The 225,781-nt window shown below is 46.8% G+C and overlaps 1 protein-coding gene and 4 long non-coding RNA genes across 17 annotated transcripts; 3 read left to right on the forward strand and 2 right to left on the reverse strand.

Moving 5' to 3' along the window:
- Window positions 1–17,064: 17,064 nt before the first annotated feature.
- On the reverse strand, window positions 17,065–177,835 carry AMOTL1 (angiomotin like 1). Of its 13 annotated transcripts, none has more exons than XM_058687427.1 (15): window positions 177,665–177,835; window positions 155,648–155,773; window positions 144,131–144,177; window positions 94,601–94,750; window positions 89,398–90,316; window positions 74,899–75,190; window positions 62,064–62,208; window positions 60,642–60,731; window positions 40,805–40,950; window positions 36,499–36,648; window positions 32,674–32,864; window positions 28,041–28,166; window positions 27,142–27,368; window positions 23,581–23,841; window positions 17,065–22,506 (listed from the first exon to the last, which is right to left on the reverse strand). In XM_058687427.1, the coding sequence occupies exons 2-15, from the start codon at window positions 155,713–155,715 to the stop codon at window positions 22,400–22,402; spliced, it is 2,919 nt and encodes a 972-aa protein (XP_058543410.1). In that variant the 5' UTR covers window positions 155,716–155,773; window positions 177,665–177,835; the 3' UTR covers window positions 17,065–22,399. The 13 variants fall into 13 exon arrangements, with proteins under 13 accessions (XP_058543410.1, XP_058543409.1, XP_058543408.1 ...); XM_058687426.1 differs by having other exon boundaries at window positions 144,131–144,181; XM_058687425.1 differs by having other exon boundaries at window positions 144,131–144,181; window positions 155,569–155,773.
- Window positions 54,090–55,326, reverse strand: LOC131487123 (uncharacterized). The gene is made up of 2 exons (XR_009249621.1): window positions 54,912–55,326; window positions 54,090–54,673 (listed from the first exon to the last, which is right to left on the reverse strand). It is a non-coding gene; the product is annotated as an uncharacterized LOC131487123 (long non-coding RNA).
- LOC131487121 (uncharacterized) lies at window positions 75,347–76,223 on the forward strand. The gene is made up of 2 exons (XR_009249620.1): window positions 75,347–75,991; window positions 76,073–76,223. It is a non-coding gene; the product is annotated as an uncharacterized LOC131487121 (long non-coding RNA).
- Window positions 155,743–160,491, forward strand: LOC131487124 (uncharacterized). Its single transcript, XR_009249622.1, has 2 exons — window positions 155,743–155,848; window positions 160,293–160,491. It is a non-coding gene; the product is annotated as an uncharacterized LOC131487124 (long non-coding RNA).
- A 17,126-nt stretch (window positions 177,836–194,961) lies between the features above and the next one.
- Window positions 194,962–196,109, forward strand: LOC131487120 (uncharacterized). The gene is made up of 2 exons (XR_009249619.1): window positions 194,962–195,557; window positions 195,796–196,109. It is a non-coding gene; the product is annotated as an uncharacterized LOC131487120 (long non-coding RNA).
- The last annotated feature ends 29,672 nt before the right edge of the window (window positions 196,110–225,781 follow it).

The raw sequence follows: 225,781 nt of genomic DNA on the forward strand, positions 1-225,781 counted from the left end.
GAATCACTTTGCAAAGTCAGTGCTTGTCTTATCTGTCTTATGGACGGAGGCTGCTCTCAGAGGCAAGACGAGACACGGCAAGGGTGGGGAGGGTGCAGGGGAGTGGGGATGAGGCAGCTGCTGCCCTAGGCCTATGCTCTGCTGTGTCAGCAGAGCCCCAGTGTATAGAAGTCCTGGAGGCCTGCCTCCTAGGATTTTCTGAAATATGCTAAATGCATTAAAAGTTCTGGGACTGATTCCAGTGTGTGTGGGTGTTAGTTTCCACATACTGCCCAGCCATTCTCAGGACACCAGCTGGGTGTCCTACAATGCAGCTCAATTCTGATGCTAACTACTCAGACTCCAGTTTGAGGGTTTGGTCCTACGGGACTGTGCCCGCCCCCTGCCCCGCCCCCTCCAGATGCCAATCGCAAACCCAGGTCATCACTTTGTGCTTCTGACCAACTGGCTACAGCTTGGAGGTTCTAGTGACCCCCTCCTAGGGCTTGTTAAGTTTGCTAGAGCAGATTTCGGACGCCAGTCACTCGTCCAGGTTCTAAATCAGAGGTTCCCATGACTTTCTCCTTGGGCTCGAGCAATTTGCTGGAACAGCTCACTCACTCACAAAACTCAGGAAACCTTTTACTCACTAGATTACCAACTTACTACAAAGGGTATTAGAGGATTCCGATCAATAGCTAGATGAAGAGGGGCGCCTGGGTGGTCAGTTGGTTAAGTGTCCGACTCTTGATCTCGGCTCCGGTCATGATCTCAGGGTTCGTGAGCTTAAGTCCCGCGTCGGGCTCTGAGCTGGTAAGGTGGATCCTGCTTGGGATTCTGTCTTTCCCTCTCTGTGCCCCTCCCTCTTTTATACTCTCTGTCTCAAAATAAATAAATAAACTGAAAAAAATAGCTACATGAAGAGATACTTAAGGCGAGGTCCTCAATAAAGGAGCTCTGTCCTCATGGGGTTTACTTGGAGATGTTCTTGTTCCCAATCTGGAAGCTCTCCAAACCTCCTCCTCTGGGGTTTTATGGAGGCTTGATTACATCACGAGCCAGTCCCCAGCCCCTCGTCAATCCCCAGAGGTCAAGTGGGTAGGACTGAAAGTCCCAACCATCTACTCCGGACTGGTTCTCCTGGCAACGAGCCCCCATCCTTAGGTGCTTTCCAGAAGTCACCTCATTAACATAAACCCAGTTGTGGTGAAAGGGGGCTTGCTAGGAACGACAAGACCCCCGTTTTTACCTTTACGGCTCTGTTTTCAGGAACTGAGGACAAGAGACCAAATATTGAAACCAAAGATGCTTCCATTGCTCTTATCTCTTAGGCAATCTCAAGGACTTGGGGAGCTGTGAGCCAGGAACAGTGGATGAGGACCAAGTGATGTGAGAAATACATTTTGGTCATCTGAGGGACCAAATAGGTATTTCCTATAAATTGCAATATCGCATGCATCTTCTGGGAGTTAGAGCAGTTGGGCAAGAGCAGCAGAGAGGAGGCATAATGTAATGGAAGAGAGCATTACACCTGATTAAATCCCAGGGTGGCCAGTTCCTGGTCATGTGACTCTGGCCTTGCCTCATTTCCTCATCTGTAAATGGGGGGTGGTTTTGTACCTTACACAGAGGACTGAGTGGTTTAAATCAATTAGTAATTCATGTATAGTGCACCATAAATGGTGGTTCCCTTCTCATCAGCATATGGTCTCTCCACAGCCCCATGGAAAACTCACAGTGAGTGACCAATGGAGACTTGGATGAACCTCGGGGCCTCTGAGAGAGGTGCTACTATGGTCACCTCCATTTTGCCCTCCAGACATCAGAAGATGACAGCAAGGCCTCAGTTATGTCTTCTCTGGTTGCTATGACTGTATAAAGGGTTGGAGGTTGGACAGGTGCCAGGAGCAAGCATTCACAGGGTTTCCAAGTCAGGATCCGGGAGAGAATGGTGGTCATTGCCACGGTCTGCCACGCGAGGGCGCCGCTGTCAGAGCCGCAAGCCCTGAGGGCGCCCAGTCAGTTCCTCTAGTTACCTATTTTTTAAAGGAGGAACAGGTGGCCAACTTCTTGGTGACACTTCCATGTCATATGCAGGCAGAATGTCTTTCCAAAATAATTTTTCCCAACGTCTGAATGCACTGATCAATTTCAAGGTTTTGACCTAGTTATTTCGAGGCAAATTTCCAAAGAATCAGTAAGGCTTGCCAATCACTTTCTGACAGTAGCTTGACTCAGAGAAGGAAGGGCTAGGAGGGTGATGAGAACGGATGCAGGGTGGGTTGGGGTAAGATTCACGGGAGGACAGGTCACTGGAAAGGGAGGAGCAGAGGAAACTGAACACTAGTCCCGGCGCCCGTCCAACTCTTCCTCCACCGTGATGAGAAAAACACACAGACTTAAAAGGGTTCCCATTATCCTACTTATGGCTGGGCAGGGGAAAGGGAGGGAGGGGGTGCATGTCCTTCAGGGACAAGCCCCTCCCCACCACTGATTTTCAGTATTTCCATCTCATCTCAAGAAGAAAACCCCTCCCCCTGGGTCTTAAGCAATAGTTCTTTCCCATTTACCTGTTCAAACCTGTGAGCAAGTTGGACAGGGAAACACCACCTCCATTCTATCAGAAACTGAGCTTCAGAGAGCCCAGTGACCTTCTCCAGATCATTCAGCTAGTGAATGACAGAATCAGTGTGGACCCAGGTCTGTGTGACTCAGCCTGAGCAGTATGGTTGCACAGGTTGTGCATTATCCAATTGTAGGAAGGGACGTGCACTTAGGGGTCTTCCTAGATGTGTAGATATATAATCATAGTTTTCCAAAAAATAGCAATCAAAGGTCTTGAGTGAAGGTACCCTTTTCCTAATTTGTCAAAGTTACCATTTGAGCCCTCAGAAGTCCTAGCATGGCTTCAATCATTCCTCTGTCTATAAGTGGAGCCAATGGCTATTTCTGAAGTCTGGAAGATCACCTTGAGGGCTGTCCCTGCTCAGTTGGCCTCCTCATGCGCTTTTGCTCAGGCCAATTCCAAAGTCGACTGAGAACCTTCTGAATCCCAGCTAGGACTTTGGGTAGGGATAGAGACTGGAGGTCAGAGGAAGATGCCCTTTGGTGAAGAAGAATTTGGTAATAATAATAATAATAGAAAGAAAAGAATCCATTCTCTACTGACCAAGAAAGGAACAGAAGCACCAGAAGGGTAATAAAGAACATGGATTCTGACACCAGACTGTGGACCAAATCTGGGCTCTACCACTTACTAGCTGTCTGGCAGGCAGTAAGCTCCTTAGCTTCTCTGAGCCTCAGTTTCCTCATCTGCAAATGGTGGGTAAGGAGGGGTTGCACGTTTCCAAAGATTGTTGTGAGTATGAAATGAAATAAAGCATGCAGAGAGGGCTTCACATAGGGCCGGGCACAGTCAGGGCTCTGCAGATTTCAGCCACCATCATTGCTATTGGATACCAGGTCAGCAATCAGAGATGCAAACCCAGAGAGTGGGGCTGGGAGCGTGGAAGTCACGGACCTAGCGCTGAGGACCCCTCTGCAGTCCTGGTCGCAGCCTGAGGAGACTGGGCAGCTGGTGAAAGCGAGCCTCATTCCACCAAGGCCCATCCAGACATCCCACCCCCAACTCTTAGTAGGCAAGGCGTTAAGAGAGACGAGCTGTCCTGGGTGCTGAGCACCCCTGCCCAGTCCTACTAAGTATGCCAAGAATGCAAGGTCCTGACTGCTCTTTGCCCAGACCAGTTTTTCAAGATTGTGTTTGCAGCAAGCCAGCACCCTAGAGGGATGACGTAATGTTTCCCTCCCGATGGAGAACAGGCATGCTTACCGCTCTGTATAAAAGCAGTAGCTTCCTCAAAGTTAGTGATCCTCAGCTTTGATGCAAACCCACTTTCGAGGACAACATCGATCTGTGTGACTTGGGACCAGAGGAGACTGATGTCAACATGATGCTCACACTGCTTTGCGTGCCACGAATAACCAAGTCCTTTGTCGCTGACCCAGGACTGCCACGTCTTCTGCCAGGACCCACGAAAGAGTATCAGGCTAGCCTATTATCTCCAAAGGAGATCTCCTAGGGCTTTGGGAGCCTTCGGGTTGGAAGGAGGGGCGGTGGGGGGTGGGGGGCGGTGTCATTTAGATATTGTTTTTATTTTTGAAGCTGCGTCTGACTCTCAAACACATTAGGGGCAGTGTAAGAGGAAAAGAACACATTGAAATTCATCAGCGCGTCTGCCCCTCCCCACAGAAGTCCGCTTTGGCATCAACACAGCCTTGGATGGGGCTTTTGGAGGCAGGCAGGCAGGTGGGTTCCCCCTGGCCTCGGGGAGGCAGCAGGCAGGGATGCTTTATTGATATGCAGTGGTCAGCCTCTCCTGCACCCAGGAATGGGGCTGAGGCTGAGTGGCTTGAATTTCCAGGGGTTTGAAAATTATCCCATGTCACGAATCTTCAGCATCATTAAAGATGAAGGTAGGGAGGGGCGCCTAGGTGGCTCAGTCGGTTGAGCGTCCGACTTCGGCTCAGGTCGTGATCTCATGGTTTATGAGTTCAAGCCCCACAGCGGGCTCTGTGCTGACGGCTCAGAGCCTGGAGCCTTCTTCGGATTCTGGGTCTCCCTCTCTCTCTGCCCCTCCCCCGCTCATGCTCTCTCTCTGTCAAAAATAAACATTAATTTTTTTTTTTTTTAAGATGAAGGTAGGGATTTGAAATCACAACTATCAAGGGTCTCCTGATTTTCCTTTATTAGCCATTCTGTGTGTGTGTGCTTTGCTGTGAACCGCCTGGAACCCTTGTGGGAAAGATGAAAGATAAAAAAACAAGCTGACCAGCAAACGTCAGAAAGACAAAAAAACCCACATTCAGATTCTTCTGATCAATGCTGGTGAAGTTACAAGGATGTGAGAAAAGGGATTGACCCGGATTTTCAGAACATGAAGTTGACTTGCTCTTTGAAAGCTGTGCGTAAACACAGGTTCTGTAAAACTCCCACTTGAAACGCACGGTGGGAAGTAAGGGATCTGCCCTTGTCATGGTGCTCCCGAGAGGGACACGGCCTCCCATCAGGAAGGCTGCGGTTTATTTATTTTTAATTTTTTTAACGTTTATTTATTTTTGAGAGGCAGAGAAAGACAGAGCACAAGGGGGGAGGGGCAGAGAGAGAGGGAGACCCAGAATCCGAAGCAGCCTCCAGGCTCTGACCTGTCAGCACAGAACCCAATGCGGGGCTCGAACCCGAGAACCGTGAGATCATAACCTGAGCCAAAGTCAGATGTTTGACTGAGCCACCCAGGTGCCCTGGAAGTCTGCATTTTAAAGCCAGGCCTACCTGTATGTAGCCTTTAATGTTGATTTTTGTTTTTCAAAAGGGAAAGGAAAGGAGCAAAAAGTGAATTTAGCTCCAAGATAGTCTGCGGAGTTGATAATATAGGAAGAAGGGAGGGGGATTCTCACACTCAGCGGGTCTTAACCCGGGGAGGGTGGGGGAGGGGTGGTCCACAGGGAGGACACCCAAGAGTCTGGCTTTGAAGTGTTTGGAAGGAAGATTCTACGGAAGGCTGAGGGGTGAGGCCATGATCTCTAAGGATCCTCACTGCGGGGCGTGGGAGGAGGGCTGCTGCAGCTGGTCCAAAAACCCTCTCATGTGAACATCACTCAGTGCTTGGAGTGATGGCTCACCCTGGGGACCAGACCAGCCAGCCAGCTCGGGCAGGGGGACGCACGTTTTACTTCACAGAACCGAATCACCGAAACACCAGAAGAACAGCAGTGCCCCTGGGTGGGGGACCATGGGCAGAAACTCAGCTGGGGTGCTCCCAGGGGCTGGTCCTCTCCACCCTCTCTCAGCCCTTCTCCGTGACACTGGGCACCTGCCCTCCGGAGCCTAGCTCCACCTCCAGGGAAGGGGTGCGGAGGGGGTGAAGAATGTCACGGAGGACTTGGTAACTGAACGGCCCCGCCCCGATGCCTGTGTCATCTGAGGTGAGCAGGAACTTAGCCTGGGTCGGTGGCCGCAGAAGCAGGTGTGGCCTGGGCATGCCAGCCCCACCAGGCCACGGGGCTAGAGTCCCCAGAAGAGGGGGTCCTGGGCACTCCAGGAACAGCAGACGTCCCCCACCGTGCGTAAACCAAAGGGAAGGGCCACCCTTCCAAGCTCTGGGGTCTCGGCTCCCTGCTCACTCTTCCGAAAGTACCCATGGAAGCTTCTATGAAGCCTGCCAAGCCCTCTGGGGAGCTCCAGGCATCCCTTCGCCCTGGCCTCAGGGCTGATTCCTTGCAGTCACTTGCCCTGTGGTCAGAGGAGAAGCTTCTCCATGGAACTTTAGCAGCAGCAGGATGATACCTCACGCGGGGCACTTCTCCCGGGTGATGAGAGACTCTGCACAGGGGCTCAGCTGGTAAAAAGAAAAAAGGAAAAAAAAAGGCTTAATTTGGAGTCGAAGGCAGGTCCCTCCTCTCAGGTGCCTCCCTGTGTACAACCACACGAGCTTCCTTTCGAAGCAGAAGTGGGGTTGGCCGGGCAGGTGGTAAAGATGCTGACCACTGCAGGTGGCTCCTTCTTCCTCGTTTGCAGCTCCTTTTCCAACCCAAAGTGCCCAGGCCTACATCCAGAGCCCCGCTCGGCATCACTGGGATGCAGCCATGTGGGCTCCGACTCAGGCCATCGGTGGCATCCCTGGGTTTGGGGCCAGTGTCCATGAAGCTGCACTGTGTCTGCACACTCTTCCGTCTGCCCCTCACCCCACTCCCCATTTCATCGTTCGTTTATCCCCTGCAAGTGGCTGGGCGGAGTAACCCGCCCCCACCCCCACAAGGCAAGTATAAACAAGCCGCTCTTGTCCCTGGGCAGAAAACGATGCAGACCCCAGAGTGTGAGATCTCCCGGTGCACAAGTCAAGGCCACGGAGCCGCTGGCACCAGCCTCCTGGCAAGTAACAGTGGCTGCAGCCGTCAGGTGCTTCTTCTGCGCCACGGTGTGCACCGGAGACCGCCCAGGCTTGTCTTATACTCCTGCTGAGAACCTCATGTTACAGAGGAGGACACTGAGGCACCAAAAGGTTAAGTGACTGGCTCAAGTCCACACAGCTAGTGAGTCGTGGGGCTGGGTTCCAGCCCAGCCTGTCCGAGGGGGCTTTCCTAACCGCCCCGTGGCCGGTGCTGCCCCATGAGAGCAGGGGTGGGGGGGGGGGTGGGGGGGTGAGCATCAATTCATCAGTTCCTGTTATCATGGTGGATGGGGAAAAAGGCAGGAAAGTGGGGTCCACGGGGTGAGGTCCCCTCTGCAATGCTATTCAACTCCTTGAATTCTTTATTCAATTAATAATAATACCTGTCTCACAAGGTTATTGTGAAATTAACTTAGGGCACGTGAAGTGCATCTCCCAGAGCCTGGCACTCGGCAAGTGCCAGATGATAGCTCTGACTCCCGGGTATTTGTGGCAACTACCACAGGAAACGTTGGTCACCTGTCACCTGTGATGCAGATACAAGGTCTTCAAGATCTTCAAGAACTGTTAATCTTCAAGATCTGGCCTTTAAGATCTGTTGGTTCAGCCTCCTCTTCAGCTCATAAATCGCCCTCCCTTTTTAGTGGTGATAACATTCTGGGGCAGAATAATGACCTTTGAACTAGCCTGCGTCCGTCCGTGGTTTCCTTCCCTCGGCCGAGGTGGCAGCAGGGAGAGGGAAAGACGCCTGGGGGCCATCGGCCTTGCACCCGGAATCCAGCCCCATTGCTGCTTGGTGTATGGCTTTAGGCAGACCACTTAACCTCTCCAAGCCCTCCTGGGATTTCCTGGGTGTAAAGGAGACAGGATTAATACCTCCCTCTTGGGGCTCCTGAGTGGCTCAGTAGTTAAGCGTCCAACTCTTGATTTTGGCTCAGGTCATGATCCTGTGGTTCATGCGATCAAGCCCTGTGTGGGGATCTGTGGGGATTTGCTTCCTCCCTTCCTCTCTCTGCCTCTCTCTCTCTCAAAATAGATACATAAACTTAAGGGAAAAAAAACCCTACCTCTTAGGTAGAGGGGAGAATAAAATGAGAAAATGTATTTAAAACTTTGGCTCCTGGGCCTGGCATGTAGCAGTGGGGAACTTTATGTTCCAAGGTGGTCAGAGCAACAGCAAGATTTCTGATCCCCCATGTTCTTCGAGAATGCTGCCAGTTCCACTTGAGGAGTTTCAAGCTACCCTGCCCAGCCCCCTCCCACCTGAACCCTGGCCAGTCCCTGTCGCTGCCTGGATGAACAGAAGAGGCGCTGTGGCTCCTGAGGCCAGGTCCTAAGAGGCAATCCCATCATCTGCCTCCACGTACACCTTTGACACCCTGGGCCATGTCAGAAATGCAGCCACCCTGAAGCCGCCTCACCGGAGAGACCCTGTGGGGAGACCACCAAAAGGGAGATGCCCCAGGACTCCCCACTGCTGTCGCCCCGCCGTTGAGCCCCACCTGAGCCAAGCGGGGAGGAACTACCCCAAGCCCTGCTCAAATTGCAGTTCTGAGCACAAGAAGCGGTTGTGCGGCTAAGTTCGGGGGGTAATTGTCATGTGGCCATGGGGACTACAACACCCAACGCCGTTATGCCCCTTGCTAATGCTCAGAACTCTGCAGACCTCATCATCTTTCCATAAAATAGCACTGGCTGGATCCCGTTCCTGCTTAAAATACACTTTCACCGGCCCCCAACACCCTACAGCCACAGGCAAAGGCCAGATTCTTTGGCACAGCCTCACGCCCGCCTGCCTCTGCGGAGCACAGGTGTTGTGTCCTGAGCGTGCCTGGCCTCTGTGCCTGCTGTTGCCTCTGCCCCCCGGCCTCAGGCCTGTCTCCCTTTCTCATCCATCCAAGTTCAGTTCACAGGTCACCTGCTTTTCTATTTCCCTCTCCTTTAGACCAAAGAATAGCCTGTACAACCCAGGAGTTTGACACTGTATTGTGGTCCCTTCTTGGCCTTTTCACCCCGACTATGGGCTGGAGGTGGCCATGGCAGGTACAGCGTCTTATTCATTTTTAAGCCCTTCATTTATTTTTTTTAATGTTTATTTTTGAGAGAGAGAAAGGGAACCAGCGGGGGTGGGGCAGAGAGAGAGGGAGACACAGAATCCAAAGCAGGCTCAGTGCTGTCAGCACAGAGCCCAATGTGGGGCTCGAACCCATGAACCATGAGATCACCACCAGAGCTGATGTCGGTTGACTGAGCCACCCGGGTGCCCCCTCGCATCCTTCATTTAACGCGCTAAGAGGGCGTTGATGTGTGTGTGTCACGGGTAAGCGTGTTGCTCGGTGTGAGTTATTTACATGAGTTACTTGTGGTGCTGATGACGTTATGTGGGATGTTATTTGCAGTTATTCACATCAGGAGTTACTTGCGATGTACATCCGTTCGTGTACGCTCTTCGCACACTGAGAGACCTGAGGAACCAGCTGCTGTGTGTGGCCTCCAGCAGACAGATGGGCGGTGTCCCTCCAGTCTCTCCAGCCCTGGACTCTCAAATGCAGCAGGGAACCGCGGTTACCATCAGCTCCGTCATCCCTGGGGAAAGGCCCCCTTGCCTATTTCAATCTGCCATCTCGTGGCTGTGGCCGTTCTCATCTCAACCCTGCTGTGAGGTCATGGGTTTGGAGGCTGGCAGAAGGATCCCCAAGCATTTCCCACTGTGATCTCACAATACTGGCTCCCGCCCTCCTGGCTCTGCCACAGGGAACAATTCCAGCTCCCGAGTCTGGAGGGATGTCTTTGTGAAATCTCTTGGCTCTTTAGACATCAGGTCAGACACGAAGCTCTGCTTAGGTGAGCGCCTGACTGACCCACGCCAAGCCCATCGCCTCTCCGTTTACTGATACCCGGGCAGGGAGGGGTGCAGGGCTCTGAAAAGACCCCCACGCTGCATCAGCACAGGTGGCCGGACTGTGCTAAGAGGGCTGCAGGAGGGCCCAGCTCTAGCCTGGCTCTGCATGCGTTTCACCATGACCTTGGGAAATTGGCCCTAATTTCTGCCTGGTCTCTCCCAGCTGTGTAGAAACGAATCATGGTAGCTGTCCCTAGGCAGTGTTACTAGCATAAAAGACCTACTTGGGCTCTCTCAAAGGAAGGCATTGCATCCAGGGGGAGGGATTGTTACTGCGTAGAGATTTCACATTTGCCTGGTCACTCACTGAATGCCCGGCATCTCTGTGCAGAAGACAGATGCCGGTGGTGGTGTTTCTTATTTGTTCATTTCCAGAAGCCCTAACGCTGTGGGCTTTCATCCCCCCGCACCTCCCAGAGCGAGCACTATGCTGGTCTCAATCGAGAGGCACACACGACTGGAGAAGTGGCTGGCTTTGCATTTCTGCTTATGACTTCCGTTCGTTACTGACACCCCACCTCGGCGGTGCGCGCCCGGCGAGCCGTGGCAGGCGCCCGAGCCTGGGTTCACGAACGCAGAGAGGAGCCACAGGGACGGGACAGAGCGGAGAAATGGGAAAGTGGGGTTTGTCGGGATGTCAACTGTTGACATCTAATTAAAACAACTTTCTAAACAAAACTTTACTTATGTAAAGTTTTAATTAGTAAAGATACTTAGTTACTGCCTCGGACTACTTCCCTTCCAAGTAAAATCAGATGGAGACGATAAGCAGATGAGAGAGAAAGGAGGGCAGAGGCCACCACCGGCTCCTGCTGGACCCCTCCCAGGGGCTTTCAGTGGGACAGGACAGCAGATGGCTTCGGCTGGTGGTGGTGGCACTCTTAGAGCTCACACGAGGGGGAAAAGATTGGGTCTGGGCTCTCTAAAGGTGTCCCCACTTCGAGCCTGCCGCATGCAAACTCTGGCGTTGCCTGGGTCTGCTCGCCCCTTGGGGGCTGGGGACCACCACGCGTGACTGGGCACCGTCAGCTGAATTCCCTCTGGATGCCGAGGGTGGCGGTATCTGAACAGGTATGTCCAGGGATCTTGGCGTACATGCCCCGACGAGGAGCACATTATCTCCTAAATGTGTCTTCTGACCTCACTCAGACAAACATGGGGGATGCATGATGTCGTGGGAAAATCTTGACTTTTCACCACCCCAGCCTGGGCTCAGCCTCCACTCTGGCACTTACGTGGGTAAGTGTGGACCGTGGGTCATGTGCTTCTTTGCCCTGATCTCCCTGTACTTGCTGTCCTGATGGATGTAAAATGCTTGGCACACAGTAGGTGGCCAGTTCTCCTCAGGGAAGGGATCTCCAGAGCAATCTGCACCCTCTGGCTTCCCTCCCCACCACCCCTGCCCAGGATCGGAAATGTGCTGGGCACATCATTAATTTTCCGTTGTAAACTGACAAGCGAATCACGAATCGGTGTTCTGTTTACAGGCTATCCTAAAGCTAAATATTTGCAAAAGGCTGAAAGACAGTCTGCAAAACGCAAGTGCCAGGGACAAGGAAGGGACCGATGCCATCAACGTCACTGAACACAGTCAGACTGGGGCTGGCTCTGAGTTGATTATGCCAGGAAAATGTGTTCTTCTTTAGGTCAGAAGGTAGAACATTGGATGGAAAATCAGCTCCTCCGTCAGAGACTGAGGTTTTCTGGATAGAAACAGGCCAGGCCAGGCCAGACTGGGCCTGAGCCATCAGCTGGGGCCATGGCACGGTCAAGTCCTTGGGATCCCAATGTCATCACATTAATCACCAGTTGTGCTTGGACAGGCAAGTGGAAAAGCTACGAGGCACTGGAGGAATCAGAGACGGCACTTGGTCAAGGCTGACATGTATTGCAAGTTTCGGCCTCTTAGGAGAAAAACTGAACGTCTCCCCAGTGTCCTCATGCCCTTAGCTCTCCTTTAACTGCTGGGGGAATTGCCGTGGAAAAGCTGGGTAGCAGCGAAGGAGCACGCTCCAGATTTCAGTAAACTCCCCCTCTTCCACACAAAGGAGCATTATGCAGCCACCAAAGATAAGAAGAAAGTATAAGTTGGTAGAGAAATCTGCCTATGATCTATCGTTGAGTTTGAAAAGCAAGTTAGATGAGGGCCACCTGGGTGGCTCAGTTGGTTAAGCGTCTGACTTCGGCTCAGGTCATGATCTCGCGGTTCATGGGTTCGAGCCCCCGCATCGGGCTCTGTGCTGACAGCTCAGAGCCTGGAGCCTGCTTCGGATTCTGTGTCTCCCTCTCTCTCTGCCCCTCCCCTGCTTGGACTATGTCTCTCTCTCTCTCTCTCTCTCTATCTCTCCTCAAAAATAAAAAAAAAACATCAAAAAAAATTTTAAGAAGCAAGTTGTATGAAATAGCATGATCTTATTTTTAAAATTAATATCCATTCATACAGAGCTATGAGCCTAGCTCTATGGTTGTATACAACAGTTAACAATGGTGACTCACAGGGGTTTAGAGGAGACAGTGACTTCTTTGTTGCACACTTGTGTATCATTTGTTTATATAACAAATGTGCATTACTTGCATAATTTTATTTTTTTTAATTTTTTAAATGTTTATTTATTTTTGAGAGAGAGACAGAGCATGAGTGGGGGAGGAGCAGAGAGAGAGGGAGACACAGAATCCGAAGCAGGCTCCAGGCTCTGAGCTGTCAGCACAGAGCCCGACGCGGGGCTCGAACCCACGAACCATGAGATCATGACCTGAGCCGAAGTCCAACGCTCAACCGACTGAGCCACCCAGGTGCCCCTACCTGCATAATTTTTAAGAAAGATTTTTACTTTAGTTTCCTCTTCCAGTTTCCCTGAAAACATTCACTGATCAGAGGCTTGGGGAAATTCACATTCAGCACAAATTTTAATGAGCAGCTACTCCGGACCCCAGACAGAGGAGCGGACAGACGTCCATGCCGGAGGATGCCACGATGCTCAGGGCTGTCGCGCATGGAGGGCCTCTGGTGTGCAGGCACGTTACAACTCTTCTCTCATTCAATCCTTAGGGTTGACTCATTCAGTCAGCAAATATTCCAGCACCCACTCTGTGTCAGGACATGCGCGAGGTCCCCAATTCCCATTAGTGAAGAAATAGACACGGTACCCGCTCCAAATCATCTTACAAATGAGACGTTTTGAGGACGTAAGCAACTTTGTTAAGATGACTCAGCTCAGAATGGAAGGGGGCAATTAGTTGTGACCCTGGTGATCTGGAACACCTCCCTGAGGGAACACAGCATCTGAGCCCCACCTGAAAGAATGAATAAGACTTGGACAGACGAGAAGGAACTCCAAGCCAAAGGGCCTTGTGAGCAGGGGCCAAAATGGAGATGCAGAGAGCAGATGTGGGCCGCGGTGGTGATTCCAGAGTGACTTGAGGGCAGGGTGGGAAGGGAAGCAGAGGAACCAGCCCGGGGAACAGGCCAAGGTCATTGTATAGGGCATGGACGCCTTATTAGCAGTTTCAGCTTTATCCTGAAGGCCACAGAGAACTCAGAATTTTGTTGTTTCCCTCAAGGGGGTGATGTGATCAGACAAGCTTTAGAAAGCTTGAAGGGAACGGTGCGGCCCAGAGTCTCTGGAGCCAGTCTGCCTGGGTTTGGATCCCAGCCCGGCCGCTCACAAACTCTAGAGTTTTGGGCATGAGACTGAACTTTCCTGCCTCTTGGGTTCTCCCACAGTAACATGGGGAGAGACTAATAGAGCCAGCCTCAGAGTGATTGTAAGAATTCAATGTCCCTAATACAGGCAAGGGTGACAGGAGTGTTGGATGCACGATGATGATAAGTCAATGTCAGTCATTACTCTCATTTCTCTGTGTCCGTGTCAAGGATGGAGTGGATGAGATGGGAGGCGGGAGGTGACTGCAACTGTCTGAGTGAGATGAGGTCTTTTTTTTAAATCCTTATTTATTTATTTTGAGAGAGAGCGCGGGAGGGGCAGAGAGCGAGGGAGAGAGAGAATCCCAAGCAGGCTCTACACCATCAGTGCAGAGCCTGACACGGGGCTCAAAAACATGAACTGTGTGATCATGACCTGAGCCGAAATCAAGAGTCAGATGCTCAGACGGAGCCACCCAGGCGCCCTTGAGACATGAGGTCTTGAACTGTGAGGAAACAAGATGGGAAGGCAAGTGGGCAGGACAGGTGAATGGCTGGCCGGCCAAGAGGGAGGGTTGGGGAGGAGCCCACCCTTGTGCGGCCACAAGCAGGACAGTGAATGTGGCAGGGAAAGCACCAGGTTTGGGCCGGGGCCACGTTTCGGGTGACTGGGAAACCCACACAGCACATAGAAGTCATTCAGTACAATCAAGGATTTCCTATGACCAAAAAACAAAGGCTCGGCATCTCTGGACTGCAAATTCTGAGGTCTTAGGATGTGGCTGAGAAAAAACAAGAATGGGACCCCCAACCCAGGAGCAGGCCCTGCGACAGCATCTGTTGCAGGGTCCGTTCTCCCCCCGTAGTGCCCACCAGGTGCACCCTGTGCTAACAGAGTCAGGTCGCTCTGATTTAAGTCTGTCTCTTACAAACAGACCGGAGGCTTTGATCCAGCCTCTCCGTCCGGTTCGGGCCTTCCACCAGAGATACCACATTTCCAGAAAGAGCCTCAAAAATGCTTTTTCCCCCCTTTTTATTTAATGTTTATTTATTTTGAGAGAGAGAGAGAGAGGGAGAATCCCAAGCAGGCTCCATGCTGTCAGTGCAGAGCCCAACATGGGTCTTGATCCCACAACCCTGGGATCATGACCTGAGCCAAAATCAAGAATAGGATACTTAACCAACTGAGCCACCCGGACGCCCCCAAAATGTTTCTTTCAGTTAGCCATGTGCCTACCGATTCTGTTTAGGGCCATTGGAAACAAAAACAAGCAAACAGACGTTAAAAATAAAAAGCCACGAAAGTCCAAGGCCACAAGACAGTACATGAAGAATGGGGGTGTAGAAACGAGCGGGCCTGGGCCGGATGCTAGGGAAGAAGCACGCACTGTGCTTCTGGTGAGCCCACGTCCTCGTCTGAAACTCCGGTCACGATGTATGGGAACACCCACCTTGGGGGCTGTTAAGGCTAAGTGATATTCAAAAGCCAACTCAATAAACGTGAGGTCTTCTCTCCCTCACACAGAGGGGTGAAGCCAATCAAGGTGTAAAGTCACCTATTCTTATTTTCCAACCAGAGGAGCAGGATTCACATCATGTTTCTCCAAATTACTTGACGCCGTTGTCTGTGAAAGCTACATTCTCTGTACACGCGTCAGGGCCTTGGGAGGGGGCACCCTTTGACCAGAATCCACACCAGACAGGAAGGGCCTCTCCCGGGCAGAGAAGGGAAGAGGTTGGAGGGTCAAGAGAGCTCAGCCTCACCTGGGCACGGTATCGGACATCTACCTGGCGGGAACACACGGTTAAGCTTGATAAAACGGTGACAGAAACAACAAAACAGCAGCACTGTTTAATGATAGAAAGCTCCCTTTATTTCATCATTACAGACTCTTTTTTTAAGAAAGGAATTTCAGGGTTCCTGATTCATTTCTCATTGGGGGCCAACTCCTGATTGTGATGAGCCTGGACGATCTAAAAGGCACCGTTCCCCTGCCACCCGTGTGTGGAGGCCCCAGCCCGGGATCTCGGGACAGGGGCGACGTTCCTTCAGGGCACCACGGTGCGTGGGGCAGCCACATAGAACTGGCGGGTGGAGGGGTCTCTCCTGCGGTGTACAAGCGGCCGAGAAAGGCCAGAGCTTCGGGGGGCCTCGCGTGAGCTGCCGGCACTTGCCCAGGGCGGGGAGATGGCGGAGGTGGCTGCGGGCTTCGAAGGGTCCTTAATCTGAGCCCCAAATCAGGTGCAGTCGTCAGGCTGTCCTCCCAGGCACACGGGGGCTGCAGGGCTGCGAAGTTTATCCTCTTGGCTACACGGTTTCTATCCTCGTGTGTGCAGAGATCTGGGGGCCCTGCAGGGAACCCCTCTGAAGGGCAGGGAAGACCCCAAGCCAATGGGGGTGTGTGTGAGCCCTCCCGCCTCCCCTCACCTACCCCCCTCCCCCTTTTACCGCAAGCGCGCGGACTCTGTGTCAGGCGGACCTGGGTTCAAGTCCCTCTCTGCCATCTTCTGCACGTTACTTGTTCAAGGTTCAGTCTGTTTCCTCGTCTTTCTTTTTTTTAATTGTTTTTCAACGTTTTTTTATTTATTTTTGGGACAGAGAGAGACAGAGCATGAACGGGGGAGGGGCAGAGAGAGAGGCAGACACAGAATCGGAAGCAGGCTCCAGGCTCCGAGCCGTCAGCCCGGAGCCCGATGCGGGGCTCGAACTCACGGACCGCAAGATTGTGACCTGGCTGAAGTCGGACGCTTAACTGACTGAGCCACCCAGGCGCCCCGTGTTTCCTCGTCTTTCAAGTGGAGATAATCAGGCTGTTGTGGGGACCGAGGAGGTGATGCACGTTCAGTCATACCAGCCATCACTGGGGAACTAGAGGTGCATCCCTTGCCCTCTCTGAGCTCACTTCCAGGAAGTTCCTCCCATGCGAGGGCCCAGGGTGGGTGAGGAGAGAGGCTCCCCAGCAGAGGCATGACCAGAGGACAAGCAGAGGAGAGGTCCTCGGGATCAGCGTCCCCAGAGTCACTCTCTCCTTGGGAGGGGGCTTCTTGTGGGGACTCTCACAGCACTTGCTCAGTTCTCCTGCCTCAGCCGCTCTGACTCCCACCTGGATGGCACCAGGTCACCATATGACCCCTTGCGTTTCCTGTGACCCCAAGACCCAAACAAGGCAGATCCGTCGTGAGGTGCAAAGACGCATCCGACTCCATCCCAGACTTAGCCGTCTGGGTTAATTTTCCGAGTGACCGTGGTCGCCGACAGACTCGGAACCCAGGATCCCCAGGGGAGGACACTCAGATGTGATCAAAGTCACACTGCCTCTCCGGGCCCAGCCTCCCTGCATTTCCCCTTTCCTGGTTTGTCTGGAGGAGCTGGGAGTGGGCGGACGGCAAGCTCCAATGGTCTGGATGACTCATTTCCTTCTCAGAGTCAAGAGCGGGTGTCTGTGGAGGCACGAGGCCCACGAGGGGGGGCACTGGATGCCTCTGGAAGCAAAACAGCAGGTGACGCTGCCTCCGAGCAGAGAAATGGCATTAAAGTCAACAAGTACATGAGTCTTTTGGGAAAGAAAAGAGCAAGCGCCAGGGAAAGAAGAGCCATTTTATCCCTTTATTATATACAATATTAAGGCACAAGTTTAAGCAGCAAAGAAGAGGAAAATCTTTGGCTGACCAACAGTGTCAACGTTTGCTGTGGGGGACACACTGCGTTCTTGGATTCCCCCCCCCACCCCCGTACACAGACCCCCCTGGCTGGGCAGCTCTGCGTACCCTCCCCCCCCCCTTCAATATAGACCAGTGAGGTGCCAAGATGTCACACTAGAGTCCGCTGGAGGGAACAGAGCACTCTGCCACCAAGCACAGCAACCACGTACGTGGCTGGCGGAGAGGGTGGCGGCCCTAGGGCCGTCCCAGTTTTGGCTAAGGTCGGTGCGCGTGCCTGCCCTCGTTTCACAGAATTTCACACAGATCCTGCCAGTGCCCCCTTGAGGAGGGGGCCCCACTGTCCCTCCACCGAAGGGGAAAACACCTTAATCCAAAGAAAACCACTGTGGATAAACGTGCTCACATTCTGGTTAGTAATAAATACTTGCAGGTGTCTAGATGCAAACAGAATCCTAGGCGAAAATCACATGTAATTTGGGGCAGCAACAGTTTGGGAGCTGATACAAGAAAATGCTGTGTATGTACCTCCTTATATTGAGAGCAGGAGTTTAATTCTGTGAGGAAGCAAAGTTTTATGACAAAGAAACACCCCAGTCATTGCTTAACACGACAATAACATGCACTTAAGTATACACGGGCTTTACAGAACACTAAGGAATATGCACTTCCGTCTGCGTGTATGCAAAGATGTGAACGCATAACAAGGCATGGCAAGAGAAAAGATTTTTAAAAGCAAACCCACCAGAGGTTACACGTACTGATGACTACCGTCCTCCTCAGAAGAGGCCACTTGGAGAGGCGCTAGGAGTCCAAAGACTCACTCCAAGGAACATTTTTGGGATTTCCTTTTTAAATGCTGTGGCCTTAATCACCCATCTTTATTTATTCAACTGGGATTATTTCCACACTTAAATCCATCCTCAAAGGATGAAGATTTCTCCTCTGGAAGGATAATTAAAGGAACGTGCTAGGCCCCAAAGGCCGCTCTAACAGAGGCGTTCGCAAACTGTTTCCACTCGAGCAGCGGGGCGGTGATCGGTACAGGCCCCCCCAGGGTCACCGTTTGAGGAAGGGGTGACATGAAACATTTGGATCTTCCGGATTTTAAGAAAGGAAACCCGACGCACAACCTTGTACTCATCCCTCATATGTTCGCACTGACATATACACAGGTCTTCGTATATCATTAAATTACTAAGCAAGAAAAGGATATACTACTTAAAAGGAAGAGCGAAAGTTGCTCATTAGTTCCAGAAGAAATCTGTTTACTGAAATGCTGACCTTTACATGCTCCCAGTTGCTCAGCTTCTGGAAGCTTCTTAATTACTCCACCCATCTCCTATGGAACCACGCATCAGAGGCAAGCTGATGAAACGAACCTCACATTGAATAAAGACATTTTAAACACATCGATTAATTAGCAAGAAAGAAGAAAAGAAAAGCAATATTTATAAAGCATCTACCATGGCTGCCTCCGGCTTGAGGAAGCCAACTGTGGGCTGGATACTCTCTGGCTCGGCGATGGCTTTACCATTTAGGAATATCTGCAGGTTCCCACTTACCACGGCCACGGAACTCCTTCGCTCAGGAGTACAAGTTCATTTGCAGCAGCACACAGAAGCATGCACCCCGACTCCAAGTGCAGACTGGAGCAGGACTTTGGTTTTGGAAAACATGCCTTTTTTCGGTATCTAACCCGAGCCCTGTGCAGTCAAGTGCTCGATGCGTTCCCAAGAGCTACCCTGCAGGACTGAAGAGGGCACGGCCCCACTGCTCTCTGCCCTCTGACCAAAGCCCTGCGTGAGACCCGGCGGCCTTGTCCTGCAGGTCTGGCTGGAACGGGCCAAATTCAACAGTCACTGGCAACCAATCTCTGGGAGGCAGAAGAAAAGCCAAGGGAAGAAAATACTAATGCACTTGCTCTGGAATGAGTTGCTGGATTCCCAACAACACCTCTTCCATATGATACCCTGGTCAGCACGCAGAAACTGCTAGACAACCCATTCCAGGAGGAAGCAGAATTACTCTGGCATGTCTTCACACAAAGCCAAAGCCTTTACCCTCCCCCGGGACAGGACTCGTGAGTTCCATAATCAGACACCACTGGGAAGTCCAGGCCTCTGGACAACGTGCCAAGCGTTTTTAGATGGATTCTGTAAACTTGCACGGGATAGAACATGAGGGCTTCCCTCTGTACCTCGTGTTTATGGGCAATTCTAGGAGTTCTGAGCTTCTAGTCCTATTTCTTAGCTCCCAAGAGGTGTGGCAGGTGTAGCGGTGCGTGTGTGCGTGTGTGTGTGTGCACGCGCACGTCACAGACGAGGCAGAGCGGGCCAAGGCACGACATGAAAGATGGCTACCACCCAGCCAAGCAAAACTCCCAGTCCAGCCTGTGATGGAGCACGGCTCCTCTCTCAGGCCTTTGGTTCAGACGCCACTACTGTGAGGCTTTGGGGAGGGACTGAACCTCCCCGAGCCCTGGTTTCCTCCTCTGTGAAATAAGGAGAAACTAGCCTTGGCTCTCCGGGTGGCTCAGAGACTCGTTCAAAGGTACTTACCACCCTGCCTGCATATAGTCAGCACTAAAAAACAGAGCTGGCATTATTTTTCTGAAAATCAAACGAGATAAAGGATGGTAAACTGCAGAACGCAGAGCAGGGGCTCAGTATTTGCAATCCCTTTCTCCTATGTGCAAGCAAGGCTTCGAGAAAGCTGCAAACATAAAAAGCCAGCATCAGGGGGCCCTGATGGGGCAGGAAATCTCCCAGAAAAGAAAAAAGCCCCACATCTGAAAGCTAGAGATTCCTTTTCTTACGGAGGAGTCTTAGCGAGTTGGAAGAAATAAGACTGACGGAGACCACAGCACGCTGAAAAAAAACCAGTGATGTTGTTTGCGTTTGTATTAGACAATTAACACTCTGGATCTGGGCAAGCGAGACTGGTGCCCGCAGGTGCCGAAGGGTGTGTTGCAACAGAAAGATGGGGCTTGGGGAGACTGAGGCTGTGGCTCTCACTTTTACCCATGTCTAGGGGAGACAGCCCAAGTTTGGGGTGGCCCAGGTGTGGGTAGTGGAGGCTGGCAGAGAAGACTCGCCCTCTTATCTCCAGACTCTTTCATGCCCAGTCCATTCCCAACATTCATCGGGGCTCAAAATATCCTTAAGAGAAACAGCTGCCATCACCTAAGCTTCACCACCGGTAAAAAGTGATGGGGAGCAAAGACTGGGACGGTGCCTCCTGTGCCCCATCCCCGCCCGCATCCACACTCGCACAAGCCTGGGGCATTAGGCAGGCTGCTCGGCCCCCAGAACCGCTCTGGCTTCCCGGGGCGGACGGGACTCGAGGAGGAGGAGGAGGAGGAGGAGGAGGAGGAGGAGGCAAGAGGCAGGAAGCACCCAGCGCCCAGAGCCCAGCACAGAGCAGAGCTCAGGAAGAGTCAGTGCTGCAATGTCACACTCACTACGCCCCCTCTGGCCGAGGCCACAGATTTCCTCCCTCCCCCTCTCCAGTCCGCACCTGGGTCCTCCTTCCGCCATTTCAATCTGGGGAGGCTACGACACCACCCACCTTGCACTTGAAAGACCAGCTCTAAAATAAGCCAGCCAAGCAAAACTCCCTGAGGAGTGTGGTCTTCAGGGCTCCGTTCAGGTGGGACTTGAGAAAGCCTCAGACCCATGCCCTTTTTCTTCCTTCCCTGAAGCGAGCACAAGGGGAAGGACCTGGGATACAAGGATCCAGCTGATCTGGAGGGAGAAAAATATCAGGACCCCGCAAGAGCATCTGACAGCCTGATCAGCTTCTCGTCTTTCCTGCCCAGCACCTCTTAGGCATGCCAGCACACACAGGGGTCAGAGGCTCACCACCTTGCCCACTCCCGGCTCTTCAACATGGTGCTTCCGTCTTACTTTGGTCAACTTGTCCCAGGAGGAAGCCTCGAAAAACGTGACCGCACCGTAGATATACTGGCCGGTTTGGTTACAAAGCAAGCTCACGACAGAGAACGTCTTCCATGTTTTCACTGACGTGTCACCACAGAAATCTACGTGCTCGTCAACAGCGACCAGAAGGGTGCGAGAGGGTGGAGACGATGGGGAGTATGTGCACGAGCCACAAATTCTAGAAAGTGGGACAAGCTGCCTGGTGAGACTCTGGATGCCACCAAGTCAAGAGTCCTCCATTTCCTGGAGGGCAGTCCTGAAAAGTCTTAGCCCAACAGAGCAACGGGGTGGAGACGGCAAGGTCTATGCAAGGGAGCTGATGTGAGAGAGAAAAGCCAGGGCCTCGAGCTGAATGCGATTTGTCACAAGGACCATGGGATCTTGCACCTCATCAAAACTTACGTAGTTCACAGTCACAGTGAGATTAAGGGCTGCAGCCCAAAGACTCCAGAGTGGAGAAAGCAGCCAGGCAGCCAGCATACGACTCTGTCCCACTGGTCACTATTAAACAGAGATCATGACGCTGCTCTCGTAAATCCCAGACCTAAGGAATTCTGCTGTGTCTTACTAACAAGAAAAAAAAAAGTGAATGAAAAGCAGAGTAAAGTGAAAGAGAATGAAGCGGAGGAAGAGATGAACTCAGAGCAGTTAGGGGAGTTTGAGCACCAAAATCATAATGCTCCCATCCTGTTTTCTAGTTTTACAAAACAGAATCCAGAAAAGCTAAGAAGCCCCAGAATCTCCTGAAAACCCAAACCAAGCAGATAGTTAGGTGAGAACCGCCTTCTTAATTCCCTCCACCCAAGGACACTTCTCACTGCCACACCCGCACACATTCACAGGACACCCTGGATGGCGCAGGTGACGTTACATTATGCCGAGATGGGCTCTCTGAGACTTCTAGGAGGTTCTTCTTAATAAAAACAAACATGCTAAGAGGCAAGGAGAATGGGGCTGTTTCAAGGAAGATCCACGTTCAGGTTTATATGTTTATAACCAAAGAGCAGGTGAACACAGACCCCCCCCCCCAGAGATACATTTTCTATACAATGAAAATCCCACTTCCTGTGACTTCCTTGTTTCCAGACCTACACGTGTCTTCTCTCTTCCACCATAGGCAATACAAATCCATACGAGTGTCTTCACGTAGGTCTTCTGAATTTTTTTTTTAACATTTATAAAAAGTGTCCTCACTAAATTTAAAATCTTTATCAGTTCAAATCATTCCTGGTTTCCCATCCACAACTTTCTTGATCTGTCTCCTCCCTCTCGGCCACGTTCCTCATTCGTCAAGGTCCCACTACAGAATTCCGCAGGGACGCCAGTGTTAGATGAGGACTTCCATCATCTCTCCGTCAGGGAACTCGGGCTTGTGGAGCAAGCTGCTGACGCGGCCTTTGTGGTCGGGGGACTTCCCGTGGCCAGGAGGGTTCTCTGCCAAACAGAAGGGGACATCAGCAGCCTGCCCTGCAGAGGGGCCGGGCCAGGCCGGCTCTTTCTAAAATGAAAGCATTACCAATACCCACACTCAGCACCAGCGTATGTAGGTGAGGCCACAGAACCCGGCCCCTAGTGGAGAAAAGCAGAATGATGGGTCCTGGGATTCAGATGCAAGTCTCAGAGCCAGGGTGTTGATGGGAAGGGGTAAGTGGGTGAAGCGGGCGTGGGGCTGTGTGCCCGGAGCCCCCACGGTGCTCTCCCCCCACTCTATGCAAAACCACCAAGTGCTGCACCTACAAGCCAGGTCCTTTCACATGCTCCTTGCCTTCCCTGGAAAAGTACGTCTTGAGAACTGAATGTTCGAAAAATGACAATGCTGTGTTTACCCGCCTATTTTGGAGGATGCAAAGAAAGCAGCCCCATGGAGGATATGGTTACTTTATGCCCCTGAGAGCCCCACGCTCTCCAAAGAACGCAAGAGGACTATGCCCATGACTGAGATTGGTCCAAAGGCACGTCTGGTCTTTGCCAGGACGCCTCTGGACTCAGGGCCAGCCCACCCCACGCAGGCTTTTATTTTAAAGCACCTCATTAGTGCTGGCCTGAGTGATGGGCCAGAAGTCGACCTGAACTGCAGTTAAATTTGCCTTCTCCTTCAGTCAGGAGAGTACCCCAACCTTGAATCCCTGAAGAGTAAACCTCTCGAAGGCAACATCTATGTACCGGGTGCCTGGCTAGCTCCCAAACAGGCTTTGGGGAACTAATTCCCTCACACCCCGCAGTGGGTCCATTTTCACCCCTCTGGGAAAGGACTGATCACAAGCGTGTGTTAAAAGGGTACATTCAAGTTGTGCACTCATGTAAATGGTAATAAATTAAAAGCATCTACACACATTTCATTCCTGTAAGAATAAAGTGCATGAGGGTAAGCATAATCATTCACAAACCCCAGAGAGCGAGAGCCGATGAGAGCCCTGCTCCCTCCCTAGCTCCCAACCAAAGGCTGGCTCCCTCTCAGGACAGAGTTGTGGGCTTGTCTAAGGATAAGCGGAGCTACGAACTTCCTACCTGGTTTCTCTGTAGGTCCTTTGGCCACCGGGTGTTTCAGGACCGGGCTGTTGGAAGGGGTGACGCTCAGCCTGCCACGGTTGGGCAGAGAGGCCATGCTGGGCCAGAAGAGTTCGGCGCTCTTGTCCGTCTGGGTGCTGCTGTCCTTGCTGCCTGTCTTAGCGTGGGCGCTGCTGGCCGAGGCGGTGGAGGCTGCGGGGGACAGCGCTGCGGTGGAGGCCGTTGAAGTGTGCTCAGGGTGGTCCTTCCCCAGCAGCAGCCCTGAGGGCGCAAACACAGCTTTTTCAATGCCATTCTTTTCTTTTCTTTTCGTTGTTTTTGGTGTTGTTGTTTATTTATTTTTGAGAGAGAGAGCACAAGCAGAACAGGGGCAGAGAGAGAGGGAAACACAGAATCCAGAGTAGGCTCCAGGCTCTGAGCTGTCAGCACAGAGTTCGACACGGGGCTCGAACCCACGAGCCACGAGATCATGACCTGAGCCGAAGTCGGCCACTTAACCTACTGAGCCACCCAAGCGCCCCTCAATCCCATTCTTTAAACAAAAACAAACAAAAAAAACCCCCCCAAGTCTTGGACATGATTTCCTTCTTGACTGAGGACTGCTTCCTTCATTCACTTACTCATTTACCAAATGCATTTATAAGCACTTCTTATGTGCTTGATCAAATGACAAGTGCTGAGAAAATTAAAAAAATAAAAAGATTAAAAAAACTACTCCCTTCTCTAAAACTATACAGGTTTTTTGGGGGAGGAGAGAAGTTGTTAAGTAAACTGCTTATGATGTTAATATGATGAACAGCAGGACAAAATTATGCCCAACATAATCTTAAAATAAAAAAAAAAAGAAAATTAAAATTTTTTAAATAAAGAAGAAAAAGAGTTGCCTAATAGCCAGTTTTGAGGGACAGGGGCATTCCTGGAAGGCTTTCTAGAACGAAGCTATAACAGGCCCAGGAGGGCTCTCCTTGAGCAGCAGGTGTGTGCTGAGGAAACACTGAAGGCTCCTTTGATCTGACACATGGTCCCGGTGACCCGCACTCTGTTGAGCGGTCCACAACACCGCCCCACTCTTGGTGGCCCCCGGCAGGCCCAGGTTCAAAAACAAACATGCTTCCCAGTCAGGGCAACACTTGTGCACATTACTCCCCAGAGGCGATCCCTTGCAGTGAGGGGACAGCCACGGCCCCCAGGAAGCGGGAAGCCAGCTAGGCTTCTGGACAGAGCCACTTAAAGTTTATTTTTTATTTATTTTTGAGAGAGAGAGACAGAACACAAGCAGGGGAGGCGCAGAGAGAGAGGGAGACACAGAATCCAGAGTGAGCTCCTGGCTCTGCGCTGTCAGCACAGAACCCGACACGGGGCTCGAACCCACGAACCGTGAGATCATGACCTGAGCCGAAGTCGGCCGCTTAACTGACTGAGCCACCCAGGCGCCCCTGGACAGGGCCACGTAGCCCTCTTCCTCCTCTCTGTCCCAACAGCAGGCTGGGGTGGAAAGGGGACGTGCCGGCCAAGAGAAAACCTTTGTGTTCCTCAACGGTGAAATACAGCACACATTCAGGAATGTGCCGGCACTCCACAACACTAGCCCATAGAAAAGGCGGTGAGCACACTCAAGGATCTGTTCGCCAGGGCTATGTCAAGGTGTCCCTCATAACACAACGCAGGGCAATTCAGTTTGCCCACAGCGGTGCTTCTCCAAATGCAACGTGCACGGCAAATACTTGGATACATTGTTAAGATTAAGATTTGGTTCAGTGGGCGGGGCCTGGATTCTGCTTCCCCGAGGAGCCCCTCAGAGACGGGACCAGCGGCCGCTGCTGGTCCCTGGACTGTATTCTGAGGGACAAGCATCTTCGGCTAGGTGCTTCACACGCCATCAGCTCACTTTTTATCTTACAGCGCTCCTCTGACACAGGTCCTGCTGTTTTCTTCTGTTTTACAGAAAAGGACACAGGAGCTCGGAGAAATTAACACCTCCATGGCTAAGAAGTAGCAGAAACGGGACTCAAGTGCAGCTGGACCTGACTTCAAGTCCAACGTGCATTCCCCCCCGCTCATCACCCTGCCTGTCGAACCTCCACAGTCCGATGGGGGACGTTCTGGTGGAACCGAGTCGCTCGCCAGTCACCCCGCTGGGGAGTCCCGAGCCTGCAGGAAGGTAGACGCCGTCACCTCCACCTGCTTCCAGAGCCCACGGGGCAAGAGACGGCAGAAACATTTTGGGAACTGTGAATGCGTGCCCCTGCCCAGCCCTTCCGAGAGGCCCCTTCTGTTTTCCTGTGATGTGACCCCCCAATCACAACAATGAGGAAGAATACCCGTGCGGAGAACACAGCAACTCGTCCTGCGGGCCGGGTCCTCAGGCTCCCGGGCCCGGTTTAGGCTTGCCAAATGCCAGCGGCCACAGGCACAGACACCAGGGAAACGCCTGCCTGGCTGGATGCCACCAACTGCCTGTGCCAGCAAGGGCTCCATCACGGCCGAGCCCACCTCAGACTCCTTCACCAGACCTGACCGAGCACTGCCCCCAGGCTCTGTAACTGGGGTAGGGAGCTACGTGTCCTCGGGAGGGTCTTTGGTGATCCTAGCTGCTGTCCACACGTCCTCTCTGAAGTACATTTCCTTGGAGGGCAGGGGCCGCTGAACTGCCTTGTGGAAAGACTTCAAACAGAGACTCTGACTGGGCACCTTTGATCCCCCGACTCTGTCAGGCCCACCCTGGAAGCTCTCCCCTTGGCACAAAGCAGCCAGGGTCCTCTGGGGTTCCATGCTGAGGGAAAGTGGCTCTCACCTCCACAGATAAACAAAACACACCGGGACCCAGGGAAAGGCACCAAAGGGCCAGACCCTGGGAGCTGCCGGGGCGCCAGGGAGGAGCGAGGAGGACGGGTGTCTGGGGGTGCTGCTGCTTCCTCTCCAGCCTCAGCTACCTCAGTCAGCAGGCCTGCCCTCACCCTAGGAACCCTGCTGTGGCTAAGACCACATCTGGAGAACTCGCCCCGAAATTGTGCCCGTGCAACCACAGCACCACGAAAACTACCACCACCCACCCCGTACGCTCGAGAGCACCGTTCCACAGCACCGTCTCCCCCTTCTCCCCCCATCCGGCCCTCACCTCAGCCGCACGGCACAAAGCAGGGCAGACATGGCCTTGGTTTCCCAGACGCAGGAGCAGAGGTGGAGCCAACCTCAAGGCCCGACGGCCCCGGGCTTTTCCCATTGGAACGTGTTGTGTTGTAAGGGGTCACTTCAACTTTCAGCAATAATGATGACAATCAGGACGTGAATCCACCCATGGCTAAATGCTACCCCTGGAGGACAGCTTTGTTTCCACATAGCTCATTTAATTTCTCCAAGCAAGTAGGAGTGGTTATCCTCCCCAGTTCACACACGGATAAACAGACTCAGAGATACTCGCTGACATTTCTGTGTCCCATGAGGGGCAGAGGCAGCGTGCCACAAAAGGGTCAGGACCCTTTCCTCCGGATGCGGTACCCTCGCCACATTTCTGCAGCTCCTGCTTTTCCGACCCTGGCCCGAAGGAGGCATGGGGCTCACCTATGCTCCCCTTCCAGGTCTTCTCCTCCTTCTTCTCCTCGGCCAACTGGCCGCTGGTGAGGGAAGTCTGGCGGGAGTGTATCCCGGTGGCCGCAGCAATGGACGGCACGGAGCGGGCAGGCCGCAGGCTCGAGGAGTCCGTCTTCCCGGCATCTTTACGGGATCGCTGCTGAAGGACCTTAATCATGGCGTCCTTCTCTATGATTTTGGCATGGAGATTTTTAATACTGTACAACAAAACCAAACCAAACAGTCATAATCGAAAGCTATTTGGCTGGAAGAATTTGAAACATTTCTCTCAGGCTGCCCCAGGGACTCGAACTGTAACCCAGGGACGAAGAGCTAAGTGCGTGGTGAGTCTCCGGCACTTACAATCTGCAAATGGTAGAAGATGGGCCTTTCGTGGTAGATCAGAGGGTGCACCTTCTCTGGCCTCTCAGGGGACTCTGCGCCCTCCTGGGATCCGAGGACAGACGGGCAGAATGGCTGTGGCCTCCCAGCAGGGACCCCTTCCCCCCCCCCCCCCCCCCCAAGGCCAAGGTGTGCTCAGGGACCAAGTCAGAGGGTCTTGGGTCCCGGTGGCAGGGGCGGGTGGGGCAGCACGGAAATTCGGAAACCCTGAAGCCTTACCCGGGGTGGGCGTTCCACTAAAGTCAATTTCCCCATTTTCTGAGGAACGAAAAGAAAAGATGGACAGGTTTTCTGGGAAAAGGCTATTTTCTCCCCTCATGGCCAGAACTGAGAGTCAGAAAATGCTTGATGTCTCTTCGTGACTCGGCTCGTGACTGGGCCTGTCAGCTGTTCAGAACAGGGAGGGGCCGGTGGGCCCGGTGGGGACCTTGAGGAGAGTGGCCACAGGGGAGCCCGGTGGCACGGCCAGGCACAGGGCTGTCCCTTACGTGTACTCCATGTCCTGACACCTCCTGGTGGCCTGTGCCACGTCCTCCTCCTCCTGCCAGATGTGCACCTCCAGCGAGCTCTCGCCGTAGCTGCCGTTCCTCGAGTGGTTGATGATCGTGGTGTCCCTGGGAACACAGGACACACACAGAGAGTGAGGCAGGTGCCCCCGGGGAGGCGCCCGAGGGCACCACACGAAGGTCTCTCTCCACAAACTCCTTCACCTAAGTCCTCTCCTAAACCCTGGCCAATGCTCCCCCTAAACCCGACAGATGAAGACAGTGTCCAGGGAAAACGAAAGCAAGTCCACAAATCAAAACTCCCTGCCCCTTCTACTAACGGCATTGTGCATTAAGCTATATGGCATGCTGTGGACCCCAGACATCGGGTGCTGTTGTTACTGTACTGGTGTATCTCCGTTTATTCTCTTCCATACTTACCCATTCTCAATCACAGGCAAAGTTTTATTTCCATTTCTCCCCCACCCAGCAGTGATTTCCGTATTTTACAGTAAGAAGGAGACTCAGCAAAGACATGAAACAGATGCTGGTCCTCCCGGATGGTGAGGCTCAGCTGGAATCTTCCTTCACGCTTGCAGGCTAGCTCACTTCTAGTTTTCTGAGCCTCTGCCTAGGATTCAGGTCCGTTCAGTGTGACAGCCATGCTGGGGAGCAGGGCAGAGGATGAAAAGGCACACGCCTGTCCTCAGAAAGTCCAATTAAGAAGGTGAGCGAGGGCGGGGCACCTGGGTGGCTCAGTCGGTTCAGTGGCTGACTTTGGCTCAGGTCACGATCTCGCAGTCGGTGAGCTCGAGCCCCGTGTCAGGCTCTGTGCTGACAAGCTCCGAGCCTGGAGCCTACTTCGGATTCTGTGTCTCCCTCTCTCTCTCTGACCCTCCCCCTCCCCCACTCACACTCTGTGTCTCTCTCTCTCTCAAAAACAAATAAACATTTAAAAAAAAAAAAAAAAGGTGAGCAAGGGGAGGGACAGACAAGGTGAATGAAAATGCTGGAAGCAGGCATCTGTCTGAAAACAACTGGTCAAAGATCACTCTTCCTGTCACTGGTTTTGGTAATTTATTACTCCTAATTAACCATGATCAGTAAAAAGATAACCGATGGGGCACCTAGGTGGCTCAGTCAGTTGAGCGCCCAACTTCAGCTCAGGTCATGATCTCACGGTTTGTGAGTTCGAGCCCCACATCAGGCTCTCTGCTGTCAGCACAGGGCCCGCTTCGGATCCTCTGTCTCCCTCTCTCTCTGCCCCTCTGCCACTTGCACTCTTTCTTAAAATAAATGAACATTTAAGAAAAAGATAACTGAGCCACCTGAAAGTCATCTAAGTATATCTCAGACCGAAAGGTGTAGTAATGTCTCTGATCAGTGAATGTTACATTGATAAGAAAGGATCTAGCCGAAGATTTCACATCTCTTTAGCTTCATGTTCCAATGCCACAGTCATATTTAAAATCTGAACAGCTCTTTTCTGAGAGTGTTCTGAGTGTTCTGAGAACACTCAAGAACAGCCACGAGAACGCCTTCTTTCAGCTCTGTGATGACAGCTATCAACGGATGAGCATTTCCTTTCTGCCAGGGACGGGGTAAGGCACGCTGCACACGGCCTCTCACATGGTCCTTATAGCAACCTGTGCAGTTGGCATGACTGTGTCCTTTTACAGGTGAACAAATAGGTTAGGTGACTTTGTGAGAACACTCAGCGAAGGTGGAGCCGGATTCAAATCCCGATGGTTCCCTCCATGCCCTTAGCTACCACTCGACACCACCAAAGCTTCCGCGTCTTTGTGAAGAAGGCCCCAGCAAAAAGGCATGAAGAGAATATAAACCAATGAATATAAACATGACAGCGTGTGGCATTTGTGCGAAATGTGGCTGAAAACAACCACAGGGCCAACTAACACAGAAAATAAGCAAAAGCTTTAAACAAACTGACAGGCAAAAGAGCACTTGGGAAGAAGGGCTCTGGAGCACCAGGGGTTGATGGGCGGGGGTTTCTGCTGTGTCGTCACATGGGCAGAATTTTGAGGCCAATTCTGCAGGTTATGGATTCACCCTGGAGTGCACAAAAGTCATCAACACAGAAATTGGTGGCGAGGAAACATTTCCAGCCGAGTGGCTTTGGGCAAATTCATACAGAGCCAGAGACAAATTAAAACATTTGTGTTTATACTGTCAAGTAAGGACAGCAAGAACAATTAGATCAAAACAAGTTAGAAAGTGTAAACACACTACAAGGCTCTCGAAAAAATATTTTGTTGCATTGAAATCTGTAAAAAGCTTCAAAACCATAAAAAGGCCCAACCTCTCAAAATTCTGATCATTGGTGCCAAAATGCACCAAGATGGCAAAATCACTTGGTATACAAAAATAAATTTTTAGAAATTCACTGCTTTATAAATGTGAAGCACGCATCAGAGGCTGGCAAGTTACAAAACCAGCGGCTGGTCATTTTTACCGGTTCACAGGCAGCCATTCAGCATCAAGACGAGAGCTCAGAATTTTGGCCTTCCTCAAAAATTCATTTTCCTTTTCTCCCTTTCTATCAAGAGGAAAGCAGTGCAAAATTACAAAGGTTTTCCTTGAAAAGAACATCAAGACTGGAGTGACTACCTGACCTCCTCTGAACTGACTTTCCCCAAGGCCGTGGGAGGGAGTGGTGGGGAAAGGGAAGGTAATTTCCACAGAATTAGTAGATACTCAGTAAATACACACCTCTGGCAGCAAAGAAGGGGGGAATGGAGGGATGGTGGAAGGAGCTTTGATTCACCTGACCATATGAGACTCCAAACAGGGCAGAAGACAGCGGCGGGGCTGGCAAACCCCACGGGACTCCCGTTCTTTGAGGGCAACAGACCAATTTCTCTGGCCCGGACGATGACGAGTAAGGCAGGGCCTAGCACAGGTGAGTGGCTGAAGCTGGACTCTGGTCCGACACCACCCCCCCCAAAGGTCCCCCTCTGGTACCCACCACAGGGCGCTTCTGATTTGACATCCCAGTTACACTTGTCCTCTTAGGGCCCAGGATCCCACACACACACACATCTAACCTCATAAAACAGCAGGAGTGGAGACAACATGGACCCACAAGGTAGCACGCGTGCCCTGCTGTGGGGCTTTGGTGTCCTCAGCCAGCAGAATGTGCTGTGGCTCTCTGCTCGAAAGTAGCCAAGAATTATAATTTCCCTTTCGGGAATCGGGTGAGTTTTGAATGAAGTAAGGACTCTTGGAAAGGCTTAGGCAGAATCACACCTACGGGCAGCAGTCGAGGCAGAAGCCTTGAATGTGGGTGTCCTGCCTACGCAGCGTGCTCTCCGTCAAAACGACACGGCGTGAACGACTCCCAGGGCAATCACTGACAGCTGTGCGTTAGCCCAAATCTGGCAGAGAAGGCCAAATCCCCCTGTCGCTTAACGACGGTCTGTGTTCTTCCTCCAGATACAGAGGTGACTCAGCATTGCCTCAGAACACGAAAGGCTGAACGTAAAAGCCTCTCAACTATGTAAAAATCAAGGCTTCGTGGTTCTCACCCATGGGCACGAGGACTGAACCGGAGGCTGCAGATTCTTCCAGGTCTCGGGCCGCGACTCGGGCTCCGTCACACGACGTGCCTCGCGCTGGTCTATTCCCACTCCCAAGTCTCACTCAGAGGGGCTTAGGTGGGCTCTTTTCCCTCATGGCACAGACATACGTAGGTAACACGTGAGCCCTAGAAAATGATCCCCGGTAGTCATTTTCCACACGGGTCTGCAGGTCTCCCCAGGTACCAGTGTGTGGCACCCAGTGAAGGCACCTGTGTCCTTGTGGGTGGCACTGCTCTCTCTCCAAGTCCCTGGAGGTAACATCTGGGGTGCTGGGGAGGGGTCTTCTCTACATGAGTTATGAGACCTTACAGAGCACCCCCATATGCCCTCCACCCTGACAGGCCTTCTCTTTCTCGTTTAAGAAATAGCACATCCCCCCAAATGTGGGACTGACCAGATGATCGGGTTGCATCCCGAGTCTTTACTCCTCACCTGGTTCAGATCCCACCCTCCCAGACGGTATAACAACAGCCTGTATAAAAGTCCAGTTCTATGGGTGCTCCTTTGCGATTTGAGGATCTCTTCCATATATGTTGACCCTAAACGTGGAAAAATCCCAAATGACTCTGAATTAAACGCCCACAGCATCTACGGGCCCACAAAAAACTGGCGGGGGAGGGGTGGGGACGCAGTGGGGGCCCTGGCTGGTGGTGGGATGCACGGCCACTCAGGTCTGGGCTCCCACATGCACAGGTGAGCCCCTGCTCATACAGACAAGCTGACGGTTCAACAGAAATCCTTCGGGAATTATAGAGCATCCTGAGCTAATTTTTTAAAAACGGTTATTTGTTTCGAGAGCGAGTGAGCGTATGAACAGGAGAGGGGCACAAAGAGTGGGAGAAAGAGAGACTCCCAAGCAGGCTCCGAGCTGCCAGCACAGAGCCCGACGGTGGGTCCGTGAAACACGCCCCCTGTTAGAGAACAGTCTCAAATACCCTTTCGCCACACCCCGCTGGAGGCCCACAGAGTTCTCCGCTGCGTGGATGTCCTTGCAGTGCGTGAACGAGTCCCCCGGCCGCACCGCAGGCCGGCCTCACCTCTCAGCCGCGGCAGTGGCTGCGGCATTCATGGCGAAGTGGCGGATGGTACTCTCCTCCAGATACTTCTGTTCCCACTTGGTCATGTCGGCCTCCAGGGCCAGGATCCGCTCCTCCTTCTCCCTCACAAGTTCCATGAGGGCTGGGGCATTATACTCCGGCACGCTGGCTGGCTGGCCGTTCCCATGTTTCTGCAGAAGCAGGAGAAAGAACACCCGGATCCAGAAAAGGGCCAGACCGTGCACACGGTGCGCAGCGCGCACGCTTCGCGCCGATCCCGCGGCACGTTCCCACGCCGCCCTCACGCTCTCTGCTGCCTCTCAGGCGCGGGTAACCCAGACTCGACAGCTCCCACCGCCAGGCCGCCTCACCTCCCAAAGTCTCCATCTCATTGCACTCTCACGGAAGAGCCTGGGACACAACATCCTCCCAGTGTTAGAGATGACAGAACGAGGCCTCTGAGAGGCGAAATGAACTGTTCGGTTATCCCTCAGCTACTCAGGAGGAGGGTCGCACCGGGGGGACTGTCTGGCCACACAGCTCCGCACGACTACAAGCGGCTTGTCCGGCGTCCTGCCGTTCATTTATCCCAAAAGCGAAAACAGGAACTAGGGCTTGGCCTGCTGGGCTAGGGCATTTTCCCTGGGGGCCAAGGAAGTGGTTCCCCCTGTCTGTTGCCCCTGGAGGCTGGGACATAAGATGTAAAGGCAAAGGAAGGGGGAGCCAGATGCCCTGAGGTACACGTCCCCCCACACTTCCCATCTGGGACCCAGAGCAAGGAGTGCTTGCGCCACAGAGGGGCCTCAGAATCAAATAAGATAGTGCATATGAAAGCACTTAATGAATCTGAAAGGGCCAGCCAAAGTAAAGTGCTACCAGAAACCTCCAATGCAAGTCGAGCTTGTCAGCCCTTTCTTTTCATCTGTGTCTGGAAGATAGGAAGTAAAGCGGTGGTCACGAGCCGAGGATACTGACATTTCAGATTCCCCCCCCCCCCCCCTTTTGACTCAGGGATACTATTTCCTCTGAACAGCACGACTTCCAGGACGGCGGGGTTTTGAGGAAGTTCTGCCTTCAGGAGAGAATTTCGCCCCAGTTATTCTACGTCCTGGGACACACACTGCCCTCGTGTTTTCCAGCGATCACAAACTGTAAATGGCAGGGCTGGTTGCAAGGTGAGGGGTACCTGAACACTTTACCCTGAGGCACACCCATTACCCAGAGCAACAGCTCGCACTCGAGCTGCAGTCACAATCCTACCACAGAGGTGACAGCAAGTGGGCCCAGGGGCTTTCTAGAACCCATATGTTTCTAGTCAGTTTTTCAAAGCTATAATTACAAATATTCTAGAATCTGGTGGTTGCTTGCCAGCAACCAACGGTTAGGCAAGAATGGAGCAGAAAGCACGTAACTGTCCTCATCAACCTGTACAGGAAGCCGCTGACCCCCCCCCGCCCCCCCACCTCTGGCCAGGCACCAGCCTCAAGCAGGGGGACAAATGAACCCATCCATCGAGATGAGAGGCTCCCCTGCTGTTAGAAACTCTCTAAGAACAATATCCCACAGCCTGGCTAAGCTGCTATCTCTGCTTGTCATTTTCTAAATCCCTTGTTGACGTCACTGCAGCTGGCTTATTTCTGCAACATCCTTCTGACCTCCCATGAGATCACAGCACCTCTTCCCAGGGCCCTTCATTCAGGTCATTAAGAGTTATCTAAATAAATGCATGAATTCAATGTTCAAGAACACAGAGATAGCACGGTCTAATGGGTACATATCCTGACCAGAAAAACGGGTGGAGGGTCAGGTGGGCCAGCTTCTGCTGCCCACTCACTAGTCCACAAATATTTACTGAACACGTACCCTCTGCTTGGGGATACCACAGTGAACAATACACATACAATCCTTTGTCCTTCGTGTTTTCACCTGGGAGGAATGTCCTAATTAGCTAATGACCTTGGGCTGGCCTCTTAACTGCCCTGTGCCTAATTTTCCTCTTCAAGAGCATCCCCCCCCACCCCACCTTCTCTCTTTTATCTCATAGGACTGCTGTGGTAACAAGACGTGAAAATTATTTTGAGCTCTTTGCAAGAAAGATAAAATTGTGAATTCTTAAAAATGTTCCTTTCCCTTCCTCTTACCTTCATTTCTCCTTTACCTCGTCTCAGCCTCAAATGATGCTAAGTACTATTTTACCCTCCAAGGTGGAGAGAGAGTACTTATAATAACAAAGATAATGGAGTTGAGTCTGCTTTCACAGCACTCAAAATAGAAGATCCAAGGATAAGGAATCTAACTGTAGGGTGTGGGTGGCACATTAACTGAAAAAGAAACTTCTTTTTTGCGCTGAGTATTGAGACGTGCCCTTTTTGTCAGCCAAAAGCTCGTAAGTATCCACCGGGTGCCAGCACAGTACCAGGCACCAGAGAAGCCTGCCCGCAGTGTGGGGAGGTTAAGATCTCAGTAACTGAGAAGAACTGAAGGGTGGACCTTAAGAACCAGGGAATATGGCTCAGGTTAGATGGATGTGAAGTCCAGAGACAGACTCACCCTTCCTATGAGCCATCAACTGAGCCAAGATGGCGGGAGGCTGGGTGGGTTCCTTAATTTTCTGGGCAATCTCACTAACACCTCCTTCCCTGGCCAAGTACACACACCCAGAGGGAAATGTGTGCGCCTGCCATGGGAAAGAGCTGAGCTGGACCGAACAGATGCTTTCAAGTGTTTTCAAGTATTCCAACCACAACCACTATGCTCTATCCAGTAGATAATTCCATGGAGCCCTGTCTAGTGTTTCCCTGGTTCCCAACTTAGAACACACCCTTCACCAGCTGCAGAGAGGGCTCAGCCCACCGGCTGAGGACACACAAGCCCAGGCTCTCTCTGGAGCCCGGGGCCTTTGACCAGCGTGTAATGGAGCCCGGCCCAGCTGCAGAACTTTCCGGCATGACTTTTCCCCTTGCTGAGGCACACACGGGCCCTAGGCTGGTGCATTGTACTCTAAGCTATTAACAGCAAAGTCATATGGACAGCTGTTATTGGCAGAAAGAAGGAAAGGCAAAACTAGGAGCTTATGGCCAATATTATAGTCTAGTGATAGTCCTGAATCCTTCCTCTCTTTTACCTCTCAACACTCACCGGTGATCACGCCCTACTAATTTCACCCTCTTACTGACTCCCCCTTAGAGTCCCACCCATAGCCTGGCTCCCTTAACTTCAACATTCACCCCTCCAGACCCTCCCAGAGGGCTCTTTCTCCAGTCTTGTACCATGTTCCTCTCTGCCTTAAACACACTCCAGTCACTGGTTCTCTGCTGACTACAGGAAAAAGTACAATCTCTCAACCTGACCAAATGCCCCCTCACAAGCCACCTCGCTGCATTCTCCCCCAGCTAGCTGTACCCAGCCGTCCGGAACTCACCCCGCTGTTTCGTACCTCTCTCCCTTACGCAAAATCCTCCTCCTATCTCTGATGTTCTTTCCCCGGAATGTCCAACAAACTCATCTCTTCCAAGTCCAACTCAAGGGTCCCCCTCTGTGAGGCTGTCTACAGCCACATTCCGCTGTGCCCTGCGCCCCCGGTGGCCACCACTTTCTCTCTTTCGTCACTGCAATGCACGGACTGCCTGGTCCCTCCGCTGGCTGCTACGTTGGCTCGCTGGGGATGGAGTTCTCATTCACCAAGGCGTAGTGCACAGCCTGAACCACAGCAGGTGCTGGCTGCAGAACAGGTGCTGGGTGGATGTGTGGCCCCGGCCCCACCTGCTGGGTTCTCAGCCTCACCTGCTGGGTTCTCAGCCTCACCTGCTGGGTTCTCAGCCTCACCTGCTGCGTTCTCAGCGCATCCAGCTCTCTCTCCAGCCAGGTCCGCAGTCTCCGCTCCATCTGCTCTCGCTTCTCACACGCAGACTGCAGCTGGCTCAGGGCCTGCTGGAGCTTCTCAACCTTCTCCACATAGGCTTGCTTCTCTCGTAGCTGAGCAGGGGACAGTGAAGAGCAGCAGAGAACTCAGACCGGCAGTACTCAAAGCTGGGGTGGAGGTGGGGGGTTGGATTACCCGGGGTCCTATCTGAACTGCAAGTGCATGTGCCTTCCCTACCGCCATCCCCCTGGTGCGCTGGGGCAGAAAGGATTCAGACAAAGGCCACCAGGAATTAAAGACCCTACTAGGGCGCCCGCTTTCAGTAGCGTGTATAGCTCTGAGCTCCATCCTTGGTAATCGCTTAACGATCACAGCATTTGCAGACACTGAAAAGGAAGCCAGTAAAGAGTTTTCAGTGCCACAAGGAAAATCTTGTTCTATAACGTTAAGTAAAAAACCCAGAATCAAAAACTATATACGTGCTCAAAACTCTGCCTGCCCATCTATCTACTGTCTATGCATAAAAAAAGACTGGAAGGGGCGCCTGGGTAGCTCAGTCAGGTAAGCGTCCCACTCTTGATTTGGGCTCAGGTCATGATCTCATGGAGGTTCGTGGGATGGAACCCTGTGTCGGACTCTGTGCTGACAGCTTGGAGCCTGCTTTGGATTCTCTCTCTCCCTCTCTTTCTGCCCCTCCCCCACTCATGCTTGCTCTCTCTCTCTCTCAAAATAAATAAGTAAATAAATTAAAAAAAAAAAAAGACTGGACGGTTAAGCAGCCGACTTGGGCTCAGGTCATGATCTCGCGGTCTGTGAGTTCGAGCCCCGCGTCGGGCTCTGTGCTGACAGCTCGGAGCCTGGAGCCTGCTTTGGATTCTGTGTACCCCCCTCTCTCTGCCCCTCCCCCACTTGTGCCCTGTCTCGCTCTGTCTCTCAAAAATAAATACATGTTAAAAAATTCTTTTAATTAAAAAAAGACTGGAAATTACTTAAAAGCATCACCATGTTTATGTGTATGGCACAACAGTAGCTTTTCATCTTCCTTATTCTTTTCTGCAATTTTCAAATCTTCTATAATAACTGTAGGTGTATGTATACATGCATGTGTACCCATTTGTGTGTGAAGAAATATAAAATTTCCTATTCAGATATCTGTGGAGTAACTTTCTCCTAAAAGACTTCAGAGCCCTTTACAGAGGAGTAGTTAACAGCCCCAAAGACTACCTGTAAACTGAGGAGACGGAAACTAAGGTAAAAAGGATTTATGTAAATGTCCCATCAGGCACAGATTCAGAATCATGAAAACTTTGTTTTCTTCCAATTAGGAGTCTGGCCCGTGTCCATAAATCCCAGGCCCAATTCTAACTTTCTGGGAACTGGCTCATGCCAAAAACCAGGCTGAGGTGTTGACTTGATCTGGTTGTGGGTGAGAAGACACCAGATGGTATTTCCTGTCTGCACCTGGGTGTGCTGATGCCTTGCAGGTGATTCAGATCCTGAGTTCAACCCACGACTGCACCGGCAAGCTGGAACATGCTAGTGATTTAAGAGTTTGCTGCAAAAGGCGGTTTCTCAACTTAGCAGACAGCACCGTATTGAGCTATACCTGTATCCCAGCCAAAGCCACTGAAATAAAATGGAGGTACTTCTGACCTTTCATGGCGGGGGGTAGGGGGCAGCAACCTTACAGCCTTCTCTAAACCTGCTCTTGGCATCAGTGTCCATCAAACTCTTTCCTTCACTGTGCTTTTGATGACTTGTTTCACCAAACAGACACTGAAGGACCCACTAACTGCAGGTTCCTGTGCCAGAAGAGGACTGATCTGAGGAAACATTTGTGAGTATCATTCATACACTACTTACAGCACATCCTACACTGTATACAGTTTTCTGCGCGTGCAGCCATTCGAACAGAAGGGCCATGAGATCTGTTCATTGTGGTCCCTGTTGGGCAGAGGACACAGTATGTCCCTAATGCCTGCAACAGTACCTGACATCCTGCAAAGTACTCAACCAATGTTTGCTAAACAGAGAATTGCTATTCCTAATCAATAGCAAGTTCCTTGAAGGCACGGATCTGTCTCATTCACCTTTGTATCAGCCTTAAGTCTAGCAATGAGGATATTAGGTTGAGTGTGATTAAGAATAACAGTTAAGGGGCGCCTGGGTAGCTCAGTCGGTTAGGCGAGTGACTCTTGATTTTGGCTCAGGTCGTGATCTCATGGTTCATGAGTTTGAGCCTCGTCGAGCTCTGCTCTGACAGTGTAGAGCCTGCTTGGGATTCTCTCTCTCCCTCTCTCTCTGCCCCTCCCCCACTGCTTTCTCTGCCTCAAACTAAATAAATAACATAAAAAAAAAAAAGAATAACAGTTTTATTAGCCAACATTTTTGGAGCTCCTCCATGCCAAGCATGTGCTTTACATGCAATTATCTCGTTGAATCCTCCTGATGACAGTAAGAACACAACTGCTGTATTATCTCCATTTAAGAGAGAGAAGACTGAGAAGTGAAGAGGTCACAGGACTTTGCTCAAGGTCACACACATCGTAGGGTCAGGATTCTAATTCACCATAGTCTGGCTCTGGAGTCAAAGAAGTCAGGGTAAGCACTCAATATGGGCTATCTGAACTGAATGAAGACCTTTCAAAAGAAACTTTAATGAGAACAGGGAGTCATGCTGGAAGGGGGACAAAGATTTTGGAGGAGCTCCATGCAATCAAAGACCTTCTGTAACAACAAGAAAAGATCCATACCAATGATTATAAAAAACCTGTCTTTAAGGAGCTCACAATTAGCTTGTATTTTATTAGAAATATTAAAATGAAAAGATTTAAAAAATTTTAATTCTCTTTGGCTCCATATATGGAGATGGAGCCTGAATAAGAAATTTCAGTGACAACCTTAATGAGGAGTCCTGGCCTCCCTTTCTCCAAACAGACCTTGTGTCCTTGAGGGATTAAGGTCGCTGTCTGCAGCAAATGTACTTTCTACTTAATGAGTGGCAACAGAGAATCTTCTGGGACTGCTGCTTGGGGTCCTCATGCTAGTCTTAAAATTGCGGTTTCTGCAGAGGCGCCTGGACGGCTCTGTCGGTTAAGCGTCCAACTCTTGATGTCGGCTCAGATCAGGATCTCACGGTTCATGAGACTGAGCCTCGAGACGGGCTCTGTGGCACTGATCCTGCTTGGGATTCTTTCTCCCTCTCTCTCTGCCCCCTCCCACCCTCTCTCACATGCACACTTGCTCTCTCTCTCTCTCTCTCAAAAATAAACATTTTTGTAAATTGCAGTTTCTATATTAGGATTCATGGGTTTAAAAGGCTTCTAATGGGCAAGACCTTTGTTGATTTAACAGTCTCCCCCTTCAGCTGCTTGAACCTTGAAGTCGAAGGTGCTGGGACACAGCGTCAGGACATGTCTTCTGAAGGAGCAGCTTTTCGTTTTCAGCCACAGTTGGATTGACAAGAGCACTGTTTTCTGTGTGCCAAGCACCCAGGTCAGTACTTTGTGTGGAATATGAGCTTCTATTTTCCACGTGGCTCTGGGCAGGACAGCCCCTGTAATAGCGGGGATTTGCCACCTCAGGGAGCCCACAGGGGTGGTCCAGAAGGCTCCCATCTACCTGCCCGGGCCTCTCCTTTCCTGCCACCGCATCCACAGCCTGAACCTCAGAAATGGCCGTTCAAGTTCTTCCACAGTAGGCCGGAAAGCAAAGTCTACCTCACAAAACTTAATCTAAAGGGTTGATTTAATCAGAGACCGCTACATCCATAATGCTTGAGAGGGCTCAAAATTTCCTGCACTACGGAAGTCACTGCCCAGCTGAGCCAACTTCTGGAAACTGGAGCCTGGTTTGCCGAATGCCACCTCCACTTTTGGGGGGACACTTTTGCCCCCTCCCTTTTTTTTTTTAATGCAATCAAAAGCCCAGAGACAGAGCAGATAAACTCTTTTTTTTTTTTTAAACGGTTAGTCTCTTTTCTCCACAGGCACCAGTGGTTTCCAATCCCTCCATTTATTTCCAGCCCTGGACACCTGCCCACCAATGGGCGGTAGGCTGGCTTTCAGGCGGAAAGTGTGCTCTCTCACGGCTGTCTTTCATACTCTGCCTAGTTCTGGGCTGTATAAACTGTGTTTGTATGAACTTTTATTTGGGAGGCCTCCTACATCCCTCCCCCTGACTTAACGCCTTGGAGTTGGCTCCGGGCAGGGGTGCTGGTTAGGAAAACGAAGCAGAGGCCCTCAGGGTTATGTCTTCACCCCGTCTCACCTCCTCCTCCAGCTTGATGACCCTGGCCTGGGCGTTGCTCAGAGCCTGGTCCAGGATCTCAATGTGTCTCCGGTGGTCCTCACTCGCGGTCCGCACTGCTGCTAACTCCATTTCCAACTTCTCCTTCTCCTTCAAGAATTCTTTGTCTAAAAGGGAGACAAGAACAAAACCACCTCTATCAGAAAGCACTCACCCTCTGGGCTCACGGCCAGTCTACATCTGGCAAGGATTAGAAACAAAAAAGCCTGCAGAGAGCAGAGGGTTGAATTACTGCTTTTGCTCCCTCTTAAAAGCGGTGATGTGTGCGGTAAGGATTTGCTCAAAAACCGCTGTTAACTCTCAATACATTTCGGCTCACAGTTCCAGAGATGAATGGTACACAAAGAACCAGTGACCCATGTTCTCTGTAACTCACTTCTGTACAACATTTACTTTAATGCTTCAAATTAGCCTTGTACCTACGATTTCATTTTATGCTCAAACCTCCCCTGCTTCTGTCTTCTGAACCAGTGATGAAAGGGCAGGCAGGACTAACAATAATACTAATATTCTCATTCACAGAAAAATAAACCAAGGCCCAGAGGGTTCAGCTCTTTGACTGAGGCCAAGAACAGAGGGGAGCTCTAACCCAGGCCTCCAATCTTGGGCTGGATCCTCTTCCTGTACGACCCAGACCCCCACATTTTCTCCTAATTCTGTTCAAGAGGGGAAATGGAAATTGCTTTGGACTTAGGGACACTGCTTTGGATTTAGGAAACTGTTTTCTTCTCATTCAGTGGCAGTATATCCGATAGCAATCACTGTCTCTTTGCACACGGACAGCAAGGGCCACCCTGCATTCAGTAGCTTCCACACCACCTTCCGGTAGACTGACCACCATGTTAGTTTAAGCAGGGATGGCCAGTGGGGTCACGGGAACAGTATTACTCATCGGAGACATTTTCCCTGTTAACAAAAGCAATACATTTTATTTTGAAAATAAATCAGAATCTTTGGTCACGTACGTACGTTGTACGTGATGTGGAAAAACTTGAATGAACTCAACGTGAAAGATTAAGGGATTGGGTAAATAAACTACTTAAAACCCTCCAATAGCCTAGGTTGCATCCGTTAAAAATTAAATAAGATATTATTAGTGACACGGAAAAACACTTCATTATTGAAAAAAAGTGGTTACATAAACCCTACTCATGCTAGTCCATCATTGTGAAAAACAAGGCATCTGCAACAGCAGCAGCAAGAGTTAGAAGCTGATTTCAACGGGCCCGCGTCACTCGAATGCTTCAGATGGGTTATCGGGATCCTTCGGCAACCATGGTCCAGAAGCTACACCAGCGGGTGCCCATGGTTTCACTCATTCGTTATTTCCTCGTAAAGTCATCCATTAATTCAACAAAGAGTTACCAAACACTAAGGACCAGCCCAGTGGGCATGGAAGCAATGGAAAAAATGCTGTGCTTAAGGAGCAGGAAACGTGCTTTTGAATACAGGGTGGGAGAATAAAAAAGACACTTTAAGCCTACAAATAAGCATTAACAAACTCATAATTTTAGAGCCGGAAGGGATCATAGGAAATACCCCCTCTGGTTCTGCCTGCTACTTTATGAGTGCAAAAAGGAAAGCCCAAGAACGAAGGCACTTGTCCAAGGTCCCCCTGCCAGCTGGCACAGAGAGAGAGCCCAAACCCGGGTCTCCTGATGTCTCGGCACAGTGTCCTTCCCCCCTTGACTACACTGCCCCTGCACTGTGAGGTCACAGTGACAGGATCCGAGTGGAAGTAGAACAGCTTTGGAACTGGCAGCCTGGGTACAGCTAAGTGGCAGAAACCACGGCATCCCCTGGAAACAAAATGAAGCCACCAACATCCTGATCCCAAACACAGAATTACTTGTGGGCTATTTGTGTGCCTCCTGGCAATGGCCAACTGACCTCCCCCCTTCTCCCTTTCAGCGGCATCTGACACTTCTTTCCCAATCCGTGGAGAACGGCCACGCGAAAGGCCCAAACGAATGGGTCAGTAGCGGCCCACTGGCTCTGCGCCCCACCATCCACAGCCCTGAACGACCCAGAGCATTTCACTCTTTCTATGCAAAGTCAGTGACATTTGAACACTAGCTCCATGGGTTTGGGCAACATCTCAGCAGGCAGGGTGCCCACTTGCCTTGTCCAGGCTCTGGAGGGCACCCAGGAGTTACTCAGCATGCTTGGGAATGAAACGCTGGATTTCAGGGCTTCTGTCTGCTTATCAGCCTAAGCGGAAAAGTTTTTCTCTTTGTTGAGGGCAGCCAAGGACATGTTGATTTTGACCAGAAGAGAGTAAAACGATAGACTGAGCTCAAGATTAGAAGCCGCTCGAGTTCGGCAAATTGATGATCACAATTTTTTCTGTGTTGCAAGGACAGCTATTCATATTTCTGAATTAAGTATCCTTCCCCTCCTACACACACACACACACACACACACACACACACACACACACAGAGGCAGACACACTGGATTCTAGCATTTACTCTTTACTTGACATCATACTGTGGTTAAGGCATGGACCTCAACATCAGAAAGAACTAGATTCAAATCCCAAGTTCACCACTTTCCAGTTATGAGGTCTCAAGCATGGTTAACCTCTCTCTGAGACTCAGCTCCCTCATGTAATCAAATCATCTAATGGAACTATCCAACGAGAGAGATAGCATCTATATCACAGTGTTATCAAACATGACTCTGTTGGTAGAGATGAGGCATACAAAGCCTGAATATCCTAGATATCTGTTTTGGTCATTATTGACTCCCTGAGCCTAGAAGAGTGCCTGGCTCAATATCGTTGAATGAATGGATGAATCTCTACTATGCGTCAAGTTCACTGCCAACCGTATAATAAACGGTAGTTAGTTCTCGTTAGCTGCTAGCTATCTCCTGACAGCCTTTGTTCCACAGCTGTCCACTCTGCCACTGAAGTCGTGCTGACCATGGATGTCCCTCGTTCCGTTCTCTGCTGAGGCTCCCTGAACCCCACAGGTTGCACCACCGGACTAAGACGTCGGTATCGAATGAAGACTCCGTTAGCTCTGGACTGCTTTGCAGTCCTCTGAAACTCACAGGTCGAAACATCTCTGTTATGAGGTTGATGACCTTAAATTTCAGGCTGCAGCAATATCACTTAGTATCACTCACACTGGCTCAGAACTTCTTGTCCACTGATAGGACAATGTTCTCGACAGCAGCAACAGTAACAAAATCTGCTCATGTTTGTTGAACCTGAACTGTGTTCCAAGAATGGGGACTTAATTCCCTCTAACTATTCCCATTATTCTAAATTTACTGTGTAATTATTATTCCCGTTACTATTTCCACTTTCCAAATAAGTCACATGCCCACAGGAGCGGGACGACTCTGTCAACGGCTGAGGCAGAAAGTGCTTTTGTGCCGAACTCAAGTTCACAAGCATGGTGCTATGTGCCTCGCCTGTGCAAGCAGGCAGAGAGAAGTGCAGAATACAAGATGCAGAAAGTACCAGAGAGCTCCATGATGCTCATTATGGAAGACACTTAAGTATGTCACAGGCCATATCACATTTCTCCAAACACAGAAATCCCATCCACATGTATATCCATTCGTAAATATTAATTAAGCATCTATTACATGGCGGCGTCAGAGAGTACCGTGAAAAGCTTGGTTCTAGAAGCAAATTGCCTGGATTCATGTCCAGATCTACCACTTACAGTTCTGAGACTGTGGGGGTGAATGAACCTCTTTGTGCTTCAGCTTCCTTGCCTTTAAAGTGAGGGTCACAATAGTACCTACATGGAAAATGCATATGGTATGGTGCAGGGCGCCTGGGTGGTCCAGTCAGTTGAGCATCCGACTTCGGCTCACTTTGTGATCTCCCGGTTCGTAAGTTGGAGCCCTGCGTTGGGCTCTCTGCTGTCAGTGCAGAGCCTGGAGCCCGCTTTGGATCCTCTGCTCCCTACCCCCCTTTCTGCCCCTCCTCTGATTGTGCGCGCTCTCTCTCTCACAAACAAACATTAAAAAAAGTAAGTACCCAGTAAATGTCAACTATGATCACGTGTGGTTATTGTTGGCGTTCCTAAAAGTGTGATAAACTCGGGGGCTGCGAGATGAGTAGGTCGTAGCGTTTTCCTCTCAGGCACGAAGACACATCCTCTCAGTCAGGCACGAAGACACGAGGACACACGCAAAGGCAATGTGACAGGTCGCACTAACATGCTTGCACAGGTGCTGTGAGAACACAGAGAGAACATCTAATTCAGGCTAGTGTGTGAGGAGAGGGGTATCAAGGCAGTGAGCCTGTGGGGGCGCGTGCTGGCTGTGCCCCTGGAGACACAGGACTGAGGGGTGTCAGAGCTATTCTAAAAGGTCCTCTCTTGGGAGATGCCAAGGAAGAGCCCCATGGGTGAAACCACTGCATTAGACAGTCGCTTCAGCTTAGTATTAGTTAAGCCCCATGGGGTATCTCAAGAAATACCAGCCTCGCACTGAATTTTTGGTTGGGCTCCAACGTATATACTGAGAATTCCTAGAACAGGCAAGTTGACACAAGAGAACTCTTGCCCAGAATGGTCCGTTTACTCAGTGGATATGAATTACCCTGAACTGCGTGGAGCAGCGGGTTGTTTAGCACATGGCCCCAGGCCCATTTACACAGAGGATGTCTGCTCATACACTGTTTACTCTGGAAACCACAGCGGTGGCACGGCTTTGCCAGGCTAGCCTGGTTCGATTCCGGCGCTTTCACACACCGGTTCACCTTGGACACGTGAGATGTCCCGGACTCCATCTCCTCAAAAGGAACAAACAAGATCCACTTTGCGTGACCGATGTGAGGATTAGAGTGGCTATCCGGAAAATACCTCCCACGGGGCTTGGCGCATAACAGGTACTCGATAAATAACAACACAAGCTGACGTCTTACTGGGGGCTTACCATGTCTCAGGCACCATGTCTTCTGCTTTATAGCAGGACCTCACTCAATCCTCCTAACAACTTTGTTCGACAACTGAGAAAACCAAAGCCAAGTGAGCTGTGACACTAGTACAGGTCAAACGGTAGTCGCTTCTTTGCCGCCACCCACAAGGTTAGTGTCTTTCCTAAGGAAAGTGCAAATGGGGACGCAAACTAGAACTGGCCCAATAATTCAAAGATGCTCCCTCCTCTCCATCTTACCCTCTCCTCTGCCAGTTCTAGGGAAGGTCCAAAGTGGACAGTCTGTTGAAAGTGTTTCTGCAATTGCTACCTGAGTCAGCTCGACAGCCGACTGAGCCATGGGATGGTGAGTAACCTCTGTTGGGAAATACAGAGGATGGGGTACGTGGGTGGGGTCTGACAGTGGGGGTGCCAGGGCGCCGTGTGCCACACTGCTAGTTTAGAATTCGGTGCTCCAACTTATGGCTGGAGTTCATGCGGGAGCAAAGCTGTGACCTGGCTCTTCTCAACAGGCATTAATTTCTAGGCCTTTCCTGATGTATGGGTTTTTGATGAGCTTCTCCCTGAAGCCAATATAGCTGGAGGGACAGGAGAGACCAGCTGCTGCCAGTGTGGCCGAGGGCTGACTAATTTACTGGAAGGCGTGGAAGGTAAAAGATAAGTCTTCCTTTCCCCATTCTCTCCTTGCAGCCAGAACCAAGGTTTAACCCATTCCCTGGCTGCTTCTGTGGGGATTTAGATCTGTCCTGGATTAGGTGCACATTCGTGTGTGTATGTGCATAGATATAAACACAGACCAAGCCAATTCTGTTCGAGTTCCAGATCCCATGTGCTCACACAGACGCACACAACTAGCCCATTAACTGGCTGGTTCTGTGCAGTTATTTCCCTGGTACTTCTCAAGGAAGATTCTTATTGCCCTGCATGTGGCAAGAGGACGCAGTGGTGATGGAGCAAAGGGAGAAGGCAGGCACAGCCCAACACACCCTCTGAAATGCCAACAACCTGCACTCTCGTTCTGACTGATGAGACTGATTGTAGGAGTACAGCATCTGGCTGCTCTGAGTGACGAGAATGTAAAGGACGCTACCAGAGAACAGGCCATGGACAGTGGGAGTCAGAGGAGATGGGGCTGACAGTCCCCAGGCCCTCTGTACCACAGCAGAGGGCCCACGTCCAGCACCCGTGAGACAGGGCCTGCAAGAGGCAAGTGCTTCCTCACTGGCTTTCCATGGAGCAGCCAACTTTCAGAGACCTGGTTTAGACAACACTCAGTTTAGAAGAGCCATTACTACAGTGCTCTACCCACAGAGCTAATCTGGCAAGTTGCCATGAGTGCCCTACAAAGCCCCCCTCATCTGTCCCTGCCTAGTACTCCCCATTTGAGGGGGTCAAACCTGAAGGGCCACGCACCCAACCTAGGCCAGTCAGAGTCTCTCGTCCAGGAACATGCAAGTGGGAGCCATGGAGACGCGTGATGCTGATGTGGTAACCCAGCTCTTAGGCTAGCAGCCATATTCCAGCACGTGCTTTGGAGACACGGAGAAAGCCATTCTCTAGAGAATGAAGAATCAAGCAGGTGAACATAAGAGTGGATGAGAATCCACAGTGAGAGAGAGAGGAAAACAGAGCTGTACAGACAAACATAAACCCTTAAATGCAAACTATGCCTTGATTTATGGAAACCCCGGCCCCTGACTATACTTCCTGCCTGAGGGCTCCATTGCACACAGATGCACTTAGAAAACAGCCCTCTTATTTGGGCTTTAGCTACTAGCTCAGGCACATTTTACTTTTCATAATGAAAGATCGCTAAGACACTCTACTCTTCTTTCTTTATACGTCTACACCCTTCTCCACCAAGAAATGACTTGGTAGTTTGGTTAACACCTTAGGAGGATGCTGACTAACAGTAATGGCGTCAATTCTGTTAACTAGAAACTCCTCTGCACCGCTAATGAAACAGATTCCCTCTTGCGAAAACATGTACAAATACTTATTTGCCATATTCTCTCCCTAAAGTTTCTTCGCCTGTTTCTTCTCCTCTAGGATTCTTCGGCTCTGGATTCCCTGGCCCCGTATCTTATTAACACTGAACAGATGTTGGGGAGAACTCTATTCCAAGGGCCAGCTACAAGCTATGAGGTAAGAGAAGAGTCAAATCCTTTTGGAAGTCCCGTTGACGCTAAGAGTAATTTCTTTTTTCTGAGGTCGTGTGAGTGCAAAGACAACAGGAGGTATTTCATTTAGTTCCCTATCTGCAAATTATTCAGGTTCATTCTGCCTCAGAGATATTTTACACGGGAGTGCATTCTTGACATCTGCCCTCACCCCCTCACCTCAGTTTGAGAGTCAGACTGATGAACCCAGAAAGGGACCCCACCCCGCCCCCCGCCAAACAGGGTGCTATTTACATTATAGAAGAGTGAGCTCTTGACATGAGACTTATTTGATGTAAAAGATGAAAGATGGGGCGCCTGGGTGGCTCAGTCAGTTAAGCATCAGACTTCGGCTGAGATCATGATCTCGCGGTCCGTGAGTTCGAGCCCTGTGTCAGGCTCTGTGCTGACAGCTCGGAGACTGGAGCCTGCTCCGGATTCTGCGTCTCCGCCTCTCTCTCTGCCCCTCCCCCTGCTCATGCTCTGTCTCTTTTTCTCTCCCCAAAATAAATAAACATTAAAAAAAAAAAAGATGAAAGATGATCCCCTTTCAAAGCCACGCTAACTAATTCAGAGATGAAAAAGCAATGCAAAGCTGACCCCATAAGCTGCTTTTCTGGCTTTTTGCTGTCTTTGTAAACTCGGCTGATAAGGTTTCTCAGGTAAGGAAACTTGTCATCTCAGGAAAGGGTCTTCAGCTCTGGCAGCCCCAGTGTGCAAGTGCGGGTTGCCATGGTTCCACCGGGCGACTGAGACAGAGGAGAGGGTGTGAGTGGGCGGCTAAGTAGGTCTGTTGACACACACACTGAACAGTCCAGTGGGGGCTTGTTTTACATGGCTCCGACGGTGAACAGTTTTTAAATGAATTCTCAATAGGGAAGTTAAGATCGGGAGTTCAAACCCCACTGTTCTGCAGAGCCTGGGCAGAGAGAGATGGGGAGGGGAGAGAAGGGATGTGGGGGGCCAAGTAGGAAGGAGAGGGTTCTGAAGAAGGCACCCAGTCCCAATTTAATTAAATTTCTTTCAATTTACAAGGAAAAACAGTTTCTCTTTCACATTGTACTATGGCAGCAAAATTACTCTAAAATACTAATCAGTTTTCAAGGCCACCCTGAAGGTTACAGGCTGCATGAAGCTTTTCTGATTCCTTCCATAAAACAGATCTTTCCTGAACGAGAGAGCCCGAACACATACACTTTGCTTGGGGGGGGGGGGGGAGGGAGGGGAGAAGGGCGGGGGCGGGGGGGCAGCAGGTGTGGGGAGTGGTCTTAATGAGCCCGTACCATATTCTGCCTTGTAGTCCACACACAGTGGCCGGTGTCTGTCTAGAATCTTCCTAGCGGGCTTACTTTGTACCACCTTTGTAGGATTTTAAGAACCTAAGATAACAGAAATTTTTCTAGGTAAAGAGCTGTGGCAGGTTTAGGCAACAGCTTACTGAGCAAGACAATGCTTCTGATACATGATCAAGTTCTAACTCAGTCTTTAAAACTTTTTAAAAAATGGGGGCGCCTGAGTGGCTCAGTGGGTTAAGCGGCCGACTTCGGCTCAGGTCATGATCTCGTGGTCCCTGATTTCGAGCCCTGCATCAGGCTCTGTGCTGACAGCTCGGAGCCTGGAGCCTGCTTCGGATTCTGTGTCTCCCTCTCTCTCTGTCCCTCCCCCATTCGCATTCTGTCTCTCTCTGCCTTTCAAAAATGAATAAATGTTAAAAAAAATTTCCTTAGACATTAAAAAAAATGAAAGTTTCAGATACTTCTCACTGGAAGGAGACAAAACCTAACCAGAAAATATTCTATTCATCTAATGAAGGAAAACAATACAGTTTGGTCTTAACATACCTAAATTTTTGTTACTTTATAGAAGTTATCCGTTGCATGTTAATATCCAGGCCTCAAAGTGAGTTTGCAGCGCCGAAAGTAAGCTACCTTAGCTATGATGTGGTAAAAATATTTGAATATCAGTAGTCCTTTTCAATATAATTTTCCTTTTTTTTTAAATGTTTATTTTTGACAGAGAAAGACAGACACAGAGAGAGACAGAGCACGAGCAGGGGAGGGGCAGAGAGACGGAGACCCAGAAACCTAAGCAGGGTCCAGGCTCTGAGCTGTCAGTACAGAGCCCGACGCGGGGCTCAAACTCACAGACTGTGAGATCATGACCTGAGCCGAAGTCAGAAGCTTAACCAACGGAGCCACCCAGGTGCCCCAATATAATTTTCTATAAATACAGTCCTCTTAAATAAAACATAATCTCTTAAAATATAATGTTCCCTACTATAGTCATTCTTCCTGTTGCATTTCAATCTTGGAAACTGTACTTACACATTTAGGTATAATTTACAGATGCTGGTTTTTTTAACCTACCTAAATTTATGACCCATGCAGCTTGCTAACTTGCTTGACTGAGTAAACACCCCTGCATCCGCTCAGCTTCCAAATGTACTGTTCGACTTGCCACTTTATTTATTTATTTTTTTACTTGAAATAAAAATGTACTGCTACTCCTGTATCATTGCTGATGGCAAAACGACAAATTCGGCAATGAATAATGCCACATAAATATAGGATACACCGGGTGTGTGGTTTTGACTGCACGCATATTTCGTGAATCAATTATAAACCAAATTTTCTCTCACCACCAGAGAACAGATGTCCGTTTCTTATTTTTGTCTTTTCTTAATATAAAAAGATGAACCACAGACACTTCTGTTTAGTGTGGCTCCCCGTGTAGAAAACATCCGTAAAACCTGGATATAACACAGACAGCAATGATGTGAATGCAGTGGAAAGGGATGCAAGCAGACACATGGGGGGAGGCGAGGGAAAGGACTACAAGGTCTACATGTGCTGGACCTTGACTGAGGTGGTTGCTACATTTCCTCACACTGTACACCTGAAATGTGTAAATTTTATTATACATATATATATATACACATTATATACTTATGTCTGTTTGAATAAAGCATTAATTATAGCATTATCAGAACATGTACATATAGAAAGCTATGGTTTTAAATGGGCCCTTTAGGGGGGGCTCCTGGGTGGCTCAGTCGGTTAAGCGTCTGACTTCGGCTCAGGTTCGTGGTTCGTGGGTTCAAGCCCCACATCAGGCTCTGTGCTGACAGCTCGGAGCCTGGAGCCTGCTTCGGATTCTGTGTCTCCCTCTCTCTCTGCCCCTCCTCCACTCATGCTCTGTCTCTCTCTGTCAAAAATAAATAAACATTAAAAAAAATTTTTTTTAATGGATGCTTTGAATGGCAGATAAGACACCAAGGCCTGGCCCAGGCGGGCATTTATGCTGAGGAAGTTGTTTTCCCTGGGGCATCAAGTGGTCCATTCTAGGACTGATCAAGGGGAAAGAAATGTGTTGCCTGCGATTACATTTTCTGCCTTCCTTATTTTTAATGGTCTAAGACCAGAGTTTCTGGACTTAAAACAAACATTTTTGTCCCCTCAAAGTTCTCTGATTCCATTGAGATTCAGCTGTATGCTCTCACTACAATTCATGGACCAAAAATAGTTTTGAAAACGAATTGTCAGGAGCTACACCGCAGAATTACCCACTGTTATGATGCTTATTTTGTATCATCTCAAGAACAAAAAGTTTAATTTCATAGATATTTTGAGATATCTTTTTTTTTAGACTCTAAGTTCTATTCTAGTCTCAATGATTCTTTTGTTTTTGTATTTGAAGAGAGATTCTGGATTATCCAACAAGGCCTTCTGTTATAACTGGCGGGCGTTCAAAGATAGATATAGAAGTCGGAAGTCCAGAATATTAATTCCACTAGTTAAAACTTACTCGAGAAGACCCAAACATTATTATCATAAGTCACGGTGCTGGGCTAAATAATTTGTGACCACATAACAATTCTAGAAAGGGACTGTTTGTCTGCCCTACTATCCCGGATTCTTCTTGAGGTAAAAATGTGAAATCTTTCATCACCCCCAGAGCCAAAAGAGATGACCTTTGCAGAAGGGGAAGAAAAAACATAACGAGGAAGCTGTAATTGTCATCGTGGTTTAGCCATTAAACACCTACGGGGCCTTGGGCAAACCACTGGACTGTGCTTGGCTGAGGTTTCTTCGTTAGTAAAACATGCAGGCTACACTCAATGTGTCCTAAAGTCACTGGGAGTCCCCCGCTGCCACCCTTCACATTACAACCTCTCTCTCCGCCTCCCAGTATATAAGAAGGGCAACCCACGCCAGCTCAGTATGTTTGGGCTCCAAACTCAGAATGACCTGGGTTCAAAACCTGTCTGCCCCACTTACCACCTTGTATGACCACGGACAAGCTACTTAACCTTCCTGTGCCTCAGGGTCCTCATCTGCAAAATACCTAGAATACAGACCTGACAGGTTGTTTGGAGGATGAAAATACGCAATGTACCTACAGAGGCTAGCAGAGTGCGTGTCACACAGTAAGTGCTCAATTAACGCGGGCAGCTGTTACTGTTCTTCCACACAGGCTGGCCTGAACCAGGACCCGCAGGACAGATTAAAGGGGGCAAACTGCACCCGTACCTGAGGATAAACTTTTAACCATCAGCTCAGCAGCCTCTGAAGACCCTGTCACTCACGGCAGCAATCAGATGGCCTTTTAATGAGCTTCGGTTCAGAGGATACATGCATTGCTCCTGACCAGATTTGTGACCTTCAAGGGTCTCTCCAAGATCTGCAGACCTCATCTCCCAGGAGGCTGCTTAGGGCAGGAATTTCTGGCACTGATGGGAAAGGCACCCCTAAGACCTCACTATCCAGGCAGTTACCTACCATTAACCACTGGCTAATCCTGCCCAGCCCTCCATCATTATCAAATTCCTGATCCTCACTGGGAGCTAAGCCTTGTGTCTGCATTTCTATGTGTCTCGGTTTATCTAAAATGATAATCATCATGCTTCCCTGATTCGGGATTAAGTAAAAGAAGACTGTGAAACTCCCAGGAAAGCAAATAACAATTACATCTTGATTTATTAGTTAGGGCAATTCACAAAGTGAGATCTAGGGAATGCTTCACGAGGGTTTCATTTTCCATGTTCCTTTTACTGAGGTTCCTTCTTTTTCTTTCCTTCCATGACTAATACCTAGGACAGAGGTCAGCACACTACGACCTATGAACCAAATCCCACAGCCTCATTCTGTAAATCAAGTTTCATTGGAACTCAGCCACACCCACGTGCTTATGGACCATCTATGGCAGCTTGCAGACTACAGGCACAGAGTGGCCAATTTTAAGCTTGGCCCCCGAGCTTAAAATTATTTACCATCTGGCCCTTTACAGAAAGAGTCTGCTGACCTGTGGCCTAGAATACAACTCGTACAGAGGAAATAGCCAATAACTGCTTAGTTAAATGAGAATCATCATCATTTTATTCAGTAGCCAACAAATATTTTAATTTTTTTTTTTTTTACATTTATTTATTTTTGAGAGACAGAAAGAGACAAGAGTGTGAGCAGGGGAGGGGCAGAGAGAGAGAGGGAGACACAGAATCAGAAGCAGGCTCCAGGCTCCGAGCTGTCAGCACAGAGCCCGACGCGAGGCTCGAACCCACAAACTGTGAGATCATGACCTAAGCCGAAGTCGGACGCTTAACCGACTGAGCCACCCAGGTGCCCCATCAACAAATATTTATTAAATGACTCTAAGTGCCAGGCACTGTACCAGGGTCTGGAGATAAATGAGCTGGGACTACAACAGTGAGGGTGACTGACAGGGCCCCAACCCTCACGCTGCATACAGTTTAGGAAGGGAAGACAGACCATGACCATCCCCACAGTTATTTATGTACAACCGTAATGGGCGTTTACAAGGGAAAAAGTACCAGGCGTGGGAGGAGGATATAAAAGGAAGACTTCACCCTATTCTCAAAGACTTCTCTGGCAATTGCCTTTTGAGCTGAGACCTGAGATCCTGGATTTCCTGGTTCTGAACTGCCAGGGAAAGTGAGGGTTTCCTGATGGCACATGAAATGCAAATGGACTTCAGCATGTTTTTCGTTTTGTGCTCAGTCCATCCGTCCATCTACATATTAGTACAAGAAACATGGACCCTAATAAAGTCAAAGACATTTGATTTTTCAGTCCCCTAACAGGAGTGCCAAGGAGCTACACGGCTTGAAAACCAACAATGTGAAACTCATAACCCACATTCAGTTGTGAGAGGCCGGTGTCACCACATGATCAAGAGGCAGTTCTTTAATCAGCTCTGGTTCTTTAAGCACAGAAAATCAGCCAAATCGAATAATGTTAATTTTCACACTTGGGGAGACTTGATTGAACATCAACAGATGCCCTGCAGCCTGGGCGTGCTGCTGGTTGTCATGTAGGTTTGAAGTTTCTCAGTGCTGCCTGTCAAGGTTGATCGAGTGGTGTGAGCATGCACATGCTCTGCTTTCCAAATTCAGCAAGGCTCGGTGAGCCACGCAGGCATTCTTTGGGAAGGCAGCCCATCGCCCTGCCCTGAAAACTGGCAGGTCCTTCCAGAGAATGCGAGTGCTGGAACTGATGGAGGACGCACAGATGCACGCGCCACAGAAGTAATGCAGGATAAATGCATTTTATAAAGTCTTTGCATTTCCCGTCACTGGTTATCCCACAGAGCTCTGTTGGTTGAATTAGATTTATTCTATTTCTTTAGAAGAAATGGAGGTACAGGGAGATTAAGCATCTATCTTCAAGTCACTGAGTTCGTTAGTGAGAGACCAGGATTCAGATCATGCAGCACCCGATCCACGATTATTTGCTTGAGCTTGTACCCACAAAACCTTTGATATTTTTTTTTTAATTTTTTTTTTAACGTTTATTTATTTTTGAGACAGAGAGAGACAGAGCATGAACGGGGGAGGGGCAGAGAGAGAGGGAGACACAGAATCGGAAGCAGGCTCCAGGCTCTGAGCCATCAGCCCAGAGCCCGACGCGGGGCTCGAACTCACGGACCGCGAGATCGTGACCTGAGCTGAAGTCGGACGCTTAACCGACTGAGCCACCCAGGCGCCCCAAAACCTTTGATATTAAGGACTGCACAGTCCTATTAAACATAGGGATCGTCTCTAAGGAGCATCGGTTAATTTAGGGCAGGACCATTTTCTCAACTTAAATGACACTGCCTTGGCAGGTTTCATGGACAAGTCCTTCCTCTTCACGCAGGCACTGATCTGTGGTGTCTGGAATGGCCTACGGATTGGTCAGCATAAACATCTGGCCAATTGCTACAAAATGGTCAACTCTCATCTCCAACACAAACACAATGGAGTAAAAGAGAAGGAGTCAAGGGAACCAAAGTCAACTCTATTAATACCAATGTTCAGGAAAAATACTATTAAATATTACTGTCCTTATTAGTAAAAGATTTCCCTTACCTGGATATCCTCCTACCTGGAAAAAAAGGAAGGAGGGAAAGAACAAGGCCAAAAGGGAATTTGAGCATTTTTAAATTGCTCCTATTCTGATAGTTCTTTTTAATAATTTGCCCAATGTCTCAAAAATAACTGAGGATAACCCAGGTTATCTCCAAACATGACTGGGAGATAGCTGAAAAGAACATTTCGATACGGATGCTCCATCAGGGGTATTTCCAGCCTAATGTTACAAGGATTTTCCACTTTTATTCATTCCCTCAATACACACTTATTGAGTGCCAGGAACATAAAAAGGTTCAAGGGCTTGTAGTGCGGGTTGGAGATGGGTACCGTGACTATTGGTAGAGAACGCCTACAGCTCTCCCACCTAGAAGAGGAGATCCATGCAAATAAATCACACCCATATGGAATGCCAGTAAACACTGCAGTAGGGGTTCAGGAGAAGCTGTGGGCACTGGCAGGCCCAGAGGAGGGGTAAACCAGTGCACCCATAACCTAACCTGTCTTTCCTAATGAAACCTGATGGGAACTCACAATACGAGGAAATGAAACCCAATGAGGATTCAGAACAATCTCCTCATGCTCTACGTGGGTCAGCTGAACCAATGTTTCTGTCATTGTAAATTCTGCTTGGTGTTTCACACAAGCCCTTGCAGGAAATACAAACATCTCAGAGGGATGTTCTTGCAGGAAATTATGGTAGTTTCTTTTATATGCTACAAAAGACAGAAAATCAAAGTACCTAAAACAGGATTTAAGAGTAAGATGATGATTACAAGACACATGGAAAACGGCAAATTACTGTTATTTCTAAAATACGTTGGTCGCACACATTATTTTTATTAATTTCCAAGCCCATGAGAATTATAAGAAAAATCAAATCCATATGGTTCTGACTTAGGTACACTCATTTTTCAACAACTTGGACAAATAACGGAGTGTTCAAAACCTTTTTTTTTTTTTTAAGAGAGGGACACCACTTAACAGCCAGAATCTAACTTACAACAGACTGAAATTTAACCAAATAGGCTCAACCTGTAGGGTCTAAAGAACCCTGGAGGGGCAGAGATAAGTTCTCGCACACCATGGGACATGACTGGTTTCATCCTGGAATAACACACATACGCCAGAGCTAACGAGCTCCCACTCAACCCGAGAACGCAGTGAGATCATCTCTACTAGTCCAGTTTCCATGGATCTAATATTTCATTTTGGGTTTTCTGGCCTAATGACATGGGAATTCTGCAGAGCTAACAATTTTCAGAGAGAAAAAACAGTTAAGCCGTTGTACTTATGGAGAAGACAGAGCTAAGAACGACGACAAACATTCCCGGGGCTCTGCCTTTGGTGGGCAGCGGCCCGCCTCTGCTGTACGTGTGTGCGCACGCGTGAGGACGTGCACAAGTGCATGTGCATGACACAGACAAATACATGAATGGGAAGACCAGGGGTCCCAGTAAGTTAAAGACGTTAAACTGGGGACAAAGAAGCCCCAGTTTCGCGCAGACAAAATAGGGATTGGCTAGATGCCCTGTTTTTCAGGAGAATTTGTTTGCAAAAATATTTAGAAAAATAAACGAGCAAACCCAGAAATCAAATAAAACTCTGAATTCCTCCAAAGACAGGGATGCAACACCATGAGGTGATAGAGAAAAACAACTTCGCGCAGTCACCAAACTCCTAAGCACTTAATTGAGTGCAGTTTTTATTTTTTTTTTTTAATTTTTATTTTTTCAACGTTTTTTATTTATTTTTTTGGGACAGAGAGAGACAGAGCATGAACGGGGGAGGGGCAGAGAGAGAGGGAGACACAGAATCGGAAACAGGCTCCAGGCTCCGAGCCATCGGCCCAGAGCCTGACGCGGGGCTCGAACTCACGGACCGCGAGATCGTGACCTGGCTGAAGTCGGACGCTTAACCGACTGCGCCACCCAGGCGCCCCGAGTGCAGTTTTTAATACCAACAGATTTCACGATCAAGGGAGGCTCAATAATCACCCTGTTTAATGTTCGTTTCAATCTGAAGAGCTACGTAGTGACCACCCTGGCAGTCCACCGAGGTCTTCATCAGTTTCCAGCTTAAGAGCAGAGAGTTCAGGCCTCAAAGGAAAACTCCCCTGGGCAGCAGAGAGATTTAGTGATCTGGCCAGGAAGGAGTTTCTCCCTCTATTATTAGAGAGAGCTTTACAGAAATCCTACTGACCAATGTACCGCAAGAATTCCTTGGGTGTTCTTGGACCTGAACTCCTAGATCCAACAAGAACACCTAGCAAAAAAAAAAAAAAAAAAAAAAAAAAAAAAAATCAAACATACCAGACTCTACTTTCCCCTTCTCTCCAGTGTCTCCATTGGCCAAGGTGTTTGTCAGGGGCTTGGCGACTTAGCCTTAGCTCGCTGGCTTGTGTTACTCAGAGAAGTCACTACTATTTGGTCTGCAGTCTTGCTTTCTCTTAGCCACGGGCTAGAATCTCAAAAGATTCATTTGAAAAGGATGGCTGCTTTTGTGTGTGCAATGCTTATAATTATGATTACTAAGCATTTAAAAAGCATTCCAGGGGCGCCTGGGTGGCTCAGTCAGTTGGGCCTCCGACTTCGACTCAGGTCATGATCTCACAGTTCCGTGGGTTCGAGCCCCACGTCGGGCTCTGTGCTGACAGCTCGGCGCCTGGAGCCCGCTTCGGATTCTGCGTCTCCCTTTCTCTCTGCCTTTCCCCTGTTCGCATCCTGTCTCTCTCTCTCTCTCAAAAATAAAACATTAAAAAAAAAACTTAAGAAGTATTCCAATAATAGAGCTTCTAAAACAATACACGGATAATGGAACACATTAATAACGATGAGGAGGGGTAGTAATTCATGCCTGCCATTCTGTGCCCACATGCTGAAGCCTGCCAGGGGGCAGTGTCCATCACCAGCCTTCTGGGCATGTCTGCCCCTACTGTTACACCTGCTCATTTAGCGAGGGGCTGCAGCATGAGATGACTCAACGTGCTCAAACCATTCCTCATAATCTAATCCCAACATGCTACTCCTGCTTTTTACTGGTAAAGGGTGACCATCCATCTTATTGCTCAGTCACCCCTTTCTCTCACGCTCTCACTGCCATTACTGAATTGGTCACCAAATCCTACTAATTTCGTCACTTACTTCTCTCTCCTCTACCCTCCATCACTATTTCTGTTTTAGTTCAGGACCTCTTGTCTAGATCCTAAAATATCTGGAAATTAGTCTTCTTACCTCTAGGTTAGTCCTTCGTGAATTTCTCCTTTACTGTGCCTCCCTAACTAGCTTCTGAAATATAATAAGCCTTGCAAACAGTGAAATCATAAACACATCTGAAGAAAACATAGGTGAATATTTTTATAATCTTGGTGAGCGACAACCATCTCTAAACATGATATAACACCTAGATGGCATAAATAAGGTGACTTAAAAAAATCTCCTGTAACATAAAGAACACTGTAATCGAAGATTAAAAAACAACTGAGGAAAATATCGGCAACATGTAGGGTACATGCTAATTTCCTTAGTTTACAAAGAGTTCTTACAACTCACTAAGAAAAAAAAAAAAACCTACCTGCAAATTTGAAATAACATCTCAAGTCCATCTCTTGCCACACCAGGCGAGGAAAAGCTAACGCAAATAATTATAAAGCTGTGATAAAGGCACAAGTGTCCTATAAAGAGTAGGCTTTGAAAACTTTGTTAGATATCCCTGCTAGCAAACCTGCTTCAAATGCCCTGATTCAATTACATTACACATCAACACTGAGATACCTTCAAGCAGTTGAAAAATGTCTCTGGACGCTCTTGTTTATGCCTTTGGAACACAGTGGAGCACGTTTGCACAGAACAAATCATTCCCTGTAAAGCTAGAGGCCCTCTTTGCCTGCGTTATTAATGTTTTAGCTTTCAGCCAGGAGGTTCAAGTCTTCAGGAACATTTCTCAGCTCACACAGCACCAAATCTTATTATTCCATCAGCACAGTCTGGGCTGGGAGGCTGGAGCTAATGCCCATCAGATGAAACTAATTGGCTTTTCCATTTTCACTTAAACTATGTGACAAAATAATATCCCCTGACAAGAAGGCAGGGTACCAGCAGGGTGACATTGCTCCCGTGACTGCCAAAGACACGCACTCCACCTAGGCACACGGTCATCCAAAAGCAAGGTGTCACAATCCTAAACGCAAATAGTACAGGTGATTTTTTTTTTTTTTTTTTTTTTAACGAAAGCTCAGATGAGATGGTATATGGACCGCACCCATTAGAGGAAATAATATTTGTTAGGAGAGCGAGTAATTCAAGATGCTGACATAGTTTTTTTTTTTTTTTTTTTTTTTAATGTAAATCTGAAACACAAGCCAATTCACCTATTGCCAGACACCCAAGGAATCGGAGGCAAAATCCCTTGACGGGGTTAAGTGTCCATTTCCCAAAACAGAATTAAAAAACTGAAGCTGAGACAAATAAGTGGAGTGGTCCCAAGAGTAAATTTGGGGGAAACAACGGAAATTGAACCCAACCAAAGAGTACTGGGAATTAGAAAATTGAACCAACTATTTCCCAGCCTTGAAAACGTAGGGCTGTACTCAGGACCCAAGCATCAGAACACCACCATTATACAAGGGATGGCCAGTGTCTGGATACACAGGACTTACTGAGACTTATGATACAGAAATAAATTTGATTTTCTAAACAGCTTAAAAAAAAAAAAAGACCTGGATTTTTACATTTCTGACATACAATGGATTTGCAGGAATTCAAACCACGACCGATGGTTTCTCGAAACCCATTTGTTTCTATCTTTTGCCTCTCGTAAAATGAATAAAATATTCTCCCAATAAAGCCAAAGGCACAGGAAGCCACTGATGATTTTATTCTGCGCTGCGCTGGGCTCAGTGGCTTTTGGAAACGGGCACCACATATGAAGATACAAGGTGAGACCCTTCGGTGACTCGATGCTGCCAGAGGCGGCCAGGCCGGAAGTGCTGAACTAAGGAGCACAGAACATGCCAGGAGGACCCAATGCCGACACGAGCCTCCTTCCCTCTCCGTGGAGCAAAAGAGTTGCGCCTGACTGAAAGTGGTGAGTGTCAGGAAAGACTGCCATGTTGCTTCTCCGGGAGGATATTAGAGAGAAACTGTAGGTCAGAAGGACAGAATACACATTGCCGAAATAAAACAAATCAACCTTGGCTTTGTCTCTGGCAGACGCAGAAGGGCCTCCTCCGAGGCCCAACAGCTCATTCACTAAATGAACGAACCAGAAGCCAACGACCTACTTACAAACCTGCTTAAAACTAGTAAGATTCTTTCCGCAGGCCCCCAGTTTTTAAGAATACCAATGTCGGGACAGATAAATGTTGGAGACTCACTCTGGGAAGCATAAAGCCCCTCTGCGGCTCTGTCTTCGTGCCCGTCGTAGTCCCTGCTGGACAGTTGCCTGTTGGCGGTCTCCAGTCGATCTGCGTGCAAAGAGGAAATGGTTACAAAGAAATGCATATGGATCTAAGACACCATCCAAACAAGAAACGACGTGGATGCCAGGAGCTGGGTATGCAGAGATGCTCAGGCAGGGGCCCCAAAGTGAGTAACTCTTGGGGAGGGGCAGTGTGCTCCCAAATACCCAAAGGAAAGTCTCCAGAGGGCACGCTGTGTGCCTTCATGCCATCTGATGTCAGGGTAGGCAGCGGCGCGAGGCAGCCGAGCACAGGTTCTGAGAACTGCATCACTCATCACTGCCTGCAAGGCCGGCAAACCTCTGTTTTGAAGTCCCTGAAAAGGGGTTAAGTCTCCTTGGCCTCAAACCCAGCCCTAGTTCTATCCCTTACCACCAGCCCTGTGGTTAGCCAGGGACAGCTGCCCGTAGCTGGGAAGCAAAAAATAGAAATAACAATTCAAGAAATACCAAACACTTTTTTAAAAAGTCAAAATGACCTAATGGATAAAGAGTCTACCTACGGAGTTCCGTGTCTGCTCAAACTGCTTGGTGAAGTCTTCACTTTTTCAGTGAAATAACTCAGAAGAAGTCTTTGTTGGACGTGCACGAGTCCCAAGACAAAAGGATTTGTAGGAATAGGAAAGGGAGGCTCTAGGTCCTGGAGACTGCCATCAGGACATTATTTTGGCAGACGAGGCAATTGAAAAATGGCTTAGTTGACTGAAAGACAAGGAAAATTTTAGGGGTTGAATCATTCTGCGGGATGGAGACTGCCAAGATCCCACTGCAGGTGGCTTCCAGCTTCCGGGGAGTTTATATGTATCTACATTTATCACAACTGTGGGCTTTTTTTTTTTTCCCTCCAAGAGGGATGCTGTCTAGCTCCATCTTCTCTACTGTATCTAGCAAGTGCGGAGCGGTGGCTTTCAAAGAATGCCACCCAATGACTCAGCCCGATGTGGGAAGGGTTGTGCATCCAAACATTCGCCTTTGCGTAGTCACAAATCACTGAGTACTTGTATTTTATTATTTTTGTAAATTTTGAAGTGATGTTTTTATTTTTATCTTACTGAATAAATTTGCCATGGACTAGCAAGTACTTTTAAAGCGGAGAAGGAGCTGCACACACACTCCCTCCCTTTCATGGGCTCGTGCACGGAGGCCACCATTTCTCAGACCCAGTGCTGCAACCCACAGCCCACAACCTACAAAGGAGAAAGGAACAATCCTGCTCTTTGAGTGCCCCTGCCCCGGGTGGTTGGACATTCCAGGACCATCAGACAGTGTGGACCTGAGGCCAGGCAGCCAGCTACAAGGGAGTCTAGGGCAGAGAGTGTGTGGGTGGGGCTGGACATGCCTCGCAGGTCTCTGTTGAAATCATGAAGTCTTCGGATCTCGCCTTCCAGTTTGTTTCTCATCGCCTTGTCCAGCGATTCTCGCTTGGTAGTAGACTTGACCAGGCTCTCATAGGCTTCTGAAATCCTCTGAAGCTCTTTTTCAAACTGAAAGAAAGAAGTGGCATGAAAGTCGGATTCCTGGCATGCCCACGGGTGCCTCTGTGACACTGATTCTTCAGCATTCCGAGTGCGAATGGCTCTGTCTTGGGTGCAGTCTGCCTGCCCCTCCAGTCGCACACCTCCCCAAATGCGTAATCGGTTCCACTCCCCCTCTGCCCTCTAAGGGCCACGTTAGGACCCTGTAAACAGCAGGTTCACAAGGCTGGCTGGACTGCCTAATGTCACCTTGTAGAAGTTTCTCTGTACACTTACCAGGAAGGGGTGAATGTAAACATAACTTCAACCTCCTATATTTTGTATGGCAATTTGCAACTATTTTTCTTCTTCTCACTTTAGGTAAGGGAAAAGTATTCATGTACAGAAAAACTAAAGGGCCACAGCTAGAACCCACATTTCCAGGCTACAAGTGCAGTGGTCTTCCAGAGCCCCTCCTACCTGGCCCCAAAGGAACATCAAATCCACGCAAGGAGAGGCATCATTACTCAGCATGTTGACCCCTTTGTCTATGAACTTACCCGCATAAGGACAAAGGACTCGGATCTAATCATATACAGATGCACCACAGGAAACCTCTTTATGTGAAGGAATTGAAAGATACGGGGTTAAAACCATTCTTTTTCCATTTTTCAAGAAGTCAAGAGGTGTGCCTTTAATCTCGGGCGCAGGTAAATCTATAACAAGTAGCCGTACCTGCTCTAACAGGAGTCTCCTCTAACAGCATGCTTTCCAGGTAGATGTCAACAACCCCCATTTTATTGCTGTGTAACATGCACGCAGGAGAAGGGAACACGGAACCTTGATGAACTGCTGCTCCGAGTCAGAAGAAGCAGAGGCCCAGTGGGGAGGGCTGAAGCACTAGCGCCCCTCACTGGGCACCAAGAGACCTGCATTGTGTTTTCGGTCCCTTCACACGAGACCTGTGTCACCATGAGCCAGGCACCCTAACTGCCGGTACCTCAGCTGCTCTGATCAGAAAGTCCCTGCTGGGACCCCTGTAAATAATGCACGTCCTGACATTACAGACATCTCTCGCACATTTTCGATGTGTCCTTGTGCCAAGGATACAGAAATTAGTAAGATAATTCCCGGTCTTTGGGAGCTCAGTCTAGTGTCGGCCTTTCCCCAGGCACGTGCACTTCTCCAACGCAATGGGAACTGGGGGGGGGGGGGGGGGGGTGGTTCTGTAATGCTCTGACAGCCTAGCGATAAAGTCATTAATTCTGCAGGGGTGAGAAATGGTTTCTTTAAAAAAGATATCAGATGGGGCGCCTGGGTGGCGCAGTCGGTTAAGCATCCGACTTCAGCCAGGTCACGATCTCGCGGTCTGTGAGTTCGAGCCCCGCGTCAGGCTCTGGGCTGATGGCTCGGAGCCTGGAGCCTGTTTCCGATTCTGTGTCTCCCTCTCTCTCTGCCCCTCCCCCATTCATGCTCTGTCTCTCTCTGTCCCAAAAATAAATAAAAAACGTTGAAAAAAAAAAAAAAAATTTAAAAAAGATATCAGAGAAAATGCCGCTTAAAATGAGTCTTGAAGGATGCACAGGGTTTGCCCAAGCAGAAAAGGCCAAATGGCTTTGGCGTTGTGGTCAGAAGACAGGGCGTGAGCCACAGCACAGGGCCACAAAAGAAAGTGCATGTCTCTGACATGACAGGTAGTCCAGGGATGACAGCCAGACATGAGGACGGGAGCTAGTCCCGAAGGAAGGACTTCAGGGGTGAGGGGGAATTACAGGGATAAAGAGGGTTGGGGAACGGAGGGGTATCTAAGCAGCTGGGCAGCATGACTTTATCTGAGGCTTTATAGAGATACAAAAAGGAGAGGGGGTGGGGGGGGAGATGGGGGGTGAGGAGAGTGTAGGGAGAGGAAACAGGAGAAAACAAGTCCAGGTAAGAAGCTAACGTAAATAGTTCAATGACAGATGACAAGGGTAGGGAACTATGACAACTGAAAAGACAAATTCCAATGACACTGAGGAGTGGAGTCAACAGGGCACAGGGAGTGGTCGGGATGGCAAAGGAGAAGGAAATCAAAGACAACGTAGACATTCAGATCTGGGAAGACAGAGTAATAAGACTTAACCAAAGTAAGTGATTCTAAGAGAAACGGGCTTAGCAAAGCCAAGGAAAGCGGCCTGGTTTGGGAGGCACCGACCTCCCTGCAGAACAGCAGGCAAGGATTTCCAGGTAGCAGGTAGAGATGCAGGTCTGGGAGCCCGGAGAGCGGCTGGCTCGCTGGGTCCCGATGACAGCTGATGTCATACAGCGGGGACGACTTAGGGAGATTGACAGAAGATGACAGGGCCAAGGAGGGGGCGTCAACCCTGTGCAGTACGTGGGGCAGAGGAGCCACTGGACAGGAATGAAGCTGGGGGTGCCACAATCTTTCGAAGAGAGAACGTGGTCGGTGCCCCAGAGGTTACAATGGAGCCGAGAAGGCAACGTCCGAGAAGAGGCCAGTGAAGAGGTGTGGAGAGCATCAGGGCTTCTGTGGGACGGAGGAGCCAAATGCCAAGGCCCCTCTGGGCACCGTGTTATTCTCCCAAAGGCCTCCAGCTACCAGAGTCGATTCTCTCAGAGTCCCCTCATTTTAATAGGCCTTTCTGTTTCTTCCCAAGATCTCCTGTTTCTTCCCAAGATCTTTCCCAAGATCTTCCCAAGATCTTCCCAAGATCTTCTTCCCAGATCTCCTGAACTGTTGGGAATGTGGCAGCCAGAGAAGAGCACATCCTGACTCCTGTTCCTAGCCCTCCCCCAAATCATGTTCCTCCCTTTTAATTTTGTTTGCAGAAGAGTTGGCTTTGAAACATGTCACCATTTCTATGCTAATTTCATCTATAAAAGATGGCCTTTGTTTTCAGACAGATGGGCATGCCTCAGGGACCGTCCCCTTGAGGGCCAGAGGGCATCACCTAGTGCTGGGAAGCCTAGGGCAGCATAGACCCTGAGGGAGGCATCCCCCCTGAGGTGCTCAGTGCTTCAAGTCCAGGACAACGAAGAAGTCAAGCCAGAAACTGTCCTCAACTACACCGGCCACTGGAACTTCGCTCTAGCTGATTTCACAGACTTCCATCTGCAGGGTTCATCTGACTGGAATTCGGTTGTGCACGTGTATTTTACATCCCCGATTTCACTGTCAGCTCCTCGAGTGCAGAAAATAAGCCCTTACCGCCCTAAAACTCTGCCCTGCCCACGACAAAAATACAGACTGATCAATTAATCTTTAAATGTTGTAAGTTCCCAAAGACAGACTTGGGCACTGATGAACCATACCCGATCGTGGATTCTTTCCTTTCACTGAAAGAGCTGCCCTCTGCATACTATAAAAGGAAACTAACTGCAGGATCCCTGTGACAGCATGGTTTGCTATTTTAAATACTAAAACAATGAAGAACTGGGATACGGTTAACTTGACTATAGCTACCAAGTGAGAAAGGGTAAGGGTTTCAGTTCAGTACAAGGTATTTCCTGATGGAGACGTTAGTCTCCTTCAGTGTGGTGAGGGAGGACAGAGCTATGACTCCATGTAGGAAGTTTAAGAGATGCAGCTTTTGATTCCACATAAGGGATTATTTCCTAACTACGTTTTCCAGAAGGATGCCCGGTAGGGAGCTTCTCTCCTCTGTAGGCATTCAAGTAAAAAATGAGAGCTCTCCTTTCAGGCACATGAAGCAAGGATTCCTCAAGAGTGGGAAGCTAGACTAGAATCATTTTAAGAATTTTAAGTCTAAAGCTCTATGATTTGACTGCACACTCCTTCAGAATGGGAACCCCATACCCACCGTGTCCAGAACATCTGAATCCCCCTGATATTTGTTAAAGATAAAGGGAAGGTTGGGAGTTCTGGAAGATGGCGGCGTAGGAGGACGCTGGGCTCACCGCGCGTCCTGCTAATCACTTAGATTCCACCTACACCTGCCTAAAGAACCCAGAAAACCGCCAGAGGATTAGCAGAAAGGAGTCTCCGGAGCCAAGCGCAGACGAGAGGCCCACGGAAGAGGGTAGGAAGGGCGGCGAGGCGGTGCGCGCTCCACGGACTGGCGGGAGGGAGCCGGGGCGGAGGGGCGGCTCGCCGGCCAAGCAGAGCCCCCGAGTCGGGCTGGCAAAAGCGGAGGGGCCGGACGGACTGTGTTCTGACAGCAAGCGCGACTTAGCGTCTGGGAGGTCATAAGTTAACAGCTCTGCTCAGAAAGCGGGAAGGCTGGAGGACAAAGGGAGGGAGAGCTGCTGAGCCCCCGGACGGACGGCAGAGCTCAGCTTGGCGGGGAACAAAGGCGCTCGCCAGCGCCATCTCCCCCGCCCATCCCCCAGCCAAAATCCCAAAGAGAACCAGTTCCTGCCAGGGAACTTGCTCGCTCCGCGCAAACACCCAACTCTGTGCTTCTGCGGAGCCAAACCTCCGGCAGTGGATCTGACTCCCTCCCGCTGCCACAGGGCCCCTCCTGAAGTGGATCACCTAAGGAGAAGTGAGCTAAGCCTGCCCCTCCCGCCCCCGTGCACCTTGCCTACCCACCCCAGCTAATACGCCAGATCCCCAGCACCACAAGCCTGGCAGTGTGCAAGTAGCCCAGACGGGCCACGCCACCCCACAGTGAATCCCGCCCCTAGGAGAGGGGAAGAGAAGGCACTCACCAGTCTGACTGTGGCCCCAGCGGTGGGCTGGGGGCAGACATCAGGTCTGACTGCGGCCCCACCCACCAACTCCAGTTATACACCACAGCACGGGGAAGTGCCCTGCAGGTCCTCACCGCTCCAGGGACTATCCAAAATGACCAAACGGAAGAATTCCCCTCAGAAGAATCTCCAGGAAATAACAACAGCTAATGAACTGATCAAAAAGGATCTAAATAATATAACAGAAAGTGAATTTAGAATAATAGTCATAAAATTAATCGCTGGGCTTGAAAACAGTATACAGGACAGCAGAGAATCTCTTGCTACAGAGATCAAGGGACTAAGGAACAGTCACGAGGAGCTGAAAAACGCTTTAAACGAAATGCAAAACAAAATGGAAACCACCACGGCTCGGATTGAAGAGGCAGAGGAGAGAATAGGTGAACTAGAAGATAAAGTTATGGAGAAAGAGGAAGCTGAAAGAAAGAGAGATAAAAAAATCCAGGAGTATGAGGGGAAAATTAGAGAACTAAGTGATACACTAAAAAGAAATAATATACGCATAATTGGTATCCCAGAGGAGGAAGAGAGAGGGAAAGGTGCTGAAGGGGTACTTGAAGAAATTATAGCTGAGAACTTCCCTGAACTGGGGAAGGAAAAAGGCATTGAAATCCAAGAGGCACAGAGAACTCCCTTCAGACGTAACTTGAATCGATCTTCTGCACGACATATCATAGTGAAACTGGCAAAATACAAGGATAAAGAGAAAATTCTGAAAGCAGCAAGGGATAAACGTGCCCTCACATATAAAGGGAGACCTATAAGACTCGTGACTGATCTCTCCTTTGAAACTTGGCAGGCCAGAAAGGCTTGGCACGATATCTTCAGTGTGCTAAACAGAAAAAATATGCAGCCGAGAATCCTTTATCCAGCAAGTCTGTCATTTAGAATAGAAGGAGAGATAAAGGTCTTCCCAAACAAACAAAAACTGAAGGAATTTGTCACCACGAAACCAGCCCTACAAGAGATCCTAAGGGGGATCCTGTGAAACAAAGTACCAGAGACATCACTACAAGCATAAAACATACAGACATCACAATGACTCTAAACCCGTATCTTTCTATAATAACACTGAATGTAAATGGATTAAATGCGCCAACCAAAAGACATAGGGTATCAGAATGGATAAAAAAACAAGACCCATCTATTTGCTGTCTACAAGAGACTCATTTGAGATCTGAGGACACCTTTAGATTGAGAGTGAGGGGATGGAGAACTATTTATCATGCTACTGGAAGCCAAAAGAAAGCTGGAGTAGCCATACTTATATCAGACAAACTAGACTTTAAATTAAAGGCTGTAACAAGAGATGAAGAAGGGCATTATATAATAATTACAGGGTCTATCCATCAGGAAGAGCTAACAATTATAAATGTCTATGCCCCAAATACCGGAGCCCCCAGATATATAAAACAGTTACTCATAAACATAAGCAACCTTATTGATAAGAATGTGGTCATTGCAGGGGACTTTAACACCCCACTTACAGAAATGGATAGATCATCTAGACACACAGTCAATAAAGAAACAAGGGCCCTGAATGATACATTGGATCAGATGGACTTGACAGATATATTTAGAACTCTGCATCCCAAAGCAACAGAATATACTTTCTTCTCGAGTGCACATGGAACATTCTCCAAGATAGATCATATACTGGGTCACAAAACAGCCCTTCATAAGTTTACAAGAATTGAAATTATACCATGCATACTTTCAGACCACAATGCTATGAAGCTTGAAATCAACCACAGGAAAAAGTCTGGAAAACCTCCAAAAGCATGGAGGTTAAAGAACACCCTACTAACGAATGAGTGGGTCAACCAGGCAATTAGAGAAGAAATTAAAAAATATATGGAAACAAACGAAAACGAAAATACAACAATCCAAACTCTTTGGGACGCAGCGAAGGCAGTCCTGAGAGGAAAATACATTGCAATCCAGGCCTATCTCAAGAAACAAGAAAAATCCCAAATACAAAATCTAACAGCACACCTAAAGGAAATAGAAGCAGAACAGCAAAGGCAGCCTAAACCCAGCAGAAGAAGAGAAATCATAAAGATCAGAGCAGAAATAAACAATATAGAATCTAAAAAAACTGTAGAGCAGATCAACGAAACCAAGAGTTGGTTTTTTGAAAAAATAAACAAAATTGACAAACCTCTAGCCAGGCTTCTCAAAAAGAAAAGGGAGATGACCCAAATAGATAAAATCATGAATGAAAATGGAATTATTACAACCAATCCCTCAGAGATACAAACAATTATCAGGGAATACTATGAAAAATTATATGCCAACAAATTGGACAACCTTGAAGAAATGGACAAATTCCTAAACACCCACACTCTTCCAAAACTCAATCAGGAGGAAATAGAAAGCTTGAACAGACCCATAACCAGCGAAGAAATTGAATCGGTTATCAAAAATCTCCCAACAAATAAGAGTCCAGGACCAGATGGCTTCCCAGGGGAGTTCTACCAGACGTTTAAAGCAGAGATAATACCTATCCTTCTCAAGCTATTCCAAGAAATAGAAAGGGAAGGAAAACTTCCAGACTCATTCTATGAAGCCAGTATTACTTTGATTCCTAAACCAGACAGAGACCCAGTAAAAAAAGAGAACTACAGGCCAATATCCCTGATGAATATGGATGCAAAAATTCTCAATAAGATACTAGCAAATCGAAATCAACAGCATATAAAAAGAATTATTCACCATGATCAAGTGGGATTCATTCCTGGGATGCAGGGCTGGTTCAACATTCGCAAATCGATCAACGTGATACATCACATTAACAAAAAAAAAGAGAAGAACCATATGATCCTGTCAATCGATGCAGAAAAGGCCTTTGACAAAATCCAGCACCCTTTCTTAATAAAAACCCTTGAGAAAGTCGGGATAGAAGGAACATACTTAAAGATCATAAAAGCCATTTATGAAAAGCCCACAGCTAACATCATCCTCAATGGGGAAAAACTGAGAGCTTTTTCCCTGAGATCAGGAACACGACAGGGATGCCCACTCTCACCGCTGTTGTTTAATATAGTGCTGGAAGTTCTAGCATCAGCAATCAGACAACAAAAGGAAATCAAAGGCATCCAAATTGGCAAAGATGAAGTCAAGCTTTCACTTTTTGCAGATGACATGATATTATACATGGAAAATCCGATAGACTCCACCAAAAGTCTGCTAGAACTGATACATGAATTCAGCAAAGTTGCAGGATACAAAATCAATGTACAGAAATCAGTTGCATTCTTATACACTAACAATGAAGCAACAGAAAGACAAGTAAAGAAACTGATCCCATTCACAATTGCACCGAGAAGCATAAAATACCTAGGAATAAATCTAACCAAAGATGTAAAAGATCTGTATGCTGAAAACTATAGAAAGCTTATGCAGGTAATTGAAGAAGATATAAAGAAATGGAAAGACATTCCCTGCTCATGGATTGGAAGAATAAATATTGTCAAAATGTCAATACTACCCAAAGCTATCTACACATTCAATGCAATCCCAATCAAAATTGCACCAGCATTCTTCTTGAAACTAGAACAAGCAATCCTAAAATTCATATGGAACCACAAAAGGCCCCGAATAGCCAAAGTAATTTTGAAGAAGAAGACCAAAGCAGGAGGCATCACAATCCCAGACTTTAGCCTCTACTACAAAGCTGTCATCATCAAGACAGCATGGTATTGGCATAAAAACAGACACATAGACCAATGGAATCGAATAGAAACCCCAGAACTAGACCCACAAACGTATGGCCAACTCATTTTTGACAAAGCAGGAAAGAACATCCAATGGAAAAAAGACAGTCTCTTTAACAAATGGTGCTGGGAGAACTGGACAGCAACATGCAGAAGGTTGAAACTAGACCACTTTCTCACACCATTCACAAAAATAAACTCAAAATGGATAAAGGACCTGAATGTGAGACAGGAAACCATCAAAACCTTAGAGGAGAAAGCAGGAAAAGACCTCTCTGACCTCAGCCGTAGCAATCTCTTACTCGGCACATCCCCAAAGGCAAGGGAATTAAAAGCAAAAGTGAATTACTGGGACCTTATGAAGATAAAAAGCTTCTGCACAGCAAAGGAAACAACCAACAAAACTAAAAGGCAACCAACGGAATGGGAAAAGATATTTGCAAATGACACATCGGACAAAGGGCTAGTATCCAAAATCTATAAAGAGCTCATCAAACTCCACACCCAAAAAACAAATAACCCAGTGAAGAAATGGGCAGAAAACATGAATAGACACTTCTCTAAAGAAGACATCCGGATGGCCAACAGGCACATGAAAAGATGTTCAACGTCGCTCCTCATCAGGGAAATACAAATCAAAACCACACTCAGATACCACCTCACGCCAGTCAGAGTGGCCAAAATGAAGAAATCAGGAGACTATAGATGCTGGAGAGGATGTGGAGAAACGGGAACCCTCTTGCACTGTTGGTGGGAATGCAAATTGGTGCAGCCGCTCTGGAAAGCAGTGTGGAGGTTCCTCAGAAAATTAAAAATAGACCTACCCTATGACCCAGCAATAGCACTGCTAGGAATTTATCCAAGGGATACAGGAGTACTGATGCATAGGGGCACTTGTACCCCAATGTTTATAGCAGCACTCTCAACAATAGCCAAATTATGGAAAGAGCCTAAATGTCCATCAACTGATGAATGGATAAAGAAATTGTGGTTTATATACACAATGGAATACTACGTGGCAATGAGAAAGAATGAAATATGGCCTTTTGTAGCAACGTGGATGGAACTGGAGAGTGTGATGCTAAGTGAAATAAGCCATACAGAGAAAGACAGATACCATATGGTTTCACTCTTATGTGGATCCTGAGAAACGTAACAGAAACCCATGGGGGAGGGGAAGGGAAAAAAAAAAAAAAAAGAGGTTAGAGTGGGAGAGAGCCAAAGCATAAGAGACTGTTAAAAACTGAGAACAAACTGAGGGTTGATGGGGGGTGGGAGGGAGGGCAGGGTGGGTGATGGGTATTGAGGAGGGCACCTTTTGGGATGAGCACTGGGTGTTGTATGGAAACCAATTTGACAGTAAATTTCATATATTAAAAAATAAATAAATTAATTTAAAAAAAAATAAATAAATAAATCACTGTTAAAAAAAAAAAAAAAAAAAAAAAGATGAAGGGAAGGTTGGACAGGCTATGCAAACACCTGGGCTAGTGATGGTCCGAGTACGATCCTCTGAACACAGCCCTGGGTTTGCCTTCACAGCGCCTATTTTCCCTTCCAGCTGGATGTCAGGAAGCTCTTAGGCCAAGCCGCAGAGCCCCTGAAAGCACACAGAGAGACGCTTGCCCCAGGAACAGAACTATGAGCAGTGTGAGAAGCCCGGAGAAAATCTCAGCCACTCCAAGCTCTAGATACTGGTGTTTCCCTGTGCCCCTTCATATGCACAGTCCAGAGACCCACAGGACAAAGACTGGCCTTCCGTGCAAGCGGCAGATGGCCCAGTCAAAGCCACCGCTACTGTGCTGAGAAAAGAGGGTCTCCCCTAAAGCAAGCCTGGGGGAGCCATAAATACCTGGCCCTTTCCCTTCAAATGCCCATCTGTGCCCTGACGGCTTCTGAGGCCAACCCTCTCAACAGCCCACAGTCTAGTCCTGCTAGAAACTCTGTCCATTAATTAGGTTTCAGGGAAACCGGGAGGAAAGAGAAGCAAAATGAGCGACCCAAAGGAAAAACTAAAAACAGCCACTCTTTCTGGGGGTCCTCAACCATCATTCCAACACCAACAGCGATAATCACCACCTTGCGCCTCTCTGGAAACAGGGGCTTCCTATCTAGGCCGCGCTCCGACAGGCTCTGCGTTTAGTTGTTCTTCCCTGCTGTGTTCCTGGCACGGGATGCAGAGGGTAAGCCCTGTAATTAAAAATTCATCTATTTCTGGTTTTGCCCTTACAATGAATCTCTGCGAGCGCTCTCAACGCTGTGAGGGCCCCGGGATGGATGTTCCTGTCGGCACAGGGCGCCCACATCCTCCGGCACAGTTCGTGTCTCCACCCAAAGCTGGGTCATCCTCACTGCCAAGTGAGGTCGTCACCTCATCCAACAGTCCTCTCCCCAGGCCTGCTGACACACAGCCGAGCAGTGCGGCCGATGCGGAGGCAACACCTGGGGCAAGGTCGGCCTCGGGCACACAAGCCACGAAATGTTAAGGTGCAGATTGCAGGCAGCCCTTGTGTCTCTCAGTCCCCGTTGTTGACAACAGCTGGGGAACTCGTGACGAATACGGCAAGTATCCACCAAAATCTGGGTGTTCAAACTGGCAATTCCAGTTTGACACATGGCTGATTAAGGGCACGTAATAATTATAGAACCATTTACAATATTCAAGGGACTGAAGGAGTTTTGAGTTCCAGAAAGGAAACAGCTTTTGTTTTTCCTTTCTTGGTCATCAGAATCCTTTTGGCTGCAAAGTTTAATAATCACCCCCTGTGCAGGGAAACTGAGTCACCGGGAGATTGATTTTGTTTTTCAAAACAGAAATGTGCGCTGAAATCAAGAAAGAGATGTGCGTGGGGCACCTGGGTGGCTCAGTTGGTTGAGCGTCCGACTCTTGATTTTGGCTCAGGTCATGACGCCAGGGTCATGGGATTGAGCCCTGCTGAAGGTTCTCTTTCTCTGTCTCCCTCCCTCTGCCCCTCTGCCTCTCTCTCTCTCTCTAAATCTCTAAAGTAAACTAAAAAAACAAAACAAACAAACAAAAAAAAAACCCACAAAGATCTTCACGCGAAAAGACCCAGAACTAAACTGCCCTCAGCTGGGTCTGCGTAACTCCTGGACATGTCTGCCATACGGCTTCGTTGGGGAGAAGAATTCTTATTTCCCAGGAGGGGCTGAGTAGCTCCTTCCCCGTGTTCGATGCACCCGGAAGGAAGCTGCCCCAGGACGTGTCAGACACAAGTTTGGGCCTGAACAGTGACGTACAACCAAGGCCACGAGACAGCATGCTGGTTTCCCAGCTTTTACGGTCCGAGCAGGGTGGGAGTGAGGCCGCCACCTTCAGGCAGCCCATTTGTTTTTGGCTCTCATCTTCTCCCTTCAGGAAAGGCATCCGGAGCTCTCTGGACCAAGTCTGGTCTTGACTCCAGGGAGCTCCAGACCTCTTCAGTGCAAGCTCTGCACAAACGTGCTGGGGCAGATTCTGTCTGTGAACATTTGCACCATCAAACCCACTGCTCCCCACTGGGTACCGCCAGGAAATCAGAGGCACCCACTACTCTGAAAACCGGACCAGCGACAAAGACTCCGCCTTACCTGAGAGGTGAACGTTAAATGGGCCAACCGGCAGCATTAACTGACATATGGAACCAAACGGCAAGGCTCCTGCAGTCAGGCAGGGTTTCTATTCCTACCTTTTCTATTTATAAAAGCCCCTGATTGTCCAGGACAGAGCCAGGTACTCAGACTCTTACAAGATCACTTCTACCACACATGCCCCCTCGCCTCCAAAAAGGAAGCTAGTGCCCTGTGGCTCTGCTACGCTAAAACATCCTATTGCCCTTTGCCCCTTCACCTCTTCTGTTCTACCACAAGCATTTCTGGTGCTGACACATGGGGGTGGGCGGTCACCATGAAATCACTGCCTACCACAGTTCATCTTGCATAAAGTCTTCCTGACTGTGGCTCTCGGCATAAAGCCCTAAGAATGAAGGCGGCCACACCCTCTAATATTCCCGCTGTCCTCCTGGGGAAATACTACCCACCTCTGAGTCCCAGGTCCAGGGCCACCCTCACTGTACCTTCTATAACCACCTGACACCCTACAGCAGGTGTTAGCTTAGGCAACCCTCCCCCTTTTGGACGGTAAGTTCCTCCAAGGCAGGGCCTGTGTCCTCTTTATTCGTCTCCCTAAAGCTTTGCACAGTGCCTGGAATACACGGGGGTCGCTGCTGGCGAGTCAAGCAGCGGGGAAACAACTCTGTCCCTTCCCCTCTCCTTCCCTCCGGAAGTCACCTACCTTATGGAGCTTGTCGGCATTGTCGTAGTAACCCTGAAGCTCCTGGTGCAGCACGCGGTTCTCCTCCGTCAGGATCTCCACCATCTGCTGGGCTCGCTCCACGATGGCGAACGCGTCCGGCCCGAGCTGCTGGCTGGGGGAGGCGGCGGGCGGGGGCTGCGGGGCCGCCAGGGTCATGGGCAGCGCGAGCGGCACGGACACGGAGTGCAGCGGCCCGCCGGCGGAGGGGTTCTGGGAAGACATCGGGCTGTGCGGCTGCACTGTCGACGGGAAAGGGAGCTGGCAGGGGCGGCTGCAAGGGAAGTGGACACCGGTCATCACACCCGAGAAACAGGGGAGCAGGGGGGCGGGGCGGGGCGGGGGGGGGGGGGGGAGTCACAAAAGGACGCGTCCTAGCGACTGGCCTGGGCTACCAGAGGCCATCAGCGCACATCTGGGTGCTGGCGCCAGTAGAGCAGGTTGGGTCCTTCAGCCACAGGCATTTAATGCGTTCTCCCTCTAATCAGCACTGTTTTGGTCACGGCGGATACAAGGTCCCTGCTCTCGTGAGGCTTACATGTTCGGGGACAAGCTGATCCGCCAGGTATAGCAGAATAATGTGACTGTGAGTGGCTACGTGCCTAGTTCGTACAGAGAGGTCAGGGAGGGAGACGTGGGTGCTTGCGTTGAAGTCTGAATGACAGATAAGAAGGACCCTGGGGAAAGGAGGAGGAAAAGGAGTCTCCCAGGTAGGGGGATCAGCTAGGGCACGGGGCCCAGGTCAGGATTTAGCATAGGCACCAATGAGTACGAAAGAGAGCGCACATGCAAATACCGAGTACAGTCTGCAAGTAGTGTGAGATACCACCAGAGCCACGAGCAAAGGCCTTTGTCAGCCAAGGCCAGCCCTTGGTGTAGACCGCGGCCGCAGAGGAGCTGCCCCACTGACTGGTCTGCAGATGGGATGCAGTGGCAAAATGCACGAAGGGCGCCCGCAGGGAGGCCTGAGCGTGGTCTAGGTGAGAACCATGAAGTCTCACAGGGCAGCAGCGGCAGAGAAATCATGGATGGATTGGGGATATGGCTGGATAAATCATGGACAGGGAGACAGAAGGTGAGGAAAATTTAAAAATTACTCCTGGGGGTGCCTGGGTGGCTCAGTCGGTTAAGCATCTGGCTCTTGATTTCTGCTCAGGTCATGATCTCACAGTTCGTAGGTTCGAGCCCCGCATTGGACTCCTGGCTGACAGCATGCAGCTTGCTTGGGACTCTCTCTCTCTGCCTCCGCCCCTGCCCCTCTCATGCTGTCTCTCTCTCTCAACATAAATAAAGGTTAAAAAACATTACTCCTAGATTTGGGGCTTTACACAAATGGACAGAGGTACCATCTGGCGAAATGGACAAGTCTTGGGGAAGGGACAAATCTTTTGTTTTGATTTGCCAGGGTGAGGAGGTCTGGGGATCTTAGCCATGTAATAAAGATAGTTCCAAGCCCAGGCACTAGCTTATCTGAAATCTTGGGCTGCCCTCTCTGACTTCACTCCCTGACAATCCCCTCCTCACTTCTCTGTTCCGTAAGAATCATCGCATTTTCTCTCAGCCGAAGCCAAGGGCTCCTACCAACAACTCACGCAGGTATTAGCACCAAAGATAGTCATGGTGGCCAGTTCTCCAACTACGGCTGTCTCTCTTCTGCAGACTCGGGAAGACAAGTTTTCTTGTTGACCTCCCTAACCTTTAGGATTCAGTCTGGGAACTGGAGTGAGCAGAATGGTCAGCAACCCTAAACCACCCACATTCTGTATCACAGGGCAGAGTCCTCTGGAGATCCCGCTACTTTCCAATCCTTGACACTCAGCCCCTGTCACCTCCCCTTATTCCTGGCCAGCCGGAGCCAAAGCCCCCACTTTCCCCAGGAGACTGTGTGGCCTTCTATTTTCCTTTGAGGTATACTTGCTGGAATGTTTTTGGACCCTGTCAGTCTCCGTGCCGCTTATTTTGTAAGCGTATCGTACAGTCAGGAGCCCTCTGAACGCCGACTCCTGGCACCTAAATGTCAAACTCTAGAAGAAAATTTGAGAAGGGCCACCTTAGCCCTCCCTGCACGGATATGCAGACGCTCGTAAAGACGACCTCAGAAGAAATGCAGGAGAGCCCGACAACGTGACCTACCACAGGCCTCGCTTTGGTAACAAACACCAGAGCCTCGCACCTAGGCTCGGGAGGGATTGCCCAACTAGGTTTCCTTATGCCTTCAGTCAGGAAGCCCCTTCCATTTCCTGTTGAAATGGCTGGGATCTGAGTTCTGCAACGCCTGGTGGAGAACGATGGAGCTCAGTTGGGTTCTTTATTCCTTAAGCGGGCTCCACCTTCCAGCCATCCTCGGAGTTCAGAAGGAGTGTTGTCACGGGGGGGATGTAAACCACCCCTCCTCCCTCCCTCTCCATACCTGTGACATAACTACCTGCCCATCTCTTCAGAAATAAAACGCTTCGGCGTTTTGATGAATTTGTGCCCCTTCCACAATGAAGCGTGTATATGACTTTGTCCTGTGTGTATGAGGTCCAACTCCATGGCAAGAGTGGAAAGGCTCTGAGTGTCATACTCCCTTCCCGCTTCATCCAAGGCAAGGGACACATGTGGAGTGTCTCCTTGGAGCTGAGGTGGGTACAGATGAACCTATCACCTGCTCTCCAAACCATGGGGCTTCCCTTTGACCCAGGCAGCTTCGGACTAGGGCTTCTATCTTTTAACATTTATTAAGCTCTGGGATTTGGGACTATGGTCAATGGTAGGCTTATCTTCTCATCTTTCTCTGATATAAAACAAAAGGAAGTGTTTTCTGAATGCCAGCCTAAGTTACCCATGATGGTGACTAGTTTACCTGAGTGGCAATGCAGGAAAAGGGTGTTTGCCAAAGTTAGGCGACAGAAAAGAACTTACTTTTTCAAAATGGGAACTCTTCTACTAAAGAGAACATTGGCCGCATAAATAATTCTGTTACACATTCGATAAACACCACATCACAATGGATGATGTGCAGGCAGGTCAGCAAACTTCCATTCATTGGCTCCACTACTCAGCCAACACGTTGGTGGGCTCAACGATCTGTACAAGGCAGATGTGGGTTTAGTGTGAATGAGAGGGACACGGTGTTGGGACAGAACAGGAAAATGTCACATGAGATCATACTAAAAACCACCTACCCTTAGCTTACAAAGATAATGCTGTTGATTGGCCATGACCCTAGCAACGGGGACACAGAGAAAAGGGAAAAAGACAAGATGGGAACCAACAGTTAAATGAGAAACACCTGTGAACAGAATGCGATGCTACAGGGATTTGTGCACCTGTTTCCCCTGCAGGTTATGAAGTCAGAGAGCTAGCTTATTTGACACCATGTGTCTTGGTTTCCTGGGACAATGCACAACTTAGCTCGATCCTAAAGGACTTAAGGAGTTATTAATATGTACAAAGCCCGGCACAAGGTAAGCACTGGTGAAATAGTTAGTCATAATCACCATTAACTATTATCACCTGAATCCCACAGCCCCTAATACAAATCCTCCCAGCAAGCAACGCATGCGTAAGTCCCAATAAATTTTTTTCTGTTATGGCTAATACTTATTAGCATTTTTTTTGCATTTTTTGCATTTATAACTGCCTTATAACATAGGTATCAATGTCAGACTACTTAGATGAGAAAAACAAAGCACAGGATGGTAACTTAGAAAATATAACAGAGATAATAGGAACATAAAGAAGACCCAAGTCCAGGCTTTTGGTTTCCAGAGTCCATGCAGTTCACTATTTCCCTATACTGGCGAGAACAGGGAGGGAAGGCGGCCACCCTTTGGTTCTTTGCTCCTGGGTTCCCGTGGCCTTGTCGGAGCAACCACACCATGGGGTGTCCATGATCCACACCCTAACACCAAGCATCACAGCTTCTGTAGGCTCGAGCAGCCTCGGGGGAAGCAGGAAGGCTGGAAATCTGCCTCTGAGTTGTTCTCTTGGACTGTTCCTTACATTCAACATTATTAGCTTCCACGGGCTAATGTCCTGTCTACAGAGAGCGTTCTACTAGCACTTATTGGGGGCCTAGGCTATCTGGGAGGCACCACGTTTCATCACCTTACCTAATGCTCACAAAAACTGAGGCCAGTACCACGAACCAGGTCCCGCTCCTTTCTGAAGGAATGCAACGAGCCTTGGAACGCCACAGAAAGTGACCTTTCTCCATCTGCCACCGAACCGACCAGTTACTTAAATATGTCTGAGCAAAGCTGAAAAAGCCTCTTCTCCCCAAGTCCACAGTGATGTATCAAAAAAAGAAAAAAGAAAAAAAAAAAGAATCATAGCATTTAAAGAGTCACATCTTGACAAAAGAAGGGTCATGTAGGGAAGACTTGTAGACTGGTCCTCCATCATCAGTGACTCTGGACCATGATGCTGCCCATAGCCTGACCCCAGAATTTGCTCCCTATTTCTTTCCTCCAAACTTACAACGTGCCTAAATCACAACCCTGACAACCTATAATCACTGGACTATATCATGTCTTTTGTTCTCCTGAATTTTTATTTAAATATATTATTTAATTTGTAATACATGAGCCTTTTCTCCCAAGTTTTTAGCATGTATCTTTTTTGAGGGTAGAAAATTATGACTTCTACTAAGTTGGTACTCCATACATTTGTGTCAACTGATTTGGCACCTAAGCCCAAGAGCAAGTTGGAAGACCATATATGCTTGATGAGCTTTCAAATAATGGCTAAACCTTCAACATTACACTATTAAAGAGGAGACCTCTGGTGTTTAGATTGGCTCTGGATAATTGGTTCATGACAGAATCTCAAATCATGAGATTGACAATATAATAAATAACATGGCTCCGTGTTATTGCCCTTCTTACGTATTTGGGGTCACAAAATGCAGCTCAAAATGGGAGCGACGATGTTATTTGGACTGCGGAAACAAGGTCACTGAGGGCATCTAATCAACAACCCATTTGTTCCTCTGCATACTGCAAACCTTCACAGACGAGCTTATTTAAACTTCCGTATTTGTTAACGCCTGTCCGTGAATGCACCACATTAGCATTTTACGTCAACTGCATCACTTAATTCTTACAATCTTGGGCATTCACTGATCTCATGCCATACATTATCCTACTTTTAAAGTATGCAACCTTCAGGATTCACAAAGCAGAGACTTCAAGGCCTTTACAAAGCCTAAAAATGGACTTTGAACGGGGCTTGAAATCACCCTCCTTGCACTGCACGAGGGCTAACTCCCATGTTGGTACAAGAGAGCACTGCTCTTTAGTATGGGGTATCCTTTTTCTGCTTTGACTTCTTTCTAACCAGGTACCCGTGGAAAAGTTTTTAACTTCCTCACCTTTAAGTGATGATGATAATATCCACCTGACAGGGTGGTGGTGAGAATTCAGTGAGATAAGGTATACAAAGCATTGCACACAGTGTCTCTCTTTAGGGAAGTACTTAATACCTGTTAGCCTCTCTTATCACGCACTGCCAATAGGTGTTAGGAGAAAGGCAAGAGGTACCACCCTTGAATGTCCCTTCGTCTTCAAACACCACGGTCCCTAATCCTCAAGCTCAGTAAGGGATCAAGGCACACTCCAGCGCCACAGAATCTCCGACTTCTGAGCAGCTTTCCTGCAGCGGGATGCAGAATGAGAGCATCATGTCAAGGTAGTGTCTGGACCCATCAGGACATTCTCTCTCGGACACAGCCCTCCTTCCTTCTGGACTTGTGCTGTCCCAAAGAGTAGCCATGAGCCACATGGGCTACCAAACACCTGAAATGTGGCAAGTCTGAACTGAAATGCGCAAGAAGGGTAGAATGTACATCAAAATCTGAGAACTTAGGACAAGGCATGTAAAAGAGCTCATTAATAGCTTTTTGTTTTATGTTGGTTATCTGTTGAAATGACAACAGTTTTAACTAACTAAAACATGTTTTTAAAGGTACGTTTTTAATGGGTTAACTAAACTAGGTTTGAAAATTAACTTTGTCTTCTTTTAACTCTTAAGAAAACATGGCTGCTAGAACATTTCTAAGCAGACACGTGTGGCTCACACTGTCCTTCTATTGGACAGCACTGCTGAAGACCCTGCTATACGTTCACCAAAAGGCCTCATTTTGGAGATAATTCCAGAATTCAGTGACTGTCAGAGCAATTCATGCAAATAGACCAGCAGTCCCCTCTCTGCGGTCCCCACATCCCCAAGCAGCAAGGGTGATCAGCAAGCCATATCCAACGTATGAAACTATATGTTCATCTGCAATTAGGCCATCCTGCGAACATTTATAAATCTGGCTTGTGTGATGGACAAAATGTTTCAAACCATGATACGAAAATAAACATCAGTGGATAAATGGATGGAGGATGTAATCAAGGAATTCAAAAGAGAACATGCAGACGGCTAAATACATTTTCCAAAGCAAAGTTATTAATAGAGAAATAAAATCAAAATAACCTTTTTCAGTTTACTGACATTAACAATTCAGTTCAACAAGTTCTAACTGAGTCCCTAAGAAAGGATTTTTGTTTTTTGATAAATTTGCTTTTAATGTTTGTTTATGTTTGAGAGAGACAGAGACAGAATGCAAGTGGGTTGGGGCAGAGAGAGAGGGAGGCACAGAATCCAAAGTAGGCTCCAGGCTCTGAGCTGTCAGCACAGAGCCTGACGCGGGGCTCCAACTCATAAGCTGTGAGATCATGACCTGAGCCTAAGTCAGATGCTCAACCGACTGAGCCACCCAGGCACCCCAGGATTTTTTTAAATTCTCAAGATAAGACACATATTCGAATTTCACCTAGTATGTGTGAAAAACAATGTGCAGGAAAATGACTGGAAGGAATTATAACAAAGGGTCAGAGTGACTAATGCTAAGTGATGGGATTATGGATTTTTTTTTCTTGTCCTATTTTTCTTTATATAATTTCCACAACGAACATGTATGGCTACTTAAAACAAAAATTTACTGTCTAAGGAATACATGAACTTTACAAAAATTAGAAAATAAAGATAAGCCAAAAAACTGCATTGTTATAATCAGAAAGTAAACAAAACGAGGTAAAGGAATGAAAAAATGAAATGAAATAATAAAGAGCTTCTTGGCTCATGGTGAAGAGGTTCAAATTTTAAGACTTCTCCTTAAGCAAAAATACCTATTTACATAGAATTTTCCAACCTAACAGTATTTTCTTATAATTTTCTGACCCTCAAAGCAACACAGAAAACACAGTATTTAACAATGGTTAGTCTGGATAATGGGACTGCGGGTAATTTCCATTTTCCTTCTTTTTTCTTTTTTTGGCAGTGAAAAATCAGTTAGTTTTAGAAAACATCAACCGTAACAAGTTGCAGATAAGGAAACTGAGGCTCAGAGAACTTAACACAACTGACTGCAAAACAGAAGAGACAGAACTCAAAACTCCTCAAATCTTCTCTCAAACCCACAGCCTCCCCACCCAGACCCGTTGGCTGTGTAGACACCGGTAAGACTCGTAAATGCCCAAATTAAGACTCCAGTCTTGCGTAAACTAAGATCAGATTTATTGCTATGCAGGATGGATATAGACAATCCTCTTGTTTGAAGAAGTCACTTGTTTAATGCATCATAGCTGGAATTGTGTTAGGTTTCCTGAGAAAGTAACCTGAACTTGACCCTAGCCTTTGAAATTCCCATACTGCAGAGCCATTTCTCAGAATAAACAGCATTTTACCTAGCTCATCCAGCCATAATCCAGCTTAAAAACTGTAGAAACTCCTAAATTCTAATGCTGGTATTCAAAACACACATTTAGCTGGTGGAATTTAAATGAGGCTCCATAGCCTCATTTTTGTTAAGGGCAATGCATAGTCTTTAATCCAACAACTTTGGATCTGGCTTACCTTTTGTCCTACATAGCAATTCATTTTCATAACTGGATGAACCACAAATCGCCACTCTGGAAACACACTTACTCTGAAAATTCTCCTTCCTCCTCCAGGCATTTCCGAGTCAAAGTACGATGGGACCACCAAACATTCTTGCAATACGGCACATTCCAAACCTCAAGCCAAGCCCACCAACTAAGCCCTGCTCTTTAGCATGAATCTTTATGCTTGTTTGTGTTTTAAACTGCACTCTGGCTGCACAGTTGGATTGACAGGAGTTTCCTGGGGAGAGGTGTTCTCTCTCTTTCATTTGCCACATGTGCTCCTTGGCTGTGTCCCCTCTGGCTCCCTCCCTCCTCCCTGAACCCTCATTTGGCATGTTCCCAGAGAATGTCATCTATCCTAAATAAAGCCAGCACTGGAGGTTTCTCGGGGGGAGGGGTGGGGGGGGCAGAATTCACAGTGCACTTTTTAAGGAAAACATGAGCGGTTTAGGACATTAGTTACACCCACATGTTCCCTCTCTGACTACAGGAAATGGCAAGCCCCTGTCCTGCTGGGAAGAGGGTGGTGGAGATGACGGGCCCCTGGGGAGAAGCAAGCAAGCTTCTCTGTGCAAGAAAGTCCACAGCACCTCTTGCTCCATCATCTTTTATCAGCCTTGGACAGCGGGCTGGGTCAAACACCACCATTTCAGGCCTTTATAACGTATCCACCTACATACTAAATATCAAATTAATACATTCACAGATGAATAAAATATTAGTAAACAGTCACCACTCTTTTCTCTGCTCCCGGGAAGCTAGGAAATCAAACCCCCTATGCTGATGAGGCGGATCAGCCAAGATACAGGACAAAAAAGGGCAATGGACAGGTGGAAAGAGAGTGCTCTCTTCGTGGACAGGAGTCATTTTTAGTCTTTTTCCAAATCGATACTGCCTGAGCCATAAAAGTTAGTCATTATTTTTTTTTTTTAATTTTTTAACGTTTATTTATTTTTGAGACAGAGAGAGACAGAGCATGAACGGGGGAGGGTCAGAGAGAGGGAGACACAGAATCCGAAACAGGCTCCAGGCTCTGAGCTGTCAGCACAGAGCCCGACGCGGGGCTCGAACTCACAGACCGCGAGATCATGACCTGAGCCGAAGTCGGCCGCTTAACCGACTGAGCCACCCAGGCGCCCCAAAAGTTAGTCATTAAAATAGTACCCTCTCTTCCATAACTGAAGCATTCTGCTAAAAAGAGGCTAAGGCAGACAACACTGCCTCGGTCCCCCCCTCCAAATGAAAGTAAGCCAGAAGCCAGCCGTAGCTCACAGCTACAGCCGTCAGCAAGCTTAAGTTTGCTCCTAGGCCTTCTAAGATACCTGGAGACAAAGAGGGCATCTAGAGGCCTTTCCCCCTAGAGTCTGGAATACGTCATCCGTATTCTAGACCTCCTGCAAAAAACAGAAGTGGGCAGAGCACAGGCTGGACATCAGGTGTGATATATACATCTGATTAGAAATTCGCCAGAGGAGAGCTACCAAATAAAAACCGTATTTTTGCCTCTACTGCAACATACAGTGGGTGGCCGAGGGCTCCCTTTCTGGGAGCTGCAGCGTGTGGCAGAGAAACCCAGGTTTGCCCACTGGCTCCTGCACTTCCCACGCTGGTGCCTGGGACTACGTTACTTTAACTCACCTCTAAGCCTGAGGGTTTACCACGCACATCATGGACCTCCCCCCACACCATATGACAGTGACGGTGACACCACCCACCCCTCAGAACTGCAGGAGAGAGCGAGGATGAGGTAACCTACACAGCAGGCCCAGCATACAGAGTTCTCGAAACTGGAAAATCAGGGCAAGCATGAGAGGAAACAGGTTTTAGTGTACTCTGAATCCATTATAACATATAGATCATACGAACAAAAAACACAGTTGATTTTCAAGACCAAATCCATCTAACTAGTAAAATAACCCCCCAATAACCTAGCTTAGAATTGCAAATTAAAATCATTAATGCCATCTGCCTATTAAATTAGCAAAGTTTTTATAACTGTAGTGACTAATGTTGGTCAAAGGGCAGTGATACAGGCACTATCATATTTTTACAAAGGTATCTGGAATCACGTCATTAAAGGTTTGCTACAATGTACCCAATAATTTCAACTCCAAACAATGATTCCTAAAGAAGTAAACCAAAAGTTCAGAGACCCCCTCCAGAGAACAGGTGGGGTGAGAACAGACAGGGTAACCATCCACTGAGCTGAAGCAAGGAGGGAACCTGGGCTCCAAAGACTCTTTAAATAGACTTTCAACTGGTCCTTCTGTTTTTATCTCCACCTTCAAACTCATTTTCAGAAATACTATCAATTCTTTTTTTTTTTTTTTAAGTTTTATTTATTTTGAGAGAGAGAGAGAGCGAGAGAGAGAGCAGGGGAGGGGCAGAGAGAGAAGGAGAGCGAGAATCCCAAGCAGGCAACACTCTGTCATGGCAGAACCTGACTGGGGGCTCAATTCCACAATGGTGTGTTCATGACCTGAGCAGAAATCAAGAGTTGGTCACTCAACCGACTGAGCCACCCAGGCGCCCTGGAATACTACCAATTCTTAAATGTTTGGACAGTCAGGCTGCCTCTCAGCCTCTTCCATTGTGCATTCAGGAAGCCACTCTCCCAGATCCAGGGTTAGGGTCAGGGTCAAGGCCAAGATCAGGGCTAGGGCCAGGGTGAGGGGTAAGGTATATGCCCGGCACCTTGCAGCCCAGAAGCCCCTCAAGAGGGCCAGGCTAGTTTCAGGGTCAGGATTAGGATAAGGGTCAGAGGTTAAGGGTTAGGGGCCAGTGCATGAAAAATTTGATATGCATGATGATGTTCATTACATTATTTATAGAAAAAATGATGTAAGTTATATGTTCTATAAAATATTACACAGCAATAAAAAGGATGGCTATGGAAATTACACACTGCAAAAAGAATGTGATACAAAACTACCTAAAAAAAGCTACGATACTAAACTGAATATAATCTAGGATTACAACACGTGAAAAACTTAATGTGTATAGGAAAAATATTAACAGTAATTGTATTAAGAAAGTAGGATATTTTGAGTAATTCTTTGGCATCTTCGGCTTCCACTTTTGGAAATATGGTCAGATTTCTTTGGAAAGCAAACATGCATTTGATTAACGTACTCCAAGCGCTGTGACAGAGGTCAGCTCACCCACCAGCACCCACTCACGCGTTCGCTTCCATTCACGGTACAGTCCCGTACCCCAAGTCACTACTTCTAAAAGTGTCCTGTTTCCACAAACTGAGTCAGAATGAACACCCAAATGCTTGCCTTTTTTTTTTTTTTTTAAGCACAATTCTACATAGAACAGCCTGTCCAATTTTCACCTTGTCCTCCTTTGTATCCGTCCATTTCCACTTCTGGGTTGAAGGGTAAGAAGTATGGAGCAGAAAAAGAACCAGAGCCTTCATCCATGGCTGGCTCTTGTTCCCTGGAGGTCCCCCCAGCCACCTCAGCAGGACCTCGGTCTCCCCGTCTCCATCAGCCTCACCCACAACAAGGGCCAAGGTGGTACAAGTCAAGGAGGCTTTGACTGATAGGCTCTCCATGGGGTTCCCACCAGAGGAGACTAACACGCTTTACAACAGACTACCACACATGTCCGTCTTCAGCAGATCAAGGCAGGTGAATTTATAAGCTATGGTGAGTCAGTATTATGAAGGCCAGAACTCCAAGTTCATACTCCTCTTATCATAAGCTCTACACTCTTGTCTCACTCGTCTTTTGGACCTTTCCACCTCTAGGCAAAAAAAATCAGTGAAGTCTGAACAAAGTAAAGGATTGGACAAAACCACTGAATGAATCTTCACCACCTACTGAGCCCATTTTTTGCATCACAAGGCAAGGCGATGGACTCCATGATCTCACTCAGTGGCTTTTCCTTCACGTCCAGGAGTCTATTTGACTCATCAGGCTTCTGAAACCATTGCCATAAATGACAAACAGATAGCCCTTTCGGCACAAGAGAATGTATCCATGAAATTAAAAGGAGGCCTGCTCATCTCTTGGCTCAAAGAAAACTTGAACATCACACGCTGCTGAGTTTCAGATCCAACCCTTGAAGTTCAGACCACGGTGGATGTGTCTGGAGCAGGGCTGGTGTGGATACAACTTTGTTTACTCTGTCAGCCCAGGGCTGTGCCGCCGGAGCCATGCTGGCTCGCCATGGCCAGGCTCACAAAGGGCCCTTGTAGCTCTGGGGCCAAGCCTCAATGGTCTGTCTGTTACGTCCCCTGCGCCATTTTGATGTGCCATGTCAATCCGGCTGCCGAGACTGGCAATTGGCTCAAATCCCTCATACATTTCTTCTTTTTAATGTCATAGCTTTGAGACAAATGAAACTTTCCACAAATAACTGGGTACATCTCCTGTTGGCGTTTCCCTCCTCCCCTTCCCATATCTCGCCACTCCATATCGCACGTACTGCCAAATGATGAAAAGCAGAATGACCCACTTTAGGCACTGCTGTAAAGCCAAAGGGAAGTGGCTTGATGTGGGGATATTCCCACCTTCTACCAAGCTCTAGAGGCTAAGTTAAATGTTTAGGAAAAACTGTGAAGTATCACAAACCAAACTCTGATATGATCGTGTGATAAACATCACAGACTACTTTACACAAGTCTCTGGAATCGATGTGGCACCAATTGGAGATATGAAGACTCTTTCCCCCCTACTTCTTCAAACCTGGTGCTTTGGAAGTGTAAATGTCTCCTGTGGCTTAAGGAACTATAAAAGGGTAAGAGGCAAGAGCCCCGTGGGCCCCATCTTGGATTCCTCAGTGGGGTCAGGCTGTGCCCCCTTTAGGAAGAATGAGTTCTGCAGCCCGTCAGAGGTCTAAAAGGTAGCGTACTGCTCCCAAGCTGGCACTTCTGGCCCAGTGCATGGAAACGTGTCAGCAGCTGGGAAGAAAAGGGCACGTCGGCTGGCTCTCTTCCTGCCAGGGCCCAGTCACACCCTGTTCGGAAGATGGACAGCCAAGGTATGCCCTGCGCCCAGTTGCTGGGGTCGCACAGGGAAAACTCGACTCGTCTGATTTAGAAACAGATAAATAAGGCCCTCTGTGAAAATGAAGACATAGCCAATAACAGGCAGTGGCCCCTTGCCTGTTCTTCTCACGCTCCGCACTCCCCCCAAGAAGCTCGGTAACATCGAAATGCCGGGAACTCCCAAATTTGTATCTTCAGACCCAATTTCTCCCTTGAGAGCTTGGTTTCCAATTGCCCTATGATTCCTCAGCTTCCATACCTGATCAGTCATTAAATCCCACCAATTCTGCTTCTGCGCCTCTCACAGTATATAACGCTCCCCTACCCCTCTGGCCTCAAACTTGGCCCCAATTCCTCGCTGGACCATTGAAATTGTTCCTGAAGGTCCGCATGGTCCCCAGTCCTGTTCCTCTGCTTCATCACCACCCTTCACTGCCCCTGAGGTCAGCCTAATAAACATCACCAGAGTCCCGACTTGAAAACACTGGCTTTCCCGATCGCTTACGGCTAAATTCCAAACTCCAGAGTAGGACTCCCAAAGCCCTCTACCAGTCGGTCTCCGCTCCCTGTTCTAACACACCTCTGCCACTGCTGGCCAAACTGCCCCCACCAGCGGCACTGCTGCTCATTCGAGACAAACAGGCGGCACGCCCCCTGCACGGCGCACTCTGCTACCTCCTCTCTTCGCATGATTTCCCCACAGCTCCTGCTCGTCCTTCAAGACCCTGTTTGGAGGTCATCTCCCCTGTGGGGCTCTTCCACCGCCCCTCCAGTTGTGAGTCATACTAGCTCCCTGGTTCTGAGCACACAGCATGCTGCATGGCTGCGATGGACTCAGAGGCGGGCTCCCCCGGGACAGCACCCTCGGGTTCTGGAGGGCAGGGAGTCTTTCTCTATCTCTGAACTTGGTACAAGGCTGCACAGAGTTTACAGTCAGCAAGTGCTGCTGAATGCACCAGGTCATCAGAAGAGGGATTAGAATTAGCACAACGGAGGGGAGAGATTTTGACGGTCGGGACATGTGAGCCTAGCTCCAGAAGCCTCGGAGCTGTGGGCTGTGGAAATGTGTGAATCTCTCCAGGTTTCAGTTTCTCATCTGTTCAATATGGAGGGGAGACTACATGATTTCTATGGCCTCTTTAACTCCTCGGTTCTAGCGATCAGACCACGTTTTCCTTTCCAATCTACAATGAAGAAAGGCTCCATAAAACCCCACGGTAATAACATGCTCCGGGAGTTGGACGCTCTCCACAAAGCCAGCCGGGAAAATTGCTGCCTTGCCTGGCCACTGGGCACAGCTCCCCAGGACAGCCAACAACGGAGTCTCCTCCCCTCAACTCAGAAATCCCCAGTTGCCTTCTGTTACATTTGGAGAATATCCCTAGTTGCTCTCTGTTCTGTTTCACTCTACGTATTTTGGCCAAGAAGTGGCTTATTAAATATTATGCACAGGAAAAAAAAAAAAAAAAACTGACGGCAAAAACCTAACATGCCTTGAAAATAACAAGCACTAAGAACATAATGGGTTGAATTCTGACGCGCCAGACTAAAACCTCTGGGCTTGATAATCACCTCGTGACCCCGTACTCCGGGGGCGGCTGGTACCTCAGCACGGCCACCTCTGTTCTCGCAGGCTGAGGAGCGGGGTATGGCTTGACCATCTCGTGGAGCATCCCCGGGTGCTGGTCACTGTAGAAAAGTCCATGCTCCTGGGTCTTGCTGACCGGGGACATCATCTGCTTGGTCTTGTAGGGGTACTCAGGTGGAGGACCCCGGGGGTCCAGCGCTTTGCCTGCGGGCTGGGCGGGGGAGGGGCCCCCTCCCGCCTTGAACCCTTTTCCGCTCCCTGAGCCAGGGAGGTGCTGCTTAGCTCCGGTCCTCTCCAGGGACAGCTGCATGATTCTCTCACTGAGTGAGCGGACGTGGCCCTGCTTAAGCTCTTTGAGCGCCTCGTCCTTATGTGCCTGCCCGCTGTTGGCACGGTTCACCGTGGGCCTCCCCTCAGTCCGGGCCTTCTGACTGGTGCCCCCAGCCATGTAGTAGCCATGGCCGATAGCCCCCTGCTGCTGCTGCTGCTGCTGCCCTCTGAAGAACTGGGACTGGGCCTTGGCCTCCTCGTAAGTGGGCAGCTCCTCATTGTTCTGCTGAGGCTGTGTGGGCCGCACCTGCTTCTCCATCACCGTGTTGTCCACCTGGTGTTCTTGACCCTGCGGTTCCTGGCGTGCCGACTGGTAGACCATTTGTGGGTCTTCTTGGGTGAGGTTTTCCGTGGAAGAAAAGTTGTTTGGAGGGTGGGCTGGTCCTGCACTCCCTGTGGCCTGGTGCTGAATGGCCAGCAAGTTCATGTTCTCGGTCGGGGTACCATACCGCAGTTGTTCCTGGATCAGCCGCTGCAACACTGTTCCAGCTGCCGCATCCTCGGAACCTCTCATTTCCACCTCTGAGATCCTCAGGAAGTTTGGGGAGTGGAAGTTGCACAGAGGATCCTCAACTGAAAGATAAACGCGGGAGAAAGGTATCAGGATATTCCACAGGAATACCGGCCTGCTGATGCATGGTGAATAGTGAACATTCGAGCCACAGTAGCACTTAAAGACAAGATTTCAAATACCCTGCCACCTCAATTTACCCCGCAGTTTCTCAGGAAGTGTTTCTCCAATTCAAAGCGTCTCTACCACTCTCCACTGCCAGGCCTCCCGCTTCCTGCTGGACCTTGCTCTGTCCTTCCCCTCTCCCCTTCCTTTAAACGCCCCACCGGCCCCTTCCCTTCCGCACACAAACATGCCAAATCTTCCCCATCTTAACAAATAAATGCAGGGGCGCCTGGGTGGCTCAGTCGGTTAAGCGTCCGACTTCAGCTCAGGTCACGATCTCACGGTCTGTGAGTTCGAGCCCCGCGTCGGGCTCTGGGCTGATGGCTCAGAGCCTGGAGCCTACTTCTGATTCTGTGTCTCCCTCTCTCTCTGCCCCTCCCCTGTTCATGCTCTGTCTCTCTCTGTCTCAAAAATAAATAAACGTTAAAAAAAAAAATTTTTTTTTTAAATAAATAAATGCAAGCCAAAAACCAAGATCAAGCAAAAAGGAATCCCCTATTCTTGGCCCTACCCATGTTCCCCTAACTGCCACCTGTGTATCCCTCCTCCCCTTCTCTTCTGATTGCCCTCAGTAAGCGATCTGCACTCGCTGGTCTCCACTTTCCAGATGCTCCATTCCAACACCCTCCCTACTGCTCTGATTAGCAACCAAGCCCAATGAGGATTTTCCACCTCCTGTATTATGCACCTCACCTCTCTGAAGCATTCTGCACGTTGATCATTTGCTTCTTGAAATGCTCTCCTAATTCAGCATCCAGGTCTCCCACTCCCAACACCCGCCCTGGTTCCAGCCCCTGCCTCTCCATGCACTTCTCTGACTCCCTTTTCTCCACCTGCTCCTTAAATTCTGGTGCTGCCCTGAATGCCCTCCACCCTCACTCAACAGAATTTCCTCCATCATCACACCTGCCACTAGTCTTCAACCACTGACTCAGGACCCACACCTACAACGACCAGCAGACGGTCCGTTAGTTCTTCAAACTCAACATGCTTTCCGCACCCCCAACCTCACCCTCACCAAACCCCATATCCCTGCCTCATCTACTCCTTGCCAAGCCAGAAACCTGGGAGTTTTCCAAAATTCCTTCCTTTTCCCCTACCTCCAACATCCAAGGTCAGCCTGTCAATTCTACCTCCTGAACATCTCTCCCAACCTTCTTCATTTCCATCCCAATCTCCAAGTTTATTATTAATAACCACAATATAACCCCAAGAACCATTTGAAAAGTGTATATGATGTATCAAGTTTTGTGCTAAATTCTCTCCATACGTTATTTTGTTTATTCCACATAAAATCGTATGAGGCACATAAAATCATATGACACAGATATCCATTTCCCCTATCTTACAGATGAGGAGGGAGGTTCAGAGAAGGCAATGACAGATGCTACAGGAGGAGCAAAGGCCAGAACCAGGATCTGACTCATTCTACAACAAAATCTGTGTTCATTCCACAACACTGCAAAGCCCTTGGTGTCTCATACCCAGACAATTCCAGCAGCCTCCTTATCTAGTTCTCTGACACGCCTCTCATTCCCACCTCCAAACCCACCCCTTAGACCTCAACCTATCTTCCACATTACCTGAAAGACTGTTCGAATAGGAAAACCTAATGATATCACTCCCCTGCACAAGATTCCTCAGGGGTTAGTTACCAGATGAAACTGACATTCTACCCTAGGATGTAGCAGGTATGGCCTTACTTATCCAGCAACGGTGCAGGCCACCAGCACCTAAGACCACATACTTCCCAGACATGTCAGTTCCCTCCTGCCTCTAGGCCTTGGCTCCCTCTCCCTAGAAAGGTGCACCTCACCATGTCTCCTTGGGAAATTCCTAGACGTGCTGTACGTGATAGCTTCACAGCTGCCTCTGAGTTAATCGTGTCCTTCTGCAGCCCAGCAGGCTTGAGCCCTCCTTCTCCTAAGTCCCCACTCCATTTGTCAATATCACCATTACAGCAATGATCACGGTAGATGGAAATGGTTTATTTACACAAGACTCTCAGCTTCTTCCAGGCAAGGATCATGCCACCTCATCTGGCTCTCCCTAGTGCGCAACCCAGGGAAGCCGTAATGGGGGAGCAAACATTTAACCAGCAAAGAATACCTAATGAACGCCAAGAAATATACAATGTATCCATCTCACAACAATGCTAATAAGTAGTGTACTGAGGAAATTATACAGCATGAGGACAGTAAAAGTTCTAGCTCTTACTACGGCATGGCCTTGGCATGACCTTGAGCAAATCGTTTACTGTCTCTGAGCTCAATCTCATCTGCAAATTGACAGAACAGAACTCGACCATCTCCAAACAGCCTCAGTTCTACGATTCCATGCAATGATGGCTCTGTGTTTCTATATGTACAGAGAACACATCATCTCCCCTCAAAACATCTTTCTTCCCCAAGGTTGCCTCTTTGTTTTGTGGGTTTCTTTTTTTTTTTTTTTCTAAGTGACATCCTTATCATCTATGAGTCATCCAGATAGAAATTTCAGATGAACTTTTGGCCCTTTGTCTCCTTTTCTCCCCACATTTGATCAACTGCCAAGCTGGTTTTTCTCAGTCCACAGTGAAATGAGGTGGGGTATGCTTACAAAATATATAGATATACGTATACTTGCACATACACATGTGCATATATACAGATATATGTCATTGGCTTTGTGCCTTTTTTTGGCATGGGCTGTCAAGGGTTACATCACTTTTACTCTTTTTGGCATTAAAATATGAGAAAAGGTGGCACTAGATGACATTTTTAGTGTCTCTGAGACAGCAAAAGACCGCAACCCTAACTTCTATGCCCTCAGCCACGTCCTGGGTTTGGGCTCTCCTTACCACTTGCCTAGATGTCCTGAATAGCCTCCTAATATCACTTGCCTCTGATCTCTTTCTTCGATCCACACTGCATTTCTTATCTGTCTTCTTCTACTAGAATTCAAGAACCGGACAGCAAAACTTTATCTGTTAATATTCACCTGCTGTATCTCCAGTGCCTATAATACAACCCTGACACACAGAAGGCATTCAGAAAATACCTGCCCAGCAAATTCAAAAACTCTGCAGGCTGGTTCCTAAAGCTCAGCTCTGATCATATCACTCTGCCTTGCCCCCACAATCCCAAATCACACCTATGAGATCTCACGCCAGTTTTTTTGGCTTCTCTGAACCTCTCCTCTGTAAAATGGGCAGGCTTCATATCTGCTTCGCAAGACCACATGTGCAGTAAAAGCGAACTTACTCCCTACCTTCAGAGAATGTATATTATAACTGACATATAAACCCAAAGCTCAACAATAAAAAATTTCAAACACTAAAAACAGATTATTCGAAGTCCACATAAGATGAATTGCCAAATAACTGTAATAAGCGATGAAGAGATCCATGTGGGCTGAAATGGGCCACACATTCACTGTGCAAATCCTGACTGCCAATCTGTTACATCCATTCTGACAGGTGCCGAGGCAGAAGGTAAAGAGAGCACAGTCCTTACCCTCAGAAGAACTGCTCTGAAATTTGAAAGCAAATTCAAAGAAAAATGAATGCTGTGAATAACTTGAATATAAATTTAAATAAAAATATATTTCCAAAAGAAAATGATTTTTGGGGATGAATAATAAAAGGAATGGGGTCTCATCAAGCACGAAAACTGCTGAATTCCCTTTTCGTAAGCACATTTGCCAAGAACCGTGAGATCCTTCCCTACGGTGATTTTAAAGATTCCCTTCCAGTTTTACCAATCTCAAAAGCCCTCAAAAATAGGCAGGAAGTTTTCATAGAGGAAACAGCTCCCTCCCTACTATAGTTTTGGATTTCTTCTGAGCTTCTGAATTATTTGCAAAAAAGAGATCAAAGTGAAAGCAGAGAAGGAAAAAAGATTCTGGGAAAGGGTACAAAAAAAGTATTTAGGAATCAGAGAAAAATTAGGGAATAAATGGTGTAACTCTCAAGTTCCTGCAATAAGAAGTCTGCTGAGCGTCACATGATATCGTAAAATAGTCTATTGGCGCCATAGCAAAACCATTAAAAATAAGGCACCTACTCATAAAGAGACAATCAATAATACGACTGGCTGATTCTTAAAGCGAGGATAGAGAAAAAGTTATGCAAAAAAAGGCTAAAAATCAGAAACATATGATCATCTTGCTTTTCCAAACCAAATGCCGGTAAAAGAACTTACCAACTTTTTCCCTGATGCCACCTTTTGCCTCCACCGTCAAAGCAGATGCCTCGCGCCTCCCAGAATAGAGCAGGAAATCTGGGAAAAAGTAGTTGGGGTCTTCTAGAATCGGGGTGGGACTACTGGAGCGGTAACAAACAGGAGAGGGTCCTGGGGAAAAAGCAATGTGCGTATTAGTGCCACCGAAGTCCTCCTCTCCCTCCTTCCTGTGTGACTCATGAGAGCCCACGAGGCATTTTCCCACATTCGACTCGGAGCTGCCTTTTTGATTCATAAAATTCCAGAGTTACCATTCAGAATTATCGCAAGGCCAGCCACCCACCAAAATGACCCATGAGGTCAGAATAACAATCTTCAAGAGACACTGAGTGAAGTCATGACGCTTTTACACAACCCGGTTCCAAGGGCAGCAGCAGCAACACTGACAAAAATCAAGCCCTCTGCAGAACTGGATGAGTCCCAAAGTTTGGGCTGGTCAAGGTGGGGGACAGAAAGGAGGGAGGTGGGGAGGCCAGCAAAGGAAATACCAAGACGGGGAGAGCAGAATACCTAAAAGATGCAGAGAGGGGTTGGCCATTTTGCTAGACCATGTGTCAGCACGAGCACGTCCCAGCCCAGGACAGAGCGCTCGGCTCAAGGTTTCTGGAGCCCCATGTGGCAGTGTGGGTCCGGGTCATGGGTTCCGGCCCTCTACCAAGCACCGCCTTTCCACTTTATCTCTGTCACACACAGACCAGAGTGTGCTTCCTGTTCCAATCAAATGTGACACCGTATTCAATCCTATGGGCACTGAACATGAGATACCACTACAATAACACTGATACGCACATACAACATCGTGGGAACACTCAGCAGCCCGGCCCCTGCTCTCTTCCCTCCTCGCACTGACTTCTCTGCTTGGACACCTATTTAAGGCTCTTTTTGGCAAAAGTAGCTTAGTTACAGGACACCTGGGTGGCCCAGTTGGTTGATCATCCAACTCTTGATTTTGGCTCAGGTCATGATCTCACAGTTTGTGAGTTGGAGCCCCGAATTGAGCTCTGTGCTGATGGCTTAGAGCCTGCTTGGAATTCTCTCCCTCCCTCTCTCTGTGCTCCTCCCCTGTTTGCACGCTCTCTCTCTCTCTCTCTCTCTCTCAAAATAAATAAACCTGGGGCGGGGGTGGGGAGTAGCTTAGTTTACTCCAGGGAAAGAATCATGCTTTTCTTTTTAAATTAAAATCCTTGACCAAATGATAATTCCATTAGAACAAAAATGTTTTTCAGCTATAACCTCGAACTAATTTGAAAGTAATTTGAAATTTCTTGCTGGGCTTTTTTATCAGCTCTTTTCTCACAAGGCCAAAGCTAGTAGTAACTAGTTATTGAGGCCATAGATGGGGATTTAGTCATCATCTTCCTCAGTTTCTTCAACACACAAAGAAGGGTTTGCAACTCTGCTCACATATATCTTAGGCATGTGTGGACTAGAGCGAAAAAAAAAAAAGGTTTTGACAGCTAGGATATTTATCTTGTAAAGCTAAAATAACGTAGTAGTGACTCTCAACCTAAAGAAGAATATAAACCAAATATGAATGGTGTAGTACATGGAGATCAGTCTAACATTGTAGTTCCAATGCCTATGACATTACCTGTCAGGGTTCTCTCTTTGGCCAAACTGCAAAGACTACCCTGGAAGAAACCTGTCCCTTTCCGGGCCTCATCTTCTGCATCTATAAATCTAAAAGTCTCAGGCTAAAATTAAGAATCACAGATGACCTAGATCCTAAGGCAAATTCTGACCTGGCTTCTACTTCAGCAGGTGGAAAATTAGAGAAATGCAGGGTGCAACCCTGGCTGCCATGACAGTTGCCGAGGAACTTTTAAAATCCTAATACCCAGGCTTCCTCCAGACCTAGTCAATTGGAATCTCGGGGGATAGGGCCCAGGCTCCTGTATGTAAAACTCCTCAACCGATTCCAGTGTGCAGCCAAAGGTCGGATGCCCTAAGCTGGAGGGAGAACAGTGCACACTGGCAAAAATCCCCCAACACGAAAACACCTTTCTGTGCCCTCAGCTCCCCACCCAATCAGCGCCAGAGAGGTGTTGAGGACCCACGTACTTCAACAAAACAAAGAGTGGTGTTTTCTCATAGTGGATCTGGGTCAGGAATGGCCACGTGCAGGCACATGTCGCTTTGGGTGACACCGTCTAGTCACGGGACTATAAATTTTAAATGAAAACCGAGAGCAAGCTGCTAATGAAACTGAGGCCTAATTAAGGGTATATATGTGTACGTGTAGATGCATACAAAGGAGTGCGCAGGGGGTGTGTGTGTGTGTTTCTGTATAGACATATGCTTGCAACCTAAGAACCTAATTAAAACCTCTACACTAAGCCATTCTCATCACCACAATGAGACAGTTAGGGACCATGAGAACAAGCCCCAAGTGGAAAACATTATGTACCTCGGGCGCTTTCTGTTGGCTGTTACTGTTAAATCGCTTCTTTTAGAGAGCAGAACCAAGATGCGGCCCCGCGTACAAGCTGGACTTAAAACAGAGGACCCTGGGGGCGCCTGGGTGGCGCAGTCGGTTAAGCGTCCGACTTCAGCCAGGTCACGATCTCGCGGTCCGTGAGTTCGAGCCCCGCGTCAGGCTCTGGGCTGGGCTGACGGCCCAGAGCCTGGAGCCCATTTCCGATTCTGTGTCTCCCTCTCTCTCTGACCCTTCCCCGTTCATGCTATGTCTCTCTCTGTCCCAAAAATAAAAATTAAAAAGTTGAAAAAAAAAAAATTAAAAAAAAAAAAAAAAAAAAAAACAGAGGACCCTGGCTCCTACAAGCACCAATGAGCTGCCTGAATTGCCTGCCAATATCAACCAATCAGGACGAGGCCCTTCCAACCAATCAAGATGAAACCCGTTTGGGGGCACCTGGGTGGCTCGGTCGGTTAAGCAAGGGACTCTTGATTTCCACTCACGTCATGATCTCATGGTTGGTGGGATCGAGTCCTGCGTGGGGCTCTGCAAAGAAAGTGCAGAGACTGCTTGGGATTCTCTCTCTCCCTCTCTCTCTGATCCTACCCTGCTTCCACACTCTCTCTCTCAAAATAAATAAACTTACCCTGCTTGTGTGCTCTCTCTCTCAAAATAAATAAACTTAAACAAATTTTAAAAAGAAAAGATGAAGTACTCCCCCCCTTCATTAGCATATTAAGCCAGAGTGGGAACCTGAGGGGGAGTTTTCGCTCTAGAACTTTTACTCCCTTGTGTCCCAGCAGGCCAGTCTAACCACTGTCTGTTAGTGCTGAGTCTCCTTCAGCTCAAGCTGTAGCCCCAGTAGAGCCTTGCCTGTGCCTTTGATTTTGGGGTCCAGCCTCAAGTTTCTATCCTTGTGGAGCCCCAAGAACCCGACCCCAGTAACAACACTGGTACAAATTGATTTTCCACATCTTTATCCAATGGCCTGCCACGTGAGAACAGGTTCAAGGGCTCCAGGCCACAGAGCGTATAGAGACACATATCAACTATCATTTAAGGCTTCTTTTTTTTTGTACGCTGGGGTGTCCCACACATTCTTGGAGAGTTACGTTCCCACCGCTGCCCCCACTCCTAGGAGCTGAAGAAAGAAAAGCCCAGCAGATGAGCAGACGGCCTGGCAGGCAGACGGGCCTGGTATCATAGCTCCACCGAGAGAACCAAGAGAAGCTCCCAGCACTGACATACCCTACAGGGCTCGTGCTATTTGTGGCTTCGTCACCTATAAGACAAGGTAAAATGACAAGAATGTGTGTCACTGGGTCTGCATCAGATTGCTGAGCTGCAGAGCAAAAATGCAAGGGAGGCCTCGCCCTTAATCCCACAGACACATAATCCTTCCCTGCCTATTGTAGTTCAGAATCTCCACTAGGAACTCTTTATGGCACAAAGCGGGTCTGTTTTCTTATGCGAAACGCAGGGTACAAGATCTACCCAATGGGGTCAAGGCTCTCTGACATGAGAAGCTGGAAGTAAACATGTGACTTATGTTACACGACATAGGACAACATATGAGGGGGAATGCTGTTGGCTTTGTTAGCGTTCTCCACACCCAGGAGCAAAATTAGAAGCCACAGACACGCCCAGATACCACTCCCACCCAGGAAGCCCCGCCTCTAGGGCGTGGCTCCGGCCCAGGGGCTCAGGAACAGGGCGTATTTTAGGGCAGCACGCAGCCAGTCAAGGATCCTGCTCCAAGGTGTGTGATAGGCACATGCCGTAGCCCCAGGGGCTTCATGAAGACTGTTTCCACACCAGGTCCTCCCGACTTACCAATTTGCAGTCACCTGCTTCTTTCAAACCAGTCCTTGTCCCAGAATTATCACTGACAGCTTTAGTCTGCATGGGGAAACCGGCAAAAGCGATGGAAAACCAGCTAAGGCCAGTGTAAAGGAGTCCCCCGTCTACAGGGTCCCCTTCTGGCAGCTCCTATGGCTCGTGCCCTGAAGGAAAGCCAGGGATCTGTTCGTGCTGCACTCCACAAAGGGTGAGGTTCTGGAATTCTGCTTTGAGGGGTCACCATTCCTGCCTCATAGTGACTGTGATCCATCTCACCAAGAACGGTCCCTTCTTCTTTACAAACCCTGCGTGTCACGTGTCGACAAGAAGAATCTTTTGCTTCTATGAGTGTGACTGCTTATTTCTAAAAGTGCTGAAGCTTCCTTCCCATTATGGTTTTATGCTGTTACTTTCTCTGTAACCGTCCAGAGGCCTTTAGGTAATGTGACCCTGAACAAGACTTTTTGTTTTCCCTACTCAATACAGCACTAACAAAGGGCATCACTGTTGAAGTTAAAATGAATTAAGGTAAAATGAAGTGAGTCTTCTGGGGTGGGCACGGGGCGCAGAAACCTGGCGATCGCCTCTCATCTGCTCCACCTCCATTGTAGCTAGTTCCTTCCCTAAGATCAGATCGTGAATCTGTCAAGAGGCTAATGTAACAGGCTCAGAAGTGTCCTTTGCGTTTAAACACCGGAGGACGCTCAAATTGCCACCCTATCATCATCCAACACTCACAGAACTAGGAAAGCTCCTGTCCTCAAATCCCACTTCTGGCAGGCCACTAGCTTGCACATAACTGTTTTGGCGAGGGTCTCAAGTTCAAATTTTGCTTCGTTTTCAAGGCTGCCTGCCATCTGGCTGCTCCTCTGCTGTCAACAGCCTGGGTGCTCTACTCAGCCTCCCAGCGTCCCGTGACCATGTCACCCCCATTTTCCAGGTTCCAGCCGGGAATGCCTTCTGCCTGCACACTCCTCTCCCCAGGTCCTTTACGGTTCACCCCAACAAACCTCTTCACTCCACCTCCTGTAGACACAACCCCCCCCCCCCCCGCCCACACACACACACACACACTGGCCTTCCTTCCTTCACCTATGGTACCAGTTATGATGTGAGCTCACAACTTAGCATTTAAGCATCAACTGCCTTTTTTTTTTTTTTTTTTTTTTTTTTGTAAGAGGCTCCAATGCTGGGTGGGGCTTGAACTCAAGACCCCAAGATCAAGACCTGAGCTGAGATCAAGAGTCAGACCCTTAACAAACCGAGCCACACAGGTGCCCTCCAACTGTCTCGTATTTTATAGCAGCGATTTAATATAGTCTGGCGCTACCGTCCTGGGGAAGCTGGAAGGCAGGCACGACCCACATACTTGTCACTTTCTGCAAGGAGGATGTGTAAGGGATACCCCTCCTACTACTTGCTGTCGATGCAGAACACGGCACCGTCCCCTGGAACGGGCCCAAGTTTAAGGGAAAAGTCAAAGATCCCCCCAAAGCCAGTCTCCGGGAGTTCCCCATGACCCCTTGCACTTTTCCTTAAATGAGGGAATGTTCCTTTAAACGTTCCATTAAATGTTCCCTAACATGAGGGGGGCACTTGCTTTCCCGTGCAGGCCAGAGGCCCATTCCTCAAACCCTCCACAGAGCTGCAAAATAACTCCCAGGTGTTCTTTCCCCAAAGCCCAAAACTTTCTCCCAGGCCCACCTAATCCAAACCCCCTAATGCATTTAAAAACCACTTCACCCTTTCGATTAGTCTAGCCTCCTATAACTTTGTAACAGAAATTTTAAACATAGCAACAAACAATCCTGTGGCCTCTACCTTCCCTTTCAAAGAGCTAAGGAATTTGCTGAGTGTGCCAGCCGCCTCAAAGTTAAATGTAAGCAACCAAGCCTTTTGATTCTGGCAGAACTGGAGGTTTTTCCGGGGGGAGTGGAATACTCTGCTCAGGGAGACAGATGCCCTAGGAAACAATGTTTTGAAGCGGCCTGGAGAACCCATGACCAGTGTCTGAAAAATAAAGGCAAGTCTGTTCACAAGAACTCTTGCGAAACCCAGCTAGCCCAGGTGGGTTGGCCAGTTCACACTCCAGGAGCCTGAGACCTGAGTGCAGAAGCACGGACAGGTCAGGGCACCCTCTTCTAGGAATACGTGCCTGCAACACACGTTTTTAAACAGGAAACAGGAATCTCCACGCACTGGAATATCTCTTTCACCCAAGGAACCATTATTTGAGACCCAAGATGGGGACGGAGAGAGGTGGGAGGGAGGAAGGTTTCCAAGATTCCCAACCCCTAAAGTCCACCTCAGCACCCAGTGTGAATTCTGATCCCCGGACCAATCTTGTCTATTGTAGCGAACAAATAAAATAATAAATACACTAATAGCTATTTAATTTAGACTTTCTCGAAGTGGAACTTGTGATTAATAACTTTAAAGGCAAGCTTAACTTGGTAACGCTTTCTTAGGAATATTGGAGACATCATCAGTGGGAACCAAAACGCAGAATGTATGCTTACCCTTTCAAGTAACGATGCAGTCAACAGAGCACTGTGCTAGGAGCTCTAAATACAAGAAATGAGTAAGACCGTCCTTGGCCTCAGGAGATCATGCTCTAGTTCTGGAGACCAACGTGCACACGTGCACACCCAAATTTCCTTGCAGAGTAAGTGCTCGACTAAAGGGACACAAAGCTTTGGGGGCCCAGAAGTAATCCATCACTACCTGTTGATTAGGGAGGTGATAGCAAGCTGAAATGACAAGAAGAAAGAGACAGGTGAGCTGAGCAGAAAAAAGTGAGGAGGATATTAACCTGCTGTGGGGTGAGGAGGGGGTGCTAAGAAGGAGAGGTCAACACAGCGAGGTAAAAGGATAAGCACGGGGATTGAGTCATGAAAGTGTTTCATCTTGGGCGCCTGGGTGGCTCAGTCAGCTAAGCATCTGACTCATGGTTACGGCTCAGGTCGTGATCGCACAGTTTATGGGTTGGAGCCCCGTGTTGGACTCCGTGCCCGTGGCGTGGAGCCTGCTTGAGATTCTCTCCCTCTTTCTCTCTCTGCCCCTTCCTGGCTCGTGCTTTCTCTCTCTCTCTCAAAAATAAAATAAACATTAAAAAAAGAAGAAGAAGAAGAAAGTATTTCATCTCTTTAAGGAATGGAGAGTTCAGTGTCACTTGGATATGGGTAAGGAGGAGGACGACTCAGAAGCCAGTATTTAAGGGAGCTTTTTAATAAACTTTTTAAATTTTAGTTCGTTATTTTCGTAACACTAGAGAAATGCAAAATAATTTCGAAAATAGGTGATTCAACTACCCAGCATGTTCCTGAGAGTCAATCACAATACTCTAAAATACTTTCAGTGTTAGGAAACCCTGAACTCACCGTGTAAACCTTGGGGGTAGGTTCTGGCTCCCATTACAGAAGCCAAAAGTACCCTTCTCTGTTCTAGCAGCAAGAACAGCCTAAGCTCAAGCCAACTGGATATTCTAGCCAAAGACTGTGAGTCTTGAGGAAACGACACAAGGACAAAAGGTGCAGGTAAGTTACCTGCGGTAACAGTATCACCAGGAGTTCCAGGAGCACCGGTCCTCACAAGACAAACACCGTGTCCCCGGCTGGGTTCCTGGTGTATTTTCACCTAGGTTCCTGCCCATTTTCTGGGCCTTCCTGTTAATATGTGAGCTGCCTAATATACTTCCAATAAATTCCTCTTTTGCTTAAGTTAGAAGAAGTCACTTTGTGCTTATAATCAAGAACTTCTGATAGAGACTTACATTTAAAAAAAATTAATTGTTCTGACCCCCATCATAAAAACTCAGCATTGTCTGTATCCTAAGTACTACATGACTTAGCACAATCTGCCTTGTTGCCCCAAATACCCTTTGCACAAACCCTAAAGAAGTACTTGTGATCCCTCAAAGGTTCCTTCGTCTGGAAGGTCTTTCTCACCAAGTCGGAAAACTCTTTCCTTGGCACATACTCAATGCTCAAATATGTATGCTGACGGGGCGCCTGGGTGGCTCAGTCAGTTAAGCATCTGACTTTGACTCAAGTCATGATCTCACAGTTCGTGGGTTCAAGCCCTGCACCGGGCTCTGTGCTGACAGCTCAGAGGCTGGAGCCTGCTTAGGATTCTGTGTCTCCCTCTCTCTCTGATCCTCCCCGGCTAGTGCTCTCTCTCTCTTTCTAAATAATAAATAAACATTAAATTATGTGTGTGTGTGTGTGTGTGTGTGTGTGTGCGCGTGCGCGCGCAGTCTGAAAGTTTTCCGAAACTCTATCTAGTGCCACTTCCTCTGGGAAGTCATCTACCCCTTGCCCCCCGAATGTTTATATGCCACTCATCTGTGCTCCCATCACATTCCATGCATGTTTCTGCCACTATTAAACTGCTTATGTATTTAGTTCGTATTTTTCTCTCCCTGTTAACTCGTAAGTTGATCAGCAGCAGAAGACCATATCTTATTCACCTTTGTCTCTCCAGTGTCTAGCAGAAATAAAATCACAGTAAGAGCTCCAGACACGTTTATTGAATCAATGAATCATCTGCGTATGTTCACAGTACGTGCTAGTTTCTAGCACATAATGGGCACTCAATAAATATATACTGATGGAATTAAGATACATCTTTAAATAACCAGTTATAAACATATTCTTAATTCTACAGAAAGTAGCTCAAAGATGATTCTCTCTCTTTCAAACCAATCAGGAGACCAAGGCTTGGTAAAAGCTACTGGGGAACAAAAACGAGAGAAAGCCACCTAGTGCTAAAACACGTTAATTACAAGCATACTATGATCCATTTCCTGTAGGGGCTCTGTCCACGATTCTGAAGTGACATCACAGGGAGTCTGCACAGGGAGAACACAAGCCAGCTCTTAGAGGAAGGTGCTCTTTCATTCTGCTCAACCCCTGCAGGTGAGCCCTGTGTCCTGGGACTGTGCCCTAAATGCAGGCTTTGGCGCGTGCTTCTTCAAAAGGTCTGGGAGCAGGACCAGAGTCAACAGACCTCTCTCTGGGGGTGCCCAGTCGCCCACCATAAGAAGAAGGAATCATCCTAGTCCCTACCTATCACGCAGAGTCCCCACAAGCACATATGAGTATCCCATAAGAAAAAGATTTTATCTACAAAGAGAAAATCATCTTTTAATTTTGGATTTTAACATAAAATCCAAAGGCTAGTTAACTACCTTGACTCAAATTGTACATAATATCATAATTTTTATTTCAGGTAGATATATTTGGTAGTTAACCTATCTAAAACTAGAAGTACCTGGACTCCAGAAATTCTTTACTTCAGATAACTTAAAAAAAAATTTTTTTATCAAGATATGCTTGACATTGAAAATGATGTACATGTTCAGGGGCATCTGGGTGGCTCAGTGGATTAAGCGTTCGACTCTTGATTTTGGCTCAGGTTATGATCTCTCGGTTCATGAAATTGAACCCAGCACCGGGCTCTGCACTGGCAGCATGGAACCTGCTTGGGATTCTCTCTCTCCCTCTCCCTCTGTCCCTCTCCTGCTCACACACTCTCTCTCTCTCTCAAAATAAATATTTTTTTTAAAAAAATGGATAATTAAAAAAATGTACACATTTAACATAGAAACTTGTCGAGTTTGGGGATAAGTATCCACACATGAATCCGTCACCATCATCGAGACCACAGATATACCCATCACCTCTCTAAGTCCTCTCCCACCTCCTTTATTAATATGTGTGCGTGTGATAAGAATATTTAACATACTATCTACCCTCTTAGCATGTTTTAAGCATAAAAAATACAGTATTGTTAGCTACAGGCACTACACTATATAATCGATCTCTAGAACTATGTACTCAGGTGCGTTTTAATAAATAAGCCCTATATTTAATCAAATAAGTGAAACTTCAATAATCTTTAATCAATTTCAGGACCAGAAACGTATTCTTTTGGGTGGCCCTGGCATACATTATGTTCCCATTGAAAAAAAAAAAAAACTTACTGGCATGTGAGCTCCATTGCTTTCAAATGTGTTTCTATCACTGCAGGCAGACAGTAAGTACTTAATCTTTTCTGAACAAAGGAAAACAAACAGGATGAGAAACCTTAAAATAAACCCCAAGACACAAGATGGCAACATGAATGCATAATTATGCTTCTCAAGGCTCCCTCTCTGAGCCACAGAGGACAAGAGCAGCTCAGACCTGCCATCAGGTTCCTTCCACCGCCCTCCCCGTCTCCTTATACTCACTGTGTCTTCTTGTACTCACCTCCCTCAGGAGTCAATGTTGACTCATAACTGGACACGATAATTCAAATCAACCAATGTTCCCCCCAAACTGAACATCCCTTTAGTAATAAGAGTATAATCAATAGTAGAAGGAGCTACCACTTGTTGAGGGCCAATTGAGTGTAGGGACGATATAAAAATCACCATGTGTAATTGTCACCACCCTATTTCCATTTTGTAGATAGGGACTAGGCTCACAGTGGTTAAGTAATGCCCAGAGGCCCAGGGCTAGCCAGCAGCACAGACAAAATCAAAGCTTTTTTTGTAACGTCATTCTGCCTTCCAAAAATTCCTCAATAACGCACACTTAATTCTGACTCCTCTTTTCCTGACTAATTTCTTACATTAAAATCAGGAGAGTTTTGGGGTGCCTGGATGGCTCAGTCGGTAAGCATCTGACTTCAGGGCGTTTGAGCCCCGCATCGGGCTCTGTGCTGACAGCTCAGAGCCTGGAGCCTGATTCGGATTCTGTGTCTCCCTCTCTCTCTCTCTGCTCCTCCTCCACTCACACTCTGTCTCTCTCTCAAAAATAAATTAAAAAAAAAAATTTTTTTTTAATTTTAAATCAGGAGAGTTTTAATGATACGCTCTTGCTTGTGGACAATGGGGAAAGGTACTGGGAAAGTTTTTCTCGGACTATGTGAGGCAGAGAAGCATCCAGAACTATTTCATTTGTGCTCTTTTTCATAAAAGCTTCAAGTAATTATAGCACGCTCTCTGCCAATCACCAGAACACCAAGGCACTTGATGAAGCCACCCCTCCCCATCCCTTCCGTTGACCACATATTAGTTTCACGATGGTGTCTCCACTTTAACAGTGGATCCCAAGGCTGTGCTGTGTCAGTCGCCTGTGCTACGTGTTCAAAATGTCACTTCCAAGCTCCACGTCAGGCCTGTCGGGATCTCCACATGTGCAGACCGAATGTCTTTTGGCCTCACTTGACAGCTGATTTGAATACAGAGGCAGGTCTAGGAGGCTTACGCTTCTCTGCCATACAAGTTCTGATATGACACATGCACTCCAAAAAAGTTGTGATAAACCGAAGTCTTGTCCATCAATCACACTTGAAGCCAAAACGTGACGGATCTGATGAACGCAAACGGATGAGTGAACAACTCTTCCTAAAACAAACAAACCAATCAACCTGAATCGGTTCTTCTGGTAAAGAATTCTTTGTGTAAATGTGTTACTTTTTCATAAATTCAGAGTCAAGTCAGCAATTGTAGTGCCCTTCTAATTGCTATCCTGAATGACCAGGTAAGGGAATATGGCTATTTTAGCTACATCTCAAGTATTGTTCTCAAGATACAATAAAGCGATTATACCAAAAAATACATCTAGGGGCACCTGGGTGGCTCAGTGGGTTAAGCGGCTAACTTCGGCTCAGGTCATGAGCTCACTGTCTGTGGGTTTGAGCCCCTCATCGGGCTCTGTGCTGACAGCTCAGAGCCTGGAGCCTGCTTCGGATTCTGTGTCTCCCTTCTCTCTCTGCCCGTCCCCTGCTCACGCTCTGCCTCTCTGTCTCTCTCAAAAATAAATAAACATTAAAAAAAATTAAAAACAAAGATATCTAATTCAACATGATAAGATAAAGCCTGAGAAAATGCCTACCATATTACAAGACAAATGCTTGCTAAATCTGAAACTCAAAAATCACAAAGCCACTATGTCACAGTCATGTAAGATAAGCAGCTAATTTTACAGGGAAGGAAGGCATAGAACATAACATTCATCGAGCAATACATGATACAAACATTATCTCAGGTAATTCTCACATCTCTGAGAATTAGGTCTCATTATCTCCTTTTTACCTAAACATAAACATAAATGACACGCTCTGGGTCACACAGCTCACAGCCATAAGGCTAAGACGCAAATTCGGTTTTGACTGTTCCAAAACATTCCACGGAATTTAAGCGGTATTTTAAAACATGTAGGTACTTGTGGTAGTATTTGGTTTCTTATAATTCCTATACATTACAAAAGATCATGGGTCTGGTGAACTTGATTGGCAGCAAAATTCAGAAGTACTCACTAATTCATCCATCTGTCAATCCATCCATCCGTGCTTTCATTCACTCAGTCATTCCACAAACATCTGTGACATTAAGCATCTGCCAGGGGAAAGACAGTGCCCGGTATGGGAACCCAAATCTGCCAGGCCAGACTTCTAAGGCAGACAACTGCCCAACAGTGGCCCAATGAGGTGATGCAGGCAAGCTCAAGGTAGCACGGACTGGCGAGCAGGGACACCAGTGTTCAGGTCCATCTCAGAACATGCACACCTAGATCTGTAACTGTGCTAAGGGGCTATGCTTACCTCTTTCTTCTCTTAGGCCTCAATGCTTTGGATCATGGACCTCTCTAAAACAATCTGTCAAGAGCTACCTACATAGTTTCTCCCTAGGTCTAAAAGAATGCATACACACTGATTTCATGGCATTCACAACTCTAGGAGGATTATCCTCACTTCTCAGGTGCAGAAACTAAGGCACTGAGAATAACTTGCACAATTAGTAAAGGGCAAAACCAGGATTCAAGCCCAGCTGGTCTGGCCCCAGAGCATGTAGTGTTTACCACTACACCAACAGTCTTCAAACTTTTTCGTTTCGGGACCTCTTTACACTCTTAAAAATTACAGAGGACCCAATAAGCTTTTGTTTCTGTGAGCTGTATCTATCCCTCCTTACCATATCAGAAATGGAAACTGAGAAATCTTAAAATATATGCTAATTCATTTCAAAACAACAATAATGGACCCATTCTAAGTTACACGAAACATTTTTATGAAAACTCATTTCTAAGACAAAAGGCAGTGCGAACAGTATTATTTTACAATTTTGCAAATTTCTTTAAGGTAAGGCTTACTAGACTGCTGGATTTTCATATCTGTTCCTGCTGTCAATCTATTGTTGTAGGATTTTTATTGAAGAAGATCAAGGAAATGTGGCCTCATTCTAACATGTAATTGGAAAAAGGAGGAGTATTATGATAGCCATTCCAGATAATTGTGACTGTTCTTTGAAGCTACACCAAAAGTCAACAAGTACTAATTTCTTTTTTTTTTTTTAAACGTTTATTCATTTTTGAGAGACACAGAGAGACAGAGCTGTCAGCACAGAGCCCAACATGGGGCTCGAACTCATGAACCATGAGATCATGACCTGAGCTGAAGTCAGACGCTTAACTGACTGAGCCACCCAGGTGCCTCAACAAGTACTAATTTCTTCAAGGTGGTTGCAGTGTGAACTATAAAACTGTATCAGTGATCCTGTCTTGGATATTCCTCTATATTCTAGTACATTAAAATCTACTGGTCCATCTCTCACTTTGGAGGGAGTTCTCTTTTCCATGATTTCATAATTTCATACATTGGTCATTTGGAAAATCATGGTTCACTGCACCGTGCAAATCCTCCACACATGCAAATTTTTCAAGTATGTAATATCAACAAAATCACCTTTGTTAATATACAATGGATTGCAATCATCAGGAAAGTCTTTGGCATTTTAGGAAGTTGTCAAGTGCACAGTGGCAAATCCAAGTTTTCCAAAATTCCAGTTTTTACTGGAAAGCCTGAGTTTTATCACTGGCAACAAAGAGTGTCCATTGGTTTTCTTAAAGTGAAGGCTCCCTTCATTCGTTTTTGAGAAAACATCTAGCAAATACCCAATAAACCAAGAACTCGGAATTACCACGGTTTGTGGGTCATTCTCTCAACTACAAATGGCGTCCCACGAGAAGAGCCTTTAGCTAAGCTCCCTGCCTCGGTTTGCAGCAGGAGCACATCCTGTGTGCTTTCCATTTCATCATGCGAGGCATTAAAATGGTGCACCTGAGGGGCGCCTGGGTGGCTCAGTCGGTTGAGCGGCCGACTTCAGCTCAGGTCATGATCTCGCAGTCTGTGAGTTCGAGTCCCACGTCGGCCTCTGTGCTGGCAGCTCAGAGCCTGGAGCCTGTTTCGGATTCTGTGTCTCCCTCTCTCTGTCCCTCCCCCATTCATGCTCTGTCTCTCTCTGTCTCAAAAATAAATAAACGTTAAAAAAAAAAAAAAAAAGGTGCACCTGAGGTTGGAGATTTACTACCGTGTGTGCTGGTAAGGGGCAGACAGACCACTGGTACTGTCAGTGCCCTTGCCTTGATCCATGCAAAGTTCTCCCCAGCACTGCTTTCGTACCATCAGTACAAATGTCAGTACGGTGGTCATGTGTCTCCGTGTTACTATGAAGATCGTGTTTTGGTCTCAGGAACCCCCCCCCCCCAGGGTTCCAGGGAGCACACTCTGAGAAACATGGCTTTCCATTCTATAGCCTCTTCTGTGGGGAAGGGACCAAAAGACATGAAACTGAGAAAGAACTTTAAGATGAAAATGGCTGCAAAACCAGCTATAACTGAGAGGAAGTTGCCTCCCCGCCTGGGCAAAGAGAGGTGCCTGCAGCCCTTGGAAATGGGGAGCCTTGAAGGCACACAGAGACCCTTTGATGTGAAGCACGGCTTGAACTCTACCTGTCAGACCAACGGACTCCAATAACTAAAGAAAATGTATCAGAGGAGAGGCGGCAGTTTCTCTCTAGAAAACACCTGCCCGTGAATACACCTTCTTGCCCTTGAGGGATTTTTATAAAAGGGAATACAAATCAACAATGATATTTCCCTAGAGGAAAAGCCTCCATGAGATTACTTTTAGGAGGTGGGGAGAAAAGAAACTGTAATAACTTGTCCGGCAGGAAGTCAGGAAATGCTGGGACAAAAGGAAGGATGTTAAGACATGATGACGGAAGAGAAGACAGTGATGCTATCAAGCCAAAAGACCAAAGTATTAAAAGATTTAAAGAAACAACAAAGGTAGAGGAGACAACAGCCACCAAATGGAAAGGGGGAAAAATGGGCCAATTTGTTTTGATTTGTTTTGGCAAATCTGTTTCTTAAACAATCTAAGAATCCAGGCTCTGTGAGCAAATGAGTTAACTTCTTGCTTCCTTTCACCTTATCAGTTAAGGGAGACAGTAATTGGACCTACTACTTAGGGCCGTTATAAAGATTACATATGATAATGCAAAGGGGCTATGAATGGCATTCCAGCACATAAGTGCTCAGTAAATTTTATCTTTTTTTTTTTTTTAATCGGAGTGGGCAAATGGAACAGGAATCAATGATATAAAATTCCCTTTCAAGAAATGATCAAATCCGTGAGCTTTTTAAAAACAGCAAGATGCTCAAGCAGATCAAAGATGAAGACATTTAAAGTTTTGTCAGACTGTTCAGCTGATTGACAAACTAGACTAAAATTGCACTTTCAATTTTCTAAGCACTTAGGTTGAGAAGCCTTAAAATACACAATTTCTCCAGGGCACCTGGGTGGCTCAACCCATTAAGCATCTCACTTTGTCTCAGGTCATGATCTCACAGTTGGTGCACTGGAGCCCCGCATCAGCCTGCCTGCTGTCAGCAAAGAGCCTGCTTCAGATCTTCTGTCCCCCTCTCTCTCTGCCCCTCCCCCGCTCAAACTTTCTCTCTCTCTCTCTCTCTCTCTCTCTCTCTCAAAAATAAGCATTTAAAAAATATACAATTTCTCAGGGCGCCTGGGTGTCTCAGTTGGTTAAGCGTCTGACTTCAGCTCAGGTCATGATCTCTGTTAGCTGTGCTGACAGCTCAGAGCCTAGAGCCTGCTTCAGATTCTGTGACTCCCTCTCTCTCTGCCCCTCTCTCACTCACACACTCTCAAAAACGAATAAATGTTAAAAAAAAAATTAAAAATATATATATACAATTTCTCTGAAAATAAGCTTAATGGTGCATCCTACTATCACAGACCAAAATGAAAGAATACATGGTATTATCCAAAGGCTCTTCCAAAATTCCTAACTTGTCTACCAGCTAGGCATACAAGTCAAGGGCTAGGCAGGCCTGGAGAAGGTATCAGGTACCAGGCTCTAACCTAAATACCCTCAGCTGCCTAGGGAAACTCCTCTTCAGCCAGTAGGACAAGGGGACACTTATTAGGAGGTTACAGGGGAGTGAGTACGATTTGTCCTCTCTTCTAAGCATTACAAATAAGAAGAAATAAACCTCTCCTCTTGCTCCACGGTGAATGTTCCGTAAGGAACGTTTCTGGAGACTGAGAATCTCAGGTCTGAATCAAACACAAAGGTCATCACTGTAAGCATAGATTTCACTGCTGTATTGATGAGTTGTAAGCTTTGTTTAATGGAGATATGTAGTTATTGATCAACACATTGCACTCAATGGTGAAAAACTGAGAGCTTTTCCTCTACGATCAGGAAAAAGACAAGAATGTCCTCTCTCTGACTACTTTTATTCAATACGATACTGGAAGTCGTTGCTGCAGCAATCAGGCAAGAAAAAGAAATAAAAGGCATCCAAGTTGATAAGAAGTAAAACTGTTACTATGTGCAGATGGTATGATACTATATCGAGAAAACCCTAAAGATTCCACCAAAAAAAATGACACGAATCCAGAAAAGTTGCAGGATAAACAGAATTAAGAGTCCGGGTTTTTGTTTTGTTTTTTTAACTTGTTACACTGAACGAGCAAACGGCACATCATGGAGTCCTAGATACTTTTTCTACATGATTAAGGCAGACTTTGCAAACAAATCATCATGCATCATTAGCACGAATTTTCCACTGTTCTTCCCAGATTGTACAACCCCCTCAAATCAAAGAGGAAACTGAAAGGCAAATGTAGACACAATCTGCGCTGCTGCCACAGAACGTGTCTCCGATGACCCCCCCTGCCACACCCCCACCTGGTAGCTGTCCAAGGGCTCCTCTCCCTCAGCTGGGAGAACCTACTGAATCTGATCTGGTCCTGGTTATGTGCGCCAGCTGCCATTCCAGCCACGCGAGCTTCCTGAAGTTCCTCAAAAGCTCCGCAGATGAACACCGCCGTGCCATCAGACCCACCTCCCACAATCCTGCAGGACACTAAACCGCACTCACTCAATGTAAAGAGATTTCTAGAATGAGACACCCCCGCGCTTCTCATATTCCTTGGCTGCATCTATAACCCTCATGTCCTCCCAAGCTCCCCATCAGGGAACTCTTCCCATGCTTCTAGAAGTCACGGTATCTGTAATTTAAGCCCATTCCCTCTTAATCAGCTCACAGTGAAGATAAAATACTTGGGAGGCGATTATAAATTGTTTCTTGTCCTCGTAGCAGAACAAACGCAGTTCATTTGCCTTCTGTTTTCTAACACCGCACTCCATTACATCCCTTGTAGAATATAAATTCCATGGGCGCAGAGGGCAGATATCCCAGGCCTAGTCCAGTTCCAGGCACGTGACAGAGCCTCAAATGGCAGACGGAGGACTGCATCTTTCCACTGTAGCAAATGCTCCACCTCAGTATGGACTTGCATGGTCCAGAGTCACTCATTCAGCAGGTATTTATAGAGCGGCGAAGGCTCTGCATCCCAATGTCTGCCTAATGTATAGTCTGCCCCAAAATGAGAAATGTCATGATCCCTGAGGTTCAACATGTACCTTCCTTAAGAGAGGCTGAAAATATTTCAAAGTAGGTTCAATTAGAAGATTCGTGACTACTGCCTAACTACGAAACTTAACACTACAAAATCTGTTCACTTTACGAGCAAGTTTAATTACACATAACACATTGTACGTTCTTAAACTAATAAAGTGATCTTAGTCACTTAACAAAGGCCATTAAAATGTTAATATCTGCATTCATTCCAATTGTTGTCTCCCAATTCCCAGAATCCATTTTGGAGAAAGTTGAAGGTAAGAAACTTCAGACTTTCAGAGAATTTTACTTCTAAGCTCGGGACTGAGATAATCCATATCTCAGAGCAGACCTTTTTAGATCTTACAGTTTTAATTTTTTGTTTGGATGAATATTTTACAGGATCAAATCTCAAAGTCAGCTCAAGTAAACGTACTCCCCACTTTTCATGCCCCTGCCGCTCATGTATGATCTATCAGGCCAGTCTATCAGGTTTCCTAAAGGGTTATGTCCTTTAGCAAACCTCCTGCTTTTCTCTGACACTCCCATTACATTTAAGGTTTGTGATGCTGTTTACATTACTTCCCCAGGTCTCTTAATTTAAGCTACTGTGATTTCAGAAGGCATTTCCTTCCACTCTTCTAGATAAAGGAGCTAAATTGGTGTCACAGGCACTCTGCTGTGAATTTAATGCTGTCTCCTAGGTACCGCATCCACTGGTTTCCAAAATTCTGAAAGCACCTTGTCTATTTCTCCTCTTCTTTTTTATCCCCCATTGTTCAAAAACAAGATCCCAGGCAGGCGATCTTAGGGGCCCTTCTTCCCACATCACCAGTGTGAGCAAATCAACCAAACTGCAGCGATAGTTAGAGACTGGTCCCTTGGGAAACAGGGCCTGGCCAGAGAATTTCACACCTACCCCTTTCCCTCAACCCCCCAGACAGAGGGAGCTTACTCAGAAGAAACTTGGTGCCCAGAGGCCTTCAGGGTGCAGTTCCTGTCCGGAAGGGAAAGGCCGGTCTCACACCTGCCTTCGGGGGTCACACTAACCAGAGCAGCCCTTACGGCTGAGAAGCAGCAGGTACCTGTGAGATGCCTCCTTCCTCCCTGGCCCAGGGCCACAGGGCACAGCACAGCCCCACCTAAGGCAAGAAGCACAGGAGCCCGGAAGACAAGATATCTATCATCCTTGTTCTTGCTCTGCCTGTTCTGAGAAGGGTGGAGGAAAGAAGCGAAAGACAGGGTAGATGAGAAGAGGTGCGAAACAACAGAAGCAGGAAGACCTGTTGTGTGGCAAGCACGGGTTCCCGGGGAATGAGTTCCTCACTAGCTGGGGTGTAGATGTGCAAAGGAAGGTGAGGCACGCCAGACGGATTTGGGAAGCCGACCACAGGGACCCGGATGTGAGGCAGGGAAAGGAACCTTACAGTGTACAGAACTTTCAAAAGTTAGGATGATGCAGTGTGGAACGGTATCTGAGCAAGCCCAGACACCAGCGGAGATGAGCAAAGGCCCGCCACACACCACCCCCCCTTCCCCTTGCACTGACAAAGGCTGGTTCAACAGTGGAACAGACCCAAGGCGGAGGAGTCCAGGCTGGCTCGAGATCTCCCCAGGGGAACCTCTCAGTGCTAACTCTGCACTGGCGTTTCTATTTGCTGCTCTCAAGGGCCTGGGAGAATCCCAGGAACGGAATCAAGGCCACAAACATCCCTGGGAACAGCCTCCTGTAAGAGCCTGCTAACCTGGTAAACTCTACCTACTCCCGGCATACCCCAAATGCCTCTCTGACCCACCCTCCGAATGAAATGAGCCTCCAGAGATGAGGTTCAGGGGCGCCTGGGTGGCTCGGTTGGTTAAGCATCCAGCTTCAGCTCAGGTCATTATCTGATGGTTCGTGGGTTCAAGCCCTGCATCGGGCTCTGTGCTGACAGCTCAGAGCCTGGAGCCTGCTTCGGATTCTGTGTCTCCCTTACCCCTTGCCCACTCACACTCTGTCTCTCTTTCTCTTTCTCTCAAAAATAAATATTAAAAAAAACAAACAAAAAAAACCAAATATAAGGTTCAGGTTGGCAGAGGGTTTGCCCTGTGGTCTTTTCTCCCATTCAGTCCACGCAGGACTTCAACAAGAAAGTGATTCATTTCAGTCAAAACTGTGTCACCTTCCCGTCCTATGAAGCCCCATAATGTTGCTGTCAATCAAACCGGGACTATCATGTCTCTAACAGCACTGACCAGTGAAACTCACTGCAAGGACAGAAATAGCTGCTGGCATATGAACTGTGCCTAACAGGACTGAGGATTTTTAGTTCATTTACTTTTAATTAACTTTGATGGCCAACATGTGGCTAGTGGTTACTGTGGACAGTGTAGACCCAGAACTCAAAATAAAAATAGACGGGGGTCAGGGGCACCTGGGTGACTCCGTCGGTTAAGGGTCTGGCTCTTGATTTCAGCTCAGCTCATGATCTCGTGGTTCATGGGATGGAGCCCCGCATCGGGCTCCGTGCTAGGCATGGAGCCTGCTTAAGATTTTCTCTCCCTCTCTCTCTGCCCTCTCCCTATCCACGCCCCCTCAAAAAAGACAAAAAACAAAAAACAAAAAACAGACGGGGGACAGATCACATCTTCCAAGGATGCCAGAAAAAAAAAAAAAAAAAAAAAAAAACTTCATGGAATTGTATTTCTCTACTGTGAAGAAGTGCTCTTAACAGTCCAGCCTCTGTTCAAGCTGTTTTCCAGCACTGAACCCTTCTTTGGTCATTACCACGTCCACACATCAAGTATCTATTTTGAAGGCCCTCAGAGACCCTACCCCCACCTTCCGTTTACTGCGGGAACCTTCTCCACGGAGACCCTGCGGATTTCCTGCGGTCTTTACAAGCCCCGCAGCAGCAGTGAAATTCAGCATCAAGAGAAGCAGTTCATCCCCACGTCCAAGGATACTGTCCTGAAGGGCAATCAAGGACGCTCCAAGTAATAAATGAATTCTGAACCATGCTCTACCTTGTATTTAGTCCTTTCGTATGTGTTATCTCACTGAAGCCTCACAATTATCTTTCGATGGAAGTACTGAGTCAGCACATTCATTTTACAGAGGTTAAGTGACTTAGCCAAGGCAATATGGCTTGTGGGTGGTAACAATACACCGTAACTTGGAATATCTCCCAAGGACCGAGGAGGATGAAAGACAGCAGAGAGAAGGAAAAGTCGGCCTGGAAAGGGGGAAGGCACAGAAGAATGATTAGAGCCGAGCATTTGGTTATGCAGATCAATTCATCACCTTAGAAATCAATCTAGCTCAGTCTCTGTCGTTTAAACATGAACACATGCGGTTCCAAAGAGTTAAGCACTTCAGTCGAGGTCCAATGAAAAGGAGACTATGTTCTAAAATACTGGTTCCCAAAGTGTGGTCCCGGGACCAGCAGGAACAGCATCACCTGGAAACTTGTGAGAAATTCAGATTCTCAGGCCCCTCCAAGAGCTAACTGAAACAAAACTCTGGGGGCGGGGCTCGCAGACTGTTTTGTTCAAACATAGCATCACCTCATCACCCCCATTTCAGAGCCATTGCTCTAGAAGTATATATCTAAGGTCCATTCCATTTCCTCTGGGAAACAAACAACATGGTCATCAAGGGAAAGGAAAGGGAGCTGCCGGGTGTGAAGCATCCTGGTGACATCAGCCCTGACCTAACATACACCTAGGCTAACAGGCACTGTAAACTCCAGCCAGCACACAGACCTCCAGCCACCTCCCGTGGCTGGGGCAGAGAGGAAACTGTTCTTTACTCAAAAGTTTGGGTTTATAGGCAGGAAAAAAAGGTCTATTTTATAGCCAGTACTAGATCGGGCACAGAGTACCCTACCTTCTAACCTCATTCAATAAATAATATTTGGTACATGCCCAACTGTGAAAAGCTAAGTTTCTGTGAGTAAAAACTGGGATTCCAGTTTCTCGGAAAAAGGAGATAGATGAAAATGCACATAACATCATAAAGCCCTGGGTCTATAATAATAATAATAATAATAATAATAATAATAATGATAGCAGCAAGTGTTTACTGAATGCTTTCAATTTGCCCAACATGGTATATAGGCACTGTTTCTCCTGCAACTCCAGGAGGCAACTGTTTCCATTTCATCCATGAGGCTTTAACAGGTCAAATGTCCTGAGATTACACAGCAAGGAGGAAGGAGGGTCAGGAAGCAAGCCAGGTCTACTGTTCCTAAACAATCCAAAATACTACCTCCTTTTCCATTTTAACACGTTCTAATTTTGAAGCTGTTTAACTTCATTCAGACTCTTTATGTTAGGGAGTTGTCAGTACTGGATCTTTATTATTTTTTAAGCTGTTATGCCACGTACAGTTCAAAAAAGCCCTCAACCGCCCAGTTTACCCCAAGTCCTTCAGCATGTGCTCAAGAACCAGGGTAACTCACACTGAAGAATTCATGGCAACACAGACATCCAAAAACTGGATCAAAGGCAAGAATCGATTTCATTCCCACCATGCTTGGGCAACGTGCCCAGGAAAGCCCTGACCCCCCGATCAAAGCGAGCCCTCTCAGCTCAGTGCTCCACGGCACAGCATGCTTATCTCCTTTACTGTACATAATACATGGAAATGTCCACACAATGACCGCACTAAGGGGTGAGCTCTTAAGAGTGGGAACATGCCTGATTCAACTGTGTGCTTCTAGAACACTAAATACATAATAAACACCTAAGGGATGGTTTTCAAGAAGGGCAGCAAGACATACACATTCTTAAGAGGGGGTAAAAGTGAACTACAGTTTAAATATACGATATAAAACTATGAAACAAAAAAAGAAAACGTAGGAGAAAATCATTGGGATGGAGGCGGAGGCAAAATGTTCTTGGATTTGACACCAAAATCACAACCCATAAAAGGAAAAAAACAAAAACAAAAACATACAATACGTAGGACTTCATCAAAATTAAAAACATTTGCCCTACAAAAGATCCTGTTAAAAAGATAAAAAAGGCAAACTACATACTGGGGGGAAAAAAAAAAAAAAATATATATATATATATATATATATATATATATATATATATACAAGCCATATATATGGCAAAGGATTCATATTTAGAATATATGAAGAACTCTCAAAGCTCAACTGTAAAAAAGAAACCAACAACAACAACAAAAAAAACACAATCCAGTTAGAACATGAGCAGACATTTCACCAAAGAGGAGATACAGATGAGAAATAAACACATGAAAAGATGTTCAACATCATTAGCCATTAGGGAATGCAAATTAAAGCCAGGATGAGACTAGAACACTTGTTGGGACAGCTACAATAATAAACCAATGCTGGTGAGGTTGCAGAGAAACCCAATCTCTCCTACATGGCTGGGGGAATGTAAAATTGTACAGTCACTCTGGAAAAGTTTGGCAGTTTCTGAGAACACAAAATATACACTTAACCATTCAAAATCCAGAAATCACACTCTTGGGCATTGATCCCGCAGGAAGGAAAACATGTCTGTACAAAACCCGGTGCACACATGTCCATAGCAACTTTTAATTGTAAGAGCCCAAAGCTGGAAACAACCTAAATGTCCTTCAGTAGGTGAACGGTTAAGCGAGCTGTGGTATAATCATACCATGGAATACTACTCAGCAATAAAAGGGAACAGACTCTTGATAATGTGACAGCTTTGAGTGGATCTCAAGGGTGTTCTGTTGAGTGAAAACCCTCATCTCAAAAGGTCATATGCCACATGATTTTATTTAACTTATGTTTTTTTTTTCTTTTTTAGAGAGAAAGGAAGAGAGCACAAGCAGGGGGGAGGAGCAGAGAGAGAGGGAGAGAGAGGGAAAATCCCAAGCACCCTCCATGCTCAGCGCAGAGCCCATGACCCTGGGCTCATGACATGAGCCAAAATCAAGAGTCGGATACCCAACTGACTAAGCCACCTAGGCGCTCCCCACATGATTTTATTTATGTAACACTCTCAAAATGATAGATAGAGATGGAGAAGAGATTAGTGGTTATCGGGGTTTAGAGATGGGTGCGGGGAGGAGAGAGTGGATGCCACCATGAAGGAGTGGCACAAGGAACATCCTTGAGGTGATGAGATAGTTCTGTATCTTGACCATGATGGTGGTTACCGGAATCTACACGTGTGAAAAAATTGCTTAGAAGGATATATGCACAAACACAAATGTGTGCATGTAAAACCAGTGAAATCTGACGATGCTCTGTGGATTGTACCAATGTCAATTTCCCAGTTCTATTGTACTGTGGTTATGTAAGATGCTACCAATGGAAGAAAATGGGTGAAGAGTACACAGGACCTCTCTACTATTTTTGCAACTTTCCATAAAGCTATAATCATTTCAAAGTTACAAGTTTTTTTTTTTTTTTTAAACAAAGTGAACTACAGGCATTTAACTTAAAAGCAAAACCAAATGAAAGAAAAAGAGGTGTACTGGCCAGTGAGATTCCAAACACAGATTTAAACGCACACAGTAGGACTATGTGACTTCATTTTTTTTTGAAGTTAAATCCAATTCTCCACAGTCTTAACGGGGATACATTTCCTCTAACACCTTACAGCTACCTCCCTATCCCCCTCATAAAATAAAGTAAAATAATTTTTAAAAAGCCTGATGTGTGAACCCCTTTGGGAAACCAGGAGTCCTATCCTGTCTTGGAATGAACAGGCCTTGTTTCACAAGAACAGAGGCCAAGGGCCTCACAATTTAGAGAACCCGGCAGGGTGCCAACACACAAGCCCAGGCGTGGCTTCCTTCAGCAAAACTACTGTACTGACCTACCCACAATGGCCAAGATTTAAATTTTGCCTTTCTTCCAAGACAAAACAAAGTCAAACCAACAAATAAAATTAAAAAAAAAATCACTAAGCAAACAAACAAAAACCTCAACAACCTCAGACTATTTCCAACCAACCTTATAATTAAATATGTCCTCTTGGTTGACCTCCAAAATACCCCTTGCTTTTCAAGTATTCTATTGCCTAGTGAATTCTGGGACACAAGAGCCTACCAAAATTAATGAAAAAATGGGAGGAGAAAAATTATTCAAAACGCTAGAGAATTTCCTGACCAGAGCTGCTTCTGTATGCATTTGAAATGCAGATAGCCACAGGGAGGTTTGGGGGGGGCGGGGCGGGGGTGCTACTTGGGGAGAATTTTGCATATCAGAACTACTAACAGGTCTTATGGAGTTAACTTCCTTTTATTTGATTGGCCTGGAAAAGCTTTCAGATTTTTACAATTTTCACTAGCAAGTCCCTTATTTCAGAAGTCATTATTTTTTTAAAAAAATAAAAATAAAAGCCTTACGTGATACAGTACTTTACCATTTTCAAAGCAGCTCCACAAATTACTATGGAGAAAAACAACACTGGTACCTAAGGGCTGCACTTTTCCGCTAAACACTCACCAGCCAGGCTGCCTTCCAATTTCAATTAGTTCGGCCATCTTTCCCCTAGGCCCTGGGTCCGCTCTTCTCCACAGGGGCAGATATCAAAAAAAAAAAAAAAAAAAAAAGAAAGAAAGCATAGTTCTACCCAGAGAAGCCTCCGGACTCACTGGCCAAGGGCAGACACTCTCAAGTCTAATCAGCAGAGTGCCTTCTCATAAAATTACTCACATTTCTGCATTCATGTGCTTTTCTTAATGACACACTTTTAAATCTCATTTAAACTGAAAGTCCTCCATTAGCTTCCATGAAAAGATGTATTTTTAAATGCTTTGATCTCCACATGCCCTTCGGTACATTAGTATTCTTCGCTCTCCACCATCAGCACAGAACCTAAAAGACCAAGACTTCTGTGCATTTTAAAAAGAAGAGGGAGGGAGAATAATTATAAGTGCAGCACCTTCTCGCTCTCCTATCCCCTTGCAGGGTTTACCAGGTTTCCTTATTTATCTTGAGAAATGTATCACACAAAAGCCAAACTATACCCATCCAAAAACTAAACATCCCCCCAGACCCCACCAGGGAGAGTGGAGGCATCTCTAAAACCTCTGCTGGACATCTTCCTCCTCTTCACTGTGGTCAAATCAGTGGTTTCCAACCCTTTACTCCTCTGCAAAACAGCTCAAAATGTATTCAAATATTGTTACCACACAATTCCCATAAAGAATGCTCGTAGTAGATGCACTACAATGCTCAGAACCCCATCCTGGGAAATAAATTTCACATTGGTCTAGATTCTTCAAGAACTTGCAATGCAGAGAGCTCCCTTAATCCTTACCCTGGATGTGACATCTACAGAGAGCTACTGGGGTCCAGCAGCCGTGGGCAGTCAGGAATGGGGGGCAGCTAGGAGTGGGGGGGGGCAGCCAGGAGTGGGGGACAGCCAGCAGTGGGGGGGGGGCAGCCAGGAGTAGGGGGGCAGTCAGCAGTTGGGGACAGCCAGGAGTGGGGGGGGCAGCCAGGGTTGGGGGGGGAGGGGAGACGGGGAGGGGGCAGTCAGCAGTGGGGGACAGCCAGCAGTGGTGGGCAGCCAGGGGAAATCTTAAGTCAGTTTGGCAGGGACCGACCCATGTCTGTTCAACATTTCAAGCCTTGACTTTTCACTTCCCGAAAAGGAAGGAAGTTTTTTGGAATAGTAGCTATTAATATTCCTCTATTCTGGTTTTACTCGCTTATGGCAAGTAACGTTATTGTTTGGGGTGTTCCAAAGAGCATCTTTGGGTAACACAACTGACTCTCGCGACCGCCTACCCACGCCAGTCACCAAGGACTTGATAGGCAGTACAAAAGCTCGATTCTCCTAACATGCCTCAAAAGAAGGAAATGGGCAACCATGTCCGCACTTTATCAGGGCTGAGCAAAGGAGATGAGGGACCAAGGACACAAAATGTTCCGTCCCAAGAGCAAAGCCTCAGGAGGCCGCACGATCAGGGCGCCCGTCTACTGAAGCCCCAGTCCAGGTAGGTGATCCGGTACACTAGCCGGGCATTTTCCAAAGCACTTGCCATCTGAAGACAGTAAACCAACACCCAAGCCAAAATAGCAAAAAACCTTCAAACAAAAATGGAAAGGGAAAGTCTTGCCAGCCACCAATCAACACACTACAGAGCAGGGCGTGGCGTGGCGCGGCGCGGGAGCTGCGGGTGGGGAGCCGGGATTCTCGGCCTGGGCTCCTAAAGGGGAAACTTGGAAACGTCGCCGCGAGCTCAGTCCTGGAGGCTGAGGCCCTGGAGGTGGGTGCGCGCTGCGTCGTGCGTTCCGCCGCCTGGTCCTCCAGCCCTGCAGCCTACGGAGCAGATTCGGCCCCTGCCCCAGCGCAGGGCGCCCGGCTCCGCTTGGCTGTCATCGGCCGACGTGCCAATCTCCCTCCTGCCACACATGTCACATTCCAAGAAAAACCAGTTCCACTTGGAAAGTTTAATTTCTCCCCCATGAAACCAGATTCTTTACAAGGCAGCACTAACAGCAAGGGAGAGCTAAGTCTAACTCCCCAGTTTCTGTCGAAGAAACTTGTCTGGGGAGAACAAAGGAGGAGCAGCTAACGCGATCCGAGCCCCGGGGTCTGGGGCGCGACCCCTTCGCCGCCCCCACCCGCCAGAGCTGAGACTTCCCCGCGAGGAGCACGGGTCCCGCCGGGGCGCCGCATCCCGTGGGGCGGGCCCTGGCGCGCGCCTTTGTCTCGCGCAGAGGGTAGTGGCCACCGGCCACCCGCTTCCGCCCCCTCCCTCGGCGGCCGGGGGACCCGCGCGCGGGCGCGTCTCGGAGAATGCAGCCATATGGCAGCGCCCCTCCGGTAAGGCCAGCCTCGCCTCGGGGGGCGCATCCGCACCCCGGGGCCCCGGCCCGGCGGGCCCACACAACTTCCCGGGCTCGGATGGGGCGCGGGACGGCGCGGCGATCCGGCCCGCCGGCACCGGGGGCCTGCAGGGAGGCTCGGGAACAGAGTTCTGCTTTCTTTCTTTAAAAAAAAAAAAAAAAAAAAAAAACCATATCTGGGTAAGGGAGAGCAAGATTGCTGTGGCGGACACTCCCGGCCACCGGCGCCCAGTCGGCTGCCCGAGTCGCTGGGGAGCGGGGCCGATCTCAGCCCCGGGGCCCCGAGAAGGAGCCCCGTGTCCGGGGCAGCAAGGGGTGGAGGAGTACCGGTCGGCTGGGTCCCTCGCGTGGGAGACTTGGGGGCGCCCTCCCCGCGCCCGGAGCGGGGACTGGTTACCTTTCACGGCAGACTCACAAGTTCCCCGGCGCAACTTTGCCCTCCACATGAGGCGACCATGGCTAGCTCAGTGGCGCGGCTGGGGAAGGCGGCCGCCGGGCAGCGTGCAGGGCATGGCGTGGGGCAGCGCGGGGAAGCGGCGCCCGACAGTCAGCCCCATTCACACAGGAAGGAGAGAAACGCCAGGGCTTCACCTCCAGCCCCGAAGCCGACAGCCGCTGCTGGGTCCTAGAGCGTCCCGCGCGCTCCGCCGCCGCCCGCGCTCCCCGCTCCCGGCTCCCCGCTCCCCGCGCTCGGGCCGGGGAGGGTCGTCCCGCCCGTCACTGTAACCCTACACTCCACCCCCGCCCCGGCGCCCGGCCGCTGGGCCCTAGAGCCCGTCTGCAGCCGCCCGCCACCCCTCCCGGGCCGGGACGTCGCCCTCTGAAATTGCCCCGAGCTCAAGCTGACGTGTCTCCCTCGGAGTTTAGGAGGGCGACAGCCGCCGTCGCAGCGTTCCCTGCCGCGGTTTAATTAACGTCAGACTCAATAGTTCTCCCTCCTTCGGCTTTCTCTTCCTTCCCACCAGGCCAACTCGGGCAGAAATCGGTTTCCCGGTCTGCTCTCAAAGTCCAGATAGGTTATGTTTAGGATTTTTTTTTTTTCCTCCTGAAGTGGAATTTCCAGGTGAAAAGCGGCCACATTCTCTGTGCATTCCCCAGGCCCTGGTGCGTCGATCACGCACTGGGATTGGGCGGCCAGCAGCTACATTCGACTCTGTTGACCGGCAGAAGGGCCAAAAGAGATCTTACAGCCTCAGAAGGTAAATGTGTTGGCAGACCGTACATCCTGTGGTCACAAACCCACAGGCTGTTATCTGCCCCGGTGGAGGCACAGAAAGTAACTCTGGAAAACTGTGCCGATTCTGCCACACCTCGTAAATCAGGCTGTACTAAGAAATCCTACTCACCCATCCCATTACACTCAGTTATTCTGGGCAGACCTCTGGAGCCTGGATCTGGGGACCTGGAACCACAGGACCATAACATTTCTCCGAAACTCTCAGGGACTAGCTCTGCTACTCTGGAGGTGGGGAGGCCAGGGAATAGAATAGTTGTTGTGGAAGATGTTACCTGGACAGTCAGTGCATAGCACACTTCTTACCTGGCGCGCGTCTCCTCTCTTTGCCCTGTCACTAGACCAGGATTTCTTCCGGGATTCCTGCCTGGATTGTGGCAATTACCCAATTAGTCTGGAGCAGCCCTACCCTTCCAGTCAATTCTGGTGGATTATATATCCTGATTCCAGACTATTCTTCTGATTCCTCTGATGGCTCACTAACCTCTACTTTCAAGATAAAACCCAAATGCAGTAGGTTAACAATCATTTACCAAATACCTACTTCGTTTAAAGTCAGCTATCCCAGAACTTGATAGCACATAAATGAAACAAAAAGAAACAACAGCTAACCGGCCTTTTAAGGATTTATTTAGATAAGATACGCAACCAGAAAACCGGAAAGCACTGGAGAAGCCTGAAAAGTGTGGAGAAAACTGACTACGTGCAGGAGAAAGGAGAGCCTTGAAGGGTGGTGGGTTTCTAACAGAGGTAGCATGTGTAGGAATTTAGTATAGTCTGAGGAAGAGATAATAGATGGAAAAGGGAGGGAAAGAAGGAAGGAAGCTAACACTAATCGCCCCCATTAGATAACACACTATACCCTAGGAGGCAGCAAAATTCAATAGTTATAAGCATCCACTGGAGCAAAACAGATATGGGTTGAGTTATAGCTCACGTGCTTGCTGTGTGACCTTGGGCAAGTCATTTACTTCACAAACTTCAGTTTCATTTGCAAGGCAATAGAAATAGCCATCACACGGTGGCAGTAAGGATGGAATGAAGTAACAAATGTAAACTACTTAGCATAATGCATAGAAGTGCTGAACATATACTTGCTGTTATTAATTCCAGCAACCCTTCGATAGCCCTGTGAAATAGGGAGCCAATCTGGGAAATGGTTACAGGAATCAATGACATGTGAAGCTGGAGCAAAGGGGATGGAAAGGAAGAAAGAGATACCATGTAGATACCAAGTCTTTGAAGATTCCAAATACAGGGAAGATACCAAATCTTTGAAGCAAGATTTTACTTTTTCCAGTGACTAGATAGGAGGAAGAACAAAGTAAGCAAGTTAACCCAGGTTTTGAGCCTGGGTCATAGGAAGAATGGCCAATGGGTCATTGGACGAATGCTGGGAGAAGCCGAGTTAGGAGGGGGGACTGGTTTGAGAAAGATGTTCAAACACTTACTGTCCTCTGGGCAAGAGGAAATATGGAACAAGAAACTGGGGAAGAAGCGGAGAACAGAGGTGTAGAGAAAAACAGAAATGAAGCTATGAAGATCGGTTTACTTGGACAATGTCCAGGGCAAAAAATAGGGAAAGGAGGAGGAAGAAGAGGAAAGGCTGGACAAGTAGAAGCGTGGGAAGGTTGGAAGGATGGAAGCCAGAGGAAGTTGTGAGATGGCCCCTCTATCAAGGGCTACAGATTCCCAGACTTCCCATGGAATGGCAGGCCACCACTTGTGGGCTCAACAATCTGCTGACTGGAGTGACTGGACCCAGCCTGGGCTCTTCAAATTGATACCAAGTAATAATACCAGGGTCAAATGCATGGCAGGCCAATTTGTCCCCTCCATGCACCTTAATTTCCTCAACGATTAATAATCGCCACATCAGATACAAAAAATGAATAATCTTCCATATCAAATATGAAAAACATAGACATAGCTGAATCTGTTGTTCAGGAACTAAGCCCGGAGAAAAAGACTTAAATTTGAGTAGCAAGAGGCCGTCAATAACATTTTACACTAGATTTGGCTGCAGATTCCTACATGTGGTTGGGAGCAAATAGAAACAAGGTATATCGACAACAAAACCTGAAGAAAAACTGAAGGCAGCTTTACTCGCAGTAAGGTTGCAAACCAGGAGGCGTCTGTATTTTCTTTGGATCTGTATACCCACTTAAAGGTCAGCGTTCTTTCTAAAGTGACCCAGTTGTCTTTTACTCACCCCTAGGAAAGTTAAGAAGGCGATGGAACAATTTCAGCACTCTTAGGGACAACTCAAAGGACAGTCTTTAACTCCAAACAGGGCACGTACTGGGATGTTCCAGACCAGTACAGAGACTGCCAGAAGAATGAGGTGACAGAGGCATCCAGGGAGAGGAGAATAAACACGGTCTTTAGAGTGAGTCCCGAGTTCTAGTCCTGTGTCCACCTATTTCCAGCTAGGGAGAGTAACATAACATGAGCCTCAGCTTCCTCCTCTGTAAAATGGGAATAATTACACTTCCCTCATTGGCTGATTATGAGGATTAAATTAGGTAATACATGGGGGCGCCTGGGTGGCTCAGTCAGTTAGGCGTCCGACTTTAGCCCAGGTCATGATCCTGCATTTCGTGGGTTCAAGCCCCACGTCAGGCTCTGTGCTGACATCTCAGAGCCTGGAGCCTGCTTCAGATTCCGTGTCTCCCTCTCTCTCTGCCCCTCCCCTGCTTGCACTCTGTCTCTCTGCCTCCCAAGAAATAAATAAATACTAAAAAAATATATATATTTTAAATAAATTAGGTAATACATGTCAAGGGCTGGACACACAATAGGAATTCAGGAAAAGATGGGGCGCCTGGGTGGCGCAGTCGGTTAAGCGTCCGACTTCAGCCAGGTCACGATCTCGCGGTCCGTGAGTTCGAGCCCCGCGTCGGGCTCTGGGCTGATGGCCCAGAGCCTGGAGCCTGCTTCCGATTCTGTGTCTCCCTCTCTCTCTGCTCCTCCCCCGTTCATGCTCTGTCTCTCTCTCTCTGTCTCAAAAATAAATAAACGTTAAAAAAAAAAAAAAAAATTTTAAAAAAAAAGAAATTCAGGAAAAGAAACCCTTCTTCTTTTCCTCCAGTGATTTGAAATACCAAGGAATTGAAATTCTCTATTAAAATGCAAACCTCCATTCCCCTCACGCTTCTTCTCTGCACCCTCCAAACACCCTTTAAAGTCCTTGTCAACTACCACGTTGGCTAGGATGTGCCCCACAAATGGTCCTGAGCTTACTCGCAGGGAAACAACAGACGGCAAAAGGAGAGTGGTCATGACCACAAAAGAGACCGCTACTGCACAGCATCCCCTACAACAGATGACGCTACATTCCACAGTTCTCAATCAGTGCCTGGTGAGTGCACAAACCAATGGCTGAATGTAGCCAGGCTGTCCTTAGCAAAATGCTTGTTTTGCTTGCAGAACATGTAAGGACATTTTTTAAGCCCAAGTTCTGTAGTACTTCCCAAGGTGTGACTTATAAACCAGAGATGTATACATTTAAATTTCTGATGCCCCCCACCTCCAAATTCTAGAGATTCAGGATCTCCAAGGGTGACGTCCTAGAATTCACTCTAATGCCCGGCACACTGAAGTTTGAGGGCCATGAACAATGGTCTCCGACTGGCTCCTTGGGGTCATGGTACTCTCATGGTTCTCCTTCAGAAGCATGCACCACTACATCAGAGCTTAGTATGATAAAGGTAAAGGATGATGGGTGACATATTAGGGGATAAAAGTAAAGCATTATGGGAGCACAATGGAGTGACTTGATTCTGTACAGTAGGCAAAGGGTGGGTTCGGAGAAATCCAAGTGCTGAGAACGACGACACTACTAACATAGTTATGGACACAGGAGAGGAAAGCACACACTGTCGTGCTTCCCAGCACCTTTCCTTTGAACCTCTTCCTCTTTTCATAAACATAAATGGTCATGCCCCCACCCCCAGATCTGATAATCGCCATATTATCGCCAGGCAAGAGGATTTCTTCCAAGCTTTTCTTTCAGTTCTCTGTTTTACGAAGACAATAGTTGTAATTTTTTCCCCTGCTTGTTTCCAAATATAAAATCATGTTCTCGAATAAGCTTTTTCACATGGCACAGGCTTCCTCCAGAGATTCTGACACTTGCCCTGCCCCCATCTTGCAAACTGTTGGCAGGAGCAAAATAAGGAGACTGTTGGGAGGGCCTCAAGTAGAGGGGCAGAGGAATATTGTGTGCAGACAGGGAGGGGTCAAGGGATGAGCCCCTGCCAGGCCAGACTGACGAAGAATGGAAGAGCGAAGAACAAAGAAGAGGAAGATACACAAGCTGAAGCACCTCTGAAGTTCTGGGAATACCAGGTGCCTTAGAGATGAGGGAACGGCTCCTCGGAGAAACTCAACGTTATGTAACAGAACAGGTCATTTGGAAGCCCTGCTCCATTTGAAGCTTACCCAAGGACTCTGCTGATGATGAAAAAATTTCCCTACAAATATTTATTAAGTACCTACTAAGGGCCAGGCTCTGTACTGTCATCCTACCTGGGCGTTAGGCTCGTTTAGTAAGTTACAGATCTGAGGCCTGTCTGTCTGGATGCTTTTAGCTTCACCACCCATAATGACACCAGTCTCTTCTTGCCCGTGGCTTTCTCCTGTGAGTATACTAGTGAGTATGCGCTAAACACATAATTTGATCCATATAAAACACAACAAGCATGTCCAGGGAAAATGCACTTCCACGAAATAGCTAAGGAGGAAGAATGGAGACAGTGGCCTCAAACAAACCTGGGGTCAGATCCTGACTCAGTAGCTAGGAATTCTTTATAAAGAGGCTGGCAAGTAGCAGGTATTTAATGAATAGTAATCATTTTAATTATTAATCGCTACGCTTAGTATAGAAATCTTAGGAGTATGAAAGCTCATACTTTTTGGTTGGTTGGGGTTTTTTCCAGGGTTTCTCAGGGGCAGTGCTACCGACATTTTGGACCCAATAAGTCTTTGTTGTTAAAGGCTGTTCTGGGCATTGTAGGGTGTTTCTAGCAGCATCCCTGGCCTCTGCTCTGCAGATGCCAGGAGCAACCACACCTCCCCCCAGGTGGTGGCAGCTAATAATGTCTCCACTCATTGCCAAATGTCTCCGGTGGGGTAAAATTGCCCCCAGTTAAGAAACCACTGAATGAGTTGAGTAACTAATGGTGCCCAGTTTTCAGGCTCCCAAGCTTCTAACCGTATCGATCATTCTGTTGAATTGTTGGGGGAATCCAACTTCAGACGAATAGGAGGCAGCCTCAGTTCTGTTCATCCAATGAACATATCATAATATGGCAATTTCTTCCTTTTCCTCTTTTCATGAACAAGAAACTAGTTATGTTTTTCTCTATTTCCAATGATGATGTAGACACATTTGGGATGTTTCCCCCCTAAAACTGGAATCATACTGAGTTTCTAAAACGACAGCAACATAAAATCACTAGTAAAAACAAGGATTGTGAGAGTAACTAGAGATAACTTAGGTCATAATGTCTGTCTTCCAGATGGTATGTAGTCACCATTCTGAAAAGGATGTTTGGGTGTTTTATTCTGCAAACACGTCCTTAGCTACAAACGATAGCGAGAAGGATGGTCCCTCCACAACCCATACAGCAGTTCTGGTTCTTTTCCTTCTAGAATATGCACTCAAGATGGCATGCCTTTTACTTTAAATGCCAAAGACAGAGAAGTATGGATGCTCTCACCATTCCTAATGGCTTCAGCCATTCTGGGTGGTTCAATTTAGGAAACAAATATCATTCTACAGCATGAAATCAGACGTGGTGGAAAGTTAAAACTCACATCTTTTTTTAAGTTTATTTATTTTTGAGACAGAGAAAGAGAGACAGAGAGAGCATAAGCAGGGGAAGGGCAGAGAGAGAGTGAGAGATTGAGAGAGAATCCCAAGCAGGCTCCTTGCTTTCAGTGCAGAACCTAACACAGGGCTGAATCCCCCGAACCGTGAGATCACGACCTGAGCTGAGATCAAGAGCTGGACGCTCAGCCAACTGAGCCACCCAGGTGCCCCTAAAATTCACATCTTACCTGATAAGTTATCCATCCAGAACTCAGAGAGTATTTTGTGTGTGTCCGCGATAAAGCCAGTATCACACTAAGCAGAACAGAGTCTTTAGAAAAGTTGAAGGTAGAAAGGGAAATAATTAGAAATAACTAGAAACAATTAACACCTTAACAGAAGGACCAACTGAAAGGATTAACTGAAATCGCACAAGCGTTTGACAGAAGGCCAAGCCACTGAGAGCTGCTATGGTGCGTTCATTCGTTTGTTCATTCAAAACCTATTGTTGATCGCATTGACTAATAAGCCACACTCTGCTGGGTGCGTGAAGACTGCGGTATGGGCTCTGTCCTACTAACGTGTATACAAATACATCTGTACTTACACACTGGTCTATGTGTGATGAAGAATGGGAGTGGGGCACAGTAACAGAGGCTAGCGAGGGAGAAGGTGGCTACTTAGAGGGCTGGAAAGGGAAGGCATCTCCAAGGTGGTGGCAGAAGAGACGGGGAGCGCCCCGGCTGGTTCGGAAGCGGAAGCAGAGAAGAGCTCAGTGAGAGGAAGGACGGGAAGGAGACAAAGGGAGGAGAGGGCCTGTAGGGACGGGCCCTGGAAGAGTTCCATAGGAATGTCACCAGTCTCCCTCACCCAGTGTCTGCGAAGAGTACCTTGCTCTTCAACCTTTAGGACATAAGGTATGTACAATATGAGTTTCAGCTTAAGTGGGAGAGAGACAAGGAACATCAGAAAATGAACAACTTGGGACAAACAATAAGGAAAAAAACAAATGGAAATAACCTGAAAGTGAAATCCACGGTCTGTGTATTTGGTCACAGTATCTGCACGAGAGGTGCTGTCTCTCCAGAGGCTTCGACTGAATCCCGCTGAAAATGGGGACAGACCCAGGATCCTCAGTGCCAGCAGGGCAGTGGATCTGAACTTTTAGCTTAATCACCTGAAGAGCTTGTTAAAACAGACTGCTGGGTCCCACCCCGCATATTCTGATTCAGTAGGTCAGGGTGGGCCCAAGAATTGCACTTCTAACAAGTTCCCAGATGATGCTGATGCTGCTGGTCTGTGGACCACACTTTGAGAGCCACTGGTCTCAGACCTCTGGGGCCCCATGTCTCTATGCACTCCGAATCCCAGCCTAAATGAGGGAACAGGCCTCTTGCCTGTTGTAAAAGAACGATCAAAACCCAGCGTTCTGTCTTGAACTAAAATTACTTGACTTCATGAAAGTTCAGTGTTTCTTCTTTTAATAAGTAGTAATTACAATAGCATCCACCTCAAAGTGTTATGAGAAATCCATGAGTCAGTTGCATGTAAACTGTAAAACTCTCAGCCCCTTGCCTAGCAAACGGCACATACTCCGTAATTCTTAGCTTGTTATTACTAACCCGTCATCCATTTTCTTTCAAAATACGGTCATTTGAAGAGGAGATTTCATTTTTGTTGTGCTAGACACACAGTTTCTTTTCGTTTACGTTTCTTGAGTTTGGGAATATTTCATTGGTAGATCCAGGAAATCTTAAGATCCAGGGCATCTTAATTGGAGCCCCCTCTGCCACAATTAGGGAAAATACCTCCAGATTACAGACCAAATGAAAAAAAATGGGCTAGAGTCGGTATTTTAGGTAAATTACGAATATTCAGTAAGTATACACACAATGAGTATTGATGAATGGAGTGATCTAACATGGATGGGAGGTTGAGGTCAAGGGGTCTGCACTGCTCAGGCTGTATGTGAGGCAATGCACCTCGCTGCCCTTCAAAGCCAGGTTACAGTGAAACCTTCCGCCACTAGAAAGCACTCAGCAGATGTCGCACAGGATGGAATGGAGAAGCCAGAGAGTATTCAGGACATTACCTTGCATGGAGAATATTAAGGTACAAACATTTGTATGTGTGAGTCTAAATGTAAAATGTATCCTGATACTGGGTCACAGTAGGAAAAAACGTTGAAAACTCTAGACGACAAAACACAGACCACTAGGTGCAAGAGGCAGAAAATCAGGTTTTCACTCCCTCCAAGGAAGCTGTTAGCATAATGCTCACCACAAAGCAAAAGAAACCAGATTTTCTCAGGTGGTGGGACCCCCACACCTATATCACCCCTCTGGCGATGATCTAACACAGGCTGAGTGACGATGCATTACAGAAGGAGGGCCCTGGGTCTTACTCCTGTGTGGACACTAAGATCTGCTGACTCTCCAAAAGGGAATGAGATCGGACCTGAGCTTCTGTTACAAGAGAGAATGGCGAACATCAAAACCTTAACACCCAGACTGCAGACGCCATCCAGCCTCTCTAGGAGAAGGAGTTGCTCTGTGTTGATATATTACACAGACGGAGCACGCATCCAGTCCCTGAAGTTGTTTAGGTTTTCTACTGTAGGATTAATTTCCAAAACATCCTTTTCTAATTGAGGTGATAAAACAACTCAGACATCAGCAATCAGGCCTCATTGATGGAAGCCCCTAAGTGGAGTCCCATGGGGATTGAGTACCTGGTGATAGGAGCTGAGCTGTGTTTTATCACACCTCCTACCAGAGCAAGCTAAAATCCAATGCAAAGAACAGAGTGTCCCCAGACGCTGCTCCCACACCTAGAGCTGCCAGATAAAACACGTGACACCAGTCGGATTTGAACCTCAGGAAAGCAGCAGAATTTGTCCAGTATAGTATGTCTCAAATATTGCAGAGGACACGCATATACTTTTAAAATCATATTCTGTTTACCTAAAATTAAATGTAAGTGGGGATCTTATGTTCTTGTTTGCTAATTCTGACAAATCCCTACCTACCCTGGGTTATGTCTCTGTATCTGCCTTAGAGGATTCTTCAGTCTCTCATTTGGTAAACAGTGCAGATGTCGGCACCAAGGAGGTGATGGTGGTAAAAAGCAATAATGATGCGAAGAATCACAAAAGGAGTGAAATTCACATGAACCTGGTGTTAGCTGAGCCCCACAGAGCCAAACGTAAGAGCCTTTTGAGAGCGGGACAGACTCCATGAGGCATCAGGACATGCACACATTTGCGGAAGGAGTGGATGGGGTTCCAGTCCTACTCTGTAGAGTGTCCACGCTAAACCTCAGGCTGGGATGAGGGAGAAGATTCAGCTTCGTTCATCCGCTGTCTGTTACCCAGCACTCTGGAACGCGATCCCTACAGGAGGAGCGGACTGTGGCTGGCTCGTTATTCTAAGGCAGATGTGACGCTGTTCATGCCCGGTACCATTGCTCTAGGAGATCCTGCTGTGAAGAACGGATCTCTTCCAGGAAGCCTGGTTGGCCTCCCCTCAACCCCCATGACTGAGTCAGATTCCTCTTCCCCAGGGTCCCATGCTCTCCTTGTGTACTTCCCTTTTCCTACTTACCGTAATAATAATAATTACAACCACACACAGAGTGCCGACTATGTGCTAAGTACTTTGCATACACTATCTTATTTAATCCCTCCCAATTAGCCTATGAAGCCGGTATTTTGCACTCCCATGTCACAGATGAGTAAACTGAGGCCTAGAGAATGTAGATAACCTGCTCAAGCTCCCCAGTCAGTAAGTACCCATGGGCTTGGAGGAGCCAGAACTCCACACTGTGAATTTTCTGTTAATTGGGTTTTCTCCCCCACTTAGATCATCACTTCTTTGAGGGAAGGATTGTGTCATTTCCCCCTCGTGTCCCCAGGCGTAGCCTGCAGTGTGTAGCAAGTTGTAGGCAGTATTATAAACCAGGGAAGCCCGTATGTTTACAGTCAGATAGACCGAGGTGCAAATCACAGTTCTGCCATGGATCTGCCACTGAGAATCAGAAGTCTGGGATCTTATAGCTTACTCTGGGATTGAAGGCGGTGGGTAAGAACCTTAGCAGTAAACAACAGAGCCGGACTCAGGCTCTGGTTTCTACCACTCACCAGGTGTGATGTGACAAGTTATTGAACTTGTCTAAGCTTCTGTTCCCTATCTGTTAAAGGAGGGAAATAATAGTACCTGCCTCTCAGGATTGTTTTAAGATGGCTGACATAAATGTCTTAGCAAGATACCTAATACATGGAAAGCACTCAACAGACATCAGCTCCCTTTAATATAGTGCAGTTTTAAAAAATGTTTACTTATTTTGAGGGAGAAGAGAGAGAGTGTGCAAGCATGAGTGCAAGTGGGGGAAGTGGAGGAAGGGCAGAGAGAGAATCCCAAGCAGACTGCACTCTATCCACACAGAGCCCCATGCGGGACTCGATCTCATGAACCGTGAGATCAGGGCCTGATCATGAGTCAATGCCTAACTGACTGAGTCACTGAGTCAGGAGACCCTATTATAGTGCATTTAAAGCTGTCATTTGAACCGGAGTAAATAAATTTTGGTTAACCCCTAGCATAAGTGTTGCACATTTTAGATATAGTTTTTATTCAGGAGATCCGAACTTGGGAAAAATAAACCCCATCGTGTAAATAATTTGGGGGAGACTTATTCTTAAAGAATTCATCAAAGGAGAATTTAGTCTTTTTAGTATGTAAACAACACTGGAAGACTTCCCAGAAAAAGAAAGAAATATCCATGAGAAGGTCACACTGGGAGTGTGGAATCCGGGCTACCATGTTCCGTTGTGTGGGCTGTTCACTGCACAAGGGTGGGCTGAGGGAGTGAATGAGGCAGAGGTGGAGGGCTGAAATCCAGCTTTCACTCTGCCCACTAAATTGGGAATACTGGCTCTGCTCTTCAGCTACTTGGAGGGGTTAGTTTTTTCTAATTTGCTCAAAGGCACTGTTTGAGCTTGTGGTGGCTTTAACTTTATACTTTTGTGGTTGATTGTTTTCCCTTTTATCTTCTTTCACTGTCACTAGATGAGCAGAATAAGAGAGGAGAAACAGAATGGAGTTCAGAAGGAAGATATACCTGAAAGTGATGAGGGAAATGGGGGTACGGCAGAGGCAGCAAAAAAGAGCAACATTTATTAAATGCTGGTCATTTGTCAGGCACTGCCTTAAGTGTTTTAGATGTGCTAACTCATTTGATCTCGTTATATTCCTATACGACCAGGAGAACCACTGGAGGTGAAGGAAGCAGGTGGTCACATGAGGTTAACCCACACAAGGGTCCCACAGGACAAAAAATCACCTGGAATACTCCTTAGTCCATAGCAAATGTTTGGAATCTGGAATCCCTCTTTTGAGAGTGGGGGGAAAATGGCTCTTAGAGCCAAAAGGGAAATATTTTTTTGCTAAGGAGATAGTCTCAAGTTCTCTGGCTGGACAACCACAAAAGCTACAATAATGGACTTTTCTTTTTGGTCAAGAGCCAACGAACAGTGTGAGAGACAGAAACACAAATGCCCTGGCAGGTTACAAATCTCAGCAGTAGACTTTCATCATTCAGCTCCCCTCCAACCCCAAACTTTCTGTAGCGTTCATTTCAGACCAGGTTCTGCACCCACAGGTCCTTCCCTCTTCTCCTAAAAACCTGAGGTTTCCATCAAGTGTTTACTGTTAAACAGTGACCTGAAAGCAGCTATAGTGTCCACGGTTCCCAAACCTCTGAGTTTGAAAATAAATCTTGCTACCAGGTGGTCAGTGATCTTGCCAACTCTGGATTTGGGGGTACAGAGGTCACAGAGAGAGACAAATTAAGCAGAGATAAATACACATGCATATTTGACATGAAACTGACCACACATGTGTGCCATGACGAACGTCCATAACTAGCAAGCCTTTAAGGAGTGTGTTTCCGCAGGCAGCAGCTAGGGACAGCAACATCACCCCTGAACATCTGTTTCCCCCATTTTGCCAAAGAGCACTCTTTCTTTTTTTTTAATCCTTTTTTATAATCTGACCTGTTCCATTCTCTGGCAGAGGGCCCTATGAAGGCAAGCACTGCTTTTTCTGTCCATATTCCAACTTAAGATGGGAAAAGGAAGGAGGGAACAAGAGAAGGAAGGGGGAAGAGACAGACATAGGGAAACGGGTAGAGATGAGGCTGGGGAGAGAGAGAGAGACAGAGAGTGAGAAGGGAGAAAGGAGGAAGGGGGCAGGAGGAACACAGAGAGAAAGAGAGCACACAAGTGACACCAAATCATTTTAATGCGCCTGAGCCCTGAGCAAACCTGATTTGAGAAAAACACAAACAAAAAGAACATACTCCAGAATGATCACCCAGTAGGAACGTGACCCAGAAATCATAACCACAGGATTCCTGAACAGACCAAGCTGGTTATTTACAATCTCTAGACTCCAGGAGCACTTAACAATTGATGAAATATCATTGCTTATAAGTAGTCAGGTTGTGTTTAATATTCAGGAATAACTGAACACAGGCCTATATATTTCTAGTAAAACATCTTGCTGGCAAGAAAAATGCCTTTTCCATATTCTTGTGGTGTGTGTGTGTGTGTGTGTGTGTGTGTTCTATCCCTTTATTCTAGATCTCCTTCCTTGCCCTTTCTTCTGTTTAGCCAAGGTAGATAACCATTTATCCCCCAGAATTTGTTGTCATTTTCCCTTTCCTGCTCCCTCTCTCTCCGAACTAGAACACCCTGAGGTAAAGCTTCATCTCCCGGGCAAAGCACGGTATCGTTTCGCAAACGAACATCAGGAACATGGTGATGAATTTTCTACTTGAGCCTGAGTCCACCTGTCTTTAGTTCCATTTTCAGATTCCTCTCCAAGCTCCTACTGTCCTGCTCCAAATCCTGCGGCTGCAAAGGTCTAATTTCCTTTCGAAATAGCGTGAGCACCATCGGGAAACCATAAGAGGTTTCCTGTCCCAGGGACGCTAGGCTGTAATACGGAGCAGGAAGAGGAGGAAGCGAATGAAGGAAGCTAGGAGGCGTTTTTCTGGTTGTTGCTTCAGATCCTATTATGGAAAATTCCTTTGGAGCATACTGATCGTTATTTGTTGGTCTAAAACAAACATATACATATATGTTTGTTTATATATATAGTCTATATATTATGTATATGTATACGTGTGTGTGTGTATATGGTATGTATATGGTTAAGAGCACCTACCATTCATGCATTTATTCAACAAATATGTATGCAACAGCTATATACTGTATTGCCAAGCCCTGTGCTAGTTACTTTTACATAATTTATTGTATTAAACCCGCAACCAAATTCCCCTGGGAGGAGGGCAACTTGTGTAGTCTCCTCCCCAGGAAACTGACATTGGCTCTGGAGCCAAAGATGATATTTTTCAGTCTAAGGTTTGCCTCTAACTAGCTGTGTGATTTGGGAAAGATAATTTAACCAGTGTGAGCCTCTGTTTCCTCCTCCATAATGTGAAAATAATTCCTTCTGCTCGTGGAGTTGTTCTGAGGAGGAAATGAGCTGATATCCCCAACCAGATCAATCATGGAAGACACTGAGTTGCCCAGATTTACGGCACTACACTGCTGACGAATCTTCTGTGGCCGTTGTCTGGGAGCCAGGAGGCCTGACCACACCCTGCGGCAGGGTGAGGTTTCCTGTGAAGGGAATTGAATTTCCTGATGTCAGTCATCCTGAGAAAGCTAAAACAGGGTGAGCACCCCCTCCCTCTCAGCAGCTATGTTTGGGGTTTGGGTAGAAGGAAGGCCGGACTGGATAGGATTCCAAGGGTCAGAGATCTGGGCTGGATCCCAGGCTGGGGTGAATCGCCCTGGCTGTTTTGGAGGCCAGCCAGAGTGGGGCAGGTAGCCAATCTGATGCCAGCCCCTCGATGGGTCTGGGTTTGTACAGTAATGAGAAGGACCCAGGCCCACTCGGAGGCTAAAACGGCATAGAGAAGAGTGGTACCCTCATCCCCCCGGGCAACAGAGGGTAGGATGCTGGGAAAGCAGCCAGGCTTGCAGCAAGTGAATGCCAAGCCTCCAGGTTCTGGTATGAGCAGGAGACAAGGGCAGCAGCAGCCATGGCCAGCGTCATGTGGCCACCGGTTTCCGAGGACACAGAGCAGACATCATGGTGCCCACTGGCCTCAGCGAGGTGTATCTGAATTCTAGATCCCCTGGCAAAAGGCTAGAGCCACCAGAACGGACTCGGGCTGCAAATAAGCACTCCTGAGAATTCCTGGACATAAACTGGAGGGTAGCTTTAGAGAAAGACTTAATCTGTTTATAATATGGACAGTCAAATCCTCAGAAGTCTTTATATTTGAGGGTATCAATGTGGGTGAATGATTCAAACTCCAAGCTGGGAAGCTGGGTAGACAGTTTGTGTATGTAAAGCACCCATCACAGTAGTTGAATAATCAGCCCAACATCTTTCTTGGTTTTCACCCCCATATAACGGGAAGGAAGAAACTTTGGATGCAGGAGACATTTGACTTGGAACAGATTTGCTCCCAACTTTCGAGTCTTGCCGTATCCTCCTCACATAGGGTGGGGGAGGGGAGATGAGTGGCAGTGTTATTTGGTTCATATGCCAAAAATGAAATCTTTCAGAAGGTTCTGACCACGCTCGAAGGTATCAGAGCAATTGCCTAGGGACGTGAAAACAGTAAACATTTAAGGATGCCTGCTACATTTGAGCGTCAGTCCTACAACGCATTTACTTCCCACCCCCATGTTCTGAGCACGTCCTATTAGCAACCCCATCGTGTCAGCCAGGGTGCGAGCAGGAAATGGATGGTGTGCCCAGATGGTGCCAGAAGAGGGTCTGATGAAGGCACCGCTGATTCAAGTGTGCCGAGCAGGGTTAAGGGAAAACTGGTGAGGAAGCCCCCTAGAGGTAAAGTGGGGAACTGCTGCCACCCTGGGTCAGAAGAGAGGACTCCAGAATCCAGCAATGATGTGATGCTACAAGAGAGGGGGACTCTGGAGGAGCTGTGGCCTGGACCAGCACAGCCTGCCAGGAAGGGAATAAGTGCCCTGGCTCTTTTTCTTTCCACCCACCCCTATCTTGCCGAATCCAAGTGGATACATTCCAGACAATATATTCCGAAAGGCACGTTTTCCAGGGCACAGAGCAGAGTGGCAAAGATGATATTGGGTCTGGCAGAGCATCAGAAAAATAGATGACACACGATTTTAGAGATTAGGAAATGAAGCTATAGATTAAGTAATTTTCTCAGGGTCAGGAAGAAAGTAAAATTTAAACCCACACAGTACCACTCAAAGTACATGTTCTTAACCACTAACGCATGCTGCCTATAATTCATTTAAAAGATTACTAATTATCCAGCACCTCTTTCTGTCTTCCCCCTACCCAATCATTCTGCTGTTGATGGACTCCACCTTACTCCCACCCAAATTTCCCAGCCTCCTTAGAGCTAGGTATGGCCATGGGACTAAAGCTCAGGCCAAAGGAACGTAGGTGAAATGATGTGTGCAGCTTTCAGGCTGTGCCTTCCATTTCCTTTCTGTCTTCCTGATGGGCCGGAATGTGGATGTGATGGTGGGGCCTGAAGCAGCCACTCTGAACTGCGTGGAAGCAATATTTCAGGATGTCGGAGCACAGAGAAGCCGCCATAACAGTACCTGCCTATGTTCTAAGTGAAAAAGAAACTAACTTGCTTCTTATTTAAGTCACTGTCCTTTTAGCTTTTTTTACAGCAGCCAAACCAGGATCCTAAGTAACACAAAGACCCGGCACCTACGTGGCCAGGATATGGCTCAGCCATTGTGGCTGAAGCAATATGACTGGCAGAGGCTGCTGATGATCCCAGTGTAAGTGTTCTCTCCCTCTTGGAATATTACTAGACTACACTGCCTAGCCTTCTTCCTTCTAGGTGAGGCTACAGGCCCAGTTCTCACCTTGGGAATATGAAAAGTGAGTACGTTACCTCCAGGTTGAGACAAGTCAACATGACTGCAACACAAACAAGAAACACTGCCTTTATCATGTTAAGCCACTGACATGTGTGTGTGTTTGTTACAGCAGTTAGCCCATCCTGACTAATTTTATACTGAACAAGCTGCTGTACTCTGACAGACAGAAATACTATATTATCCAGAGCTGTGAACTCATCTCCTATTTTAGGAAGGAAAGGGGAGAGGCTGGTAAACATTTAAGTTATCATTTTAAAGACGCTACACAAATGTCATCATTTATTCTAATAGAGCCCATACATCCTGCTTGAATGAGGAGAATAAGAATTGCACAAGGAAAACTCCTTCTCATGGTATATCAGCCCTCAGCAGCATGGCTCCCAAGAATGGTATTTTCTTTTTTGATACATAATTTTTTTAAATTTACTTATTTTGAGAGAGAGAGAGAGAGAGAGAGGGGGAGAGAGAGAGAATCCCAAGCAGGCCCTGTGCTTTCAGCCCAGAGCCCAATGTGGGCCTCGATCCCATGAACTGTGAGATCATAACCTGAGCCAAAATCAAGAGTCGGTCACTTAACCGACTAAGCTACCCAGGTACCCTCCAAGAATGCCATCTTCAAGGGCACTCCTTTAGGGACTCAGAGGAAAGTTCGCAGGGTCTGAGCACAGACAGCAACAACTGAGCTCAATGAGGCACGCCAGAGGGTCAAGCAATCCCAAAGGGCAGCACATCAGGAAAAGTGAAGGGAACGTGGGATCTGTCTGCTTTGGGGTGGTAGGAGGGGACTTCCCCCCACTCTTTATAATGTCCAAATTTCCTAAAATAAACAGGTGTTACCTTTATACTAAAAAATGTTTTTAAAACTTCAGTTTTTAAGAAAGGTAGAAAATAAACTGGATAAGCCTAACGAATGAACAAAGGAGAGAGATCTGGGCACAGGTCAAAGGATTCGGTCCCCAAGGCATGGTGATAACAAGCAGAGGATCCAATCTTAGAGATAGGTATCTGAAAAGACACAGTATCCCAGGGTCCGCCATCACTCACTCGTTCAACAAGCATTTACTGATGCCAGGCTCTGTGCTGGCTGCTAGATTTACAGAGAATGAGGTGGCCACCATCTGGGCCAGTAACTCACAACCTGGCTACACCCTGGAATCACTGGAAATGTGATTTTTAAAAAGCACACTGCCGCCTGGGGCCACATTCTAGAAATTCTGATGTCCTTGGTCAGGGTTAAGGCTTGGTTTCAGGACTTTCGTTTTTATTTTTTTAAGTTCTTAAAATTTATTTTGAGAGAGAGAGAGAGAGGGAGAGCATGGGCAGGGGAGGGGCAGAGAGAGGGAGAGAGAGAATACCAAGCGGGACCCCTGTGCGGGGCTCAAACACACAAACCGTGAGATCATGACCCGAGCAGAAATCAAGAGTTGGACGCTTAACCGTCTGAGTCACCCAGGCACCCTGGTTTCAGGACTTTTAACAGCAACCCTGATTCTGACATGCAGGGTTGAGAACCACTAGGACGACAGGACACTTGGGCTTAGTGCTGAACCAAGGGTAGGAGCCAGCCAGGAAGAAAAGGAGGAAAGGAGGGAGGGCACATAGGCACGGGGAACAGGGCTGAATTTAGAGGACTGCCGCATGGCTCAAATACAACTACAAAGTTATAGTGGGTGGGGGTGATGCAATCATGGAGGTCTTCCCATGCCTAACCAAACATCTATCCTCCAAGTAGTAGGGAGTCAGTAAAAGTTACTAGACAGGGGCAGACATGGTCACATCTGGGTTTAGAGAGCTATCACTTCTGCCTAGGGATGGGACTATAGAAAGGCTATGAAGAGGTGTGGGCTTTGCCTCCTTAGGAAATGGAACCACGGGGGCGCGTGGGTGGCTCAGTCGGTTAAGTGTCCAACTCTGGGTTTCGGCTCAGGTCATGATCTCAAGGTTCATGAGTTTGAGCCCCACATCAGGCTCACTGTACTGACAGTGCAGAGCCTGCTTGGGTTTCTCTCTCTCCCTCTCTCTCTCTGCCCCTCCCCTGCTCATTCTCTCTCTCTCTCTCTCTCTCTCTCGAAATAAATAAACTTTTAAAAAATCCTAGAAAGAAAGAAAGAAAGAAAGAAAGAAAGAAAGAAAGAAAGAAAGAAAGAAAGAAAAAAGAAAATGGCACCACCAGAGAGAGAGGGCTTATTTCTGGATTCTCCATCACAGGCAGCCTTCAATACAGCATTCATCTAGAGATAAGACTCTTTTTTCTACTGTCTTTTCAAAACCTCCTTTTTTTGTAACTTAATTTCATTACACAATCTTGCTGCAACACTGAGGATAAAACTGCTAAGGGCCAGTGCAGTGCACTTGGAGACTCAGATGAAAATTTGGAGGTGAAACAGACTAGCAATCGTGCCACAAAAAAGCAATGGGACTGTCACCAAAGATCTCAGATGGAAAACCATTCCATGTGCTACTGCAGGGACAAATCACTAAATAACTCAATTGACCTGATCAGCATCCCTGACCATCTGTTTTTGGAGACTGGGTAAGTTGCAGAGAAATTTCTAGAAATAGAAATGGTATCGGTTAATAGATGGGACAATTGACAAGAGCCATTCCATCCTTCATGCACGGGAAATAAGTACCTTTCAAATGAGTAATAGTAACAGCGAGCACTCCCTGAAGACCTGAGTATACAACTCAGGTACTAGGGCTTTCCATACACCATCTACGACGTCCATGCAAGGTCTCCAGTTGGGCCAACGAGACAACCAAGGCTCTGAGCGGTTCAGCCACCTTCTCAAAGTCACAAGTAAATGCAATGATAGAATTCAAACGAAGTTTTTATGACTTCCCTCTACCTCTTCTTCAGGTCCCTCATCTGCTGGCCAGGGGTTGAATCTGTGCTCATCTGTGTTCCAGAAAGAATGGCTTCTTGACAAGCTCATCAACTGCCGTAAGAGGCATTTTTCCCACTGTGTGTCTAAGAAAAGCACCAAAAACTATCATGACTCTTTCCAAGGGAGAAATGCCAGCTTCGTCTTTGATCTGAGCAGCAAGGAAGCAACGCAGTCCCATCCAGTGAGCTGCTCTGACAGGGAGAGAATAACCCTTTGGAGACACCATGCACGCAAACAGCATGGCCCATGAATATCAATAACAAACACCCATAGCTGTGTACCTCCTTTGGCTCAAGGCTCCTCGCAGCATCTCAGGATACTGGAGCTGGATGACACCTTAGGGGTCACCTGCCACAACCCCAGCTTTCCAAAGATGAGAAAACAGGCTAGTTAACATATTTATTAAGAACCCTGGTCTCAGGCTCTCAGACTTGTGTTTTCTATTCTTAGTCACCCTGCAATCTCAGAGCCCAGGAGGAAACCCCATGGCTCCTATACCAGTCTCACCTCCTCATGAGAAATTGCGCTTTTCCCCCAGGGAAGTTGAAGAGAAATAAGGTTGCTTCCTTATCCTCTACCGCTAATTTGAAGGGCTCCCCCTACGTATCACTGCCTCAGCACTGAGGGCAGTCCAGTCTGTTGCTGCCGGAAGTAGATATGGAGACGAAAGAGGGTCAAACACCTGGGCCCTTTCTGGTGCCTAAATCATTCCGTGAATGCAAACAATTTAGTAGGTATACAGGCGGTTTCTCAGAGCAAGGAATGCTCAGCCCATATAGAATGCTTATGCTGATCTATAATGTAAGAGAACCAAATAGCTTCCGTCACACTGTGGAGTGCCAGGGCTGGTGTCATTAATACCCAATTACACACGAGCAGAGCCCTTCACCACATATCCGCCCTCTTAATAAATCACTTCATGCAAACCTGTGGTGTAGATGTCATTTTCATTCCATAAAAGGATTCACTATAGTGAGCCTTTAAAAGCTAGTTTTGTTTATGCATTTAATCTGCGATTCCATTTACAGAGATAATGATGGCCTCGCAACTTGTCAGACACACACCTTCTGAATAAAACAAGGCACTCTCCCCTGTCTCGGAATGCCATCCTCCATGCAGACCTATTTTGGGTGCATGAGAGTCATCGCTGAGGTGGAGTTTTATTTCAGGTGGAGTGGGATTTGGTAAGGACCAAAAGAATGAAAAGGGAACCCATCGCTGAGCCACCAAAGCGAGACTGGGTGGCAGGAATATTGAGAGGGATCCTGACAATGCAAATTTCCTTCTCTCCACACAAGGAAGTCTGTCTGTGACAGGAGGGTCGCAGTTCACCCACCACAGTCTACACTTACTGGTTCAGGCACAGGAGGACAAAATGCCCCCGGTTCCCAGACACCTACAGGGAGGGACACAGCTCCCAGGTGGTGACTAGACCGCCCTTGGGGGCGCTCAACTCAGTTCAGTAATGGACTACTCTCACGAGGTCCTAATCGGGCAAAGGTCCTTGGTTGGGCAGAGACAGCCACCAATGTGTCCTTCCAGGTAGGATGAGTCCGGCTGCTTCCAGAGGCCCCAGGTCGGTAAGTTTGCTGAGCCTCGCTCCTCGCCACCGCCCCCCCCCCCATGCCACATCTGACACTTCCCCTGTCACCCCCAAGCACCCCTGGGGGGTGCCTCCTGACCCTATCCCTCTTCCCCTCCAGCTGATTCAGTCCTGGCACCCCCAGACTCTCCGTTCTTGGGCGGAATTCTGAGAAGAGGCAAAGGGCTAGACTTACCTAACTCCTCCGGGCTGTAGGGCTCGGGAGAGGCTTCCACAAACTCACTGTCTGGAGTAAGAGAAAAAACAAAACAAAACAAAACAGAAAACAAAAACAGAATCGCAATCACTCAGGGCAAATCGATCAAGCATCTGCTACCGCGCAGGTCCCCTAGAAAAGCGCGGGTTTCTCTCTCGCAGACATCGGAGTCCGTAAACCCGGGGACCAGGCGGGGTTCGGGACACCGGATCCAAAGGGGGTAAGAAATTGCCAAAGAAACTTGCCGGGCCAATTCGGACCGGGGACCGCGCGCCTCCCAGGCTCGGGCAGGTGCGCGCCAACTTTCCGCGGGTGCGACCCCGCGGATCCCCGGGCCGGGCGCGCCGGGCCGCGACCTCATCCTGTCGCCCTCAGCCCGCGAGGCGCATTGCTGCGTCCCCCCGGGCTCGCGTCGACGCCCCGGCGCCGAGAAGCCCCAAAGTTTCGCGGCGGGTACCGGAGGCCCGCGGGCGCGCGGCGGTGGCGGCGGCGAGCTCCCCGCGCCCACCAGGCCGGGCGCCCCGCGCGCATCCCCGCCGCCCGTTGCTAGGCGACCGTGGCCGTCACGCTCGGCAGCGGCGCGCGCGCTGCCTCCCAACTCCCTGTTGGAGGGTGTCCTCCCCCGCCCCCACCCCTTTGGCCATTTATTAAAAACTGGAGCATAACCAGTTCTAAAACGATCCCTGCCTTCTTGTATTACGTCTGCCCTACCCCGATGCTTGGGAAATCGTTTGTTCCGTGCTTCTCACGAGGAGATGCCGGATTTTCAGAGCTTGAATAGAGCTTGAATATGTCCTGCACCAGGGGAGAAGTAGCTTCGTGTGCCCCCAACCCCTCCTTCCTTTTGCACAGGAATTCTAACTGCAGTTCAAACAATATTTCCTCCCCTTAAGAGACCACCTGGTTCGAACGGTGAAGGTTAGTAGGTCTCCATTTCACAGGTAGTGAGACTGAGCCTCCGAAGTTAAGTAACTTAGGGATGACTGCACAGCACTGTGAGGTGTGTGTGTGTGTGTGTGTGTGTGTGTGTGTGACCGTCTAAGGAGAGCAGAGCAGAGCAGAGCTGCTTCTACATAAAAAGTTGAGTGGTTTCAAATACAGAATGTAGATTCAGAAGTTATGGTCTCAGAGTCCATGTTGTAGGTCCTAAAGCAATTCATGTTAGATTGCAGGAACTTCCCTCTCCGTGTCACTGGCCTGAATAACTTGGGCAGATGCATTTGTATTTCCCCCCAGGACTCCCTGACTGCTCTGCCTGGGAGGGCCCTGGGCTTTGGGGATGTGCTCCAGAGAGCCAGCCCTCACGGATGCCAGAAGGAGTTAAGAGGAAAGAAGGAGAAAACTGAGAAAATGGTTGGTTGTCCCTTCTCCTGTCCCCGGCCTTGGAGACTGACAGTGGGAGTCCGCAGTCTGGGCAACCTCCTGGGAGCCGTCTACAGTCTCAGAGCAACCAGATCACCAGCTGCAGCAGCTGGAGGGCCCCCTGGATCTGTGCCAGGGTGCTCTAATTCTATAAACACTCAGCCATCTCTGGGTTTTCCACTGTCAGCTTTTGGTTTACAAATTACCTGGGAGGACGGAAAGAAGCCACTGTGGCCAGCATTGCTTACGCAGGAATGCTGGAGCAGCAGGGTGGGGCTTCATCCATAAGCAGCCTGGCCTGTCTCTCTGTCCTCCTCTTTTCCCCCCACTCCTGACAACGGGAGCTCCCAAGTGCATGAAGGGAACATGCTTGGGTGAATGTTTGCATGTGTCACTCCAACCCCTCCCACTTCCTAGAATCCCCCCATCTGCCCTCAGGAATTCATGGCTCACCACCGCCACGCCTGCTTATTGCAGCCGTCTATAGACCCTTGGGTTACTCCAACTCATTCCTTGACGATGTGGGTACTTGGATCACTGTCAGTTGCCCCAATACCATTCCTGTTATAATTCTGATTTCTGAATCTACACAGTGGATTCTTCTTGTCCTCTGGTCTCTCAGCTCTTCAGCGTCCTCTCCTTTCCTTGACCTCGTCCAACTCTCCAGGCTCCCTGCTCTCACAATGACATCATCCATAATTTCGATGTCAAACATTCTACCTTCCACCCGCCACCTCCTACTTTTCCAGTCTACTCTGTTATCTTAATCCAATGGCTCTCTGACCTTCGCAGCACCTATGATTTGCTTATCTCATGACATCTCTTCCCCCTTTATCCACCTTAGTTTCCAGGTACATTATTATCTTTTCTTTCCTTCATACACCTTCAGATTCAACTCCCCCCACCCCCTCCTCTCCATACTACTTACCTGGAAAATCCACAACCCTGATAAATACGAATTCTCCACTTTCTTTCTATCAGCACCTGGCTAAACATGGTTGGAAGAAGCACAGCATCATGCTTCCTGGCCTTATTTTCAGTTCGTGATCGCCGATCTCAAGTGGACCTTAGGATAGCCCAGCAATCACTCTCCGTTCGCCTACATTTCTTCCCCTTCTCCTCTCCCATTACTATGGGTGCACCATCCCTGCTCCATCTAAGGCCACTTCTTCCATTGTGGATCAGATCCCGTCCCTTCTCATGTGGCTTTTCTCCCTTTCTACCTAAACTACTGTTTTCCTCTGTCCTAGATGATTCCCATTGGAATACGGACATCCTACTATATTCACTCTTCCCTGACACCACCTCTCTCCCCAACTACCACTCCCGCCAGTTCTCAGCTGCCTTTTACAACGAAATTCATCAAAAGAATTGTCTACACTCATTGTGTCCACTTCTTCCTTTTGTTTTTAAAGGCAAACAAACTTCTGTTCATCACTCTTCCAAAGCAGCTCTTGCCGCGGTCAAGACTGGCTTTGCTATTGCCAATTCCAATGATTCTAATAGCAACTGTTGATCCACCGATCCCATGTGTGGATGGACTCGTGTAGACTGTCTGCAGGATTAGTCTCCTCCCTCTCCTCATCTTATTGAGAAGCAATTAGTCTTTGTGTTGTAAGGGAGGCCATCTATGAGTGCTTTGGGGTCAGCCAGACCTTGGTTCTAATATCTGTTCTGCTACTAATTAGTAGTTTCATTTCTGCAAGCTTCAGTTCCTTTAAAAATGGAGAAAATAATCATACTTAACTCATAAGGTTGTGTTCAGAGTGCAGTAAACTAATGCACGTAGACCCCCCAGAAGAGAGACTGTCACATTGTGAAAATCCGGTAAAATTAGTTATTACAGGATGGCCAGTTCCTTTACAGCTGAGAAAAAAATGGGCTCTTTTCTTTCTTTTAACAACTTTGAGTTACTGAAAGGAGTCACCAGCCACAGAATATGCTTCAAATTAAGGGCGATATCACATTGCCCCGACTTTTAGTTGTGTTCTAAAAGAATTGGCTTGGAGATTGGTTACATGGAGTTAAGAGAAGGTTTTCCCCATGGGAAGAGCAATACAAATGTTCTACTTGATGACTGGGTTCTGGAGCCTACCAGATTGTTCTAACTCACAATGGTATCCCTTCAATTTGTACCTATAAATGGATGCCTTGTAAGCCAAAAAATTTCCTTATAGCACTTCAGTTATTTGAATTTCTTAATCACCCGAAGGTTAATGAGAAAATATTTTTCTTATTTCATCATTTGCTGTTGAAGAAAATTAAATATATGATTCCAATTTCCTATCTTAGGAAGCAGAGCAGAACAAACAATAATATTTCCTGTTCACCAAACAAACATTTATGGGGAATTTACCATACTTCCAGGACTGTGCTAAGCACTGCAAATACAAAGGTGGTCAGGACAGACTCCTGCCCTCCGGTCACTTACTGTCTAATAAGGGATTCCGTGACAGAGGATCTTACTGAACCTCAGGCAGTGTCCAACGTGCCTACCTATGCTTGACCTTTACAGGCCTCTTATAAAGAAATGGTTCTGCTGGAGGGTCACTGATCTATAAAGGACAGTGCACAAGCTTATCAGTTGGAAGCTGAGCTCTGTCCATTTTTAGAAGGCACTCTCAGGATGATATTAAACCTCTCAGCACCTGGGTTTCCTGACAGTAACAAAGTAGGTAAAGTATGAGACAGACCGCACAGTGTGCCTGGCACAGTGGATGCTTAGTAAGTGTTACTTCTCTCCGACATGGAGGGCCTGACCATGCCAGAGTCCGCTAGGAGGAGAGTGATCCTTCTGTGCCGTGGCACCTGCAGACAGGAAGAAGGAGCTCTTCCTTCTGTTTCTGTGGCAGCATTTATTAGAGGGTGGGACGTGTGGAGAGAAAGTGGCAGGGAGGAGATATTTCTGGGGCTCAGGGTGAACTATTTCTAGAACTCAGGTTTTCCATAGAAACAGATGACACAGTGGGCTAATAATGCCCACTATTACTACGGCTTGCTACATCATGAGTTGAATGGGGTTTGGGAGCTAGTCTGGGAATCCGACCTCTTTCTTAAATATCTATATCTAAATCTCTATCTCTGTCTCTACCTTATATATTCATATATATAAATTACATGTTACTATATAAACAAATAATACATGTTCAAGGTAAAGGAAAAATCATTTAGTACAGAGGAGTATAAACTATAAAATGAGTTCCTCTTTCCCATCCTATCCCAGTCTCCATCCCTAGACTAAAACACCATCCACAGCTTCTTGGGCGTCCTGGGAGAGATTATTTTAGGCATATTCAAATGGGTATGTGAACTGTTTCAAAAAGTTACATATCATACTCCAGATTCCAAACTAAAGGCAATAAGTTTCTAAGTGAACTTTTGGTCCACCTCCAATCATAAGCTGGGGGCAAGGAAGCATGCAGAAACCATGGATAAAAGGTCTTATCTACTAGTGGAAAAGAGTAAAACTTTGAACAACATGTAGACTTTGGAAGGACGATACTTTGGCTATCTGGGAAGCTCCATGAGACTCCTCACTCCTTGGTGAATGAAGTGTGGCCAAATGGCACCACTGGCCATAACTCTAGGATCAGAGGAATTCTTAGCCCCATCTCTCGAGCTAAGAGCACACTGCAGAAGCTTGTGGGGTGGCTAGCACAGTGCTTTGAGCACAGTGGCCATCACGGATAGGCTGCTGAGGGTGCAGGGGATACAGCGGTGGCCAGGGCTATGCCTGCTGCAGTCTGGGAATGCCTTCATCCCCTGGCCTTAGGCTCTGCTGTACAGACGGCAGGCCGGCCTGGACCGCAGGCTCCATTTGGGGCAAAGGCCACAGGGTGGGACCCTGTTGCTGTCTCCAGCCTGCCTTTTATGGGCTGCTCTGACTCTGGGGTCCCCAGGGTCTACACAGCTGCTCGGTCAGTGGAGAAGAGGAGATGAGAGTCTTATACAGACGCAGCTTCTTCCTCTAAGAAATGCACGAGGGGCTGAATGCCACGTGGGGAGACTTATTTGCAGCTGAAGTATGTTATCAATTACCTTTGCAAGGAAGAGCTGCACCAATTCGACAAAACCAAGTTTGAGCAATAGCCAGAGGCCACTAGGATCTGTCCACAGCCTTCCCAACCCCGGGCCTTGGAAGGACACCGATTTCAAGCATGAAAGACAGAAAGAAGTGGGCTGAGCCCTCCCTCTGCCTTCCTCTCCTCCCCGGCCTTGCCCTTTGCTCATCTTCTCTGCAGGTAGCCTTCTGTCTCCCGGAGGCTCTCTGCTAGTTAACAGCAGAGCAGCAATGCCCGCCCCCCTTCCCCACCCCCCTTCTCCCTGGGGAGCATGGGCAGGACTGATTTAGGGGGAGAGAGTGGGGCCCGTGGCTACCTGAGCACAGCATGATTCTCTTCTGTTATACAGTCTCTTATCTGTGTCCTCTTAGGACAGGCCAACCAAGGACAAATGTATGCCCACCCGTAAGGTTTCACCAGAAAGAAACTGGTACTTAATTGGTCGCAGCATTAGCTCCAGGGCCGAACTGGTGCAAAGGCCATCTCCCCTCCTCCTAGGGTTTAATATTTGTACATATATTTAGTATATATGTATATAAACATACATAGTTGCCTTATTTCCCTTAAACAAAAATCAAAACTTCGGACAACTGTTCTAAAAAAGGCGTTTTATAACTTCCAAAAGAAAGAGATGGGCTCTACAAGAAAAGTAACTATCTCACACCTGGAAAAAAGTCATCATCCTCAGCAGAAACAATACAAACCAAGAGATGAGATGCTGCCAAGTCTGCCAGGAAGCCAAGGATTCATTTTCTAAAAATGCTAAATATGTTCTCTGAAAAATCCAAATACCAATGCGGTAGGTGCTACTGACAAAAGCAAGGTGTTTCACAAAATGCATAAGCCAATTGTATTCGTCCAGCCCGCTAGGGTTCCTATTACTAACTATGGAACAGAGATGAAGATTTAAAAGACTCCTCACTCAACATCATATCAAAGGAGATAAACTCCGGCTGAGCCAAGAAGCTACTGGAAGGTGTATGTGGACATGAATCAGAATAAAAAACCATTCCAAAAATACACACAGAAGAAGGTCCCTGCAGAGGAAAATCACACACTTCCAACTCACACCCAGTTGGATCCACCGGGTGAAATCAGACAAAATACCCTGTGTGGAGATTAAGGGCAAAAACATTTGCTGCAATTGAAGTCTGTGACCAAACTGCGACAAAAGAAATCCGTAGGATGCATGTGAGTCTCCGCTGAGATGCGGAGACCTGCCCTGATCTTGAATTTTCCACCCAAGCATCCTGGACTGTGGCCTGAGAGGAACTCTCTTCTCTCAGAGACTGCAGAGAATCCTCTCAGGCTGCCTGAGGCCTCCTGCCTTTCACACTGGAATGGTATTTCCAAGACGATATGGCCCTGGCAGTCAACACAGCATAGGTACTGGAAGGAACAGTAGAGGCCAAGGTGCGAGCCCTAGTCTTGCCACTAGTCTTTGGGAAGTGTCCAAACCTGCCCAGACCGTGAGCTCTTCGGTAACAGGAAAAGACATTTATGGAACTTGTTAAAACAAATGCCAGGAGAGGGGGCGCCTGGGTGGCTCAGGGGTAGGGTGTCCAACTTCCACTCAGATCACGATTTCACAGTTCGTGAGTTTGAGGCCCGGGTCAGACTCTGTGCTGATGGCTGCTTCAGATTCTGTCTCCCTCTCACTGCCCCTCCCCCGCCTCAGAAAAATAAACAAACATTAATTTTTTTTTTTTTTTTTTTTTTAATAGGGGCACCTGGGTGGCTCAGTCAGTTGAGAAACTGACTTTGGCTCAGGTCATGACCTCGCAGTTGGTGAGTTCAGCCTCACATCGGGCTCGCTGCAGTCAGCCTGTCGGCTCAGAGCCTGCTTCAGATCCTCTGTCCCCCACCTCTCTGCCCCTCTCCGGCTTGCACTCTCCCAAAAATAAATAAACATTTAAAAAAAAAAAAACCTTTTTTTAAGTGCCAGCAGAGGACTGTGGATAACAGATTCCATCGTGTTAGTCTTTTTACCGCACCATATGCAAGAGAAACGTGCAGAAAAGAAACAAGCCTCACAGAAAGGTGGAGATGCCACACAGCGTTGTCCTTTGAAACCGAACAAAGAAGTAAAATGGACACCGCATAGCCCAGCGGCATAAAGACCCGAGTTCGAACGTGAGCTCTGCTGGCATTTAGCCCTACGACCTTGGCTTCGCCATCTTGCCGCTCCAAGGCTCCGTTTCCTCGTGTGCAAAATGCGGATGATGCAAATAACTCCTTGTTGGGATTTCAGTGAGAATCGATAGGAAATAGAATAACGCCCGCAGCAGTGTTTAGCGCACACAGCGCTCCCAGAAAATGTTCCTCCTTTCCTTCCTGCCTGATGTGAAAACTCTCCCTGACCTTGAGAGAAACCGGAAGGGAGATCTGCTCCTTCCTGTTTTTATAACCATAATGGAGACAGCACCGCGGCATTTCTTTCACACACCTGGCCTGTACTGCCAGGTTAGGGTTCCCAAACTTCCTGGCTCTCCCCTGAAGAGACACATAAGCAGGTGGATTCCACTGGGAAGAAGGGACAATAGGGTTCCCGAAGGGCTGAGTGAACGCATTTATAACAGGATTTGGAGGTTCGCCGAGGAGGGCTGCGAAGGCCGCCCCTCCTGCGCCAAATCCCCACACGTGTGGTGTGCTAGCTGGCAAATGCAAGGAGCAGCCACATCAGCCTGTGATGCAGCAATCGGAAACAGAGCTCTGGCCAAATGCTGGCCCCCTTCTATCTGATGCGTCAGGCACTGCAGACAGCTTCGTTTGGAAAATGGGTTCCAGCCCTTCAAAAAAAGTTGGAAAAACCACCCGCCCAGGTCCTCGAGGGCGTTTTTAGCAGTGGAGGAAGCAAGAGTGGCAGAGGGACTTTCCTCCAGAAACTTCATTTCACCCCCAGACATCCTGGGTTCTCCTTGCCAGCTTCCTGAAGGCTGTTCCTACTCTAGTGGCCGCCCGCGACGCCCTGATGATAACACAGAGGCAGATGTTGCGTGGATCTGGCCCTGCCCCAAGGCCGATGACTCACCAGGATGACGGAGCCTCCCTGGCAGATAACACGGTTCTCAGAGGATTCCATGAAGCCAAGAACAAAACCCGAAGGCCTGGACACTCCAGGACTTTCCCTGGTACTTCACTAGAAATGGAAACTCTGTTAGCCCACAATGGGCATCCCACAATGGGTGGGAGAGGTGGGACAGGGGTCAGGGCATGGAGGAAAGATGCTCAGAAGCAGGTGGGTCAAGGCCTAGGCAATGCATTAGCTGAAGTGGCCGTGGGAGGGTCTTGGATGATAATCCACACGTTGCAACAGCACTGTTGGTTTTCTGGCCCTGCTCCGAGCTACGGCTCTTTTCTTCCATGACAATGAAATGACTGGCAATAAACGTCTGAAACTGGCCCACCAGAGACCTAAACTGAGAAGGGGGTGTTGGAGGGTAAAGCGAGGAGCGATAGCCATAGAGCGGCTTGGGGTCAGGCAGATCGAAGTTCAAATACCCACTCTGCCACTTCCCAGCTGAAGGATCTTGCACAAGCCTCTTGTCAGCCTCTTTGGGCTCAGTTTCTCCATTCATAAAATGAGAAGAAGGTTGTGAGAATGAATTGAGATCATCTATATGTATGTATAAAAATGGCTCAGCATCATGTCTGGGGCAACGTATATACCCAACGAATGACTGCTCTTTATGTATTTTGGTGATGATGCCAATTGTGACTTGGCTTTGTGACTTTATTTCTGAGTGCAAGTTCCCATTCTGGCCACCTCTCTAGTCCTCTTAAGACCTGAGCCCTTTCCCTGAACCACAGCCCAGGCCTCTGAGAACCACCCTAACACTAGCTGCCCATAAGGATTTCTACATTTCAGCTCCCTTGATTCTTTGTCACTGTGTCTCACCCACAAACCACACCACTGCCATCCTTTGCCTTGGACACCTCCATCATCACCTACTGAGGGTCCGAACTGGGACCACATATCCGGTATCTGTTGCCCACTAGAGTTAAACTCCTCCATCAGCCCCGAAGCTTAACAATTACCTGAGACCAACGCCCCCCCATTAGGCAGTTCGAAGACACCGGTCTGGTTCCCCTTCCTACTAGCCAGCCGTGCCCTGAAGATGGGAGATCCACGGCAGGGTCGACTCGTAGCGGGATGTGGTCATTTGTGGAGTTGGTGGCAACAAGCAGTTTTTAGCCACCGGTTTGTCACAATGGTCCTGAAAGCTTCTAAAATTCTGTGACAGGTGATTCTATTGCCTAGGTTACAAAAGCACCGGCAGACAAAGCACATCTACTTCCTTTCTCTCCTCTGACTTCAGACTTTGGTGAAAAAGCCTGGAGCGGTGAATGGAGTGCTATGGGTGTGCTCACGGTACCATGAAGTGGTGCCGTGGTGCCGGGAGAGGTGTGCACAGACCAGCTGGGTCACCACAGTCAAAGGTGGCTCTCAGCGAAGGAGAGATGCCCACAGGATGCGGTCCTACCCATTTATTCATTCGCTGAGCCACGCAGCCAGCCTGCCATTGTATGTATATGCATCAAGTATTCGCTAGGCTGCTTGTGAAAGGGATGCAAAGGCCAATGAAGCAAGGCCTCAGGAAGCCCAGAGGCTGCCCAAGCTATGCACCGTCACAACACAACACGGTAAGGCAGGCGCCGTGACGCGGGAACCTGTAAGTTCCGCGGCCACGCTGAGGTCAGGCCTCTCGGTCAGACCAGGGTGGAGTGGGTGGGTGGCGGCAGGGAGAGACCCGGAATAGATGACTTCGGTTGAGGCTTCACTGATGGGTGGGAACCTGCCGGGTAGAAGGCAAATAGTAGTAACAGCCCGCGCAGAGGCTCACGGTGTGCGAGAGCATGACATGTCCAAGGATCCAGAGGCCGGTTAGTGCATCAACAGAAGAGGTTTGCTTTTAGTAATGAACAGCAGGAGATGAGTCTAGAGAGGCAGGCAGAGGTCTGATCAGGGAAGGCTGTGTGTTGAGCGAGGGAGGTTCAACTGTATTCCATGGGCTGTGAGGAGACACCGGCATAAGAACCTCTAACAAGTGGGTTAGGTGGAGGCGTGACAGGGCACAGGAGGGAACAGCCGTTGGCTTCTGGCTGAACTCATCCAAGTTTTCTCAAAGTTTTGACCTTCCCTTTGGGCAGTCTCCCATTGCGTGCGGTAGGCCCTGTCGGAAGATGTACCCTGGGGCAGAGCTCTGTAAGTTACCCATTTTAGAGACGGGGTGCAGCAGAGTGTGGTCTGGTGATCTCCCCGACCATCTTTCTCCCTTGTGTTCCCAGTGCTTGGCACATAGTAGATACTCAATACTGGTTGAACGAATGTATAAACGACAACGGGAGGCATAACCTTACTAAAAACCTCATGTGAGTGCATTAGGGGCCTTTATCTCCTTATCCATAGAATGGTTCCTACCCCCAAAGTAGATCTCCATTAGATATGGAGGATGGGGGGTGGCGGGTGGTTCTTAGACCTGAAAGAGGCCCACAAGTCTGTATGAGGGTTACATTTGTATGCGCCACTCCAGTTAACTTACAGCATCCCCATCACTTAACACTGTGTTGCATTAATCAGATGTCAGGCAAGAAAAAAGAAGAGAAAGTGAGCTGACCTACTCTGTTTCTACTGGTTGCATTATCCTCAATGCCAGTCTTTGCAGGGCTGTTGAGAGGAGAGGAGACAAGATAAGCAGGAATACAGTACCTGACACATGTTAGGTGCCCAGAGATGTGTGACTAACTTCCTCCCTGGCTAGGGTAAGGGCTCAGTAAATGACAGCTCGCATTACTCATAGTCCTTATCACAGCCCTACGAAGTAAGCATTCTTACTCTCATGTTAGAGCTGAGAATATGATAGGCTTTCTCAGGCCACGTAGCTTAGAAGTAGGAAATTCAGGATCTGAACCCAGGTCTGCCTGACTGCAAAGTCCATTCCTCTCCTCTCCTCCTGGCTTTTTTTGAAAAGACAAACAGCACTGGGCACGTACTGAGCACAGCTGGGTTGACACAATGAGTGCAGGAGTTGAAGAGTACCACGTGTATCAGGGACATCAAAAGCAGCCATACCCCCTCTGGTGTTGGCAAAACGATGAATTCCAGCATGAGACAACCAGGTTCCTTCCTCCAAGGGCCATTTTTCACCGAGGTCCATGTTTCCAACAGCTCTCTTGTATGTGCAGCTCTTGGAATCTCCTGAAATAAATAATGAGCACAAAAAAAGGGAGATGAATTACCACTGATGCTCTCCTGGGACAGAGAAGCCTTCTGGTAGGAAAGTCGTCATTTCCAGTTCAGTATGTTTCTTTAGCATGCAGAGATTGTGGTCAAGATCTGGGCACGGCCCAAATATGAGATCTTCCAATGAGGCTACTCAAATCTGCAAACCATGGTTTCCCTCCCCATTCAGTTAACAAATGTTTATGGAGCAACCATCACATGCCAGGCTTTGAGCGAGGAACTTACTGTGTTGAGTTCTGCACATAATATAGACTTCTAGAATTTCAGGGTAGGATACAGGAGAATCTCAATTTCATAAAAATAATCGGTATATACTTCTATATATGCTTAAAACACAGACTGGAAAAATTTTGAACCAGAAAATTGGAGGTAGCTACTAATACATTGGAATTATGAGTGCTTTTTTATTTTCTGTGTAATTTTCTGCATTTCCACAATAAACATGCATTACTCTGATCGTCTGAAAAATGTATACAATAAGTGTCATTTGAAAGAAAAATACCAGGGCTAAGAAGGATCATGGAGACCAATTTTTCATTTCCCCTTGAAAACCATAACAGAAAGTCACATGTCACGAGGGGTCCTGGCTTTCACGAAAAGGTCACCTCACCAGGTACCTCTGAGAAGTCCAGCCTGGGGAATCTCTACCTGTATCTGGGAAGATTACAACTCATGGCCAATCTTTTGCTTTTTCATTTCAAAGAGGTTTTCATAAAGCTCTGCACATAACAGGTTCTCAGATCGATGTGGCTGAATAATTGGACGTGACTGATTGACTTAATCTAGAAATGCAGTGCGTAGGCTATCCACCATGTCAGAAACCCTGTCAGCCTAACTAGGATGGCCACCAATTATCAGTTGTCGCAATCAGACCAGCTGGCTTGCTTTGATCTCTAGAACACTGTCGAAAGTTGCCTTGAAGTTTCCTGCAGGCACGGCACATTGACTTGTCTTTTGGCTGTCTGCCTGGCGAAGTCTGGTACTCTTGGGAATTGCAACGAATAACGAAAAATCTCTCATAAAATACCAGGTGGTACCAAAGATTGTGCTGTACTTTACTGAGTACTGGCTCCCTAGGGATTTGTTTTCAATCCAAGCACCCAAAAGTTTTAGAAGGGAATCCTAGACCAGAGGGGATACAGCACAATGACACAGCAAAAACATTGGACTTACGAATAGATCCAGATTTTAGCCCTGGCTCTGGCACTACTGAGTGATTTGGGGCAAACCACTTACTGTCTCTGGCTTGATTTCCCCAACTTTAAATGAGGGAATTAGGACCAGATGTTGGCAAAGGCTTGTTCAGTCTTCCAAAACTTGCAGCTTATAATAATATGCTTTACATACAAAGGCGACCTATCCACCCACATCAGTGGGTGGAGAAAGCTGTGTTATTTATCCATTAGCAAACTGAGACATCAGCCTGAGCACATGAGAGGTGGCTGATCAAGGCTAGAGATAATCTGCCATCAGAACAAGACATGCTCTCTGTGCAAAACTAAAAACATGTCTGGAATAGAAATCCAATCCTGAGCCGTGATCATGCCGGCATCGTCATTTAATCAAACGACCTAAGTATTCAACATCTTGTACCTTCACCGGTCATGAAATAACATTAATAATAATACTACATCCTTAAAAAACAACTTTTATTTACAGTAGACTGGCCATTCAAAACCATTTTGTCATTAATTCTTGCAGTATCTTTGAGGAGTTGGAGATTTGACAATTTAGCTTTATTTGGCAAAAATCGAGCTTTATCGATTACTTGGACAGTGGTTTTCCTCATCGCTCTTGGCCCAGTGATCTAGGCACCCTCTGCCCCACCAAGGAACCAGATTTGTAGGATGATCTCTCCTGGATGTGTGAGGTTAGATTCTCACATCTGTGTATTTATTTTATTAATCTGAGCTACATAGGCTCACATTGTTTTATTAACTTCAACCTACAAACCCCGCTGGTTTCTCTGATGCTTGAATTTCACACCCCAGCTTGGGAAAGCCACACACAAAATGTGAACTGAAATTGCATCAAGCACAAGTATTTCGAGGAAGACTTTGATCAATCCCATCTGTTACTGACACCCTAACACTATCACTTCAGTCACGGGAAGGCCCAGCGTTGCTCGTGAAACTGTGGAGCCTAGGAAACATTTTCCAGGCCTCTGGCCATAATTTATTCAAGGTTTTCTATAGAGTGGTGAACCTCTATCCATGTCTCAAAGACTAAGTCTGCACAGAAGAAGCTAAAACATGCAAAAAATCTTTAAAATTTATTTATTTTTGAGAGAGAGCAAGGGAGAGACAGAAAGAGGGGGAGAGAGAGCAAATCCCAAGGAGGCTCTGCACTATCAGCATGGAGCCCAACCCAGGGCTTGAACTCATGAATCATGAGATATCATGATAGCAGATATCAGATATGATGACCTGAGCTGGAACCAAGAGTCCAATGCTTAACCGACTGAGCCACCCAAGTGCTCCTGAAAAGACAAAATTAATGCAACCTTGGGAATGGGGAGTGAGGAAATACTTTAAAGAATAAGGTGGGGTGGTGTGAGTGGGAAAGCCTGTTCAAATCCTACAGTTGTAACTGACTTTGAGAAGCATTTTTCAAAGAGCTATCTGTTGAAAGTGCTGCTATAAACATCGGGGTACAAGTACCCCTATGCATCAGCACTCCTGTATCCCTTGGGTAAGTTCCTAACAGTGCTATTGCTGGGTCATAGGGTAGATCTATTTTTAATTTTTTGAGGAACCTCCACACCGTTTTCCAGAGTGGCTGCACCAGTTTGCATTCCCGCCAACAATGCAAGAGGGTTCCCGTTTCTCCACATCCTCTCCAGCATCTAGAGTCTCCTGATTTGTTCATTTTAGCCACTCTGGCATGAGGTGGTATCTCAGTGTGGTTTTGATTTGTATTTCCATGATGAGGAGTGACATTGAGCATCTTTTCATGTGCCTGTTGGCCATCTGGATGTCTTCTTTAGAGAAGCATCTATTCATGTTTTCTGCCCATTTCTTCACTGGATTATTTGTTTTTTGGGTGTGGAGTTGGTGAGTTCTTTATAGATTTTGGATACTAGCCCTTTGTCTGATATGTCATTTGCAAATATCTTTTCCCATTCCAAATTATGGAAAGAGCCTAAATGTCCATCAACTGATGAATGAGTAAAGAAATTGTGGTTTATATACACAATGGAATACTACTCGGCAACGAGAAAGAATGAATTATGGCCTTTTGTAGCAATGTGGATGGAACTGGAGAGTGTTAATGCTAAGTGAAATAAGTCATACAGAGAAAGACAGACACCATATGTTTTCACTCTTATGTGGATCCTGAGAAACTTAAGAGAAGACCATGGGGGAGGGAAAGGGGAAAAAAAAAGTTAGAGAGGGAGGGAGGCAAACCATAAGAGACTCTTAAAAACTGAGACTAAACTGAGGGTTGATGGGGGTGGGAGGGAAGGGAAAGTGGGTGATGGGCATTGAGGAGGGCACCTGTTGGGATGAGCATTGGGTGTGGTATGGAAACCAATCTGACAATAAATTTCATGTTAAAAAAAAAATAAATGTTAAAAAAAAAAGCTATCTGTATTCCCACGTTCATTGAAGCATTATTTACAGTAGCCAAGATATGGAAACAAGGTGTCTTATTAATGAATGAATGATTGGATTAAGATGTTTTACTTAAACATACACAGTCACATAGTAGATCTGGAGGGCATTATGCTAAGTGAAAAAAGCCAAAGAGGGAGACAGTAAATACTGCCTGATACCACTTACATGTGGAATCTATAAAGAAAAAAGGTAGAACTCTTAGATAAAGAGAATAGAAAAGTGGTTGCCAGGGGCAGGAAGTTGGAGAAAATAGGGAGAGGTTGGTAAAAGGGTGCAAACTTTCAGCTGTAAGACGAATAAGGTCTGAGGGTCTAATGTGCAGCCCAGTGACTCTAGCTGATAACACTGTATTGTATAAGTGAAATTTGTTAAAAGAGTGGAACTTGAATGTTGTCCCCCATAGGTAAATATGTAAGGTAATGGATATGCTAACTAGATGGGAAGAATCATTTCACAACGTACACATACATCAAATCGCCAGTGTATACCCTAAATATCTTTCGATACTATTTGTCGATTAAACGTCAATAAAGCTGAAAAAATAACATAGGAAAAATAAAGAGAAGCACTAAGCCACCTGCATCGTTGGACACTGGGATGTATGGGATGCAGGATACTGTGAATACATAATTGATCTTTCATAAACATTGGTTGATTGAACAGACGCATAAATGATAATGACCAGTGTTTGCAAGGACCCTAGTCAGATATCAGCTACTGTTAAGCTGGCAAAGGAAACCTTCCTGCCCCAAGAGAGTGGTATGGGGCCCAATGGACCTTTGGACTTGAGGAAGTTAACTCTGACTCCCTGACGACCAGAACTCAACCTAAACAGACATGTCCTCCTCTCTTTTCAGAGCTGCCTCCAGAGCAAGCCATCCTCCCAGCTGCCTGAGCCAGAAACAGACTATCCTTGATTGATTGATTACATCGCACATCTGATCAATCACCACATTTTGTCCATTCTAACTTTCAGGTATCTCAAGAATACATTTGCTTCCCTCTGTTCTCAGTTCAGCCACTATCATCTTCCATTGAGATACTACAGCAATTTCAGTGGGTCCCTGGCCTTCCTTTCCTCCAACCCAGTCTCCACACTTTGTTGTATAGTATATTTTTTAAATTTCTTTGTAAAATTTTTTGTTTATTTATTTTGAGAGAGGGCGCACACAAATGGGGGAGAGGGGCAGCGAGGGAGAGAGAGAGAATCCCAAGCAGGCTCCATGCTGTCAGCGTGGAGCCCAAAGTGGGGCTTGATCTCACGACCATGAGATCATGACCTGAGCCAAAAATCAAGAGTTGGACACTTAACTGACTGAGCCACCTGGGCGTCCCAGTTGTATTAATATTTTTAAAACACACATCTGATCATGTCACTCCTCGATTAAAATACTTCAGTGATTCATTATTCTCAGGGAAAAGTCTGGACCATTTCATACATAAGGCCCAACTATAGCAAAGTATGTACAGTCTCTGAATAAGCAGCCTTCTTTGGTCTTTTGTGTATTCATCCGGCCATTCTAGAGCTCTAGCAAGACTGCCTTCCTGCCTCACCTTGCTAACTGCAACTTATCCTTCACATCTCATCTTAGAGATGGTTGTATGTTCCCACAGACTTCCCTGTCCTTACCTCATTACATGTTTCACACTGTACTGTAAATGTCTGTTAATATGTAGAGTTTAGTTCATAATTTATGTCCTTGAGAACAGAGATCCTACTTATTTGTACCCCTGGCATTTGTACAGGGGCTGACCCAAGGTAAGCACTCAACATATATCTGTTGAATGAATGAATGAATGAATGGTGGTGCTTGGCACAAGCATCTTTAGCATGTTCCTTTGGAAAGTATTCTCTTTGCAACCTCACCCACCTCCTCTGCTTCTTTGGAAATTTCTCCACTTAAAAGCCACGCCTTATCTGCCTCTGCTTCCTGGCCCCATCCTGACCTTCTCATCCAGTCTAATCCGCCGAGATTCTCCCACTTATACTCCCACTTCAGTCTGCATACCTGTTCCTCTGCCCAGCATGCCACTAGAGCCCCTGCCCTTCACACACCTGCCTCCCTCTCCAAGCTTGGGATGAAACTACACGTGACTATCCACAGGAGATACCTGCCCACCTAATACAGCCAAATCACACCTAGACCTCTAACCAATATCTCTGGAGTCTTTTCTGTCAGTGGGGCTAGATCTAGAAATACAAATTCAGAAAACCCCTGGCCATAACCTTGACTCTGCCTTTACTGCCATAATATAGTTCCAACTGTAGAGAAGGAATAAATTATGTAGAAGTGCCGTATGTGGGGAATCATGTGGTGTATTGCATCATCTAGGTATTCGAGCAACAAGGGGTTGTAAAGAATATGAACACCCTCACAGCAAGAAAGTCCATTTGCTGATTACTTATACTACAAATCAAAATATACATAACTTATACCATAAATCAAGATGTATATAGAGATATTAATATAGTTATACAAAATTTATTCATTTGATAAATATTTACTTGGTATCTCCTATGTTTTAACTACTGTGCTAAATGCTTGGGATAGAACAGGGTAAATGTCTTTCTTTCTTCAAGGAGTTTTCAACCTTGTCTGGGAGACAGATATCTAGACATATCTTTACAGAATAATGTACTAAGTGCAAGCATAGAGGCACGCACAAGGTAAATCAAAGATCAGAAAATAATAAAATCTAGAATTTGGTAGGGATCTTAGGGCCTTTAGTCCAACCCTTGCCTTATGCATGAGTATAACCTCTCCAGTATATGCCTACCTGGCTCAAACTTAAATACTATCAGTGGGAAGGACCTCCCTTTCTCTCCAGGCAGCCCGTGATATTTGTGAACACTTTGGTCAAGCACCTCATTTTAAAATTCTTCATATATTGATATTTACCAACAATAAATATTGGTGCTGAGCTATTTTAGGACTCCTACCCCTTGTTCTGTTCTTCAAAGGCTGCTTAAAGATGTGATACTTTTCCAGGAATATCAAAAATTGACCCTAGTTCTGATGTTCTCCGAGTCTTGCAGATCTGAACCTCCTTCTTCCATAAGTCAGGGATCAGAAGGAGTGTTCCATATTGGTTCTGAGTAGAAGGTATAAATCTATCTTGTCACACCCAGAAAGCAGGCCAAGCAGCTAAGTTATAGCGCAAGAGGGAAGAGGTTCCACGATGGGATCTTCTTCTCAACTAGGAACTTCTGGCTAACACCTGCATTATCTGGGCTCTAGGTGTCTTAGTCAGTATGGGATGCTGTAACAAAGTACCATAGACTGGGTGGCTTATAAAAACCAGAAATTTATTTCTTACAGTTCTTGAAGCTGAAAGTCCAAGATGAGGCTGCCAGCATGGTCAGGTTCTGGGGAGGACCCTCTTTTGGTTGTACACTGCTGACTTCTCATTGCATCTTCACATGGCAGAAGGGGCCAGAGAGTTCACTGGGGTCCTGTTTACGAGGGCATTAATCCCTTGCATGAGGGCTCCACTCTCATGGCCTAATCGCACCCAAAGATCCTGCCGATACCATCACATTGGGGGGTTAGGACTTCAATATACGGATTTTGAGGGACACAGATATTCAGTCTCTTGTACTAGTATCATCTATCAGAGAAATCCAATCGCCAGCAACCTTGTGGACCAGGGTAGCACAGAGGGCAGTATCCTCTTGGGCTGCCCCAAGAGTTTGGCTCCGATGAGTTTCAGTTTCTAAATTTGGAAGATTCTTTTCTTTCCATCTCCAGATAAACCAAGCACATCAGAGTCTACATTTGGGCTCCTAATATTCAAGTGATAAAATTCAACAACACATACAAGACAAGACTCTTAAGCTGGGAAAAAGAGGAGTAGAATGCTCTTAAGTATCCTGTGTAAGAAGATACCTCTTCACGTGAATAAAGGGGCATGAAATGCTAGAGGCAGAGTCTTCCTCTGTCTGAAATGGCTGATATTTAGAGTTGCCATGATTCTTCTGGGATTCTTATCTGTTCCAAAGTATTCTTACCAGCTTTGTAGAATTGGAAAGTTTGAGTAACTTAAAAACCATTATTTCAAATAGGTTCATCTAACTAAGCAGAGTATTTGTGAAGGTACTGTGTAGTTTATTGATGTTAATATTTTAAGTACTCCAATAAATAATTTATGCTACTACTCTAAGGAGCTATGGCAACAAGCATATTTTTAGGAAACCTAATGAAGTTATAAAATTGTGAGGTTCCTTGCAGAACTCTCAGTGACTCAGACTTTTCATCTCTAAAGTCAGTCCATTGAGACGGAGCTTAGAAGTCCCATCTGCCACGAAACCTTCCCAGGCAGTTATTTCCTTCTCTGTGCTTTGCAGAACTTTTTGTATTCCATTAGGACAATGCTTTTCCATTGGATGATAGTACTCTCTTTACAACATGATTGTCATACTCAGTGGGAGGTCTCCTCAGGACAAAGTTATATCTTATCCACCCTTCCATTGCCACCATTAGCCCAGTAGCCCCACATCTGGCTGGAAGTGGGGTTAGGCAATGCTTGTTGGATGAATGAGACTGACATACCTACAACAGAGACTTCAATGAGTCTGTACCTGCAAACTCTTCACATAACTCAGGGTTCCACCAGCAATCACAGCAAAAGATTTGTCATCGTATTCTGCCATCCAGGCAGCACAATGCCTAAGCCCATGCTGATGAAGTTGGGAAAAGGAAGATAAATACTTCAAGAAAACTGGGTTCTCATGTGACCCTGGACAAATCACTTCATCTCCCTGGAGCTCTCAGTTTTTCTAGTGTATGAAATAGAGCTTATAAAGTCCATTATTCTATCTTTAACAGAGTTTTATGAAAATCATATGTCAACTGGAGAATCATCAAAACAGTATACAAACACATAGCACTGTCATCATTCAGCAAATTTGCTTAGAGATATCACCTGCTATGCAGCATTGAATTCCAACTTGTAGTTGCCCAAGTTGCTATTCCAACTTGTAGTTTACATAGCATGTGGGAGGCAGTATAAATGTACAGTCTAAATTTGGGTGAGAGCAAGGACTTTGGGGACAGATCTAGATTCAAATCCCAGGTCCACCATTTCCTAGCAGTGATCCAAGAGCAAAGCGTATAACCTTGCTGAGCCTCATTTTCCCCCTAACAGGGGATCACAGCACACACTTTGTGGGGTTGCTGTAACGATGAAATGAGACATATCTGTAATGTACCTCATATAGATCCTAGCTGGTAATACAACTCAATAAATGGTGATAGTAGTTGTTGTTTAATTTAATATTTATTTTTGAGAGAGAGAGAGAGAGAGAGAGACAAAGAGAGAGACAGAGCATGAGTGGGGGAGGGGGAGAAGCAGAGAGAGAGGGAGACACAGAATATGAAGCAGTCTCCAGGCCCTGAGCTTTCAGCACAGAGGCTGACGTGGGACTCGAACTCCCCAACCTCAAGATCATGACCTGAGCCAAAGTCGGACCTTTAAACCAATGGAGCCACCCAGGCACCCGATAGTAGTTGTTTTTATTAAAATCATTATTAACTCCTGGAGTAGATATACTTCTGCAAGTGACTTAGTCCCACCTGCAAAGTCCATTCCATGGGGAAAACTGTGATGGAGCATTAGGAAGCAGTCATCTGTCCCTAGAGCAAGGCTGCTGGCTGGACCCCACTTCCAAGAAAAGGACATGTGTAAAAAGTGGCCTCCAGTACACATGTGAAACATGGGCTGTGTGCCAGTCCTAGAAAGGAAGGGGGCTAAGCAGGAAGGAGCAAGAGAGACAAAGAGGCAGAGAAAAGTTCCGTAAGGACTTGCTGAGGCAGAGCCATAAACGATGTCGTCTGCGCGTGGGATATTGTGAAACCACAGGAGAGGATTAAGTGGTTCTATTTCAGAACAGGAATTGAACTGCACTCTATGAGGCAGAGACAAAGAGCCAGAATAAGACAAGTGACCAAAGTTCTGATAATGAACCAAAGTGCCACAGCTCTGATTGAGAACAGGGTATTGACAGAGAACATACTGAAGGTTGCTGCCAGGGTGTTGGGTTGGGGGATGGGCTAAATGGATGCCGCGCGTTAAGGAGGGCACTTGTTGGGATGAGCACTGGGTGTTCCATGTAAGTGATGAATGACTAAATTCTACTCCTGAAACCATTACTACACTATATGTTAACTAACTTGGATTTAAATGTAAAAAGAATATATTTAAGGAAATTAAATCATTTAATATTTACAGAAAACACCTGTCAGAACCAAGAGAATTCTAAGAAGACATAAAGATTAGGTATAATGTGGTATCCTAGACAGATCCTGGAACAGAAAAAGGCCATTTGGTAAAAGGTAAGGAAATGTGAATAAAGTATAGACTTCAGTTCATAATAACGTACTGTATCAATATTCATTAATCATAACAAATCTACTTTACTAACATAAGATGTCAACACTAAAGGAAACTGAGTGTGGGGCATATGGGGACTTTGTGTACTGTCTTTGCAATTTTTTTCTATAAATCTAAAACTGTTCTGAATAAGTCTATGAGCAATAATAATAATAATAATAATAAAAGAACTGTGTATTGAAGTGGGCCCCACAGCAAAGGGCTGTTGTCCATCTACAGATCTTTACACACTTGTGCAGGGGAAAACGTCAGAGTCACCATCTAATCCAAGTGTTCATTAGAAAGAAAATGTGAGCCACATGTGCAACTAAAATTTTTTTTTCTAATACCCCATTAAAAAAAGCAATACAGGTGAAATTAATTTAAATGATATATTTATTTAATCTGCTCTATTCAAAATAGTATTTCAACCTGCAATCAATATAAAAAAGTGTTAATAGCAATATTAGACTTCTTTTTTTTTTTCATACAAAGCCTGCAAAATGCAGTGTGTGTTTTGACTTAGAGCAGATGCCAATTTGCACTAGTCGCACCTCAAGTTCTCCACAGCCATGTAGGGCACAGACCTAATTCCACTGGAAGATGAACTGCATTCTCCTGAATTCCTAGGCTGGTAAGATCTTTTAAAAGCCCAAATAAGTGGAGCTAAAAAAGACCTTTAGAGATGTTCAGAGTGCAAGGACCATCTATACATTCCTGACGGATTTTTTTCTTTGCATCTTGGCTTGAATTTAAGCAGCTTCACACCCTGTTGGAAACCATCCTCCAATTCCACGTTCACTGAGGACTCAGCGTGTGGCCTGTCAATCACGATCCATGTTCTATCCACTCTCTCATTCTAAGGGAAACTGCCTCGCCCACCTTCCCCCTGCAACCCCAAGGCAGTTTCATGCACTCACTGTTCCTCCCCATGCCCTCTCTGGCTTGGGTGACCAGGGGTGAGCACATGACTCCATGAGCCACTTGGAGTCCATCTTTGTATGGAAGAGCCCATCCAACCAGGCACAGGCCATTGTGGACTAACTGGGCCAGTCAGATCCTCTGTCAGGAAGACAGAGGCAGAATCAGACAACGGATGGGGAGAAGCATCAGAGGAAGACACACATGGAAGAACAAGGGCTACAGTAATATTGGGTTTCCAGTCAATCCTTAGGCTTCTTTAATTTCCTCTTTGATCTGTTTTCCAGATTAGGCTTCCAAAAACCATTTCATTTTAACGAAGCAATTCTCCAGATTAAAGAATCCTGAAAGTCTCCTATGGGAGGCTCTGCAAGTAACCCTAGCTCCTGGAGCTCTCTTGGAACCTTCCAGTACCAACCACATTCTGGGCTCCCGAGGCACAGCTGTTTTGCCATGTTTGGTTTTCCATGAGATTCCTGTATCTTTTATGGTCATGATTATTTTCAAAGAATCCCTTATGTGTTGAGGAAGCCCCAATGAGTCTAAACCTTTCAACAAAAAGGACTACCACAGAGATGGATGCCTTCACACACATGCCAGAACGCTCTTTTCCACCACTCCCCTGTGGACCCGTTTGTACTCAGTCTCACGCCAACACTTAGCCTGACAGAGAAGTGATGGATTACTTTGGGTTGCATTCCCAAGTAATCATATTCTGAAAAGACCTCATCACAGTGGCCTTCTGGGGACCCTTTTAGGCCTCACATCATCTACAACACTGGTTCTCAACCGTGACTGCATATCGGAACCCCCTGGAGCACTATTAAAATATGCTGATGCCCAGGCCCTCTCCCAAACCTATGAAAACAGAACCTCTGGGGGCAGGTGTCTGGGCATCTGTGCTGTTTAAAAGCTCCCCAAGTCACTCTACTACATAGCTGTTATTGAGAAACACTGATATACAGAACATGCCCTTGTTCAGGCTTGGGTTTCTGGCAGAGAAATCATATACTGTTTTTAATTATAAAAGAAAAGCAAAATTTTTTAAGGATACATGAAAAGTAGGGAATGATACACACTGAAAAGTAAACCTCATTCATCAATAGAGTCTCCAAAAGTCCCAGTCCCTAGAGGTAATTATTATAGTTTTGGGTGTGCCCTACCAAGAATTCTCTGTGCCTATGCACAAATATGTATGTGTACAAGTATACACATGTATATACGTATGCACATGTTTTCATATATACTTACATGTGTATACATATATTTTTATGAATGTGCTTATATATACACACACATGCATGTGAATACACAAACACGCACACATGTATCTTTTCTTCCTGTGTATCTTTCTCTTACTAACATACCTTGGTTATTAACCTAGATATTTACTTTTATTTATTTTTTAAAATTTATTTTTTAAAAAAATTTTTTTTAACGTTTATTTATTTTTGAGACAGAGAGAGACAGAGCATGAACGGGGGAGGGTCAGAGAGAGAGGGAGACACAGAATCTGAAACAGGCTCCAGGCTCTGAGCTGTCAGCACAGAGCCCGACGCGGGGCTCGAACTCACGGACCGCGAGATCATGACCCGAGCCGAAGTCGGACGCTTAACCGACTGAGCCACCCAGGCGCCCCTAAAATTTATTTATTTTTTTAGAGAGAGAGCGCATACCCGAGTGCATGGGCATGACAGTGAGAGAGAGGCACCCCTAACCTAGACATTTCTGATACAGAAAAATTATGACAGGGTTTGACAGGATACCTCCTTTCCATAATACAACAAATTATAAAGCTAAAGTAACTAAAACAACGTGATTTTGTTGGTGGAACAGATAAATTATTTATTTGAATAGGATAAAAAATGTTTAAAAATAATCAATGAAATTGATTTGGTATATGAAAAAATTAGCACTTCAATTCAGTGGGGAAAAGACAGACTATTCAATAAAGAGTATTGGACTAATTGGCTATTTTTTAAGGTGGATTCCTATTTCACAGTATATATAAATTCAAGACAAATAAAAGATCTAAACAATAAAAGCAAATCCCTAAGCATATTAGAAGAAATAATTTTATCCTGGTGTGGGAAAACTTTGCTAATACATGAAGTCTAGATGTCATACAATCAAGGATAGACAGATTACACTACATAAAATTAAAACTTCTCTAAAAAGAAAGACACAATAAAGAAAAGCAAAATAAAAACGAGTGAAGGAAAACAATATTTACAACATGTATAAAAAGATTAATATCCAGACTATAAAAAAAGCTTCACATAGCAATAAGAAAATGACAATCAACAGAGAGATGGGCAAAGCTATAAACTGACAACGGAGTCACAAACATGAACTATAAATGTATAAAAACATGTTCAGTCTCAATACTCAGAGAATGCAGTTTAAAATAAAGCAGGCTTTTTTTTTTTTTTTTTACTTATCACATTGTCAAAGTGTTTTATTTTTTTATTTTTATTTTTTTAAATGTTTCTTTATTTATTTTTGAGAGAGAGCAGGAGCACAAGCAGGAGAGGAGCAGAGAGAGAGAGAGGGGGAGACACTGAATCCGAAGGAGTCTCCAGGCCCTGAGCTGTCAGCATGGAGCCCCATGGGGGGCTCAAACCCACAAACCGTGAGATCATGACCTGAGCTGAAGTCAGATGCTTAACTGACTGAGCCACCCAGGTGCCCCATCAGTGTTTTAAAACACTGCTTAAAGGGCACCTGGGTGGCTGGGTTGGTTGAGCATCCAACTCTTGATTTTGGCTCAGGTCAAGACCCAAGTCAGGCTCCATGCCTAACACTCTCGACCTCCCTTTCCCTCTGCCCCTCCTGCGCATGCGTTCTCTCTCTCTCTCTCTCTCTCTCAATCTCTCTCTCTCGCTCTCTCTCTCTCTCTCACACACACACACAGAGTTAGTTAGTTAATTAATTAATTAATTAATTAAATCTTTTTTAGAAAACGTTGGTTAATATCAAGAAATGGTGACTTTTTGAAAAACAGGTATTCTCATATTTTGGTAGATGAATCAATTGATACAGCTTTTAAAATGGCAATTTGGCAGGGTGCCTGGGTGGCTCAGTGAGTCGAACAGCAGACTTTAATTTCCTCTCAGGTCATGGTCTCGTGGTTCATGGGTTCAAGCCCCACATTGGGCTCTGAGCTGGCAGTGCATAGCCTGCTTGGGATTCTCTCTGCCGCCCCCCCCCCCCCCCGTCTCTGTCTCTTTTCTCTCAAAATAAATAAACAAACTTTTTAAAAAATGGCAATTTGGCATATTGTCTAATATAAAATTGCCATGTTCTTTGATCCAGCAATCTCACTTCAGAGTATCTATTCTACAGAACACAATTGTAAAACAGGTGAACACAAAGATGTATCCAGTGCAGCATTCCTTGTAATGAAAGAAGAAAGGAAACATTTAAATGCCTCTTAAAGGCATTATTTAAGTCTTATAAAGACTTAAATAAAACAAGGTATAGTTATACTGTAAATCCTATGCAGCCACTTAAACAAATAAGGTGACTATAATAATCAATATGAAAAGTCATGGTGATGATGTGAATTGTAGAAAGCCAGGTGCAGAACAATTTGTAAATAGGATCCATATGCATAAAAAAGAAATACACACACATACACACCCTATACACACCCATACACACAAGCACACTTCTAATCATATAGAGAAAAAGCTCAAAGTAATAGCAAACTTTTAATAGAGATTATTTCTAGGGAAAGAAGAAACAAAGATTTCAGGCTTGGGAGGGTATAATGAGGCTCTGAAGGAAAGATTCACTTAACATTATATACTTTTAATGCTTTTTGCCTTTTTTACAACGCATGCTAATCTTGTAATTCTTTAAATAATAAAAAGAAGCAAGTTTTCTCACTTTTAATTTTGCTTGTTAAATTGGGGGCTTATCTTCCTTCTTAAGTTTTTTGGCCATTTGTATTTCTTTTCTTCTGAACAGACTGTTCATGTACTCGGTCCATGTTTACTCGGTTGGAATGTACTATTAAAATTTTAGGAAACTTACATTTAGGAAATATATTTTACTATGTTACATAGATACTAAAAATAACTTTTCTATCTACCATTTGTATTTTGATTTCATTTATACGGTTTTCATTTATATAAGATTTTATGTATTGGGATGCCTGGGTGGCTCAGTCGGTTAAGCGTCAGACTTCAGCTCAGGTCATGATTTCACCATTCGTGAGTTTGAGCCCCCAGTTGGGCTCTGTGCTGACAGCTCAGAGCCTAGAGCCTGGTTTGGAATCTGTGTCTCCCTTACTCTCTGCCTCTCCACTCACATTCTGTCTCTCTCTCAAAAATAAATAAACATTAAAAAATTAAAAGAAAAGATTTTATGTGTAAATATTCCAATCTTTTCCTATATAGTGTTTGGGTTTGGTACCATGGTTCAAACTAAACCTGATGCCATATACAAAACTTGTCTTAAATCAGGTAACACACTTAAAGGTAAAACTATAAAGCTTTTAGGGGAAAAAAAAATGGGATAAAATCTTTGAGGACTGGGACCAGGCTAAAGTTCTTACACTTTGCAGTAAAAGAACAACCCATATAAGGAAAAATTGATAAGTAGGACTTCATTAAAATTAAAAATTTTTGCTCTATTGGGGTACCTGAGTGGCTCGGTCAGTTAAGCATCTGGTTTTGGCTCAGGTCATGATCTCATGGTTTGTGAGTTCCCTCATCAGGCTCTCTGCTGTAAGCACAGAGCCAGCTTCAGATCCTCTGTCCCTCTCTCTCTCTGCCCCTCCCTTGCTCGTGCATGCTCTCTCTCTCTCTCTCAAAAAATAAATAAATATTTTTAAAAAACTTTTGCTCTGGGGCGCCTGGGTGGCACAGTCGGTTAAGCGTCCGACTTCAGCCAGGTCTCGATCTCGCGGTCCGTGAGTTCCAGCCCCGCGTCAGGCTCTGGGCTGATGGCTCGGAGACTGGAGCCTGTTTCCGATTCTGTGTCTCCCTCTCTCTCTGCCCCTCCCCCGTTCATGCTCTGTCTCTCTCTGTCCCAAAAATAAATTAAAAAAAAAAAGTTGAAAAAAAAAAAAAACTTTTGCTCTATGAAAAATCCTATTTATAGAGAGGGAGAAAATATCTGCAAACTGCACATCTGAAAAGGGACATATCTCTAGAACTCACAAAACTCAACAGTAAAAAAAACAATCCACTCAGAACATGAGCGAAAAAATTCAGAGACATTTCACTGAAGAAGACACATAGATGGCAAATAAGCACACGAAAAGATGTTCCACCCCATTATCCATTAGCAAAATGCAAATTAAAATCACAATGAGATCCCACTACCCACCTATTAGAGTGGTTTAAATATAGTGATAACACCAAATGCTGACAAGGATGCAGAAAAGCTCCATTACTCATACATTGCTGGTGGTGACACAAAACGTATGGCCACTCTAGAAAAATGTTGGGCAATTCATTTTCAACCTGGAAATGGACTCCCGTAAGACCCAGGTACTGCCCTCTCAGGCATTTATCCCAGAGATGACAATTTATGTTCATGCCGAAACTTCACACAGATGCTTATGGCAGCTTTGTTTATGGCAGCCCCAAGCTGGAAACTACCCTAATGTCCTCCAATGGATGCCTGATTCAACGCACCATGGTGCCTCCATACTGTGGAATACCACTCAGCAATAAAAAAGAACCAATGATTGATACATGCAACAACCTGGATGGATCTCAGGGAAATTATGCTGAGTGGAAAAAGTCAATCTCATGCATGTGAGTACTGCATATGATTCTATTTATATAATGCTCCTGAAATAAAATTATTACATAGATGGACAACAGACTAATGGTTACAAAGGGTTAGGGATAGGAGGTGGATTCAACGGAGGTATACAAGTGGTGATGATATAGTTTTGTATCTTGACGGTGGTGGTACTTACGTGAAGTTAACATGATAAAAATTACGTACAATTACATACATACACACAAGTGAGTACATGTCTAATGGATAAAATCTAACTGATATGGTCTATGGAATGTACCATTGTCACCTAGTTTTGATATTGTGCTATAATTATGCAAAATGTTAACTTTGGGAAAGGCTGGGTGAGCAGGCACACATTCATGAATCTATAAATATTTTATAATACAAGTTTTTTAAAAAAACATACAACTCAGCTGTTTTTAATGGAATGTCTGCATTATTCTTTGTTTTAAAAATCCATGTGACTAGACTAACCATAAATTTCACGAGACACGTCTGCCTAATGTCAGTTCCTAGATGAAAGTTTTAATAACTCTCGTTCACAAAGCATAAATAAAGCAAGAGAACTTAACACTCACATTTTTCTCTCAAGAATCATGTATCCTTCACCCTGACTGTCCTACCAAAGTGGTGACATCTGTAAACTGGTAATGTTAAGATTTCTGGGGCACCGTGGGCTCAGGATCCCAGCATAAGTCACCCAACCTCAATTTCTCCTTAAATAGAGTTTTTAAAATAGTAATAGCTTAAATGTTTTGAGCACTAAACTACTGAACAGAAGGTATGACGAGGACTCACAAGAAATGAGAAAATAGGGTCTTGGTTCGTACGGCACACTGAAAGGAGAAATAATGTCCACTTAAGCTTTTTAAGCCCTTGGAAATTTATCTGGGAGACAGTAAGAAAAAAAATCATGGTAGAATATTTCAAATATAGATATTCAGTCTGATTTGAGTATTTGTTGAACACTTACCTCGGGCACCTGTTGTGTGACTGACAAGCTGAAGCTCAAGACTTACCAAGGAGCCTGTGGCTTTGGAATTCATGACAATAACACCGCCAGTGTGACTCCTACTGCTACTAAGTGCAACATCACTAGGTACTGGGTTGAGCACTCTACAAACATCATCTCATTTAATCTCCACGAGGACTTAGTGACATGGCATTATTATTATCCAGATTTTAAAGATGAAGAAATTGAGAACAGGGATGGTGAGATACTTTCCAAGGTCAACCAACTAGAAAATGTCAGAATCCAGATTGGAATCGAGGTCACCTGGTTTCAAAATTCGTGCTTTAACCACTAATCCCTGTGTCTTCCCCAAGCCTCCTGCTTTAATTCTTTTTTTTTCCCCCCCTCTGGTCTTTTCTAGAGGTCTCAGTGGCTCTCTACCAGACCTCAGGGCTTGGGCATTTCCTTGACTTCTTGTTTGTCCTGTTCTGCCTGCTTCCCTCTTCCCACTCCCCGGATTCCATGCAGAGGATGGACCAGAGCCAAAAGAGAAGCTAGTGATCTTCTGTCAGAGCTTTGGACAGTGATGGAAGGAAGCCTGTGTGCGCGCAAGTGTGTGTGCGTGCATGTGTGTGTATGTGTGTGTGTGTGTGTGTGTGTGTGTGTGTGGTAAGAGAATTGTTTTCAGTTATAACAGTAAAACTAGTTGGTAAAGTATATGAGCCTCTTTTCCAGGCCTTTTTAACCAAAACATTTTCTCCTTTGTGTTGTGAGGCCTGACACTAGGCACAAACAAAGACTTCTCGGGATAGACTCTTCTACTCCTCCACACTCTCCTGGGGTGCTTCATATCCAGGCTGGCTTTTGCAGAAACAAGACTACCACCTTGTTCCAGTTATCTTTCGCTGTGTAACAACCACCTCTAGACTTAGACAGTATAAATTGTTATTATCTCTCAGGGCTCTGTGGGTTGCCGGGGCTGAGCTGAGCAGTCCCTGCTCAGGGTCTTTCATACGGCTGCACTTAGCTAGTGGCTGGGTCTGGGGTCGCCCGAAGGCTCCATTCCTGGAGCCTAAATTCAAATGGCTGGAGAATCTGGGGCTGGTTGGGCTTCTCTCCACGTGGCCTGTGCACCTAGCTCGCTGTCACACAGCATGGCAGTCTCAGAGGAACTAGCAGCCATGCCCTGGGGCTGGCTCGTACCAACTTGTACGAGGCGATTCTGTGTGTTTCTTTCCAGTGCTGCATCCAGTGCTGTCACTTTGGTAGCTTGCAACCGGCCACGGTGGAAGGGAGTACTTATCTAGAAAAAACACTACAAAATCAGGGTTACCCCCACCCCGTCCCCAAGAGCCAGGTTACCAGCACGTGACTTCACATAATGGTTGGCTTCCCCCAGAGTAAGCCAAGAAACCTAGGAGGAAGCTGCAAGACTTCTTAGAATCTAGTCATGGATGTCCCCAACGTCACTCTCTTCTCATTTTATTGGCCAAACAATTCCCGGAGGCTGGCTGTGATTCAAGAGGATTACCATCCATGTCCCGTGGCGGAGTTGCAAAGAAATTGTACAATACAGGATCTGGCACAGGGTAGGTGCTCAATAAGTGTTTGATGAATAAATGAATGAGTAAAGTCACTTACATGAGTGTATCACTTAATCTCTATGCCCTTAAAATCACTCAAAAGGTATAAAGTCTCCTGGGAAGTCTTGCTTCAACATCAGAGAGGCCAATGATTTTTTGAGTCCCCAAAGAACCTAAATCTAAAAATCGCTTGGCATAGGTCTACTTACACTCGGTCCACAGGTACTCACGGACCCGTTTACACAAGCCCTCTGCGCTTATGTGCTCAACTGTATTGTACACATGTCCATCACAGAACGCTTGTTTTATAGATGTTTTTATACTATTGAGGTTTGCTTTGCCTCCTCCCTAAGTAAACTGCAACTTCTTTTAAGAGAGTTCTTGTGTGTTTCTTTGTTATTCCTCCTTTCTACCGTGCCCCAAACAGATAATTACACGTATGCATACACATGAATACTTACAAGATACATGATAGTGAGAGATTATAAGCCTTAAAAGGAATGGAAAGAAGAAAAGGAACTAAGAATTCTTCATTGCTATGTTGCACAGCCTTCTCCTTTAACTCTTCCATTCACCTAGTGATGCTGGCATTATTCCATTCCATTTCACAGTTGAGGAAAATGAGTCTCAAGAAGGTTTACCAGTTTGGCCCAGGCCACACTAGGAAGAGGAGATGGGATTCAAATGTATGAGCTTTATGTATTCTTCAGGCCATCGTCTCACTGCAATATACACCCCCTACCTCCCCCCATTCTCACTGCCTCCTTCCTTGAAGCATCTACAAAAGTCATACAGATGCTGATGTTTTCAAACCTCAGACAGAGTAATAACTATTTCAAGTTCCACTCTTGAAATAGCCTTTAAAAGCTTGAAAACACAAAAAGTGTGAAGTGTCTTCCACTGGGAAAGGAGTGAACCTGTTAGCAGGAGACAAACATAATAACTCAGGCAAAGGGTGTTGGTGGGTCGGACCAAGGTAGTGGTGGTGAGAGGGAAAGACATGAACAATTTTGAGGGATATGAAGAAGACAGGATCATCAGGGGCGCCTGAGTGGCTCAGTCAGTTAAGCATCTGATTTCGGCTCAGGTTGTGATCTCATGGTTTATGAGTTCAAGCCCTGAGTCGCACTCTGTGCTGACAGCCCAGGGCCTGCTTGGGATTCTTTCTCTTTCCCTCTTTCTCTGCCATTCCCCTTCTCTCTCTCTCTCTCTCTCTCTCTCTCTCTCTTTCTCAAAAGAAGACAGGATCACCAGACTAATGATTGACTGGATTGAGCAGGTGCGGATCAACCATTGCAGAATCACGCTGGCTGCACCAGAAAGGTGAGAAGAGAGGGGAAGCCTGGATGGGAGGTTTCCATATTCCTGGAAGGAGGTGGTAATGGCTTAAACTAGGAAAAGAGCCATGGAAGTAGGAGAACGGATGGCTTTGAGAGATAAAATGGAGGTAGGATCTGCTGGATATATTGCCAAACTAGATGTGGGAATGTGAGGATGAAGGAGGGGTCAAGGACAAAGTCCAGAAATCTGTCATGGAAAACCAGGTGCTTTTTGCTGAGCTAGGGGACACAGAAAGGGGAGCAGATTTCAGATAAGGCTGAATTCGGGACATGCCAAGTTTGAGGCGAACATGTAAGCAAGTGCTGGCAGCCAGTGTGCAATTGCATTTAAAACAAAACAAGCATCTCTTATCTAAATGAGACTCTTGGCCCCCTTCGAAGGTGCTAGATGGACGCCCCAAATACCATGCGTGGCAGAGTTCTGTGCCAAGTAATAGAGGGGCTCTGTAATTCTCCATGTTTTCACTTCACAGTGCTTCAACCCCTTCTCCAAAAGCCATTTATCACCCTGCAGGCACCTCTGTCATAATCAAGGTGTCTTTATTGAGACTTCCAAAGCTAATAAGAGCTGTATGATTCAATCGGTGACTGTGCCTCATATAACTCATAGAAGTGCTACAGGGAAATTTCAGGGGTCCTTAGGACCCCAGGTCTGCCTGCACACATGCACACGTCAAAACTCCTGCTGATTTTCTTAGAATTCGTACGGCCAGGCACCAAGACGTGTTTGCACGCTTCTGCCGCACACGGCAGCACGGCCGTTGTTTACACGAGGTCCCTGCATGTTACAACAAGGAGCCCGGGCCCCTTTGTCTCCAGCTGTATTCTAAGGAAGCAGGGAAGCGTTCGAGCCAATGAAGGCTCTCCAGAGAGCTGCAGCTTTCCTGCACATCAGCTTTTATCATGAGACCCTACAAGGGTTCTACCCAAAACACAATGCCAGCTGTAAGGACGGCAAAGAAGTTAGGACAGCCCCAGACCGAAGGAGATCACTTGTAAGTGTTTCACCAACGTGCTTGTTATACAACTACTAGAATAGGCCCCCGAAACCAAGCCAGGATTAGATTTCCATGCCCACTCTGAGAACCGGACGCTGCAACCCTGAGCCTGAGTGGGGTTCTGCTCGTCCAGCCCAGGGCCTGCCAGCCCACCAGGTGGAGACCAGCTGGCTGGGAACAAGCCGTCCTCCTCACTCAGAGCGTCCCTTGACCTGACTCCAGCTCTACCCAGGGATCCCCTCCCAAATCCCCCTCCGGTCAAGCTCTCCTGGATGGAAACCCACAAAAGAAGAGCTTCCTTACCTGAGAGAAGGTCCCGGCGACCGGCAGTAGAAAAAAACACCAAGTCCTAACAGAAGCGACAGGGACTTACAGGGCAAATCTGTTGGTTTTAAAAGAAGAAAGGTGACTTCATCCCTGGTGCCGTGGAGTTTAAAAGAGCAACGAGTGCTCCCTGGCTGAGCCAAGTCTGTCTCATCGGTGATGACTCCATCCAAATTATGCAGCCACTGCCCAGACACGCTCAGCCTTCAGAAGGTAAATTGCTGGAATCTGACTAGCCCTGTTGTTTTCAAAGAGCTTCCGAAAGTCCTGAACACCAATCACCTTAGCTGGCACCAGGGATACGGAAACCATGCACTTATTTCCCTGAGTCGTATCATTATCTCCCCAAGGATCCAGCTGTCTGAAAAATAGCGTTCTAGGGAAGGAAGAAGAGATATTTAAGCTTCTGAGAAGTAAAAATTCCCGGGGACGGAAGGGAGAGAGAAAGAAACAAAGATATTTCAGTCAGGAGGAGGGGCAGGGCGAAAGCTGGAAATGGTCACCTTGCTAAGAGGTTTTCAGAGCTGGTGGATTTGTAAGCACATAAAGGTGACAAATGCTAGTCTGGACTTCGCAGAGGGGAAAGTATTCAGTTATGCAAAGGAATGAGTCACTGTATGGAAAGAAAGTGTGACAGCCTTTCTAATGAAGGCAACCAAGTTGTATTTACTTTTTATCGCATATGGTACCACTCAACCAATTTGGGGTCATTGCTAACATAAATAACTCAAAACGTGCCCACATCCCACCAAGAAGATTTGGGAAAAGAGGTATTTAAGTGAGGGATGTTCTCTTTTGTATGTTAAAGGTAAGGCTGGAGGCATCAGATTTGTACCATGGGATTCAAGGTCATGTCAAGCTACTGAGGAGGCCAGTCACTTCTCCTTGAGGCCATGTTCTAAGGCCAAACCTTGGGCAGGACTTCAGGCCTTGGTGCCGGGGCAAAGAATGGTAGTGGGGGTGACTTCTGTTGGAAGAAGGGGGGCAGAGGATCGTGCTGAGTAGCCGACTACCTTTTCTCTCTCACACCGCTACTTCAGGAGAGTGGAAGGTGACGTTGGGTCACTCAGCATGTGTCCAACTTTTTGCTGAGCTATTTTGAGGCTTTGGAGATCTCTTCTTGTGTTAAGTTTCACTCCCGAGAGAGTCAAACAAGAAGAGATCTCTTTCTGTTTAGCTAGAGGTGCTCAGGGCCAACATTCGAAAGGGGTTTTTGATCTGAGAGATTTAAGAAATGCCAATAAGGCTTATGAAAGGAATTTGCAAGTATTCGGGTCGGGGTGTAAATAATGATAGAAGTAGAAAAGGAGCAGAGTTTTTATCAATAGTAAGATGAAAAAAAAAGGGGGGGGGCAGGATCCATTGGTATTCAGTTCGTCCTAGTATCCTTAAAGCCCAGCACACAGACTAACACACAGTAGGTACTCAGTAGACAGTACATGGTGTCGGACAACCCCTCTCTGTTCCAGATTTCTAGAACAGATCTGTTGAGAACTCTTAAAGTCACCATCTGGTAAGCTAAGCAGCTGCTGAGAGTATGAGCCAGTGGGTCTTAGGGAATGCAAGACGAACTGGGTCGCTTGTTTTGCTTCAGCTCCTAGGTTCATTGCCAAAGTCAGAATAGAACAAAGAAAGCCAAATGGAACCAGCAGCCTCCTTTGTCTACACTGTCCCTTATATATCAGCGATATTCTAGTGTCCAGGCCCGGGACTCCCTCTTATAGGCAGCCTGCCAATTAGCCTCAACTCTCTTTTGTTCTCAACATTCTTTCATAAAATTTTCAAACGCAGTTCCTTCAGTTGACATTTTACTATATTTGCTTTATCATATATTGATTCTCTATCCATTCCTCTATCCATCCAGCAACTCATTTTTATGGCATTCCAAAGTTGCAGATATCGATACATGCCCCCAAATACTTCAATATGACTAACAAAAATTCAATATTTGTTGACAATTCCAACATTTGTTTACAATTTCTCTTCAGATAAAATTCATATACAGTGCAATGCAGAAGTCGTCAGCATAGCATTTTGATGAGTTCCTATAAATACATATATATGTGCAGTTCAAACCCCTGTCAAGGGACGGAACATAATCATTACCCTAGAAAGTTTCCCCATGTCCCTTCCCAGCAAACTCCTGGTTCAGCATTCCTAAAGAGAATGAATCTTCTGATTTTTTTTTCACCATGGTGCAGTTTCACTTATTCTGGTACTTCATATAAATAGAATCATAAAACTTGTGTTCTTTTGTGGAAATTTTTCTTCATTCAGCAGGTTTTTAGGATTCACCCACCCATGTTGCTGCTTCTATCAGTAGTCGGTTTCTTTTCATTGATGAGTAGTATTTTCCTATATGGATATGCCACAGTTTGTTTATCTAGTTTAGGGCTATTATGAATAGAGCTAATATGAACATTTTTGGACACATACTTTTGTGGATATGCATTCTCATAACCATTGGGTAAATACCTAGGAGTGGAGTTGGTGGGCCTTAAGGTAGGTGGGTATTTAATTTGTAAGGAATTAAAAGATCTTTTCCAATGTTCTCATACCATTTTCTTCTCCTACCAACAATGTACAAGAGTTTTAGTTGCTTTGTATACTTCTGACGACATGTGGTGCCATCAGTGAAACTTTAGCCATGCCCGTGAATGTGGACTGGTATCTCATTGTGGTTCTAATTTGCATCTCCTTGTTGACTAAAGCTGTTGAATGTTTTTTCACGTGCTTATGGGCCATGCTTTTACCGTCCTTTGCGAAGTGTCTTAAATTGAGGTGCTTGTCTTTTGATTACGGAGTTTTAAGAGTTCTTGATATATCCAGGATACCAGTTATCTGACAGAGACATTTCCCAAATATTTTCTCCTGCCCTATGTACATTTTCTTGATGACATTTCTTCTGGTGAATAGGTATTTAGTTTTGACTCAGTTGATTTATTTTCTTTTTTTGGTTTGTGTCTTCCCCCAAGTCATGAAGATATTCTCCTATGTTTTCTTCTAGAATGTTTATGCCTATGGTCCATAACAAATTGATTTTTGTGGATGGTACGATTTAGGGCAAGGTTGATTTGTTTCCATATGAATATGTGGTTATTTCAACACCCTTTGTTGAAAACCTTTCCTCTCCCAATTGGGTTTCTTTGAAAACTTTGTGAAAAACAAAATAAATATAGAAGCATGAGTCAATTTCTGCCTGGGGTGTTTATTCTGTCCTACCAATCAGTTTGTCGATCCTTGTGCCAGTACCCCACTGTCTTGATTACTGTAGCTTTAGGGTAAGTCTTGAAGTAAAGTGCTGAAGTAACTTTGACTTCTTTTTTCACTGCTTCTTTGAATATTCTAAGTTCTGTGCAGGTGTACAGAAATTTTAGTATCTGTCAACTTTGACTAAAAAGCTTCATAGGATTAGGATTGTTCTGAGTCCATAGAAAAGGTCGGTGATTACCATTTTAACAACCCTGAGTCTTTCAATCCATTAACCTGGTGTATCTTGCCACTTTTTACATCTTCAATTTTCTCACAGCATTGTTTTATTGATTTTGTCATTGATTTTCTCAATTTGACTACGGTTTGCCTAAGTGTTGTTCGGTTTCTTGTTGTTGTTTTTTGTTTTGGGGATTGTTTTTGTTTTTTTTTTTTAGAGCATGTGAGCAGGGAGGGGGGCAGAGAGAGAGAGAGACAGAGAATCTTAAGCAGACTCCATGCTCAGCGTGGAGCCCAACGTGGGGCTCAACCCCACAACCCTGGGATCATGACCTGGGCTGAAATCAAGAGCCGGACACTCAACCGACTAAGCCACTCAGGTGCCCCTGTTTTGTTGTGTCTTTTTTTTTTTTTTTAATATTAATCTTCCTTGGTGTTTACTAGGGTTTTAAAGTCTATAAATATATGTCTTTTGCCAAATTTATGAACTTTTTACCCATTATTTATCTAAATAAGTTTCTGGTTCATTCTTTCTCTCTCTCTTCTCTTTCTAGGACTCTAGTTATATGTATATTAGACCTTCTGATATTGTTGCAAAGATCTATGAGCCTTTGAACACTTATTAAATCTCTCCTCCTCAATCTGGATCATTTCCGTTGATCTATCTTCTAGTTCATTGACTTTTTCTTCTTTCATCTCCCTGTGCTTTTAAAAACATCCAGTAAATTTTATTTAAGATGTTTATTTTTCAGTTCTTACATTTTAAAAAAAAATTTTTTTTTTTAATGTTTATTTATTTTTGAGACAGAGAGAGACAGAGCATGAACGGGGGAGGGTCACAGAGAGAAGGAGACACAGAATCTGAAACAGGCTCCAGGCTCTGAGCTGTCAGCACAGAGCCTGACGCGGGGCTCGAACCCATGAACCGTGAGATCATGACCTGAGCCGAAGTCGGACGCTTAACCGACTGAGCCACCCAGGCACCCCAGTTCTTACATTTTCATTTAATTCTTTTTTATAGTTCCTATTTATCTGCTAAGATTTTCTATACTTTCATTCATTACAAATATATTTTCCTTTACGTACATGAGCATAGTTTCAGTAACTTCCATAAAGTTTTTGTCTGCTAATTCCATCATCTAGATCATCTCAGGGTTGGTCTCTGTGAATTGTCTTTTCTCTTTAAAAGTAGTCATGTTTTCCCATTTTGTTGCATGTTGAATAATTTTGGAATGTATCCTGGTCATTATGAATGGTATGTTGCAGAAAATCTGGATTCTATTCTGCTCTTCTGAGAAGTATTGACTTTTCTTTACTTAGGCCCTTAAAAGTGGCTGAATTCAAAGTGTGACCTTATCTTCCCATGTAGCATCTAGAATTTCAGGTCAGCTCTTTCAGCTGTAGCTGGGATTTTTAAAATCTGCCTCTTGCATAGGTTGTTCAAAGGTCAACCAGAGATCTGGGTAGAGTTTATACATAGAGCTATAGGGCTTCCTCTCTGCTCTGCATATTCATAGACAGGGCCCTACTCTGAGGACAAAAGCTATAAATCAGGAAACTCATCCCATGTCTGTCTCTTCTTCCAGTGGTTCGCTCTCCTCTGGCTTCTTTCAGTTTTTGTTCTCTTTGCAGTAGCAGTTGAACTAATTGTTCTTATATTTTGTCCAGAGTTTATAGTTACTACCTATAACAGGTATGGTCCGGTAGGAGCTACTTGGCCATACCAGAAGGCTTCAGTTACCTTTTGAGTCATTTAGCTGACCCTCAACATGATAATTCATAGCTCTTTCTTAGGATACTAAATATGTTTCATTTCAAGCACCACCTCAGATTGATTGGCAATGTTGAGAAGATACTGAGCTTCAGTAGAAAAGACAATAAGCAATGTCTGCCTTTGACATAGGAGGGGAGGTGTAAACCCAATATTTGTCATTTCTGATATAGTTATTTACAAAACAATGCATAACACTCAGCAATTTATGCCTGCTAGAACACCTCCCTAAATCAGAGTACCATATTTGTTTGTCTGATAGTTAATCTTCTTCTTTAGATGTAAACTTCATGAGAGCAGGAAATGTGTCTGTGAAATTTACTCTCCTATGTCCAGTGTCTATCATGTGAGATGGCAGGCTCTCAATAAATATTTGGTGAGTGAATGAGAATCCAGTTTAATGTTTGTTTGAGATTTACTTTTCAAAATTATGTAATCAATGTGAAGAAAGAAATAGAGAACACAGATTTGCAGAAATAAAATAAGTTAAATCGCCTCATTTCCCCCCTAGACATAACCATTATTACAATTTTTTTCACAAAGCTTTTTGTTACCCTTCAAATTTTTATTCTCAACCTTGGGTGCTTATTAGAATTATCTGAGCAGATTTGAAAAGTCTGTTCATGCCACACCCCAGACCAATTTATTCACAGTCTCAGGGATTGACCTTGACATTAGCATTATAAAATTCCAGAGATGATGCTAATATGCAGTCAGAAGACCTAAAGATGTCCCAGCCTATCAGAGGTTTTTTCAGATGTTGTTTTCTGTCCCCTAGATAACATAGTCCTTGCCTTCTATGAGAGTTCAGAGAGGGCAGGGCTTGAGGCAATTAAACATGAAACAATTAGAAATCAAAAAGACACATAGGGGCACATTGGGTGGCTCAACTGGTTAAGTGTCTGACTTTGACTCAGGTCATGATCTCATGGTTCATGAGTTTGAGCTCTGTGTCGGCTCTCCGCTGACAGCACAGAGCCTGCTTGGGATTCTCTCTCTCTCCCTCTCTGCCCCTGCTTGTGCTCTGTCTCTCAAAAATAAAAATAAACATAAAAAAAATCAAAAGAACACCAAACATATGTAGTTAAGAGACAAGATGCATGGAAGCTGAAGTTAAACATTCCAGGAGTGGACACCTGAGTGCGATAAGGGGTGGCTCGCCTGTTCTTCTTGTTCCTTGGCAAAGTCCTGCCAGTTACACGGAGGGACTCTTCTCCTTCTATAAAAGGTTTGGAGAAAGGTGCACCGTGACGTGCTAGAATGGTAGGTGATGCTAAGTCAACCCCTCCCTTCTTTGAAAATGTCTTTTTTATAGAATCCTAAGTCCCCAGGCTCCTGGCCTCTGCCTTCTCTTTGTGGGAATGCCGTTTTAATTCTTTACCTGACTTCAGAACTTGAGAAGACCACCTTCAACCAGAAAATCTTCTATGGGAATGTGCCATTGCCGGCCAGGTGGCCTGCCTGTCTGGTGTGGAACCTGGGTGAGTTGGACATTAACATCTATCACCACCCTATTTCTCCAGCTCAACCCAGGGGAACTGATCAGAAACAAAGCAAAGAGCCTAGTTTTTGACCTAGGCAACACGACAGAAGTTCCCAAGGGATTGTGAAGTACCTATTCTTGGGCCCCACCCAAGAACCATTAATACAGAACCTCTGGGTGGCAGTGCCCTAGCGCCGGTATGTTTGTGAAGGCTCCCCAGAATATCAGGATTTGAGGGGCGCCTGGGTGGCTCAGTCAGTTAAGCAACTGACTTCAGCTCAGGTCATGATCTCACAGTTCACGGGTTCCAGCCCCACGTCGGGCTCTGTGCTGACAGCTCGGAGCCTGGAGCCTGCTTCAGATTCTGTGTCTCCCCCTCTCTCTGCTCCTCCACCGCTCATGCTCTGTGTCTCTCAAAAATAAATGTTAAAAAAAAAATTTTTTTTTTTTAAAAGAAAATTAGGATTTGACTCAGGGTAGGAAATACCAATGAAGCAACTTGGTCGTCCATTCTCATGGGTTATGAGTGGGTTTGAAATCTCCCTTCCTACTACTCTGGAGGCAGCATAGAGGGAAGTGCCAGACCTTATGTTAAATAAGCTAGGGTTTGACCCCCTGCTTTGCCATTTACTAGCTAGGCGACGTTGACCAAGTCCCTGAACACATTCCATTTAATTAAACGGCAAAAGAGGTGAAATAATAGAACCCGCCACTGAGACTCAATGAGGCACCACGTACAAAGGAACTGGCACACAATGTGTACCTAGTAAACTTCGACTCCTTTCCCTCCCTGCACCCCTCGCTGTCACCCCACCTTAGCATTGCCATAGGAGCTATGGGCAAGCTCTGGCTTGGTTTTGTGCTATTTCTCCTTGATCTGACCGTGACCATGATGTTGGTCTGGATTCGCAGCCGCGGTCCCTGGACCTGGCATTCTGAGCCCAGCGTCTGAACTTGATCCGGCTCTTCTTTCCTGCCTTGCAGGTTCCGGGCCCAGTTTCCATCACCTGTTTCTGTTGTTCAGCAATAAGCCCCAAAGGGATGGTTTCTAAAAGCAACTGGCCCCATGTTGCTCCAGCTGGGTTTTAGCACCAGGAGGGGGTGGGGCTAATTTTAGCCTTGTCCTGGATTAACATCGGAGAAAAGGCGAGGCCAAGCAAGTCCAACCTGCCCCTTAATATCTGGGTTGGAGTTTACAGAGAGGGGTTAGGGAGCTTTTGCCACGGGGTTTGTGTACCTGTATCATGCCAGCAGCCTTTTCCTATATTTGGAAATGTATTAAACCATTTGCCTCAAAATCTATTTGGATTTGTGCCTCAGGTGCCGTGCTGAGTGGGAGCAACCACAATATAAACCACAGTTTTTGATATGCTAATGTCTGTACTGAGCTAAGTTGGATTATTAGCTAGTGTTTACCTCGGGGACAGGATCAGACAGGTGTGAGCAGAGCCCTGGGCCTGAGACCCTGCAGGAAAGAGGCTTATGAAAAGATAGACGAGGTTATTGATGTATTTGTGTTTTAGAGGAGCTGAGAAGGAAAGGAGAAGGAGCTGTGTGGTGACAGCCTGGTTGAGGGAAGCGGGGATGGCATGGAAGCTCCCAGAACAGGCCTGGCCCAGAGTGGGTGGGTTAAGGACCGCTCATTGCATGAATGCGGAATGAAAGGCTTCTGAGGTCGAGAGCAGATGCTTTGAGGATGTCCAGTGAGTATCTTGTGCTTTGGAAGGAAGGGCAACTAACTCACATTGGGTGTAAACGGGCCCCACAGCAACTGAAGGGATTTGTATCCTCCGGGTCAAGGAAGGATGAGAGGCAAATTAGCTCTTCTGTGATCAGGACTATAGACTAACAACAAAGAAGGGCTGAACCAGGAACCGCCCCCCCCGCCCCCCCCCACCGCGCCCCCCCCCCACCGCGCCCCCCCCCCCCCACCGCCACCGCCCCATTAACAGATAAGCAAGACAAAGAGGAGTAGTGAAGACAGTTTGGAGTGAGTTAAACTAGTTCCCCATTCCACCACTTAATGCTGTATGATCTCGGGGGCACCTGGGTGGCTCGGTCAGTTGCGCATCGTACTCTTGATTTCTGCCCAGGTCATGATCTCACTGTTTACGGTCTCGAGCTCCGCGTCGGGCTCTGTGGTGACAGCATGGAGCCTGCTTGGGATTCTCTCCGCCCCTCCCCTGCTCGCGCTCTCTTTCTCTCAAATAAATGAAAACTTAAAAAACAGAAATTGTAATGCTGCGTGATCTCGCGCAAGTGACTTAATTACTCTAAGCCACAGTCTACCCCCCATATTCACTCCCCACTCACGAACATGAATTTATTCAACCTTCACCAACAACGTGTTGAGCACCCACTACATGCACCAGCCACCTGGATACTGGAGTGAACAGACAAGCTTCTCACCCGGGGGGGAGGCAGACTGGGGAAGAGGATGCTGTAAAGACGGAGGGTGCTAGGTGCTGTGAGGAGTACCAACAAGACAAGAGAATGGAGACTGATTTGGATAGGGAAAGCTTCTGTGAGAAGGTGTCGTTGGCACTCAGTCCTGACTAGTGAGAAGGAATTCTGAAGAACATTCCAGGCAGAGGGAACAGCAAGAACTAAGAGCCCCCAAACAGCAAGGATCTTGCCCAGTCTGAAGAACAGAAAGGAGGGCAGCGTGGACGGAAGACAGTGAACCCAGAGGGGGGACTGCAATAAGGTGGCGGGGGGGGGGTGGGGTGGGCAGGAGGAGGCAGGAACACACAAGGCCTCGAGGATGAGGCTGAATTTTCTAAGGGGAGAGTGATTTCCATCTCTTGGAGTCGAGGCCAGGCAGGGCAGGAGCCGCTGACATGGGGGTCCTAAGTGTGGGGCCGACTGTGAGGGCAGACCAGGTGAAGGGTCTGAGATTCAGGAGCCCTTGGGACACGGATCCTTAGAATGCAGCCCAGATGCCAGCTGGGGCCAGATAGGTGGGAGCCCTTGTAAGAGAGAAGTCCATTTTAAATCTGGTCTAGGACAGAACCTTTTTTGACTGATGTAATTCAAAACCGACTTCTGGGAGGAAATGAGCATTCCTGATGAAATGATTAACCAATCCATTTTCTGAGCAACTTTAAAGAGATTAAGCTCTGTTCTGGGAATCTAATCGCCCGAAGCCCTCTACCTGCTGTCAGTCAACTGCCTCAGTGTTCAGTCAATTGTTTAAGCAGACGATCCCTTTTCTTTCTGTATCTTAGACTAATAATGAGCTAACTGATCTCTTTTCCTACAAGATGTCCCTACCAGCAGTGAATCTTTGAGACTGCTGGAAGCCTTTTCACTTGCAGCAAGATTGTAGTCAAACATTGACAGGTGCCTTCAACTGAATTTTCTCAAAAGTGGTCTGTAACCCCCGGAGCGGGTGGTCAAAAGGCATGGGAAGCCTTCCTCATTTTCTGCGAGTCCATGGCTCTTTCGTCCCCAAGCTCCCGTTTATGCCCATATCCTCTCCAGCTGCACATGGCCCTCAGCATGGGAGTTCTGCCAAAATCCAATTCTCACAGCCCTTGCAACTTGTAAGGAGTAAGAGGAAGCCTGTATGGGTTGAATCGTGTCTCCCATCCACCATAACATATGCTGAAGTCCCAACCCTTGCTTATCTCATAATGTGATATCAGTTGGAGATAGGTTCTTTACTGAGATAGTTAAAATGAGGTCAGTAGAGTGGGTCCTTGTCTAACATGACTAGTGTCCTTATAAAAAGGGGAAATTTGGAGGCAAACTTACACACAGGGAGGAGAGGTCATGTGAAGATGAAGAGAGAGATCAGGGTGATGCATCTACAAGCTAAGGAAGGCCAAAGATTTCTGGCAAATCAGTAGAAGCTAGAGGAGAGGAAACAGTCTCCCCACAGTCTTCAGAAGGAACCAACCCCTCCCCCAACACCTTGGTCTTGGACTTGTAGACCCCAGAACAGAGAGATAAGACATTTCTTTTTAAGCCACCTTAAACTTTGTGATGGCAGTCCTAGCAAACTAATACAGGGGTTTAAAATTTTTTGAATGTTTGTTTTTGAGAGAGAGAGAGAGAGAGAGAGAGAGAGAAAGAATGAGTGGGGGAGGGGCAGAGAGACAGGGAGACACAGAATCCAAAGCAGGCTCCAGGTTCCGAGCTGTCAGCACAGAGCCCAATGCAGGGATTGAACCCACGAACTGTGTGAGATCATGACCTGAGCTGAAGTCAGATGCTCAACCGACTGAGCCACCCAGGTGCCCCTAATACAAAGGTTTCAAAGGGAATATTACAAAGCCTCCTTCAGCATCCCCAGCATGGAGTAGCCCAGAGTTTTCCACCTTCCTGGTCCCAGGCTCTCTCCGCTTTGCTGACTCTTTTTGCCCCCCTCATTCTCCCCCACCTCCCTCAGAGAAAGGCAAATTTATCTTCCTGTATGATGCGTAAGGGTCTCCTTCCCATCTGCAACAGCTTATAAAATGTTATTTTTTAAGTACGCTTTTATAAAAGTATAATCCACAAATCTCCAGGGGAAATCGTGATGAAGCCCAGGCTTCCTGCTGACGCTTCCTTCCCTTCCTTCCGTCTCACAGTGGGTCCCAGACACTCAGCGTGTTGCCCTTGCTCTTCAGCGCTGCCACTTGCCAACCTTGAGGTTCCTCTTTCATCCAGAGAAGCCCGTTTAATTTTCATCACCCAAGGAAAACAGGCTGAAGAGAAACGTGGGGAATTAACAAAGATTACGGTATCTTTCAGAGGCTTTTTTTCAGCTCCTGACTCCATGTTGACATGAGAACAGAAAGTGCCTCTGGACTCTTGTCTCCTCCCCTTATTCCTGAGGGTGGCTTACACCTCACAGACTTCTAAAAAGGCATTTGACCCCTCTCCCATAAAGGTTCTTTTCGCCAGCACGGGGCCCGTGAAGCAATTAGAGCAGAAAAATGGGTGCCCCATGAGTGGAGTTAAATTTGACACAGAGATAGACCTCGAGAGGTAGCATGAGATGTGAAAACTGCATAGAATTCAAAACAGCCTAGAAAATCCCCTATTAAAGGTATCATTTGGGAGACTGACACACTCTTTCTCGATAAGCCAAACGTGACGGTCGCAACCTGTACCGCCATTTTTTCAGCTGAGGCCGCTGGCTTTTAGGGGCCATGCTGTACAAACATCGTGCTGTCTCTTGTTATTCTACAATCCCATTCAGTACCAAGTAGCTCTCACTGAAGCTGACCCGGAGAACATGAGATCCTTGTCCCCCACCTCACGTTCCTTCTAGAGCGCAGCTCTACTGAGCAGGATGGTTCGTGAAGCAGAATTCCCCACAATATTTAAGTGGTTGCTTTCTTGATCTAACCTAAGTAAATATGGCTGGATTTGCTTCGTAATGAACCTTTACTATATAATCATTCAGATAAATTGTGATCATCTTGAAACCCAGCCAGAATTTCTCTTCAGGTGAAAACCATCTTTAAGACAAATTAAAAAAAGAAAACAACACAGAATAATTGCCAGCAAACCAACCGCCCCCACCCCCCACCCCCCCACCCCCCGCCATTGAAAGACAAATAGACAGAGGACAGAAAAGCCAGACTTTAAAACTGGTAGAAGGCATTAGAGTGTTATCTGGGGAGCTGGACTTGAGGCGCCAAGGTCTCTGAGGAGAAAGGAAACTCATTAAGGTGAGCCTGACGCTTTAGGCTGCTTTTCCCCTCGAGGAATTTTCCAGCTCATAACCATTTTGAGATGAAAGACGGAGAAACCAAGCGGAAAGCTGTGGCTAAGTAGAGATTCTAGCATAAATCGAAGTTTGAGGCCACCGAGGGAGCCAGGAACAGAGGACAAAGAGAGAAGGGAACACAGGGAAGTGAGCGCTTTTCTTCTCAAAGCACTTGTCTACTTCTGAATAGCATGGAGTCATGCTGATCACCAGGAGAAAGCATCCTCAGGGGCTGAGAACTTAAGCAGACCTCAACAATCTTGCCATGCTGAGGAGAAGGGAACCTGTGAAACACCGTAGGCTTCCAGTTGCCATTTCCACAGCTATGGCCTAGAAAGAAGGGCAAATTAGAAATAGACCCAACGTTACAAAGCTGAAATGGAGCCTCAAATCCGTCCAATCTCTGTCTAGACTACTCTAGAGAAGTCATTTGGGCTATAAACTCACAGTGGGTCACTGTTGCCCACTGACCTCTCGTTACAAACATAAGCAGAGGTTCTAAGGCACCTCAAGAAGGCAGCCCTTGGCAGGAATTCTAAAAGAACTGTTGTGCTCTTCCCCAAACTTAGTGATTTCATGAGACATGGTTAGCAGCACCTGTCCCACCCCCCTGAAGGTGGTACACAAACCAGGATTAATAAGATGTATCCCTGTTCTCAGGGGGCTCACTGTCTATAGCAGGAGACCGACAAGCAAAAAGTTAATGGCCACCGAGTGTGACAAGGGTTATAAAATATTTAAGGGGATGTCCTGGTAGCTGAGGAGAGGGGTACCTCACCTATCCTTGAGGTGGGGGGTGAGGGGTAGGTGAAGCCAAAGGGAGCTTCCCAGAGGAAGTGACTCCTCAGCTGAGCCCAAAGGATGAGTAGGCTTTCCCAGGTGAAGAAGTGAAAGGTAGTAAAAGTTGAGGGAACATGTATAAAGAGAGAGAGCATGGCTTGTCCAGCAAGGAGAAAATAATTCTGTTTCGTGCCAATGTATCACGTTGGGAGACTCAAGAGGGAAAACCAGAGAGACAAGCAGGAACCAGACCATGAAGAGCCTCTTATCCCAGAAGTTAAGGAGACCTCAAGCCATGGTCAGCAATTTCAACAAGTCTACTTGAGATGGTGCATTTACCTAGGGCAGTGCTGCCCTAGGGCCACATCATTTTGTTCCCTCTGGGAACACTGCTTACCTCATATCGTGAACTCTCATTGTTAAGGGCACCTGCCTTTGATGAATAAACTAATCAACAAAGAGGCTGATCTTGCCATATAGGTGGCACAGTAATGGCTTGAATTGGTTTGAGGTCTTGAAAAGGGAACAGATAGGAAAGACCTTTGGGAGCTAGACCCAGCCAAGTGGCCTTGGTGGATGAGAATGAGGGAGAGGTCAAGGGTGATGCCTGGGACTCTAGCTTGGGCAATTGGATGAATGTTCTTATGAGAAATGATTACACTCTTGGGCCTGGTTTAATCTCCTTTCTAGAGTGAAAGCATCAAGGATTTTACAACCACATGATTTTATTGAATACCAGCTACTTGTCAGGTACGTCCATCATTTCATTCATTCTTCCCAAAAGCCCAAAGGGTTAGTAGTACTACTTTTACTCTTTGGCAGATGGAAAAGTGGCTCTAGATGCCCCGAACTGGGAATAGATGGCTTAGAATGTGAGTCCAAGCGTATGTTACCCTAGAACCTGAATACTGAGCCCATTTTTCTAGGAGATCCTACTTGTATTTGAACGTAAGCCTGCTTTGAGTTGGTCCTTGAATCCATCCACTTTGGCGTGGCTCATAAAGCTGGCCCCACGGCCTATGGAATTAGCTGATATTTCTAGGTCCTCTTACACTGGGGGGCCTTACCTACTGTATAGACGGACCCTATTCTAGTAGTGAAGGGGGGCCCAGCCCTGGAAATGGAAACCCAGGGGCATGGGAATGGTTCTTAGCCTCCTTCCCTTTGTGAGTCCCCTTCCGGGAGGCTCGGAAACATGAGCTCGTCCCAGCCATTTAGTGATTGTGCTGAGCTGCCAAACTTGGGTTGAGAACTGATTGGTGTCAGCTGGGAGTGCAGGTGCTGTTCCTGGGCACATGGACTGCACTTGGCAGCATGGGGGCGGGCAGGGAACTGGTTACCGCGGGGCTTCTATGACATCTCTCTTCCTCCAGAAAGGGCGGCTGGAAATGCTCTATTGCATCCGTCTCTGAGAGGACACCCACCTGTTCCCTCTCTCCCCGAGATGGCAGTCAGGGACATTTTAATCCTTGCATCCGGATGACCCTTATGGCTTATTTCCCGCAAATTGTCTCCACACTCCACCCGCATGTATCCCCTGGGTCTCCTGGCCCAAACCGGGCAGTGAGCGCCATAATGCCGATAAGCAGCGACGCCGTAGACCCAGAATTTGCACGACTCTGTCACTTGCATGATCTCACCTCAGCTTCACCACAGCCCGGGGAGACCGGCCGGGTAGGCTTAGCCTTTCCGTGAGTTTACAGCTGGGGAAACGGAGGCCAGTGCAGCGAAGTGAAGCTGGTGCGTGACTGGTCCGGGGCTAGTGCTGCCCTTCCCGGGCCCCCTTAGAACCGAGTATAAAAGGAGACAGGGGACACTGGCTCACACAGGCTGAGGGCTCCACGCCAGCCACCCAGCCAGCCAGCCAGCCAAGTGGGGGCGGCTCTCAGGGCTGCAGGGGAGTGAGTGTGGAGGGGGCCGGGGCTGAGGTGGTGCTGGGGAGATTCCTCGGAAAAGGAGAACGTCTGAGCTGGTCCCTCCCTTTGGTGCCTGGTGGACTCATCGTTAAGAGGTGCCTGGAGCTGGCCTGAATGTGTCTGCACAAGCCTACCCCAGTCTCTTCTGTAGGCGCTGTGGGGACAGGTCTAGACCCCTCCGGTTAGTCCACGGGAGAGATGTCACTCATCCTCCAATGCTATTGCTGACAGGCCTGGGGAGAAAGTACTGGAAGTGGGCACCTGCTGTCTTTTTCACCCCCAGGAGCTTTCCACGTTGAGTTTGAACAGCGTCTAATACAAGACAGGCAAATTGAAGCACGTTCTCCTTTAGAGGTGATGATTGCTTCCCTCCCCTTGCACACTTATTGTTTATTTGGATAAGGCTTATGTGTCTATTTGAAAGATGCACGTTTCTGTCTCCAGACACAGTAGAATGCCAGCTCCCTGCCCTGGGACCCCGAAGTCCTTTGTGTGGTCTGTGTCTCCATCAATGACAGCTCTCCTCAGCTTGGATTAAGTCCCATGCCTCCAAGCCTGTCCCTTTGTATTCCCAGCATTCCAATAAATGGAAAGAAGGAAGGATGGGGCGCCTGGGTGGCGCAGTCGGTTAAGCGTCCGACTTCAGCCAGGTCACGATCTCGCGGTCCGTGAGTTCGGGCCCCGAGTCAGGCTCTGGGCTGATGGCTCGGAGCCTGGAGTCTGTTTCCGATTCTGTGTCTCCCTCTCTCTCTCTGCCCCTCCCCCGTTCATGCTCTGTCTCTCTCTGTCTCAAAAATAAATTAAAAAAAAAAAAAAAAAAAAAAGAAGGAAGGAAGGAAGGAAGGGAATGAGTGAAGGTATGAGGGCCCCTGGCCCATTACATTACCTTCTACAAGGGGCAACGACATGGTTTTAGGCTCAAGAAACCTGGCATTGAACCCTGATTCCGCCATTCAGTTCTGTGATCATGAACAAGTATTTCCACATTTCTGAACTTGGTGTCCTTAGCCGTAGAATGGGGATATCAACACTTGCTCTGCCTGACTCAGAAAGATGTTCCAAGGATCACGTAGGAGACATTAAGGCCAAGTGCCTTAGTGTAAGCCTAGGACAGCCTTGCCGCGAGGAACCGCTCCATCAGCAGCTCTGATGGGGATGGCTATATTACGAATCCCAGTTTGGGCATAGGGATTGAGAAAAGCAGAAAAGAAGCAGTGGGTCGATGGTCTTCAATTCCGGAAGATAGGAGGGTCTAGGGCATCCGGATGGAGGAAAGCCTTGCTCGGAAATGCCATCTCCCACAGTTTCAGCTTTTCTCTGGGCCTTGAGCTTTTATACAGAGGGCTGTTACATTTATGATCTCACCTGGCTTCACACAGCTCTGGAAGGGAGAAACCATTAACTGACGAGCTACAAGGAGTTGAGAGACGGGGTTAAGAGATGTGAAGAGATGACCGAACTCCATGCCTGCTGAGGCCCATGATTATACCCTTTCTCCATGTCGGCCACCCTGATGGGGAGAGAAATTTTGGTTTGGGGATAGAGAAAGGAAGGCTGAGATTATTTTGGAGAACAAGCCACTTCGGGGAGATGAGGCCTGGGGTAAGGGAAAGTGCATCGGGACGTGTCTGAGAACCACAACATAGGACGAGGACCCTGGGTGTCTGAGCAGAAAGTAGAAGTATGGAAATTCACTCATTCATTCATTCACTCGTTCATTCATTCTGATTACCCTTCCAGACCAGTGGGAGCTGAAACGTTCAGACCCAGACCAGCAACTTGAGGGCCAGAGTGGGGTGGGGATGAAGGGAGGGATGGGGACGCTGTTGGACCACCCACAGGGGTTGTCAGAGGCAACAGGGAGAGTCAGCAATGACAACCAAAGCCAGATGTGCAGCCAGTTCATCAGCTCGAAGGGACTGGTCCGAGAAAGATCTGGTTCCAAGGCCTAAGGACTGAGGCTGGGGACCCCTAGAGCAGAGTGAGAGGATTTTCAAGGCTGCAGTTGGTCATGAAGAAAGTAGCCTGGGGAACTCCCTGAGAGCAGGAGTGAGAGGTTAAAAGAGGTGAGGTGTCAGAAGCGAAAGACACAGATTCCTTGCTGGGACACTGGGAACCACGGGAAGGTTTCAGTGAGGGAAGGAGCCTGACTGCCCTTATGTTCTAGAAAGAACAGTCTGGCTGCAGCACGGAGGATAAACAGCGGAGGTCATTAGTGGGGAGGACGAGTAGTTAGAAGCCTGAATGGATTCGGTGACGATGGCAGTTGGGACAAATCCGAAGTATTAAGGAGGCAGAATCCATTGGCTTCAGTAATAATTCGAAACTGGGTGACTTGTGAAGGGGAAGAAGATGTCAAGAGTGACTTCAGATTTGCTGACCCGGAGGCTGGAGAAGTCCAGCCAGGCCCCCACGGTGCCATTATTTTCCAACTTTCGCAACACAGGCCACTGTCCCCTTTAGGTCTCTGCTTCCACTTCTCGGAACAGGAAAGTTGATCTAGAGAAGTGACTTTCTAATTATAGTCCCCAGGGCCATCCTGCTGGTGTGGCTGGGCCTCAGGGAGAGAGCCCAGGGCTGGAGACAGAAGGTTTAGCTGTGCCTTAGCTCTGCCTGTGAGCTAGGACAGTAGACAGGACACTGTTTCTGAACCTGAGCCTTCATTTGTCTAAATGGAGATAATGTATTCATTTACTCAATAAACAAACATTCTGGGCAAAAGATAAAAAGAATGGGACTTGCTCACAGCTCGGGAGGAGGAGCAGACATATAAACAATTATAAAGGAGCTCGGTAAGTGCCGTAGTGACCTAAACTGTATGCAGAGGGAGGTGGCCCAAAGGAGGGAGGGACCAAAAAGTACAGAGGCTGCTTCTAGAGATAGGACACGGGGTACCAAGTAGATCGAGGGAAAGTGGCTTGAGAAAGTCAGGCTGCTCCCCTTCCTCTCTGCCTTTTTTCTTTTCCCTTCCTTGACCCTTACCTCTCCCTTCCCTCCTTTCTAAATAGCAATCCTCTTTCTTACCTGCAGGTGAGCCCCTGAGGGATTCTTCGGAAAGCAAGACTTGGATCAACACCGTGCTATTAACACTCAGCCTACAGAGAGGCGGGCTAGCTTGACATCGAGGGTGGATGCGCCAGTGGTGGGCTTCCAGGCACCAAAGACAGGCCTTACTCCAAATTCTACAAGCTAGTACCAACCTATCTAGACTATGTACTGCAGGTTCTAGAGGGCAGATACTGCACTTAGTTCATAGTTGTATCTCCAATGCCTACGCCATGCCTGGCACATGGCAGGTGACAAGTAACTGTGTATGGAGTGAATAAAGCTCCACAGAATCTTTCCATTTCAAAGGCCTCCAGGTGGGACTGCATCTCAACCACCACACCTGGCGCCTGTTGAGACTCTTAAACAGATTTAATGGCACCCACCTACGAAACGGGCAGAGAGGCAGCTACACCTCATTTTTTTTGTTTGTTTTGTTTTGTTTTTAAATGTTTAGTTATTTTTGAGAGAGACAGAGACAGAACATGAGCAGGGGAGGGGCAGAGAGAGAGGGAGACACAGAATCCGGAGCAGGCTCCAGGCTCCGAGCTGTCAGCACAGAGGCCAACATGGGGCTCGAACTCACGAACCGTGAGATCATGACCTGAGCCGAAGTCGGACGCTTAACCGACTAGGCCACCCAGGTGCCCCTCATGGTTTTTTTTTTAACCTTTTTTACTTGACAAATACACGGTGCCCCAGTCTTAGAGATGAACGTGACCTCAAGAATGTCCCAGCCGCATGGGGGAACAGATCTTGCCTTCATAATTGCCATCCAGTGGAGGCCCAAGGAAGAGGGGACAGGCTCTGCTGTGGGGATCTGCATGGGGGATGCTTGAGCCGCGTCTTGAAAACTGAACAGGCTTTTGATGGGGGGCGAGGCTATGGGGCCAGGAGAGAGCCGGGTGGTGGGACAAGGGCATTTGAGGGGAGACATACCCACACAAACAGTGCTCACAGCAGTTCTAGTCAAAGTGCAGATCCACGGTGAGATAAAGAACTCTCCCAGCACTGCCTCCTTCGGTGAGGAAGTCTTTCTGTAAACAAACTGTCCTCTGATCTAAACCGTGTGTTTAGTGAGCACTGATTTACATTTTGGCACAAGCTCCTCCGTGGACTCAGCAACAGACAGTTTGTAGACGGGCAGCTGGTCTACCACCCAGATCACTGCTTCCCAGTTTCCCGAGGGCCTTCATACAAACTCAAGGGGTTTTTGGCCCTCAGAAGAATCTTATGAAGTCAGCAGGGCAAGTATCTTAATATTCATTTCACAGGATGGAAATTGAACCTCAGAGAGGTCAGGATTCATGCCGGGGAGCAGGGAAGCAGTGAGGATGGGATTCGAAGCCTGGAGTCCCCCAGGTTGTGTGGGAAAGCACCACTGACTCATGACACGGCTCGTGGCCAGCAAGTCCCTAGGAACAGATGTCAGAGAGGCTGGTATAGGTGGGTCATGTGTGTGACCTCACATGGCATTTCTTCTGTTCCTCTGGCTCATATTACTGTCGTATCATAAATAGAGGCGAGATGACTCTTCCTTTCCATCCGCCCACCCTGGAGCCACCTCCCACCTGCCATCCGAGGAGAGCTTCCTCCAGCTCAGCCCTCTGGCTGACATTTCGCTACCTGGAAGGGGTTGGCATTGGCCCCACGGGGGAAGATTATCTCATAGGTACAGCAGGCATCTACTCAAAATAGGCTTAACTTTCCACCAGTGCCACTCTGGGGCGTGTTGTTCTTACCCTGGCCAGGTGCGCCATGGCGCCGTGGTGAGCTGTCCTGTCCTCCTTTGGAGCACAGTTCCCTGGGCAGAGCCTTTGTTTTTTTCTTTCTTTTTTCCCCCTTTTTTTTCCAAGTGAAGAAGCCAAGAGCAAGTGGAGACAGATATGGGAAAGGTCACATGGGCCAGGAAGAAGGGAGTCTCCGAGCCTCGGAGGCCACAAATTGGCAGCTGCGGTCTGGCCATTTCTTTAAGCAGCAAACTAGTAGGGAAAGATCCAGGGGCCCAGGTCTGTGTTCCAATAGCCATCGGACTGCGGGAACATTCTGTGAAACTGAAGCGAGCTGCAGAGGGTCAACGGCTCTAACACCTGGCCTCCTGGAACATAGCCGTGGGTCCCGTCCGAGAGGTTCCTGCTTGGAAGGAGGCTCAGGCAGGGATCCTCACATATGCGGACCCTCAACTGGGAAGAAGTCCGGGTCCTAGCCTTTCAGGAGCTGGGTCTGGGATGCCGGGGCAATAAAGGAGAAAACTATTGGAGAGATTCTTGCTATATGTGTCTTTCCTTCACTTTGACCTGAGTCCCATATTCTGCAAGAGTACCATAATAGAGAAAGGAACAGAGCACTCAGGAGGCTATCCTGATCCCAATCCCAACTCTTCTTTGACCCGGAGCAAATCCCCTAACCTCTGTGGGCCTCTGTTTTCTGCCATAACTGTCATAGCTGCCTCAAGAATGGGAGATGATGCCCAAAGTCTTTGGGGAGGCATCACACTGCAGCTGGCCATTTCCCTGGCCCCAGTGCCTACCACATTATTTACCTCTATATTCCAGTTATTGAGATCCATTCGTCCCCTATACTATGATTTTTCTTTTCCCTCTTTTCATTAGAACAGCCTTATAAGATCCTCCCACACTGAGAAATTTCTATCTTCATCTAACTGTGAGCATCTTGAGGTCAGGGTCTTCTTCCTATCTGTATCCATAGAACCTAGCACAGTCCTTACTTGATGAAGTGTCTGCTGAATGGATGACTGATATTTTCCCCCTACAGAACCCCCATGATTCCTAAATATTTCTTTAATATTTAACAAGCAGCTATATTAAGCTTACTATGCACCAGGAATTATTCTGAACGTTAAACATGTACAAACTCATTCAGTAGGTACTATTATTACCCCATTTTATATATTAAAGTCCATGTCTGATAACTCCAATAGTTGGGTTTCCTACTGGTTTACTTCTCCTGTCAATTTTTCTCTTGGTTTTGACCATTTTTGTTCTTTCTTCTTGGTCTGTCTGACGATTTTGGATTGAGTGCTAGTAATTGTGGGTGGACAATGATTGGTAGAGGTATTTCAAGGTGCTAGATGATGTTATCATTCTCCAGAGAGGACTTGCTTCTGCTTCTGAAGGCAGCTAAGAGAGAAACAGATCAGGTTAATCGATTACGAGATTAAGCTGATCTGGGGCGCCCTGGTGACTCAGTCAGCTGAGCATCTGACTTCAGATCATGATCTCATGGCTCGTTAGTTCAAGCCCCGTGTCGGGCTCTGTGCTGCCAGCACAGAGCCCAGAGCTTGCTTTGGATTCTGTGTCTCTGTCTCTCTCTGCCCCTCCCCTGCTCGCTCTCTCTACCTCTCTCTCTCAAAAATAAATAAACATTAAAAAAAATTAAGGGGCACCTAGGTGGCTCAGTTGGTTAAGCGTCCAACTTTGGCTCAGGTCATGATCTTGCGGTTCGTGGGTTCTAGCCCCGTGTCGGGCTCTGTGCTGACAGCTCAGAGCCTGGAGCCTGCTTCTGATTCTGTGCCTCTCTCTCTCTCTACTCCTCCCCTGTTCACGCTCTGTTTCTCTTTCTCTCCAAAAAATAAATAAACATTAAGCATTTTTTTAAATAAAAAAAAAAAAGATTAAGCTGATCTGAAATGTGCCTCAGTCTGTGATGACCAGTGTTTCCAGTTCATCTTTGCTCCTAGTGTGTTGCTTCTCAGTGTGTTTATCAGGGTCCTTCTACCCTGATGGGCTCTTAATTCCAATTTTTAACTTTCTTTATCGAAGTAACTACTGCAGCTCTGCTCAGCTTCTTGGCAGATATCTGGAAAATATCTGGAAGGGAAAACTGACCCCAAATATAAGACCAAATTCTCTTTTTCCTTCTCTTTGGGGATTTTGACCATTCAAGTCCTCACTTCCTTATTCCTGTCAATACCTTTTAAAAATTATATATATAACATATATATATATATATATATACACATTATATGTAATTATATATACTTTAAAAGTATATAATATATTGTAATACATAATTATATGTACAATTATATATAATTTTTATATATTTATAAATATATATTAGATATTATATTTTTAAAGTATATATTTACATATTTATGTAAATATATATTTATATATGTACTCTTTTTTTTTTAATTTTTTTTTAACGTTTATTTATTTTTGAGACAGAGAGAGACAGAGCATGAACAGGGGAGGGTCAGAGAGAGAGGGAGACACAGAATCTGAAACGGGCTCCGGGCTCTGAGCTGTCAGCACAGAGCCCGATGCGGGGCTCGAACTCACAGACCGCGAGATCATGACCTGAGCCGAAGTCGGCCGCTTAACCGACTGAGCCACCCGGGCGCCCCTATATGTACTCTTAAACAGACATATTTCGGTTGACCATGTGTAACTGAGAAAAGCAAACCACTGGATAATTGGGGGACAGCCGTACGAGCTAGTCTGCCAGAGTTGGAAATCTAAAGTACTTATCCCTATTTAACACATGAGGAAACTGAGGCATAGGAATAACTTGTCCATTTACTATGTTTAAGTGAAATATTTACTCATTTATTTAAAGAAATATTAAAAAAAATTTTTTTACATTTATTTATTTTTGAGAAACAGTGAGACAAAGCGTGAGCGGGGGGGTTGGGGGGAGGCAGAGAGAGAAGGAGACACAGAATCCGAAACAGGCTCCAGTCTCTGAGCAAGCAGTCAGCACATAGCCTGATGCGGGGCTTGAACCCACAAACTGTGAGATCATGACCTGAGCTGAAGTCAGATGCTCAACCGACTGAGCCACCCAGGTGCCCCTAAAGAAATATTTACGAAGCACTCGCTATGTATTATACACTGTCTTGGGCGCTGGGGATACAAAGTCAATCAGCTAGTCCTTGTCCTTCCAAATCTCAGTATCGAGTAGACATCACTGATGATTCGTTGTAGTCAGTACCACTACTGGGGGGCCCGGGGAGGGGGTACAGGTGTGCCAGGAACTCAGGTAAGATCATCTCGGGCTGGCCTCTACTTGCTTGCCTGCAGAAATTTGTCCTCCAGCACATGGTGAATTTCATCAGGTGGCTTACCTCACTTCTCTATGTCCAGTGCCCAGCACAGTGCCTGGAACAAGGAAGATTTTCTATAATCACCTGCTGGATTGTGTTGAATTATTTTCCTTTTTAAAAAAATGATTATTTGTCTTTCTTTGAGAGCGAGAGAGAGCAAGCAGGGGAGGGGCAGGAAGGGAGGGAGAGAGAGAATCCCAAGCAGGCTCCGCTCTGTCAGCGCAGAGCCGGATGTGGGGCTCGAACTCACGAACCTTGAGATCATGACCCGAGCCGAAATCAAGAGTCAGACACTTAACCGACTGAGCCACCCAGGCGCCCCTGAGTTATTTTTCCAACAGGGAAGAAGAAAGCTAGGATAGGAGGAAGGCCATAAGATGCCAGGGCTGCGTTCAGCCTGGCAGTCAGGGGTCCCTGGCCGACGAACTCTGCGGGCATCTCTCTGAGTGTGGCAGGCCACCTCCCCTGTCTGGGTCGGTTTTCTCCTCTGCAGATTGAACACACTGGACTAGATACACATAAGGCTCCTTCCAGTGATATGTCCCTGCAGCCGAGTATGGCCCCACAGAGGATGGATGACCACAGCTCACCCCAAAGGTCCCCGTGTGCCTTTTCAGGACCGCAGTACCCTGCAGAAGGTCTGTCAGACAAGACCAAAGAGGCTGTTCGTATGTCTGTGTCCCTGTTTTCTCCCATGGAAACATGTAGGGTGAAAACGGTTTCCCAAGCTCACCCGGCAAACGCCAGAAGTCTTGTACAGGCCAGGCCGGCCAGAGACGGGAGCGTGAGGAAATACTTTTTTAGGTCCTCTTCTGCTGGGCCTGGCTTGGCCAGCCTACTCTGTCTCCTTCTCCAAGCACAGAATTTGCTTTCCTGTTTCAGCACACAGTTTTGTCTCTGTGGCAAGCACAATGCGTGTCCCAGCTAAAGTGTGGGAAGGAAGCCAGCTCCCTCGCCTAATTTGGCTGAGTGGGGATTGTCTTTGCAGACACCCACCTCCCCATCTCCCTGGGATCTGGACATTCTCCCAAAGGCATCCAGAGAAACAAGTGGACACAGATGCACGCTCAGACCTGCACCTCCTGAGACAGCACCTCCCTCGAAAAGGCTCTGCGGGAGCCGGTACGTGTTAGCACGAGAGCAACGAGAGGCGGGATAGACATCCAGCCGGCTCACGTCCTTTTAGGGATGAAAGGCTGGACCCCAAGAGTCGGTCGCTCTCCTGAGGCCACATTGTTGATTTTCGGGGCAGGGCATGGAGTTCGATGGCACGGCCAGACATCTCGGCCGGCCCCCCCGGGCCGAGAGCTCAGCTCGATTCCACTATGGAACCACGTAGCCAACCCTCAACTCCTCTCTCATCACGGGTCCTGCGTGCAGGTGCAGCGGGGCCAGCAGCACCTGGGCTGTCGCAGCCCAGTCCTCGCCCCCGAACACTGAAGTCAGCTGGGGGAAGCATTTGGGCCCAATTATGTATTTCCAAACAGACAGCTCCAGCGGGGGGAGGAGGGGGAGGAGGCGAGGAGGCAGCCAGGGTTGTTTGCATGGATTATGCAGTTACTGACCTAAATTTCATAGTGGGGGAGGAAAAAAAAACAGGAAGAACTGCCTCAGGTAACACTGACACGTTGGAGAAAGTACTGAGAAGATGAAATGCCCGCCTGGGGTCTCTGAAAATGTTGTCTGTTTTAATTGGATGTGTCTCTTCTGAACTGGCTGGTGGCAGGCCTGTCACAGGCTCCTTTTAATCAGCAGAATTCACATTTCCCCACTGCGTCTCCACACAGACTAAAGAGCAATGGGGCAGGGGCTGATGGGGGGAGGATGTGGTTCCAATCTGAAATATGATAATTTAGGAGAAGGATTTCATTTCAAATGGAATTGCCAGGCTCCTTCTGCTTTGTGCCTTGGTGAGTACATTTTTTCTAAGGGGGAAGAAACTGTTCTCTTGGAGCAAGAGCCTGGAGTGATCTCCTGGCCCATTTTCTTCTCTTTTTCTGGAATATGCATGCGTGTGTGGGTGTCCTTCTTTTCCAAGGTTTCGTGCGGCAGAATTCAATGCTGCCCAGCCCAGTGGGCAGTGTAGAAAGGAGACGGATGGGTGCTTGTGGCTTAAGGTGGACAGGCGTTGACGCAGGAGACGCCAGGCTTTGTCATTGCAAGGGTCAGGCGGGAGTAGGTCGGCCATTGACAGAATTACTGGGATAGCTAAGAAAATAGTCAATCGATCTCTGCTGTGAGATAAGCAGGGGTGCTCAGTCTGTGGGTCAGGGCGGGCTTCCTGGAAGAGGCAACTGCTGAAAAGGAAGTAGCCGGGGGAAGAGCTGGAAGAATTACTTCCATACCAGCGGAGCAGAGAAGCAGCTCCTAATGGCTAAGCATGGGGGGAGTCAGGAGTGCCAAAAACAAGAGGCAACAGTGGGTAAAGACTGGAGGGTAGGCAGAGGCCGCCCCCTGCAAGACTAAAGTGGACCAGACTGCCGAGAGTCACCGGTCCTCCCCTACAGCATCTTCCTAACTATTCCTCCCAGAGGCAAGCGAGGACATCTTCCCATGGTTTTGAAGCTTTCAGATTCATCATCAGGAGCCCCGGCTACAGGCAGGGATCAAGTCCACTCAATTGATACGGGCTGGATCATAGGTCTCTCTGAGCCTCAGTTTCCTCACTAGTGAAACGGTGATGACAACGAGCTGTCAGGGCGGCTGTGAGGGCCAAACGGGAACACGCATACGAAAATGCTCTGCAGGTGCCCCAGAAATGCCAGGGTTTGCCCCGTGGCGACACTGCTGATTGATACTCTGCACCCTGCCTCTCCTACAGGCTTGTCTGGTTTCTCCTCCCACCACCTGTACCTCTCCTCCTCGTGGCTTCTCTGAGCGGTGGGAGACTCCTTAGTCTCTTGCTCTGAGGCTCAGTAGAGACACGCCCCCCCCTCCTCTGCTGAGAAGAAAGCTGGGTCACCTTTGTTCACGTTCCCAAGATGCCCAGGAAGCAGCTTGGACGTTTCCCGAGCAGCCCTCGGTTTGGCCTTGAAGGATCTGCTGCCAGTGGACTGGCCGGGGAGCAGTCCCCACTGTGCTTTCTTGGCCCGGCCCCAGAGTCTTTCTCCTGCAAGCTACCCGCTAACAAGTCTCGCTTTGCTCTCAGAGGAAGCGCTTTTCCCCAGGATCAGTAAACATGGCTTTTGACTTGCTGTGCAGAGCTCACTGTCCAGCCCTCTTCCTTTTGCTGTGTTTCACTGAGGTCATTTCAGAGAACATTTTGGAAGGCCTCTGTGAGTGTGGCATTTCACTTCTGTGGCTCAGCGTGCAATGTGGCTTGACCATCCGCTCCACAACCTGCAGACGCTCCAGGCTCAGCCCAGGGGCACAGGCCTGTGTGCAGTGCTGACCCTCAGCCCCTGAGTACACGTCACCACACAATGCCTGGAACATCTGTTCATCTGGACTGTAATGTGAATGACACGTCCTGGTTTGACAGTGCGTAACCTGTGCAGCTGTCCCTGACGGCCCTGGTTACACATTCTTAACAACGTGTTTTTATGGTAACTAATAGAGCTCAGAATTTCACTGCTTGCTTGAACTGAGCAAGCAGTAAGAGCTTAGCAACTGAATAGTAATAGAGGAGAAGGCATGGGCTTTGAGTCGGCCTGATCTAGGTGCTAATCCCAGGGCTGGCACTTATAAACTAAGAAATGTAGAAAATCTCTTTAAGCCTCAGTTTGTTCACGTGGGAATATAATAATTTATGGAACTGTTGTGAGAATGATCATTTTACAAATAAAGCACATTTTATTTGAAAGAAAAAGAAAGAAAGAAAGAAAGAAAGAAGAAAGAAGGAAAGAAAGAAAGAAAGAAAGAAAGAAAGAAAGAAAGAAAGAAAGAAAGAAAGAAAGTGATGACACAGAGGTTGAGGGCTGGCTTGAACCTAGGTGTTCTGACACCAAATAACATGTAATAGGTACCCAATAAATGCTTGATTAATTGAGAAATCATATCAACAACCAGCCTTCAGGTAGTGATTCTGTGGGAATTTTATTTAATCTACGTAATTGTGAATGATTTCCAAATTTCTAACCATCATAAAAATTAGGAACTATCCAATAAAAGTTAGTAATTACCTTGAACAATATGGGGGCTAGGGGTGCCAACCCCCACACCATCAAAAATTCGCATATAACTTTTGACTTCCCCAAACCTCCTAATAGCATACTATTGACTGGAAGCCTTACCAATAACATAAACAGCCAATTAACATATAATTTGTACGTTATATGTATTGTATACTGTATTCTTACGATACAGGAAGCTGGAGAAAAGAAAAATTTTATGAAGAAATCACATGGAAGAGAAAATACATTTATAGTACTACACTGTATTTACCGAAAAAAATCGACATATAAGCGGACCCGCACACTTCAAACCCCTGCAGTTCGAGGGTCAACCACAAGCACAGGCAAGAGAGCAAGAGAAATTAATAGTGATCGCTGATGAATTTGACAGTAAGAATTATGTACAAATTAGGGCACTGCAAGTAATTTAGAATCCTGCTTTGTTTGACGTTGGAACAAGTTTTTAGGATTTTTCTCCCACCTGGCTATTTCCTGACCACCAGGGGCTGAGTAGTGGAGGAGAAGGCCCCCTGAATCAGTATGCGTGATAAGTGCAGAGACTAGGAGGGTTAAGGAACAGGAGAGAGGCCCCAAAAAGAAGTCACCACTTGAGCTAAGCCTTGGTAAGTAACCAGGCAGGATCCAGGTGAAGGAAGGACAGGATGCTCTGGGGGCACACGCGGTGGCAAGACGCTTGGCTTTTTGATCCTGGGCAAGTCACTAACCTGCCTCGGCCTTAATATTCTCTTCTGTAAAATGAGAAGATCAGACCAGCCCTCTGGCTACAGGTTACAACCATCTGGGGCACAGGGCGCGACACCAAAGCCTAAGCCCCACCCTGTGTCAATTACATCAGAATTACTAGGGGTGGGAATCGAATGATGCTACTTTCAAAGGCCCCCAGCTAACCAGGAAGCGCAGCCAGGACTGCGGACTGCTGGACCAGGAGGTCGCTAAGTCACTTTCCGCGTTCTTCTCTGGCAGTACACCTTGCAGGTTGAGATAAGCCTGATAGAGCTTTCCCTCTCATTTTGCTTTCACTCATACAACGTTAATGTCATACAAAAAATGAAAAACAGCGGTTGCTTTTTTTTTCAAGCCATCACAAATGAACCAGAAAGAAAGTGTTGGGCGGGGAGGTGGGGGGGAACAACAAGGGTTTTGTTTCCATACCCACAGTTAGCTGCTGCCTGCTCCTTCAGGCACGCACATGGATGGAATCGTCACACCCGACCACTTCTCTTATTTTACACTGGTGTTTTACCAGCCCTGTGGGTGGGTGGCAGCTCATTTACCAAATGTAGAGAGAAAAATAAGTCATGGTCCTCATTGCAGTGACCAGGCCTATCTCAAATGTGCCTGTGGGGTACCTGGCTGTCATTAGTTTGCTCATCAACCACCATAGCCAAGTACCATAAGCTGGGAGCCTTGAAACAAGAGAAATGGATTCCCTCACAGGTCTGGAGAGCAGAAGTCCAAAATCTAAGTGTCGGCAGGACCAGGCTTTCTCTGAAGGCTCCAGGAGACGTTCTGTTCCATGCCTGTCTCTTAGCTTCTGCTGTTGCTGGCAAGCCTTGCCATTCCTTGGCTTATAAACACATAACCCCAATCTTTGTGGTCACCTGGTCTTTCCTCCATGACTGTGTCTCTCCTCCTCTTGTAAGGACAGTGGCCACATTGAATTAGGGCCCACCCGACAACCTCATCCTAACCGGATTACATCTGCAAAGACCTTGTTTCCAAATAGAGTCACACAGGGACTATGGGTTCGGGCTTCAACGTATCTTTTCGGGGGACACAATTCGACCCATACAACTGGCCTAGGTGAGGGATTTTCAACTGCAATTTGGTGCAGCCCTTGGGCCATTCAGAAAGCCATCGGTCTAAGCACTTGGTGACCTAAAACACCTGATTCTTTGAATAAACCGATCAAGCCAAATGATGAGCTAGCTGCCTAGACACAACCTCAGTGTTCACAACTGAAGTGGCGATAAACAAAAATAAAACGAGCAAAAATTTAACCAGATTAGTACGTGAAATCCAAACTCACGAGGGAGGTAAGTTCTGAGAGGATTATGGAGCATCTTGATTTATGAAAATGTTTTACGGCTTAGCCGGAGACCAACATTTAGACATCACGTTATACTTTGCAAATCACTTTGATATAAACTAACTTTCTCAGATACTCTCAACCACCCTGTTGACAATGCTATGAACCCATTTTACCAAGAAGAAGCTCTTCTAGAAGCAGGAGACCCAAGGCTCTTCACGGCCCCACAGACACCAGGCTCTCCTTCCACTACCAACACCTCTTCTCAGGGTCTTGAGAGTAAGTTCTTCCCATCTTACATAACTGAATTTCTGGAATGTTGATTCGCAGCTTGGTGGGAGCACAAAACTCCTGCGTGAGACTTAGCTCTGCTTGTGGTCCACCCCAAAGCATTGAAAAGAAGAATCAGATTTTTTTTTTTTTTTGAAGAAAAAAAAAGAGCTTGGAAAGTTTCACACAGAGCTTGGTGAATGTTGCCCGTTCTTGGTGACAGACAAGCAGTGTCTGTCCTCACTACCAGCTAACTCCAGTCCCTCGGGGGCCCAGGCAATTACCAACTTTTTGTGCTATTTAAAACAGCAGACTGGTGATTTACTGGTGGCCTTTGACAGTACAATTGGCAGGGGGCTGGTATGTTTGCTCTGCTTAATTTAGAAAGAGGTCTCATGTGAAAAAAGTATTTCATTAAGAACGAGGTTTCCAGGGGTGCCTGGGTGGCTCAGTTGGTTGAGCGCCCGACTCTTCATTTTGGCTCAGGTCATGATTTCATGGTTCCTGAGTTCAGGCCCCGCGTTGGGCTCTGCCACTGACAGTGTGGAGCCTGCTTAGGATTCTCTCCCCCTCCCTTTCTCTCTGCCCCTCCTCTGCTTGCTCTCTCTCTCTCTCTCAAAATAAATAATAAACTTAAAAAAAAAAAAAAGAATGAGGTTTCCACTTGGGAAAACAGTATCACAAACAAGTGCCTGTAACAATTATACTGCTCTTAATATAGTTCTCATATTCGCTCGTGTCTTTCTTTTCCCCACATGAGGTTCACCACACAGGTGATAGAGGCCCAGAACCACATACACTGTCTAAGGACTGGCCTTCAGCAAGATTCCATTGATGTTTTGGGCAAATGCATTCTGAGCACCCAATGTCTCCTAGGTGGGAGGTATGTAGTAAACAAAACAGAGCAAAATCCCCACTTTCTGATGAAGAGAAAGAGAGTTGATAAGCCTACTAAAGAAGGAAGTCATATACAATATGTTGGTAGACGATGGGGTGCGGGGGACAACGGCCTTATAAGCCAACGTCAGGACTTCAGCCTCTACTCTGAGAAATATGAAGGTCTTTGAATAAGGGAGGTTTTAAGAGAGTTGGTTTTTTTTTTTTAATTTTTTTTAACATTTATTTATTTTTGAGACAGAGAGAGACAGAGCATGAACGGGGGAGGGGCAGAGAGAGGGAGACACAGAATCAGAAGCAGGCTCCAGGCTCTGGGCCATCAGCCCAGAGCCCGACGCGGGGCTCGAACTCACGGACCGTGAGATCATGACCTGAGCTGAAGTCGGACACTCAACCGACTGAGCCACCCAGGCGCCCCAGAGTTTGTTTTTTTTTTTTATAAACAAAATGATATGATCTGATTTATGTTTTAAAATGATCATTCTGGCTGCTGTTTTGAGAATAGACAGTGCGGGTTGGCGGGGTGTGGCAAGAGTAGACAAAAAGGAACCGAAAGATCTTGTGTATCTAAGAGACACGGGAGGATGACTTAGGCCAGAGTGGCGGGAATGGGGGCCGTGAGCAGTGGCCGTGGTCCGTGTTGAAGTCAGAGCTAACGCAAGTTTCTGGATAGACTGGATGTGAGACACAAGGGAAAGAAAGGAATCAATGATGACTCCACGGTTTCTGTCCTAAACAACTAGAAAGCGTTGTCATCAACCAAGATGTGCAAGACTGCAAATGGATCAGGGTTGAAGGAGAAGAGGAACATTTGGAGACTCATTTCATGTTTGAGATGTCTTCTACCTACCCACGTGGAGATGTCTGGAGTTCAAAGGAAGTTGTCAGCATATGGATGAAATTTAAAGTCAGGAGACTGGATACAATCATCAGGAGGACATAGATATAGACGAGAATAGACCCAAGGAGTGTCCACGCACTCTGACATTTGGAGGCTGGTGAGATGAGAAGGAACCAGCAAAGGGAACTGAGGAGTTGCCAGTGAGGGGGGAGGAGACCCGGGTGAGCCTGTGGCCCAGAAGCAAGGCCAAAAAAAGGAGGAAATGTGATTGACTCTGCCAGGGTGCTCTCAATGTTCTCTGTCTCTCTTTCAAAAATAAATACACGTTAAAAAAAAAATCAAAATGCTCTAGAAGTCTGTGGATTGAACTTTGAATTTAGCACTGCAGAGGCCATAGTAGAGTGATGAATTCTTAAGAGATCCCTAACATTAAGGGGTATGCCTAAAGATTTGTGTCCAGAAAATTTGTCATGATACCATGAAGAATCCTGGAATTTCCAAATTCTTCTCTCACATAATTTTCCTCCCTGTTTAATTCGTTCAAAACTTTTTTAAAGCCAAGAATAATCACATTCTTACATTTCTTCAGAGTCTTTTTGTCCCTTTTCACCAACGGCAGAAAGTAGGGGTGCTCGTCGTGTTTTCTGTTCCATTCTGTTGATTTTGCACCTGAGACTGATTCCTGACTTCACTCGCTAGCTGTGTAAATGTGGGGAAATTGCTCCCCTCAAGTCTCAATTTCCTTACCTGTAAGATGGGAATTCTAGTTAAGAACTCATGGGAGTTTTGTTAAGGGTTAAGTCAGAAGATGTTTATGTAACACTGAGTAGGTGACATTGTTGGTAGGGATAAAGCAAAGTTTTTCATCTCTCCATGAAATTACTGACTACATGACCAAAGGCAAGGAAGACACAAGTCACTCCGAGAGGGAAACGCTGGGCGATTGACTAAATTCCCTCACTAGCTAGTCACTTACTTTCGCGAAACATGCCTCCCAGCATGCGTAATACAAACTGGAGCCTCAGGAAAGTTAACAAATTCTTACGTGTCAGGGACGTTCCAATTGTTTGACAGCAGTGGAAGCCCGTGGAATTTGCATCTGCAGTTATTAATAAGGATCAGTTACACCGTGTGCATTGGTGGCAAAAAAAAGCAAGTAGGGAGAGAGGGGTGTAGCAATTAATTCTCCTTGAGTGGGTTCTCCCAGAAGACTCTTGCATTTAGTATTGATGACTTAAAAAAAAAAAAAAAAAAAAAAAGATATTCCAGGCCAAGAGAACAGCATGTGCAAGTGAACAGTCTTTAAAGAGCAAGGCTTTTGTGGGTAAATAGTTCCTTAAGAACAAAGAAGAGGGTAAAAGGATCAGGGTGGGGAGGGGGCAGTGGGTAATGAGGAAGAGGTTAAAGTGAGAAAATAAGGCAGCGACACCATCAGTGAGGGCCTGAGGGTAATGCCAAGGGGTGAGCTTTCCTGAATGGAAGTGACCAGAACCACTGAAGAGCTTTGTGTAGGAAGCGGCATGTCCAGATTGGTATCTTGGACGGCAGACCGTAAGATGGTCTAGAGAGGGGAGGACAGTGGGACCAAAGGCTGCTGACATCAATTCCAGTTCTCTGTGGGTGACGTATTCCATTCTCCTTCAATCTCCATGGATGTCATGCTGATATTCTTCTGTCATACACTTGAAAAAACTTCCCGGTTTCAAATGTCATTGCTCTATGCTCTTCCAACTGTGTTGTTCTTTCATGTTGTTCTTGCTCTTTCCACATACTCTGAGACCACCGGAATTACCCTGTGAGATTTCCTTAATGTTACTCATCGGTATTCAATGGTTTCCCCCCAACCCCAAATAATGGTGACAGTTTCTCCGAAGTCAGTGACGCCACCTGGAGTAACAGATGACATGATGGATACCTTCTCCTCTCCAACCCCCCGTCTAGGCATGCCGTACCTGTCACTAGAGACCCCTGGGTGAGGATCAAGACTCCCAAAAGGACTCTTCTTAGGGTTCAAAGAGTACAATCATCTTGAAATAATTCCTCCCAGGATGAGGTGTTATGGAATGCAAAGAGCAGCAGCTTTGGAGTCAAGTGTGTGTCTGTCAGAGGCCCTGCCCCTCTATATGGGCATTCTGGTACCTTCTTTAGTCCCAGAGAGAGACAAAGCTGCTCCTGCTGCCCTTTCCTCAGCAGGCCACTGCTGAAAACAGAGATGCACTGTCCTTGGCCTAATAAATTGCCCTAGACCCTCTGGACCTTCTATTAAAGGTCAGTTCCCCCTGGGTCTTGCCCCTTTCCTCTTCTGCCAAATCTCGGTTATGTTCTGACTCTTCCCATTATTAGACAAATGTATGGCCATATTTCGAGTCACTGAAGGCCAGCTTACAGTCCCTTCTCTGTGCCCCTGTCTCAAGCTGGCAACACTGGCATCAGTCACTTCCTAGACATAGTCATGCTTGCTGAGATTTTGGCATCCCAAGATTCCTGTCTCCCGAGAACTTCAGGATTTGGTTTCCACTGAACATCTTATGGAAGTGCTATTTTGATTACATGCTTTTCCTACTCCCAGAACCTCCCACCATTATGTGGAGCAAGAGAATTCCAGGTTGACTTCGAGAGGCTCTTCTGTCCTCTCTGCCTCCAGGCAGGAAAATAATGGAACAAAGTATTTTGCCAAGAACAATATCTGACAATACCTGGCAAGTCCACAAAATGTGTATTTCACGGCCAGGGGAATGGCCTGGGGACTCACACAGGAACATAAGCAATTAATAGAGACAGACGCACACTCTCCTCTGAGGATCTGGGCCCGAGCCACGGGAGGAATTGGAGCACGGTTTGGGCATTTCCAGGTAAGTTTAATTAAAGGAAAGAAAAGGAAGAAAGAAGTCTTTTTCTTCATCTTTCTCAGAATGCTGTATCTGAATGGAAGGAGCAGATTGTAGCTAAAGGCCAACTTGTGGCTAATATTAAGAGGAGGCGACCCATCTTGATACTTGCCAGAGGTTCTTACTGATGTATCCTAGAAAAATAAAATGTACTTGACAACATAGAGAGGTTAGCATCACTGAAAGCCAGCATATTTGTAGGTCTTCAAATATATAAGTCATCAGTAGCTGGCCTTATGGACAAGGCTTTGAAGCTAATGGGATTGAGGGCGAGGGAGCTGCTGAACATAACCAGGTTTCTACTTGGGCACTCAAACACTCTTGTTCTTTAAATATCTTAAACCATCTCTCGATAAAGCACACGGAACTCATCCTCATTCAAGTATAAATGAATAGAAACAACCTAAAATATGTCTGTGTTTTTGAACAAGGATCAAAACTTTAAGCTAAAAGTAGATGCACTGAACAATGGCGAGGAGGTATCTGGGACAGAGTTGGCCCGATGTTCTGTAAACCAAAAAGCATGAAACATTGGCCACGGATTTCTTCACATGTCAGCCGGGCCCGCCCGGAGGTGAGACCCATTTAGGGTTCCCAGCCTATGATACCCTGAAAGCCATTTCACCCCTCCACGCTCCCACACCCTTCTGTTGAATCCTACTGTTCGTTTACCCTTCAACCCCAGCTCAGACATCCCACTCCCCCTCCTCAGACATCGTCCTTCCTCCGGAGGACTTCTGAACCGAAAGCACATCTCTACCCCTGTACTCAGGATGCTGTTTCATAATGTATTTGTTCACATGCCTGTCTCCTCCACTAGCCTGTGAGACGGTCAACAGAACATTGTGGCCCACAGGACTGGCACAAAGTAGATATTCAGAAAATACTCATGATTTTGAATCGGGTTGAAAATTGGCTGGAGCCCTCAAATCTCTCCCGGTGGGGACGGTTTTCCCCTGGCAGCAATTTTGAAAGCAGATTTTTGTTGTTGAAAACTCCTTGGGTTATCCATTGACCGTCATTTGGATATAGGACAAATGATGCTGGCTTTGCAGGTAAGTGTCAGGGCAGTAATCTCACACATCGGGAAGCCACCATGTTTTATTCAGACCCATTCCACACCAACTCTGAATTGCTTGGGGAAAAAAAAAAAGTTCTTTCTTACTCTTTCCGAACCAGCAGTTAGGGATTGCATTCAGACATGAGGAGAGTGGGTCTGGTCATCTAGACCCTGCCAGCCGTTGTCCCAGCCCGGCTACCCTTGCCAGGCAGCAATCCCATTTATGAGAGCATACAGCCTCTTTGTCCTCACCCGCAGCTCAGCTGACCCAAGCCTGACTGGCTTCCTTTCTAGGTCTTTCGTGTGTCTCACCCCCCAAGTCTGTACATGTGTGTCTTACACCTCTTTGGGTCTCTCACATCACCTTGCAAAATGACTAGCACATAGCACTCAGGCAATATTTGGTGATTTTTTTTTTTTAAATCAAGCTACTTCTTTTAGGAGTCCTCGATTTCAAATTGAAAAAATTCAAATTCCTCAGTTATTCCTCAAATTTCTCAGTTATTGCTACTGAGAGTGAAGAATGGTTCATTCAGTGTCAGAGTCCCCAGACGTGCCAAAAAATGGGTTTTGAGTAATAGGCCCCCTGACGACACGGCCACTAGCCTTACTGAACATTTACCCTGTGCCGGGCTCTGCGTTGGTTTTGAACGCATGGCGTTACTTTTCGTAATAACCGTATGATACAGAAGGGGTGACTCAGATATGCAACACCACGCAGCTGGGAAATGAAATAAGCAGGTTCTGAGCCCAGCTCAGATTCCAAAGCCCGCGTGTTTTCTACTACACCCTTTTCAACACATGGCAAGACACCAGCCATGAATTGAATATCACAGAATTCTTTTCTTTCCTGTCACTCTCCGTAGCGTCCTCTATTTGTTTATAAACACTCCCTCCCCTCAGGATTTCGAAGAGAAATTTAAGAACAATTTTTTTTTTTTTTAATTCTAAACAAATCTCTGGACAAATCATGGTCCAGAGCCGCCATCTTGGGCTTCAGAAACTGTGGAACCCAACGGGCTTAAACCTCAATATAGTAGTTGGAAGATTTTATGTAACACGACATTCACCCATTCGTGTTATCTGACAAGTTATTTTTCCTCCCTGGGGAGAAGTTCAATGCCTTCTTTAAAAAGTCTGATCCAACAGGTGAGTATCGAGTGGGAACGTTTTGCCCGCTTTCCTGATCCTGTGGGAGTCCCTAACAATGCGATATTTGGGGAGTTCTTCCAAGATGAGTTATTTCTAAGAGCTTTTGACTTCGTTGAGGCCTGGCTGGCCTTCCTTTGTGTGCCGGCTGCGGTGTGGAAGCCCCTGGCTTTGTCTTTGTTCCGTAGAAGGAAAGCAAACACAAGGAGCCTAAGCCTGGGAGATAATGAACACCATGGAAAGAGGGAGGTCTTTGACCCCTCTTCCTGCCTCACCACCACCACATCCAGTCATGAAACCCGTCCACTTTCCTGCATCCCCACCGCCACACTCACCAGATCCTCTGCTTGCTCTGTGGCGGTGACCTCCTCTTTTTGTCTCTCTGTTTCCACTCTTGCCCTCCTCAACCTCCAGCCGGTGTCCTACGTGGCAGGCAGAGTGATATTTTGAAAACACGACTCTGTGTGCTTCCCAAGGTGAAACACTGTCAAGGCTTGTGGGGCACCTGGGTGGCTCAACGGATTAAGCCTCTGGCTCTTGATCTCAGCTCAGGTCGTGATCTCACAGTCCAGGAGGTCGAGCCCCGTGCTGGGCTCTGGGCTGACAGCGGGGAGCCTCCTTGGGGTTGTCTTTCCCTCTCTCGCTGCCCCGCCCCCTCTCTTTCAAAATAAATAAATAAACGAACAACAACAACAACAACAAAACACTGTCAAGGCTTCCTATTGCTCTTTGAATCACTACAAAAATCTTTAACCAGAACTCTAAGGCACTTAGTGGTCTGGCCCCTGCCAGACTTCCCAGTCCCATCTTGCCCAATCCTCCCTTATTTTACCCTCCAGCCATATGAACATATCTTTCTAAATGCTGCTAATCTTCTCCTGATCAACAAAACTTTTGGCTTTTAGATGTCAGCTTAAATATTACTCCCTCAGAAGAAAAGTTCCCAACTCTCCAAGCTATGTTAGAGAACCCTGTAACAAACTCTCCTAGAACCTTGCGTATCTCCATTACAATCACATTTTCACCAATTATTTCTGGGGTTGTTTAGCTGATGGCTCAGGGTCACCTGCCCTGTTCACCACAGGGCACATTACAGTGCCTGGCACCTAGAAGTACTCTGGAAATATCTTTATGGAAGGAAAGAATGAGCGAGGGACTTGCTAAGAGGAAGAACTGGCTTCCAGGCCTGGTTCCGCCACCCGCTGAGCTATGTGATGTTGGGCAGGGCATTTAATCTCTCTGAGCCTCACTTTCCTCATCAGTGTTAACCTTAAAAATAAAACTGCCAGTTACAGGGCACCCGGGTGGTTCAGATGGTTAAGCATCCGACTTCAGCTCAGGTCATGATCTCATGGTTCGTGAGTTCGAGCCCTGGAGCCTGCTTCAGATGCTTTGTTTCCGTCTCTCTCTGACCTTCCCCGCTCGTGCTCTGTCTCACTCTCTCTCTCTTAAAAAAAAATAAAATAAAACAAACATTAAAAAAATAAAAAATAAATTTAAAAAAATAAAACTGCCCGTTATTTTACCAGCAAAAGATGTCCCCCCCCCCTCCAGGAATAATAGAGGAGTCAATCTGGGACAAGCAAAATAACAGCAAAACTGTAGGCAAGTCCCAAGAACAAAGGAGAGTCACACTCTTTTATAGAGGAAAGGAGGGAGTTTAAAAGGCTGTTATAAACAGAAAGTCCACTGGAGTGAACCGGAAGTTGGAAGTATAGTGGCTTCTCATTGGCTGAGCTGTGGCTCTCTCCCAACGGCTGGACTGTTGCGAGGGCCTTTCTTCCTCCTGATGGGAGGTCTGTCTCTTCCTATGGGATTTGCAATTGACCTCAAGAAGTAGGACATGGGAGCTCCCCCTGTCAAACCCCTCCACTCCATTTTAGTGAGGTTTCCCTGTATTAATTTTCACATCTGCAAAACAGGAATGATGACAACTGCTTTGTTTCCAGGGCTATCGAGAGAACCAGATGATAAATGGAGCTTAGAGCAACCTAGAACCTACAAAATGTTATGTGGATGCCATATATGATTACTCTTTTATGATTGGGTTGTTTACTAGGTGACTCAAGAGCCCAGCACCCAAATCTCAAGCATCTTCGCTTTCGATTTTTCCAGAAAAGTTCTGAATGGCCAGGGGCCTGCTGATGCCTAAACTGTGGACTCTGGCAACAGGGAAGCGAGGTGGGTGCTTCCTGCCAAAGCGGAATCTCTGCCAGGTTTCCTCCTGAGAGGCCCATGTCCACAAAGAGATGAGGAAAGTTCCATTAGTGAGCCTTGTGCTTACATTTCATGTCAGAGCCAGTGCAGTTTCACACGTGCTTTGTCCTTGGGGCCAGGCATGCCTATAAGTCTCCCTCTCCACCTCTGTCCTCACTGTGGCAGTGGCTGAGCTATTCTTTATAACAAGTCACCAATTCCATGGAAATCAGAGCTGAGCGATGGTTTTCACAAGATTTCGTGGGGATAAAAGGCCAAAGGATAAACAGTGAGAAGTAGGAATACAGCTAATTGACCTCATAGGGTCCATCTATATGAGTGGACTGGAGTCATTACAGATCAGATCTGAAAGAGAATGTCAGTTATTATCTAAAGGAGTTAGGGTGGGAGCTTGAATAACAACACAGCTATTCATGTACCTTCTCTACGGTTTTCTATTGCTGTATAACAAATTACCACAAACAGGCTAAACCTTATAGTTTCCATACATCAGAAGTCCAAGCATGATATAACTGAGTCCTCTTTTTAGGCTTTCATGAAGATATAATCAATATGTCACCCACCCGGGGTCAAGTCAGACTCCAGGTCGTTGTCTAAGCTAGTGCAGTTGTCGGCAAAATTCAGTTCTTTGCAGGTGCAGAACTCATGTATCTTGTTTCTCCAAGGCCAGCAGGAAAGACTGAATCTCTGACCTCTAGACCCTCTTTCGGAGTATCACTTGATTAGGTTGGATCAGCCCGAGATAATCTCTTGTTTGCTTATGAAAGTCAAGTGATTAATGATTGAAAATTCCCTTCACTTTACTATGCTCTACGGATCAGAAGCAAGTTACAGTTCCCTCCCACAACCTAACAGGAAAGATTATACAAAAGCATGGAGAGGAGTCACAAAGGCCATCTTAAAATTCTGCCTGCCACACTTAGCATTTGCTGAACCACTACTGTGTGTGTGTGTGTGTGTGTGTGTGTGTAAGCAGAAATCAATTTGTTCCAACTCACCTAAGCAAACTCAGAAAAATTTGTTTTAAGGAAATAAGGATGTCTTGGGGCCCAAAGCATTTGCTTCATCATTGTATCTGTGGATCAACCTTACCTGATCTGCAATTACTGCTCTCCATTTCCAGCCACATGCTGTCTCAGATAAAATTAGTCCCTCTCTCTCTCTCTCTCTCTCACACACACACACACACAGTTCTAAACTCTCAGAGAAGGAATCTTGGACCAGGTGTTCATCTCTGGTGCAGTCATCTCTGGAAGAATGGGAAAGACACATGCTACAAGCATAGTTACCACTCATGATGACCATGTAGTGGGGGGGTGGGGGGAACTAGTTATCCTAGAAAGAGGCTGAAGTCCCAAGAGACGTCCGCTGCACAGTGTAAGCCATTGTCATCAGTGGCCAGAATGTGCATCCTCCACACCATCTTGTATGTGATTTAGCAACAAAGCCCTTCAGTTGGCAGTGGAGGGAACAGAATGAGATACGTTTGGTGGTGTCCCACAAATGGTGCCGTGTGCTGTATAATCAGGGACGTGTTTTCAGCCAGAAATGACTTTTCCTGTCAAAATGAGTTTGAAACTACGCTCCCATTCCCACGGCACTTCGAAGCAGGGTCTTCCCCCAAAAGAATTCAGCGGCCACAGAGAACACAGGGAGAGCAGCAGAGGGCCCAGTTTAGAGACAGAAGTACGGCAGCATCTTGCAAAACCTCCCCTAGAAATAGCTGAGGAAGAGCATGTTTCGAGTAAGTGCATAAAGCAAAAGAGGTCTGGATAACCAAAAGCCCTGAAGGAGGGATGGAATGTTCCAGCACAGACTGTATTGCTCATGTTCTGATAAGAACACAGTGAAACACACAGAAGATAATCCAGACAGGGCCAGTAGTTAAAACTCAGCCACACTGCTCAAGATCTCTTACCAGATTGTATTTATAAGGAATTGGTATCAGAATCCCTTGTGGGTCTTACAGTTGTCTTATTTAAATGTATGCAGTGATGCTCAAACTGGGTGTGCATTTTCACCCTAGGATGTAGGTGCGTTACCATCAAATTCTTCCATGGTTGTTCTATAGTCTAAAGCTAAATACCGTTTCCAGTGTTGTCAGATTTGTGTAAATGTGGACACCTGGACCAGATGCTCTCTACTGATGATCACAGTTCAAGATTCTGATGCTCAGAGTAGGCCAGATCAGGTAAATACTCCCAGCCCCATGTCCTTGAAAGACCTTGGTTTCAGTGAGGCTTATTTCAGTGAGGTATTCTACATGCCACAAAAAAAATTCTCAAGTGGGGATTTGATCTGACGGTGTTAAAGTCCCACTATATTGGGCACATCTTTTTTTTTTTTAATTTAATTTAATTTAATTTAATTTTTTTTATTATGAAATTTATTGTCAAATTGGTTTCCATACAACACCCAGTGCTCATCCCGACAGGTGCCCTCAATACCCGTCACCCACCCATCCCTCCTTCCTACCCCCCATCAACCCTCAGCTTGTTCTCAGTTTTTAGGAGTCTCTTATGTTTTGGCTCCCTCCCTCTCTAACCATTTTTTTTTCTTCCCCTCCCCCATGGTCTTCTGTTAAGATTCTCAGGATCCACATAGGAGTGAAAACATATGGAGTCTGTCCTTCTCTGTATGACTTATTTCACTTAGCATAACACTCTCCAGTTCCATCCACATTGCTACAAAGGGCCATATTTCATTCTTTCTCATTGCCATGTAGTATTCCATTCTGTATATAAACTACAATTTCTTTATCCATTCATCAGTTGATGGACATTTAGGCTCTTTCCATAATGTAGCTATTGTTGAGAGTGCTGCTGTAAACATTGGGGTACAAATGCCCCTATGCATCAGTACTCCTGTATCTATATTGGGCACATCTTAGCGACAAAATCAAGGCCTAGTCATCTCCATATTGTGATGTCAGCACATATTAGGTTCTCAAAAATTGTTTATTGAATGAAAAATATTACTTATAATTTCCATGTCCTATAATAACTATAATTATCGCCTGCTATCTGTCCTAGTAGATCGTGACCCTCTAGAAATGCACTTCCGGGGGCACCTGGGTGGCTCAGTCAGTTAAGCGTCCAAGTCTTGATTTGGCTCAAGTCATGATCTCATGGTGCGGGAGAGAGCCCCATGTCAGGCTCTGCATTGACAGCACAGAGCCTGCTTGGGATTCTCTTTGCCCCCCTCTCTCTGCCTATCCCCCACTTGCACTCTCTCTCTCAAAATAAATAAATAAACATGAAAAAAATTCCCTTAGAAGTGCACTGTCCAATATGGTTGCCACTAGCCACATATAGCTTTTCAAATTTAAATTTAAATCAATTCAAATTGGGGCGCCTGGGTGGCTCAGTCGGTTAAGCATCCGACTTGGGCTCAGGTCATGATCTCACTGCTTGTGAGTTCGAGCCCCACATAGGGCTCTGTAATGACAGCTCAGGGCCTGGAGCCTGCTTCGGATTCTGTGTGTGTGTCTCTCTCTCTGCCCCTCCCCCGCTCACACTCTGTGTCTCTCAAAAATAAATAAACATTAATAAAATTTTTAAATTAATTCAAACCAAATAAAATTTAAAATTCGGTTCTTTCATCACAATAGCTACATTTTGAGTGCTCAATAAGCACATGTGGCTAATGGTGCCAAAGAAAAATTTTCCCATCGTCACTACAAGTTCTTTGGGACAGTGCTGCTCTGGAAGGTGGAAACTTCATCAGTACCCCTCAGAGAACCTGTATTAGGATTATACAACATTGTGTTCAAGAACTACTTCTTAAACTAATGACAATTATACCCTCCTGGTAAATCTCAGCCTAGGCTTCATTTCTGCATGGAAGTCTTCACCGAGTTCTACTCTAGGGTTCCCGAGACTGGGACAAAACTCTGTCTCATCAAATTCAACATCAAAATGAAGTAAACCAAACTAAACATCAAACTATGTCAAACTAAAGCTCTGTACAGCAAAGGAAACATTTAACAGAGTGAAAAGGCAACCTATAGAACAGGAGAAAATATCTGCAAATTGTATACCTGGCTTGCAACTACATGTAATCTGATAATGGGTTAATCTCCAAAATACATAAGCAATTCCTACAACTCAATAGTAAAAACAAAAAACAAAAAACAAAAAAACAAAAACAAAAAAAACACCTAATAACACAGCTTAAAAATGGGCTAGAGACTTGAACAGACATTTTTCTAAAGAAGACATACAAATGGCCAACAAGTACATGAAAAAAAATGCTCAACATCACCAATCATCAGGGAACTGCAAATCAAACTCACAATGAAATGTCACCCCACACCCATCAAAACGGTCATTATCAAGAAAACAAAGATAAGACTACTGGGATGAAGACAGAGTAGGAGGACCCTAAGCTCACTTTGTCTCATAGATACAACTAGGTAATACTCACATCAGTGTAAATAACCCAGAAAATGACCCAAAGCCTGGCAGAACAGACTCCACAACTAAATGTAGAGAAGAGGCCACATTGGAGAGGATAGGAAGGGTGGAGATGTGGTTGAGAGCTAAACCTGTGGCACTGCCCACAGGTGTCCACAGGAGGGAAGGACCCAAAGGTACAGAAGGAGGATACAAACAGAATATCATACTGAGGAGCCTATATAGGGAAGACGGATCCCCATAACATTGGGCTTTGAAAACCAGAGGGGCTCAAAAACGAACTATTGGGACCTCATCAAAATAAAAAGCTTCTGCACAGTGAAGGAAACAATCAGCAAAACTAAAAGGCAACCAATGGAATGGGAGAAGTTATTTGCAAACGACATATCAAATAAAGGGGTAGTATCCAAAATCTATAAAGAACTTATCAAACTCAACACACCCAAAAAACAAATAATCCAGTGAAGAAATGGGCAAAAGACATGAATAGACACTTCTCCAAAGAAGACATCCAGATGGCCAACTGACACATGAAAAAATGTTCAGCATCACTCATCATCGGGGAAATACAAATCAAAACCACAATGAGATACCACCTCCCACCTGTCTGAATGGCTAACATTAACAACTCAGACAACAACAAATGTTGACGAGGATGCGGAGAAAGAGGATCTCTTTTTCACTGCTGGTGGGAATGCAAACTGGTGCAGCCACTCTGGAAAACAGTATGGAGGTTCCTCAAAAAACTAAAAATAGAACTACCCTACGACCCAGCAATTGCACTACTAGGCATTTATCCATGGGATAAAGGTGTGCTGTTTCAAAGGGATACATGCACCCCCATGTTTACAGAAGCACTATCAACAATAGCCAAAGTATGGAAAGAACCAAATGTCCATCGATGGATGAAGGGATAAAGAAGATGTGGTATATATATACAATGGAGTATTACCCAGCAATCAAAAAGAATGAAAATCTTGCCATTTGCAACTACGTGGATGGAACTGGAGGGTATTATGCTAAGCAAAATTAGTCAGTCAGAGAAAGACAAGTATCATATGACTTCACTCATATGAGGACTTTAAGATACAAAACAGATGAACAAAAAGGAAGGGAAGCAAAAATAATATAAAAACAGAGAGGGGGACAAAACATAAGAGACTCTTAAATATGGAGAACAAACAGAGGGTTACTGGAGGGGGTGTGGGAGGGGGGACGGGCTAAATGGGTAAGGGGCACTAAGGAATCGACTCCTGAAATCGTTGTTTCACTATATGCTAACTTGAGTGTAAATTAAAAAATAAATAAATTATTAAAAAAAAAAAAAACAGAGGGGCTGAATTTTGTGAGTTCTTGCAACCAGTGGGATTTAAAACCTGGAATTTTAAAAATCAACGAACTCTGTTCTGGGAGAGCTAAGAGGGCAAGAAGAGGAACCTGAGTCCCTGCCCTTAAAGAGACAACACAATAAATAGCCTGCAGAAATGCAGCAGAGAAATAGCAGTTTGAAAAACACCTGGAGCATATGGGAAGGAAAGTTATTCACCCATCTTAGAATGTATCCTGGAGGGACAGAGACTGTTGGGGGACTTCTCCAGGAACAAAGGAGGTGGCAGGCACCATTTTCCTCCCCCGCCCCCCAGCATAAACACACAACCACCTGCAGGAACCAGTGCAGCACGGACACTCACTATCTAAGTTGCTAACACGGAGCATCTGGCTCCTCAAGCTTTGGCAGATCCGTCTCCTCTAGCCAGGCCTATCTCAGTCCTGGCACCGCATGTCCCCTGTCACAGAGGACCAGTGCATAAACACTGCAAATACTGTGCCTCTTGCCCCCTGCACACACTGCAGATCTGACCCCTGCAATATGCTCTTAGTTGGAGACCTTCCAAAGTGTACCACAAGACTGGCAGAGTGCAAACAGCCCCAACAGGGGCCAGCGCCACTCCAAAGAGACTCCTGCCCCAGAGAGAGGGAAGTTAACCATACAGACCAATCAGAACTAGCTGTCTGCCCCAGCCCACCGCTGGGGCTGCAGTCTGACTGTAGGTCCTGCTCACCAATAAGAGCTTCTCAGGTGACAACACAGGGAAGGCACCCTGGAGTTTGGTGCTACGGCATGTCACAAATGGTCTGGTCTGGCTCAAGTCGAGCCCCAGGTGGCCCAGACTGGCCCACTAACATCACAAGGTGAAACACTGCCCATGACAGGCAAAGAGAGCCACCGCAGATGACTGGATGGAAGGAAAAAGTGACTCAGTCACAAGAGCAGAGTGCACGCGACACACATAGGAGACACCCCTGAAGCCCAGTTTCTGGTGAACAGAGGACATTGTGCCACAGGACATTACAGGACTCTTCTTCATGAGGCCACTACTTTCAAGAGCAGGACACATAGCTGACTTTCCTAACATATAGAAAAAGACACAGAGTGTTAGACAAAATGAGGAGACAGAAGAGTATGTCCCAAATGAAAGAACAGGACAAAAATCACAGCAAGAGACCTACATGAAACAGAACTCGGTAATATGCCTAATAGAAAATTTAAAGTAGTGATCATAAAGATACTCACTGGACTGGAGAAAAGAATGGAGGGCATCAGTAAGACCTTTACCAAAGAAATAAAAAGAGAACCAATGAGAGATGTAGAACACAATAAATGAAATTTTAAAAAATTATAAAAATGAGAATGGACTTATGGAACTCAGTGACATCATCAAGTATAATAACCCTTGCAATATGGGAAACCTAGAAGGAGAAGAAAGAGAAAGGAAGGCAGAAAATGTATTCAAAGAAATAATAGGTGAAAATTCCCAAATCTGGGAAGGAAACAGAAATTCAGATCCAGAAGGCAGAGAGCCGCCCAGTAAAGTCAACCCAAGGAGGTCCACCCAAGACACATAATAATTAAAATAGCAAAAAATAATGATAAGGAGAAAAATGTAAAGCAGCAAGAGAAAAGAAAACAGTTGCACATAGGGGAAACCTCATAAAGTTGATTTTTTAGCAGAAACTTTCCAAGCTAGAAGGAAGTGGCATGATATATTCAAAGCGCTGCAAGGAAAACATCCTGCAGCCAAGAATATTCTCTCCAGCAAGGTTAATATTCAGAATAGAAATAGAGATAGAGTTTCTCAGCCAAACAAAAGTTAAAGGAATTCATGACCACTAAACCAGCACTACCAGAAATGTTAAAGGGGACTCTGAGTGGAAAGAAAAGACCACAAGTAAGAGCAAGAAAAGTAGGAAGCACAAAAGCGGTAAAACTAAGGGTACCTGTAAAAATCAGTCAAGAACTCACAAAATAAAAGGATGTAAAATATGGCACCATATACCTAAAACATGGGGGAGAGAGGAGTAAAAAACGGGTTCATACTTAAGCGACCATCAAGTTAATATAGACTGCTCTGTGCAGAAGATGTTACACACAGACTAAATGGTAACCACAAATCAAAAACCAGCGATGGATAGGCGAAAAATCAAGGAATCCAAGCATATCACTAAAGAAAGTCGACTAATCATGAGAGAAGAGAGCAAGGGAAGAAAGGAACAGAGAAAAACTACAAAAGCCACCATAAAACAAGCAACAAAATGGCAATAAACACACATCTATCAATAATTACTTTGTATGTAAATGGACAAATTGCTCCAATCAAAAAACATAGGATAATGGAATGGGTAAAAAAATAATAATAATAAGACCCATCTATATGCTGCCTACAAGAGACTCATTTCAGATCTAATGACACTTACCGATTGAAAGTGAAGGTATGGAGAAGCATCTATCATGCAAATGGGAGTGAAAAGAAAGCCAGGGTAGTGATACTTTTATGGGACCAAGTAGACTTTAAAACAAAGACTATAACAAGAAACAAAGAAGGACGCTGTATTGTCACAAAGGGAACAATCCAACAAGAAGATATAACAATTGTAAATATTTATGCAGCAAACATGGAGACACCCAAATACATAAAACAGTTAATAACAAACATAAAGGTACCAGTTGATAGTAATACATTAATAGTAGGGGACTTTAACACTGACATCAATGGATAGATTATCCAAACAGAACATCAACAAGAAACAGTGGCTTTTAATAACACACTGGACAAGAAGGATTTAACAGATATGGTCTTAACATTCCATCCTAAAGCAGCAGAATACATGTTCTTTTCAAGTGCACATGGAACGTTCTCCAGAACAGATCACATTTTAGGCTACAAAGCAAGTCTCAGCAAATTCAAAAAGATCAAAGTCATTCCACACATCTTTTCTGACCATAATGCTATGAAACTAGAAATTAACCACAAGAAAACAATTTGGAAAAAGCACAAATACATGGAAGTTAAGTAACATGCTACTAAACAATGAAAGGGTCAACCAGGAAATCAAAGAGGAAAGAAAAAATACATGGAGACAAATTAAATTGAAAACACAGTGGTTCAAAATCTTATGGGATGCAGCAAGTGGGTCTAAGAGGGAAGTTTATAGCAATACAGGTCTACCTCAAGAAGAAAGAAAAATGTCAAATAAACAAATTAACTTTACACCTAAAGTAGGTAGAAAAGAAGAACAAACAAAAACCCAGCCCAGTAGAAGGAAGGAAAGAATAAAGATTAGAGCAGAAATAAATTATATAGAAACAGTAGAACAGATCAATGAAACCAGGAGCTGGTTCTCTGAAAAGATCAACAAAATTGATAAAATTAGCCAGACTAATCAAAAGAGAGAGAGACGAGTCAAACAAAACCACAAATGAAAGAGGAGAAATAACAATTGACACTACAGAAATAAAAAGATTGTAAGAGAATATTATGAACAATTATATAGCAACAAATTAGACAACCTTGAAAAATCAATAAATTCCTAGAAACATATAACCTCCCAATACTGAAATCACGAAGAAATAGAAAATTTGAATAGACTCATTAATAGCGATGGAATTGAATGAGTAATCAAAAACTCCCAATAAACAAAAATCCGGGAAGCGACAGCTTCATA

Source organism: Neofelis nebulosa, chromosome 10, assembly GCF_028018385.1.
Source record: "Neofelis nebulosa isolate mNeoNeb1 chromosome 10, mNeoNeb1.pri, whole genome shotgun sequence".
Lineage (NCBI taxonomy): Eukaryota > Metazoa > Chordata > Mammalia > Carnivora > Felidae > Neofelis > Neofelis nebulosa.

Excerpts from the sequence above, each read along its gene's own strand:
- AMOTL1 (XM_058687423.1), bottom strand. Across the intron at positions 32,865-36,498 it reads ATGCGCTGAGAACGCAGCAG|AAACATGGGAACGGCCAGCC; the intron begins GTGAGGCTGAGA and ends CTGCTTCTGCAG. Across the intron at positions 22,507-23,580 it reads AGGACCTACAGAGAAACCAG|AGAACCCTCCTGGCCACGGG; the intron begins GTAGGAAGTTCG and ends TCTGTTTGGCAG.